The sequence below is a fragment of the Pholis gunnellus genome (genome assembly GCF_910591455.1).
Source record: "Pholis gunnellus genome assembly, chromosome: 16".
Taxonomy (NCBI): Eukaryota; Metazoa; Chordata; class Actinopteri; order Perciformes; family Pholidae; genus Pholis; species Pholis gunnellus.
The window spans coordinates 16149198-16437555 of record NC_136543.1 but is presented as its reverse complement, the minus strand read 5'-3'; the positions used below and the strand labels follow the sequence as shown (position 1 = coordinate 16437555).

Here is a 288358-nt window from a genome sequence, read left to right as displayed (position 1 = left end):
TAATTTCAAAATGAATTCATTTATGAGCAGTTTTCACAGCAGTGTTAGTTCCTGAAAATCAGAAATCAGAATCAGTATTTATTGCCAACTACGTTATACATACAAGGAATTTGGCTAGGTGACTTGGTAAAACAGTAAAACACAAATAGAAAAATTAAAAAATGTACATTAAAATATGGTGAACAAACAAACAAATAAGTTGTTAAAGCAAGTATATTATTAAAATGTCAAGTATTTTAAAAGAGAACAGACGTTCAAGGGTCAAAGCTCAACTGTGGCAACTCTCCAAGGCCGAGGGAATCATAGTGTACACTACATAGTGTACTTGAATATGTAATCTGAGACTCATTTCGGTTACGACCAGTCAGCAGAGTCTGCATGTGCTCATGGTCGCACAGAATGTCCTGATAATCGGCCGCTTGTGTCAGATTGTTTTCCTCGTCCCCTCTCTTCCTCCTCCGCCAAAAAAACACTGGCTGTCTGGAGTTCTTGGTATCCAGCAGAGTGATCACATGTCTCCCAGGCTTGAGTAAATCACACAACACAGAGCAAGATGGGCTGGACAAAGGAAAATAGGCTGATAGCAAGATAGGAGGTGGTGGTGTTGGGAGGAGGGGGGGGGGGGGCAGGGTGGCATGGAGCACGTGTTTGAAGCAGCCCTGCCCATAAGCATCCAGATGAGCGAGAGCACGTGGACGGGGGTGGAGAGAGCGGAGTGACGACTGGAGGGAAGGGAGGGAGGCTGTCCGAAGGGAAAACAGGCACCTCTGCAACAGCAGCGCTATAGCCCCATGTGACAGCTCCATTGTTGTTGCAAATATCTTCACTTTCATGGTGAATGATAAGACATGTCATGTGATAGAACAGCAGACAGAGCACAGTATTTTCTATCACCATAACAGAAAACTGGCCCACAATAAAAAAGTCACTACAACTCGGGTCTTATTTAAACAGCTTTTGTCGATCATTTGCTTCTTGCATTTAGCAAGGTAATTGCTGCAATAACACAGTGATGCAGTCTTAAATTAGGTTAGCCCAACTTATTGAGAAGAGACAACAACAAGCCAAGCTGTCCATTGTAGACATCCACAACAGTTTGTGAAGTTTCTTTCCGGGTTCAGCTTTGACCTGCTGCAGGGCCGCAACCAGGATTTTAGAGGTACTGAGATCAAATCCAAATCCTCCCCCAGTATGCCCTGAACAACAGGAACAGGAATAGGAAGTGGCCGAAAATGCTGTTTCAAATCCTTTTCCACTCTGCCAGGAGTATAATGTTGGTCTAAAAGTTGTGAAATTTAAGTATATATAATAACTACTGCTCCAAATGTCTACTTTTTGGGGGGATATGACCCCAATGGTAGCCACGGCCCTGAACCTGTCAGCTTAACAACATTTAGGATTCGCTCACTTTTAGTTTTGCATCCAAATAAAGTGACGTAAATCTGGCTAAACTGATTTTTTCGGACTATTGGGGTTTCAGAATAATGGGCTGTCTGAACAACAGAATGGCATAGTAGTTGCTCCAAAGATTAGCCAGCAAATGCCTGAACTGTAGTCAGTCCTCTGGGTCGATCTGACATCCTGACTGACTAATGTTATGGAAACTACAATAATAAGAGCAAAAGAGAACAAAGAATTGAATCCTATCAGAGTAGCATTCTGTACCAAGTTCCCCTCTCAACTGATTGTTGTGTGACCCGTGTTTAATCATTTGTCACGCTGACAAATTTAGATCATTTATATGAGTGATCGTAGAGTTTTTGGAAGCAAATGATATTAGGTGCAGGGACTCTGCCAAAGCTTAGGGTTGAGTGAATGAACAGCTCTGCTCAGCAAGGTGAACGATAAATCAACATCACTGTAACCTTGTTGAAAATTCACTGTATGTTTCCGCGCTCCAGCGTGTTTGGCACTCAGCCATGCTGACACATTACATGCAGCCGGAGCACACCTGCTGTGTTTTGGTCTCCTTCTCCCTTTCCTCCTCCTCCTCCTCTGCCCCCCCCCCCCCTCCCCTCCCCCCTCCCTATCTGAACCCAACCCAGTTTCCTGGCAATGTGGTGAGAGAGCCGTTGGGCTGCGTCTTTGTTTGCGTTCCCTCGGCTTCCTCTTTTTATTGAGTGCTTCAGCAGAGCAGAGATAGTTAGAGCGGTGCTCCCCTCCCCCCATCCCCGGTATCCACGCCTCAGCATGGTGCTACATGCCAAGAGACCTGAGACGCACCCTGACTCCCAGTTCCATCCACTGGCTTTTATTGTTGCGACTTTCAATCCCAAACATTATATCACGTAGTGTTTGTGTCCGCGTGTTTACTTAGGCACACAGCACCATCTGATAAATGTCAGGGTTGGCAGTTGTTGCTCTTATCTTGATACTTTTTGTATGGCGGTAGTTTAAATAAAAAAGAAATCTAATTTATTTCTCACTCGTAAACTAATGGACAGGGATTGTATTTCGAGGAAGTCCCCCCCAGAGTGCATTGGGTGACAAGCAGGGAAATACCTTGTCTATTCACACCTGTGGGAAACTTACCGTGTCCGCTTGACCTGACCTGTGTGCGTTTGGATCGTGAGAGTAAATGGGAGCACCCAGAGGACACCTACGCAAACACGGAGAGAACACGCAAATTACATTGGAAAGCCACCTGCAACACCCATCCCCTGTCAGAACAACACAATTAGAAATGTGGAAGAGGACACATTATATAATCTGCTTCTTATTGACAAGGTATACCGTTAAATGCTACACCAAATGCATTTTTTATTTTTTCTTCCCTAAAAGAATAGTTCCACATTTGAGGTATTCTGCTTATTTGCGTTCTTGTAGGGAGTTCGATCAGAAGATCAAAATAAATATGAAGCTACAGCCGGCTGTCTTTTAGCTTCTGTGAGGTTGCAGAGAAACCAGTGGAGGCTGGAACATTATCTTTCTCAGTAATATCAAAAACATTTATTGGTAGTGTAAAACCAAAAAAAGTTGTTAATTTTCATTGACTTATCATATGTTCTGACTGACGACAATCACCTTTTAAGACAAAATAAAACTGTCTAACACTGTCTGAACATGATTACTAGATAATTTGCACAATCTGAAGTTATAAGATGTTTTACTCTGCAGTGAGTTGCATCTATTCCTCGGAGTGTCTGTAAGATATTTTAGTTTGACTGAGATATGACCCTGAGAAGAGGACGTTTTGATATTTGATGCAAATTGCATCAATCAGGGTTTAAGGGTTAGATCAACACAGCTGAAGACAATTTTGGAACCATACCAGGTGAACTTCCATATATTACAACCTTCACCTCCTACACGAAAAAGGAAATGAGTTCCTGCTACTTCAAATATCACTTATCAACGAGTAAATGTAACTCAACTTCCTTATAAAAATCCTTGACTAAAGATTCCTTATTTACCCTCAGCCACTATATGTTTTAATCATTTAATTGAGCTTTCTAAAGGAATAGTTTGACATTTTGGGTAATACACTTTATAACCCTTTACAATACCTTTCATATCTAAAAGACTACAACCACAGCCAACCAGTTGCCTTAGCTTAGCACAAAAACTGGAAACAGCTCCAAAGGAAACAAAATCCACCGACCAATACCTCTTAAACTCACTAATGAACACGTTATATCTCAATGTTTAATTGCATACAAAAAGTAACATTGACAATTTGTGGTTTTGCTTCTATGAAGCAGTGAAATACATTGACAGTGATGATGCTCACAAACTGTGGAGGAAATCAGACACAGATTTGAGGTGTAATTAACTAAGTCAAATCCATATTTCATGCATTGTTTTACAGGCTTCCCATATAAAGCAGGCGGAATGTTAAAGATTCATTGAGCAGCACAATCAACCCCCAGGGGTCCCAACACAGAATAAATCAGATACATAATGAGCTCTGGAAAATACATTTAAAGAGACGGCTTCAAGAAATAATCCATCACAAGTACATTGATTAATAAAGAGCCAGAGAACAAAATCTGAAGATGATTTATGTTTATTTGGATCCACTATCGATCCCCTGTCTAAGTATACGCACATGGCTTGTCTGGTGTCAATTTGGTGTAGGAAGCTATGAAAAGCCCTTTGGCCCTCTTAAAGTATTATTCTGTCCACAATATCCATTTATTTATCCATTGTTTACCCGTGCTAACAATGACATTGTTGGTATTTAATGAAATATCTAGAAAATTTAAATCTGGTACATGCATTCTTGATCCCCAGAGGATGAATTATAAGAACTCTAACCCCTGATTGTTTTTGTCCTATTCTTTAGTTTTACTCCCAAATACTTGCATAGTTAATGACGTTCCCATCCGCTGTAATTTGTGTTCAATGCTAATTTTCCAATGTTAACATGCTAACAATTTGTTGAGCTGTGGGGACTGTAGAGTTGGTGCTAATTCTCTGTGAATTCACCACATACTAGTAAGCTCTTCCACGTTGCAGATAGTCGTTTGATTGTCAACATAAACATATTGATTAGTGCAGCTTTAAATACCAGATCTGTGTCCTTGAAAACCAAGGTCCCCACCGGGGTTTGTGGCGCTACACTGCTCTCATTCAGTCCTCCAGGACATTTTTGTTTTACCAACGTACCTCAAACACGACAACAGTGCTGAGAAAAACACCCCTCGCACTCCTTGTTCGCTGGCTTCTTTCCATACTTAGTGTGTGAATGAATCATCCTGAAGGGCTAACGTTCATGACGCTATTGCTGCTCTTGTTTTCACCAGGGTGATAATGATGAGGAACAGGAGTTATTAATACACACATTTCCTTTGGGGGCTCACGCTCGCACAGTGAAAACGGAAGTTGACAGTGCTTTGGGAGATTTTCACAAGCTGCCCGCTATTACTTTGGTTTTTGCTCAGTTACAATAGAGGAGACAAGTAGGTATTTAGGTGATCTAAGTCTCCTCGTGTCATTTAAAAATTCATTTCAACTAACTACAAACCATGAATGTCAGCTGGATGTTGTGTACTTAAGCCAAAGTGAGTCCTGATAGAATCTTGTGGCTTTTATTATTATACTCAAAGAGCAAAGATCACGCAGAAAGTGTTGAAATCCAACTGGAAGTCCACAGCTAACCATCAAGACCACAGTTCCCCCTAATCTAACAGATGTGGCCTACATCTGATAATTCATAATTTAATAGAGAGAAATGTTGTGTCAGTCAACCTCCACTGCTCCACTCTTCCTCTTCATGTGTGGGGACAAAGTTGTCAGATTATAGAGGCAGTTTGATTGTTTGCTAAATAAAGAACCCTTAGGAAAACTGTCTACTTCTTTTTTAGTACGTTGTTCTCATTACAGTGACTGATGAGGAAACATCCCAAAGTAAACACGTCCATTTGGCTGAAGGATCCCTGCTGTTGTTCTTCTAAACAACTCCACCTCCCCCCTCCTGTCTCCTATCCCAGTGCATTGTGGGTTGACAAACAAACAAGTCCAGGCGGAGGAGGAGTCCAATGTTCAGCCTCCACACCAGGCATCTGAGTGTTTCTTAAAGCCAGCTGAAGCACCAGAGCTGAGTCACCGTGTCTGTGAATCAAGCCGCACACTCAAAATGACAGCACGTCGCTCTGAACACATCTGTGTGTTCAGGCACGTACTTCAGAACACATCCATATGCAGTATGCCCTTAAAACAGTATATGATATTGTTTGACCCCTTTGAGGAAACCTGGTGGCTGCAGGAACAGAAGGTACCTCAACACAGGGAAGAAATAGGGAACATAAATTCAAATAGAGTCAATGTACACATAATAATGTTGTCAAAGTCACAGCCCTAAAGGCGCTGTGCTTAGGAACAGTGGTGTTTTAAACTAAAAGCCCAAACCAACATGGCAACATGCTCACAATGACAATGCTAACATGCTTATTGTTAGCAGGCAATGATTGCTATGTTCACCATCCGAGTTTAGCATCTTAGCATGCTAACATTTGCTAATTTGCACTAAGCTGCAGCAGTGCAGATGAGGCTGACGGGAAACCTCCTTAGTTTTGTTGGTATTTGGTCATTAACTAAAATATTGACCTGACGGTGTCACTCGATGAAAAGTCAAAGGAATACCATAGTTTTTATGTGTGAAACATTAACGTTCGTACCAAATTTTGCAATAGTTCAGATATTGAAATATACACCACAGATGTCTGGGATTGCGCGTAGTTTTAGGATTGCAACGTGTCCGTCTCAAGTCCAACTGGTGGACTGTTGCGTCTCTCTCTTCCTTATTTCTTCTCATCTTACTGTCAGTAAAAAGGGCTTTGGAGAACAGCAATGTCCCCACAAACTTTATGGCAGTCCATCCAATAGTTGATGTATTTCAGATCGGGGCCAAAGTGGTTGGCCGATCAACAGACATTGCCATCACTGAAGCCATGGCAGCTAAAAAGAATAGACGACATGACAATGTTCAACGATAGGTTGCCAGAAGGCCAGAAGAGGTATTAATCCTAAGAAAATTAAAATACCACTATGCATGCCATAACAATGAGGGTACTGAAAAATAAATTGACATCATAAAAATATATATATTCACATTAACAAGATGATACATAGAGCACAATTGATTTTATCTGACATCTTTAATTTTCAGAGACGGTGTTGCATCTCAAACGAGGGCCTTACATCTAGAGGATAACACACATTTTAGATTCCCAGTGCAGTGGGAGTCTGCCTTGCTGCTTCGGCACACTGTCACCATGGCGATCCCTGGGGAAAGGTCATGAGCCGCCCGGCTGGGATGTTTGAAGGTCTGCAGATTGGCTATTGATGCTGATGACACGAGACTCGCCGGCACATACTGGTCATCCTTCAGCTGGCTCATTTTCAAACTTTGCTCTTTCGGAGGATCATTTTCAGAGAGCTCCTCAGCTCCCCGGTCGACGCCGTGCGCAGTACAGCGTCGACCGATTTCATATTTCTGAAGGCTGATAGCAAATGTTTTTGGAACAAAAGCTGCGAATAGCTGACATTCAGTATCTTTAAACCAACATTTCTGTGTCAAAAACTGTGTCTATTGAAACTCTCCAGTGACACTAAAATTCTATTAGGTGAGTTATCAGCTCCTCTTGCTCCTCGTGTGCAATATCAGTTTGGCAATCCAGTCAGTGAAGAGCACTCCTAGTCCATTTAAAAGCAGTAAAAAAACATTACCCAAATTTCACAAGTGTTTAGTTAACAAGACACATCTGCCCACTTAGCACTTGCTCATTTATTTCTGTACCGAGTGAACATTTTCACTTCGACATTGAAGAACCTTCATTTCAGATATTCACACTTTCTTTTTTTCAATTCCTCCACCATATGTTCACTGATAATCTCTGGTAACCTTCATTTAATGCAGACAATAATCACATGCGGGAAAACTACATTATTCAGGATTCAAAACCACTGGTTGTTCTCCACATGAAGACTGGGCAGAATGACTAATCACGGTTTGATGCGGGGGAATTAACTGAAGTGTTTTTTGGACCTAAAATGTCCTTTTAGAACGTATCAATGCATGTATATAGTGCAGAGAAACTTTCAATTAAAATAGAGAAAAACACAAGACAATACAGCAAAAGATCAAACAGGGACACCGGGGTGATTTGGGCGAAAGAATTCTAATAATATATTAATATATAAAAACGGTAATAATTGCATAGCATGTTTTCCCATCATTGTAAGTTGGGCAGACCCTCTTTCACTTATTAATATGGAAAATAATCCAGCAAGATAAGTGCTATACATCTATAGCTTCTATCGTTCATGGGCCCTGTCACACCTGCATTGATGGGAATGGATTGGCAGGCAGAAGCTATTCCACTCAGATTGTTTTGACACACACATGGACCAATAGCGAGGCATCGTGAACGTGCCTATCCAACTTTATACAAGCCTTCTCTGCCACACTATAACTATAAGCCCCCAGGATCAGCATTGGGCTGTGTGGCGATGGTTTGAATTCTCACCTGCAGTGATGGACAGGTGCACCGCAGGACCCCATTGCATCACTGTTGGCTGATGTTCCAGGGCAGCAGAATACGATTTTCAACCTGATGTCAGGTGACCCTCCATGGCCCTAAAAATATAAGATTTTTACATAATACGCTTGGCGGGGAAACTTTCAATGAAACGAATGGGGAGCAGTGTTCATGACCAGTAATATTCTCCCACCAACCTCGTAAGTGTTATGATGTCATCAAGCTTCTATTTTCTGAATTTATTAATCACCAGGAGAAGTTACAGGAAATGATGGGAGAGAGAGAGAGAGAGATGAGCACTGACGAGCAACAGAGGCCTCCGGCCCGACATCAGACCTCTTCCTGCACCACCTATTTCCTGACATGTGGTTGAAATTCGCTTTACCACTTTCTGCTCTGACTGTTATACACCACAACCCAGTCTAAAATATATTCTAAAAAGGTTCACACACACACACACAGTTAGCAATATGGCCTGTGTACGGTGGCAGCAGAACATACAAATATCAGATTCACAGAAGTGACGCTGACAGTAATAAAAGCAAAGGTCTGGCTGCACATAATCAAAGCCGAGCAAATCAACTTGACTTCAAAATACACCACGCTCACTGAAGTCATCCAACAGAGGCTAAACAGTCACCTCTCATTACACATGCAGCTATCACACGCAAACCAAAATATGTACATCACAGCGGGGAGTTCAACACTCTGGGTTTCATATTGATTGCGGTGAGGTAGATTAGTTTGAATGTTTACATTTCAAAGCCCCGCTTTACAAGTTACAGCTGTACGTCTGACTTGATAGTGTGTCAGTGAGCTGAAAACCATACAACAATAGTATTTGCTGGGAAGGATATTTCCAGACTTTGTTTATTATAGCAAATATAATTTACCAGTCATCATGCCGATGGTTAAGCTGAGTGCAGCCAAAGGTTAATTATTCAAATGTTTTATTTTGTGACACTTCATTCTTTACCTTGAGAACAGGTGGTGACAGCAGTGATACGATCGTCATCAGCTGATTGAGTTTTTTTCTCCTTTAATAAAACAACAACAACAACACAAAATAACTGTAACCATGGTCAGGTGATTATCTTGAATCCATGTCATGCCGTGTTTGTCATGCTTTGTGTTTAGTCTATCATGTGATCTTACTTAAGTAATAATGAACTGGCTGTACCCAAGTGACATAACACAAACATTTTTGACTGGGGTGTTGCGAAACCTAATTGGACAACAATCGTTCCATCTGACGGCTATGCTGTTACTCAGATAATTACAACTTTTCATTGAGTCATTGGCGAGGAGTGATTGGGTTTGTTACATATTGCTCGAGGTGTGTCGGGGCAAGGGTGGCAAAATGGGGCGAAATGCAGGTCAACTACAGTGAGGCCAAGTACCGCCACTTCCTGTTGACTACTTCTAAAAATATGTATGGTAGTCAACAGCGAGAGACAACAAATGATTGATCCTAAACTGTGCCATGAATTACACATTTGTCAATTTAAAAGATGATTTTGCAGAAAGAGAGTAACTGTTTGTCGTAAATGTGTTTAAGTTTAAGACTGAAAATACGCATGATGGGAAATGTAATATGATTTACAGCATTTTACTTCACTCATCAAATTGTTTTTTACACACTCAAGGCATTGCGTTGGGGATATTTGTGCATGTTTTGGCAGCTATGGTTACTCCCAGTGTTCATTTAGCGATTAGGTTTTCAGACGCACATACATGCACAAGCACACAATTGCTAACGGTACGACAAAAGAAAGCAACATTGTGTTCTTACTATATAGTGAATAGCATGCACTAGATGGGTAGAACATGTTTCCACAAGAGATACATAGCAAATTATTTAGAAGGAGATGCACACTGTTTGATTAATTGCTTTCCACAGCAATTTATTGTCTTGATTATCCACAGTCAACGTCCCTGCTCGCTGTTTGTGTTATGACCCACTTTTACCTCCAATTTCAAAACACTTAGGCAATCTAGGGCAGCAGTTATGCAGCACCAAACAATGACACAAAGTAACACTGTGTTGTCGGGCAGTTCTTTATCTAAGTACACTGATTTGTTCCAGCAGGTACTGAGCCTGCAGGGAATGAAACAGATGGAGATTCAGAGAGGCGACAGTTGCGTCGGAGCTAGTCGAGCAACATTTGGCAGAGTGAAGGTGATAAAGATCAGAAGTCAGGGGGAAAAAAAGGACAAAACAAATCCTTTAATTGCTTAAACGTGCTAGTGCTTGCGCTAAGACAACAGTGTGTTGTTGTGAAATGGCTGCTTCAAGCTCTGTTCAATGTTATGTGTGAAACTCAGGATATTATTAAGTTCAGTCCAAAACTGTTTACATATCTTACACATCCCAAAGAAATATGGTTCTTCCTTTACAAATATTTGTAATTAGCTCTCTTTCCAAAATAGAATATGATTCACAGGTGATTGGTTAGGGTTAGGAAAAAAAAAATCTGATCCATAAATTAAGTGTTTGTAACATAATTGATGTTAGTGAAGTTAGGTGACAAAATTATGGCAAAATAAGTCAACATTCACTTGGTTTCACACGGGAAATGAACAGCAGTCAACATGGTGAACATCCTGCGTTTGTTTGACCCGTTCATCGTCTGCTCCCACCCGACCGACGACGTGGACTGTCTCACTATTATACAACACCAAGGACCCCTCGGTGCATCATTATCAGGCGCCGAGGAGCAACGACCTAGTGTTGCTTGATAAGTAGGAGTAAGAACAGGTTGTAAGAACACGCTGTTGAATATTTCACTGTGCGTGCGAGTGAAATCAGCGCTTCAGCTTATTACTCTCTCGGACTCTGGTCAGGTTCGGGCAGAAATGCACTCTCGTGTACACATCATATAGATTCAGTGAAGTGTTGCAAGAAGTATATCACAGTAGGACATTTTATTCCGATCTACATGACCTTGCAAGAACTGTGAAAGGTAATATCCAGTTGACAGCACTCAGCTCACTCATTAGCTCATGCGTTTGTTCATCAGTCTAACACGGATGGGTTGTGAATTTCACAGGTCAGGTTGATAGATTAGAACTAATTCAGTGAATTAGACAGACGGGGGCAATATGATGCTGAAATGACTAACACTTAATAATGTACAACTGGCGGCAATATGAGCAGTGAAGTCACCAAACGGACTAACGTGTAGTTACCATGTTTGGGTAACACATATGATTAGTTTACACATGGATAGGCCGGCTGAGTCTTGCAGTGACGAAAAACAATCTGTTCAACATGAGTGCTATTCTGGATATAAGTAAAATAAATAATACTGACCACATTTTCATGTCGTTTTCTTTTGTTAGCTTGACGGCTATTTTTCTAATACCCTATAATGCATGTACAAATCATTAACATGGGTACATTTCCACAGAGGTCTTGAAAATGTACTGTCAGCAGTGTTACATTTAATAACATCCACTCCATTTTCAATGTGAAATATTTTAATACTCACTATTTAAAAGCTGCATTAATTGATTTGTTTCTCTGGGCCAATCGGGGGTAGTGGAGGGAACCGTAAACACAACACAGACATGTTATCACCAAAGTTGTGAAGGAAAACGTCTTAGCAAACGGTTATTTACTCACACGGCACCATCAGTATTCATTTGGCGTCGTGTTTCTCACCATTTGACAGCATTCACTCTCCTTCTATCTCTGTTTTGGTCTCCACCATCTCCTCCGAAAAAATATCGGTCCTAGCTTGCGAAATGATCCACAATGTGAACAATTTATGAACTGCCTTTAAGTTTTTTGTTTAGACCTTAACATTCAAGATACAGGGAATAAATCAATATTCATTAACTCCCTTACACTACTCTGCAAAACAGTGTGATGATTAGATTTGTCAGAGCGAGTGAATGTGTGTGTGTGTGTGTGTGTGTGTGTGTGTGTGTGTGTGTGTGTGTGTGTGAGTGTGTTAAGTGGAGGAGGGGTCAGACTTTTGTGTTTCAAATTGGGCCTGGCTGAGGAATGTGGGCTGTGAAGGGCAGGAGAACAAAAAAAACTGGAATCACAGGGATTAGAGACAACACTGAATGACAGCTCTTTAACTCATTCATTCTCTGTAGCTCATGTTTTATTCATCTCTCTTTAATAAGGTAGTTTAACTGAAATCAAGATGTCTTTTTAAAGGAGGGCCCTGACAACAAAAACACATTCATTGAATTGATTTGAATGTAGGTTGGCAACAGAGTTTAAATTTGTGGGGGAGAGTGGTGACGCCACACCAGCCCCTCCCCCTCTCTCTCTCTCTCTCTCTCTCTCTCTCTCTCTCTCTCTCTCTCTCTCTCTCTCTCTCTCTCTCTCTCTCTGAGAGACCCAGCAGACACAGAGCATTTAGCATAACACATTTAAACGCTTTCATGAGCTGGCAAGAGGCTGAATCATTACTGCGTTCTACCAATCAGCCCTCAAATGCTGCAAAAGAGCCATTTATGCATCTGACAGTGTCTATTAAAAAAAGAAAAAAAAAAAAAAAAGGCTTTGATTTAGACTGTTCCCTTCATGTCTGCTACACAATTACTGAAGCCTCTGTATTAAGCTCTGACGACAACAAAAAAAAAAAACACAGCCTCATGTATAGTCACACAAGGATTGACATCTGCCAGCCGGAGCTAGCGAAGCAGCTTGACTGGGCTTGTTCACGGCCTTAATCAATGGGAGGCTTAGCTGGTGACACAAACGATCATGGCAGCAGCAGAAGAGGCCGCAGACTGTAGCAAATCCCAGCTCATCTCATTACCACAGATGCATGAGAGGAGCCACATTACCATTTCTGCCAGATCTGTCACTGTGAACGTTCAGGGGGTGGACGGAAATATGAAGAAGCTAGCTATGTATGTAAACATCTGGCAATATGTGAATATTCAGAAGCTTATCAACTGTGCACATAAGTGTGTGTGTGCAGATTGTGTTTGGCATATGTTGTCGTTCTCCATGCTGTTCATCTTTGTCACATTGCAGGTGCTACAGCATTTTAACATTGACATGCATTACCATGTTCATTTTGAGGTATTTATGTAATTGCCATAAACAAGTGAGCTTGCATGTATTTTTTTTTACTCGGTGTGTATGTTGTATTTGAGATGTGCTTTTGTAGCTGAACACAGGTGTTGCTAATTCACAGTTTCGTACACGCACAACATGCTTATTGGATGTGTTCAATGGTGATCGTAGCACTTCCACAAAAAACTCTAGACAGAGAAACACGAGGGGGTAACTGTAAGCAACGTTAATTGTCATTGCACACTGGCTATCGAAGACTACTTTACACATAGAAGGCAAACAGCTCAGTAATGTAGAATTATTAGGTATGCACCTACGCATGATCACATTCAGGCTGAAGAGAACTTTGTCTGAAGCTTAGAGCTAGATAGCTATTTTTATGCTGCATTCATTTGTGAGTTACGTAAAATAGATCATCAGACAGTACTTTCCACTGGGTCCTTCTGATAGTGCCAATATAGCCAACTTTAAAAGCGCCTGAAAAAACAAATATAGCTGCCTTAATTTTAGTCCATTAGCACTATTGTTAACCTTCACACCACTGCTGTCATACAACTCGCTCGTAGTGATGAACCCACTGAAAATAATCACCGAACTCTGCAGTTCCCTTCAACTTAATGAAACCTTGCAGCCTCTTTTAGTTAACTGCTGTGGTTCAGGCTCATTGCAGTTTACAGTGAAAAAGCTCTGATGAACCCACTGTCTGCTATCTGCCTCGACGCCAAACAGCTAACAGACCAAGTTAGCAACTACCTGGTGAAAATACTTGAACATTTAGCAGCTAAAGAGACTTGGTGGAGACCAAAACAGAGCTGAAAAGGAGAGTGAATATTACAATTGCATTAGTCAGGTGGACATTAAAAAAAAAAAACACAAAGAAGTATGGGGCAGTTTGTTTAAGGAATCTACTCCGGGGTTACATTTTTCAGTACATGCCTCACATACAAATTCTGCATTCTGACACTGCACATTACTTTGAAAACATATGAAAGTAATTAGCGACAGGTTTCTTCCAGCTGACACATGTTAATCATCTTCATATGGCTGGCCTGTGCAGCTGTGACTTTGTAGTTGTAATGTATTTCCGTACTTCAAAGTTAAAGCCCCCTTTTAATGTGGTATTGTTAATATTTATTTCTCCCACCACTGTATATGCAGTGGAATACATTCAGTAGTCAGTCATGATGAAGACAGAAAGGCACTCAAGTCAGAGCTAGAAAGGAGGAAGTACAAGTTGTTCTCTTTTGTAGCCCTGAATCAAACAGATATATTTAGACCCGCTGCTCCGTGCTGTACAAACCGAGTGGTATTCCCCTTTCAATCTGTACGGCTGTGTTCCTCCGCCACAACACAGCCAGGGGTCTTCCACACTGTCAAAGGCTTTGTCGAAATAATACCCATGCTGAATCAAACCCTTATGTAGTGGACACAGGAGCCGATTCACAGCGATAGGTTCCTCATAGCTGATCCATGTTTTTTTTGTACAAAGCCCGCTGTTGTGTCGACAGGAGCCAAGCTGTCTTCCCATGACCAGCCCGACCGGCCATGTCTAAAGCAGTGTCAGGGCGCTGTGACGGTCCTGTGTCACGGATAACAGTTCATGACTGGACACTGTATCCCACTCTGTTGTGAAAAAATAACAAGCAGCTTGTGTCTGAAGTGACCCAGAATAGTTGACAACAGGAACAGGGAGCAGGACAAGGGAGAGCACGGGAACCTAGATGTGTGGATGTGTGTAGAAGTATCAAAAGTGGTCATCCCAAGAATAGTTTGAATCAACCTTCAGATATAAAAAAAAGCCTGCTATCTGAACCCACCGGACCAAACAGATCGGCAGTATGAGCCCCGAAAGAAAGAGTCTCTTTTTGGACATCATGTACAGTACTTCTGAGTATCTGCCTGCTGTCTTGTAAGCCCCGGGCAGAGTGTAGCTTGAGTGTCCTCATTTGGAGCTTTGGGGGACGACATGAAGCAGAGCTTTTCACTGCAGTACAGTAGACATCATGCTTGGGACTAAATCTTGACCACATAGCTGGGCATATAAGCGATATCTACACCGGACACATCATTTATTGCCACCACTTGATCAATGTGTCAGTCCTTAATGGAACCAATTCTAACCCAAGTATTTTTGCAACACGCTCTCATCCCTACTTGTCACATGTTGCCAGTTGGACAGAAGCCCTGACATCACCACAATGCCTTTTGAGTAGTATCTACATGCTGAATGGTCACGCATTGGTTACTGTTGTAACTTGCGGTCAACGTTGTGAAACAGCGGCGGTTTGGCTTAGGCAACAAAACCAAGTAGGGTAAGAACAAAATATCAGGGTTTGGCTTAAAAATAAGTCTGCTTGTAACGTAACCGATGGTACAGATGTAAGAGCATGCATGTGACTCAGTGGCATCGCGTGAAGTGTAAAATAAATGTTTGTTTGACCCATCCAGCCCCCCCCCCCCTTTCGCTAACACTACGTAATTTGCTCTGAGCTTCTAATAATGGCGCAGACAGGCTTGCAATGGAGTCGGATGAAAGCCTGGTGCGTCTCCTACAGACACTAATGAGTGCCTTGTGCGTCAGCGTTAGGACGCTGCAGGCCACTGCCTAAGCGTCGGGAGTCCGACCAGGCTGTTTTTTTTTCATCCTAAACCTACCAACAAATGGGACACAGAACGAATCTCTGGTGTCAGAGTCTCGTGCTCTGTGCACCCATCATCCACCTCCAGCCTCTTCTTCTGACCTTTGTACAGCAAAGATGTCACACTTCCTAAATTCATAAAGAAACATTGCCAAACTGAAGCTACTGTGATCCGTGCAGCAATTAAGTTTCCACAAAAAAAGTTTTGTTTTATCCACTGCAGAAGCCTCAGGACATATGGCCATGTGTTATGGCAATCCAATATTTACATCACCTAGACATGGCTGAAAGACATTGCAGCTGGTTTTAGGTACGTTTCTTTTTTCCTGTTTCTGCATTTCCTTGTAATTTGTCACACTGTAGTGATGCATCTCTCTTTGCCCCCCCCCCCCCCCCCCCCCTCCTTTATCAAACAGACAGAAGGTCTCTTCAACACACACACAGTACAAACTGTGAGTGGTTAAGGAACACAAAGAGGGATTGAGATGAAGGGTGGGGCCGAGTGGAGGAGGACAGAGGGAGAAGTGTCAGAGAGGGGACAAAGACAACACCATCTGACTGCAGATGATTGTTCCAGTCATTAGCATGGGTTTGAGCCCTCACTGAAATCTCAGCAGGGCTTTTCTCTGTCGACACAGGCAAAGCTTTTATTGAGCAAATGATGATGTTGAAATGGATCTAATGTGACTACTTCCACTTCTTCTTGTCCCGATGATGACCTTCTATTTCTAAAGCTTTTTAAAAAAAAGCTTTTCACAAAATATAATCAAATAAAATAATAAAGACTAAAACTGGTACAATTTGGACAGTAACCTCACAAAAAGAAATCAAAATTATAATAACAGCCAATAATGGAAACCTCCAGCCATTAATAACCAGCCTGACATCATCTACGTAATTTAAATACATATCACAGATGTTTCTTTAAATTATTTAACCACTATCAACTGGACCACATTATTTGTTTTCATTGCAAACTATTGCAAATCATTGTTGAAAAAAATAGTTGTATGATGTGATAATGCTATGGTTAAGGTTTGGTTAAAAACAACTTGGTTAAGTTGCAGGAAACATTGTGGTTTGGGCTGAAATGTCATCCTTATGGGACTCCCGTCATCATGGAGACAGAATTAACCATTTGGTCATTTAAAGAAAAAACAACCCTCCCGTTCATTACAACATCCTCCGTCAGTGGAATTTGTGTCTCTATAACAACGTCAAACCGCTTCTTCCTTTTCTCCCGATGGGCAACAGTCATCATGTGACGTCTAGAGGGCTTTGTCACTTGAACGTAAACATGCTTTTGGGGATTTTCCGGAAGGAGTGACGCTGTTGTTTTTTGAGAGGACAGTCCCATTTTGCACCCGTGTGGCCACAGAACATAACAGCGCGGATATAGCACCGCAGAGGGCTGACCACATACTGTCAATTACTGCTAAACATGTTCCTGCTAAAAATGTTGAGGTTTTTTTGTGGCTATGATTGCATCAAATCTGGCAACATTAGACAATGTCCAAAAATGGAGATTGTGGATTATTTTTCATCAATTACTTATTTAATATTTATTAAATTGCCTTTTTTTGACCATGCTAACATCCCCATAGTGATAATGTTTAGAAGGTATAATGTTTACTACGTGCACCCGTTTACTTTAGCATGTTAGCAGTAGCAGTAGGGTTCATCCTTTGGGCACCATGTATGTTTGAACCAAATTGCATTGCAATCCATTTAGTAGTTGTCGAGATTTCTCAGTCTGGACCAAACTGGTGGACCATCGTTGTCATCCCTTAGTGTGGCTAAACAAAGTAAAACATAATGAAAACAATCCCATTGTGATGCTTAACTCGGCCTATTTTTCAATCATCATGGAAAAGCTCGTTAGCAGGTGTGTAATCCCGGTCGTCCACTGGTCCGAACATCTCTAATAGCTCCCTAACTAACCCGATGCTGAACCGATAGTAAATGGACATGCACTTGTATAGCACCTTTCTAGTCTTCCGACCCCTCAAAGCGCTTTACACTCATCATTAAACTAAAAAAAGCAACTGAGACCAGTGAGCAAGTTGGAGATGAGTTCATCACACTTTTACAACTGATGGCAGCTCTGCAAGAAAGGTGAGAGAGCCACTTTAGCTATCATCCGCTGGTGACTGGGAACATTTTTCGTCCCACTAAAGTTCATGGTAATCAGAGACAGACCGACTGAAAGACCAACGCTAAAAGCCTTCTCAACCTGCACATGTCCCCGGAGATTATTCCCATATCTTTGGTTTCCAATGGTGTAGTGAAAGGTTGCAAACTAGTGCAGAACTGTCTGCCAAACACGATTCGGGACCACCTTAGTGTGGATTTCTGTATGCAGAGAAAAAGACTTGATCAACCCATACAATGAAATCTTTCAGATGCATGTCATGTTCACTAACAAGGAATCAATCACAAACATGTGATTATTGAAAGTCGCTGTCAGCTCCAGTTTCAGAAGCTCGGAGACATCTTTGTATTGACACAAAGAATTTTCCGGAGTGAGGAGAAAATGTATTAAAAACTTGTGAATCTTTTGTTATCCTGTCATCTCATTGCCACCTCTTACCACATTGCTTTACCAGCAGCCCATCTGGTAGCATTGTGTTTCATCACATAACACTTTTATGTTTAAAATAAATCCATTCTCTGTCATTTTTCACGCCCTATCCTAAAATAACAGCCCCAATCATCTACAGGTTTTACACTGGTTGGTCCTCCCTTTGCATTTTAAAAGTGCATCTCTGAGTTTTTGTTAAGATGCACTGATTGCAATTTTCTTGGCCGATTCAGATTTTTGCCCATTTTGATTTTCTTTCTAAATACTATAATTTACAGCAAGGCTCCAGACTAAGTTGTTTTTTTTTAACACTGTCCCAAAAAGTAGTTTTAGCTGTCCTGACGTCAACGTTAACCAACAAATGTTATCCTACTACTTTGTTATTGTCATTTATAGAGTTTGCATGAAAACACACAATTACAATGATTAGGAAATAAATGATTATATTTTTATAAAAAAAAACATTGTGTATGTAGGCGTCAGGTTTTGACGAGGAAGAAGAATGTGCAGAAGAATCTGCTGCATACAGTGGAGTTAAATATAAAAATACCAACTTCAAACACACTTCCAAATGTTCTTTGGAATATAATTTGGTACTATATCTTTTATTTATTTATTCATGGGATTGTTTTACAGTTGAAATTCGTTGCATATATTGTTGCTTTGCACTGGTTTCAAGAGGCCAAAAAAAGGAAAATTGAAGTCTTGATAAAAAGAAATGAGGCAGATTCTCAGCTCTCATGTTGACATAGTATTTACCCTGGTTGTCAACACTAGTTGCAAGCTGCCATATCAGCATTTAATCCATGTGTGTTGGGTAGTGTCTCTGATAACACACATCATTGTAAATTTCTGACAATGGACTGAATGCAGGTCCTTAGAGAGACAATAGCCTGCAACAGCCGTGCGTGGTACGCAAGATGTAACATGAGCCGTCACCCTGTCAGGCGTCTGCTAGCCTGCGCAATCTTCCTGAAATACTAGTTCTAACTAACCAGCTCATTTGGATGACACAGGCTGTCTTTGCCTTATACCCTCTGCTGTGCTCTTCCCAGGCAGCATGATTATGTAAGCTGTTATCCAATCGAAGCCTGTCTGGATCGCACAGTCCTCTGTGTGCCTGTTTGTTTGCATAGTATATAGCTGAGAGCAGTACAAAGAAACCTGGATATTTGAAAGAGCTTTATGTAACTGAAAGCCACACAGTGTGCCATATAAATACCTACATGCACTGACTGCAAATACACTCAAAATTGGCCAAAAAGGACATTCGACTAGTTGCTCTAAAAACACATTAGCTTGAACTATTCAAATGTACATTTTTGGGAATCATGTGCACGACACAGTGTCCTAGCTTGAGCTGTTTAAAGGTAACTCTTATCGGACGCCCTGTTTCTATCATTCCTGTTGCTTCCTTTGAAAGCACGTAATGGATGTAATTGTTGTTTTCTCGTTCAGCTTGACCTAACGTCACATTTATTTTTCAATTAATGAGAGTGACGCGGTAAGATTCCAGGTCATGCGGTGCATCCAGTTCGCCCGAGGCAGACAGTTGCAGGAGTGCTGCTCCTTTTTTTACAATCGCATATTCATTTTCATATTCAATCTGTTTTTCTTTTTTCTATTCAAATGTTGTGTGTTCGTTGTTAGCACTACTTGTCACTGGCAGAGACAACCCTCGGTATAATCACATATGTGACAGTTTGGTTACATAAGCGATCCATGTGGGTCTTGTTGACCAAGCTTTATTCAGAAAAACACTCCCGTCGGTGTGTCTGTCATGAAAGCCTGAGAAAGTGTGTCCTGTTCTAACTGGGATGAAAGCCAGTTAATGGGCTGCTCTGTGAATGGAAGGTTCCCACTCAGAGAGCCAAATTGTCCACCTTTTAGAGGAGCGCGAGGGAATGCTAAGTCACACTTGAAATGTTGAATACCTTCTTACAAGTATGAACCTTGATTATCGTCAAGTCTGCAGAGGTGCGAGGAGAGACCTAAAGGCCACGGTGCAAAACTCCAAAGAACAAGGAAGCGCCAGGAACTAAACTCATGAAGTTGAAGTCCCTTTTGCACATTCCTGTTAGCGTTACACCCCATCTCAACAACATTAAGCAAGTCATTATTAATACAATGCTACAAGAGATTTCAATGTATTCCCCTTTTTTGACAGTGGCTGGTGCACGTCCAGTGCCCAACTTGTCACAAAGTTCCAAATATTTGAAATTAACGAATTAATCCGTTTTTAAGTGTTTCGATATTACTTCAAGTGGATTTATAAAGAACTTAACTGCAAAAATGAGTCCGTTTCGTATTCTCTTTACCCAGCGGGCTCCGCCCCTGTGTCCATTTATTGCAAGTGAATTATCAGTGAGTAGGCAGCACCCTGAAACTAATACAACAATGCGTTCTTGTTGGCATTGTAGACCTAACTCTCGGCTTTTGCCACTTTGTTACATATTTTAATTGTTGTAACGATCACAGCAGCAGTGGGTCTTAAAAGCATTAAGTAGACAATGACACTCAAGTCAAGACAATATTGTTTTATGCTAATGAAAAACAGGAAGGAATCTTTGTTTTTTAAGTGCATTCCTGTTTCTGTTTGCACCTAAATAACCCTGCCAATTATGCAAATGAGTTCAACGGTGTCAGTTTTCACACCCATGGAGACATCACAGGGGCATGCGTATTGTCTCAACTGCTGCTCAGCACATGTTGTAATTGATGAGTGTAAAAGCAACACGAAGAGGTGTTTTAAGGTTATTTATTGCTGGTGTGGCTCGTATATCTGCATTGACATATAGTCGGCATCAGTGCTTGATCGCTTGTAGCAGCCACCAGGCTTGTGCTTGACCGATCAAGAGCTGCTTTTCCACTATTGTGCCATTAAAAAGTACAAAGAACATTTGCGTTTCTACTATGGAGACAATAGCCTTGCAGTACGGCCCTAAAATCAACCCAAAACATGCTACCCTGGTGTAAACATCAACAATCCCATACCACAGATAACATGAACAGACTTGTCAGACTCCTGTAACCTTAAGTAGTCAAATTATATTACAGTCAGCACCTTCGAGCAATACATAACACAAGTGTGTGTTCAGTTGAATACTGTTTAACTAGCACAAAGAATTAGTGTCAAAATATTCAATGAGAGAATCGGCCTCCAGCTCGCCGGTGAACATTTCCTCCTTCTTAAAGATCACTCGTGATTTCTTACGGCTCATCAATAGACACTAACTCATTAGAAATGACGCCAATACCTTCTGGGTCAGAGGAAAGACCACTAACGGGGAACTAAATTATCCTGGTTCCTACAATCAAAATACAGAGAAGGTCACTGGCTTGGTAAAATGGTTCGTGGGCTCCTGTAGTGGAAAGAAGATAAAAATCAGTCAGCTTTAACACATTGGGAATAACTGGATTCCCTGAAGAGAGTCCATCTTACTGCTGTATTCCTGCAGAGATAAGTGACGAGAACACGTAAACAGTGCCTTTTCTTCTAAGCTCGTCACATAGATGAGAACACCACTTGTAACCATGGTATATGTAAACACACACACAAAAACATATACTAAACTTGCACCGAGAATTTGACAAAAATGTATTTTTTGTTTTTGGCGATTAAAACCAACAAAAATGTAATCAATAAATTCTGCCAAATACTGATATACATTTGTATCAACTGCATTGAAGATCGTAGCTGATGCAGACCATTGGTGGAATAGATGTGTTGCAGAAGGTTTTTACTGGCTACACCTGCAGCACACAAAAGGCTGAGGTTGTGTGAGTCAGATGACACTTCAACACACGAGTTCTCTCCGAGTGTACTCAGGCCTTTAACATAGACCTCCATAGTTCCTGCGGTCAAAATTAAGGTAAAGTTCTTATAAAAGGTTCCCAGGATCCAAGAAAAGTTCCTCTAAGAATAGGTTGATAGTAGTTGACTTGTTACAGCAGCGTAGTAGGAAGTGAGTTTTTTTTTCTTTCTTTTTAACCTGCCCTTACAAAGGGATCACTCCCCGGTTCTAACCTTTGTACTCCTAAGCAGTCAAGCATGGTGTGCACAGACAGGAATGAGAATGCCCTCCCACCCCTCTAGTTGCCATTAGCAATGTAAACCGGCTGATCCTGCACATTGTAAAATCGATTCTCCTGGTGTTTCTCCGAGAGAATGGCTTCTGACCGTGTGATGATTGCAAGTGTGTCTGTATTCATTTAGCCATGAGGTGCGAAAAGGAAGAGCTAATTCGGTAATCAGAGTCCCACAGTGATGGATCGATATGGTTCGAGACACATGTTGCAGCAGAATATGGCTATGCTGACTCTCAAGGCCACTTGCCGGAGCTAAGCTTCTTAATCAAGTGCTTAAATCACAGGAGGATGATTTCTTTCTTCTGTGAAAGGGGCTTCAATGCCCGGCAATCCTTTTTAGCGTTCACTGCATCCTGTGTGAAATGGACATGAAATAAGAATGAGCAGCTGCTGGCATCAAAAGGTATCAGTCAAATGGAGCAGAGAGGCTAAAAGAAAAGGACAGTAGATCTTTGCTGCCTTTCTCTCTGGTCTCTGTCAGTTCAGTCAGCTGTGATTTCCATATCAATATTTGAGTGACACTGAATAATTTAGAGGCGTGCAGTGACACAACGGGATGCAAGGCTGAGTGGCGCCCTGCCACCGCTCTCTTTGTTTGTGTGTGTGTGCGCGCGTGTGTGTGTGTGTGTGTATCTGTGCATTCACAATATATATTTGTAAATCAACTGACAGATATTGAAAAAGCAGTCATGTATGTGAAAGTCTGCATTGGTAGAATAGGCTCTCAAACGGCCGGCCTAAGAGCCACTTGCTTCCATAAGAGCAGCTCTGAGTAATAACGGTCCAGCTCACGGAACATTCAGAGGTAATGTGTGAAAAACAAACCTTCATATTGTGACCGATGACATCTGATCACAACTTATTTTCCACTGTATATTCATAGGGTAGATGAATGACAACTAACCAGAGAAGCAGCAAGACATTTAGATTTCAGTATTTTGTAAACTTATAGAGCACATAAAGAAATGTCTTTACCAAGAATCTTCTGGGTTTGTCCATTTCTCACAGGTGCGGCTAAGGATTAAAAGTACATCAGCAGTCATATTGCTTTAGTTATCAGATTGCATTAAGCTTTTGATGAAATATATGAAAAACATTCAACATATTTTTAAGCTTAATTTATAGCCTATTAATGCTGGTTCTTGGTCACAACTACTAATATATCTCTGTAAAGTGATCTTATCATAATATATAACAGTGTATCATACTGTAGTATATCTTAATATACTACTATATAGTGTCTACTATATAGAGACAGAGTAACATACCATAGTATACCAGAGTATACCCTGATCCAGCGGTTCTCACTGTTTGTGACTTGAGCCCTACTTTTGATCATTTAAAAAATTCCGAGGACGCACAATGTAGCATACTATAATATACCAAAATGTAGCACGCGGTAGTATAATGATGACATAGCCTACGGCAGTATGCCAGAGTGTATTATAACATTGTATACATAATAGTATAGTATTATATTACAACTTGTAACATGCATTATTTTATAAAGTGAAGGAGTATAGTTGAGCCTAGTACTACATACAGTAGTACATATGGTATAACATCTATAGTAGCATAGTATTATGCATGGTATAATACAGTAGCATCGCATAGTACAATCAAATACAATGTGTAGTGCCAGTATGTCTGCAGAATAGACTGTTGCCGTGGTCAGTATGAGGTTTAAAGAGACTGAGCGGCTGCTCTTTGCATTCCACTCAGCCACTGTTGACCCAGAGACTTTGCCCCTGTCTCTGTGACTGATCAGCCATTTATCAGCTCTGTATCTTGTGACTGGAGGCTGCTGTCACAGCCTTTCCTGCCTCTGAGTTGCCTGGAGACTGTTGCTCCTCTATCCACTCCAGGTACAAGGACGAAGGGGATGATGCACTAATCCGCTCTGGAATATTGTGGCACGGTACCGTGCTTCTCGGCGGAATGCCTGTTTACTGCTAAACGGGAAAACGGAAAAGTCGGGGTTTCTCAATTTAATTGCTTCCAATTTCTTAATGCACGTGCTGTTAGACATAGCAGGGGGGCTGCTTCTATCCCCATGCAACACATTGTTAACATTAATTGAACGCTCAGTACAAAAACAGAGTTCATTAAACCTACTTTGTGAGGTCTGAGCAGCAGATTCAGATCCATATCAGATTTGAGTCAACAAGCTACCTTCCAATCAACACTTAAATCCACCCTGATAATCGCTGAAGCATCGACACTTCTTTGGTGTCAGTCAGTGTCAGACATGAGAGGTTTTGATTATGTGGCATAAACAGTCCATGCCAGTAGCATTACAGGCTGTCAGTCAACCACAGTAGCAATGGCATATACTTATTCTGATAAACAGGGGAGAACAATAGACAGAATTAATATCACCACATGCTTACTCATTTTCAATATCTGATTTCAGACTAAAAGGATTTTCTCAATCTGTATCTATTATTTATGATTACACAGAGTGTAAGTGATTAGAAGATTAAGAGAACTTGAAGAGCTCAGATAAATCAGTAAGTTCATCTTCAACTGCAAAATATTTCTTTTACTCAAAAGCTTTTTACTGAAACTAGAAGGAATACAATTTTATTCATTTACAATTTTACACACGCACGCTCTTAATTGGAGCATGTATTGTGAAGGTGAAATCTTCCCAAACCACTCAAGTTATTGAAAACAATGCGCAATAAAGCCGTACAGCAGCTGTGTTCAAGAAGGAACTTTCACACGGTGTTACAAAAACACTGTTTGAGTCACTTGTCTGAAATGAATCTACTGCGAGCAACATTAGCATTGTAGCTAAGGCGGGGCCTTTTAGTACGTACCACCGGGAGCTCCGAAGAGCTAAATACTGCGCAGATCAATGCGACATAACATGTGTAATGCAGCTGTATCGCGAATATACATAAAGATTAAATAAATAATAAAGAGTGGGGGGTTCACCGTCACAATGTCCGCCGTTAGAGCCATCTTAGGTCAGAAGCAGGAATGAAATTCCCTATGAGAGGTACTTGATCTATTACTTCCATGAACATTATTTCATAAAGGTAGTTGACATAAACACACACTGATTTTACAATGATTTTAGCTTTGATTGAACAGTGTGTAGGGATTTAAAATAGGGAGACGGCGGATTATAATTGTGTCAGTAAATTGCTGTTGTAGGCTTGACGTATGCCAGTATTGGATTTTCTCATCATTCCCCAAATGAATACAAAAAAAAAATTGTCCAAGAAATCCATATCCAGCTAAACATCAACCACAGTCTCTGGGCACCAGCCACTGAACAGCCTTTGGGGACTTGATTCTGGCTCCACAAACATGATGGGGACAGATACGGCTGCTCCTATCTCCCTTTGATTTCTCTCTTCATTTCTCTAACCATTTGTCTGCTTTGTCAATTTCAGCCTCCCCAGGCAGACGTATGGGAGCATGTAGCCAGGCTCATTGTTTCGATGCACCAACTATTTCCTTCTTCTTTATAGCCTCTGGATACATGAACCAGACTGCATTTGGCACACACACACACACACACACACACACACACGGATAGAAAAGCCGACAGGAAATCAAGAGAAAGAGAAAGCGGGCAGAGATAGGAGGGGGAGAGGTAAGACAGACAAATGACTTGAGGCCATGTTTCCAATCTAATCCTCTGTTTGTCTTCCAGGATCTCTACTCTTAAAGGGCTTGACATCAAATTCAATAAGAAGATCTCAGGCTGGCATACCACGGCGCTCATTGGCTTTCAGTCCCTGTTCTCTTCCTGTCTCTATCTCCGCTTCAGCCCATCTCTCTGTGCGTGCACTGCTACCGCTCAATACTGTAGGGGTTTTGGAGGTCACAGTGACGAAGGCCCCGCTCTGGTCTGATTTAAAAGGGCAGCCATGATCTGAGTCCATCGTGCCGAAAAGTTAACCATACAAATGCTCATAAAAGCATTCGCCGCACCTCCGCTGCTTGAAAAGTCTGATCTAAACTTGACACTCCCCAGTTTTTACTTCAAGAGGGTTTATTATGACCACTCTGGGTGCACTTTAGTGTGTCTAATTTTATGTTGAAAGTTCTGGTTTTACGTATTTACAGAAGGGAACAATCCTCCCAAGCACAGTCCTTGAGCGTGGTCACCTTCCCCATGGTCACACGTCAAAAATACGCCTGGAATGGTAAAGAGGGGGGCGGGGGGTTGAGGATTAGAGGACAAAAGGAGAAGACGGGATGGAGGTAAGAATAGCAAAGAACCAAGGTGGTGAATAACTGGTTACATTTACACATAGAATATGTTTCAGTGTTGTGATGAGGAGGTTATTCTTCTTTTTTTTACCTGTTTATGAATTTGCAGAGATTCTTTGCAAACTGCAGGACTTCAGTGGATCAATGAACAATCGCAGGGAGTGAAATGTTTGCACTGAGAATGATTTTGCTTATGGAGAAAATATGAAAATGTTTGGTATTACGCAACGGGGTGATTGTTTAGCAGGTGTTCTTTACCATGTTTTTAATCTTAGTCTACCGTGTTGGGAGTGCTGACATTTGCACCAAACACAAAATACAGCTGTGGCTGATGGGAATGTTATTTGAGTGTATTAAGTCGTAAACCAAAGTATTTAAATGACTAAATTCAAGTTTTTATTCCACAATGGAGATGAAAAGTCAGAGGATCATCTAAGTTGATACAATTCATCCTGATTGATGACAATTCATCAATGGCAATCCATCAAATCGTTGAGAATTCAGTTTCGACCAAAGTGGTGGAACGACATTGCTTGAGTTGAAACAAAACAAAGAAACCAATGCGGAGCCTCTGCAACGCACTGCAAAAAAAACAAAACGGTGAAATGTACATTGTAAGATACAAAGCAGCTTTGACCAAAGCAGCTTTGAGTCTGCTTGTCTCAACAGGGTAGAACCCCTTTCTGATCACCTCCTGCTGACAGGAATAAATGATTGGTATTTCCAGTATAGCTGACAGCACATATATCATAGGAACTTTATGTTTATGAGGCGTTCAGTCAGTCCAGTCCAGATACGGATGAGTCAAACCCGTTTCCCCCAGGTCGGGGAAACAAGGAATGGACATGATTGCCTTTTCGAGACCTTCATTTCAATCTTCATTTTTTGCAAAGCTGTTTTTAACTTAATTAAACAATTCTGTCTCACTCTATTTCTCTATCTCTCACGATGTATCTATCGTCTCTATAAATACGTGTCTGTAGCTGCCAGGTGAGGACTGGGGGGGGGGTGAACAGTGAGTGGACTTTAGAGGTGGTGAGAGGGGCGGGGGAGGCCCTCACTCATTGATTTCTAGGGTCTGTGGCCAGGCAGTTTCTCGCTGCTTCTGCAATAAAAGGTCTGTGCTGGAAAATAATCAATGTGCAGGGATTCTTGCCTACTTGATAGTACATTCTTTTTCCCGCTCGAGGTTCATGGCCTTATTACACCCGACACATCTGGCAGCAAAGACAGCAATTGCCCCAGACACTGTACAATGGATTGTAACAGCTACAGCAATAATATAGCTCTTGAAGAGCGAAATGTTGTTGGGTAAGCAGACTTCCTCGCCTGCACAGCAGCTGCTGCTAGTGCATCCTGTATGTGCACAGTGATAAGATATATGAGTGGAAGAACACAGATAATCCAAATGTTTTGTGCTTTTATGAGAAAAGAATATTTTAGGCGTTTTTGTTACTGGTTTTACCATTTAAATTGCATCTAATTTACAGCAAATTCTCACAGCTTGACTAGATTACACCGAAATTCTTACAATCTCTACAGAGTAGGTTCAACTTGAAGTGCTACAGTTGTCATGTCGCGGTCCAGGATCCAAGTAAAGCACCATTTCCAGGCAGTTGGTGTTGATTAAGTTTCTTGTTGAATGAATGTTGAAAATACAAATACAACAATAGTTTAGAACATTTCACATTAATGTCCTGTGTGTGTGTGTAAAGTCCCCAAAAATATCGCTCATATATATTATATAAAGAATTCCCTTAAACTCAATCCAAGCAATTTAAATGATGTCCTCGACGGAAGTAATTCTCCGCACACAACTCCTGCTAAAATCATGAATATTTTTTACATCTGTGTGCATGAATGTATCAAACAACCATACAACATATTCATTTGTGAGCTTTAAATGTGCTGGCAAGTGTACTTTTAAACTTCTGATAGAGCTAAGCCCCTAAATCTTTACACTAAGCTAGGCTAATCACCTCCTAGCTTCGGCTACAACACTTAATGCACAGACATGAGAGTGGTATTGATCTTCTGATCTAACTCTGGGAAAGAAACCAAATAAGCACAGTTCCCAAAATATGTAAAAATTTATTGACAAGACGTTGCAACCTCAACCCAGTTGTTTGTATGGATTTGTGGTTACATTTGTGGATTTCTGCAACATGCTGAAGTACAGAATGCTCACAGTATGTAACCATAACTCGAAGGTACACACTTATTTAAACAGTTGCATAATCGCAGGGTGGCTGTAGCTCAGGAGGTCGTCCCTTAACCATACAGTTGGCGGTTCAATCCCTGGCCCTTCCTGTCTGTTTGTTGAAGTGTCCTTGAGCGAGACACTGAACCCCAAGTGGCCCCCGTTTTTACAGCAGCACACTGCTCCTTAAATGCAGAGGATGGGTCAAATGCAGAGGTCATATTTCATGTATGTAAGTGATTTGACAAATGTAATTTAATAAAGTTACCCTCTCGGCTTCCCGATTGTGACACATGGTTTATTCCAAAGCACAATCGCGTAATCATGGCATACTCTTATGATGTGAATGTACTCACATATACGACTTGATGCTGTTTGAAGTTAATTGACTTATACATAAAGAAAAGGCTTGTTTTCCTGGAAGTGTCTCTTGAATCTATCGGCCTATTGAGTCTGGCTCGACACAGACTGCAGCGATGGAGCAGATGCTGTTGAATGAAAGCACTGTCAAGACCAGCGCTCTCAGACAGTCTGTCCTTTCTTCTGGGGCCTTTCTGTGCTTTCAGAGAGCCCTCCAGCCACGCAGCCTCTTCCTCGTCATCTGTCGGTGGCAGACGTCAGGTCAGCTCGAAAAGGCAGCAGGTGGTCTGTAGTGATACTCAACTCTGCAAAAAAAAAAAGTGAATCTGTGCATCACTGTGTGCCTGTACCTGTGCTACTGACACTGCAAGTCGGCAGCTGTTGATATAATTTTGACAGTAGAAAGTCCCTTGTCTTCTGCAAACCTAACTGACATGGTGCAATGTTGCTGGGAGCTCCAGTTGAGAAGGTGCATTTGGTATCGTGTTGCAGTACTCACAAGCTGTGGGTTTTTTTGAGTTCACAGAATTGAATCAAGCATGAAACCCATCCAGTCAAACTCAAGATTGATTTCTCTTTGAGTCAGACGAAGAAGATAAAACAGCTCTAGATAGCTGGTGCAGAATAAATAAGGCATACAAGCTAGACATATGACATGACAGCAATCCACTGCATCACAGGTGTGCAAAGAAATCCCATCAACACTTTTTTATAGTCATGACTTTATAATCATGACTGCCAGGTAATAGCTAACCTTGCAGTTCCATATCAGGGAATGAAAGTGACTGAACAGGCAGTTCTCAATTACTTTGTGGCTACTGATGAAGACATACTGGACTGTTATTGAGGTTTCTTTTTTTATCAGGCCACCATGGCTGCTATGTGCAAAGTACGTCTTTCAAGGGCAAGTTTTTCTTGAATACGCCGGAAATTATAAAACAATATCGCAAAACAGTTTTTTACGCTTGGCAGAGGTGGAAAAATTGGTGTCGATTAAAAGCTAGATATGAGAGTCGAATAGAAATAGATAGCAAATAAATCATGTCGTACGTGAAGCATGTGACTTTAACATCATTCAAGCTTCCACTCCACTGAAGAGAAGAAAACATCAGATCTGTGTGGAGCAATGCTTCTTTTAGTTTAGAGAGACAGACAGGAAAGGCAGGGGGAGAGCGAGAGGATGACATGCAGCAAAAGGGCCCCTCGAACCAGGGCCACTGTGGCAAGCACCCAGCCCCAATGGCATGCGCTCCACCCAGTGAGCTACCAGGGCGCCTATAAATGTGTGCTGCAATAAGTCAGACTGCTGTAGTGATGCTCAAGGAACATTCCTGAAAACGTGATCGACAGGAGATAAAAAGATCCTCCTTAATTCAGTCACACTGGCTTAAAGGCACAGAGGTTACAAAGTGCTTGAGAATCTGCCTGCTGCTGCTGTCAGGTCAGAACTCGTCAAGTTGTTGCTTTCAGGTTTACAGGCAGGGCGAGTCTCAAGTAAGTCTAGTCCAGCAAGCCCAAGTCTCAAATCTTCTTTTTTTCCCTCCCCAAAGAATGACTAAAGTCATGTCTCACGTCTTCTTCTTCTATGTGTTTCCAGCAACACTTTCCAACCATATGACAAAAGGAGTAATTCCTGTTCCATGACACAGTCATTCATTCCGAACAGCCTAATGTCAGAGATTTTACGGGTTGAGATGTAGAGCGTGATCAGGGAGCAGCTCTTGGGATGGGCTATAATGAGAACACATCTGTGGTTTACGGCAGTCTACGGTACTCGCCACACCCGAGTTTAAGTGGTTCCAAAATGTATTTAGTGTAGATTTAAAAGAAGAGCGCTCATCAAGTAAAGTTCCCCCCGAGTTTATCTTTCTTCTTGTCTTTCACACCATATTTCGTCTTCTCTTCAATTGGATGCATTTCCACCTACGTCTGTATAATACTTAAGTATAAGTTGTAGTTTTACAGTGGCTTTGAGTGCTGGAGCTGTTTCTTGACAACCAACAGCCGGTTGCTGATAGAGTGAACTTTCACAGCTTTAATCTTGAGTGTTTTGGTCTACAAAATTACAGCCCTTTTGCTCTCCGATTCCTCTGAATACTATCTTTGACACTGACACGGTGCCCCGTTCAAGTTGAAAGTGAATTCTTTAAATGTCCTTCCTGTTCAGGGTTCTACTCACAAATGCGTGGAATGAGAGTAATGTCAGCTGCCTGTGGATGTGACGTTGCTGTGTACGGTGGAGGGTAGTCCACTCCCTGGGAGAGCACAAAGTGGAGTGTTGGATGTGACCTCCTTTTCGCAGCTTTACTGTTGTTTCTTAATGCGCGAGAGAGCCTTGGCTTTACATTACACTGTTTTCAGATTAAGTCGGCAGAGTGAAGTTTATGCATGAGACTGTGTGCGCGTCTCCTCCTTGCCAGAATCCATCATACTGTTGTAAAGTGGCTATGAAGCTTGCCACTGCGATGGACCTCAGTTTAATCATTTCCCCTCATTGTCTGTCCCCGGCTGCAGGAAGGAACGGATGGAGAAAGATTGCATTTCCTTTCAACAAACTGTCACCTTGTGGGTTTCTGTTGAGCAGAAGTGCTTTCAGTAGGCTAATGGGCAGCTGCCTGTGTCTTCTCTTTTTTTTTTTTTTTTCGTCTTGAGTCAATGGTCGTAGTTGTGGAGGAGGTGGTGGTTAGAGGGATGGCAGGAGGGAGATTTGTAACCTGAGGAGAGGTGCATCCCCAGGGTGTTAAGTTGAGAAAGAGCACAGGAGCCGGGAGAGGCAGAGCGTGAAAAGAGAGGATGAGATGCAAGCAGAGATAGTGCAACTGAGGAAGAGCGAGGGAAAATTATCTGATTGAGTCTTAATAATGACAACAAGGCAAAAAAAGAAGCGCTGTGAAGTCTAGACTGAAGGTTGGGCCTAAGTCAATAATTACTGCTTTGACTTTAATCAACACTTCTTTCTGTCTCTCTCTCACAAACGTAAAAACATAAACACATGCACAGACACACTCATATCATGCTTGCTCCTGCACGTCTTGCATGAAGCAACACACAACTGATATATATCGTATCGGTATTGATTATTATCTGCACAAAAACAAATCCAATTTGTATTCTACCTTTCTAACTCTAAGGAAGCATTATGATCGGGTTCCACAGTATTACTACATTTTGGTGCAAATTGTCCGCAACTGTCAACTCCGACACAAAAGACCCATATCGACCGAGCCCTAAACAACACACACATATGTCACCCTGTTCACTGCACGTCCACAGAGTGATGCTACGCTCACTATAGCACGTGTGCATCCAGTCCATGAATCATTAACCATCTGCTGGTTGGCTGGAGGGAGGGAGGGAGGGAGTAAGGGGAGGGGGGGAGAGATGACAGAGAGAAAGAAAGAGAGCGCATAGAACAAAGTCTGCTTTTTTATGGCTTCTCTAAGACCCAAAACAAAGGATCTGTTTAGTTGCCCTGCAGCATGATGGGAAGATTGGGTAGATAAGGGGGTGGTGTTTAAAGCAGGCAAAAGCAGAGAAGTCCAGTACTTATGGTGGTTAGGAGAGGCTGTTCATGACAGTAATATCTTTCCTTTATTGTCTTTTGGAACTTGTGTCATTTTTATATATTGAGAAACATGACTGACATGTATCTCAACAACTACTGCACGGCTTGCCGGGACATTTTGTACAGCTGTCTGTGTTCCCCAGAGGATGATTCCTACATATTGTTGGTGATCCTAACGACTTTGAAGATCCCGTGACTTTTCATCTTCTGTCATTTTATTCTTATACTCTGGTTTATGGCAAATACTTGTAAAACTGATGACACTCCCATCAGCCTCAGCTTCGTTTGTTTGTGTTTAGTGCTAATTAAAATGTTAGCCAGCTAACAAGCTAAATTAAGATGGTAAACATGGTCAACATTACACCTGCAAAGCATGAACATGCTAACATTTTCATTGTGAGCATTTTAGCCGGCAGAGAGCATTTAAAACATCACAGAACAGCTAATATGGCTATAGACTATAGGCTATAGAAAACGGGGATTCCTATCAAAAGCGTTCATGTTTTTAGTAACATCCACCTGCTACATGACATAATTTTTTATACCTATGCCCGATACTGTGATCAGTATTGGAACTAAATGAAAGTCATGTTGTTTTTGTGAGGCTAGCCGTCTATATAATGGAGCAATCCAACATCTGTGCCTTTTCACACTGGTGGTGTCTTAATGTATATCATTGCTGTATACACCACTGTCCCATTTCCCAACATCAACTTAGGTCAGCCCACCAGAAATCACTACTTTATTTTGGCCTGTTTGGCACGTCTGGTCCGTAGTACGGGACTGGTTTTCTTTGCACTTATGTCGTTGCGCTTGTTTTAAGCATTTTGAGCTTAAAGCATGTTGTTGATTCAAGCTGTTTTGTTCAGTTCACTACAAAAACCTGCCGTACCGCTATCTGCAACAAAACTATTGCATCAGCCATGTGTTTCTGTACCTTTCACAGTCTTTCAGTAAGCTTTTAACCAGGCCGTAGCATATGGCACATTAAGTGTATCATGGTTGGGCTGACAATGGCACTTTCAGTTGCAAAAAGCACAAAGCTACTGATTTTAGTCAGTGACAGTGATGGCGCAGTACACTCATTCATCACGTTGAATGTGTGTGATTGTGAAGCCAGAACATCTCAGGAGTCTCACAATGGTAAAAGCACTACAACCTGAATTATTAGGTACAAATATATCATTAGGTTTGGACTCAGCCAGGGTGAGAGAGGGAGACAAATGACAGCCATGACAAATGCTATAATTCATATAGTTACTATATTACTCTTTATTGTGTCATTTTCTCAAAGCATTGAGCCATTGAGCCCTGACCAAAGAGTACGAACATGTTCCCTTTAAATGAATGCATGGCAGTGAAAATATGTTATTGATTTCTTAATGGGTCGTCAGGACAGCTATTACAAAGTAAAATGAAAAGGCAGCAGTCACGCCATATAAAGTCAGTAATGTGTGGTTAGCATTTACACACCTCTTTTCCAGTGTCAACAGAAAATGAAAGCAATTATAAGGCGTGGATTATTGCAGCGCTGTTGTAGATTGTACAGGAGTATCCAATGCACTTGATGTAATTATTGCAAAGGATCCTATGAACTGCTCATGTTGACTTGCAGGCTCAAGGAGACTCCGAGAGCTGGACACACCCACTTCGGCCACGCCCACCCCCTACTCCCATGTCCCGAATTTCCCCCGTTCGCATCTAGTTACCCTAAATTATAGCTATCTTAAGATTACCAGTTTCACCGAAATGTTGCTTACGGAATTGCTTTAACAAATTATGGATTAGCTGTAAATTCTTAATTTTTCCTTAAAATTACCACAACGCATCAGAAAAAAAAAAACAGCTCGCAAATTGCATTGTAATTTTTTGTGCAGCAAAGATAACAAAAAGCACCCTTGGTGGGCCTGTTTTGTGTGCTACAATGTGTCATTGTGCGTAAGATAATGCTCTCAAAGTGAACGTGTGTGGCAGCAAACAGCAGTGTGTTGCAGTAATGGCAGGGGGCAAGAATGGAGCATAGCTGCAAGCTGTCATTCTCTCTCTGACTTAAAGAGGCAGTGTGCTAACACCGCATGCACACACACACACACACACACAGTTGCATACCAGCTATTATACCCAACCAGCCAGTCTGGAGGAAATGAAGCATCATTGTCATACGCGAGCACACAAACACACATCACCGCCTCAAGTGTTCTCTTTTGTTGAGGAGGGCAACAAAAGACACTGGAACAATGAGAGGAGGAGCTGGCTGCCTCTGAGGGAGGCAATAAATGAAAGAAGTAGAGATGGAGGACGGAAAAAGAGAACAGAGGTGGTGTTGTTGTGATGGAAAGGTGAAGGCAGGCAGTGAAATGGGGGGACTGGATGAGCAAGTGCTGATTTGTATGGCATTTAACCACTAGCCACATGCCAGTGTTGTTGTGTAGGTGGTGGTGTAGGGAATATTAGTGTGCAGCACAAGAATGGGATATGCATTACGTCACTTGTATGCAAGCAGCAGAAGGCCCTTAAGTATCCGTGTCTTTTGATCAGGGAATGGGGGCTTTTGCATAAACAGCATTTGTAAAAACCCAGGGACACGATCACTGCCAGAATTGTCTTATTTCTTGGATTTATCGCAGCCCATGGTCATTAACGTGTCCTTGTTCTGACCAAACCCTGCAATTTGTCCCTCACTTTCAACTCCCAGCCTCTCCGCTGAGATCGCCACTACATTCACATCACACTTGCACCTTCTACCCGCCGTGCACACGCAAGTTGTGCGCATCCGTACACGGACACCGCTCCCCACCCACACACCCTCCAGAGCCGAGCAGAGAAGGGCTGCGGATGCCTGATACCTCGCTGTGCTCTGTCAGAGACCCAGTGGCAGGAAAGTGGCCGAATGCATGTGCAAGGATGGGGGTGGGATTAGAGCTATTTAAAGCCGTACACGTCTGTCTCTCCAGGCTCAAGCACCAGATACGTTCTCCCCCCCCCTTCTCCCTTTTTCCTTTTTCCACAGAAAACATCCCATGCATCACTGTGGCTCAGTAGAGCAGGCATGCAGGCCTCTGTCCCTGGGCTCAAACCACTTATGTAACATCGTCATTGGTGGAGAAGGAGCACCATCTGGGCCTGGGGCTGCTGTACTCACTGTGCTCAGTGTGTGCCTTTTGTGAGTTTGTGTAACAGAGGAGGAAACGGTATAACTGCTTATCCTCAGTCATTAAAGGTCTAATAAACATTAATTCTGATGCTTAAAGAAGAATTGTGTAAAAGGATAAGATAATAGTATTTCAAACTCGAGACCAAATTTGCGATAAAACTGTGAGTTCCACAGTAGCATCAACTGTGGGTAATAAACCTGTTGGAACAGATTTCTTCATTTGCCTTTTTATCCTATTCCCAATATAGGACCTAATGCTATTGCTACTGGTGGAGTCAAGTCATCTGGGGGAGATAGGTTATCAAGTGTGGGGTGCCTCGGGGCTCCATCCCTGGCCCATATTTCCTAAGTATCAAGCTGAAGTAAAATGTCAGTTTTAAATAACACTAAAATCAATTCTGGTATTTGTAAGCCTTGAGGGTGCATTCACACCGAACCTGTTTGGTTCAGTTAGAACAAACTATGTTCATTTCACCCGGTTAGTACAGTTGATTTGGGTTGGTGTGAAAGCTGTCTATCCAACAGTGGTGCGGACCAAACAACTGGACCGCGATCGCCTGAACAGGTGGGTCTCCGGCTTTAGAGGGAACTCTGGTGCAGTTCTGAAAGCAAACAAACCCACCACGACCCGTTCACCGGATAGAGATAGACACGTGATTTTGACTGGAATGCTCCAAATATGCCCTCCAACACAACTTTAGATCACAAAACAGCAAAGGTAAGACATAACTTGTGTTTATGGCTGTATAAGGTTTAACGTTTCTCTCATTCGGCTGCTGGTTGTCTGAGTTTTAATCTGGAGCAATATTCCATGCAGGTAGCACAAAGTAGCGGAATCAATAGCACCACTATGTCACATTCGGGGTTCACATGCTTTTGCTGTGTGTGCTTGTTTAGTTGTCTGGCATTGAAATTGTTTCATTTGGGTGAAAATGGTTATCATGACCCTTTAAGCCGAGCTTGTTCTCGTTATGTGCATATGCAGGATGAATACGTTGCTACATGTTCAAGTCCTTATCTGGTGTTTGTTGCGATGTGCACAACTGATGAGTCATAATTACAACGTGCCCTAAAGGCCTTTGTCACTTGAACATAAACAGAAGTCACTTTGGGGCGCAGCCTGAAAGACTGATGCTCTTCTCGTCATTGTGTTTATTTTGTTTGCATTACAAAGCATTTGGTCTTCTCACTCAACACCAGCACATTAATGCAGAACACTCACAAACAGCCTGAATTCTTTTTTTTAACTGCAAAGATGAACCACAAATACTGTAGCCTACCTTGACCTCTACAAACGGATCAAGAAAACAAATCTGAAGGAGATTTTTTTCAGGTCTAGTGTGGAGGAAAACAAAGCTACATGCCTGCTCAGCACTGCTCTGTTCTCTTTGCGGTCATCTGTCAAATGTGCATTAAGGATGATTGATTGACGTCAACATGTTACGGCACAATTATAATTGTCGTTGAAATGCATGTAGTTATGCTATTGAGGTGGAGCAACATAAGCAGTATACATAAGTTGTCTGACAGGATAATGTGTTGCCCTTATCCTCTGTTGGATCTCAGCCAAACCACAAGCCAAGCTCGAATGGCGACAAACGTTTTCTCCACCATGAATCCTTTACTGTAGCTGATAGACGTTCTCCTTAAGGAGAGATATCCTTCAATATCGCTTGACCCGAATTAATGTTTTGTTTTTTTTCATGTTCTGAGCCTCTTGCTCCATACTTTTTGATGTTGGGAAGGTTTCGGGGGCAGTGGACCGTGTCCTGCTGGGCTGTCACTGGGCTGCAGCTAAGAGTCCCAGCGACAACAGAAAAATATCTTGTCAAAGCCTTTGCTACCCAAAATTGGTTTTAAAAAGTATTCTCACTTAAAACCACACAGACCTCTAGGTTGTTTTTCTGCCCTGGAAGATCAGGATTTTTTTCTCACTGCTAGCTTAGTCACAGTGCTAGCTTTTATATATCTTAAGAATAAATGTCCCACTACCTCCAAGGCACTATGTTTCACTAGCGCTTTGATTATATTAATAAAATACTGCAATACACATGACTTTCAAAACCCATCACTGGCGGAACCGACTTCTTAGTCACTATAGACTGGCTCAGGAACACAACTGTCCATCTTGACAAAAATGCACTAACATTGGTAACACAATCTTTGTATCAGGCTGAATGAACTACGGGAAAGAAAATGGCAATTAGCTGGATTATCAGCATGGATTTCTTCAAATCCAAAACCTACATATACCTTTACAGCGTGCAGATGCTCCATTGAGGCTGCTCATCTTTATTGCTTTCCTCTTTTGCATCATTGATTCATTATTGCTTTTGTATATATTCATCCAACCAGCCGTCAGTTGAGTTTTTCTGCCTCAGTTATCACCTGATCGAGTCATCTGTTGCAGCAGCTACAGTGAGCTGACATTGAAGGACAGTTGTAAGTCACTCTCTGCCAGATTGTTTTATATTTGTTTCCTTTATTTTCTAGCCTTCATTCTCTACTGCCTCAAAGTGTTTTAAAGACCATCTTTGTGCCTTTTGACTATTGGCTGCCTGCTTTAGCCCCCTGGATCTGTTTGCCTGGTCTGACTCCCCCCCCCCCCCCCCCTTTTTGTACTCTGTTTTTGCCTTCTGACCTAGTTTTACACTGTTTGTACCACAGCTGTTCTGTCCACTGAGTCTGCTTCCCAGTACTAGATATGTGATCCAGTGTTACACCTGCAGTTTTTAACACAAGTGTCATGATTCTTTTCTCATTTGCAACTCCATTTAGACGGCATCAGACAGCTGGAGAATGTACTTATTTGTTAATAAACCTCATCACTGTATAACCAGAGTATTTCTTCTTTGCATACATGGATTATGTTTAAGGTTGTGTGTACTATCTTAAGATATGTTGGCAGCTGATTGGGTACAGATCACAGAAGCGGGAGGAGCTATTTTGAGCCTACAGGTTAATGAAGTAAAAATATATTTTATGCTTAGAAAATCTTCTAGTTAACTGGCAGTTGGAGTGATATGCGATGAACGAATGGATATGAAACAGTATCATTTGAATCATCAGAGTAAGAGACGAAACATGGTCCGTACACAGACGCCCCTATTGACTCGCCCTTCCGACAAAGACTGTCAAAGGGGTCAGTTGGCTGATTTTCGGAAGCCTTATCTACTAGAACTGGAGAAGAATGAAAACAGTAAAGAACCACATAACACAACAGTCCTTGGAAAAGTAGGGAATCTCTATATCACAACAGAAAAAGCTGTTCATTAACCTGTCAGGGTTCTGTGGTCAGTCACCCTCTGTTTAGTCTTGACAAATTGTGAGTCTCACAATGCAAACATTTTGAAATGTAATGGAGCAGGCCGCCCTCGCTCCATATGACACCAAATCATTTACGGTTATTCATGCAAGCAGTTAATTAGAACACATTTAAGGATACTGCAGTTGTATTATCATATGACATTTCCTCGTTTTTTAATGTGTGTCTGTCCGAAGACATATCAGATCATGATGAGGACACAGCTCAGTGCTGCTCATTGTAAAATAAGTATATAGTCTTAAATTAAAGCGACAACGTCAAAGTAATTCAAACTGGTGGCCATTGCATAACCTTATCGGCTAGCATTGTGGAATTCTCGAGAAGGCTTCATCTCTTCCTACTTCACAACACTATTGTAATATGTTGATAATCGATTGAGACATGCACTGGGGACCTGTACAGGATCTGCATGAGGCTGATTCTGTCTCTGTTCAAGCATTTACTGCATGCGCGGGTCAAGCTGGTCATCTTTTCCTCCCCCCCCCCCCCCCCCCCCCCGAGTTCTCTGTTCGTGTTATTTCATGCTTCAATAACTAAATGGCACACAGTTCATCTGCTGCAGGTAACAAAACAAAACAAAAAAAACGATGTAAGTGGTTTCAGTTCAAATGTGACCTGCTGCATTTTAGCAGAGGAAAAAAAAGGCCCGCGGAGAAGAGTGTGTGAGTGCTGTGTTGAGCCCCGCAGCCTCTTCACTTCCCTCTCTCTGTTTCCTCCCGTGCAGAAGGGCCAGCAGTAATGACCTCCCTCCGCTCTGTGGAGCACCTTCAGCCTGGCCGTGGGCTGAGGCAATCTGTCGCTTGTTTGTGCCGGTGACATCTGCTCCCATGGGGACGCAGGATTATTTCTCCTCTCTGTTCCGAAAGCTCCCGAATGTGAACCCGTGCATTCGTGGGTTCTATTGTATGTCCGGGTGGGACGGGTGGAAGACACCGTGGGAAGAGCATTGTGGTCGTGAAGGGAAACAGTTTGACCCGGATGGGTTGCGTGTCGGCACTGTGGCCAGCAGCGACGATTTGTGGCAGCATTTGGATGAATGTAAGGATCTTTGATGACGAGTGCAAGCTAGTTTAGGCAGACAGCGTGAGTGTGCTGGTTGACTCAGGGCCTCCGCACGCTTCAAATGAAGTGCACTTCAAACACTGCTTGAAACCTCCTCCTGCCACACCTTTCAAACGGTAGAATTTAAGGGGAAGGGGAATTTTGAATCCTTGTTTCCATGGATCTGACACCCCGCATCTACGTTCTCCATGTGCCTGCTCAACAAAACTTTGATATGCGCTCCACAAGAGTATTAAACGTTATGAATAGGGCTGTATCGAATTGAGTTGACCAATTTGTTTTTGGTCAAAATTCAAAGCTTTGAGGTTTTGTTTTTTGTAAAGAAAGTGTCTTGCATCATATCTTATAATGTCACCCTAAAAAGATGGGAAATGAGATTTTGGGTTATTGTGGAAACATAAAAGTAATGAAATAAAATGAAATGAAAAAAGGTTTTTTGACCACATGGAACATGTCGGTTTTGAATGGCTAATAGACTGAAGCAGAATATCTTGTATGACAAAAACATTTAGCGTATTTTAGAATTTTTTTATCAATAAATGTTTTGACTTAACTGTTGTGTGCTTGCTGGAGAGGGAGGCTGACAGAGAGACGGGAAGACAAGATGGACGACTGCACGCAATGTTAATAATAATAATTCAAATGTCAACGACATGATTAAAGTTATGAACTATTCGGTACAGACGTAGTTATGGACATGATTTGGATTGTGATTTTTAAAGATGCTACAATAAAGTAAACCGGACCCTAATGTGATATAGCCGCAGCAAGCGCATGCACACACTTTTGAAAGTACTGTTTAAATAATTGAAATAAAATGTTCACACTCTTTTATGAATTGCCGAAAGCTAAGCCCAATTAAAGATTCAAAGCTCTGTCAGACGCTGAGCCACCGCCGCCGCCCTGTAACGAGCGGCTCGGCGATCTCATGTGACCACGTTTGGACGATATGAAAACAGAAACGATTGTCTAAACCCTAGTAAGGATATTGACACAAGCAAGCTCATGTGTGTGTGTGTGTGTGTGTGTGTGCATGGCTCTTATTGTTGCCCCATACGGTAGCCCCACACCAGTGTTATTTATGGTTATTTTTTATGGCCACAATAAAAGCCTCCTGAACCAGATTATAACAGCAAACACCACACGCTGAAAGAAACAGAGTGAAGAGGAGGGAAACCGTGAGTAACGATGTCCCTGGGCTGTGAAGCGCAATTTGTGGAGTGGTGGCAAGATACTGTATAGTGAAAAGTGTGTGTTTGAGGGTGTGTTTTATGCATTCATTGCACGCCTACACAGCAGTGCTCTGTACCTAATCGTAATCTACTCTCGGTCAGCATTCCAACAATCTCACTGCTCCCCGCACAGCAGATTCAAGCCATCGACGTACTGTGGATCAAAACCAATTATGTCTGATCACCGACACAAATGGAGACGGGGGGAGAGAGAGGAAAGGGCTATAGAGCGGAGAGAAGAAGAGCATGTTGAGGGATCATTTTAGATTATGGCACTAAGCAGTCATGTCGTATTAAATGAAAGGTGGGTAAACTATGACCTCCAGTCAGTAATTATCTTTATGAAAAGCAACCACCAAAATAAAAACCATCATTCAAGCCATATTATCAATTTGATGCTCCTTTATTATAATGGACAATAACATGAATTATTGCCATAAAGTGTTATGTCAGCCAGAGAAGGTGGAAAGATCGCAACAAAGTGAGGCGAACTGCCTGAAGGTGGATTTGATTACGGCTGTATCCATGACAATAACCGTTTTCCACGGGATTTTTTTTTTATAGAAAATGGGTCACATGGTGGAACATGACCTGCACCTGCATGAGAAATGAAGTCCCACAATCTTGCAGAAAACAATCAGATGGAGGTGCATATCCATGTGTCGAGACGCTGAGCCTTCAGTGTGTCACTCAACTTCTCAGGAAGCTTTTCATCATTTCCACTCAAGACAGTAAGACACGGGCAGACTTAAGAATCTTTGGATGTTTCAGAACCATTTAACAACCTGTTTTAACTCGAACACGCCACCCAACCCCCTTCACATATCCCAAAAATGCAGTCAAATCTCCGGTCCGTCCCTATTACTTTAACTACTTTATTCCAATCAGCAGGGACAAGTGCATGAGGACAAGATAATGTTTCATTACAACCGATAATGTGATGATAAAGTTTTGACATAAAATCTTTTGGCGTTAAGACTCCACAGGGAGATTTGTTATCGAGGGGCGTCTGCCCTGAGCAGCAGAGAGATAAATCCCCCCCACGGAGTCCAGACACTGGTGCCTGACGATTCTGCAAAGACTAGGGCGGTGATGGGGAGGTGGAGAGGAGGGTTTAACAGCAACAATCATTGTGGCTGTGTGCCATCAGGGAGATAAAACCATCTGATAGGAACAGCTGAGAATGCGATTGACACCCCCAAACAATGACTGCAAGGACGTTATGAGTGAGAGAAGTGAGAGAAGTGAGAGAAGTGAGAGAAGTGAATGCAGAATGTATGAGACATAAACTACAGGTCTACATTCTAATAGTGTTCCTGACTGGATTTACAGAGCTTCTTCACTTCTACTACTTAAGGGTGGAAGTAGTTATCAATACAACAGTGTAAGAGTAAAAGTACAGCAGTAGTATACTAAAGAAAAGTACAAGTGCTCAATATTGTGCTTTATAGTACTTGAGTAAATTAACTGCGACTTGTAAATCAGAAACATACAGTATATATATATAAATATATTAATTATTTATATTAAATATACATAGATTAATTTAATATAAACAGAACAAGAATAAAATACTTCATAACAATACTAAAAACAACTGATTACAGAAAGGTACGTGTATAGAAGTGTTATCGTAGTCTAAATGATGACACTTTCCACATCGGTGTGTTTTCCGCTCTGGTGAGTTCAAGCTGTGTACTTGTTTTTCTTTTTCACTGTTCTGATGACACAAGATTCACAGGAATTTGTTCTGGAGCAGTAATAGAGCGGGGTGATGAGTGTTTTTTGCAAACAGACCCGTAGTCTTATCAGCAAGCCCTGGGTGTTCGTTCCTAGTCAGTGTGAGACATGTTGTTCTCGAGGGTTATGGTGGGAAAAACAACGTGTCACTGTCTCTGCACACAAACAAGGTGGACTCAGAACGTAGTGGGGTTCGACTGATACAGCAGATTAATGTTGACCTTTAACTCTAAGATATTGTGTTATCAGAGTGATTTTACCAGTGATATTATGCTATTTCTGAGCGGGTCACTGAGTCTTTGGGCGTCTAATAAAAATACACATTTTTAATGGGGCCTACCTTACATCAGTGTAGTCCGAAATCTGCCAAGGAATGCCAGTGATGAGACAAAACCAGCTCCCCATCCAGTGGCTTACCACACTCAGCATCTATCTCAGAGAGAATTAAGCATCCAGTCCCAGAGAGGGATGAGGAACGGCTCCTGTTGGCCAATAATTTCAACATTTATCACCACCAGCCAATCGGCAGCCAGGAATTGCATTCATGTTGGATGATTCAGCAGCGATTTACGTCTAATGCCACCATTCAGTAGCAATGCAGGAAAGATTGTGTCCATAAAAAGTCAGAAGATAAGGATGTCGAGGTTTGGGGTGGTGAATGGGTATGTAGCTCATCCATGTATAGATATTCATGGGATGGTTATCTTGTTGGTTCAGCAACCAATAAACCTTATTGATGTGGAAAACAGTCAAATGCATCATTTTAGCAGCTGGCCTCTGTGTTTTATGCATTCATACAAAATTCAGAGGGTTCTTATTGTTAAAGACTAAATCAATTCAACACTTCTCACCAGTGTGGAGTTGTTGACTGCTATAGTAACCCTATGTAGCAATGTTTTCATGAGCGGGTCACTATTAGTTTTTTGTTGCATTTGACACACCTCCTAATTGTTTTAGCTCTCTTCCACTGATCTACAGGTGACAGTATTGGGCCATGAAGCTAAATGAAATGCAGGAGACGCATTAAACGCATTCCTCAAGGTAAGCGTGTTTTGATGAGTAAACACAACGTAAACCTCCATAGGGGACCATTAAGGCCGTATAAACATTAAATGGATTCTTCACCTCACAGAACACGTTGCAAAGCTTTTTTTCTCGACATGTTTTAAAACCTGCGTCATTTATATTGTATCACATAGTGCTGCGCCAGACACGTTCTCCTTTGATTGCCTTCTTGATACTGCCATTGGTAGACTGCTGACTCATCCATCCGATAAAAAACTTTTAATTTCTTTCCAAAGACTGTATAGCCGCCCCCTTCTTGTCATCTTTCCATTGTTTTCTCTCGTAATCTGTGAATGATTCAATAACTTCAATTCAGTCGAATACAAACCTGGTATCGCCTTCCTATCAAAAGACACCGATGTGAGTATTTCAATCAGTTTGTCTCCCAAAAGTGCCGTTACACCAGCGTTTAACATGCAGGACTTTTGGTGGTATTTGCTGGGAAAAAAAAGTATTGCGTGGTCATGACTTAAGAACGCATGAAAACAAGATCATTAAAGTCGTGGCTGCGCTATAATAAGCCGTGGGAATTAAATATTTAAATGCATAGCCACAAGAAGCTGATTGTTTGTCAACTGATAGCGTCCATGCAAAAAAAGGACGTTGTTTGATTCTTGCAGCTCTGTATCTTTTCATTTCCTTCTTCCAAAACAGTGATGAAGAACACCAGGAGCAAAAGCCAGGAGTTTTCATTTGACTAAAAATGATGTGTGTTAAAGAGAGAGCACACACCTCCATATTGCCTCCTAAATTATAGGCTAAAATATGACCGATTGCTGACAAACAATGTAGCATTTAAAAGGCTCTTCAAAATGGAGTCCGGCACAGAGCTCTCGCCACACACCGGGGGGGGGGGACAGCATCACCAATCTGTTTTAACCAAATATTCTTACCAAAGAACTAATAACTCCACTTCACCTGTCTCTCCTCCGCTCCATGTGTGGAGAGTCAAACAAAGCGCCGCACAAAAATTATTGAATGCTAGCGCATCTTATCTCAAAAATCATTCTGCACTTTCGAATCCCTTTTATTTTCCTTCGCACCTTTTCTTCCTCAGGCAGCTGTTTGTCTCCAGTGCTGCTGTGGAAATTCTCGACATTCTTGACTCTCGAACGCCTCCATTGAGGTCACTGTCTATAGGCCCCTGGGCTCATTCACAACAACTCTCTGCAACTGCATCACCCTCGTCATTATTTCCCCAACCAGGCAGCCAGGAGTAGCACAGATGAGTCAACAGGGCGCTCATACAGTAAAGTACATCTGGTGATGTATCTGAGCTGTAGAACACATCTACGCATCTAATTGCCCTGTGAGGTGTTTTTCGGAGCAATCAACATATTTCAGTAGGCTGAAACAATCCTTTTATTCATTAGGCTGTACCGAGTTGTATGACAAAAACTCATGCTTGGTCCTGATTAGACTGTGAAGAGCACTTGCTGATTTCCCCCTATGGCCCTGCAATCAGTGTAAGATCAGGATAAAAGAGAGCCCAGCTCTCCCCCACAACTCCCTCATCAGTAAATTGCGACTAAAATCCTCACATCACTGCTGACATGTTTTCTTTTTTACAACAATCAAACGTGAGGTGCTCCCCTTGAGATGCAGTTATAATCTTTGTTTTCATAGAATATTTGTCATGCTTCTGTCATTTTTTTTCAAATCTTATGTTGGCGACATTATGGTTTGTCACCAATGATACAATGATAACCACTTGGTCACGGAATAACAGCGCTCCATGATTAAGGCTACATCCGCACTAACACGTTTCAGTTTAAAAAACGAAAACGATGTACGTCCACACGGGTGTTCCAGCACCGTTTTCAAAATAATTTCCGTCCACACGAGCACGCCCAAAAACAAATATCACATGACTCTAGTCTAGACGTTCACTGGGGGTGTGGGTGCCGGTGTACACAGGAAGGAGATTGGTTGCTTGGTTACAGAAAATACAACAGGTATTAAAGTACTCTTTAATAATAAAATGTCATTCTTGATACTTTAGATCATCCTCTAAAATCCTCCTCTATATACTCCAACAGACACATTTTGTGTAAAAAAGTTTTATTTTTCAAACTTAGTTACAAGGCTGCAGGTCTTGCTCTATCTCTCTCACACACACATATCAAAATGTACCTTAAAATGAACACTTACAAATCAATGTTTACTCGATCATGGGTCAACAAACGTCTCTTGTTCGTTTCCTCTGTTTTGGGAAGGAAGCGTTGTGACTGCTAAGATCCAATCAAGTAGCGAACGCGGGTGTCGACGTCATCTTCGTTTCTTCCGTCCACACTACGAGGCAACCCTGGAGTTACCACAAACTTACCCGGCCTCTGTAGTGTTACTAAACTCCTTCGTTTGTAGTGCTCTAAAACTCCGGAGTAGTGTGGACGCTCAGTGTAAACGCAGCTAAAGATATGCGTTTTAAAATGGAAACGTAGTAGTGTGGATGTAGCCTAAGAACTCATCAAACAACGGTCTTCCACTGTCCAAAATACATGCCTTGGGTTTTGTCTCAAAAAGATGTACACAGGTTAGATATTGATCAAATTTATCAATTATCAAATTTATCAATTGATCAACGATGCAGAAATGACCCCTGTAATATTTTCAGTATTTAAATAACTGTAGTCACAGTCTCATATAAATGCCAGCACAAAGAAACAGAGGCTGGGTAAAACCCATTACGAGGAACGTGGAAGTACCTGTACTATAATGGATCAGGTTTCATTCTTCACACATCTACAGCCGCATTGATGTGTGTGCAACCAGGCGCACCGCTTTAAGAAGTGACTGTCTGACAATGTGCACTGTTGCCCTCTTTCATAAGATTTATTTTTCCTCTTGCCATTTTGCCTTTGAGGGCAGCCATTGCTCAGAAGTCCCTTTGTACAAACTGGTTTTTGGAATGCCGAAGCTGCCTTCAGATGATCAGAAATGTGCTCTTTGCTCACTGTAGGTATAGTGCAGACACTTGCAGAGGAAAAGCACAGTGCAGGTATACGTCGTCAAGAAGACAAGTCAAGTTATCTCATTGGTTGCGCTTGAAAGGTCGGCGGCAATTGAGGTCAAAGTTGAATTAATTACAACTTAATTAGAGCTCTGTGGCAATTTTGAGCGCTGCGCCGCACCAATGGAAGCGCTTCCGCCTAGTGGGGACAGCTCTCCTTATAGGAAAACAAAAGGACAGCCGGCACCGAGCGATTTTAATACTGCTCGTGTGTGGGCGGCTTTAGTGGCACGTCTCACTTTTTTAAAACAGGAAAATAGAAACATGTTTTAAAAATATAAGATATACTTTTGAAAAAGGAATTATTAGAATTAAAGGGCTGTCATTAATGTAATATTGTTCCTCTATCAGGCTGAGGTAATTAAAGAATTGCTAAACATACATACATTTTCTGTTATCACTCATTTATATCTCCCATTAACACACGGCATTGTATATATGTGTGTGTCTGTGTGTGTTACAAGGTTATTTTTCAAACAAGTAGTTCTTTCCTTGTTTGAAGCAGTGAGTGGATGCTGTGTACATTTTTCCACCTCAAATAGTGTGCTCATGCAGTGTTGCCATAGAAGCCCGATTCATTGTGTAATTGCTAATGGGCTCATTAGTGAGGGGGGGGGGGGGGGGATGTGCGAGGGGAATGCAACGTCCAGTGTTGTGATGCAACGTGTTTTCATGTAAACTGAGCTATATTGATGTAGAGTAAGATGTTCTTTAAAGTGTTTTGTGTGTCAACAGTCTTTGGTCGGATTGGAGAGAAATGTGCACATCAGAAGGCAGAGGGTGGTCATGGTGCTTCATGTTTACCAGTTGCTGTACATTTTTTAAATTCAAAAAAGTAATGTCGAAAAACAGAGGATTATGTTCTGAATCATCAAATTCTGCTCTTGTAAATTTGGCATGTTTGTTCTCATCAATGGCATGACAAAACCAGCAGCAGCAGCAGTATGACGCCTCGGCATTACTTGTTCCCTCCTCACCTGAGAGAAAACTCAGTTCTGAGTGTGTTGAAAGAAATAAGAGGAGAGACGGTTCGCACAAAAACACTAAAAGGATTTTGTGGATGGAGCTTGTGTTGACAAATACATATATTTCCTAGAACTTGTAGCCTTCATAATAATAGGCTACTCCTGGGAACAAGAGGAAAGGGGGAGCATTCCCTGTAATAAACACATAAGGTCTGTATATGCTTTTAATGGTTTATTTACCTTACACATGCTGGTCTCCTTGGGAAAAGACACAGTCTATTATTTTCAATAGCTGGTTTTGTTTGAGTAATCACAACATTTTACTGCTTTAGTTGTGTTGGTATTTAGTCCAAACAGTTTTACAGAATGATATTTAATTATTTTCGTAATCAACATAAGCTGTTAAGATTGCTGTAGACACACAGTTGCTAGCCATGATCGAAAAGGGAATGTGTAATGTTTTGCCATTTTAGAATTAAACATAGAGCAGATGGCCGAAACTCCCTATTTCAAAGGTTAGATTTGCGGGCGGGTGATTTGCTGCTTTTATCACGTTTCTACTTGGTTTGCCTTTTTTTGCAGAAGGTCAGCTGTACCCAAAAGTTCTCCAAAGTGAATGGCAAAATATGTCACTTGTAGCACTGAAATTATCTTGTCCAGTCAGCAGGACGAGATAATTTGTTAGTGTCCTACAAAACGGTTACAAATCCCTGTTGGAGAAACAAATCTGTTAAATGTCAACGCTATGGTCAAGGTTTAGTTACATTTAAGCACATAATATTTGCTTATGGGGTCAGGGAAATACCATGGTTTGGGTTAGAAAGTACTTAGTTAGGTAAGACAAATATCTTGAATTATCTGCTAGAGAGGAGGAGGATGAGAGCCGTGAGGCCTTGAGTTTGACACCCCTGCTCTAAGGCATTGTAAAATGCACCAAACCCCATTTAAACTAAGAAAACAAGTGGCTATGAATGAAGTCTAGCAATTTAAAAATTAAACTCACCAAGCCGTCTGCCCGCTTAGCAGCGGCTAGGTACAGCAGTGAGTATGTGTGTGTGTGTGTGTGTGTGTGTGTACGGGTAGTTCCATTAGCTGTTAGCGGTTAGCCAAGCATACGGTCCAAAAACAATAAAAGAGATCCGCAGAGCAGCGGCCAAGAGGTAACCAGCAGTGTGTACTGGTAGTTCTGTTGGCTAACAACCAAACAACCAGTCCATTCAGTTAGCTGTTACACACCGCAAAGTGTTATCCCCCCCCCCCCCCCCCCCACAACTGTGGTTGTAGAGGGGTCAGCGATGCACTCAGCTGTGTTATCACTAGCCCATTGGGGCCTAATGAGAGTAGTGAGTGGGGAGTCAGCAGGCAGTCAATGGCAGTAGAAAACAGGCAATTAAAGGTGTTCGAGAAAGTGTGAGTTACCGCAACCACGAGAGCATGCAGCCATAACTGACCACCAGAAATATAATGCAGTTTGCCGCCACAGAATGAGAGATTGGCTGTGGACAGACATAGAGGTGCACACTCACTCACGGCCCGGGCACACGCACAACCAATAAAATTATACTCCTGGCGGAGTTAATCTCACAAATGGACATTTTTCAAGGACTTCTTTATTGTCCCACAAGGGTCAAATAGTTCTGCAGCCGAGGTCACTTAAAAACAGAATACAACATCATTAACACATCAACACACAGAGCTTAGAGCAGGGAAATGGAAATTCATACCGATACATATATGTATAGTGCAAGTGTGCGAGAGGAGTTCAATGAGTGCAGTCAGAATGCTATATGCTATTGAACACATTCATATTACTTGGGGTGAAGGAGATGCGATGTCTCGTAGTCCTCCTAACGGGTGCCCTGAAATAATGTCCTGAGGGCAAAAGCTTAAACTCCTTCAGGAGTGGATGTATAGTATTAGCCCTTCTAAGAACCTGCCTGTTATAAATGTGCAAGAGCATAGCCCGACACCTCCCTACCAAGTCTATTCTTGTTGGACAAATGTAGATTTCCAAACCAAGCAAATACACATAAGGTTGAAACAGATTCAACGAAATCTTCTCAGAAGAAACTCTTAAAGTAGCATCAACATGGGATTCAGGACTACTCCAACTCCATGTGTTACAACTTAACTTTGACGGAAAAGTTTAAAGTGAAGTTGTAATGAAACTGAGTGAAAAGTCTCTAAAAACAGTAGATAAACATTTTCGTGAACTCTTGCTTTCTGTCGAGAGTTGGATGAGTAGATTTCCTCCATTGTCAATTGGCTTTGGTTCCGAGAACATGAGTTAGTATATGGGAAGCTTTTTTTTGTTGAATTCATGAACTTAATGTCGGAAGAATGTGTACAATACTGAATTTAATCAGGTTGGAATGTATTTATGAAATTGCTTTACATCTGAACAAATTGGTTAGTATATGTTTGTGGATCTAAAAATACATCTGTGAACATCAGAAATTACTCTCAAATAATCATATCAATTTGTACATCCTGTTTTTAGTTGTGAATCATGAAATACACATTTCTTCATACAAATGTATCTCCGTATTATCATAGCACAAAAACTGGAAACGGCCCTGAGGACCTCAGCTTGTCATTTTGGTTTTGTGCAAAAACAAATATAGATTTGAAATTTAGAGGTACTGGTGGGCCGGTATGGTGACCTTCAATCAGAACCAAGCCCGCTGTTTGGCCCAGTTTAGTCCTTTATGCTAAGCCAACAGGCTTCTGGTGTTACAAACATGAGTGGTATCAATCTTCTTATGTAACTCCCGACTGACAGGTGATCTCTGGGTATTGCAGCGCAAGAACACAACAGCGCCAAAGATGGAAGCTAATTGAAAACAGTGATTTGGGATTATACTTTAAATGGAAAAACTGGAAAAATCTAGATAGGGGGCCTCTTCAGGATTCAGGCCACACGTACATCCGTTGTGATGAGTCACGCTGTTACACCATGCCTCCGCATCTATCCCTCTGCTGTACACCGACTTTATCTGTGTCTGTCTTTCCCTTTCTATCCCTCACTGCTGTTGTCACACACACACACACACACACATTCATGGACAAACTCTCCTCCCCCTTTATTCTGCGAGGCAAAAAAGCTAGAACACCATTCTCCACTGCCACCAATCCGTGCCCTCATTTTTAAACATATCTCCTGCCTAATTCACTCAGTTACGCAACAGACAATTATACAACCAATTCAGCGCGCTCCTCAAAGACTAGCCTCACAAGGGCACTCCAAGCGCAGTGGTAAGCAGGGCAGTGGTGATAGCGGGAAGAGGAGGAAATGTGTAAGTAATTTTAATAAAGAGATGAAATACAGTTACGACCCATCATGGACTAATGATAGGAAATGAATAACGGGGAGGGAAGGAGCCGGTGTGAAATTGTCAATTAGGATTTTCTTCCTGTGGCAACTAGAGGGAATTCAATAAGCCAGAGGCAAAAGCAAGCCGCTTCTATACAATCGCAGAGGCCTGCTTCTCCCTCTCTGTGTGAGCTGAGGCTCTACAAGCTAAAAGGCAAAACTGCAGATTATAAGATCAGCTTTAATGGATGCAGAGAAGTGGTCATGGGGACGTTCTTTTTTTTAATTATCCAGTTAGTGTCATCCACCTCTGCATATATTTAACACTAATTTTCCGTGTGTGCATTTGCAGATCACATCCAAATTGGCTCATATTTCATATACTGTATGTTGTAGGCAACATTCTCTGGCCTGCGGCATTTCAAGAGTTTGACGGGTGATTCAGGTGGAATATTTGGCACTAATTTTGTATTTACAGTCGTCAACTGTATTCATATAATACAAATTCCATGCAGAAAACAGCTACTAAATGGAATGTAGTGAAGCTGTTTCCTCAATTGCTGTGTCTACAACCTATTTTCTCCAAGTCTACTACCTTTTCTCAGTCGTCTTCGGCAGTCTTCCAGTTTGCTCAGTTGTCCTGAGATTAAGTATGGGACTTCGGTCTCACATTATTACATGACTTATGTTGTTGTTTGGGTTTGAGGACGTATTGGTATTAGTTTTGACCGTAAGAAATCCAAATCAAATGAATGAACATGTTATTTGTGGCTGCTCCCTTGTAACCACTCCGGAATCATGGTGTGCTCCACTTCATCCTGAAACTAACTGAGCTCCTCCACTGTTTTCATGCTGATGGCCATGAGCTTCCCACAACAGAGCCTAACATTCCTGTGAACATGTGATTTCCCCCTGTGCTTCTCTTCCCTGCCCCCGACCTCCCTGACCACCCGGACACGTGACCACAAGGCTGTTACTCCCTGGAAAACCGACCGAGCAGGCAGCTACAGCAGGAGGAGACACTTCTGATAACACAGGCATTATTATGCTGCTAATGCTACTGCTGCTAATACTACAACTGCTGAACTACTATCGATGTTACTACCACCACTGCAGCAACTGCTGTTGCTACTTCTACTGCTGCTGCAGCTGCTTCCAACACTAAAACTACCATTGATGTTGCTGCTAATAGTATTTCTTCTACTAGTTGTCAGCAACTGTCTTTTTAAAGGCATGTAACAGCTCCTCTTCGTCACAAGAGGGGTAATTACAGACGTATTTTAGGTTGTACAGCAAAACATAAAAAACTCTTAAGCTTGTGTTAACCACAGACCTCATTTTAGTCATCTAACACAAAGAAAAAAATAAAATCTTTGAGAGCAGAGAACTGGAAGTCATTCCTGCACCACTCTATGCTGCTACTTCAGTGGTGCTGCTGTTGCTACTGTACCATAGACTGTATATAAAGGTGGAAGACATGACCGATGTTTTGTATTTTGGGCCAAATCTTCACCTGTAGCGTAAAACCCGAGATTATTATGGGCAACGCACCGGCCACATTGTTGTTATCGTCAGGCAGCTAAGATGTGCTGTTGCTAAATAAAAGGGTTCACAGCGTTCACAGCTATAACGTTACTGATAACATCATACTTTCCATCACACACACGCGCTCTTTCTCTCGACGTTGCGCCGGCTTGCAATAAACTGGACGGAAATCCTGACCGAGTATGTCAGGTAGACACACAGCTGCCTTACTGGGAAAGTGAGCTGCATGTTTAAATGACAATGCACGTAATACCATGGTGGCTAACTCTCCCGGACAGGTGAACTTGGGACTGCCTGTTTTGGCGGTAAAGGATTTAATCGGGTTATCGTTGCAGATGGGCAGCTTGTTAGCCACTTCAACCACAGCACCACTTCATGCAAGGCATTCATTTAGTATTTTAACGGTTAATAACCGGTCAACAGGGTTCGGCTATTGGTCTTACAAGCATTTCTACTATATTACTATCTGCTGCTAATAATACTGCTACTGATGTAACTGTTCTTCTACTGCTGCTGTTACCATGCCATTTCCACTGCCACAAAATAGAAATAAAACACAATAACAACTGGAGGCCATTTGTCCAGATGGATGTAAGAATTGCTGGATGGGATAGGGCAGTCTGCATTACTCATAGCCAAAAATGAAACCGCTGTGGTGCACCACACTCATCATGTACTGGCCACCAAATCCAAGAAGGTCACCGGGCCAGCTGTTAAAACGTAAACACACATCTGCTTCTTTGAAGAAAAAAAAAATCATATACCAGCCCATTTGTGGAATTACTTGAAATATGTGAAGACTCTTGTGGATTTACAGCCTCTGCGATACAGGCCAAGGTCAAATTGGAGTATTGTGGAGAAGGACAACGCGTGCTCTAACACATTTTCTACGTTTGTTCTTAAGGTGGTGATGGATTTTATTGGATTAGGCCGTATATAGGCAGATCAGCACATTATGGACAAAAGAAAAAAGCCTTTTCAGTATCGAAAAGCTGATGATTTAATGCTGTTAAGGAGACACTTAACGTTCCACTCTTCAGATTTGATACACTTCAGGTGTGTGGGGAAAACGTTCACAAGAGACGAAACATGATTTCAGCAAATACTGTGAAGCTTTCTCTGCTCTTAAGTTTTAGGTTTTGGAAAGGCAATTTAAAAAAAAAAAGAAATTATGCTCTAAAGCTTCACAAGACTGCCTTACCAAGCTGCTGTATGATTGGACAATATAGCTGCCCAGGGAAAGGCTTGTGTGAGCCATCAATTAGTAAAGGTGTAGCCCTCCTCTCTGTTGTTGCTGCCTGCTAACTGCATCTTCTGAATATGAAGTTGATCATACCGGGAGTGTGGGTCACCTTCAGCTTAATCGAGTGTGTAAAACAAAATGCAGTGAAAGCCTCTTGCCTTGAGGCACTGTCAGCCCACAAAGAATTCAGCTGTTTGAATTTCAGTAGAGCATACTTAATCCTTGTACATTCTGGCAATATTTCAGCTGAAACATAGTCTGAAATATTAAAGTGCATTGCTAAAAATGGAAAATAATTTTGTATTCGATTTTCTCATCTTTGGACAGCTGTTTGTGCTTCGACAGACATCTTCAGAGTCTTTTCCCCACCAGCTGCCCAACAAGGCAATGACCTCTGGATGTGCAAGATGGCCATGGTCAGGAGAGCCCAAATGGGAGAGAAACATCTGTCACCAAGAAGGACACCAACAAAGACCTTTCTCTAGGTCGAGTTCATGTAGGAATAATCCAACCAAGGAAAGTGTGTGTGTGTGTGTGTGTGTGTGTTTGACCCGTTCAGTCGTGTTTATGCGAATGAGATCGTAAAGAATACAGAAGAGGACGAGAGGAGGGTTTGCCCTTCGCTTTCCTCTGTCTTAATCAATGGCGGCAGGAGGAGTTTTGATTTATGTTTCCCAGGATCTGTGCTCCAGGAACAACCCCAGCTGTTCCATTGACACAGCTGAGGCCAGGAGCGAGATGAGTAATATAATTAGCCAATGACTGAAAGAAGGAAGATGGAGAGATCGGTCTGCCTGAGGGGGGGGGGGGGGGGGGGGGGAGTGAGCCGTGGGGGTACAGTTGCCCGCTGATGTTCCCACACGACAGAACCATATCTCAGCGTGTACAAAAGCCCTGCTCCGATGTCATCATCTCAGCATAATTAAATGAGATAAAAGTTGCAGTGGAGGAGTGAGCCTTAAAGCCTAACGACTGCATCAGTGTGGCGCTGCTCCATAGTGTCGGTTCATGTTTCTGTGATATCAACATGCTCAGTTACATCTCTGCTCAGCAGCTCGTGCACATGCTGAAGAATTAATGGGGAGTGAGTACGAGGCAAAGGAGGACTATACAGGATAGAACCAATACTGATAGATTTGGACTTTAGCTGCAAAAACCTGATTGTGCAAATATTATAAATTGGGTTTTATCCTGTTTTTATTGATCCAAATCCAATATTTTGAAATCTTACTAAGCTTCAGAATTCAAAATGTATAAATAAAACAAAACCTAAACTAAAATGTAGAGATTCATTTTCAGATTTTCAGAAGGCAGAAACAATTTACAGTTGCAGCCTAATTAGGGCCCTATTCAAACGGTCTATGGTGTATGGTCGACATGGCGTAAGTGGGGCGCAAAGTAAGTGAATTCATTCTACATCCATAGGTCTACTACTGCGTTTCCGTTTTACGCCTAGCGTCCACACTATGGAGTTTTAAACCTTTTTAAACCAGCCTTTCTTCTGACAACGGCCAGCTGGGAGCACTTGAGAGCTTTTTTTTCACCTGAGACGCTTTAGTTGCTTCTGGTTGCTATGATACCAAATATCCCCGGAAGCTAAAATGTCAGCACGAGGTACAGTACTTGCTCCGGCCCTTGCTCTTGATGAAACATGTACCAAGAGAGGACGGACTTGCCCGTCTATGTGGCCAATGAGACTTTGTGGACGAGGAAAGATCTTTTTTTATCTCACGAGGGGAAAATCTTTTGAATCAGTGCTCCTGACGTCAGGTCACCGTAAAGTCCTGTAAAAGCATTACAAAACACAACATACTCATCATAGAACACATTGGATCATGTCTTTATCGGGGTAAGAAATGACGGTGACGAGTGCAGAGTTCTACCCAAAGTTTAACAATCAATTGAGTGATCGAAGCATAAGTAAGCACTAGAAAACTCATAATTTGCCATTTTGCCAAAAATCCTTAAAGCTGCAGTCCGTGTATGTTTAACGAGCGTCAAACACCGCAAAGTGTTGAGTGTTTGTGTTGTTACACCTTGTCGGTGTATCGTCCACTAACCAGGTAACATGAGTGACGATACATACTGGTGCTGCAAGATAGAATGACTCTAAAAAAACAAATTTTTAACGATGGTAAATGCCCCTGTTTTTTGTTTCAAGACATCCCACAATATTGATGAATATTATATGATTTATTCATCATTATTCAAATAATTTCTGCCTTTAAAATTGGCACGACAACTGGCTATTAAAACATCTCATAAGATGTGATCTGTCCTCTTATCCGTGTCCAAAAGCCTGAGAAACAGCTGTTAGGCCATCATGAGACATTGAGTTTGGCAGCAAACATCAAGCAGAGTTGAATTCTGCATATTCTAATTGGCAAACGGTTTGAAAGTGATACAAAGCAGCAGCATGTAGCTTTGATCTCTGCCACGGAGAGCAGAAGCTGACAACATTTGTGCACATGCAGCCTCCTCACCACCTCTCAGTGTGCTGTTGCCCATTAAGTGGTTGATGGTGTCATGTTAATGAATGTTCCCTCGCAGTGCCGCTCACAAGCTCTTCAGTCTGGAGAGGACGTCTCCAAATGAATCATCAAAATTGGTCTCACTTGGTGTAAACTCTCTTTTAAAAAAACGGAAAAATAAAAATCTATTTGGATTGAATAGCTGACGCACTGCACCTATAAAAGCAATGTGAAACCAAACGCCTTAATATTTGTACCTTCAAATGCCATTCATTTACCAATAGATAATGACTGATTGACACGGTTTAAGGGTAAAAACTACTTAAAACTGCAGGACAACATGAAAGTCATCACTTAAATTCCCTGCATGAGGTAAACCCCCTTAAGTGAAAGGACTTATTTGTGCCAAATTAGACTTCTTCACTGCGCAGACTGCGCTTGATTGTCATCTTCCTGACCTGTTTACAGTGTTGTACTCAAGATCGGTCTCGGTTTCAAGATCAGATTCAAGAACAGCGTTTTAAAGGTTATTATTATTATTATTCAGCCTTTGTCTAGGTCTCAGACAATGAGGGCTCCGGATTTTATTGCAAGACCACAACTGATATCACTAACTCGCCTGTGCATTTTCTGATTGATTTATTTGTTTGCACTGCTCTGGTCTTGGTCTTGACTCAGTCTTAATTCCTCAAAGTCTTGGTCTTGTCTCAGACTCTCGATACACTCTGGTCTTGGTCATGACTTGGGTTATTACACCGTTATCATCAAAAACCCCATTTGCGACATGCACCACTTTATGTTAATCTGATGGGTGAATAAGCACCTTACTTGAGTGAAAGTCACAACAGCAATCTTACCAGGTCGGACTTCGTAACATTTACATTTACTTAGCCAGAGCCTAACCCCTGTAACGCCGATTTGTATTTGTATCTTAACTATACACTACAGGTGTGTTGTACGATGGGCAGTGTGAAATGTTTTAGTTGGCTGGTGGCAGTCTGTGCATGTGCTGTAGGTACTGTGTGTGTGTGCGTGCATGTGGACTTGCAACAGTCTGTGTATGTATGTATGTATGCAATATGTTATTTTGTATTTTTTTTAACAGCAGACACTGTATGTTTCCAAGACAAATTTCCTTCGGGACAATAAAGTCTATCTCTTTTAATTCTGTAGACACAAGTCTGTATTGAATGCCGTCAGATCAATGTAACGACTGCAGCAGCACAAGGTTAAACACGCAGAGAAAGAAATTAAATGCAAGTCATGTTCGCTTCTGTGAGAGCACTCGTTAGGCTACATGGATCAATTATCATCTCCTCTGCTGAAAGAAAGTAAAAACAAGAGATAAGTAGATTCTTATCATGTCGGATCAGTCTATTAAAAAACTTTATTAGGAATATTTTAATGACATTGGTGACGAAATCTATTCGTGGATTCATTGTGAGAAGAGCGGTGGGCGTCCCTCAAGCTCTCAATGGTCATTATTGTTCAGACTTGAATTGTAAAATACGTTTTATAATTCAGTCCTGCCTGAGAGAGAGAGAACAGAAAACACTTTTCTTCCTTTTGTATGATTACTTTTCAAGGCAGGTCCTGTCAGCAGGAAGCCAGAACAAACATTTACATAACATACACCTCGGTCTGAAGGGCAAACAGCCATCACTCTAACAGCTTGAGGAAGCTTACATTTTTCAGTCGATGTTTTGTAGATTAACCTCTGACATTACTCCTTAATGAATGACCTTTTATGGTACAAATTAAGGGTTACACGTAATATATTATGGGAGTTTACTCAGTAGCCTTAAGTATTTATCATTAGCATTTATGATATCATTAATTAAGTCACCTTGATATCTGAACACTGTTGGGAATCCTTTCAAATAATTTTCTCCTGGAAACGTTTTAACATTCACGTGACCCTTAAATTGTAATTCATTCATTAATTTAGGGCTTTTTCAAATTAAAGGCTTTCTGACAACCACACAAAACCAAATGTTTTGTCAGTGCAAATGAAGGATAAATTCATGGTATTTTAAGGTAAGCTTTGTGATGAACTTCAGTTAAGAGTTCACTGTATAGAGAAAAGCATTATGTGCCCATTTTAATCCAAAAAGAAAAGCGTATATGTGTATAACTGACGGTCTTCATTTATATCAGAGGCGCTTTATATAACCGCATGATAGTATCTGATATCAGCCTATTACATTAACAAACCTACTGTATGTTGGTCTTAATGGAGAGTGGTTGAGAACAGGAAAAGAGAGAGAGAGAGAGAGAGAGAGAGAGAGAGAGAGAGACCTCATCTCCACTGTGTAAAAGAAAGTAATCTGCCCATCCCCCTTCACAGCTCTATGCCACTCTGCTGCGGGCTCACACGTGTAACGGCAGTCGTCAGCGCTGAGCAGCTTCAGCAAACTGCTAAATCACTCCCACATTGTCACTAAAGCTGCAATAAGACAGATCTACATTTTCCATGGTAGATGAGTGGGAGAAGGCTTGTACCACGCACCAGAAATGTGAGGGGTGAGACCGCATCACTGGACAGATTCTTCTTCCAATTTGCCCTGAAATCAAATGTGTCTCACCTTTCCGTGAAATAACTAGTTCAACATTTTGGAAAATACGTTTATTGGCTTTATTTTCTTTGTCAGAGTGAGAAAGTCATGTCTGTGCATTAAGTATGGGGCCTCTGGACGTGTTTAGCCTAGCTTAGCGTATAGGCCACATGCAAGGGGACGCAGCTATAGGCTCGCTCCTTCTGTTCCTAAATCTAGTCTAACCTGTTCATGGAGAGAAAGTGGAGTTACATGCTCACACTTGACGAACAGTTTACATCCATCCAGTATAGCATCATGCAGATTGACAGATACCGTCAATAAGCACAGGTTGTGGTTTTGCTTTCTGTGCGGACAAGATGGGACCAAACATGATGACGAAACTTTGAGAGGTTGTGCACAATCACAACAACCGGCCAGGAAGTAGTTCCAGCATTTTATGTATATGAAAGCAAATGAGAAAAACAAGTTAATGAGTGAGCGTTAGAGTTGTTGGTAGGTTCGTGTTTTTACTTTGGACAGAGTGGAGGCTGTGCCTTCCAGTCTTTATGCTAAGCTAGGCTAACCACATCCTGACTCCGACGATATTAATCCTCTCATCTCACTCTCAGAAAGAAGGCGACTGAGCATTTGTTTTGTGTAACTATTTGTTTTAAAGAGCTGCTTAGCCACGAAAATAATTTCAATATTGTGGCTTTACATTTTAGTGTTCCAGTGTGCTATAAAATCTGTCCGCAAAAAGTAAAAATTCACAACAAAAAACAATGCTATGGTTCAGGTTTCGTTGCGTTTGGAAAATATCATGGTGTGACTTAAAATAAGTGCTTTGCTAAGGCTAGAAAACATCTTGATTTGGTTGAAATCACTACATCCTTGAGACTAAGGGACCTTCATCATGGCTACAAAAGCAACCACTTGGTTAAGGTCACGGTTAAAATAAACCAATGTTGACTGTCTCCAGTGGCAAATTCCGACATTTGATTGACCCATCCAACCACCCGCCTTCGTCCCCACGTGGACCTTGTGGCTGTACAACAACTTCACCCCACCTCTTCCTTTGCTCTCGACAGACGAGAGTCATACTTCAGCCGAAGAATACGATGTTGTTTTTCTTGAGAGGAAAGTCTTGCGTATCAGCCGTGTCAGCACATGTAATGGATTGTGTAAAAGCCTTCAACTTTGACTTTGAATTGTCTTCCTCCCATCCATGTTCTGCTTAATGTCATATTAAAAGACAACAAGACAGCAACCAGCTCCCCTTCAGCTACACGACACTCTGATCACGCACGGTAAAATAAAATAGATCAACATATGTAAAAATGGTTGGAAATAAGTTGTTTGTACATTAGTCACAGATACGAGATTGGGAGCATTCCGATTGCCTCCCGACTGCTCTCAACATGGCGACACCTGATGGCGTTTATTGCACCTTTTAAGAAGTGTTATCAATGTTGCATTCACAACTCGTCTCTGCTGCCCCCCAATTGGCCAAAGAAATCAGCTTTAAGGACTAGTTCAACGTTTTGAGAAATATGCTTCTTCCCTTTTCTTTGAGAGGAATGAGATGAGAAAACTGATATCAATCTTAGACATAAGAGTGGTATCGGTCGTCTCTTCTAGCCCTCAGAAAGAAAACAAATAAGCATATTTCCCAAAATGTTGAACTGTGTCTTTAAAGATCACCGGTCAGCAAACACATCTGGCCTGTAAGAGTATATGTTATGTAAATGGAGGGAAGAACAGTCAGTGTAATCTCAGACCGACCTGCCGCCTTGCCTGCTGCTTCTGTTACATGTTTAATAGGAGGAAATGGCTTGTGGTGAGGAGAGCATCCAGCCCTTCTGTGGGAGTTTAATTCAATCACAGCTCTGGTCAAAAATGAATTAAAAACTCTCATTAAGCCCCCCCCCCCCCCCTCGCCTGTGTTCCAGAGACTAAGTTGGCTGCTCAGGCTCACAAGTAGATATTTGGGTGTTACATGAACGCATCAGTCAGCCTTGCAGTTATCCGTCTGTGAGTCAGCCATCAGTCACTAACTCCATCATTTTGTTATTGTAATTTGCGGTGCTTGCGCTCACCCACTCACAGTGAACCCGGTTGCAGATGATCTAAACGACAGTCGGCTGCGTGGACGTCTTGTTGTTTCAATCCGAACAAGTCACAGTTTGACGAAATTGAGACAGCAAGTGCTCCCTCCCTGGACTTCATATCTCACTGAGCACAATGAGGATAATACACTGCGATCCACATCACAAGATCATTGACCTTTCCACGGTACACTGTAACTAACCACTTTAGACTGTGGCTGTTTATTACACGGAGCAGAGCAGCAGAAAGTGTTGTTTTGTGTCAGGGAGAGAAAGGGGAACCTGTGTGTTGTGAGCCCACAGGAAAACATCTCTGTGCCTCCGAGCACTTAAGTGTTTCTACTGCGGGATCAATTCAGCTCCGCGCTTTGTCGCTTCTGAGCAGCAGCTTATATTATCACTGGAGTCACACTGATGCACCGTTACAGCCATTGTTGCGTCTATTCTCAGAACATTCATGTGTTCTAGTTATTCTTTGAGGATTTATGGAAATATATTAAATGTGCAAGATCCGTGCTATTTTGTTTGTCTGCCGCTTGGAAATAAGATATGAACAATGCAAGGAGCTCCAAGCAGAAAACTGTAATGCTGAAAAGAAACACCTTGTACGATCTGTAAACAGCTGGCTGAAGGCCTTTGTACATGAGGGAAATACAACTTTTCTTTTCTTCTCCAGTCAAACATGAGCCTTCAAACGTGAAACATGAGCTCCCCCTGCTGATTCAAAGATGGAAAGTGTGCTGCCTTCAGGTGCTCATGAAAAGTCATAAAGCATAAGGGATTTGTGGTGATAGCCAGGATACATGTAGACGGTGGTAGAAAGTAAATAAGTGCAGTACTGTACTGTAGTTTTGAGGTACTTACACTTAACTTGTGCATAGGCTTATCCATGTCATGCTATTCTTCTAACCCACTGCAATTCAGAAGCAAATACTGTGTTTTACCTCTCCACACTTTATTTTTCGACAGTAGTTATGAGTCACTAAAAAGTGAGTCATTAAAAAGTGAGGTGCTCTTTAGATAAAACACAAAAGAACACAGAAAAAACACCAAGGTTCTCTTTTTTTAAAACATTTAAAATGACTCAATTGCAAGTCGTGTTTCCTTGAGATTTTCGTGTATGACGTTGCTAAAATAGCTTCACCTCAACCAGCTACAGCATTAAATGATTCTTTACATGTTAATAGTAATCCAGTAATATCACATATACAATAATATAACTCTGGAAGGGATGTATTGTGAATACTTTTGACACTTTAAGTACATTGTGCAGCTAATAAGTTTCGAATGCATGACTTTTACCTTGAGTTCATTTTTACATTGCAGTATTGCTGCTGAATATAAATCCTGAATATACTCTGCAGTATGCAAACAGTCATGTTTTAGTTAATATACTAAATCTGCTATATGGTTATTGCTATATTCCTACATTCTTGTGCTAATTCTTTTTAAAGCTCAGTCGCTAGCATTAAGGTTTTTGATTTCTTGCATCTATTTTTCGTGATGCTAAAGTAACATAGCGATAAATATTAAGCTAAAAGTTCGTTTAAATTGTCACAAAGACATTTTTTTTCATAGCATATATTGGTTATTGTCACTATATGTAACAGATTTTAGATGGTAAATACTGCAATACCACAGAAGGTTCAAGTTTAAAATAAAAGTAAAGAAAAACAATGAAATAGAAATAATTCCAAGACAGTTTATAAATGCTATAAATTATGAAATTGTGCTGTCTTATTAAAAAGTGCATATCTACAGATGGGGACCATTGCTAATAAAACAAGCATGTGTCCATTACTCCCACCCACATTATCTTTGGACCAATAGAAACTCTGATATAATTGTGACACACAGCCAAATAGTTCATTATTTCTAAGTTGAAGCACTTGAATTCAGCTTTTGTCAGATACATAAAAAAGTCGCCTCTTTAAGGCGTCCCTGGCCTGAAAATCTACAGTATGTAGGACGCGTTGGCAATATTGTTTTACACTAGACGCCAATAAAGCATATTGAATTGTATTGAATTTAAGATGGTGTACTGGACTAGTTCCAGGAGGGGCAGCAAAGCAACTTAGCGATTGCCGACTGCCGTAAAAACCTACAGGCGAAGAAGAAGAAGAATCACAACGTTGGAAGCGTGTGAATTGTAATGAATGATGTACTGCGGCCCTGAGTCGTGGTCCATACACGTGTAGAGTAGGATAGATGAGTCTTTTAGAAACAAAAGCTTCGCTTTTAGGATCTAACATTTATTTACAGTAAAAAGTCTTGTGAACTGTTTTCGTCGTCGACGATTTGTTTTGAAGAGTTGCTCTGGACGAAGAATATTTTGGTGAGTTGAAATTGGATAGAGGTTGTTGGCTAGCTAGCAAACCCTGTTAAGTTGCAAGCTAAACACAACAACAAACTACGACATCCGGTAACAAAAAGGCACAAAATAAAACTAATAGAAATGCCGTGTCAGTGGTGTAATGTGATTACTGATTACATTTCTGTAGTAGTCTCGTGATCCAAAATGCTGCTATAGATGGTCAATTTGAACTATTTCGCGGTTTTGTTGCTATGCTTTTATTATGAAAGTTGATACAAAGCTAACCGCTTTTATTTTGAATTAACTGCCGCGCATTCTGATTACATGGCAGTTAGCGGGCTTGATGCTGTGAAATGGAAATAGAGGGAACGTTAGCTACTCTTTGTGTTTACAGACGGTAACTTTAGTCCGTCACGGTGCTTTGTTCAGCTAAAGTTGAACGTGTCCGCTTTCAAATGCAGCCAGTAACAAAGGCCTCGGCTTTGTGTCTCTGATAGTAACTCTCGTACACAGCTAGCTTAAAGCTGGCGGTTTTACTTTTGTCCCGTCCCACTTTGAGCACCGGGGTAACTTGGGCGGCCGGTACACTCTTGTAGTTCTCTAGCATGCAAAAGGGAAACAGGAGGTTCCCACCTGCTCGGTCAACGCGGTGTGTAACACAGCGCTTCACATGTGCTTTTATGTTGTGAGGAGGATGAAGAACGTGTACCTTTTGGTGACTTCCGTGTTTTTGTAACAATACCGTGGTTCTTGGGACCACGTTGTACAAGTATATCTATACATTATATAACATCTAGTGGTCTGTTTAACTCAAAAGAGTGCAATACAAAAGATAATACATTTTATACTATGTTGTTTGGCTAAAACTATAAACTCAAGGTCCATTTACTAGATTACTTTTTGGTCTTTCATCCACATTTTGTGGCCTTCATCAGCAGTTACAATTTACCCTCGTACATGACCATCCATACCACTAGTTCCAATTAACCTTAAAGCCTGCATTATTAAAAAAAATGGTTGATAGTTGTCATTGTAACTAGTTTTTGTTTGCTTTGTTTTAAGCTGTTTTTCTAATGTGTTGTATTCTTTCAAGGTATATAGTTAAAATATTTCATTTTTTTCTCTCTCATAAACAGTGAAGCAATGCGATGTTTATGATTGCTTTTATCCTTTAAATGAACAGTTTTGCATGTTCTCCAGTTTGATTTTAACCGGTCATCTATCTGCAGGTACCAGAACAGAATGATGAAGTACATCCTGGTAACTGGAGGAGTCATCTCTGGCATCGGCAAAGGCATCATTGCGAGCAGCGTGGGCACAATCCTGAAGTCCTGCGGCCTGCATGTAACTGCCATCAAGATCGACCCGTACATCAACATAGATGCCGGCACATTTTCCCCCTACGAGCACGGTACGTCAGAAGAAATTATCTTAATGATCATTCTTAATTCAACGTGTTCGGGGTTAAACAGGCACGTGTTGTGCATGTTTTTACGATTGTGCTGTGCTGACTTTGTCCAGGGGAAGTGTTTGTGCTGGATGACGGGGGTGAGGTGGACTTGGATCTGGGGAACTACGAACGCTTCCTCGACATCCGGCTGACCAAAGACAACAACTTAACCACCGGCAAGATCTATCAGTCGGTCATCAACAAAGAGAGGAGGGGAGACTACCTGGGAAAGACTGTGCAGGGTAAACAACCGTTGTTTCAGTTTGGGTAGACGGTGCCACGCTGAAGAGAAATTAACAAATGTTTTTCCCCCTCTTTTCTAGTGGTGCCACACATCACAGATGCCATCCAGGAATGGGTTGTGAAACAGGCCAAAGTGCCAGTTGAGGAAGATAATGTAGAACCTCAAGTTTGTGTAATAGAGGTACGCGGAGCAGCTAATGTTATATGACATTATTTGACACCACCAAATGGCTTATATTGAAGATGTTTCGCAAAGGCTGCCGTGGTGGTCACTGCTAACATTTGTCTGCGTGTGTGCAGTTAGGAGGCACCGTTGGAGACATCGAGAGTATGCCATTCATCGAGGCCTTCAGGCAGTTCCAGTTCAAAGTGAAGAGAGAGAACTTCTGCAACATTCACGTCAGTTTGATACCACAGGTAAGAGCAGCGCTTTCAGGTCCGACTGGTTTCTAACTAGGGTCAGGTGTGTCATGCGGGCCTTTTAAAAACACACACTTATTGAGAAGACGAGTGTGTCTCATCCTCCGACGGTGCCAATAGTTACATTGACTAAAAAGATTTCCTGCTGAAGACCTTTGAGTCGTGCTCTGATGAATATCGGCACATCTGATTAAGGAAGTTAAAGTTATCGGTGAAAATAATCGATAGTGTCAGCCCTGTTTTGTCCACTTGTGACGTGTACGTTGGATGTTTCAGATGCACACACCGAGGACCTCTGTACAGTCGGTTTAACATGTGTGTTGTGACGTCTCCCCTGTTCTGTCCAGCCCAGCGCAACTGGAGAGCAAAAGACCAAACCAACACAGAACAGCGTCAGAGAGCTGAGAGGACTGGGTCTGTCCCCTGATCTGGTGAGTCATCAGCACTACGTCCTTCTATGTAGAAGCTCCCCTCAGCGGTCATTAACGTTTCTCCTTTTGTCCGACAGATCATGTGTCGCTGCTCCACCGTCCTGGAGAACTCTGTGAAAGAGAAGATCTCCATGTTCTGCCACGTAGAACCGGAACAGGTACGTCTCTTGACACCGAAACACATTTGTCCTTTAACCTTTGGATGAAGAAGACCCCCCCCCCGGCTCTCTCTCTCGAGGTTCTCTAAACTCGTCGTCCCGTCTCGTCCCAGGTCATCTGTGTGCACGACGTGTCGTCCATCTACAAAGTGCCGATACTGCTGGAGCAGCAGGGCGTGGTGGGCTACCTCAGCAGGAGGCTGAACATGCCCATAGAGACTCGGCCCAGGAAAATGCTGACTAAGTGGAAGGAGATGTCCGACAGGTGAGTCCTCAACGGGCCTGTACACTCTCTGTGACTCGATGGTTTTACTCTAGAGGAGGTCCTGTTTCATGTGTTTTACTGATGGAGCCGCTTGTCTTCACAGGTCAGACAGACTGCTGGAGCACTGCTCTATAGCGCTGGTCGGGAAGTACACCAAGTTCTCCGACTCCTATGCTTCCGTTATCAAAGCGCTGGAGCACTCGGCCCTGGCCATTAGCCATAAATTGGAAGTCAAGGTATGACCCTCGCGTCTCATTAATTACATTTTACTAAAGTCTTCATTTTGTTTACGCAAAAAATAAATGATTAAAAGGAGCTCCACTGCAGCAGAATGCACCAACAGCAATAGGACCTCCACTCATATGTAGCCTTTGCAGTGTCAAGTTAAATGATATCTTTTCCCGTTCGATATGTTCCATCTTTAACTGTTCAGACCTGTCTCCTCTCCTCAGTATATAGACTCGGCCTCTTTAGAGCCCAACATGCTGCAGGAGGAACCGGTGAAATACCACGAGGCGTGGCAGAAACTCTGCAGTGCGGAGTGAGTTGCTGAGACGCCGTTTTTGTTGAGTAATTCAACCTGAACTTTAAAATGTACAGTTTCATGAACTGGTTTCACTCTTGTTCTCAGTGGCATCCTGGTTCCGGGAGGTTTTGGTGTCAGAGGAACTGAAGGAAAGATTCATGCCATCAACTGGGCCCGGAAACAGAAAAAGCCCTTCCTAGGTAAACGGCTGGCTGTCACAAAAGCTTTGATTACAATACCGTACTTAGCCACATCTATAGCGGTGAACACACTGACTGATACCTGTGTTTCTGCAGGTGTGTGTCTCGGAATGCAGTTGGCAGTGTGTGAATTTGCCAGGAACACACTCGACTGGACAGGTAAGATGAAGTAGTGGATCTAAGCGGGACGTGTGCAGGCTTTTAGTTTTTCCATCTTAAAGATCTTAAAAGCGGGACATTAGTCAAAACGTGCTCTTAAGTTGCAAAGACAGTTTTCAGTCTGTTACTAATTCAGGTGAAACATGTTCTGATCTGAGGGTTTATTTAAAAAAAAAATAAAAATGTCAGAGGTGATGCCTCATTTAGATGTAAGACAGACATAAGTGTAAACGTGAGATATGAAAGAATGTTAGCAGCAGCTGGTGATTAAATACTTAAAATAGCTGATTGCGTGTTTTATTTCAATTTAGATGCCAACTCAACTGAGTTTGACCCCGACTCAAAGCATCCTGTGGTAAGTTTGTTTATCAGTAATAACCTAGTTGTAATCTGACCTCGATCAGTGCGTTGAGTGGAGATGTTGAACCTCTGCAGGTGATCGACATGCCAGAACACAACCCCGGGCAGATGGGCGGAACCATGAGGCTCGGGAAGAGACGGACCATTTTCAAGACTAACAACAGTGTACTACGTAAGAAAAAAACGTTAAAGTCAGTTCAGCCCAACGTTGACGTGTCTGCTCTGTGCTTACTGATGATCTGTATTCCAGGGAAACTCTATGGAAATGCAGAATATGTGGATGAAAGGCACAGACATCGCTTTGAAGTATGTTGACATCTCAGTATAAACCGACTTGCTGACAGTGGAGTGGGAATATATATCTATATATGTGTTTGTAACTGTGTTGTCCCTGTACAGGTCAATCCTGAGCTCACGAGTCACTTTGAAGAGAAGGGCTTCCGCTTCGTAGGTCAAGACATTGAAGGGGAAAGAATGGAAGTCATAGAGCTGGACGGTACGGATGAAGAAACACTGAACTGTTTTTTTTTTGTGGATAAAGGGGTTTTTTAAAGGTCAACATCTCCACTACAACCTTCTACGTATTTTAATTTTTTTCAGATCATCCATACTTTGTCGGAGTGCAGTATCACCCAGAGTTCACCTCTCGCCCCATTAAGCCATCGCCCCCGTATCTGGGTTTGCTGCTGGCTGCAGCCGGGAAGCTGCAGAGCTACCTACAGAAGGGCTGCCGTCTGTCTCCACGGTAAACACGGCGCATCTGATTTAAATGTTTCTACTCGTACACAAACAAGTATAGACTCTGTTTTATCAGATTAATGACAATAAGTTCTGTCTTTATCACAGGGATACATACAGCGATCGGAGTGGTGGCAGCTCCCCAGACTACGAGATATCGGAGTTGAAATTGCCTTCCATCTCCAATGAATGACTTGGAGTTGCATGATACTTGTAGAAATGATTTTCACAACGATGTTTCATTTCCGACTTGTTACCACTAAATACAATATGGACTTTTTTTTCAATACATTGTCAGAGGTTTGTCAAATGAATGTGACTTATAGCATCACCGGTGCTTTAAGAATTCCACAACTAGGCACAGTGGGTTGAATTAGACAATGTTCAGCAGCAACACCAATATGGGAACATTTACACCTGGTTGGGTTTCTGAATATTTTCCTGTCATTGTGGTTCATGAGCCCACAGTGGACAGCTGGATTTAAACGTACTCATTTAGCAGATGCTTTTATCCAAAGCGACATAAAATTCAGTGAACCGGTGCCCAGCTTGAGAGCTCCTGTGTCGCTTTAATGTGTGCATTTCTGACAGAGATATCTGCCTCCATTTATCCATTTGCTACAATGTTAGATTCATTTTAATGTGCATTTCAATTTGTGAAAAATACATTTGAAAAATGTCTACCTCCTCTGTGGAAACCCCCTCCCACACCGTTGAAGACCTCTGGCCTAAAGCAATGGCAGTTTTATACAGGTTTTACCATAATGTTACAGAAAAGGGTCATACGTAGTAAAGTGTTTAGATAGACCCAGTTTTCAAGGTGTCAAGTCAAAAGCTTCTGTCCATTACCAAGTTCAAAATTTACAGATTTTAACAACTTTGCTGAAAACATGTTGCTACTGAGACTTAGCTTACTACCTCTTGGTGGTATACACTATTGTGGCCTTATTTTAGAGGTTGGCGGCTACAAACAAGTTTATCGAACGTGAATGAAAGATTGAATAAACATAATCTCAAAATATTAGGTGTTTTATTTCATTCCATGACTTCCTCGGTCCGTCTGCACAGGTGGCCCGACCACCTCAGACTGGGCTCAAACAATGTTATTGAAAATAGGTGAACACAACCACAAACATCACAACAGGACCTGCCTCTGATGGCCGAAATCACCGTGGGCTCATTTACATGTTAAACTCGCCGGTGTGCTGCCGAGTCCCTATCACTGGTTCATGAGCACAGTCAACTGTGGGCTCAATGACTGTCAACTTACATTTAGCAGATGCTTTTATCCAAAGTGACGTACAATTCAGATTTTATCATTCATACACCATAGGCACAGCTACGGGAGCAATTTTGGGGTTAAGTGTCTTGCTCAGGGACCCCCGACTATATATATAGTATAAAATTGTGTTTCATATTAAACTGGGCCTAGTGCGGTGTATAAACCTACCTAGTCATGTATTGTGGCCTTATTTTAGAGGTTGGCGGCTACAAACATAAGTTTACTGAACGTGAATGCAAGAATGAATAAACAGAAGCTCAAAATAGTATTAGGTATTTTATTCCATGACAGTACACAATCAATGTTGATTTGAACCACACAGGGGTTCAATGGCACCGTTCGTCCGACATCAGGTGCCCGTTCCCACTGCACACTAAAGTCAGTCTGAACTGGCAACTTCCTCAGTCAGTCTGCACAGGTGGACCCGACCACCTCAGGCTGGGCTCCAACAATCACTGTAATGACAAAATAAAACTAATTTAGCACAATTTGACAGGCTTTTTTGAATAACACATTATTCAAAGATTGATCTCAGTCCCATATCCGCAAACTTCATCCAACAGTCCTCAATGCAATAGTTTGTCATCATGGATCAGAATACATTTCCTTTTTTAAAAAGCATATAACTCGACATACCTGCCAACCAGGGCGGTATTACAGCCCACGGGGCAAGGCCACCAGATTCAAGCTCAGATCGATGCCTTTAGTAGAAAGAGAGAATTATTAAAACATGAACGCTCATCACATCACTGCTGTGCTTGCAAGCAGAAGTCTGTCGGATAGTTGAGTGGCTGATAGTAGCAGAAGAGGCCACAACAGTCAAAGACCACCCAGTTATCTTGCACGCACATGGAGAACCTAGAGCTACAGACAAGCCCCGGTCCTTAGGATAGCATGCTATAATGTGATCAGACTGATAATAAAAAGTTACCTTTATATTAGAAGTTCTCATCCAGTCACGTAGGAGTCAGCGTCAGCCATTGGGGTCACCTAAAGGCAACCATTTAGTTAGTTATTGAAAATCCACCACAACTGTATAAAGAATAAGTGGTCAAGTGTGGCTCAGTCAAAAAGTGTCTCAATCATGAATTGTCAGTGAGGGCAAGTTTGTAATCACAGCCAGAAGCATTAATATTCAAGATGTGGATCAGAAAGTACCTGAAAGTGATCCCGTTATCATGTTCCGCCCTTCCACGGCCGTCATCCAACTCCTGCATAATTGGATACAGTTATGAGTTAATATTCAGCAATTTACATATAGGCTTGTTCTTAAGGACATTTAGTCAGAATGTCCTTCCCCTTAATGTTGCAGTAGCAGTTACTTTCAAACTGAACAGCGACCGTCGGTGAAAGTCTTCTTCTTGGCTTCCTGTTGACCATTCATTGCTACTGGAGAGCACGAACGGCTTCGATAGGAGCCGGTTATGTAGAAACGGTATGAAGTACTGATAGAAATAGACATACCTGCATCCTATACAGAGAGCCATGAGGTCAGGTAGTGCTCCTGCTTCAGGTTGATTCTGTAGAGAGACAAAGTAGGTAAGTCAATGCTTATTAATTAGGATTAGTTAGGATTGTATGTATTACTTTGTAGGGTTGCGTATTTAAAATGTTACATCCATGTTTAAATGCGTGACATACAAGCTTGAGCTTTATATAATTTAGTCGTCTAAAGTAAAGTTAAAGTATATCTGAAGGCCGGTTTAAGGACACTGCCACGTGGTTCAGACGTTAGCATGAAGCTAACTTTAAAACAAGCAGTGAAGCGTTAGCCCGAACACAGCCAGCAGTATACGCATAAAACAAGCCGGCACAATGCGTAAAACCGTACAAATGTAACGCCATGCTGTTCTCGTAAATCAGTCATGTTACCTGCCCTGTGTGAAAACAGTAACTTACGTTAGCTACATAAGCTAAGATTAGTTAGCTTGAGTAACTAACTCTCTCGCGCGTTTTAGTACAGGCTCGCCAATAACTTAACATCAACACATTATAGTCATTTGTAAGTCAAAAACGCGTAAGCTAATTATCATTTATCTACATGTAACTAAGGTGTACGTGAAGTTGAATAGTTGGAGCCTTACCGGAGTTGTTAGTCTGTCGAGCTTCTTCCCAGCGGAAGACTTGAAGAGGAAGAGACTGCGTAGAGTGTGTCGTGCCTTTTTATACGCTAGCGCCGAGCAGCAGCCCGCTGATTGGTCCGCATAGGTCACATGGGGCCGTTGCATGATGGGATATGTATTTCTTTATAAGCGTTTTGGGGAATCCTTACTGTCTTTTAGATTTATTGTGACTTAGACAAATGAATACCAACAGAAACAGATATTTTTACATCTTACGTTTTCACACAGAAAGCTGTATGTGAGTAATTGTGTATAAAGAGAGCATACTGAACAGTCCGGGCATGGCTTGATCTCTTTAACCTACTTCAGAACCACGGACAGCAACCTGCCTCCTTCCACTGATCTGTCTCTTGCGGTTTTGAGATAACAACTGAGTCATGCTCTAAATGGACACTTGCGAAATATTGCTATTACATGTCATGTTCGTAGATGAAATTCCTCCAGCAAAAAAATAAGCTGATTTATGGCTTTAAATGTCTAGGAAATCCCAAATTATGTTTTTTTCTACAGCTTAAAATTCCACTTCGGCTTATCTGACATTTCAAGAGATGCAAACTGCCTAATTCACGAGTGCAAAAGGCTGTTTTGTTGTAGTGCACTGTGTAGTAGAGCATAGGTGACGCTATCACATGGTTGCTGCGGTCGCTCTGTGCTCCGCGTCTCTTTCATCCAGAGCAGAAGGCAAGGCAGCAGCAGCAGGAGACGGGGCTTCATGTAAACACGCCGCGCACAGGGCTTTGTTTCACACACACATACACACTCACTCTCACACAGACACACACACGCACTGGTATCCCCTCTTCTAGTCATGCCATGGATATTTTGTGGCAATACCAGTTGCGAATCATTTTACTCGGGGATTCGACAGTGGGGAAGTCGTCGTTGCTGAAACGCTTCACGGACGGAATCTACAGCGATGTGGCGGATCCGACGGTCGGGGTAGATTTTTATGCCCGCTCGCTTGATATCGAGCCCGGGGTGAAAATAAAGCTTCAGCTGTGGGACACGGCCGGTCAGGAACGATTCAGGTACGTAACCGAAAAAAATGTAGCTCACATGAGACATGAGTCTGGATTGAATATGCGACGACCAAATCTTCACCGAGTAGAATTTGTCGCTAAATGATGGAGAGGCCTTGGTTCGCTGTCGCGTGATTTGGCTGCTATTGTAAAATGAAACCCCCTTAAATTAAATGACGGCTATTCCCTCGCTCGTTGTGATATAATGAAGTGAGTGTGAACAGTGGAGAAAAGGGTCAGGAAGAGATTATATAGGCCTCGATCCTATGATGCCCTGGCCTATATAATAACACTGAAAATGGAGCTGCATCATTGCCTTCGTTCACGGATGATGGGCATATAGGCCCCAGTTTGATTCCATGAGGTACTGACTCCACAGTCTCCAGGGCACACAAGGATGTCAACTCTATACTCAAATACATTTTTCTTTTGGCATTCATCATGCCCTGTTGCTTGTTCTGTTGCTTGTGTTCTTGCTGTCATGGAGAATTTCCTTTAAAGCACTTCTGTGTGTGTGTGTGTGTGTGTGTGTGTGTGTGTGTGTGTGTGTGTGTGTGTGTGTGTGTGTGTGTGTGTGTGTGTGTGTGTGTGTGTGTGTGTGTGTGTGGAGAAGCAGCTCCGCTCTTAGATCTGCTTTCTCTTTTGAAGGCAAATCTTCAGAGGGTGTTTCCTTCAGGCTTCACCACACTTTCACTTCTGTCTTAACTGACTATGAGAAGTGTTTGTGAAATCAATCAGCAATTTTTAAGCCTGCCATGTGCACGGATTAGGATCTGTGTGGATCTTGGTAAGGCTGGGGCAAGGGGGGCCAACGACTCCGGGCCAGACCTGTGGGGGCCCAATGAGCCATGTTTATTGTCGGGTTTGAGGTTATTTGATTCATTTTAATTAAATTCAATACCGCCATTTATCCCCAGCAGGGTAATGATCACATGTTGAGGCCCTGTCTTAGAAAGGTACACTGTGTCAAAATGTACTTTGAATACCTTCATTAGCCTATTTAATCAATAGTGTGCATGCATAATGCAAATTTCAAATACATTTACATTAGAAAATACAAACTGGCACACGATAAACCTGATATTTCATTGCAGAACAATAACGATAGATACGACAGGGACAGGAAGTCTGTGTGTGGGCTACCTTAAATGTACCATGACTATTTAATTGTTAGACCTAATGGAAAATGTTCAAATGCTGCGTCATTTCAGTGGTCAGCATTCAGTGGCCAGAAAGATGTAGCTTCTCTTTATGCATATTGAGGTTTGACTCCCTTGAAACTTGACTTGGACTTGTTTCGACTGACTTGAGACCTTTTCCAAAAGACTTTAGACAGCTTCGGATATTACATACAGTCAGGACAGTGGAAAGCCTTTGCTGGCAGGTTTAAAGTTTTTCAGAGCTGTCCTAGATGTTCAAAAGTGCTTAATCAAGAGAATGTTGCCTTGAATCACTAACATGTGATCAATCTATGTACCCACCAGGTCCATCACAACGTCCTACTACCGTAACTCCGTGGGCGGGCTCCTGGTCTTTGACCTCACCAATCGCAAGACCTTTGAGCATGTGCGGGAGTGGCACAAGGAGGTGAGTGAGCACATCCTGCCCCACCACATGGTCTACATCCTCATCGGCCACAAGAGCGACCTCAACAAGGACCGCAAGGTGAGCCGGGACGAGGCGGAGGACCTGGCGGCCGAGATGGGCATCCGCTACGTGGAGACGTCGGCCAAGTGCAACAGCAACGTGGACCGGGCCTTCGAGCTGCTGACGAAAGACATCTACGAGCTGATGAAGATGGGGGAGATCGTCACCCGCGACGGCTGGGACGGGGTCAAGAGCGGCCTCACCGCCAAGGTCCTCTACCCGGCCGACGACGAAGAGGCACTCGCTACCGCGGTCCCCGAAAGGGGCTGCCACTGCTGACTGTGAACTCTCTGTGTCCAAACACTGTCCTGTCACACCAAGAGTTCACCTCGTCTCACAGTTGTCCATCGAAACCAAGTCACTCAGGCTCAGCACCCTGTGATATCACCATCCATCACTTCCTCACCTTGTGTGTCGTGTGTGGGTTCTTCCCACAACCGGGGTTCTTTTCTAATCAGGGGGGGGGCGGGGGGAATTGTATATCCGATGTGTATCTTAACAGGCAAGTTTGTTTTCTCTAAAGCCATGTGGTGTAGCATGAGCTGAGCTGTTTTGGGCCTTGCTAGGTTCGGATGACACAAGTGTTGCAGAGGTTGGTCAGGTCATAGTTCTTAGAGTGTTGCCAACACTGCTTTTCACAGCCCCGGAGTCAGTGGACTACTGAGTATATAGAAGACACAGATCCATTTCACAGAGCACTATTGTGGGTTTCTATCTGTCAAAGTTTGTGCGATGCTTTGCCTGCAATCATTTGTGATTATAATATTGTAAATAGTAGTGAAATCTATAGAGATGAAAGCTATAAGGTCACTGAAGGCTATTTAATTGATAGTGTGAACGGAGTGTCACCATATTTTATCAGTGTGCTCCTGCTACTGTCAGCTATATGTGCACTTACGCCAAACTGACTTAAACTTTTCTGTGAATAGATGAGTAATGCTTCTGTAAAAAAAAAAAAAAAAAAAAGATAGGTGTATCCATAGAGACAGGCCATTGAAATTAGAGTAGGTGTCCTTTAGGTATTTGTATCATAGCATCAACAGGAGCAAGACATCAAGTGTGTGACCTCTCAGTCATCAAATCTGTATGACCTCATCAACAGTAGGAAAGATGTGTTTGACTTAAAACAAAAGGAAGTCTGAACATCACCTGCAGCTGTTTGGGTCTTAGGGCAAACAGCTGTTTCTTTTGTTCAAAGCTTAATCCACAAAAATAACAATATTCCAATCAGGCCTGAGCCGACGATGGATGGCAACTCATTCGATTCATATGTGGAGTTCAAGTACAGTTCAAGTACAAAACCTGGGAAGCATTTATTTTAACAATAATTATTACAGTCCTCAAACCCACTACAGTTCAGCAGGCTCAGCAGGGAATATGAGATGAAGCCTCAGCACCCTGGGTTGGGTTTTGGTAAAGAAGCGTTGCCGTATGTCGTTGCTCCTTTCACTCATATTTCCTGCCTGATGAAATGTTTGATTTGATCGTTGTAGGGCCTTAAAAGAATAGTTCAACATCTTGGGAGGTAAGCATTTACGCTGTCTTTCCAAGAGTTAGATAAGAAAATTGATATCTGTCTTATTTCTGTCCGTTAAGTGTCATTAGCCTAGCTTAGCATTGGGACTGAAGACAACGATGAACAGCTTGCAGCACCTCTGAAGCTCAAGAATAAACACATCGCATCTTGAGTGTTTATTCTGAACACAAACAGAAATCTAAAAACAACATATGGTTTGAGAGTAAGTTGCGTACTGTCACTATTTCTTGACTATGCTAAGCTAGGCTAGTCACCTTCTTATTCTTCTTTTGTACTTATTGCAGAGACATGAGACTGGTATCAATCTTCTCATCTAACTCGCTCAAAGACTCAGCGTGTTTACTAAAATGTTGAAATGAAGTCCTTAATTACTCTGACAGACGTGCTTGTCTGTAGTTGACCTTCAAGGCCAAGATTTTCATTAATCCTAAAGCTGCACAGAAGAAATTCTTTGTTAGTACCTTTGACATAGCAAACATAACTGAAGCTTTTACATGTGGAAGAGTGTTTGGGATTTACCGACTAAAAACTGTATGGGTGTGTAGTAGTTCTAAAACATTTGCATTATCCCTTTATTTTGTCGTCTCTTTACAGATTCGAACAGCATACTTCCTAATGAACCGCCATCTGTTGTAGCTGGGTTTAAATCTAACTAAATGTCCTTGCAACATCTCAAATCACCATTTGACAACCAGCCTGACTGTGTTTAACGCTACAACCATTCTCGCTTTTGTCTCTTCATCTGAACAGGGTTAAATTGTGTGTTAATTGTTTGAATTTATATGTTAAAACTGTGCTGTTGGCCAACTGTTCTCCAGTGAGCATGATTCCCATTCCTGAGCACTGCGCACCAGAAAGGCCCCATTACACTGCACGGTGCAAAGATGGCTGCGTCAAAGCGTTGGAGAGCACTGGTTACATTTAAAGGACAACTTTGGAAAGACACAAATAAGAAATGGCTTTTTGAACGAGTGACTTGATGGGAAGAAATAAGCGTAATACTCATCAAGTCTTACTAATACGGTAATACATAAGATAGTAATACTATTTACGACAGCATTGGTAATATAACAAACAGTGACCATCCTGTGTAATGACCATGATAATGATGGTGGCCAACCAACTGTCCAGATCCCGGCCTCTCTTACCGTAATTTTAATTAAAGGAGTAGTTCAACATTTTGGGAAATACGTTTATTTGCTTTCTTTTTGGAAATTAGATGAGATAATTGATACCACTCTCGTTGCCAGATTTGGTACCATTGTGCCTGGACAGACTGTGCTCACCAACAGCATTGCTTGAGATGCTACACAGAAGTAGCATCTCAGTAGTGTGCGGATGGATATACGAAATGAAATTGGCGATTTAAAATTTCTGTTTGAACAGATCAGATGTAATGGGTAATTGGTGAGCTTTAAATGTGATAGGCATATTTTTTAAAAGAGCCTCTGCTTTTGGTCTCTATGCTAAGCTAGGCTAACCACAACTCGGCTCCAGCCACATATTTGAACATGAGATTTATATAAATCTCCTCCTCTCTAAGAGACAAAATAGGTCAGCGAATTTCCCAAAATGTTGAACTATGTCTTTAATGGTGTATTTTGTATGTTGTTCACAGGAACGATTAAATCAACCTGGTAGGGCTTCTGTACCAGAAAACATCAGCTGGTGTTTGGCCTGCGGGGTGGTACATATCACAAAACTGTTCAGCTCTTGATCCCTATGGTCACATTTCACAGCTTTACTGAATAAATGTTATTTATTTTATATTTGATGTGATTTTATTGATTGGTTAAAAAAATAAATAGATGTACAATGAATAATGTCTGGACTCAAAGTTTGTTTGTTGTTGTCTTTTAACTATAGGGTTTGGTACCCTCTTCTGACAGATTGATAATTATTACGACCTAGATTGGTTATTCTGATATTTTAATGGTGATAAAGATTCACACATTGCCATGTTGTTACAGGGACCAAACCAAGTCCACCATGCAACCTTTTATCCAAAACAAGAGTTACGTACATTAGGCATGATTAGATTGAGTTGCTGATGGTGAGATATTGCTATAAACAGGTTCAATAGGAAAACAAACAACATTTAAATAGGTTGTCCATATTAGCCGGGAGCCCTGGTTTGGCAATAAATGTCATAGAAATAAAATGTGTTTTATATCTCTGGTGACAGTGTTGCCTGTATCAAGTATATGATGCATCAAATTTATGATGAGTCTATAATGCCTATAGTTGATGACATTTTCAATCATATAATATGTATAATGTTAAACTTAATTCAAATATAATAATAATCACAGTAATCTGATAAAAAATAAACGGGTGCTACCCATGGAGATTTAGATGTAAGCTTCAAACCTTCGTATTTCTAAAATCTTGTCTACAGCCCTGCATCTGTTTTTCTATTTCATTATCTTTTATGTGGATTAAGGCTGATTGAGAGAGCGCAGCCAAAATGTACAGAAAACTTCTTTCGTGATGGCTTTTATTTGAACCATATCTCTGTTAACTCACAACAAACATGTCGATGGACGTTGTTTTTCTAGGTGCTCGTTGAATTCTCCACATTCAGTGAACGCAACACGAGCTGGAAGATGCAAAGAGCAACCAATGAGAGCCAACTATATAATTTAGCCCCGCCTTTATTTTACCCATCATGCTCTTCGACAGCAAAATTTACACATACAAATGTTACAATTCCAACAAATAAGTAAGTATTGACTACATATTTCCTCTGATAATAGTTTGTCTGCATGGGTAGTATAAAACCCACCATAAAGCACCCGTACAAAGAGGTAACATCCCAGTTATTTGACCCCTGAGTGAGGTACATGTTACCACTGGTGACTAGGTGGGATGTTCAAAGGAATCGTTAAAAAGGGCTTCTGCCATGTTTGGTACAGGAGGGGTGGGGATAACCACCCCTTCTGCGGAATCGCCATCAAGAGATTTCGGAAGCATAATTTTTAACCCAGGGGCTGCTAGTGATCACATGTCCTGGCGCCCCGTTCTAATATGTTCAAAAGCAAAACATTTAATTTAGCTATATAAAGTTCCTACTACAGTCGAGAACAAATGTCGATCTACTAGTACAAGTTTCAGTGTTTCCCATGTTAAGCAGGTGTGCGATCACCTGGCTATGTGATGTTGTCAATTCTTTAAAAAACGGGCAACTTTATGTTAATTTACACATGTCCATCGGTTGGGGTTAGGATCCACGTTTATGACCGTTGAATCTATAACACCAAGTATTCAAAATGTCAAACAATTCAAATACAACGCTTCAGACAACACTTCACCACAACACTACTGCAGAATAGACACAATCCACGAGCTACAGCTTAATAAACAACACATATATAAACAGAAGGTGCCACTACACGTGAATTACTCTGCACTCTCTATTTAACAAAGATATTTTAGTCATTTAAATGAGTTTATAGTTGATTTTTTGTCGCGGTTTACAAGAGCGTGATAAACAAGGCGAGCGCTGTTCTGCAGGAAGTCAAGCTTATATCTGCCGAAGTGCGCATGCGCGTCAGCTCTCCTCAATCTAGGGCTGCGTTTCTCTCCATAAAAACGGTAAGGACACGCTATTTTATTGCTATGCGATTGTAGAATATACATGGCTGTAAATTATTAGCCGATTTTCACGACGCTAGCGGTGGTTTTAACCGGGTGTTTTGGGGTGTTTTTACGCCAGCCAGCCAAGGCTCTCCGCGCACAGAATGGAGGGGCAACGCCGCCGCCGTGCCGTTGTTTGCTGTACGTGCCGCCGCACAGGGAGACGTCATTTTGAGGGGGAGCGGAGAGTTAAAATGCAGAGTTACGAAGGGACGTACGGTTCAGAGACAAGCGGCACGTAACCGTCACACTGTAAATGCAAACGCTTTACCCGTCTCGGACCGTATAGTTCGCAGTATTGTCCATGTTGCCCACATATTAAGTTACGCCCTTTGCTGTTGTTAGCCGTAATGGCTACCGAGCCTAGTGTGACTATAGCTGTGTGGGTCTCCACAGCATAAAGCAGTCCTCTGCCCACGGCGGTCGTGATAAACCCATTTAACTTTTGGGGGGAAATAGGAGTTCGTTTATGTGCAACAAAAGGGATGAAATGAGCTGAAGTGTAACTGAATGGCCTGCTAAAGCCCGCGTCAGTTAGCATCGCCCTAAATCACGCAAAACTGCGGGTTTTTATTCCCAAATGCGCGAGCCAAAGATCCACACATTAAACGTGACCGTTACATTTTGTTCCAAACATTTTGACAGCTTTAAAAAAAAAAAAAAAAAGTGTGACTGCATCCTCAATTTGCATGAATAATAATTTATATAATAAGCTAATGTAAGTTAGTATTGCTAAATGCGAAACGTTATTAAAACCAATAGCTCAATGTTTTGTAGAAATTAAGAGTATATAAAGTAATGTAGACTGATATTAATTAATTCATCCATTTTTATGTATTGATCATGTTCTTCAAGCGGTTGTTAAGTTAACATTAAAATGACATATTTTTAAATAACGTTTGGTTTATTGTTTTCTTCATCCTCAGAAAGCTGTTTCATATGTTTCATTTAAACTGCCCTAAATATGTTACATACATGTAAACAAAGTGCACACAAGTTCAGTTAACTAGTTATCTTAATGCTAAGCTATTAAAACAACATTTTAGGTTCTGGTATCCAGCAATGTCGCGGTGCAACTTGTGCTATGTTTCTATATTTGAAAGATATTCATCCGTATTTTTTTTTCCAGATGAACAAACTCCTGGATAGCTGTTGTATGAAAGCAGCCTCCATCTGTAATCTACTCTGAGTGTGATGGCGACCACCGACGAGGTCACGGTGTCCATAGCGGAGGTGGTGATGGTGAAGGCCGACGGCGAAGGAGACCCCGATGACCCTAATAAGACTCAGGTCATCCTCCAGCTCCAGCCGATCGCCACCGGGTACGTACCGAAGCTGTTACAGACTCATTCCAGATATCGAGCATGCTCAACACCTGGACCTGTCGGGCAGTCTGTCAGGGAGCTACAGCCAATGGGAGCGCAAAACACGGGTTGAGGGGATGCCTGTAACAACTGGAACTTTACTGTATGCGTTGCATTTGCAACCAAAGTTGTTGTTGCAGCTTGGATATTGGATGTTTGCATGAATACACATAACATATACACTAAGTAGATGTACATAAAAGACCTATATTTTACCGAGAACTGTTTTCTTTGCAGGGATGAATCTGCTGAAACAGACGCAGCCGTCATGACCGTTGAAACACATTCAGGTAAAAGAGACTGAATAATATTTGGACATCTTGGAAAAGATTTAGTGATGCTTACGTTTCCCCACCAGCAGGTTTAAACGCTGTGTGTGTGTGTGTGTGTGTCTTTTCATTCTTTCAGAACAAGTTGATGGAGATGATGTTGAAATTGGCTGTCCCATAACATGTGGCGACAGTAAAGCGGTGCTGCTAGTGAAGAAATTCGTTTGCCCGGGAATCAATGTGAAATGTGTGAAGGTGGGTATTCATCTTCTTTGAAGCAAAATGGCAACTGCATCAGTGCTCTTTAAAAGATCATCCATATGCTTTTATATTTGGGTCACAAGGGCTCTAATGTTAACACGCTTCATGGTGAAGAAGACTGGAACAAATGATTGTGTTACCAAACATTACTGTACATGCGTAGCTAAAAGGCAACTAGGTCATTCAATAGTCATTCACACAGCAGGAAATACACATGTACTACATCTAGTCCCAGAATAGCAACACCCAACTTCCTATTTCTTCTCTCTTTCAGCGTGTAAGCGATCACATTTACAAGTGTGTGTATGCTTACAACGGCTGATTGAGTTTGACATCCTGAACAATGTAATATGACGAATGTTCTGTTTTTTTTTACCTTTTTTGCTAATCTTTTCCAAACATAGTGTTATGAAATAGTTTGAATTAAAACAGGTGCTTGCTATTGTCAATCGTAGCCGGTCAGGCTGAACCCGTAATGAGCAGCTAAGCAACAACGAATGAAATATCAAGCAAACCCCCCGAGGCTCACAGAAGAAACGCGTAACAGCGGTGAGAAATCATTCAGGCCGCTGTCGGCATCACAAAGAAAACTGTACGTTTAGACTGTAAAAGCTGAGGCAGCAGCCAAGACAACACATAACAAAAAAAAAGTTGTACATCAGTTGCACTCAATATGTTCTTTGTATTCCTCTCTCCACTAGTATGAAGACCAGCTGATCAGCCCGAAGCAGTTTGTGCACATTTCTGGAAAAGCCACTCTGAAAGACTGGAAGAGAGCCATCAGGATGGGTGGAATCATGCTAAGGTGAGGGGACTTGTCTGTGGATTCGTGAGCCAAAAGCCATGTTTCAATATTCTGGTTGGTTGCACACGACACAACATTATAATTCATTACGGCCTGCTTGCCGAACCCTTACAGAAGTTCTTTGGCTGATGTAGCGAGCAGAGATTGTGACTCATACATCTTGAATAAATATCCGAAACGACGAGTGTATTCTGTGCGACTTTGTACGAGTGAATTCACTCGACGACAGTCCATCACGTCTGAGCTGTAAATGGAATTAAATATCACCTTGGCCTTTGATTAAATTCAGAAGTAATATGAAAGGTGTTGCTGGAAGTGACGAACCCACGGAGAATTATCATCAAGATGAAAGTAGAATAATTGTACGGTTTGAGAGACACCACGCCTCCAACGACAAAACGTGTGTGCGTGATGCAGCTCAGAGAGGGAAAACATATGTATGTAACAAATGTTGGGACATTATTCATATTTTGGCAGTACTGATGGGACCTCTTCTACTTCACTAACTGTTTGAAACCCTTCATGATTTGTGCTCTTCCAGAAAGATGATGGATTCCGGTCAGCTGGACTTCTACCAGCACAGCACACTGTGCACCAACACATGCCGCAGCACCAAGTTTGACCTTTTAATCAACAACACGCGGTTCCCCCCTGACGGCTCCGGACTCACCACGCCCACATCCTCTCAAGGTGAGAACACAGTCCTGGCTTTACCAATACTTCATTTCAGTTTTGTGCAAGATGACTCATAGTATAAGAGTAAATAAAAAAAGATCTGTTGAAAGCAAAAACACATTTATTTCTTAAGCAGATTTAGACTGCAATGAAGTCCTAAATGATGAGGTATCTTGTGATTCTTCTATTATTATGACTGATGGGAGACATGCAGCACTCTTAAACCAGCTTGAGGATATACTTCCTCCTGTCAGACTGACTTCCTTTCCTTTTGACACATTCATCACAGCTACCTGCACCACTACGACCTTTTTTTTTTTAAAGTGCGCTTTTTTTGTGTAAATTGCAGCTCAGGTGGTCCTGGGTAATGGCGGGACAGTGGGCGAGGACAGAGCAGAGGTTCTGAGCGGGAAGATGGACTGGATTTCCAGCTCGCTGGAGGCTGCAGAGAAGAAGGAAACGAACGAGATCTCAGGTCACAAAGAGCACACTTCCACACAATTCATTCCACAATAAAACACGCGTAAACGCACGTAAACACGGAGCACACCGGTGACTGAGACCTGCGTGTGTTGTCTGTTGTATCCACAGAGGACACGCTGAACTTCTGGAAGGGCATCGCTGATGTGGGTTTGCTGGGGGAAGTGGTGACCAACATCAGTACAGAGCTGGTGGAGCTGCTGAACGGCGTGCAGCAGCGCAGGGAGCCCCCTGGCCTACAGGACACAGGTACGGAACAACGCTAATTCGTACTGGCTGCTGGGATAGCGTCACCCAAACAGACCATATGTAGGACTCAAGGCTCGCCCGAAGGCGTGCGAACGAGCAACGAGCGGAAAGAATGAGCAAATTCAGCTGCGGTCGGATGAAAAAACAAACCAACATCAGAAAGCTTTTAGAAGGGCCACTGTTGGTTTTTGTGTAACAATTCTTAATGTACTAACAGTACTTAATGATTCATTGTTTACAAGAGCTGAATTTGTTCCTCCTTTCTGACCCTTTTGATTGATTGCCGCACTGATCCCAGATTCCTGTCTGGTAGAGGTGGCGGTGCTCAGCAACCTCGCCCAGGTGTTCGGCCTGCTCGACTCCGTCAAGAACACGCTGGAGAGGAGGAGGCAGCAGACGGACCCCAGCCAGGAGCAAGTCCTCAGCACGCTCACCAGTGAGTACAGAAACAGGGTTCCTCTTCAGGAGCTGCCACAGGGACCATGCAAAAGACAATACAGCTGCTAAGCTTGTTTACATGGCTAATAAGAAAAGAATACTCCACTAATATTCCTGTTTGCATGCAGCTCTGCATGCTCCGATTAACATCAAAATGCCCCTATTACTTAAATTTCCAACTGCAGAACATGTTGCTCCAGTGGTGTACCCCCCCGTCGTAGGTTTTGCAAAATTGTGTTCTTCAAGTTATACTTTTTACGGCCATAAACCATAAACAGGCAAGCGGCCACGTGCGCATGTAAAGGCAGTCACTGATTCTCTTGTTATGCGTGTTCTTTAGTCAGCTGTCCAATGTTTGGCCGATGTGTCTGTTGGACGTTTTCTGTACAAACGGACACATCAATTTCTAATTGACGGTGGTCATTGTCTATTCAGCCTGTTTGAGTCTGTGGAATGAAACTGGTTTATGCACCAAAGGAAATGAATGATAAAACCAGCTTCACTGTGTAATCGAGGCAGAGAGAGGAGGTGGGATGAGGTACATTTAGCATGCACACCTTCTATCAACACTAATTAGACTAATGACTGTCAATCACAGGTGAGCGTGGTATTCCCTCTCCTTCTTCTTGGTGTGAAGAAACGATGCCAATCTGTTTAAAAACTCAGCATCTGAAGCAGGCAATAAGGATGAGACATTTTAATAATACATTGAAGTACAATTTAAATGATAATGAGTATTTCTGACTGCTTGTTCTGAAAGCATAAAGTCCATTCATTGCCTTGGATTGGCAAGAATCATCAGTCGAATCATCAGTACAGAAGATTAACAACTGCCTTACAAACTAGAGAACGTCTTGTGTGTGTGTGTGTGTCCCCCGCCTTCCAGCGCCCTTCGATCTCAACTTACATCTGTAAAGTTTCGTGACTGCCTCTTGCACAGTTGCGATGCTATCGCGGTCACAATATCTATCCACATAGTACTTCAAACCGCTTCTGTTGTAGTTCCTGATACAGTGAGTGTCTCCAGGACCACATTTTGCCTTGATGAAATACCTGCTTATTTGATTTAAACGTTGAAATGGCCTGAAATCATTCTTAAAAGAATACAAAATACAACCGTTGGGATGCAGAATGCACGCAACCGATCGCATGATCCCTCCAGCAGAGATATTAAAAAAGAACAGATTTGAATTGAGTCAATGTTGTGTATGTTTTGAGATTGGACTTGACATTTTGCTGGCTTGGGCTTGCCCACCATCTCTGAAAGATATTGCTATCGAATATCCATATTAAGACGTGCAGAGTCTAGTTTTAGAAAAGAATGAGTAACTTTGTGTTATGTGCTCTGCGTAGACCTGGAGGTGCAGTTGGAAGAGCAGCAGAAGCAGCAGCAGGTGCGAGCTCTCCTTTCCTACCCGCAGCCTGCCAAAAACAAAACTCCCACCAAGCGCCCGACCAAACGACCTCGTCTCCAGAGGCCCGCCTCCACAACCACCCTCCTGACCTCCACCATCAACCAGCAGGCGGCCATGCAGCCCCAGCAGTTCACCGTTCTCTCCCCCATCTCGCTGTCCTCTGTGGGTCAGCCGTTCACCATGGCGGGCCTGCCCATGGCCTCCCTGGGCCAGTCGTCCAACACGGTCACCCTGCTCCCCGCCGGCTCGCAGCTCTTCACCCGCTACATGGTGACCGGAGACGGAAAGGCGGACACCATCACCTTGCACCCGTCCTCGGGCCTCACACTGGTGGGCACCACCACCATGCAAGACTCCAGCCAGTTGGGCACGGTGGTGAGCCCCGTAGAGCTGCTGCACCTGAGCCAGCAGGCCGTCGGCTCAGAGATGGTGCCCTTAGAAGGCCAGGTGGTGGACGGCACCATGCTGGTGCAGCAGGAGGTGATGCAGGAGGTGATGCAGGGCGAGGTGGAGACCAGCCAGGAGCACACGGTCATCGAGATCAACCCGGCTCCGATGGAGCAGGCGGTAGGAGTGATGGAGCTGCAGCTGACCGGGGAGTCGGGCGGAGATGGGGCCACCATGATGGTCCAGAGCGGGGTGGAGGTGACGATGGCTGCAGGGGGGGAGGAGACGCAGTGCCAAATGCAGGAGGTGCAGACTGGGGGGGTGCAGGGGCTGCAGTTGGACGCCAGCGGACAGTTGTCAGGTGTACAGATAGTGGTGATAGAAGAAAATACTCAGGAAGAAAATAAGGTCCAATGAGACACGCCTCCTATTTTATCCAGCAGAGCAGGTATGGACTCGTACTGAGCTGTCACAGACTTGTGAATCTGTAAATACACAGAATTTTCAAAATACACAATTTGCCTTGGCCTAAGACCAAGCTCTAGGGGTAGCCATCTTTTCCTTTTTTGGTGTGTGTGTGTGTGCGTGTGTGTGTGTGTGTGTGTGTGTGTGTGTATGTACAATGCTCCTTTCAACTTGTTTTTTATTGAAACAAAGGGGCACCACAACAAAGAGCATACTGCTTCTGTTTGATATGTATTTAAAGTATGATTCTGGTTTATTACAACTCGGGTCAAATATTTTTATTCATGGCTTTAATTTCTAGCTGAAACAATAATGTCGTACTCACCCAAGTTAGATTCATGGGAATGTGTCAATATTTTTAAACAGAGGTGAGATGGTGCGAACACAAGAATCAGACCGAGTTAGCCCCCAATTTGATTTGTGGGTGTTGTGCTCCTATTACTGTTCCTACCAACGAGCTAACGTGAAATAAACAAAATCATTGAGAGCTTAAAGAGGTGTACAGTGATGTCTAACCTTCAGTTTGGCCTCCCCTATGTGGTCAATATAAAGACAAACATTGGGAGCCCCCTGGTTGAGCTCCCTAAACCGTTGCCCTGTTTACAACCGGTCTGATCGTCCGACTGCTTCTGTTTCTTGCGACATCTGATGGCGCTTGTATTCCCACATCTCATCAAAACCAACAACAAACAACAATGGCCAAAAAAATACCTGAGTTGTAATTTTCCTGGAATTATCCTTCAAGCCTCCCCGAACAACCTGAAGACGAGAGAATGCACTGCGGCAGTAAAGTCCACGTACAGGGCTTTAATGGTGCCCATGATTTGCCAGTTCACACTCTGTTTCACCGGCTCGGCAGCAGCGGGGGCGGCATGTCCCGGCCCTCTGCTGTAGAGCAGACTTATTACCAGTAACAGTGTTGGTGTCACTCGAGGCTGGGATTGATTGCACTGTTGTGTCGTAATGTCGCATCCCAGCTGTATTGTTTTTGCACAGCGTGACGTCCTTTAAGGGCTACAGGAGGATGTTTGCAACAATGCCTGCTCTGAACATTTCTTTAGAATGTGTTTTTTTTTTTTTTTTTTTTTGTATGTTAAATGGTAACAGACTGAACTCCTCTCACTGGAAACACATCGCTTATGCACTTATTCTCTCAGTGGTTTCTTACTGCCTGATTTCATTTACAAGCTCCGTATAATATGGATTCTTTTCTTCATTGTGATCATCCGTTTTGGCTTTATCTCAGTATGATTGATAGTGTGAGCTACTGGGCTGATTGTTTAAGTCAATATATGAAAAAACAACGTATATACAGATATATACTTAATGTCAAACTTGGTATGCCTGTATTTTACACTTGTAAAGTAGTGCCATATTTATTAGTTCCCAAACTGAAGACATGAGCCTCTCTGCTTAAGGTGCAAACATGGATTAATTTATGCTCACATCAACAAAAACCTATTCGACACTTGTCCATTTCCAATAATTTAATTTAACAAATGAGGGTATTTGCATACTGACTTTGTAATGTGTTTTAATATCAGATTAAAACAGGAAAAACGAATGTGAGTGTGTTGTGTCAGTGTTTCTCCACCAGAGGGCGCTGTGTGCTCACTCCACCACGGGCTCAAACTGGAGACGAGGGCTACAGGTGCAGTAATAGATGGTGGAAACACTCTGCTGCTGTAATCTCTGATTTCTCCACGCGTCAGGTTTATTGCAGTATACGCTGTAATCTGCACCGTCATGGGGTGCTGTCCCGTGATGGGCAGCCCTGTCTGGAGGCTGAGCCGTGCTGACGGGGCACCAGGGCCTGCTGGTTATTACATGTCCCTCTTCTTGTAGCCCCTAATACCCACAGACAGGCTGTATGATGGGGGGGGGGGGAAGGCGAGAGAAATTTGGTTATACAAGCACAAAAAGAAAAACCGGGCACACATACACAAACCAGAGGGCTGAAATAGACACCCAGATGAACTGATTGTAGGTGTGTTGAGCACAAAGGGGAAACATCCCGACATCAGCAGCTGAATGGGAAGCCGCTGGGGGCCAGGTGAGGGCTAAGAGATTGAGGAACTGAGCCGCAGGGGTCATTGCGCGGTGCAGGGGGGATGTGGGGATATGCTGTCCGAGTAAATTACAGAGGTGGGCCATGGGGGGGGCTGGGGATTGGTTTTTCCTCGCATGTTGTGCACAGGACAAAGCAAACAGGAGCAGTCGAACCATTTGTTCCATGTCCGAAACGTCTCAGAGACTCCTGAGGGGTGGGAAAGCTGTGAAAAGAGAGGCCGACACGGCTGACATCCTGCCAGTATCGCCTCGGATGTGGCAGGTTTGGCTGAGAACGGAGACACAATGCGTGACATCTGGTAGTCGGTGTATCTTACATGAAGGGCTGCTTGGAACTCTTATCTTTAGCATCGCAGGAGGAAAACAGGCTCATAAACAAGCTCTGTCATCACACTCGAGGAGATTAAAAACCAGCCGCTTGACATAATAGTTAGGCGACAGACACGGGGATAAGTAAGTGTTTCGGCTGGTTTTAAATGGTGGCCTTTAATCATTTATAAGCCTGCTTATTTATTCTATACATGCTGACTGTAAACTATAGCCTGCTAATGATCTGGGATTGTTAAACCCATCATTACGAGGCATTATAGGGCTGCCACCCTTTTTCAAGATTGATCAAATTAAAACTAAGATGTCCTTCGTTCAAAATGAACTTGAACAAAACTCTTATCTATGCATAGTGAGTCTTCGAGGCAGCGTTGTCTCATAAGCATGCGTGGTGGCCAACTGTGGTGAGTTTTTCGTTATATATAGTTTTCCTTTCGGTGCTGCATGCCTGGCATCTGCTCCTCTCTTGTGCCGTGCATCACATTTTTGATGCGTTTTTTTTTTTAGATGCACATAAATTAAGCTCGTCAATGTCACACTTGGTCCAGAGTTCCGGTCAAATCAAGAACGGCTGAACTACTTTACCGCGTGCATTCTGTTTGCAGAGGAAACGTTGATGCTGTCGGTATTTAATTACGCTGAACTATATCATTAAAGGTCACTAGCTATGTCATTTGTCTGCTGTTCTGCCCAATTAAAAAATGGAACAGGTCATTTTTTATTTTTATTTCCATGTTTGAACATATGTAAACATTTTGAATAAAAAGTGATAGCCAGTACCAATCTCTTTCTGTTGATGATACTCAGATGCTAACCAGTATTTTTTGGCCACTTGAGGGCAGCAGAACAAGATGAAAACAAACATGACATATAATCAACTAATAGCGTTTTAGTAAAGAGGGCTTGCAAAACAATGAATACAACTTTCTGAGCACCAAAACCCCCTCAAAATGACTTTTATAATCAGAATGTGATCCATTTGGTCTAATAATAATTGGAAAGTCTTAAAAATTCATCTGATTAAATTATATTAGTGGGAGTAAGTCTGCCGACAGCCAGGCTCTGTAATGCTAACGTGCACACCCTGACAATGCTAATGTAGATGCTAATTGCATATCATCGGATGTGGACTGTTGATCAGCTAAAACAAGCAATCAGAGGGCGTCGCACCCGACTTTAGGAACTTGCTCTAACATTTTATAGAACCCATTAGTTGAACAATTACTTTCAAATAAAGATTGATAATAATTATTAGTAGCAGCTGTAATTTAAACCATAGGAAAAACAACTGTGGATTGTAACCCAGGCCCTTTATAGTGAATGAGCAGCTCTTTAAAACTTAACTAAGCACGATTTAAAGCTTTCTTATTAGTCTTAAGTGCCAATTATAGAGAAGCAGTGGCGGCTGGAGCGGCTGCCAATAGATTTCATAGGCCATCTTCACTTCTACTTTTACTCCCTGTGGTATACAGTGAACTGATGTAACATTACACCATTTCCAGGTAACAAAATACAGATAGCAATTCCTCACTGCCTCTCGGGGTTGCTAGATCCCAGGGTTGCTCTGTGCAGCTGTAGGGCAGGGCGGGGCAGGTGTCAGTGGAATTTGTAGAGTAAAAACCGTTGCCACTTTCAAGTAGAAAAACAAGCCTAAAGCCCCTCTAGTGGCCCCAAGAGGGTGAAATGTTCCTCACGCCTTACAGGTAAAAAATATACTGGATCCCGCTATTCTCAGAGCCTTGTCGGTAGTGGATCTTAATGTAAATGTGAAAGGGTAATTCTGGTTCATTACAACTTGGGTGTGTTGTTATTCGTATCCGCTATGATGACACTGAACTCATCAAAATCATTTCTGAGATTTAAGGACATGCTGACATTGGTAAAAACAAGAGTTCAACAGGAAAAATACAGACACAGGGATATCGTACAGATCTTAAGCAAGTCAAGAATGTATCCACGTTATCTCAACCACTTCATTTGGAGGGGAAAGTGACATGAAAAAAAACAACAAAATAAATAAATAATCCCTAAATGCACAACAAAAACCTGGCTCAGCTTTTGCCCTGGAACAATGCAGCATGTTAATTTTGCCCCTTGACTTTGATTTAATTTGAGTCTTTGGCCGAAAACATGTATTTGTTTGCTGGGTGAATGTGTTGCCACGTCTTTAACTTATCCTCATCTGCTTTTTGTTGCAATGGCCTTCAGTAGTTTGTTCATCCGACCATTGTCTGTCTTTCACGCTATTGTTTAGTTGTTATTCGTTAATGAAAAATGTAATACGTTTTGTCATCAAAGGTTACTTTTAATGGAGTTAGTTTGTTGTTGTTTTTTTGTCGTGAAAACATGTAGAACGAATATTTAACGAAATGAACACTGATACAACATCATCTGCATTGACCAATCAGAGAGAATTTTGGTACATTGCTTGTCACAAGAGTTGTAAAATCCATCATAGTAAAATAACTGTTCAGAATCTTTTCATTTGATAAGCCTTCAAACTCATGGACCTGTCTGTTCTTCCTGGACTGTATTTCAACGTCTCACTAGTACTGAAACCATATCATTCTGTTGTCAGTCTGTTTGGCAGTTTTCATATTAAACTTAAAGTGATGTGGGAATTGAATAACAATAGCTGAATCTGAAACATAAAGATGTATTTCATCAAATGCCAATGTACATTTGAGCGAGGACCGACAGTTTCATTCTGACACCAGAACTACTGACACAAGAAGCTGAGCTGGTGGTGGGCTGTTAATCCAAACTACTGCATCATCCCGAACGCTCCTCTCAGTCTTGCTTGAAGGGATTTCTGACTCTGAGGACTGCTGTGTTTACTGTTCAGACAAAGAGGATTGTCGACCCTGTCTGGTTTTCTTTTTTCTTTTTCTTTTGGGAAAGTGAGGCTGTGAAGGGAACTAATACAACTCGCAGCCTGTGCCACCCCATCTCCTCTCTCTGCCAGCCTTGTTGGCGCACGCCAGCAGCAGAAGGTGCGACTTTCCTGTCCGAGCGTTGACAAGCAGACAGGGAAGGGAGCGCCCTGTGAGCGGTGACGGGAGCCCGGCTGATGGACATAGGTGTTAACCCCGTCGTCGGGCAGGGGGGAGATAGTGGCGTGGTTTGTTTACACACACTGAGGCCGGACTGTCACCTTGTCTGTCAGGCAAGCATCCTATCTGCCTCCTCTTATCTCGCCTGCGAGACAACCTACTCTCTTCTAGAGACCCGCTGCAGCTCCACATCACCATAAATCATCTCCCTCAGCCATACCATTGTTGCTATTTTATTTATAATTTTTTTCCTTTCACACCTCAAGATATGCTCTTTCTCTGTCCTCAGCTGGCTTCCACTGAAGACGCACTCTCTCTTCTGTACTGCTCGAGAGTGACCCTGTGTCCCAATACGCCTGTGAGGCACTGAAGTGAATACATTTCCATTAAAACCTCTTTGTGAGATGAAAACTGATCACGACGATACTTGGGTCATAAGCGTCTTTTTGGCCCTTTATTAGGAAATGTGCAGCCTTAAACCATGTTTTAAATGTCATTTCGCTGTTAAATTGTGCTGATCGTTAATCTTTATGAAGTATTTAGACTGTTTAAATGGTGTGTGTCTCACATCAGCAAAGTGGAGAACTGAAGTTTGAAATGTGGCTTTTTTTTTTTCTCCACAAAATAAACCGATGCAGAAATGCACTTACAAATACAACAGGCAGGTTAAAATGAATTAAAATAAAGCCCCGGCACACCGGGGTAAATGGAGCGCACACTGAGCCAGAAGAGTTTAAAGAGCCCGAGGACATGAAGAGGCAGTGTGGATGTGCTCTTGTGGTGATGGACAGTTATTCTGGATATACATTTCAAGGACTGAGTGGGCGACACCAACAGAGAGAGAGAGAAGTCCCAGGAGCTGAACATTTTCATAAATTGATGGCTGCTATCGTAGGAAGTCTAAGTGGAGAAACAAATTGATGAGAAGGGAGGATGAGGATGTCGTAAAGAGCCAAGGCTTGTCTGTCTCTTATTCTCTCGTTAAAATGAAGGAGATAAAATGTTATCAAGCGCAGAGTGGGACTTCCTATTTAGAATTAAATAAGACGAATCTGTGAGCGCCGCGGTGTCAGACAGATAAGATGTAAACAGCAGATAGGGAGCAGAGGAGAAGAAGAGTTGCTGGCGAGGTCGTGGCGTAGTGGCCAGTTGTAGGAGCTGTAAATGCTCAATGAGTGCAGTGTCTGTATGCGAGTGTGTATTTTTGTACACATGGTTTTTGCACTGGATGCCCATAAATTACTAGCAGCGTATAGTAGGAGGCTGTTGATTGAAAAACATCTCTGAGCATGAACAAAGTGAGTGCAAGACAGACAGAGCTGTATATCTTGTCAAGTGACAGAGAAAGAAAAATCAATTTTATATCTCTTCTTAAACGAGAAGTGAAACTGTATTGATTGTCGTTGGTAAAAGTGGGGCACTGAAACAGTTCAGAGTAGAGAACAGAAAGAAAAGACGAGAGGGACGTCTAGCAGGTGTAATGTTTAGTACCATCCAGGTGTTCATCATCTTAGTTTAGCATGTTAGCATGCTAACATTTGCTAATTAGTGCTAAACACACGTCGGCACAATGTTTTCGGACGAGTGTAAATTGGCGCTATAGAAAAGTCAGGGAATCACATCATTAACTGTTAGAATATTTCAGTCTCTGACTTGTCCGTGCATGCCGATTTTAGCTATAGTTAGCTAGCAACATGCGTACGTCGCTAGTGTGCTATGTTTCTGTGAAAGCTTAGACTCTGACTTATCTCAAGACTTACTGGAGCCTCAGTTATTTTTGTCATTTCCCTTAAGAACCCTCTCCTTTTCTTCTCCATGAATTGATGTCATAACATCTCAGAAATCAAACAACAGGTAAAAAGTCAAAGACCCACTGGACAAGCAACATCATACAGCTTTTGTAGTAGATTCATAAGCACCAGAGCTGTTTTAAATGTAAATAAAAACCCAAGAGCAATAGTCTTGCAGGTGGGATGTTTCTCTTCCTCATAATCTTCTCATCATCTTCATGTTTTTATAAACTCCCAGACTTCCTTCGCATGTCACGTCGAAAGCAAGACAGGTGCGTCCGTCAAGGCCTGATGGAAGCGAGTGTCAATGTCAATCATTTGACGGAGGCGAGAGGTGTGAAACGATGTGCTGTTTCAAGTGGAAAAGACATGATTTGATGTGATGTGTGATGTTTGAGCACCATGGGCGTAGATCACAAAATGGGGTCGCAGTCGAGAATTCTTGCCACTCTTTAATTTGGCGAAACTTTGGTATTGGAAATGGTTATCAATGGAAAACCCTCATCTCACACAGAGCATGAACAGATAAAATACCAAATGTCTCCTGAACAATAATGAGAGGAAGTACCAGGGTGAGCTGGACTTGACCAACCATCGCTAACCTGCCTCAACTCACGACTGAACTTTCACCTTTGTACTCCAGAAACTCTTGCTGTCTGGCCCATTTTAGGGAGAGAGGGTGTGATCGACCCATTACACAGGAAGTCATTTTGATTGTTTAAAACTCCTACAAGGAACTTTTGTTTTGTGTTGATTTTCGCATTCCCTTCGGAAAGTGGTAGCGTTTGCGAGTCCCTTTAGACAGTCGGCTCCGCGCAGTCCTGGTTGGTTTTGCCTTCCTTCCCTCCAGCGAGCCCAGCAATATGGCCTATAGGCGTTCAGCAGCATGGTGTCGGTTTTGGCTCCGGAGCTTTGCCTAGCTGTTGGCCGGAGATGCTGCTCAGATCTTGGTCTGTCCGCGGCGGGCTGCTTGCTGATGGAGGCCCCGCTGGGGTCTGTAGGAGTTTGTGGTGAACCTGCAGGATCTCACCCGGTGCCATCGTTAATAATGTAACGATATAAATATAAAGAATATCGAAATGTCCAATCTTCTTTCATGTAATGCAGCCAGTGCATTCATTTAGAAACGGTGAACAGACAGTTTAACAGGAACTTTTTAGTAGGTGTCCATTATCAAGAAGTAATGGACACCCTGCAGCCAATCCGAATTGAGTATTCCGCTGGTGTAAAAGGCATTACGGTTTAAATGTGTTGTAAAACTTTCAACAGTTGTATTCCTTTTTGTCTTCTCTTTGTCAAACAATATTTAGAGCACGTGAATTATAAAGCATATATTTAGTGTCCGTGACTCCAGATAGTTTTCATGAAAATAAACAGTGATCTTGATGTTCTGTTGGTGTACAGACCACCCTTTAAAAGGTCACAGTCCGAATTTGTGGCCAGCTTATTTAGATAATGCTGAGCGATTTAATATTGTGTGGGCAGAAATTATTTTTAAAAATTCCAATGGTAAAAACAAATGTGAATACATTGGGGTTATATAAAATACCCTCAACACACACACACACACACACACTACCACAAGGGACTGCTATTTTTAGTTATGCCATTCGATCAACCTGGCTGGCCACTATAATGAGGCGAGGGAGATGGAGACTGGTTCCTTTCACAGGTCAGCGGACTGACAAAGCCCAGTGTCCTGGTCTGGAACTGGGGATCTGTCGGCTTGCCGTGGGTTTGTCTGGGCTGCGTTTGCCTCTATGGGAGTGATCTGTATTCACCTCCATCGTGCTGGGGCCCGCTTCTGTTTAATATGGGACCGCTGTAGCCTCCCCGCCATCACCTGGCGCTGCAGAGTTCATTCTCAGTGTGTGTTTTTATCAGCACCCCTAGGGGGATATGTAATTGCTCAGTGCTGATGAGAACAGCCCCAGCTCAAAGTACCATCTCATACCGCAATTACACCCATGGAAGTACAGGGGGAAAAAATGGTGAAAATAAAGAAACTAGCTGGTGCAGCGGGGCAGGTGAAAGTCTACGGCCTTACCTCCACCTGCTGAGACGAGCCGGGGCTGATAGAGGACTAAAAGTCGGCCATCTCCTTGGGGATAATCATTTTTAATCTGTTAATGCTCCGTCTGTGGATGATTGAGGTGAACATCTGACATTTGAAGCCTTTGTATGTTAAAGTTTCCAAAGCTTACAGCTGTGTGTGTGTGTGTGTGTGTGTGTGTGTGTATGGCAGTGTAGCTTTGTCGAGACAACAAAGACGGTAAACTCAGAGCAAATTCCTGTGTTTTGTGTGTGTGAGTTATACACGCAAAAGGGGAAATGTGAGCGGCGCTCTCGCCCAGACTTTGACAGCTCGCCGCTCCTCGGCTTATGAAAATAAATGCTGACGAGTGTTGAACTGGCTGGGGAAGCTCGGGGAAGAGAGGCGGCTCTCTGGGCTGACAGGCCGACGCGCCTGGTTTGCACATTGAGATGCATGACGGGGCCCTTCGCCTCGACCCCCCCCTACCCAGTCTCCGTGGCCCCCCGGTTGCTGCTTGGGGGAAGGCTGGTGGCGGGTGGCGGTTTAGAGCGGAGCTGAGGCCGGGGCAGCCGAGCCTCAAAGCCAAAGCGACATGTCCCCTATCAGTATTCCACTGTGACGAGTGCTGATGGTGCCCTGATGCTGCAAAACTTCAGTCTGTCTTTGTTTCTGTCATTGCACTTTACTTCTGACATCCATAACTTTTGCTTTGTGTTTGTGAATGCTTTTTTTCCTTCTTCTCTGTGACTCTCAGCACCTGAATGCTGCTGAATATGAATGAAGTGGCCCACTGCCAGCTGCCTTTGTCCACGCGCCTTTCAAATTGAATAACTTGACCTGTGCTTGTATTAATAGATTTCATGCAAACAATACCTATTACACAACCAAGTCATAAGCCTCCAACACCAATTCTGCTTCATACTGCCTGTATCTTTACAGGTTTCAGCACAACACAAATGTCTGTATTAAAGGTGCAGGATCAGAGATTGGGAGCATTCTGATTGCCTCTCAACGGCTAGAAACATGTCGACTACGAGCCGGCGGCTCATATCTAACAGTGCTAACAGAGCAAACAGTGCAAACTACAGCAAGGGTGTTGACAAAAGCTAACAGTGTTTACCTGAGGGTGGGTGCTATACTCTTTCACGACGACACTGTCAGTTTGGACGGTGTTATCAGCTGTAACCGTCATATAAGAGCAGTGTAGAGCGGCTAGTGCACTAAAAGCACGCGGTAAAAGCATGCATAGCCGGCCGGCTATATATATATAACAAAGCAAGAAGAAGTTGAATGGAGCAAACAAATTGACAACAAGATAACACTGTCACTAGAAAGGATACGTGACACTAATTCTATTAAATACCAGTCAAGCCTGTACACAACTGTTTGCTACCAGCTGCACAAAAACAGCTTCCAGCATGAATATTTTTGTCACACATTTTTGGCAATGGCACTTCATATTTCTACATAACAGCAGGTACAGTGAGGGAGCTCCACTCTGCCTCACTGACAAGTTTACTCAGTCTGCATTATGTAAGTTTCATGTGACCTTTCTCAGAAGTGACAGGGATCGTTATTTAGAGGCAGGAGCGGAGAACCACTGTCAGCGGATAAAGTTAAAAAACTTAGAATAGGTGCCGGGTGATTTATATTGTGCAGTGTTGCTGGAGAAGCAGTACATGTTTGTTGGCCTGTCTGCTGCTTGAAACTCACTTGGTTTTGCTCATTGGTGGAGGAAGTAATCAGATCTTCTATTCAAAGCAACGAGGAACTTTCATTTTGTGCTGAATTGGCATCGGCCCTGTGGAAAATAGTTGCACTGTTTTCTCGTCATGAAAACTGCATTTCCCATGAGCCCATGTCTCACCTTGTGTCGCAAAGATCTTTCTATGTGATCACCAGTTGTTTCCATTTGTCTTTGTTTTGACTGTTTCGTTTTAGTCAGGTACTTACTGCTGAAATTACAGCAACCTCATCATCATCGCAGTGCGCAGGTTTTGGTTGCTTAGTAAAAGCAGATGCAACAGGAGCGCAAACTCCTACGCAACTAAAAGGATGAAAGTGGCACAGTTGTGGGTTTCGAGGGATGTGAACGACTTCTTATTCTATGAACAAAAGACAAACAAAAAAAATGCAATAAATAAAAAAAACAATACCACGGTGCAGAATAATGTATAGCCAGCTTAAAAGCATGTATTCAGGCGATTTAAACCATTTTAAGATTTGGGTATTGGTATTCATCTTGTAATAAAGAATTAGTTTCCCATCCTAAATTAAATCTCCACTGAATTTATTCCTTAATTATAAATCTGTTTGCTTTTGCCCAGCTGGAACTTCCATTTCATATTTCTATAATTTCTCTCATATCATTTATTTGCTTTTAAATCATGTTTTCAATCAGAGACAAGTCAGCGTGCCATGTCCCAAGTGTGAACTTCCCTTTAATTCTAATCTCATGGCAATATGGTGGATTTTTTGCTTACTTGCTCTACCGCCATTAGAAATGGTCATGGCTCAAGATAGTCATGTCTATGTCGCATTTTAAAGCTTTCCTCAGTATCAAAGTACTTGTACTTTGTATACATCCATGGGTACTTTGCAAACAGGAACCGCTAATAGCTAATTCTGCGTACATTTATTGGTATTAATTTGCCAAAAAGTAAACAAATACAGTCTCAATTATAAGGGTTACAAGGGTGTCGAGGGTTGTAGTCGGACTGAGGTAAATTGCAACAACTGACATTGTTCTGACTTAACTAATGATATCAATTTCAAATACCATGTGTAGACCTATATCTTGTTTTACTGCTATAACTGCACAGGTCTGTTTAAACTAAATGTTTTCACCCTGTAGAGAAATTACTGGATGCCACCAGAAGAGTGTACTCTGCTAAGTAGGCCTAATGTCATTAAACTCCATTAAAAGTGATGAGTAGCTGTGTAATGCCGCTGTGTGAGGACAAACTGTAATTCACACGCTGTTCTGTTTGATATATAAGGCGCCATAAGGCGGCAGTAGCTTGTGTCTGTGTATCCATTACACACATCGACTACAAAAGGCCCTCGACTTGGCCAATATTTTCTAGTGAAGTGTTCTTTGGAGGGCATTCTGCGTAGACATTCATCATAAGAGCTGCTGGCTCGTGGGCTACTTGATGTGGTTATGCATGCAGCAGAGAGCGCACAGTCGGAAAGATGCCGCCAAAACAACAGGGTGTTTTTGATTTGTACAGCACTGCTATCAGAACACGACAACAATACTATCATAGAGCTGAAAAGCAAGACAGAGGAGCACAGGTGGTGCTTCCGGACTAGAGTTAAGGACTGGCTGTGCAGAGAGGACCCAGGACCACTGACTGATTCATGACTCTATTTGTGGTAAACAAGTTCCTTTTTTAAAATGTGTGTGCCGTCATCAATTGTGTTTACATGCATGCTATTCTCTCTGTTATGGTTCGGTCTTTAAGTGTTTGGTCATGTAAACATTATCCTGGATAAATTCTAATCCTGAGAAACCAGGATATGCCATCTGCAGTCCAGGGTATAGTGTGGAATGTCCCTGCTCACTGTCTGCCATACATAGATACTATTCAGTAAACAAAACACGCAGTCAATTAGATTATGAGATTACATTGGATAACTTCACCTTTGCAAAGTGACAAACAACAAAAGATACACAAGTCAAAGCAGACAACATGAAATACTGCCACAACAACAGAAGTAACGCCAACACACAGGCTAATAAATATTCTGAGAGGACATCAATGTACCTCTAGAGCCTGCTAAAAATGATGTACTAATAATAAAACCTTAAACCTGCCATAATTCTGTATTCTTTTTTGGCAGCAGCAGAAGCAAGTTGTAAACAACACATTGACATATCATCAGCTTTTAAAGGGGATTTTACACGTCATAGTCTGTTGGAAAAAAGCCTTTTGTAGCTCCAGAGACAGCTGATAATGTACCTCAATTGTGAGTCAGCTGGGTCTTTAAAAAACGAAAACAATCTGGGGTTCTGTGTTTCATCACTTCACTCTGCTGCCTCGGAGGCGATTGGTTGCCCCGTCGCTCAGAGGTCCCTGCGGCCGATCGACCCGGTCTCAGCTTTTCTCTGTCCTGGCCCCACAGTGGTGGAATGAACTCCCCACTGACGTCAGGACAGCAGAGCGGAAAACTCACCTCTTCAAGAAGTACTACCCCGAGCCTTCCACTTAGCACTTACTGTATTCGTATTAGTTTGTTGCACTTATTGTATTCGTATTAGTTTGTTTCTGCACAGTACGTTTGCTCTGGTTTATGCTCTTAGATGCTTGTTTAAAAAAGGAGATGCACTTATGACTTCTGGTGACGAGTAGTTCTCTTGAATACCTATGTTGAATACACTTATTGTAAGTCGCTTTGGATAAAAAGCGTCTGCTAAATGATTGTAATGTAATGTAATGTAATCTCTGATTGAGGCTCGCGGCTAATGTAGCCGCTACAAGCTTGACCCGAATGTCCACCCCGTTCTCACCAAGTGGCGTGTAAAGGACATGACAATTTGTTAGTTATTTTGCGTGCCATAACGACGCCTTTCATGCTATTTGTACGCCATGTAGTCTGTATTGACTGCAACGTAAACACATTCACCTAACTATGATACGTTTCTGACAAGTAAAATGTGACAGAGACTGTTAATGATGGGCGGGAGGCGAGGAGGATTGGTCATACAAACACAGGACTTGTCCCAAAGTGTTGTGTGACGTTTTTAATACGTATTTGACTTAGTTACTTCAACGTTAACCTCGTGGCGTATGAATGACACGTGTCACTCTCATTTTTTTCTAAAAAGCCACGCTGTATGTTTCCATGTTGCCTCCTCACCTCAGCGCCTATAAGAATTGGTACACTTATTGTCTAACACTTGATTACCACCCTCATGTTTGCTTCCCTAACACACCACTTTTATTTTTTGTTTTGACACTGATTAAATCCCCCAGCAAATCTAACTTGGCTTTATTGGAAAATGAATGTGTGGGGATGAAAACATTGTTCACAAAATGCTCCATAATTACAGCGTTGGTTCAATACAGCAGGCTACTGAGTGGGCTTTTTGCCACACTAGCTGAGCCACAGATATGCCTCTAAGCTTTGTGTCAAGCTCTGGATACTCCCTCTGGAAATTTCCAACAATTATTTTTGTCATTTACATTTTACTTCCATCTAAACACGAGACCGTGTGTGAAAGGTCGGCTCAGAGATGTCAGTTGTGTTGGAGCTTTTTTGTGCTTTGCTTGAGAAAACATTAATGCATTGAATAAAGTGTGTAGATGCCGTGATTTTGTCTACTGTCAGGGGAAATGTTCAACATCTTTCATTCAGTTTGACTGCTGAACCAGATTGTGAGGAAAAGTATATATTGTACCACTCTGCACTTAAGTCAAAGCGTTCAGCAAAACCATTAAAAGAAAAAAGTTAAATCAATGCATTTCACTTACTTCTACTGGATATGGTTTTTATATTATCTGTTGAAAACACCAAGTGCAATGCACTTATGAAAATTTCCTCACATGCTCTTTATTTCCGGGAGAAACTAGGACAAAAGCTAACCATTGCAATCACAGCTCATCAACCATAAAAGCTAGCTTGATTCCTATTTAGATGGAAAATTGCTGGACATGTAGAATTGGCTTATATAACACATTTGCTATCTCCTCCACATTGACTCTTGACTTGCCTCCTATTGGTTGTAAGCCCACTCAACTGGACATTTGGACACAAGTGGCCATATGGATATGTATTGCAAGCTGCATTATGGAACTTTGATGCACAAATTATAATATACAGCAATTTATTCATCAGTCTGTTTGTCCATCTGACCCTGTGTTTCAGTGATATTTAAACATTCTGGGTCATGCTGTGTGGGCAGTTGTGAACCGGCTATAGCCTGCTGGGAAGGTGGACGGGTCAAACAAACACACTACTTTCAACCAAGAGGCTGGTGTTTGTATCCCAAAGGGAAATTGAGATGTGGATATACGTTAGCGATGTTTCTGACGGGTTTTCTGTACTTTTTCTGTACATTTTCCAAGTTTCTCTTCACACATATAGTAATTTTAAGCCCCTAAACCTAACTAAGTGGTTTTATTGCCTAGAACTAAGCAAGTGTTTTTGTTTGAATTCGCAACGTTAACCACATGTTTACTGCGACCATGCTCTGGATTACCCAGTGCGTTAGAATGGGACGAGTTGGGATGAGTACGTGTTGGTTGGCCTTTAGCTAATACTGTTATCACCATTGTGGATTTTACTCAGTCTAAGCAGAATATCTTCTGTATATCTATGACTGCAAACGTCAGCAAACCAGCCTGTTGACTGTTGTTAGCTGGCCTGAGCAGGCCGGAAACATTGTTACAGAGGACATTTCCCTTTTCATAGCAGGAAGAGCACAGGTCTGACTGATCAGGGCCCTGAAACTGGAACCCCTAATTGGAATGGAATTAGTCCTTGTGATTTTCTAAATTATATCTTGAGTTAATTAACACTGCCTCCTTTGTCTTGTGGTTAATTGTGTAGTGCAGTCTCAGGTGTCTCCAACCTTGAATTATGAAACACTTTAACTCTGCCTCGTCTATTTTCTTTCATGACACAATCTTATTATAGCCTCTATAACAAGCACATTGTCTTTGTGTTAACGATGTTTACTGTAAACTTCAGGCAGACTGTAAATGAGCAGAGGTACAAAGCAAGTCAGTCACAACAAAAAGGCAGTGTCAGACTGAATAATGGCGTGATAGCAAAAATGGAAATTCACAACAATATTAGATGCTGCTTACCTCCTTCTCAGACTGCATGATGTTTCAAGCACAACTCCAGGTGAGTGACTGAGGCTAATTGGAAATGAGACATTCTGAAACACTATAAGAGATTTTATGATTTGAAATGATGGGATAACCAACACAGTTTTTTAATCCAACTCGCCTCTTTCACACATCGAAGGCCGATCCTCGCTCCAGTTGATGGTCTAGCTACACAGTATGACAAAGAATCAACTCCTGACCAACCCCGGAGCTGTGTTTTTGACCAGCGACTTGTTTTGTGTGCCGACTGAGAAAAAAAAAGAAGTGTGAAATAAAGATGTGGGTGAAGCTGTGGCCGTGAAAACCTGAGAGCAATTTATTCCTTTTCAAGAGCAAACTTGAATTGAGCAACACTGTAGTTTTGACAGTTTTCTTTCCCCAAGACTTCTACTGTATTTTGTGTTTGTGATTGGTAAGCACTGCACAACAAATGATGCTCACTGTTTGTACGGATCAATCTAACCACTATGTAAGTCTCAGCTCTCATTGGCTATTGATGGTGTCCATCTGAAATTTACTTGATGACTGGTTTGCATTGGCAGGTAACTTTGAAGCTGCTCGGATCAATATCTATGTATTAACAATGAGTCAGTTGACTTTGTGTAATCTTAGCGAGGATCCTCGCCGTGATGAAGCTATAGAGGACTATCATCCGACTGTTAGTTCCCCTCAGGTGCATGGAGCATTTTAGCTATTGTCACAAAGCACTAATCAAGGTTTTATATTCTTATTGTTACCAATACACTTTTTTTTTAAATCACGCACATCCCCCCATTTTTAAGAAAGTCTAATAACAAAGTGCTTGAGCACCCCTTTAATGCCAACCTGGCCCAGCTTTGCATTATATCTGGATTTACCTCAATCGATCAATACATATACTACGTGTTTCACAGCCCTGGCGGTCAGTTGATGTTGCTCACAGCGCTGTAATGTCCCACTGGCAGAACAGTGGGTGGTAAAAGTTCAAAACCTCCATCAGCCTCTGAACCTTTTCATCTTCTCATCATGACCAGGAAAGAGATGTTGTATGTAGCTACAACATAAGAAGTCTGCACAAACACTGCTGGCGTATAGCGACCGCTTTACTTTCCTGCATTCCTACAACCCCAGGCATTTGCGTCGCTTCATCCCACCCACACTACTCCCTGAAAAACAGGTGCACGCACAATTGTGTTAAATGCTCAATGCTTACATAATTGAGGCCGTCCTTTCACACTGTGCATTATAATAGCTGTGAGAAACGAGCGGCCGAAACATTACACTGACACGTTACATTACGTTAAATTCATGCGAAATACAGCATATGTTGAGTTCTCCGCGTCAGTTCAGGTTTGTGGAGAGATAATCTTTGCAGGCTCGTCTAAATGAAAATCCATGGGGTGTAGAGGAAAGCGCAATCCACTGGGATTGTTTTGCCACACGGTTTATTAAAGAGAAGCCACCTTAACATGGAAAAAAACAGACAGTGTTTATGCTAAAATACCAGCCCATCCGCTCTATGCAAAGACAATTCATCCGTAATGAGGGAATACAGAGGCTAGCTGCGCCGCTGCCCCGATGAATTATGAAACAGCCGAGACCTCAGACTGACCTGCGACTTATATCCTCTGAGCTGCTTGTATACAGAACATATTGTGGATAATAAAACCGCTGCAAAAGGCCTGACTTAAGCAGTGCATGACAAAATGTGCCACTGCAGCAGCCAGGCATCCGCTTGCTCAAAAGCTTCCTCTGCAAGCCTTCATTTACCTTTCCGCTCATATTAGATCACTCCAAATGTAACACGGACACCAAAACAACTGCAGCAGTGGACTTCTGTTAGGTTGACCTCAGCTGTGTGCATTCAAGGGAGAAGACACAAAGCACAGTACTCTCTGCAGGGCACCAAATCTGTGACATTGTGCGGGGCATTCTCACTTATCTGCCTTTTTATTAATAGAACAGGCTAATATTCAAGTCAAATATTTTTTTTGAATGTTAGTAAAAATGTATAATTTTGCAAGCCTGTCATTGCGGGCAAACCACAATGCTCTTTTGAATTTGGCTTTATTGAGGACATTTATAGTGTTTCACCCGTTCGTCCACGCAACAAAATGTTTTAAGAATTCTAAAAGAGAATTTAAGACAGAGCATGAATGCGCATGAATGTCACACTGCGATGGCCAATCATGTAACCGGCGATCAGACCTGAAGACGCCCATGGGAAGAAGAGCCCTGTTTACCATGTAGCATTGTAGCATCCCGCTGTCTACCGAGCATCCAAACCTTCTGGATTTGGGGGGGTTTAAAGTTCACAACGTGACGTCAAACAAATGGGCTATTTAAGTGACACTTGCACACCACCGTATAACCCGCATAATTATAATTACTGGGCTAATTGCCGCAACGCCTGATTTGATGTGAATGCAGCCATTGTTAGACCATCCAAGCATACTGATGCTTTAGGGTTATGAAAAACATCATAGTTTGGATTAAGACAAGTACGTAAGTAAAATACGTAAGCACGTCACAAACCACAACATCACACTTACTCAACAACACTTTGGGACACAAACTCTGGTCTCCTGGGTGAAAGTCCTGGGTTTGCTTGCTAGCTCCCACTTTCTGAGTAGAATAGAAACATAAACAACGGGATGGTCCTCCCAAACCTCCTTACAAAAGCTAAGGCAACATGGACTTGTTGAAAAGGGGTAATAAAATGGCTTGTGTGCTGCTAAATATCTGAGGATATAAATGATATGTTTAATTGTCGTAAGCGTAACAGTAGGTTTTACCGTTATGTTATGTTGATCAGGTGAAGGATGCAGTATCGTATCCTACTGCATCTTATTCACAGAAGTTACATCTGGAAACCGTTTCCACAAATGTGTTCAAAAAAAGTTTCATCCTCTTTTATTAGAAAAATGGAAAATGATGCAAAAATAGCTGCAGCATCATAATATTGTACACTTCTTTTCACAGGAGAATTCAAATGCCTGTTCAGCTTATATCTTGAGATGATAACGTTGCAGGCTAGTAAGTACGATCAAATTGATACAAACCTTGAAGCGTGGAAAAGATTAAATTGATCTTTCCCTGCCGGTGTAATTGAGTGTTTGTTGTGATGTGTGTTTGCCTGATGACGATCACCGGCTGGAGCTATGAGCTTTCCACCTTTATAGTTTCCAGCTATATTACTGATGACACAGATGGCATGAAAAACAGCAAAATGAATATGGGCAAATTAACTGGTTATATAACATGTAATATAAGCACTTTATGAGTGAGCCGTTAATGTAAGCACGGAGGAAGTTATTAGATTTGAAGGGCATGTGGACCACTATATCACTGACACCAATATATCAACCTCCTCCAACACTTTAAAAATTCACATTGAAATATTATAGCCTGGCAAATGAAGCAAGCGTACAATATGCCCCACACTAACATCCTCCAAGAAATAAATATCTGCCGGACACAAGTTAAAAGCCCACAGGCTACAAAATCAATATTTCATAGGCAGGAGGTGATAAAGAGTCTTGATCCAGCTCCTCCTGTCTTTGAAGCAGCCAGAAGTCCAGCAGCAGGATGGCTCGATGCCATCTGAAGCTACAGCCAAGTGGATTTGGGCCACTGCACAAATTTAACAGGTATAGGAAGGAGTTGGTTGCGCTTCGCCCTGCAGTGTGTTGATAAGTTTGGAAATAAAAGCCTGGGTGACCATCACAGGGTGTATGTGGAGCTATTTATCCACCGACTACCAGACTGTGGCCCTGTCACTTTGGAATGACCCTGTGGCGAATCGAAGGCCAGAGGAGAAAAGTATCTGCTCAGGCTGGGTCATTGCATTAGCGCTCGGCCATTCTAACTGCCAAGGCTCAGGACTCATTTACTGGAGACCGGATCGATACCAGGACCAGGAGATCGAGCTTCAGATCCAAAGGTGGTTGAGACCAAAAATCAAGTTCTTGTATGTTGTGTATTTAAAAAAAAATGTTTTGGCACAAACTTAATGTAGTAGTCTTAATAGCCTACCTGGTGATTTCCTGTTATATGTAGTTCTAGTCGAGGGTGGTTTTGATTTATGGGATTTCCACCAATTGATAGCACCACTGCAATGCAGCATGCCTTTTGTTCATGATCAGGCTGCATTCATTATATTCCCCGCAGCAGCAGCGTTTACATTCTTCAATTTGTTTTGAGCGACAGTGGGCTGCACACATGCTGATAGAACTGGAGTTACATCCATGTAACTTAACATGTTACGTTATTTCTTTCCCCATGTCTCACTACTGAGTGGGAGACTACCAGATGATCGCTTTGTGTACATTCAATCAGAGCAGAGAACTCAATTCAGAACTGACCTCGACAAAGAGACAATGTCATTTAATTCATTTTTCCCTCTGAGGATCTTATTGTATTTGATTAATATTTCATGAATTGTTTTTAGTGTTTAGTAGATTGTTTTGTATTGCATTTAGATTCATGTGTGTTGGCCTGAGGTTGCACGTGGGGTCAATAGGGGCCCCACAGCACATTGTTGCCCAGGAGTACTTTAAGTGAGACGTGAAAGAAAAGTCACAAAAAAATCAACATCCATTTGTGAAACTGATTTGTTTCCCCCTTTAATCATCTAATGACCCTTTGGAATTTTCTTGGAAACTCCCTGGGGGGGAACGGGTGTCGACCCCTGCAATGGTAACCGCCGGCTTAAACGACGCATATTCCTAAATAAATACGCTTTTAAATAACCACAAGCTAATGGCACAGAAAACCCGAGGCCACGTAATGTTCTTCAATAGGAGCACTGGTCTGTTTCTGGCTCTTGACCAGATGTATATGAAGATATCACATGTCACATGCTGTGTGCTCTGTCCTTGATGGCTGTTGCAGAAATGGGGGGTGGTCATCTTTGTCCCGGCGCCCCCTAGTAGGTTAGTCCGGTCCTGCTGCTGTGATTTTTTTGTGTTTGTGTTCGGACTGTTTGTTTCACTGTTTGTTGCTACTTGTTGTCATGTATTTTTTTGCATATACACATATGAAAAGACAATAAACTTGAACTTAAGACCAAAACAAATCAAATCCCAGCTAAGACAGTAGATCAAAAATAGACAATGAGTAGAAATCAGTGCTTACGAATAAACAAAAACATTTTACTCCTGAAAATACTTTGGACATTAAAACAAGCTACCTGTTAATACCTGATACCTGCTAACTAAACATTCATTTCAGCAGACCCCATGGATGAGGTCAGAGGTCAGCACTGCTGGAACTGGAAAGAGGGATTCAGCAGTGGACTCTGCTAAATGTATGAATGAATGAAAACGTAGAGCAGAACGTTGAGGAAGAGACAGCGTGGCGACCCAACTGTTTGTCTAGTCATTCTCTGATCCATACAAAACCGCAGATATGTGCATAAGGGTTTCTTTTTGTTGAACGCACTGGCGGTGAGATCCACCTCCTCGCCACATGGAGGCGCCGCAATCCCGCATTCCTGCGACCCAAATGCTTGTTTGACAGTAAACCCCCCCCAAAAAAAAAAAGTAGCGGAGCCGTTACAGGAAAAGGGGGGGCTCCTTTTTTTGAACGCTTTTGCTCGAGATCAGATGCTCCCTGTGCGGGCTGAGGAGGGAGCAGGCAGCCTGCGCTTCTGCAAAGAGGGGGGGATTTCTGCGGTGAGCGGAGCCGAGCGCGCAACTTCTCTCCAGTCCCGCTGTCGCTGCTGCAGCTGCCGGAGTTTCCTTTAGGATTTCCTCCTTGTGACCAAAGCGAGCTGGACTTTACTTCATCTGCCAACATGTATTCAGCAGCACTGCTACTGATGCTGGCCGTCAGGATCTACGCAGACAGCATGGAGGGGCCAACAGGTAAAAAAAAAAAAAAAGCAAGGAAAAAACAAACGTTTGGGTTGGATGAGACGCGCAGCGCGCACCTGTAAAACCCCTTTCGCTGTAAAGTTGATCGTCGCAGTTTTAAAGTCGCTCTTTCTCTCACAGTCCGGACATTGTACGCTGAAGTCACTGTTACAATTTTGCTCTGCAACTTCAAAAGTTGTCTCGGACTGTGTGTGTGTGTGTGTGTGTGTGTATGTGTGTATGTGTGTGTGTGTTTGTGTGTTCAGCGGTTAAGAAAATCCAAAGCCTGGCTGCAAATCAGTGGCGTGAACTTTCTCCTTTTTGGTCCATGCAACGTTAATATCCCAGGGGGCATAGAATACGGAATTGCCTGCAACCTTTTAGAGTGAAATCACATCATCTTTTCATTACACGACTCAGTAGTATTTCTGATTACTATAAATTTCTAAGGACATTCCCTCTCGAGATTAAATCTGAGTTCGAAAATATTCTTAGAAATGAAAGTGGGCTCATTATTTGCAACACTCTCTCTCTCTCTCTCTCTCTCTCTCTCTCTCTCTCTCTCTCTCTCTCTCTCTCTCTCTCTCTCTCTCTCTCTCTGTCTCTGTCTCTGTCTCTGTCTCTCTGTCTCTCTCTGTCTCTGTCTCTGTCCGGTGGTGTTCAGCACCATGACATTCACTATTATGTTTGCATTGTGCAGGCTTCAGTAGGTGGCAACACTATTCCCATCCTCGAGTGTGTCATGCCAGGGAATGTAAATCACATCCCAGTGATGAATTCATCCCTCCACTGGTCTTTATTTACCGCTGATGTCTGTGAAATGGGCCGCTAACTTGCCTGCTTGTGAGTGGTATTGATGGAACATGTTGCATAATTATGTTGCTGATGCAGGGGATGATTCGCTCGACTGGTTTCAGTGTGTAGAAAATCAGCCAGCAGAGGCGTTTGGTGGGAACAAATCAGGAGGAGTGTGTGTTTTCTTTGCTGCGGCGAAGCAATACAGTGGAGATGAATTAGTAATGTCAGTGTTGTGCTCCAAATAAAAGCACTCCAAATATTCCCAGGGTGTCAGTCAGACTCTAATTGACAGAAGTAGCAATTCAAATCCTCTTTTAAGTTTTGCTTGTGGAGGTTAACATTTGAATGCTGGAAGATTTTCCGAGGCCTCCGAACCTTGACTTTTGAGGAATGTTGTGGAAGAAAATGCCTCAGGTCAAGTTGTCTCAAGACAGTTGGTTTGTCTCAAGAATGCTTTGCAGCCCGAGTGAATGTTGCAGCCTCGATATAAATACTCTGGTACTTGGGTATCGGTGACACAGCCGCCTAGACCAGATGCCGAAACAGACGAGCACTGAGCCACTCCCTGCTCTCCAGGATCAAGTTGGTTCCGTGGGCAGGATTCAACGTAGCGAGCCAACTGTCTCACGAGTTTACACAGAACGGAGAAGACTGTCTCTTCACCAGCTGGCAATCATTCAGTTTATCTGTTGGCAATTCATTCTGTTGTCATTGCATTTGACAAATGTGGGTCCACATAGGAAGCAATAGGTCAAGACCGAGCTGGTCTCTCTTGGGCTGTGTATCGAACCTCAGTAAATCTTTTGGTACCGACTGAAATGTGTTCACCTTGTATCTTAAAAGTACAGAAAGTTAACATTTAATTAAAGTTCAAAGTTCTTGTATCGCTGCTTTTGTTTTTTGATATTAATTAAAGTAAGGTATCATGTTGGCCCTATAGGGCTGCAACTAATGATTATTTTCATTATCAATTCATCTCTTGATGATTTATTTTCAATGAATCTATAGTCAATTGATCTATAAAAAGGTCAGAAAATTATGAAAAATGCCCATCGCTTTTTCCCAAATTCAAAGATGACTCATTCAAATGTCTTGTTTTGTCTCAACCAGCAGGCAAACACTCAAATATATTGAATTTACTGTCATAGAGGACTGAGGCAACCAGAAAATAATCACCTTTGAGAAGCTGGAACCAGAGACTTTAGATTTGAAAAATGACTCAAAATAGTTGCAGAGTAATTTCCTCTGCGTCGACTACTCTATTGATTAACAAATCATTGTGTGTCTAACTAGTAGTGAAAATGTCAACAACACCCAGGCCTGCCCGTGTCAGATCTGTGGTCTTTGTCATTGCTCTGGTATCCTGAGATACAGCAGAGCTTCGATATCGGTGCCAATATGAAATCTTTGTTTCATGTTCCCCCTTGGTTTGAGGAATCTAAACGTTTTACCTTATTTGTTTAAATTCAAAGAAATATGCAATGCATCAGACATGTGCCTATAATATAGCTGTATGTTAGTAAAGCTTGCTGGATTTTGAGCAGAGAACATCTTTTATAAAAATAAGTTAACAAGCCCAAAGTGCTACATGTGTTGGCTGCGTTGCGGAGGGTTGCATCATTTGATGCATTTAAATTGATTTCAACCCGGTTGGACCAAATGCGATAAAATGCTGATTTTTCTTCTTTTAAGATGAGGCATTAGTTGTGAACTTTCAACACGTGACACTTGTTGCTACTTGATACTCCGGACACATTTTGATTGATACTGTAAAAGCTTGGAGGCTGCGAAACCTTCAGAGACTGAGCCTTGCAGTTTGTGGAGTCATGCGGCAGAACCTATGAAGTTTCAACGTCTCCGTTGTCTTTAGGGATGCCAACAAGTTGTGTCGTGCAGCTTTAATGTTTAAAAAAACCCGTTGCACTTCGGGTTGCATTCAGGCAAACGCTCCAGTATTAGTGGAGGGCCTGCGTGTGGCTGCTCTTGGGAGGTCTTTCACCTCAGCTCCAAAGTTTCACCAACAGAATGTGCAGTGGTTTAGGTTGAAAACTGCCGTGTTGGTTAAGTGCAACCGGCCCCTGTTAGCGGGGGCTATGGGGAGCCAGAGCAAGAAGGTAATTTAATCTTAAACACGAAACCACGTGAGCGAACCCCCAACACTGAGCGGCACTGACACGCAGCTCCAAACACTCCGAGATTTGGAGGTCGGAAGGAGGTTAGCTTGAAAAGACCACACTGGTATGGGCGCTGACACGAGAAGGTGGTCTTTCACGGGCTGCTGGGAGGATGTGGAAAGGGTTCTCGGTGTGTAGCGGCGTGGATCCGGCTCAGTGTTAATCCAACAGAAAATAGCCTGACACACACGGCGCTCTCCTGGGGCAAATGTGGAGGCTGTAAATGGAGAAAATGGAGCGTATGCTCACACACAAAAGCCAATGATGAAATGTGGTTGTTCTGGAGGAAATAACATACGATTCTCTAATGGAACAATGGCATAATGGCTACACGTTGTTCAAGAAAATGAGTACATCCTGTAATTATAGTTCGGGATAATGAGACGGCACAAGGAACAAGGGTTGTTTCATCACCCATTGAGGAAGAGAAATGTCAGGACTCTATCAATTTACTTCCACGTCTTTTTTCCAGACGGTTACAAGTCCTCAGAGCTGTGGGACCACAATCTAGATGTGTCTCTTTGGCTGAATGGATGCAATTAAGCTGGAGATGGATGAACATTTGAAATAATTGACACATTTCACCCTTCCCCTTTCTGATGCAGCATTAGACGGGTTGCATATTGCAAACATGAGCTCGCTTTTCTTCAGTTAAAATGGACGGGTTAAGCAGAACATGTGTGGACATATTAATTCAATCAGCCAGACGCTGGCTGCCAGTGAGAGAAAGCAGCCCGGCTGAGGTGGAAGTCGGTAAGGCCTTTCCTTCCCCACGTTCGACCACTTTGATGGCTTTTGAGAATTTTTTAATTGCCTCTTCTGTTAGTCGCCAGTCGTTCGCCTCCGAGAGTTTTATTGGCAGTGTGGCTAAAGCAAACTTGTGGAGATGTTCGACAGAATTAACATTTTACTTTTAATCATCACAAGAGAAGACTCCATGGGAGTTCTGAGGCCTGTGAATAGCTGGACGACTTGGCAAACTTCCATGACTTTTTATATAAACCTGCAGCGTGATTACTTCTATTTATCTAAAAATGATTTCCTCTTATCATCGAGGGAGGAGTTAGGGCTGCTGTTGTGCAACTGAAGTCAATTTCCTCCAAGGGAGTTAAGTTGGTGAAATGCAATGTCGCCTCCAACAGACCTTATTGTACCCGTCTAAGCCGAATTCCAGCTCTGTCTGCTACATCTTTCTTTCACCGTGGTGTATCTTCAGCGGTCAACAGTATTGAGCAATAACACATTATCTGTTACAGTGGTGTGATTAGTTTTTTTCCCCCCCAAGGATTACGATTTGAGATTTACTGTCACTGTGCCAAAAGTGGACAAATTGTTCGGGGACTCGCTAGTTTGATGCAGGAAGGCGGTTACGCCGCGTTTTCTTCATGAAGTTAAAACTGTAATTAGGATCAACCAGTTTGTAAAAGCTGTCCACGTTGTAGATAATTCCAAGGCGGGAATTTGTATGACAGCATCACTATAATAAGTGTCAACAGGCTGTCGGCAAAATGGCTGCAAAGCCACTATCGCTGGTAGTTACTTATAATTAAAATGCGATACAAACACTCAGCTATTATAGTCTATTTAAATGATGTGACAAGGCTAGCAGTGACGTAACTACGCGTGAGCACATGTCTCAATAACTGGATGTTTTTTCTTCCAACTCCACTAAAATAGTTTGAATGCAGCATTTGCCTCCAAAAGAAGAGCAATACGGCTAATTTACATGTGGTCTTTTCTTGACTGTCGCGCTAACGTTAGCCGTTGGTTAACCCACATTCAGAATCACGCCTCCATGGAGAATGGAGAATCACAAAACAGAGAAAAGTGTTGATGAACCAACCCGACATGGGGGCAAAATATCCGTTCACAAACTCTCACACAACTCGTGCAGTATCCCCCAAATCTAATTTGCTCAGCACTTCCCAAACACGCTCATCTTCGTTAAAACCTCCATAATTCAAACACGTCAGACTCGTCCGGATGAGTAGTAGTGCGCCTTCACGAGGGTGAGACTCATTATGGAAGGAAGTGTTTTGAATAGTAAGGTGTGATAAAGGAGAGTTGGATGATTCTCCGTTCACCTCGGAGGAGCGCGAGAAAAACAAAGTTTGATGCGGGATGAGCAATTAATATACAAATGGTAATTTTGAGCGGCGAGTATTCCTTTAAGCTACCAGCCAAGCGAGCTGTATTATGTTTCAGTAAATATCCAAACTCTAGGCTGGCTGCTTGTTAAACCACAACGTCTTCTTTACAATGTCTATTGGTTTCTATTCCTACACTTCCTATAACACAGAAGATGGGACGTGAAATGGTTTGAAGGCGACCGAACGCCATGTCGGTCGGTCACGGTGGTAGCGATGACACCGTCGCTGACCCATTATCGCCTTGTGCAATATGTTTTTATGACATTAATCTACCAGCGCTGCTGCTGCTGCTGGCGTGTGCCCGTCACCGCCGCGTGCCGTTAATGGAGCTGACAGAGCTGCCAGACTGGCTTGGCCTGGATCCACGAGGCGTCTTTGTGGGGACAACCAGAACTGGCTTCGCCTCTCCAGGTGTTAGAACTGTGTTGTTTTCCCACCCATCAGCAACAAATTATTATTGAGCAGATGGAGGAGTGTCAGTCGGCGCCACGCTTTCCTGTCGAGCCGAGTGCTAAACATGCTTTAATGTTTTTGCTCCTTTTGTTTTTAGACATCCTCTTGTTGGCGAACACCAACGTCGGTATTCAATTTAGATTAACTTTAAATAAAGCTGCTGGGTTTGCAATTGCCGTCGCTCGCTCTTCCCTCAGTTACTCATTTCATTGCTTTTACAGCTCTGCTTTATTCCAACAAGCTATATGTAATGATCTGCTGGATGAAGCGCTTCATGAAATCAGGGAAAACAGCTGATAGGAACAAATTCCCATGAAGGCATCAGCTGCACGAGAATCAGCTGCTGGTGGAATTTGGATCGTGGAATTTGCTGTCCGTCCGTTGAAGGTATGCAGCGAGCTGCTAATTCTTTATTATAGAGTCCCAGAGGAAGGATCTCAACAAAAGCCAGTGATTTTAAAGCTCCAGATGATACTAATGATGATAACACATTTATAGAAAAGCTCCAAGTGCCTGAGATGCCTCTCTGCACGCCTCCCACCCCTCTGTCCTTCGATCTAAGAGCTCACCGTCTGCCACGGATCATGTCTCAAATTGTCAACAGAGCATTGCGAGTGTGAGGATGATACTTTGAAAGCGGCGGCATAGGCAGCTCCCCCAATTGCGCTGAAGTAATTGCACTGACAACAATGTCCGTCCCTGAAAACTGGACTACATTTCATGTCAGCAGAGCATCTCTTAATAATTCCTCAACCGTCTTCTAGAAAGGAAATATCATCGAGCCAGGCAGTAACACTTATCTCTTCAAATGTGAGGGAATGCACTGCGAACAAATGCACCTTTTAAACACTTTAAACACCGTTGGGTACCAGCTGGTGGGAGATGTGTCTTTTCTGTTAGTGTGGTGGTGTGTATTGATTTTCTTTAAGTGAGAACGTTGAAGCTGTCTCTGTTACAAGAACAAAGTGTTTCTCAGCGGGTTTTTGGTGTAGAGCATTTATACTAGAAAAGTGACAATATTAAGTGTACTCAAAAAAGTCCGTATGCGTACTGAATGTGCTCCACTTTTCTGTGCTTTTGACGGACGCTATTGTCCCACGATGGACTGCATTTAAAACACGGATGTGCAGCTCAGAGCTGCAGAACATTAACAAGTTAATTCATTAAACATCATCATAATTAATTGTAAAGAACAAAACTAAATGACTTACATAATAATGAGAGTTCCAATGATATGCCTTGTCATAAGATAACTTCTTGTTTTGTTCTTTCTTGTTCAAGTTTCAGGGATTTCAATTATAAATGCTTCAGATCTAGGGGATGAGTGCAGAAATTCAAGCTTCACATAGATATTTTGTTTAACATACAACCATTCGATTCCTCTCTTTTATTCTTAAGAATAACGCCAAAGGAGAAATATCAAAAAGGAATGGGAAAAGATGGAGCTGTAGGTGCCACCCACTTGCAAAGAACCCCAAATCACTTTGGGTTCTGTACTTTTGAGTACATTTAGTACTAACTGCAAAAACGTCATCCCGTGGAAAATGTATGTTTCGTACACATTTTGCACTATTTGCATGTATTATGGATGTCAGTCTGAAACGTGACAGCAGCACAGAGTGCTGAATATCCTTTTAGGTCTTGAATGGCTGTTGTCAAAACATGTTTATTTTTCTCAATTCGAGGTATCCGAAGGTAAGAAAATTGAAAGTCGGGTATTTTATCAGCACTATTATCAAAACATTTTCAAAATGAAACCAGACCTACTTACAGGAAGCAGACAAAGCAAGTGCGAAGTGGGTAGAGCAGGAAAAGCAAATTTAGAGCTCTTCATCAGAATTTAAGAAAGGAGAACGCACTCAGCGTCACATATTGATGATGTGTGGACTGTTTGAGGGAGGATTTTTTCTTTTCAAGGATAATTTACCCTGTGGTATCGAAATCATTGCTCTTAGCACACGGACGTGGCCAACTCGTTTGGAATTGGCAGGTGAGATTGATGGTGTAGACCTTGTTGGTTTGAGCTGCCACTCTGTGCTCGTATGAAGGGGGATTTGGACCCGGAGATGAGATATGCAGGTGCATGACTGTTCTGCAGCGATGGTCGCCTGTCCATTAAGTCCAGCCCTGCTCTCCGTCCGATTCGGTTGCCATTACCTCGCCAGATTTGTCACCGCCGCTGACAGCCAACCGTGAATAATCTTTATGAATATTCCTCTATCGCTCTTGCCGCCTAAGCGACTGTGTGTTTACACTCTGAGGCTGAGCCAATTGTCCAAGCCTTTTTTTTTTTCTTCTTTTTTTTTTTCGGCCCTGAAACCTTTAGTCGGACCTGTCACGACCGCTGACAGGTTGATGTGAGTCGTGACGCTGGAAGCAGAGAGGAAACTGTCGCTCGGTTATCGCTGCGGCGCGAGATGACCGAGCATCGGATTCAGCAGACGGGGGTCAGAGTTCAGCCACAGGATGATTTTGCGGCGGCGCTGTCAGCAAGTGTCCCTTTGGATTGAGATGACATCTCGGGCCAAACTGCGTGCAATGGCATTGCTCTCGCTTGCTTTCCTCTCTGCTGCTTCTGGGGGGAAAAATAACTGCATGACGCCAAAAGCTATTTCTTTTTCAGCTCTGCTTCCTCCTCCACGCTTTATCTTCCAGAGTTCCCCCCCCCTCGGGCTCACGTGTTTAGTCCCCCGTATCATTAATGTAGAGACTACGGTGCTGATAAACTCGAGTGAGATTAACTGCCAAACTACAAACTCACCCTTCATTTTCGATAGAAAAAAAAAGAGAAAATCAGTGATATGGAGCAAGACCCGGGGTGTGCGGGTCCCAGGGTGGCTGTAGATATTACACTTTTAAAAAGTAGGCGTTTAAAGTTATCAAACCTGTGGGCCTCCGAGTGTCCCTGTGGCGCACAAGAGATATTAAAAGTTGAAGAGAAAACTTGCGAGAGGGAGAGAAAAAAAAAAAAAAAGTCTAATTATTAAATAAATAAAATGACATGTCCCTCAGCGGAGAGGGAACAAGGGCACTGCGGCATCGCCTGCTCACCCCTGTCAAGGTTAGCAGTGACCCTCCTGTGCACAGCAGGGGAGGTTATGCAGCATGAGCAGCAACACCTGTGTGTCTGCTGGCACTGCGGGACGTCTTCATCAGCCGCCTCTTCACTTCCTCCTCCTGTAAGTAAATTTGGATTAATGCCAGTTTTGTGGCTCTATTTTGCCCTTTTTTTCAGAGTGTCTTACTTTGTAATAATGATATACATGAAGTGTCAGAGCTCCAGAGCGCAAGCTGAGGGGGTGATGAGCAATACTCTCCCCTCCACCTGCAGCTACTCCAGAGGTGCTTCTGAGCTCCTAACCCCCTCCCAACCTTTCCTGTGCAGCTGCAGATCGTGTGACAAAAACCATCATGAGCCCCTTTTTCGAACCGCAGGAGGAACTCTTGGGTTTGAGCCGCAGGGATCAGTGTGTACATAAGGTTCCTGGAAAAAAATTTTTAGGAACATTTTAACCCTCAAAAAGGCCCTGGTCTGGGCCTTTCTCTTCATTTGATAACATTCAAAGTAAAGTTGTCTTCCTGACTTATTTTAAGGAAAGACCGATGGAAAAAGAGAGAGAGAGATCATGTGAGCGAGCTAAGAGGGCGAGCGGTAAACGAGAGACAGCTCGGCGGTGTTGTGAATGCGAGAAAAGAAAAGTCATTTTCAGATTTTTTTCACGCCGGTTTCGTTCCAAAGCACAAATAAATAACCTTCGAGAACTCAGATGATTTGCTGTGAAGAGAGACGGTCTAAGTTTCATAGTCCTCCTCTGCGTTTCATTCAATGCATCCAACGTGCATCAGTAAATACTATGCAGCAGTATATGCCGTTGCAGGGGAACAAAAACTTTTGTCTTTTTTAGATGAAACGGGCCGGCACTCTGAACTGCAGGCTGCTGAGTGTACCTCTGCGACCACCAGCAGCCCTCGTCGGTCTCCAGGCCTTCAGAGCGCTAATGGAAACGTAGACAACAGTGGAGTGAAGGAACCTTTCTAGTTCCAGCAAAAGTAGTGCCGGGACTAAAATCACCAGAAACTCTGGAAACGCATGCCATAGAGAGGGACGACAGGGGCAAGGGCACAATGATTTAAGAGATCCGTTGGGAGTGAAAAGAACTGTGTGAATTTGCAGGATTTGCAGGACGTGTAAGAAAAGCTGCTAGGTAAATAGGTGTGAAAGTGAAATTAATAAACACCTCCCATCATACGGCGTTCACGCTGAGAATCACACCTTTAACCCTGGCAGTGTTAATGCCTCGCATCCCCATCTGGGCCCTTTTGCTCCTCAACCTCTCGTCTGTCCTTCCTCTGCTTCATTTACTTGACGAGCACATTTGGATCGTTAGTTCCGTCTCTTTCTTTTTCCTACCTGCCCCCTTGACTCCCATGCGGAGGGGTTACCATGGCCGGGATTCAGACGATGGTGGTATTTTGGCACTTCTAAGGCGCAACGCAGCACCTGGGCCAGCATCTGCTGCATTTCCCTTCCAAAAGGCAAATGCATTAGCAGCAAGTACCCCCCCCCCCCCAACCCCGCGGCCTTTGAACTGGGACAGATAAACGCAAAGGATAACATTCATGAGCACGGAGCTGACGGATCATGCCCCGCATGGGAATGAGCGAGCTGTCTTTGCATTCACAGAGGAAGTGCTTCAGCCAAGCCAAGGATGATTGGAGGCATATACCTCTAAAATCCTCATTCTGTTTTATGCGATGTTCCGCCGCCGGTGCCCGAAGCGTGATGTTGTGGTTTTTTTTTTATGAGCTCGCTGTTAGAAGAGGCCTTGAATCATTGATTCAATAAGCAAAATCCCAGAGTGTAGGCGCAGCGTCTTAGGTGGAGGTGGAGAAAGAGAGGCAGAGAGTGAAGTGTGTGGAGTATTATTGATTTCATCTGTTGGGAAACGGCGGGTAAATCAGCTGGCGGTTGGCTTTCTGGCCCGTGCCGCGGCGGACAGTATCCCCTTTCATCTTCCCTCCGCCGCCTGATATAGCAGGCCGACCCGAGGTGGAAGCGACCCGGGGGGGGGGGGGGGGGGGGGTGCGCGTCTCCAGATCGGCCACCAGACATGTGTGTCCCTGTGCCCTCCTGGCCCTACCCCTATAATCTCAGCATCAATAGAGTGTGGGCAGATGGCTCTGTGGCCGGGGTCAGCGAGCCCATACATAATAATAACAGGGCATGAGGGGATGATGAGGCTGGCTCAGACACTGGAGGGATGACCTGAGTAGACATTAAAAACAGATCTACTTTGTTTGCCCTTGCATGAGGCAGCTGTTGACATATGTTGTTTGTTAGTTGGTTTAAACACAGCCTCCTGTATATTGACCTAGAAAAGTGATGAGGGCAGTAGAAAGCTGGCTATCAAAAGGCTGCGCTGGTGGATATTTTTCTTCATTATTCTGTGTGTCATGTAGACGCTCTTTGCCGGCGTTTAAGGTCTTATGATATTAAAGAAAATGCTCTTCCTCAAGACAGTCCGTTCATTCGGGTTTTGCTCAGCATTCAGGCCAAATTCACGGCAAAATAGTTCCCTAAAGGTGATTATACTTCATTTCTAAGTTTGCTTATTCACTAAAACAACTTGGGGTTGGCAAGTCTGCCATCAACTCTGTGCACAAACAGCGGCCGGAACAAAACTCCTCGCAATCAACCCTCAATCATCGGGGCTTCTGCAAAGGCAACCAAATATAAACGTGACAGTCAGCGGTGTCGAGACTGCACAGGGACAATTACTACCAGTTGATTGATCCGATTTATTGATCTCAGCGTGCCCTTGTGTAAAATGACTCTTACTGCCTATACAATGGTATTGCAACATGTGTGTCTCCAGTCCACAGATATTTATATCTATGTGTGTCTCTCTTTATCTTTTTTTCTCCCCGTCAATAATCTCGTATATCGTCCGGAGGTGGAAGAGCAGCTCTCAACAGAGCTTTATATGCTGCACAGTTAATCAGAAGTGCTTTACGGAGCAGAGAAAAGATACCAAAAGGAAGACGGATAGATGAACGTCACAATGTCAAGAGATGGAAACAGGCGACGTCTGTAGAAAAAGACTAGAAATAGAGAAGAAATAGAAATAAACGTGATTAAAGCCAGTTGCTGTCCCTTCGCTATTTCCTCTGTTTGTAAGGAAATATTCAGTTTGCTACAATCGTCAGGTGATGCAACTTGCCACTTTGTGTTGCACTTGAAAGAATGCTCCGCTGATTTATCATATCACTGTGAAACTTTGTAGGACTCTAGATAGACAGTAAAAAAAAAAAAAAAGAATCAAAATGATTGCAGCTCTTTATTATTCCACACATTCATCATCGTTGAGCAACTTGAGTCGACCTGTAGTACAGCGACGGGTGTGTTGTAGCGCGCTAACGTAGCCTCGCTTTAGAGTTATTCTCATTCAGTTGGAAAAAGTTCAGGGCCGTCCAGGAATTCATGCCCTGGAGGCAGTCATCCAGGTCTGTTAATTTATTGTGGTTACGGGGCTATAAGGGTAGGTAAAGCTCGGTGTCGTCAGCATAACTGTAGAAGAAATATTGTACTTATGGATAATGTGGCCTAAAGGGAACATTTAAATGTAAAGAGACTGGGACCATGAATCAAACCGTGGGGAGGTGGCAGGAAAGGGCCGAGCTTCAGCCTATAAGAAAGAGGTTGGTGCAAATTGCTGACTCAGCTGCCAGAGGAAGGTCATTTTTTACTTTCTTACGATATCCCGATTCTTCCCCTTTCGCATTCATATCTTATGTCATGCGCTGAACAACTGGGTGCATTTTCTTTAAGTTCTCCGTAGCCTGCGAAGTGCACGGAGGTGGTTACAGGAGGAGAGGGCTGCATTATGTAGAACAGTGTGTGACATGTTTGTCATTGTCACTCCTGAGGGACGGCTTGCACATAAATTGCTTCTGCCTGAATCTGTGCAGCCACGCCCCCCCCCCCCCCCCCCCCCCGTGCTTCTGTAGTCCCAGACATCTCTAATTATATGCACACAAAAGTAGGCTATGTATTGTTTTCATATCTCCCCCCCCCCCTCTACTCTTATCCCCCCTAACACTCGCCCAACTCCGTCACCCACTTTCAGCCAGGCCGGAAGACCTGTTGTGAAATAGACCTGCCAATCATAGAGAGAGAATGTAGGAGGAGGAGGAGGAGAGCGAGTTCCTCACTTTCCAGAAAGTGTTTTACTGCAGTGCTTACTTTATTAGAGTCAGTCACATCTTCATTTTAAAGGCTGCAGCCAAGGGCAGTAACAGTTGACTTAAACCTTGTTTGTGTGTGTGTGTGTGTGTGCCTCGTCCACACTCTGTATACGCATGAATGCATTCAGGGAAGGTGGAGCAATTAATTTTGGGTACAGATTAGGAGCCCTGTCAAAAGAGACGGCTCTTTTTTTTTTTTCTTTTTTTCTTATCAAATGTTGTCTTGTGTGAAAGGAAAGAGAGGTTGAGTAACGAGCTCCGTAGCACAATCCCAACACGAGTATACAGGCGTCCTTTTGTTGCCGACGCGTCCTTGCCGTGTGGGCGACGTCTTTGACCCCATGCGTTGTCCATGTTTAATTAAGAATCCGCAGGAGAGGGATTACAGTACAAGGCGGGGTGAATCTGCAGAAGTGAGAGCATAAGTCGAATCACTAATGGAAGGTTTATTGTGGCCGGTTGACTTGGGAACAGGATGGGTTAGGGGCTGAGTTCGGATGTATTGAAAAGCAGCCACCATGTGAGTGGAGCCTAACAAGTTTGTTGTATCCAGGGATGGTCAGCCTGGTTTTTTTTCGGGGCGGTTTACAGTAAATCCTTAGCTAAGCGGCCTCCTGCCTGATTGAGTTGATTTGTTTGTGCTTAATTGGGCTGGAGGCGTGCTTAAATTGGTACTGGACTTGCTTACTGCAGCACAGATGAGAGAATGTTCCGCGGCAAAACTTACCTTGCAGCCATGTGAGGAGCTGCACACTGACACACAGTCACAGACATGCATGCTTTGAGCTTCTAAGTGTCTTCTTGTGGAACACAATGCTACGAATATTACTATTGTTGCACAAATGCTGTAAGTGCAAACACTACAAATGCTCCTGCTACAGCTAATTCTTTGGTTAGTTCTACTGCTACTATTACTACCAGTGCTCCAAATACCAATGCTGCTCCTGCTGTTGTGCTCGTAATAATACTAAAGCTTATGCTGTTACTAATATCTCTGCTAATGCGTCAAACACCTGCTGCTATGTGTCATTTGACGCCAGTTGCACAAACTTACAAAAACAAAACAACTTGGAGATGACACTTTGGACGGTGGGGACATTTTATAATATTTTCTGGCGAGATGAATGGATTAATTGAAAAAAAAAAAAAAACATGATTTAAAATCGTTAGTTGGACCCCTAATGCAGAGACAGGAGACGTTGTCAAGGTACCCAGAAAATAAAGTAAACGTGATAAATTGCTGTCTGAAGACAATTAAACGAATGCATTGACAGTATGTGCTGCTTAGAGTTGTTCCGATACCGATAGTACCAATAGTATTGGTAATGCAGCAAATTTATGCTACACAGGAACAACAACAACCAAGTTACTCTATATCCGAAACATACATCCTGCCCGATCGGTACCGCACATGTGCAACTAAGTACTACACACCTGTGGTTAAGCACTCTCTTGGCTAAATGACAGAGCTAACAGCTAACGTTGACAGAGGTTGTAATGACTAACATTACAACGCGTATACGTCTGTTGCTTGCCCAGCTCTATGAACCTTTGATCAGCCCTGGCTCTGCGGAGCTGACGAGACGACTGGGCACCTGACTCAGGACTGACCTCTAACGTTTGCTGGTGCAAGGCAAGACCGGGAGTCTTGTGGGGATTTTGGCGGCAGGTTTCGCCAGAGGGCATCTGGGCTGTTTTTCACTCGGTGTCTGTTGGGGGGGAGACTCAGTGGGTGTATGTGAGTTTTAACCTAGCCGGGGGCATGAATAGAAATGTCCAGTAATTGCCTGATTCTCTCACTGAGATCATTACGACAGGTATTCCAGCAGCTGCAAGCAGGGATGTAAGCCTGCTTTGACAGAAAAACAACCTTTTTTTTTTTCCTCAGATTCTTTAAAGACTCGGTGTGAGGTTATAATGATTAGGTAAGCACGGGCTCTTTTCAATGCCACTAAATATGACAGTTGGTCTTAATGATGTTGACATTTCAAATATGCTTTGGAGAAAATGTTGTTTCGAGCAATCGCCCTCTCCATTCACGTTATGAAAAACAAAGTCAGTGGCATGTGAAATGTTTGGAGGGGAGAGGCTGTAGCAGGAACTGGGAGGAGGGTACAAGTTCTTTTTTTCTAGTTGATTAGGCAGCTGAAATCATCCTTTGTGAAGGCAGTGCAGGCGAGGGAGGGAGGGAGGGAAGCTAAACCTCCCAGAGGAAGGCCTTTCGGGTTCATTGCTGCTGGATTGATGGCGGTGGGGGGGGGGGGGGGTTGTTGTTCTGGGCTCGCTGTCAGGGGCGTGGGTCCATTCAGCGGCGAGACTGGAGGCTCCTGGATTTATTCCGGCCCAGTGGGTAGCTGCGGCGGTGCCACCGGGCTGTGCTGGAGGATTTAATGCCCCTATCGCAACGCCGAAGCAGCATGCTGCTCACAGAGAAAATGAGAGCAGGGAAGCAAAACCGTATACTCATCACCAGAGTCTACAGGAGACTGAAACGCAGGAACGGACAGAGAGAGATTGCTGCAGAAAGAGAAGCACAATGAACCGAAGGAACAAAGAGTCACAGTGATGGAGGGGGGGAAGACAAATAGTAGAAGAGAGAGGAAGAAATAACAGAGCAGAAAGTTTTGTAATGCCTCAGTAGCAATGCATCGGTCTTCAGCTGCAGACCGAAGGAAGAGAGAGAGGAGGAGACGGAGATTAGGAGAGGAGGAAGATGAGAGGGCTACTTAGTGGCCGTGTGAAGGATAGAAGGCCTGTTGTCCACTGTTTGAAGACAGCGGAGACACTGTCTGCAGCTGCATGGTCCCTGTGGCGGAGCTCCATCTATGTGCTATGTGGGACTATGTGCACCATGCACAAACACAGAGAGAGGAGTCGCACTAAAGGGAGGCGTCTCATTAATGTGCGCCGCGGCACGAGGCTCGTTTTAGAGACCATTTGCGTCCTGGTAAGAACGGCTCGTTTGTCAAGACAGCGCAGGAATCACGTCTGATTGGCCATCTTCATCGCGGCGCTACACTAAAAGTCAAAGCAGTCAACACAATACTTCAGTACTGGGACTATATATATATATATATAGAGAGAGAGAGAGAGAGAGCAAGCAAGCATTCTATTTATTCTCCTGGCCCTCTGCAGTCTCGGCCTTCTTTCAAGACTTCATAAAACACCCAAGGGAGAAACTTCATTTTGTAAACCAGGTGCAGGAGACAGGAAGCACTTTGTGCGTACGCTGAGGCTTTGTCTGCCTATACAGACGTAGTTTAAAGTTGCCCCTCGCTACTTGGGGATGAACCCAGCGAGTTTTCTGGAGCATACTCCCCAAAGTGTGGCCCCTCCAAAATAGCACAATGTACCAAAAGTCTGCCTTGAACGCAGACTTGATGGGGCAGTGGGGATGTTTCACGGGGGAGCGGCTGACTGGGCCTGTCTGCCGGCCTGCTCCAGGGTTGCGGATGATGGATGGACAAACTTAGAGGACTGTGTGCCGGAGTGGAGAGTCTTCCAGGACTGTACAGCGTGACCTTGGAGGGAACGTGAGGACGATTCACAACTGGGGTCTGATTGATGATCTGTGGACCTGATCCCTCACCTCCAGGCTCCGTGTAGAGCAGAGCGACATGCTGTGACTATTAGGCTGATGCATTGGTCTGTTGATACAGGTCTTTTATTAAAAATATAAATATCAGACAGGATGTGTCCAGCTGTATGCTGCACATTGTTAGGATCCACCACACCTGTTAATATGGGTATATATATATATATATATATATATATATGAGTTGTTATCATCGTTGTTATTACAGTTGCCGCTTGATAGCATCCTCGTATCAAATCGCAATCCTTTTTGAATTGGTTTTAGCTTTCAACATTTTCACGTTGTTGAAGTTATTAGTACCTAAATGTTGGGTACATTGCTTTTTGCTAATAAAAAGGAGAGATAAATGGTCCGATAAGACATTTGATAGCGTCAGTGCTTTACAAACCTTTGTTTTTGGCCATTTGGGATCCGATTGTTTTTGCAAGATTGTATGTCTTAACATGATATATATTTTTCCACCTCCGAAATCCAGTATTGGTCGGGCTTTATCAGACACCTTTTCATTCTGACGAGAATACAATTGAGTAGAAATTAAAACACTAAATTCTTTGACAAGAAAGAATGTTTAAATCAATATACAAAAGCAGTAGCGTAATAGTATTACATATCAGCAAGAGGCAGATTATTCAGAACAATATTTCAGTGCACTTCAAAAATCCATACCATTGTGTCTCTCAGTGAGTCCATTGGGATGGATGTAAACTGATTGATGTACTTACAGCGTCCTGCTCACATGAGATCCACCAGTCCTGTTCGTGAAGAGGTCTATCAGGTTTATCCTGCTTTCGGATTTAGCGTGAATACAGCGCGAGCTGTCAGTTGGGTGACAACGTATATGGTTACACAGCTGACATCCTGATATCCCACTTTCCATCATCACCTGAACTCAGCATCACGTTTTGGGTCCACTTCAAAGTTTTCTGCCTACGTCTCTTGGACAATGCACTACTTTCTCTCCCACCGCACTAGCACCTGTTCTGGACTTCCCGGCCACCAATCCTGACTGCGGCTCACGCTGGAATGGGCTTGATTGCTTCAGCCAATAACACAAATGCATCTGATTGCAAGGACCTTCAGCCATGTATGAAGAGTGATTATCCAAAAAGGCTGAAAAGTGCAGTTGTCGTGGAACGCCACTCTATATAATCCACGGTTGCGGCGTTTCATGTTATGGAGCGCTGATTGCCAAGTTTCCGGATTCTTGTTGAAATGGAAGATAATTACAGCCCTGCTCTGACAGATCATAGACTTCACTTTATTGAGTGGTGAGTGGAAAATGAGAAAATTGGGGGTGTTTTGTCCTAAGCCACCCCCCCCCAAAAAAAATTCAGAAATAAAAGTACCCGCAATCATTGTTGCTTCATTAACAGACTGTTGATCAGAGCTTCTATTAAAGGAGGACGGAGTGAAAGGAGCTGCTGGCCGATAGTTGGCATATCATTCCTCTTGCAAATGAATTACCCGCTTTCTCAATGACTCATATAGGATACAATAGCCTCTAATTATAATCATTCTCAAGGGTTCGGAGGAATGTGTTATATCGCTAACTAGGCTGCCCATGCTGAGAGAGATCCCTAGACCCTGCAACTTTGAACGCAGCCTGTTGCTGTTGAGGCACTGTGTGGGTTTATTCTAGTCAATACTCCTAAAATAAAGACAGGTTTATGGGGGCGGTTACTGCTCCCCATCTTCCCCTTCTCTCTGATGTTCTAGTAAATTCCACTGAATATCTTTGGAGAACCGTCCTCTCTGAGGAACGTGCCTCTTGCACGGGGGACCGGGTGTATTTGTAGAAGCAATCTGTCTACTTGAAGAAGGCGTCTCCGGAGTGTCTTAACTCTCATTTCTTCTCTTACTGCCAAAATGAAAGAAGACACACAGCGCTGTCTGCCCATTATCCTCAAGGCTCAGTCCCCCCTGTCTTCTTAGATGAGACGGAGGATGCGAGTGTAAATGTCTCTCTGTTTGTCTGCATTCGGTGCATGTTTCTGCCGCCGAGATGACGTTCACACCTTGTGTAGCTCTCATAGAAACCTAATCCTCCAATCCCCAAGCAGTTAGTGGAAATCTGATCCATCGGGTAACATTAAGAATTTAATATGTACAACACAAAAATCCCCATTTTATCAAGTACTTTTTGTCTTATTAAACCACAAAAATCTCACTTTCTTTTGGAAACGAGTGAAAATCTGCCAGTGCTGTAATGTTTTATGTGCAAATTAGCTTATTTTGTGAGTGTGGCTTTAATTATGGCTTTAATATAGTTTGTAGAAGATTTTGTGAGACGTTAAAAAGAATCTGACTGTACCGGTATATTATTCCACTTTTTAAGACATTTTTAGTCAAGTAGTATAGCTTTTGTAGTTTAAGCATAAGACACTAATAAAGAATATTTCATTTTTGTGAAAAATGTATTTGCTTATAATGAACACAAGATGCAATTATACGTGAAATTAATAACATCATTCTTAAGAAGTGTGCATGCAGAGTATGGTTTTCTTAAAGCTCTATTTATATCTATTTATATAAAGCTCTATTTATATCTACCACCTATTTTACTTAAAATTTTACTTAAAATAACAGACTTTTTTTTTTGCAGTTATCACAAAATTACCTCACCACGATTATTTCACATGGCCGCTATAATGTTTGCATACTTGTTGGATTCCACAATCAAGGGAATTTAAAGCCAATATTACAAATGTGGCAACAAATAGAAAGCGAAGTATGTTTGTGTCCATCAGCCGGGTTGTAAATAAAGTGTCTACCTGAGCAAAAGATATAATGTCAGGAAAATAAAACAGATCGTAAAACATAGACCGTACTGCTGTTGGGCAGCTTCTTCCGTTCCAGCTCGTACGAGACACTGAATTTGTTGCTTTCCGTTGCTAATGACGGAGCGCTGCCGATAACGGCTCTCTTTGATTTATAATGGAGCTTCTTCCCCAACCGGTGCAGCGGTTTGACAGCTCTGGGGAAGGTTATGCTAGAGTTGTCTCCTCCATTCACCTTTTCAAGTTAGATCATTTAAGTAAAAACGTTGGAGGAAACACGGCGTTCTAAGAGTAGCATAAGTCCTGTCAGCAGTAGCTCGGTGTGGAGCGAGTGTGTGTGGTCATGCGAGCGAGAGGCCGTGGCGGATGAGCTCAGAAGAGACAGGTGTTGGCGGTCGGAGCGGAGGAAAACTTAGCCGTTTAAGTGGTCTAGTGTTAGTAAATGTAACTTTTTGTATTAACTTGTGAGAATATAATCAAGCCTCCTCCTACATTAATTAACTGTCTTGAACCACATTTTTGTTACATTAGCTCTGCCTACACAACAGTTTTAGGACAAAGCTATATGAAATGGATCCACCTCTTTGCCCATTCTTGGATTCGCCGGGATTTATCCTTCTTCGCCGCGGCCAAGGCGGGGACGACCTGAGCCACCTACTTCACAACAGCTCGACTACGTCCATATTTCATACAGTCTGTGGTCGCAAAGCTAAACACAAACAGCACTGCTGTGTGGCATCACATTGACAGAAGAAGACAATCAATTGTCAACTAGAATTTCATAATCGTGACCGCCCTAATCATAACAAAACCTTTCAGACGTCGCTTTGAGTCCCGCCTGTTGTGGAATGATTCCCACCCCCGGCTGCTGCCATTTTCAGCTCACTGATGGATGGTGCAGTGAGTGAGTTTCGGCTACGCAAGCTAAAGCGCCTCGCTCCCACGCCAGAAAGCGACAGTGACAAAGCAACATTTTATGACCGTATTCATCACAGCGTTTTGCATGGTGACATATTACCTCTTAACCTGACATTTTTATTTGATCTCAGCCACAGTTAGTCAATGCCGTTATTGTCTCCATACCATCTTCAGTATATACAACTTTTATCAACTTCAGCTCGTACGAGTTTCCAGCTGAGGTCGATAGAAATAAGACCGCTTAATGCCGCTCCAAAGCCTACAGTGAGCTTCATAATAAAGCGACACACTTTCTTTTTCACGGACTCAAAAGTTGGCAACTCTGTAGCACCACTGCCCTCTCTGTATTAATAACGCATGAAGCCAGATTTGGCTGGTTGCTGTGCCGTTTCCCACGCAATCCTCAAGGATCAGCGGCTCATTAGAAGTGTGTTGCTGCTAATTTATTAGCTGCGTTGGGCCTGGATGACTACCCCCCCCCCACTCAATCCACTCGGCCATGTCAGATATGAGAATCTCTTTTTTTACTATTTTGATTTTTTCTTCTTCTCCTTACGAAAAAGCTGGCTGAAGCTCCAGCATGATCCAAGCAGCATGAAGCCTCAGAACTGAAAGCCATAGAGGCAGACAAACAGAAATAGCTGAAGGCGTCTCTTTCTTCATCCCTCACATGCATGCACATTCACACTCACTGCACCTCCCAACAGATGCACATTCATTTCTTCCCTCCCTTTGCTTTCTAATGCACACAAAGACAAATACGCACATGTCTTTGTGCCCTGCTGCTACCCACCCACCAGGCCGCACCTCTTGCCTGTCCTGGCCATCAGTCAGCCTTCCCCGTCGCGCTGCCGATGTGACAGAGGAGCCGTCAGAGCATCTCAGTCAGCGGCTGTGATGCTGAGCCAGAGTGACAGAGCGACAGGGGGAAACGCGCCAAACAAACAGCCAGTAATATTGCCCTGTCCTTTCACTTACAACTCTCTGTCAAACCAGAGTGCTGACAGAGTGGGGAAAAAAGTACAGACACCCTTAAACACACACACTGTACGCGTGCCCACACACGCAGTACAGTATACACACAGATGTTTGCATTATAATTGGATCATTTCAAAGAAGCTTTCTTGCTGATGCACATTGTGTGATTTCCTCTCGCATTTTTTTTTGTTGCTGCGAAGCTCCGTTAGCCAAACGCGAGGATTCATGAATGCCAAAACTGTATCCCTCGGAGTCGGTATGTGACTTTTCCGTTGTCACCCCCCTCCATGCTGTGCCGAGTTATTTACACAGCTTCGGGTGAGGATTATGTCCGCGAGGCCCGTGATTGTTTTCCATGCATGACTGGCATTAATGTGTCTGGGTTGCTAAACAGGGTGGGTGATGCACAGCGACGCGGCTGGCTCTTACCTCAATCTGGGCCTGGATGATCCGGGATTACTGGATATCGCATCCTTTCATTCCCTATGGGCTGCGGTCTGGTCTGTCTCCAAGATGCCCGCCTAGTACCACATGCTTATCACTGCTGAAATGGAGCATCTGCAAAAGACTGTACTAGGAGACTGATGGAATGCTTCCGTATGTAGCGTGTTCACATGTAGTTGCCATTTTTGGGTGGCAACAGTGAGAAAAGGTTTTCCGATTCGGTGCAGGGACGTGACCCACTGTTCTTGCTGCAGGTAGAATCCAAAATTCATTGGCCATATTTAATGAACGCTCGATTAAAAAATCAATGACAGATTTGCCGATTTACTTTGAAATTCAAACTTTTATAAGCTTACACTGCAGGTAATGTGAGCCATTGCCTCCGTTGCTCCATGATGCTTTGCCAGCTTTGGCAGTGGCTCATTTTGTCTGTTATTTAGGGTACAAAATAATTAAACAGTTGAGCCATTATTGAATTTAATGTGGAAAATTTCCTTTCTGAAATAGTCATTGTCTCCTGGCTGAGTTCTGCAGAACGGTGACAAAAGAGATTAAGAGGCCCTAATTCTCCTCTGAAATCCACTTCAGCCCGACTAGTGAATCTAGCCTGAGGGTCGGAGAAAGCTTTATATCCCTGTCGCCAGACTGCGCTCCTCTTAGCTTTATGTGTCCCCAGTCTCCCTCCCGTTCAGCAATGACAGGTGCATCTGATAGTGTTCACCTGGGGCAAATGACTGGGATTACTTCCTGGACGCCAACTCGGAAGACCTTCTGACCTCCAGACGGACTCGATGGGTTCTCAGACATCTGACTGCCTACGAAAGATACCATCTCCATACTAATGTGGGATGTATCTGCATAATTCAAGAGACTACACCCCTCTTGGTCCACTATTGGGTGACCTTTGACCTGGGCACCCAGGCCTATGTAGCCCCCTACACTGCATCAACATATTCAGGCACAAAGCACTGACTAAGCATTCTTCATCCCCCAACTCATCGTTGTAAGTCTTGATTACACTCAAGCACAGCCTGTTTGCAGGCCACAAAGACCCCCGCAGGCCGAAGACTGAGATCGGGCTGCTCTCAAAAGGTGACACCCGTGTTCGTTGAGTCGGCAATTCATTATTTTCTCCTGAATCAGGACAGAAAAGATGTTGTCCGTCTTCAAATGGGCTGCACGGCCGGCGTCACCGACATCAGGGAGCGTCATAAATCACGTCTCAGACTTACACGGTGCTCTAGTCCTTTGGATCTCCTTATCGTTTTGGGGCTAGTGGCAGCAGCCCAGCCAGCAACGAGCAGTCAACAGGTAGTTAATTTACCCCTCAGCTATGACGGACCCTTGCTGGAGATGAAGCAACTACTGGGCAGCCTGCAGCTAAATCTCCATTCGTCCCTCGTTATCCCAGGACCTATGGATTTCAAGATTGTGACCAAAGAGAGTAATCCCATTTAGAGCACCACATTTGCTCCATATGTATTTATGTGTTTCATCTCTCTGAGAGTGAGTGATTCATTTTGTTGTGTCGGGGGCTCTCTGCTTGAATAAAGCATTAGCTGCCAGGTTAGCCTAATGCAATGCTCCTTTCTGGAACTTCACTCTGTGATAGCCTTAGGGTGCAAACATAAGTGGATTAGAAAACACACACACTGAGAATCCATGGTCTGTTTTATAAAACCTGCACGTCCCGGCATCTCCAGCTCAATCTCCCCCCTCCTCCTCCTCTATCCTTAAAACACACCGAAGCACTTGCAAACAAACACATGCATAAGCATGAAAATTCCCACATGCTGGATGGAGCATTATATTCCGGGCCGATGGGTCCACGGTGGCCTTGCGCAGAGGATCTCAAACCCTCGCTCCAATCCAGCTGTGACGCTAACGCGAGTGGACGTGTTGTTCGGCACAGCCCTGTCATAAGGCTCGCCCGTCCGCGGGGTGGCCGCAGCACCGACCGCGCAACTGCGGGCACCGGGTGCGACCTCGAGCAAGGCAGCAGGAGAGATCGAGAACTCTTGAGATAACGATGCAGCGCATGTTGCTCCCATCTTTTTCTTCCTCGCTGTCGTTACGCTGCCCGCCTCATGGCCTTTTTTACCACAGGCAGGCTATTAGTGGGATGTGATGGTGTCCAAAGCTTCCTTCAAGTGACAAACACGATTTAATTCCACTGTATCTCTATTTGAAGAAAGGACATGGTCTTTTGCGCAGCATCAGGATACATCATTACAGAGCGAAATATCCTCTTTCTCCTTCACGGATTTAACGGCGAGGTCCCAGGGGTCCGTGTGTTGCCTGCATTAGACAACAGATACAGTATAGCTCTAATACACAACAAGGAAAACATTCATTACTCCACCATCGACACAACTGGAAGGCCTGTGTGCGTACTAATATGTGAGTGGGTGGGGTGGCTTGTTTTTATTCAGGCACAGCCTGCGCTGAATGTCTTCAGACAGCATTAGACAATGTAGGCATGACAGGGGGGTTCACTTAATTCATTGACCTCGTTCCTTGATCTTGTTTACTTGTGTTCTTCTGGCTGCTTAGCGGGCCGCTATGACGAAGGCGGGCAGCTAGCGCAAGCTAATGCCGCTCAGAGGGCGAACGTGCCCGCTTTCAGACGTGGAAAGAAGGAGATGCCGGGTTATTGAATTATTTCAAACATTATTTCAGCTCTCCTTCTCATCCTTGGCGGAGACCACACACAAAAGCAGGGGAGTAATAGACTTTTAAACTAACTCTGCGAATGACTGATTTAATGCCTGTATGTCAGAACAATAAATCAATGCTTTTGCCCCACCTTCAGGCTCGGTACGGCCGCTCCTATAGGATATCCATAAATTGAGTGGACGATGGCGGCCAAGTCAAAGCCACCTACTCCCATTAAACCCCATCATGAGGAGGGACGGGTATAGGTCACATCGTCCAAGGTCTGACAGAGATTAATTGAGGCCGTGCGACTCTGAACACCAGCGGGCCCTCGGGGGGGGGGGGCATCTCTGTCCCTGCCCTTTAATAACCTCGTGGTGGCCAGCCACCTTGCCGACAGTAACAGGTGAATATTTTATGAACCGCGGGGAGTTGACTGAAACCGCTAACGATTTTTATTTTCAGGTGCCAGCTAATGGCCTCAGATGTGAGAGGGGAGAAGGATTGGAGTTTGCTCAACACGACCTGAAGATTTGACAGTCTGTCTCCACTGCTTGGGCAGGCTTAGTGTCATGTTTGTCTGCCCAGGCCCTTGAGTTTTTGGGAAGGCCAGACTTATGAGAGAGCAAGTGTAGTAAACTCAGCAGGGAAGTGTTTATGTAGAGAAAGACACAGATGGCTATGCTGGAAGGAAATGCAATGACAAACTGCAATGGAGACTCTAGCTGTCATTTGTTTTTCAAATCTTCAGCTGCCTGAGACTCCGTCTCCGTCTGCTAGTTGCAACCTGTCTGGCTGCGACAAACGCTCGAGTTAAACCGCTTTTTTATGCCCGGGCCTCTTTTATTGTTCGTGGGTACAAAGAATGCACAGCTTTCATAATTGGACCGGTGATTTTCAGTCACCAGCTCTTTTCCGCATAGCTCCCGTCGTCCTACACACACACACACACACACACACACACGCACTGTGTGGTTCCACTTTAGAAAATGTACAGTACACCTTTTTTTTTTCTCCATTATGTTGTTTTTGTCTGTATTTCTAAGGGATTTCACCTGTCAATCAAGCAATGATTTCTTAGATTGCCCCTTGGAGTGTCTGTAAGTGGCACTTTAGAGGAAAATGTAGGTTTATTACAACTTGGGCCTTAAAGGGACAGTTCACCCCAAAATCAAAAATGCATATTTTCTTTCTCTAACAATTTGACCACAGCTCCTACATGAAACTGCTCACAACAAGGTCTGTGGATTGTCCTGAGTAACCGGGTCACGATTACTGAAACGAGACATTGCTGTTGAGTTTTTTTTAAATGTATTTTTTCGGCACTACGAGCACCACAAGCCGAGTGCCATGTGTCCCATTCTATGGGAAAGAAAGCAGACATCTCTACTGGCAACATCTCCAAAAAATAGGCAACTCAAACCAAAACAATCTAGATTGCTAAAGAGCACTACAGCCAAGAGGAAAAAGGTGCCAAACTTGGAAGAACAAAAACAAACGCAAACCGTTTTGCTCACTTTTGGTTTTACATCAGAAGAAAGTGCTTTGCATCGTGAATTTGATGACTTCAGACTTGACGCGACAAAATGAAAAGAAGCATAATACACCAGAATGATCCCATAATCTGGTTTTTATCGCTGACAATTACACACTTCTATTTATTTTGAACAAACCATAACACTAAAATGCATCACTTCCTTTGCAACCGAAGAATTTTCCCAGGAAGAAAGCAATCCAGACTGCGAGTGTTTAGAGGGCAACATTGTTACCTTAATGAAGCCGCTGTGAGCAATCTAAGCCCACCTTGATTTGGCTCACAGCTTTTTATTGAGCTCCTTAAATGTTTGGACACAGGCTGCTCTTTTACTTTTTTTCCACCTCCGCGCTGTTATTATCCTGGAAATTAAATGATACAACAACTAGAGCTATGGATTGTTCGCTTGATCTGAAAGCTTTTTTTTTTTTTAAAGCATTATCCGATCAACAGTTACACCTCCCGCCGTTTCAGGCTGCCAGACATTGTTGTATCATTGCAAAGAGGAACGTGTACAAAAAACTCAAATAAAAATAAACAAAATGCCGTGGATTATCACGGGTTTATGTGTTAATGTGTGCACTTTCACATCTTTCTGATGAAGGTTTAGCAATTTGCACACGCTCGTCTATGTGAGGATGTGCGCATATGTGCCACCAAACAGTGTTTGCTCTCACATTTCTGCATGTATATCCACACTGTGCTTGTGTGTGTGTGTGTGTGCGGGACTCCATCTGTCTCTGTGTTTTGAATAAATGCATACTTTTTCAAATTGCTCTCCATAAACGTCAGAGCAGAGTACATCAAAGGGGCCATTGACCACCCCCCCCCCCCCCCCCCCCCCCCCCCCCCCCCGCCCCCAAGGCCATTTCACCAGGTGAAATTGCCTACCCCCTAAATCTCAGCGCCCGCTGCTCCATTCAGACTAAATTACCTTTTGTACACAACGATGTGACATGTCGTTGCGTGAAGAACATCTCAGGTTTCATCACTTTCTCCGACATCTCAGACGCTCATCCAAGCTCCCCTCTTTTCCTGTTTTCTTTTTTTTTTTTTTTTTTTTAAACTCTCATTTCCGTTCTGATGAGCCGCGGGGTGACGAAACCCGAGGAGAGGAAGAAGGGCGCCGTTTGTCGTCTAGACACGGTGGTTTTTACGGCTCAGATGGGAGAGGGGTGGGGTTGGAATAATTCTCGCTCCGCGGGGGGTGCGAGGAGAGGAAGGCTCTGCTTGGTTTGCAGAAGTTTGTGGGGGGTAAATTGAGATTAGTCCTATTTTGAGGCGCGGGGGTGGGGGGGTGGGGGGGTTCTCCATCCTTCCGTGCCTTCACACATTTGATGAGAAGGGGGGTTTAAATGACAGCAATGCAAATTCAAACAGCCCCATGAAGCAAACACCTGCATCCTCGCGTGGCTGCCGTTATCTTTCCCCCTCCGCTTCACGTGTGACTAATTACCATTTGTGACTGAGAAGAATGCTGCAGCGATGATAAGGAGTTGGCGAGGACAGCGCTCCTCCGCTAGGGGTGGTGTGCACTCCTGGGAAAAGTGGAGCAAAATTGCTTTTTGAGAAATGAATGGGGAAAGACACCGATGCTGCATTTATAGGACTCTGTAAACAGCAGCTCCTTTGCTTGTAAACTCTTCATGTCATGCTTTCAGGACGGCGCAAATTACTTTTAAATACCTTTCTGGTCGGTGTCACCAACACGAGCAGTCGAGCGTCGGGGAAAGAAGCATTTTTTCCTGACTCGTGCAAGGCCTCGCACTCACGCCCGTGAATCTAACTGACCCCAAAACGAGGACGATGTGTCCTGTTACGCTGACAGTGAACCCAAGAGTAAAGGTGGGCTTCATATTTCACTGATTACTATCGTCTGTCTTTGCTAAAAGAGCTTCCCTGGCAAAACAACTCGTGTTCTGCTTCGTGCTGCAACTAACTATTCGATGAATCGAATGATTGTTTTTTTTGTTTTTTTCAGTAGACATTTTCTGTAGTCATTTTTGCACCTCCTAGCCATGGTCCACATTTTACACCCCTTGTCGGTTGACGTTTTCCCTGAAGAGGCATTTAAATGCCCATTAGCGACATGACGCACAACATGTTTCTATCCACAGTGTTGTGTTGTGACAGAGCTGCTCTGAAATCTGAACGTGCACTCAGATATTGTCACTTCAGAAGTTCCAGCTGAGCAAATGTCAGCGGTGGCTATAGAGCACTACAAACATACTTATACACTCCTGTGTTGTTGTTTTTACCAATCGTTCTGACAGATATTCCCACGTGACTTGAACGCAGCTTAACCGTGTTTCTCTCTTTCTTCTTCGCTTCCCGTCTTCTCCTGTGTTATTGTTTCTCACTTAAGACATTCTCCCCTCTTAAGCTCACTTGAGTCTTCCTGTCGCAGCTCTCTTGAGCCCAGACCCACTCAGTCAGTCTGTGTGTGTGTGTGTGTGTGTGTGATTTCCTGAGGTTGTGTTTATCATCACTGCAGATGATGAAACCAGTCCTCTGTTTGTTTCCTTGTTCCTCTGACAGGATTTTCATCACATATTGTCATATATTTATTTACTGTCGTATCGTCAATTTCCTGTACATGAGCGCCATCCATCATGAGACCGACCAAACCTCATATATATTTCCTTTACATTTAACCAACATGGTCTGAAGTGAATTTCTGTGAAGGTGGATTTCCTTTGGCCTGGGTAGAGGATAGTTTCTCTTTCTTGTGTTCTATTTCATGTGCAGTTTGTGATACGTTGCCACTAACTTTCTATTTTTCTATAATGCATCCAACCGTGATCACAAGTTCTGAGACACAGACTCCTTACACCAGCATAAATATAGAATGTTATGTAAACACCTGAGTCTGTGAGATGTTTAAAGACGTGAGCTCCTCTGAGTGTCAATAGCTGTGTTGCCTTTCACATATTATCTGCTCATTTTGAAGTATGGCATTACAAAAGCTATATGTTAGAGGCAAAATTTAATACGACTTTCTCAGTTGTGTACTAAAAGTTTTTTGCGGTGTTTCTTGCCTTTGTTGAAAAAGAGTTTATTTTGGCAAATATATTCTGACGTGGCCAACATTTAACTCACATGACTGATCAGCTGTTTTTGCTGTCGCCGTCTTCTATATATATTATATATATGTATATGTATATTTATATTGTCTTTGTCTCCAGACAGCACGATGGACAATATTAACTCCCATAAAATAAAATTTAAAATTTAAAAATTAAAACTTGTCCAATTGGGAAAAAGAATTCCTGAAGTCTCTGTACTTACATAAAATTACTTAAGTGTAAAAAAAAAATAAAAATCCCCCCCCCCCCATATTTTACTATCCCATATATTTGTCCAATATTTAGTAAATATTGTCTGTTATCTTATAGCCTCATAATGGAGCCATGTTTTGGACATACGTTCCAACTTGACTCTCAAGACATTTAGATTGTTGGCTGCATTATGATTACATCTTCGCCCATCATCCTCCTTCTCACTGAATAGCTCTTCTATTCTGTTTTTGTTCCCCTTTGGTATCTTGTGGCCTCAACCGTTGAATTTCCTCAGGGCAACCATGAATGTTTTATTTTATCTCATCTCATTTTTTTTTCCCGTCAAAGTATCGGCTGCATTCTTTAATTCTCCAAAGTGTGAGCCGCACCACAGCTGCAGCTGCTGCTTCTGAGCCGGCGCTCGCTGTGCTCTCAGATCATCATGATGCTGGGTTTCTGCCTGACAAAGCAAGGATTTGGGCTGGAAGCCTCAATCATCCTAACGGGGAAAGAGTTTCAGCGCCAAACTACTTTACCACAGCAAAGCAAAAATAATGTAAGACTGCAGCATCAAAACCAGCTCAAACAACAATTACCAAAAAGCTTGCACGTCTATTCATGATGTTCAAATATCAGCGACAGTGCAGCACATGAAGACTATTTGTATGCCATGAAAAATTAAACATTGAAGGGAGCGCGTCGCTGATTTTCCACACGAAGAGCGGTTTACTTGTCACGATAACTTCTACTCAGCCTGTGAAAACAGTGGTATTATGTCTTCTGTGGCTCCGGGGGGGGGGGGGGCCCAAAGCGCTTTGTCAAGTCTGCCGAAAATAATCCCGATGATGTCATAGTGATGTCATTATGGTGGCATCATCCAATTCATTACAACAAGCCTGCGTTACAAACTGGGAGTTAAAGAGACACAGGTTTTTAATCAGGAATAGAGGGTCTAATGAAACTATTGAGTTGAATTGTGGGAATTGTAGTGTCTGGTGTTAAAATAGACAAAGGCAGTTTATTATAACAATGAGCAGTGAAGTCTTAACCAAAAATTCAAGCGCTGTGCAGACACGCGCATACACTTCCTGTATCCAATAATTTAGGTTTTAATAACGGCAGAACAACCTGACATTAGGACTGGGCAATGATTCAATATATATATATATATAATTTATCTTCTGTCACAATGGCACACAACTCAGGTTTCTCAGAAAATCATATTGTTCTTAATTAAATGAGAAAATAGTCTTTTCATTTGTCAGGTATGTTATTCACAAAGAGTCTACAAAACCATGTGGTTATTTCCTAGAGAAAACATGCTGTATTTTGATATATATGTATATATACATAGAGCTATCAATATATGAAATTAGCTGAAATAGATCTAGTCCATGGGGAGGATGGGCTCTATATAAATTACATGACTCTTGTAGAAAAGTAAATAGCAATCCGCCCCCACACTTCCCCGTTTAATCCTGAAATGAGATATGCAGCGTTTAAAAAAAAAAATGGGATGCCAGCTCTTACAAAACGGCTGCTGGGATGAATGAAACAAGATTGGGTTATCATTAAAATCGAAATGAATATTTTGTCTTTTAATGGGACCAAGTGAACAAGTACATGTAGTGGAACCGTATGATTAGAGGACATCAAGTGAAGTTAGTGATTCCCAAGTAAATACTCAACAAAGTCTGGAACAACATTTGGATGTTTTTTCCAGGCCCAAATGCATTTATGTGTTTTTTTGTATTCCCGGCAGGTAAGGATTAACTTTCTCTCTCTGTTGTACTCATTACATTTGCAGTTTCATGTCATTTAGCCCTGGGAGAGAAACACCCAACGATCGCTCCTGAAAACAATTTACAAAAGACAGATTGTCCTGATATGAGAAAGAAATATTTATCGCCCATATGTAAAGAACGGCCCCGGGGCTCATGTTTATCTTGCTCCGTGCATTTTTGTTACTGCTTCTTTTCCATTCAGATGAATGCATTTTCACTTGCGCCGTCAGATGTGAGAGGTGTGAAGAAAGCCTGATAAAGCAAACGCGTCCTTGTTCTCCTTTCATGCTCATTTGTACAGACTCCAGCTTTACAAAACAACTTTTAGTTTTTCGTCTTTTTCCCCTCCCTAATCCATTTCCTCTTGAATGAAGCCAAAGAAAGCGGCCAGTGGCTTCGGTGGAACCAGTGCTGAGGGGGTTGGGGCTCATTAGCCTCTGGGAGACTTTGTGCTAATGCTCTTTTTCATTATTCTCCAAGTTTATGGAAAGCTACTCTTCTCCGTGTGTCTCATGTTCACTCACGATGACAGATAGAGTCCTCTCTTTAAAGGGTACACACACACACACACACACACACACACACACAGACTTGACTTTGTTGTCTCTGTTAGTAGTCACTCAGAGAGAGAGAGAGAGAGAGAGGGAGGGAGAGGAGAGCTCAGCTGATAAGTCAGATGAAAGCTGAGGGAGAAAAGAGGGAAATGGAGGCATGAACTGCTCTTGAAGGAAAATGTTAAGATTAGTAATGTGCCTCCATGTGGTGATTAAGAGCACCCAGGGGTGCCGGTGAGAGTGGTGGGAGGCAGAGGGGTTAGTTTAGCAGGAGCCAGGATCAGGGCCAGATTGACAGCTCCCCAATTCCCTGTCACCCCAACTCATTTCCTCAACGCTTCAGCGCTCCTGGCTCCGCCTCCTCTCCCCACAACGCACGCTCGCAGGCGCACTCTTCCACGCAGAGAGCCGATGGTCATTATCGCCCGTGAGCGCTCTCTGCGGGGGCTGCGAGGCTCCTTCTCTACTCGGCTCCACCGGTGTTCGAGCGAAGCCATCTGCTCGTGGCTCCTCTGGCCTCGCACTCGGTGGGGTACAAGTGGGGCGACAGCCTGCTGTGGCAAGTGTTTGGATAGTTCTGACAATATGATTAATTTAAAACAATGAAACATTAAAATGAATCTTATCAAATAACAATGTTTCCTTTGTTCAAACAATGGCTCCCTTTTTACAAAGTCTGTGTCTCTGCTTGGCAGTAAAATATCACAGCATCTTTTTTTCCCATTTGACGTTATTATATTTAATGTAATAATCCAAATCATATCCATAACGTGAACGACTCTTACGGAGCACACAGCTTTGGTGAGTAGGAGATGTAGTGTGTCAGATCCACGGACAAGAGACGGCAAACTGTCTTTATAATAAAGGATTCAAAATCCACTTGTGCTGATTAGCGGGGCTCAGCGGGCGGACATGCCGCTCCACCAGAAACCTCTCCACAAGCACAGCAGGGCACAGATTCTAGAGATCTTCTTTTGGGATTTTTTTACAACATCTTAGTTCTGATAGTAAGTTAGTGGAAATCGTCTTAATATCGGTGTAGGAAAAAAGCAATCGTCCCTTCAATGGTCGATGTATGATCCAATCACCAATCTGCACAAGCCTTGTACACAGCAGATGAATCCTACAGTGAATCAGGCAAATATTGGGAACATATGTCACCTGTAACACCGTGTTGGGGCTGAACAGAGACAGCAGGATTCAGAGGAACCTGCATTTTACACTTTGCTCGGCAACTCCTGACTCAAAGTGAAGGCAGCAGTGTCCTTACTGATGTGTGATCATTTCTGCTTTTTTTTTTAAATGTTTAGTTATTTTTAGATAATACATCTTCCGGCTCCGCCACAGTACAATGTAGGCAAATATAATTGTTATAAAGTTGCAGAACTTTTTTTTCTGAACCAATGTCCTGATGTCGACCTCTGAGGGTTTTTTTTTTCTTCTTTTCTTTGGTAGAAAGTAAAGTTAATATAAAATGTTCCCATACGATTTAGGTTCCACATTTAATGTCTGCCCCCCTGGACAGTTAATCCGACCCTGGCATTATCAACATTACAAAAAACCTCCTTCACTACTTGTAATTACCTCTATAAGGCTAATGTGTTTCTCCCAGTCGGCAGCTTGATACGATGTTAACACGGCATGAGGCGAGAGAGCCGATCTGATCCCCCGTTAAGAGGCTGGGCGTCTAATGGAAGGTCACTCTCAGCGTTCTGCCCACTGACACGGACAACCTCGAGCAAAAGAAAATCTGTTTTTCTTACAATACCTGCAAAAAGGGCTACGTGTTGGCAAGACGCCCACTGCCTCCCCTTGAAAGGACACAGTGTCTCCACATCACACACAAACACACATCAGGGTCGGCTCTGTGGGACGGTGTGGTGGGAACAGTTTTCTTTTACACTCCTTCTGTCTTTATGTCAATGCTGGAACTATTCTATCTTAAAAAGCTGTGTTTCCTTAGAGAGTGCAACAGTCACAGCGACCAAAAATCGAAGTATAATTTTGGGAATAAAGTAGTTAAAAAGGGAAGATATTAAATGGCTAAAATACCATACCATGTATAGTCCTTTTGGACGCCTGAACCATAAAGCACGCTCACTTACAGACACGTAATTGCTCACACTTGACACTGGAACCAAAAGTTATGTGTCCTGATTGAGGATCGGTTTAAGGTTACACTTTATTTCCTCCTGTTTTTACAGCTGTTGGCCCACCTTGCCGTCGGGGTGTGTCCCGTGTTTAAAAAGGCCAGATGCCAAGTGGTACTAAATGAAGAACAAACTGATGGCGTTGGCTCGGCGGAGCCCGGCCTGGATGCCGCTCCTTGTAAAATAATATTGGCAGCGGTTTTGAGTGCGAATGGTAAATGAGGATGGGACCTGCTGTCGGGGTGGGTGGGTGGGTGGGGGGGGGGCTCAATGGTCCAGTCCGAGTGATGGACGGCGAGCTTTAAAATATTATCCGAACGGCGGCTTAAGTGTCATAATGGATACAACCAGGTCGTAAACTTTCATTCCTTGCTTAATGCTCCGAAGACAAGACGCGTACCGCGAGCTTCTGCGCATGCCTGCGTGAACGGACGCAGCACACACACACACACACACACACACACACACACACACACACACACACACACACACACACACACACACACACACACAGGCTCTAGTTACCCTCTACAGAGTCCCAGTTGCTCGCTAACTCAGCGTAGATGGCCATGTGGGCTGTGGGCGCCGGCCTCTATATTGGCTACTATTAATATGCAGCACAAATTCCCAGCACTTGTGATTCTTTCTTTACCCTTGCTCTGCAATCTTTTTAACTCCTCCCCGGCTGACCCCCGACAGGCCTGCACGTCAGATCTGTAATTCTGTATGACCGTGGATGAGCACCTAATTACCAGCTTATACTGCCCCGTGAAGGAGGTTATCGTGGGTCGTCGGCGCAGCGTGTCGGGTCGGGTTGGGGGGGGGGGGGGCTGACATTGTCGTCTGCCATTGTGGTCTCTGAGGGCCCTCGTGAAGGTGTCGAGGCCGGCCCTCTGAAAGCGAGAGTGCCAGTTGAGCAGGCCCCCAGCTATGCTAATTATAGCCCCCACTACAGATCCTAAATTTCAGACACATCCGTCTGGCCTCCTCCTCGCTCACAGTTGTCTTTGGCAAAACATCTGATACCGGGCTCAGTCGCTATTTGTCCGGCTGTTGCCTGGTGAAGGGCTGCAGTCTGTGAAGCGCCAGAAAGTGCAAATATAGCAGTCTGGGAGGCAACAAGAGTGTCGAAAATATTGAGTAATTTTGCTGAAATGAGTGTAAGATTCACATCAATCTGCTCCTAATTAACACGTAAGATGAGACACATGTTAATGAGAAATTTGTGATTCTTGAGGCGGTAAATAAAAATACAATACAACTAAGCACAGCGCTCATGTGAACCAACATAATGGGATGGTTTGATGATTTTGTTTTTCTTCCAAACAATTCATTCTGTGCTATGTGAAGAATTAATTGTGACTGCATGAGTTTTGTACGGCCAAACATTTTTTCTTTATTTCTTGTTCTAACCAAAGCATACATATTTTTTTACATAGTGGATGCAAAACAGGAACACTGTTGCCTCCTTTCTATTCATTCTGTGGTGTACTTACAGTGAAATTAGCGGCTTTGTGGCGCACATGTTCACCCCTGTTACTGCACCATCATCGATGGACTGGATGAGTCCAATGAGACCTTTTGTGTAGCATCAGTGTAGAATAATTGTATTCTAATTAAGTCAACTAGTCTCTTTCTAGATCCGTGTGTGTATATCAGAAGTGCAGTGGTGGTGTGATGCGAAGTTATTTTTATTCTTTCCCACAAAGCTGTGTCGGAGTGAAACAATGTTCTCTGTGTCAGACACAGCGCCAGGCATGAACCCCGTCTCCTCAGTTGTGTTGAGACAAACGTTTAGAAGCCTTTTGACTGAGCCACCTGGCGCTTCGCTGCATCACATTCTGATGAAATATGATGTTATCTGGCAGTTATTACATCAGCTGCTACAATCCTGTTAGAGTAGATTTGATATTTCTCCAGTTGTGGAGATTGCATTAGGTCGTTGAACCACCAGTCCTCTGACAGCGGGGGTAGCTGTGGTTTTATTTTGGCCGACCCTGAATGGATATCTCCTCCACACGAGCTGTCCTGAGCATTTGCCATTCAGGTTATGCCGTCCCGAAAACATCTAGGGGACTATTTCATTTTACGCACCTCCTTCTCTTTGTACGGGACTCGTAGGCAACACATAACGGCCAGCTGGCTGACTAACAGAGTGCCCGGTAATATGTTCTACTCAGCTTGACCTTCCCTCTGCTTTTAAACCTTTTAGCCGCAACCTTTTCCCCCTGGTTCCCTGTTCCCTACGTGAGGCTGCCGCTATGTGGAGGAGAACGCTTCACCTTGGTGAAATCTCTGCATTTAGCCTCACTGCTGGAAGAGAAAGCGCTCTCTCGTTGTTCTCACAACCAATACAGACCCTCTCTCTCAGTTCAACACGCTCTCTAGTGTTTGTTTTTCTTCTGATTCAACCTTTCTTAGTCTAGTGTGGTATGACCTGCATTTATTGTAGCACATTTTAGGTGCATATTACTCATCATTTTGTTGCCTCGATGACTACTTGTGCCATTGTTAAACCGTTGTTATTCCATATTTCTGGCTTTTTTTGTTCCTCTCGCTTAAGCAGCAGCAGCTTGATCGAGCGACATTTGTTTCTCATTCCGCTCAACGGGTACAGCTGTTGCAGCTCTTTAGAAAATATAAGGTGCGTGAATATTCACTCAAAGGGTAAATGTAACCGTGTGGCGCCTTTTGGAACAAAGACGAGGATTTAGAGGATGAACACTTTCTTCTTTCCTTCCTTCCTTCCTTCCTTCCTTCTCCCTTCCCTTCCTGCTTTTCTTCCCACATATTGAGGTTACTCTAAATAACTGCAGGCATCATTTCCCCGTGTGCCGGGGACTAAGCGGCTCCAAAAAAGAAAATCTCCTGAAAGATTGAAGAGCAATTATGTTTGCATCTCGGACATTTTGGTAATAATTCTTTATTATAATAATGAACAGCACGCTCACAGCTAAGCCTCTTATTACAAGTGCTCATTTTAAATGTATACGGCACTGAAGGAAGTGCTGCTTATAATGTGATGTAAAGCCTCTTGTTACTGAATAGCACTTTGTGCCTCCATGTCTAACCGTTCTTCCGTGTGCGGCTGAGTGGTGTCACCTTGTGCCGCTCCTAGAATGATGCTCGATGCATCCTCAGCGCAAGTGTGGGGGGGGAATATACAAAAAAATGAGAAGGGAGCGCAGGAGACAGAGGCGCTCATGAAAAGGGAGTAAACGATGCTACCGGAAGGAAAAGGATCAAGTGTTCCACAGGGCATCTGAATCAAAGCCCTCTCTTCTCTCTCTCCTCTGCAGAGCGAGAGGGGAGGTGTGAGCTGTAATTAAGTCGAGGCGAAGACAGAGCCACTCTCTCCGAGGAGCCCTGATCACTTTCAAAAAGGGCCTCTCATCGCCGTGGTTACAGTGCCCCATTACGACTTGAGCGTATTGTTTGCGCGTGCGAACGCGTGTGTGTGTGTGTGCCGGTTTTTCAAGTGCTATTGTGGAAACGGCTGCTTGTGTATTTCCTTAAACTTTTCCACAGTTTGCTCACTGAGTGTATATCTGCATATTCCCAGCACGTGGAGCTTAGCAGCAGTGCCATGTGGTCTCCTCTTTAGCCTGCAGAGAAGGCTGAATTCACGAATCCATGACTCGATTAGCATCACACACTTTTCGAGCAGCACAATCATGAGACGCGCGATGGGTATTGGGTATTTTTGGGTATCACCACCTGCCAATACAGGACCTGGGTTTCATATGGCAGAAATTAACTCGCTAAAGATGTATTGCTGTCGGCCAGTAAGTACAAAATAATGGGAAAATATTACTAGGAGTGTGCCGGTGTGTGCGGGGAAAAATGGACGTGGCTTTCAGTACATTACAATTTCTACTAGTTCTACTAGTTCTACTAGTTCTACTACCTCAAAACAATGGAAAAAGATTCAAAACATGTAGGCCTATTCAAAAATGAATAAAACCAACAGAGATTTGGACAAAAAAATGTATACGCCCTCCTCAAAGCTACCAGACTCTGGTAATTTTACCTCGCTGATTGTAAAACACACTTCATTTAAACTCGACAGAGACAAAAGGAAACTCATCAGCCTTAGTCTACTCCTTCCATTGTTCCAGCAATCACCAACTCTGTTTTGGTCTACATAAACCTTAATTCACCGAGTTAGATGTGAAAATGTGCCGTCTCTCTCTCTGCCGTTGTGCTTCGTGCTTCTTGAGCGAGTCTTTTGTGGTTTGTTGGAATAAACTCTTAAATTAGGCCTTGTAGATTCAATGAGTGAAGATTCAGCAACTGGATTGCCAATTTCTTGCCTCTAATTTGTTCAAAAACAGATTTTGGGTGAAGTAAATGTTCACTAGCACATATTTCTTGTTTCCAAATGGGGTGACAGGAAATGCACACTGGATTGTGGGTGTTTTAGGAGCGCAGTGGATACACACACACATGCATCCTTGAAAATAACTATTGAACAAAGGACTCAGTCCTCGGTAGATTTCACAGGCTCCTAGACATTAGAAAAGCCTGGAACAGGCGGGATGCGCTGACGTAGCATCCTTGCAATTCATCCTTGGAAGGATCCTTAAAACACACCCTGGTCATCATTGTTTAATAAGCAACATTTTAGGGATCCTTACCAAAAATGTCTTCATAATGCAAATCAATATCTCATCTGCCTCAGAAAAGGCAGAATCACCACTAGGGCCTTAAAGGGGCATTAACGCATCAGTAAATAATACACTCAAAAGGGCAATTTCTTTTACTTGAAAGTACTGAAGTGACATTTTCAATGCAGGACTTCACTTGTAATGAAGTAGTTTGTATTGCAATATTGCTAATTTTACTTAACTAAATAATCTGAATACCTCCTCCATCGCTGATCATCTTAATTAAAGATCTGTAACTGGTTGAAATCTGAAATTAATTTACTGGAGCAGGATTCTGTCAGAAAGTTAGCAACACTCTTGGTACCTGGCCTGAGAAGTAACCTGTACTGTGTTGTAGCCATGAGCCTGTTGGGATACGGACGTCGGGGAGGCTGTGCAGTCAGAGCCCTAATGGAGGTCAGGGCTCTGCAGCTGCCTGCAGCACCCAAGGGACCAGCTGCAGCAGCAGTGTTTGGGGCCTGTGGAGCTCCGAGGGGAGGGAGGCCTTTCATCCCCTGCATCTCGTCGCTCGGCATTCTGGCCACGATCCCTTCCCTTCCCTTTTTTTCTTTCTTTTTCTGCACAATATTTAAAATGAATAATAAAAACTTAAGAATGACTTACTGAGGGTTCTGTCCTGGTGGCTGACCACCCGCGGTGAATACCAGGACTGCGTGCATAACATATTCTGCACCGCGCATGAAGAAGAAAAAGCCGCCAATAAATAAGCATCACAATCTTGCTGCTCCGGAGTTGTTTCCCCATTTGCGGTTTCACATGACTGAGTTCAGTCTGCTCGCAGCGATTCTGAGCATTTATTTTTATTTTTTTTACCATTTTGAGTGTATGGAAATCAACATAAATGCCGTCGGGTGGTTGGTTGTCTTGACATCATGCAATCAGGCATGTTGTGTAAATCTATGCACGGCATAACTGCAAATATCATCCAGCAGGAAGATGCAGGATTTTTGAGGCCACTGTATTTTAATTGTTTAGGATCAGATGTGTTAGATTTTAAGAGGAATGACACCCTCTCTGAAAACCACGTTCCTTATTAAGACCGTTCATTAGTATGTCGCTATTAATTGGCAATGACGGATTTAAGCTTGGAGACAGCAACAATTTCCAATATGATTACATCACCACTAAACGGAGACATAAAGCTTTCAACTAATGCATTTAGGTCAGTCCTGACGTGAATACTCATCTGTTGCAGGGGACAAAAAAGGCTTGACACAACCACTTAAAGTGGTTTTCCACATGAAGGGGAAAAGCGTCTCCTCCAGCACTCTTGATTAAATTTTCATATGTAACAGTAGTGAGAGCGTATCTGTCACTTTTCCTCCCTTTCTCCATCAGTGAAGAGGCCCAGTGCTGTAATGCAGGTGCTGGAGGAAAAAAAAAAATATTCTTTTTTTCCCGTCTTCTTAATTAGTGTGATTTGAGCTTCACTGAACAAGGTCTGTTTTTATTCATCAACCGCTATTCATGCGCCGCTCTCCTCATGACATCTCTAACAATAGCATTAACTGGCTAAGCAGTTCAGATTGCGGGAGATGGAGCCCTGTCACTGATGTCTCTGTGGAGGGGGGGGGGGGGGGGGGGATGGAAAGATTAAATGAGAAATTAAAGTAGAGCGCCTGGCGTAATGATGAGTACCTGCTTTGTCCGCAGTGGGTGCTTGGTGGCTATCTTTTTCTACCCCAAATAAACCTCTGGCAGTTTGTACATCGTCTCCACGCTGACACAGGCTTTCTCTCTGCCGCTATCTATTTTGCCATCTCGATTGCTGGTATATCATGCGGCCACCCCTTTAATCTCACCGTACACGGACCAGTTCATCTGTGCCGCGGTGTCGGGTCAGGTTAGACTGATACTCCAGGAGCAGGACTGTGGAAGCGCAGAGATTTTTCATCCTTTTCAAAACAGGAAACTAGTTCAATTTAAAGCGCATTAGGTAATCAATGACCTTTACCAACTTCCTAATAGGAACTGTAGCAATTTTCCTACCCAGCTCTCTGCTGCAACTCATTTAGTTGCGTGTACCTACAACCCTCTCCACCCCTGCAGGTAAGCCGCGGTTACGTTGTGCTATGGGGCAGTAAAAATAAAAATCTATTGCCTTCTTAAAATCACTGAAAGATGTTAAAGAGCCTTATGGGCCTCTGAAAGTACTGGCTCCGCTGGCCCCGGCTGCTGGGATTTGCAGTTGGGGGACTGGAACCATCGCGCACCACAAATGAAACAATTTCACACAACAGCGTGTGCCCTCCAGTGCTAATCTTGCCTACCACTCCCAACCCGAACATGCAGAAGGGAAAATTAGACCGATTGTTTGATTGACTGGTTTTACCCTCAGCCACCGCGTGTCCGTGTCTCTTGTCTTTTTGGTGAATCAGAAAATGGCCGGTTTGACCGAGATGCTACGAGAGCTCTTCGATACGGACAGGAAGAGGAGAAAGAGGGATGCGCGTGGAAAAAACATGGCTGCAGTTGAGACGAGACATAGTTCATCCTCATTTAATGGAGACTTATGAGCAGGGTTTGTCTCAGGTTGGACAGACATATAGCCATTAGCAGACCATTTACTCCACATGTACCGTCTTGTAAAGGTCACAAAGAGCGCAGAGGTTCAGTCCATCAGTCCTAACATGCTTGGATATCTCCAGTCAAATCCCCATATCGTGATGAATGATGATGAACGACTGCAGCAGGGCTCCGCCAAGTACATTTTGATCGATCCCTCCTCGCACACGCAGTCTGTTTACTCACGTGGGCTTTTGCAGTCGGCAGTCTTAACGAGATCAACCACTGTATTCTGCCACACGTACGTTTTAATTTCCTGGCTGTTGGCTTTTATGTAACACACCGCTTAATCAGCTGTTTGCATAGCAATATAATTTCCCTGATTGCCCATGTTGCATGGGTGAGGCTCTCTCCTTATATTCGCGGAGGTTTTTTTTTTACACACTGTGGCTGCTACTTACAGCACTCGTGTTGTCATTAATTCACCACCTGTACCTGCAAACCATGACTGATGGGGATCAATAACTTCCAACTATGAGATAATCAATGATCTGGTTATGTTTAATCCCTGCATTTATTTGGTTGTTTGTCTGTGTCAGACATACAAATCACAGAAAACTAGAATATATACATACATGATAAGAAAATTATCAATAATGCACAGTTTGTCCATTAATGACTTTGCTTTGAATTTCGTGGAGCAATTAGATTAATTGAATAATCCATCTTTTCAAAGCCCATGATTTTTCTTCCACAGACAGTGAGCTTAACATTCCTTTACATTAGATGGTCTTGGACACGTGCAGTAAAGGCTCTTATTATCCACTCAAACAGAGTGCTCATTTATCACATGGCTTTTGTCTGTATACATGATTTATACATCTGGCTTTTGGTGTCTGCATTTGGTTTATTGATGGTCTTAATGCAGGTTCAGGTTTACAAGAATAAATTCACTGAATATTATTAAAGTTAGTTTGACATCCAAATATTGGCTCTCTGTTGCTTTGGTCATATTACTTTCGGTATTGTCAGTCAAAAACACGAATTGGCCGAACGCCCACAGTCTACCAGGGGGGTTGTTTCTCTTTAATACTCCACTCTTCCACCGATTCTTCTTCGTCACCCCACTCCCTCTCTCGCACTTGCGGTCCTCCTCCTCCTCCTCCTCCTCCTCCTCCTCCTCCTCCTCGGTGAGGCTTCTGAAAATGCAGCGGCTGTTATTAATGGTCCATGAAGAAGTTGTGTTGTGATTATTCCTCTGCTGGCTCACTATTGATGAGCTATACAGCCCCCCCCCCCCCCCCCCATCCCCCCATCCGCAAGTAAACTTGTCAGGTCTGACGCATTGCCTACACACGCTCGAATGCAAATCACGCAGGCAGCGGCGCTTTATCTCAAACCAAACGAGAGCAGCGGCAGAACATCCTGGATCCTCAGTCCCAACAGAGCTGCTGTTTCTGAGAGGCTCTGATTACAGGAGTGCCAGCAGAGCTCCAGCTCAGCGAGGTGGTTCGCCTGAGGACTTTGCTTTAATGCAACGGGGAAGCATGATGAGCTTAACAGCTGCCTCATGAGCACAGGGTGAGATCTTCGGTCGGGGTTTCACCCAGTCAAGTTTAAGTTTTAAGCAAGGGAAGATTATGGTGACTAGAGAAAAATTTGCATTTGAATTTGTAACTCGCATGCAGGGGAAGTGCAATTTTACCTTGAAACAAGAACAGTCTGAGGGCCTCCTTTTTTACTGCAGTTCTTAAAATGAGCAGCGAGTGGCAATCTGTCAGAGTGGCATTCCGGTCGTCCATGTAGCTGAGCATTTGTATCCGTGAGAATCAGCCGTCGCTCTGAGTAACTGCAAATGAGTGTCTTTGTAGAAATCTGTACAGGATGAAGATGATCTGAGAAGTTCATGGGAACAGTGGGATCAAACACACATCCTCATCTCATACTTTGATTACCTCTTTATACTGTATCGAGTTTGAGAGCAAGAAACCAAAACCTTTCTTTTTCCACGAATCCTCTTGTTATACTGTTAACTGTAAATTGTTTTCATTATTCCTGCCCCTCTTTGGCTTTGCTCTCTCTCTCTCTCTCTCTCGCTCTCTCTCTCTCTCTTGTTCTGCTGTTTGAGGGCTCTTCACCCAGCCCAGTTTATGTCTCGCCCCTCTAATTTATTTCTCCCTCTCCAGGATAAATGCGAGGTAAGAGGCTTGTGTTTTCCTCCCTCTCCATCACAACGTATATATATATATATATATGATATGCCAGCTGAGCGGGCTATTACTTGTGTTCACTGTAGAGGCAGATTGGACGGTCGCACCCGTGGTCCATCACATGCACTTCAGACTGGCCTACACCTTCGCCCATTAATCTCCCTCCAGGGCCTCTTCTGTGGCTCCCTTACAAGCACTTGGTGCAGCAGAGTTACACTCTTTGCCCGCTTCTTCCTGACTTTGATGCTACACAAACACTGCTAATAGGATTCAATTAACTGGAAGGCATTAGACTCCTGACTGGTTTCGAAGGCATCTGGAGCCGTGTACCCGGATTACAAAAGCAACATTTTCTCACTTGGTCTCCAGATTTCTTTGGGTTTATTTGGTCGGGCGTTGAGATATTTGTTGAGAATTTTGGAGGTCAAAAAATAATTTCTACTAATTATAGAATTATAATAATACACAGAACCCAACATGAAAAGTCTTCACTATAACTACTTTGTACTGAAGTCTCAAAGAAAGCACAATAAACATTTGTTAAAATATGTTTTTATAAAAACTTTTGCTCAAAGTAATTTAAGTATAATGTAAAGCTGCTGAAATGCTGATGTTCAGTACGTCTAAATCATAAGGCTGGTGACCAACACATTTAATGTATCTAACAGTGTGTGTGTGTGTGTGTGTGTGTGTGTGTGTGTGTGTGTGTGTGTGTGTGTGTGTGTGTGTGTGTGTGTGTGTGTGTCAAAGCCTGATATATCTTTGTCCTCTGTGCCGTAGAGCTGCATTGTTGTCCAAAAACTATTAAAAACGCATCAGAGTCACACTGTTACACTGGGTGACATTTTCCTTCATTACCTTGAACAGACACGTTGTAGTTTATTTTTTAATTAGTCCCACATACACCCTCCTGCTGCCCCAAATACCCAAAAGAGACTACAATGTGTATTAATATGCTCCTGAAAATAAATAGTCCCTAACAAATGCAGCATTTATTTCTTCTTGAATAAAGTTTTCTAAAAACTACAGTGGCCAGCTGTTAAAGGAAGTTACTGAGCCTCAAATACAAATGTACATATGCAACTCCTTTTCAGTTCTTTAGAAATAAAGAATGTTTAACTATTGGACAATTTTTTAAATAAAAAAAAAAATTAAAGTCAAAGAAATGACTAATATTGGGGTTTCCCCTCAGAACTCCGGTGCACCATGGGGAAGCCTCAGATCCAGTATTTGGACTGTCACTGAAAGCCGTATTAATGAGATCTTTAGCTGCCTCATGCAGGCTTTGCTGGCTGTTGAGTAAAATCCTTCAACACCACACAAAGGATTTCTCTGATCAGCGGTTTCCTACAAAATTAGTTAGAAGATTAAAATGTATTGCTCACTTATGTGGAATCTGTGGAAACACAGTCACAGATTTTCTGATGGGACGAATAAAGTGACTTCGATATGAACATCTGGAACTTCATATGGATAGTAATGGTTAGTTTTACTGGGTTATAACAGTAGGAAGGCACACAAGTGGGACTGTCTGCTGCGGAACAGACAAAGTCTCGCTAGTAATAACTCTCTCTTTGCCAGGTAGAAGAAAGACCCCAAACAGTCTTGTTCGTGCAAATTACCTCTCCTACCTTTTGAAAGAGGAGGGCGCCTTGTTCTTGCACGTTTTATTTATTCCTCCTTCTTTGTTCTCTTCCTGAGGAACTTGTCAGCTGTGACAGGGGCTCACTAAAGTTATCTCGGGCCCCGTCGTCCACGTCTCAAGGTGTTATTGCTGCTCCGCATGGCGGCGCATTGCTCGGGGACTGTGCCGAACAGCGGCGCGTTATCGCCTCTGATAAGCAATTAGCATTCTCAAAGCCGCTTTCTCTCACATTCAACTTATTATTATGTGGATATTTTTGAGCAATCTTTATTCCCTTGTTGGCCAGAGTCCCTGTTGCTGTGATGAACACAAATAATTCATATCCAGTCGTTACAGCTTCAGCCTGTGTGACATTGACAGATTCATTATAATTTCTTTCATTTTTTAAGTAAACATCAACACAGCAAATGACGTCAGCTAACCACACACACACACACACACACATTTGAAGGAATGCACACACACGCAGACATCAGTAAAAAATCCGCCGAATGCACGTGGCTTTTCTAATTACATGGGTCTGCCCTGCTGCTGCCAGAGAAGCTCATTTGGGCACTGAGAGGAACGAGCACGCTAAAAGCAAAGGAGGCTGGGAAGGATGAGTCTTAATGAGGGGAATCAGTGGAACGTGTCTGATGGTGACATTTCTTCCCGGAGCTGGAGGGCTCTCAATGAAAGGCAGGCCTTCACCGTGGGGCCTGCTCCCCCACTCAGCCCTCTCATCCTCAGATAACCGGGCATGGCGCAGCACAACAAGCAGCCCTCACACAGGAGGCAATTAAAACTCTGATCTGCTTACACACCCGGAAACACTAGCTTGGCTGCGGGGCGGTGGGGGGGGGGGGCGTTCGCATGGTGGTGGGGCGGTGATACGCGTTTGTCAGCAGGAAAGGGCGAAAGCGGAGGTCCATAATAAGTCGTCTTAGTCGTTTATTGCAACATACAATATTTCTTCAGAATCAAAAACTTTTCTAGTATTAAAGTAAACAGATGCAGCTTCCAAACTGCATCGGGGGACTGGGCCAAACGGGATGCTATTAAGCGGAAGCTGGCACGGAGTCAGAGTTGCTCTTTAACACCAGCAGCACTGCTGCCAAGCCTTAATGCGATCTGTTAGTGAACAGGGTCCTGGGACCTCAGTGGGCTCAGGGTGTTAGATTGCAGTTAGTTTGGAGTTAGCTAGAGCCGCAGTAAAGCTAATAACATGATTTATTACAACTTTGTATTCATTAGAGGTTGCTTTGTGGCTGCTCTTTGTCATGATGTCATTGTACATATGAAAGTAGGTGTTTAGGTCTACAAAGGACAGTTTAGGTTGCAATTTTACAGTTAACCTCGATCAGGAGATTTCCTAAAAAACCTGTATATTTGTCTGACTGCTGAAACTATGTCCACTGAGCAATGTCTGCACGATCCAAGACCGTGGCTCCCGAACTATTAATGTCAGGCCCCTTCGGAAGCCGAAGAGTTTCATATTTTAGTACATACTTAAATGTTCCATCGATGAGCATCTTCCGATCGATGGTCGCCCTGTTATAACTCCCTCCATCTTGTATTTGACATGTCTGGCTCTCTAAATGAATCTTGCTAATCTGAATCTTGATATCCGCGCAGCATCAGAGCACTCGTGTTTCTTTTTCCTTCCCAAATTAATTAGATTCACAGGAAAGTCACAGGTGGGGAATCAATAACATTAATGATGCTCCAGCACCGCCATGATTGCAATGCAAGCGATTTTGGCTGCAGCTGTGTTTCACATGTCAAAAAGTCTCCTGTGGGAAAAAAAGTATTATTCATCTTAATTAAGTTGCACTACATAGTCACGTACCCACCGTAACAGAGGTAGAACCTTAACCGTCAGCTTTGATCTTTGATTAATTATTTTTCAAGCAAACGCTCTCTGGGTCCAGCTTTTCCCTGTTTTTTAGATCATTGTAAAATAAATATATTGTACGTTATTTAAAGGGGGCTCTGGGAAACTGTGGTGGACTGAGAAAGCAAAAGCGTGAAAAAACGAAAACAATCGTTAGCAAAGGGCATCTTGTGTCCAAACCACACGTATCAATGGGAAACATCACTCCACGGATGAAGCCAAGTAGAGCGTAAGGCACACATGCATGACCAACAATTGGTCCTCCCAAGTCAAGACTATTCATTTTTAGATTTCCTGAAGTGCGCCTGTGTTTTCTAACCAATTAAACAAGAACACACCATTTTGTCCCGTGGCTTGACAACCGAGCTGGTGGCTTTAAAAGCCTGTGGTTTGTGTGATAATGGCCGACTAGTAAATGCAGCCATTAGAGGCCAGACAGGGTTGGGTCACCTTCACAGGCTAAGAGCCGGGCTGTTGTTGTCCTCCATCAACTGAAGAACCCCTTTTGCTGCTCTGGTACAGCTGCCCATTATTTCTGGCTATTTGGGTGACCCGTGGCTGTTGTGTCATTTTCACACCACAGGGCTAATTGCACCAAATGGCGGTGGATTCTGAGGGAACAGATGAGATAGGCAGTCAGCGCTGACCGCCCGGTGCCAACCATTAGCTGTAATTTAGTTTATAGCTTCAAAGATTCTCCAAGATTTGATGTATTAACACATTACCAGTGAGCCTGTGGTGATGTAACTGAGCCATCATTTCTTTTGTGTTTCTCTGGGAAGGGACTACAGTATGATGCGTTCCTTCATCAGCTTTCTCCTGGTAGCACAGAGAGTTTACGATGAATACACGTTTCGTATTTTAATCTGCTCCTCCTCTTCTTCCCTCACTGTAGCTGGCTGCACCTTCGATGAGGACTCGGACCCTGGCTTGTGCGAGTACCGACAGGGACAAGATGACGACTTTGACTGGCAGCTGATCAGGACCTACAACTGGCCACACCCGACCCCAGATCTTCTACGAGGTTTGTTTCTAACGGGCCTGAACGCGTCACCTCTCAAGGCATAACATCCCGTTTTTGGATACTGTAAAGCGTTGCACTGGAATCGTCTGTCATTTCTGTCATTGACGTGAGGAGTAAAGAGTTCATACAACTCATCAAATTAAGTTTCTAAAGCAACGTGATCAGCATTTTTAGCAGACGTCCCAGCATGCCTTGTTTGAGTTAAAACTCTCCAGAGACTCCTGTGTTTTGTTTGCTTGAAGACGACATATTAGATGGAAACTTGCTGCGTGTGTTTATTAATACAAGGCGGGTTTCTGCTGGAATATACTGTATATCTAGCAAAAACAAACATGAACCAGAGATGCCCCACGTCTGGAAATAGAGTTATAAACAATGCAGTTTGGTACAAAAACACAACACAGAATAACACACCAGTCCACTATAAAGAGGCTTGCCGCTGCTTTTATGTGCCGGGCTGTTCTTTAGATGGTTCATTATGGGAGCTCTGTGAATGTTCCGAATAAAGTAATGACACATTCATTGAAAACAAATTTACTGGAAATGAAATGGGACTGTTTGTGCATAATTCTCTGTTACCAGAGGGGGACTGCAAGTCCAAACATTAAGCCTGAATTCATTTCAGAGCAATCAAGGCAGGATAATTGTGTGGTTTTGAATGAGGAGGGTCCAAAGGAAAGGAGGGCCAGTCGTGCATAATCACTGCCAGTGCTGTGAAAGCTACTTTCAAAAGTTAGACTTTTTTTGACAACATTTTTAAAAGCCTGGCAACATTGGCTGAACTATTTCAGTATGCGTCATTTTCAATGTGAATGCAGCACTTATCTTTTTTAATTTGAATTATTCCCAACACTGGTCACTTCACAGACACACAGTGTATTGAATTAAAGGAAATGCAAATTAATTTCCAAGTATTGAAATAGTCATTTTAATTAAAGCAGAATCACAGTTTACAAAATACCATCTGTGTGGCTGTGCTCAAAGTTTGATTTAATAGAGAACAAGAAGATACTGGGAGAACTTTACACAGATTTGGATCCTTCCATTAGACCCTGTTCAGATTTAGAAACTGGTATCAAGTCCAGATAAAGTCCTGACCCAGCTGAGACTGTTGGCAGACATCCTGTTCCTCACCTAGCATCAGTGTATCTCAGATGCATCTCAATCGATGCATTTGTGATGTGATTTTGCCTCCTGACTCACTTTTGATTTATAAGCAGTAAACTCTGACTACTGCTAAACAGGAAAAACACATTTGTTTTACAATGCAGCTTAAGAACAATATCGGTGACTGTTGGAGGTGTTGCCTCAGGGAGGCTTCGAACTTAATCACCTTGTGCCAAGCAGATCAATGCTGTCTCCTACAAAATGACGTTCCCATACAAATAAACTGCATTATCAATTACATTTAGAGGGAAACACATTTTCTTCTGGACCAAATAGTCACAGTGTTAAACACAGTAAACAAACAAAACAAAACTACTCAGCTAGGTTTAGTAAAAACATCATAGTTTGGCTTAAAATGACTCAGCTTTTTTTTCACACGGGACAAACAGCAGTCTATTAGGTGACAGGTTTCATCTTGCTTAAAAATATTTCTCATATTGATGATAGCACAAAGAATTACCACTAAAATCTGCAGTTCTATGAAGGGGTTTAGCCTATTTTAGATTGTTTGGCAATGAACACAACTTAAGCTTATCATCTCTATTGTCATGTAACTCTTTAACAATGGAGATCTTTTAAACTCTTTAGATGGACCACCTGCTCGGCAGCCAACCCGCTCTCCCCTATTGTCTGAATGACATGGCAGTCATTTTGCATGCAATAAGAACGCCTTTCATGCTTTTTGTGTGTCATTGGGACACCATGTAGTCTGTACTGACAGCAATGTAAACACATCAGCAACAACGTAACGCAACAACGTAACGCAACAACGTAACGCAACAACGTAACGCAACAACGTAACGCAACAACGTAACGCAACAACGTAACGCAACAACGTAACGCAACAACGTAACGCAACAACGTAACATAACCACGAATAGTGTCTTCCCAGGTAAAAGTCCTGTTTGTTTTCTTTCCATTTCAACAAACTCTAATTACTGTTGTAAGTTTAGAAGATGATTCAACAAATACTAGATTATGTGGGTAAAAAAAAAAGAAAGAAAGAAAAGAAAAAGCTGACATATAATGATTACACATGCACATTGCTGACGTGCCGTGAAATCCGGCCGTTCTCACCAGTGATCACAGCAGTCTCTCACTTATGTGTCTTGAGGAAAGTGTGAACATGCTTTATGTCAACTCTGGTTATATGTTAATGGATGTTGAAATGGAGCCTACGTCTGCATGCTCACCAGGTTTCCTCAGGGATTTATGCTAAACAATCGTATTACCTTGGACCCCGTTCCAATCATCAACCCACTGACAGCTTGTTTTCCCACATTCAGCCCCTTGCTGCTTTTCTATTTAGGTTTGTCATGCATCTACACAGGTGGCCTGCTTCCAATCTGCGCTGACGTTTTACATACATGTTTATTTTAAGCAGTTTGTTTTTTCTAGGTAATTGCTTTGCAAGCATACATCCAAGAGGAAGACCTCCGAGTGTGAATGGCGCTGGTTTTAGGTTGCTGTTTGGGGTACATTGTGGTAATTTGTGGAAGGAGCCGGCAGACGTCCGGGATTTCATAATCCATTCGCGGTTCAGATCAAGTGCTTGTTCCGCTGTTCCAGGCACAGCTCCCCCGAGGCAAGCTGGGTATATGAAGGAACTCCCTGGGTTTGGTGGAGTCTGGCATGGGTCATTGCTGATTACACTTCCTTGTGTTCCTCAGGGGCCGGCAGCGCCACAAAGGCTGCTTTTCATCTTCTTTTCATCCATTAGAGAAGGTTAATTTCAGACAAGATGAGCACATGCTCCAGTGACTTGGATGTTCCTCTCAGATGCTCCCGGATAAGAGATGAAGATATGATATATGGCTGTGTGGGATCTCATCATCGGATGTACCTGTTGTGAGCCAGCCTATTGGGGTCATACATAAACCATAGACTGTGTTAGGTAGTAGCAGCTGGTGCATCACTGACATGACCTCCTCCTACACAAGTCTCTGGCATCACCAGCCCTCAGCATATTATTCACACCAATAGTATGATATTATTATTCTAAATGTTAATTCTAACCCTTGTGCAGTCAATGTACTTTTATTTAGTACAAAATGGCACAATTTATTCCATGGATCCTGCATAAATACAGTACATTGTGGGTTAAAAGCATTTGTGCTGGGCTATAGAGACGATATGAACACTGATTGTGACAGAAACAGTTTTGTAACAGTTCAAACCTCAAGATGGAAGTTTGAGTTGAATTTTGGATTAATGGAAAGAAAGCTTTTTTCTAACCAATCAGATGGCAACCCTTTAATGTATTATATATCGCTATAGTTACTTTTTACTTTCCAAGATTACCCAATAGCATGTTAAATAAAAAAAGATTTACTCCAACTCAACCAACATTATAAGTCTAGTTTCTACACATTAATGCATCAGTAATAATAATAATGATAATAACATATATCATATATCACACAGAAGCTAATTTCCTGCATTTAGTGCTTTTACTTTTGATACTTTAGGTACATTATGATAGTAATACTACTCAAATAACATTTTGAATCCAGGACTTTTACTTGTATTGGAGTATTTTTTGCAGTGTGGTATTGCTACTTTCACTGAAGTAAAGGATCTCTTAACAACCACCAATTAGTCCCACCAATTGGTATGAGCAGCAAAGCCCTCGCTGAAACACTCCAGCATCGACAAATAGCATTACTATCCGCTTTTTCCAGCGTTAATTGAGACACCACATAGGCTTTTGCTTTTCTATTAATACAAAAGACATAGTGCTGATATGCACGGGGGAGATGAAAAATGAAAGATTTTAACTACTGAATAAGATTGACCAAAGAATAATGCACCAACAGAAACATTTGGCCTTATTGTTCCGCCCTTCTTTAAAATATTAAGTATGAGAATGGAACATAGATTGTCTAATGAGTCAAGTGGTTGAATATAACCTGCTTGTTAAGCTTCCATATTATTTTTATTTTTTTATTTAACACTGCAGCGTAGACGAGTTAGTTGGAACTGAACCCGCTTTCTTTTTTTTTTTCATAGTGGAATTATGACTTTACCTTTTCATCTCCAGTGTAAAGGCAGCTTTATGTTTTCACACTGCAATGAAACCAGACCTGTTCATCCAACCCTGTGGTTTATCCAGCAGCTCAGGAAGAATATGCCGGGTCAGAGTTTTACAACAGAACCTCTGAGGCAACGTATATATATTAGAAAATATAGGGTTTACCTTGAATTTTTCCAAGGGCTTTAAATTCTTTCAGAGACGCTAAAGAGACTGCAATTGAGACAACAACTTAGTTTATTGGGCAGCAGCAGCTCAATAGTATTGATTTGTGCCCACAAGCCAGTAGAATACCAATGACATGAAACATTGCAGCTAAAAGGGAACATGTTACGCCCTTCAGCTTTGCAGTTTTTTTTTTTCCACGACAGTATTTCGTCTGAATCGCTCAGCCTGCTTGTCTGCATTATGATGCAGAATGTGGAAGCCAAGGCTCAGTGTCTGGAGCTATGTGGGAAAGCAGACATGATTGCTGTGCGTGATGGACAAGGTCTTCTTTTAATAGTGAAACTAACCAGGTTTCTGCTGTGCTGGATCAAACAAAGCTGATTCAGAGGCCCTTGGAAGGAGATTGTATTGGAGTTGAATTAAATCAAACCCCTAGAGGACACCTCAAGAAATGGTCTATGTTTAAGTCGTTATCGCCGCAAGGTCTGTTTGAGAAATGGAAATTTCAAAACCTGAGACCGGTTTTGTTGTCTAGACAAAAAGTGGTTCTCAGTTAAGTTAATCACAGTTTATTCTAACAGACAGAGTCAATAGCTAGTCTGTGGTTAATACCAGGATGCCTAATTACCTCGCTTTGTTCGGACAATCGTTTTCAGCCTGAGAAAGCGTAGCCTGAGAAAGCATAGCCTGTAAGCCGAAGCGAAACACGCTCCACTGATCCACATGAACTGCAGACGGCAATCTGGGAAATGAGGGCAATTATCAGGAAGAATCTTTTAAAGGGCAGCACATTAATTGTTCATGTGTGGTATTATTGCAAATAGTTTAATAGCCGTTTATGGTTTCTTGCCTCCACCCGCATCCTTTTAGCCGGTCCCCGCATACCTTTTTTTTTTTTTTAACACGGCTGGCTTTGATGATCCAGGGCCCAGAGTAGGAAAACTAACTAGAGGAGGCAGAATGACTCTTTGCATTTAAATGGAACATTAACAGAGAGCAGTTTCTCTTGATCGCATGACTTATTTGAATTTTGTCAGCAGTGGAGAGTCTGTGATTGTGGAGGTACAGTAAGGTCTGTCTACTGCTGAAGGACTCATACATACCAATCAAATATGTCGGTATATCTAATAGAACATGGACATCAGCATCTGTGAGTCTGTCCTTACCAACAAAAACAGAAGTTTTGATAATTTGTCCAAATGCCTAATAGAGCTGACAGTAGCTCCTCTCATGAATAATGAATTATGAATTATCTCTGTTTTCAATTCAACACAATATTTAACAGTGACTATATTAAGAGTTTATTTTTTATATTTTAAATATTCTTTTCCCTTTTATTGAGTCAAAACAAATCTGTTGCTGCTTCTTATAAGAAGAATATCTCATTCTGTTTAGGACAGCACATTTTTATTTAATGAACTGTCGGTTGTATGAGATTTCTGCTGCCATTAATTGGTGTCACAGACAGTGGCAGATTGCACATTTATATTTAAGTGGAAAAAGTTGCTGACTATTCATTGCAGTACTGTGAACCTGGACCTCCTTTTGCTCTTGAAATAGTGTCACTTGTCATTGCCCTCGTTGGTTCCCCCTGAGGTTCTAATTCACTTTCTTTTATCGGACTCAGGTAAAAGTTAATGGGAGGACATAAACCATGTGTGTATCTTGGGCAAGACTGACTGACCCCTCTAAATACCACAAGCAGACCACAGACTGAAAACATATACTGAAGGAGAAAAAGCGATGTGTTGTGAGGAGATTCAGGAGTGATCGGCTGAACACCGAATTGGCTGAGTGGCAGTATTTTCCATGTCGAGCTGTTACCTGCCTGTTGCTATCTCATCCTCAAGTGACACGATAAATGATAAAGGCTCGGGATAAACAAAAACTGTCTGAAAGGAAGAACTGTTGCAAACAAAGGGACCTTAACCTGTGGCGTGTTCCTCGAGGCCCTTACGCCCCTGGGCGCATTTCTTTTCATGCGCTTGGTTTTACAGGTCAAATTGTTGCCTCTGTTGTGAATACTTTCACACAGATCGTGAATATTATGCAGCAAAAAAGCAAAATACTTTTTTTTTATCAATCCCGTTATGCAGAACGGGTTTAGTTGCGCCTATATTTATTATAACAGCAACACAGAGGTTTCGGAGTCCGAACCAAGACGACAAACTTTATTATTCCTTTCACCCTTGACAAAGGCAGAGAGGACCAAGTATATATTATAAACAAGTATTTCACATTTTCATGTTCTTTATTTTCCTAATAATCACCTTTGCCTAAAAATCATTGTTTTCGTTACCTTAGAATGAACCGTTTATATTTACATACAGAGCGGGTACTCTAATACAGAACCGGCCGCCGTGATTCTACAGTAGCCCAGAAAGGACAAACCAAACACTGGTTCTAGATATTTCCTGTTTTTGCGTCATGTACACGTTTGGCACATGGGAGAAGTTTGAGTTCGTTGCATTATGCAACCTCACTGCTAGCTGCCCACAAATCCTACACACTGCACCTTTTAAGGTTCGACCCTGAATGCCACACATTGTGTGCATCGATTGTCATCAAGGAGCAAACACGTTTCTTTTTGTCTTTTTCAATCTTTGTGAATAAACAACACGTGTAGGATGCTATAGAAATGATGTTGACAGCACATGTTGATTGGCTTATTATCCTGCTTGGCAGATATGCGATGAGGCGGGCTCCGACTGATTCACTATTGTCTTGGGACAACTGCTGCTGACCGCAGTAATCAGTTGATTCAATAGGCAAGAATGTTTTAATGGCACATGTCATCCTTGAAATAGATTAGAATGTGGGTGGAGAAAGTCATTATATATGCGTTTTGACAAGGGACGTATTAGCACATGAATGCTTTTCCCTCAGCGTGCTACCTTTTTCAAATCTAAACTGGGAACAACACGCTGTAGTGCCAGAACAGTTTTAAGAGTTCTCTCTTGACTTTGACAACTCCTAACTAGCTTTTCTTTTTTTTTTATACAACACCATGTCGTGTTCAATCACAAGCATGGGTTGACATTTTAAATAAAGGTGCCTATTTTGTCCTCAAAACTACAGGGGATTACTCTGTCACAGCAGAAGGTATGACAATAATGTGACCGTTCCTCTATAATTAACAGGACTTTAATGACAGGCCTGTAAATAGAAGACGGTGTGAGGCTGGTCACGCAATTAGAGTGAGAGGCTGACTCACCCTGTTAAGATGGACCACGGTGTCATGTTTACACCCTTTTTGGTGTGCATTGAGGCGTGGGGGTGACGGGGGGGCAGATTTACTTTAGAGAGGTTGTCAAAGAAGAAAGTTGTTGTGCTGGTAATTGTTAATAAGAGCTTGCTGATATGTTGGTGTGTGTGTAACCACATTCAGCAATATTACAGATCAAAATGAGCATTTAAAGGTGCAAGATCCGAGATTGGGAGGATTGTTTTCATGCACTAACAGCGCCTAACAGTGCAAACTACGGTGAAAGTGCTGACGGAGCTAAAAGTGTGGCAAAGAGAGGGTGGGTGCTACGCTTCCGTGACCACACGTTATCAGCTTCAACTGCTAAATAACAGAAGTGCAGAGCAGCAGTCCGTGAGCTATCCAGTGGTTCACGCTTACATTCACTAAGAGGCACTGAGAGCAAGGGCCCCTTAGCTAACGTGATACATAGTAAGATAACCCTAACCCTTTTTTAATAACAGGCATTCATGTTTCGCCACTCTTTCCTTTAACACTTTCTCAATTGTTTTTTTTTGCCTGTCCCTACTTCATCTAATTAGCTAGCTTCAGTCTAAAACAGCAGGTTTTTGTATTTGTTAGCGAGCCATTTTTGTTGTTAGCTAGCTAACTAGCCTGCTGGCGAGACAAAAGCAAATGTGTTTTTATTTCTAATATTTCATCAATTTAAAGTTCAACTCTAAATCAAAAATATAATTTACGTTGAACTCGTCAATTATGTTAAGCCTACATTATTAACTAGCAGTTCACATACAGTTCAAGAGTCCAAAATGGGTTGCCGGCGTGAATGATAATGATACCTAACACCCACAGAAACTTCGCTTTTGTTTCGAGTTTCGTACTAAATGTGTCTCTTCAGTCCCCTGCTAACAAGGGGGTCATTCCCAGTGCCCTGCCTAAGCTCTCTCCAGTTTATGAAAGGCAGTTAGAGTGGATTTGCATTATTTATTAGCTTTACCTATGCCCTTCAATGTTTGCTTGAGCTTTTAATACCTGGAATTAACAGCACGTTGGACCGCAAGTGACTCTTCCTATGAACAGTTCCCCCCACTGCTCCAAAACGGCCTCTCTGTTACAACCGCTGATTATAAGGCTGTTTACTTCTTTCTCTGACTGCTTCATCTCTCTCCTCGCACACCAGCTCACACACTGTGCAGGCTATACACCCACAGACACGTAACAATGCGTAGTGCAGTTCCTGTCACTAGTTTTAAAAATGTAAACCTCCAAGAAAGCCACATTTAAAAGACATTTTAAACAGTAGTACAGTGTAAATATACGTGGCTTGATTGTAGACACGTTTTCCCGTTCCAGGTGTATTCATGGTAACGCTGCTAAAGTATAAAATATAAGTGCAAATGGATCTCTATGTGGCACAAGGCAACATGTTTGGTTGAGGATTATAAGTAAGAGTGCCTTCCTCTACTTATGCTAACTTTACAGCGCTGTTGTGGCCAAAAGCTCATATTCTGATTGAGGTCTTACTGAGGTTAAGCTGCTTACTTGCATGCATTTTCATATCCTTACTACAAATATCCCTGAATATACTGACACATACCTGAATTAATACAATTATTTGAGATATACTACTTACAAAAACAGTACAAAACACAAGGTTTGTTATCAGCTGGCAGTCCACAAACCAATGGGTGATATGCAGTCTCTGGGTTGGACAAATCTGGTTTGTATTTATTCAGTCAAACATTACAGCAGTGGCCGTTGCAAACACACCTAGCAGATTCTCTACTGAGTGCACTTTTCTGGTGTCTTTAGATTCATTGGCTGTCAACACCTGTCCAGTGTAACACTGGACCCCGTTTCTTCTTATTATCCCGACGCTTTGTCTTCATGCTCTTCTTCTTCTTCTACTCTCCATTGTTTCTAATATGTCTTTCTCTTATCCTCTGTTTTTTTGTCTCCTTTCCTCACCGTCTTCCCGCAGGTGCTGACAGGCTATCTTTAGGGAATATTTCCATATCCCCCCGCCGTCTCGTTGTCTCACTGTCAGTGTAATTGATGTATTATATATTATAGGCTCCAGAGTTAGGGTGAGTCATTTGCATATAATGGGCTGATAACTGATGTAATAATGAAAGCCTAGAGCCGTACCCAGAAAGGATGAGGCTTGTGAGACTAATGACCGTTTAAATAATGCACAATAAGTGATATTTTCCAGCCAGATCAAAACCTCCGGAGCTCTGTAGCGAGCAAAAGGAGAATACACAGGAAATCCTGAGTTTGACTGAACTCAGAACAAAGTCAAAATCCTTCAAAGAACTTTGTCGACACCTAAAGTCTTTTAACTAGCACCTGCTGAGACCACAGGACTTCTGACCCACGATCCCAAGACCCAACACAAACATTTTACAACCACCAAAACTGAGAGAGCTACTTTTTGTGCTCAGATCAGAAAGAATAAAGTCAAAGATCAAAACAAACTACCTTGTGAATCCTTTGAATCTAAACATGACTCAAGCTGCTACAAGAAATGTGATGATGAGGCAACCCCTCCATGCATTAGCGGTACTATTTTTGGCCGACATCTGCTGTAATTTTCTGTTTTGCCATGAGCCAGAAAATGATACATATACAGTACATATTCTGTTGCTTAACAGTGGCGCCTCATGCCCCGTTGCCCACTGTTCATATCACACTGTGTTTGTAACCGAACAGACAAAACAAATACTTTCACAAAAGCTTTTAATGCACAGTAAAAGTCACACTTTTAGTACTGCTGGTGTGCTTTTTGTGACATTGCACATGATGGTGAAGCAGCTATGTCTGGAGAGGGGCAGTGTGTGTGCTGTTAATGTTGATACTCTTCTAATCGAGCAGACGTAGTTCATTAACAACTTTCCTTAAACCAAAATGCTCAGCTGTGCGATGAACTTTTGTCGTTGGTTCATGCTGCCTATGTGAATGCAGTGTCTGAGAAGGCCATCTCATGGCTTTCAGGCATAGTAGACACACCTGAAGAAACATTGGCCTCCGTCCAGACTGTGTACAGTTCTCCAGCAGAATAATGCAAGGCAGCCAGTGTTCCCTCAAAGCACATTTTAAAGGGTATTAAAAAGTCCACCAAGGTGAACTTGGATATGTTTTTCAATGTTTTTCTCACGCTGTAGACAGTATCATTAGTGCCATGCCATAATGTGCAAGTGTCGATTTTAGCATAAACTAAAGGGAACTGAAGTGAATGAATCGTCTTTTACTGTGAATCTATCTATCCATTTTCTGCCACTTATGCAGTTCTAAGTCATTAATGAAACTACGAGTTATGGTTATATACTGCTGGGAATTAGCTTACTGAAAAATGACATCATAAATACCTCAACGCCATATCGTCCCCACTGGTTTTCCATCATTCTCACACCGGCACGGCCGTGAAACAGGAAGTCAATGGTATTCTATTTGATATTAAATGGTCTTAAGATATTTGAAATGTAAACAAAAATCCTGTTTTAATCAATCAATGCACACAGAAGGAAGCTACGAGCCATTGCTACATTATATATCAGACAGAATTCCAAACACGCCGCAGCAGCGTTCACACATCATTGATCGATCGATCTTGACAATCCTTCAAGCAGTAGATGCGACGATGCTTCAAGGTGCACTAGATCTTCGTCCTTGTGTGCATTCTTGCATGTGTTTAAATCGGCCAATGTAGCGGCTTCTCCGTCTCATTGTGCTGCAGCAAAAGTTTTGTGAGGGTAGTCCAGTGTTTCATCTATAGCCGCCAACATGTGGGAATGATTCATTGAGGTACCTACTCAACACGTCAGGAGTTTAATTACTATGGAGCGGGTAATATTGTTCAGCTAAGAAATTATCTTCCCTCTCTTGCCTTTTGTCTGAAGTAGCAACGGGAGAGAAAAGTGTCATTAGTTTGTACACTTTGTCCAAAAATACATCTGAAGAGGACGTGATATGTTGTGTTATTTCGCAATCAGTAGGGCCGTTATTAAAGTTAAATGCTGATCATTTCTGATTCAGGCTGCCGTTAACTGATATTATAAACCAATAATCTTCAGCAGTGGTACAAGCAGCATAGGCCTTTATGTCATGTCAGAAATGGATTACATAAAGAAAAAGAAAAGGGCAGTATTGGTAGATACATAAGCAAACCAATAAATTGGTCGAGCCCTAACATTTTAATGGCTGTGACGTTGTTCCTGGTCCCTCCTGTGTGCGATGAATTCCTTTGTGTGCGTTAGTATTTCCCACTAATCCACTTCTTTCATGTGTTGCGTATCAGTTGCCCCCGTGGTTGCCTGACTTTCCTAATTCTCCGTCTGTGGCTCGCGGCTCTCTTTGGCTGCAGGTTGTTGTTGTTGTTGCCTCTGCGGCGGCTGTCTTTTCCCCCCGTAGTGGCAGATAAAATTCCGGTTGACACAGAGGGATGACACGGGAGGGTTATCGGACTCAGAACAGGCAGCCCCGGCGCACCACTTTCGCACAGTCGGGTTGGCCACATGGGTAATTGGCTTCTTCTTCTTCTGCTGCCGCTCCTTCTTCTTGCCTGCTGCCCACTGATGAGTGCTTGTCGCTATCTCTTTTTCTTTCATTCTCACTAGCTCTTTCTTGCTCATCTCAACCGCAGTGAAATTGAAAGTTTGTAGGATTAAAATTTGAAATGCCGCTGCTAAATATCCTCTACACGCTGCTCGGCGTTTGAGAAAGCTGAGGCAACGTGGGAAATAGGGCTAGCGGTGAAGATGATGATGTCAAAAGGAAATATTTTTCACCGTCAGCCGCTCGCATCCAAATGTGAAAGCCCCGTCTGGGGATGGAAAGCCATCATCTTTCTTCCTTTTAAACCTGTTGAAGTGTCGCTAAAGTGTTAGCTTTGCTCTGCCCGACTGGTGACCTTTTCCTGTCGTGAGCTTAATGTAAATTCTCAAATAGTGGCGAGGAATTTTACATGTATAAACTGCTTTCCTGGTTGCTCACCTGCTTCCGTTTTATTTTGATTTTGCTACTATCAGCTCTTAACACTCCCTTCAACGAGCTGTCATTTCAAATTTTCACAGCACTTATTCCGACTTTACAACAACAGAGACGTGTCATCCTGACTAATTGGTTCCTCTTCTCCGGCAGAAGTATCTCATCTCCACATCTCAATCACTCATTATCTCCCGTCATCTCCATCTTCTAGCTTTTGGATCGCCACAAATGAAACTCGACACTTCCCTCACATATGTTGCACATATGACAGCATCCTTTTGATATAGCCCTTGATGGTGCTTCCTTGTGAATTGAAAACCAGCAAAACATCATTTTCAAATTGAATGGTTAACTGTACAGTGAAAATACCAATTAAGTGTATAACATAATGCCTAGATGGGGAAAACGTATAGAGTGGCAGATGGGTGGTGACAAACTGATGGAATCAACAGCAATTGTTACTTGATTTGAATCTACTTTGGTGGAGACTCGCTCTTATGTACTTCATTATAACTGAAGAATTAAACTTACATTCTTATTTTTTTTTTAATGTAGTTCGGAATATTATTATTTTTTTAATGATTATTGTAATACAGAATAAAGATATTTGTTCTCCCATGAGGGGTTGGAGGTGGATAAAATCCATAAATAAAAAATCAAATCAAAAATAATTTTGCTTCCATTTGGTAAATTTGAAACTTGACACTTCCGGCACAGATAGTCCACATTAGAAAGATTGAAAATCTTAGCAAATGGAATGAATTAGGGACTGAAACTCGAATGATTTTAAAGAAAAATATTGGCGAATATGCCGACAGATATGATCAAGGAATGACCCGATATTTGAATACCTGCCTTCATGAGAACATATGGCATCTTTACGTAATGTAACTGAAATCTTTATAAGATCAAAAACATAGGATAAGATCTTTTTCTCGTACCAACCTTGACGAGCCTTTTCTTGCATGCCTTCTTGTGACAAGTTCACAATTACCTCTGGTGTCTGTCTTTGCACTTGTTTGCCTTCTTGTCTTTGAATTACCACATGGTTCCCACAGTGCCTGTTAAAGTCAAACAACTGAGAGGCAGCCCACCACTCGGAGCAACGCTGGGAGGTGCACCCATGGGGACCTCATGGTTCCTATGCTGCGCTTCAGCAGCGGATGGGGGTTGTCTTGGCTTTCCCCGGGCGCATCTTTATGCTGAGATGAACTGACATGCTCTCCTGGAGTAGCCGTCGGAGGAAAGGGAGAGGGAGAAAGCGAGGGAATCCACACTTGGCAGGGCTAATCCAGACTTCAGGATGTGCTGTTCTAGGCTGCTATCTTTAACTGGGGGCTGCAATTCCCACAGAGAAGAATGCAAGACTTTGATTGGGCCGCCCACACTGGTGCAATGTTTTGGCCAGAGCTGGAAGCTCAGTTGTTTTATAGTTGTTGCTGTGCACTGTTTTACTTGATGCCAGAGTAAAACAACGAATAAAAGGTGGTAACCTTGAAAATTGCCCTCGGCTAAGATAAGCATAGACTTTTGCTTTCCCACACTTTGTCTGTTCCATGAGGAGAACCAACACCTCAAAGAGATGTGGCTGCAAAAGAAAACCCCCATAAATCTCAAACAGCGAGGCAGTGGACTGACACCCCACTTCACCATATTCTAGAAATGGCCAAGACCCTGAAACTCCCCACAAAACCAATAAAGTCTGTGTTTCCTATTTAGTGTACATGAATCTGAGCTCAGCAGTTTATTCTGTACAGTTCTAATTGGATGTGGAACAATCTTTCCTGATTAGACCAAATTGGAGTTGGACGAGGAGTTTTCACTTTTCTCCAGAGTTTGATTTGAAACCCCCCAACCATCAGCAAGAGTAAAGTCTGCTAGAGCGATGGCACGGAGAGATGAGGAGAGTTTATATCCCCCAAACAGGCGGATAATTAATTGGACAAGAGAGGACTGAGTAATCCTCTTTTCCACGGGCCGTAACCACCCTCGCCCTGGGACTGCGGACGCAGGCACTTCAAAGCCCGGCCGAAAAGACCTGACAGAGATTGAACGAAGTCCACGTCTCCTCAATACACCGCCTCCACCTCCTCTCTCCATCGCCCAAGCTCTTGCTCTATCTCCCTCTCTTTTCTCAGGTTCATACTAAAATACTGTAAAGACGGAGGAAATGAGCGCTATAAAGTAATTAAAAGTCAGGAAACTTTCTCTCTCCACTGCACATTGAATTCGTTTTTTTGAGTCTTTTTCTGCCTCCAAGTGGTCTTTGAACACTGCATTAGCACTATCTCTAAAGGAGCTGTAATGAATTAGAATTTAATTTGTGCAGGTCCTTATTTTCTTTTGTTCTCCATTCCTTCCACAAAGATCATAAAAGAAATGTAGGGTAAGGTAAAAAAAACGTTCCACATGAGCAAGGAGCCATCCAGAGGTGTGGGTCCATCTCCAAAGCTTTGGTAACTGAGCTTTTGTTCCTCCCACCTGTCAGCTAGAAGAAAAAAGGGGGGGGTGGGGGTCTCGGATAATCATCCCTCTACTGCAAAAAGAGGGAAAATGTCCAAAAACACACACAAAAAAAGGAGGAGAGCAGTCTGTTACAGGTACTCGTCGGAGAAGGTAATCATCAGGTGGTTGTGTGTTTTGTGCAGCATTTTTAGATCGTCTTTGATATTGATATTGATATCTTGATATTATGTTAAAACTGTCCTTGGAATGAAAATGGTCCAATTTCAGCATATTTAGTAGCGCTCAATCTCTATGAGTCTGACGACAGATAATCCTCTGGAGGCAAAAGACTATATTTGTGGGGCTCCGGTAGCCAGGGGGATACGCGAGCCAAGACTTTGTTTTAACTGTGCTGCTCATTGTTTACAGTCAGATTAGCAACTTGAGATGCAAAATTGGATTTGGAGTTCGACTGTTTCACCAGTAGTCAGTATAAAAGTTAATTTTAAACCAAAACAAGCTAAATCATCTTCAGACAATAGCCTGGTGGCTTCCGTGATTGCATTTCGGCTATTGTGCTTCACATATTTTGCTCTACACAGCCAAAATCTTGTCCCGTTGCCAACATATTCTACATGTGAATGCAGAATCTGTTTACAGAGAATATGTAGCACTTGAACATTGTGGCCACTGGTGACTTAAGATAAAGACTTCTAGTATTGCGCTTTGGAAACTTATATTGGTCTAACCCTTAAAGATTAGGCTCGAAATAAAGTTGTTTGTCTGACATGTCGTCCAAGAGCGTCAAAAAGGCTAAAGTATTCATACTTGTTCCAAAGTGCCACCCTTAGAAGGTTGTGCAAAAAGCCTGCCCGAACTCTCCAAGAATTCCGAGTCTTTGTAATTTTTACACAATGACTCGTACAAGAATGTGACGATTGAAAAGCTTGAGAAAGATATTCAACCCCTGTCTTTCACACCATCAGTGCGTAGAATAGACACGATTATCAGAAAAATGTTGGATACAGCTTCATCTTTCAACCTCAGTACTCAAAAACTGTCAAGTACCCACACGTGGCATTAGGTTTGGTCAGGTCGTTCCTGATTTAAGTCTGCATTTAGCCAATTCAAGGCTTGTATTTCTGCAGTTCTTGTACAGATGATTTTCTTTAGACAACATTTTATATTCAGCTGTCACATCGGCACTGCTATTGATAAAAATTGAAAGAAACCCAGCTCTAATATATGCTGATGTCAGGTATTTTGTAGCATCAGCATCATTCATATGAATACTGAGGGCACAACAAATACCCCCACCTTTGTAGAACAGCAAGGTCTCAAGCCTGTCAAGTCATTTTCTGTAATTGAAAAACACATCTTTGTGTGTGTCTGTGTGTTCATATACTGTATGTATTTCAACAAGCATAGGCAGGAGTAATAAAAAGCAACAATAAAACCACGCCAATCCTCCGAATCTTAAATTGATCCTCCTTGGTCTCAAAACCTTCAGTCTCTGGAAGATTGAAATCTGCCGGCTTTTGATTTCCATCTCAGCTCAGCTGTGGCAGCGGTTTTTCATCTCCGGATTTCAAGCTTTGTCATTGTTCAGAGTGCAGAAACATGGGTGTGATTAATAGAGTCTATAATGCACCAAGCTCATACACCGCCCTCCTTTAGTGCACACTGTCATAAATATAGAAAAAGACAGAAATAATACATGTAAGCAGCAAGTGGATGGATAGGTTTCGACTTGAGGACAAAATAAACAACATGCTGCTTCATTGGATTAAACCACTGCAATTGTTAAACCTTGTTGGTTCAATAAATAAAAGGAGGTAAAGATAAAGCAGACTTTAAAATACAGCCGGATGAAGACTTATTGTCTGGATTGTAATTACCCTCTTGGAAGTACTGCTTTAAAGAATACAACCATGTTAATCAATGCAGTCATGGAAATACAAGTTAGTGGTACATAAACGACAGAAGTTGTGTTACACAGAAGCTGGAGTCAAACTAGCTTACAGACAAATAGTAGTTTGATAGAGGCAATGTTTAGGGCTGGATTCACCCAGGTACCCTGATCCCTACTTAGCCCCCACCACACCAGGAACATGCACCATGTAAGCCTGATATCAACTGAAATATAAAACGCTCGATTTTGACTTAGGGCACCTTCTCAATAACCTGGTGAGGTCACCAGATCATAACTTAAGGGAACACCAACGTTATTACAATTCATCGTGCTGGGAATATTAATCTCCACACCAAATTGAATGGAAATCTTTCCCATGATTGTCCAACCATTTCAATCAAAAACACAAAAGTCAGGTCAGGGGATCGCCAAAGTCATTAGGATACGTTCTTCTGGCTCCACGAATATCTGTGCCAAATGTGTCATGACAATCCACAGTAATAGTTATCAAAACATTTCACTATAAACCTAAATGATTAACACTGGTTGCACTCGAGGAAATGCCAGAGGATTCAGGCATCACAGCTATTTTAGTATGGACTCACTTTCAATCTCTGAATCTGCAAATCTAAGACTGTTAAAGCATGTAGCACTTTTCAGGTTACGTTCACGTAACACGTTATCTTCCCACTTAGCTTTATGTAACAGTTTTGGGATACAGTAGCAGCTGTGCGTGTGTCTCACAGTTGCTCTGTTATGTATTAAATCTTGCTTTTCCCCTCCTACTCGTTCTGCTGTTGAGGGGTGTTGTGCTTGTTTTTAGACCTTGTCGGGTGTCAACAAAACTTGAGTGGGATGCTATGAGAGAGTGTCTTCGCACCAACAGGATCTCATTATTTTCAAGGTGCCCTGGCTCCTCAGGGAACAGCAGAGCTTTTTCCACTTTACAGGGGACAAAGAGGTTCCATCCATAGCCAGAGTAGTACCGGCATGCTAATTTTTTTCACTTGCTCTATTAACTCTATTTAGGTTTGCTATTAGTGGAGGATGAGAAAACAGGGTCCCGTCACCTCCAATTGAGATGCTTTAAATGTTGCCATATTTAAGAAAGCTGCAAAAAGTAAAACCCGAGCTTCTCTGAAACATCTGTCAGAGTTTAGGTACATCTGGAGGAACTTGTTAAACGGAGGTCCAAACAGGTTAAAAGAAGAGAAAACTCAAGTCAGAGAGGAGAAAAGGTGGGGCGGGGTGGGGGGGGGGTGAGATCATGCAAGTTTATTATGCAGACGAGGAGAGTCAGCGACTCCTAAACTGTCTGAGCGTTTCCTAATTCATCACTGTCGCTTTCGGTGAGTGCGTGTGTGTGTGTTAGCTACGGTACAGCGGAGCATCTGCGTGGTGGCCACCGGCTCTGATTGATCACCCTTCTGCAGACTACAGGAGCACATTCCTGGAGCCATGTGCACCCGCGGGTGCCTCCAGAGCCTTGATTAAGGCAGAGACGACCCCAGAAATGAGTGCCACCGGAGGCTTCACCCTCTGACGCATTGTTCTTTCTCTTTCATTCTCTCTCTGTCTTTAGATTAATCTATCCGCCCCTCCTCGTTCACCCATCTGCTCATTCTTTCTTTCTTTTTTCCCCACTCCGCCCATCTCTTGTCCAGCCGCTCTTCGTTTTTTACTCTTTTTATTATTGTTTGAAAAATAATGAATAAGAAACTTTATTATTTTTTTGTTTTTACTCACCTCCTTTCTCTTCTGTCCAATCTTCATTTCCTATTTTCTTCCTAACTGTCCTTGCCCTTCTAAGCCTTTTCTGTTCTGCACTTGAGGGATTTTGTCAGACAAGTGATGATGAAGTGATCATTGTCACCAAAACCACTTATGTGACCCCACTTGTAAGCTTCAGTGCTCCAATTCTAAAAAATTAAGCTTAGTCTAGTATAAGTAGTTCCTTTTATTTACCACATCTGCTAATTTGTCAGGAACAAATGTTCTTTAATTAAAGTTTGTTTCACTTTTAGCTAAATAGACCATTCACACTTCACAAGACCTCGAAATTCAGTTCACAATGAACTACTTCAGTTGCTTCAGTTTATTTATTTTTTATTTTTAACTGTTCGGATGCTGTGATGTTTAATTATTGTCTAAACCCTCCCACATAAAACCAGGCCACCTGCACATGATAGGAGCGCACAGGACGGTATCTGCGAGCACAAAAGCCTCCTTGTGAGGACATTTCTGCTCAGCGTGCACAAATTCGCTCATCGAGTTGACTTTTGAAACCTTGGCGATGATGTAATAGACAGCGGCCGATGTCTCCGCTCCTTTCGTTGCGCTAGCCGCGCCGCTTTAAAAACAACGCGAGCGCTCGAGAGCCCGCGATCATTCGTCGGTAACAAGACATGTTCAGTTCACTGTTCACCGAAAACATTTCAATACCGTCACGCACAACACTGCTAGCAGTAGACAATTCAAACTCCCTGCAACAAGTCATGAATAAATATACGAACATTGAGTCTCACTGTGTCCAGCTTTCCATTCTGTCTCCAGAAACAACACAGACTCAAGGCGACCGTAGAGATCCTAAGGCCTGCTTTACTCTGCTGTGAAAAAAACAACATACTTTGGATGACAAATGAATGTTGTAGGAAACTTGTTTTAGAATATGTTGAACCTTCCAAACAATCCACACAAAACATCCAGCAGGTAACTTCTCAATCCCGAGCATACTTATAGGATAATCGAGCTGGGATTGCATCTGTGAGCCGGTCTTCTTCTGCTGCTTGGTCAGTTTCTCACTAGCAACCAAACAAAAGGCTCTTCCCGCTTTAGTTGTAACCAAAGTGTCCCATGCCTCACGGTGTTTGAGCATCACTCAGTAAGAACAGACAACCTGATAAATTGACTGATTTGGGGAGTGACGCGAGACAAGTTTCTTTGTGACAGCTGACAAAATCATGCCACCGACAGGTTGCTTAGGTCATCATGTTTTTAACTGGACCGGTCAAAGTTTTGAACGGAAAATCCATACTGAATGAAAAGCTGCAGATATTTACACTGTGACAGCGGATGGGAAACACCTGCTCTGACAACACTGATTGGGGAGAACGGCATACAGTATGACATTTCCTTTCTCATCTCATTCAGTGAGCATTTAAAGGGCAAACTGACGCAACAGAGCAATCTACTAAATGCTGGTGTTTTTCTTTTTCTCCTTCCTCCTCCTTCATTGCCATCTCTGCTGGGCTGCTATCTCTGGGAGCAGCGGCTGATGGCTGTGAATTTGTCTTCCATTAGAATGGAGTGTTCCCCAGGAGTGTCACCGGCTCCAATCATATGGATGCTATTACATCCCGTAGACATTACATTATTTATCTTCCCGGCTGACACCCATCACCCGTAGTGACTGCTCCGCAGCCCCGCTGACATCCCTGCTGTCACCCAGTCCATTCGCCCCACATTAACATCTCCGGATCTCCGGGGGGACCCAAGCATGTACTTTCCCCACTTTTTACTCAGTTGGAAGGAACACCCCACCCCCCCCCCCCCCCCCCCCCCCCACACACACACACACACACACACACACACACACACACACACACACACACACACACACACACACACACACACACACACACACGCTTACGCATAGGAGGTGGATTTGTGTAAAGCTGTGGAAGGGTGAGAGAAGATCATTAGAACGTGTGGAAATAGTTTCCTCCTCCTCAATCAGTCAGTGCAATACAACAATAACAGTCAGGCCTGCTTTTTATGTACAATTTGGGAATTTGGGGAATTATTTCAGAGAACTTCAAAGGGCTATAATGGAAAAAAGAACATGCCAGAAGTCCAAGTACATCAGTTACAGTGCTCGCACTTGGTTCTGAAATAACACACACGGCCTGGCCTAGATCCAACAGGAATGCACTCGCCACATAGCCGCACACTCTCTCTCTCTCTCTCTCTCTCTCTCTCTCTCTCTCTCTCACACACAAACACAGGTCAAGGGGCAGTGGTGTATTGTTTCCCATCTCTTGAGGTTTTCCTGCACCGTCTCTCTGAGTGTCTTCCAAACCCTCTCTCCTGTCATGGATTAATTGGATTTTTGACCCAGTTCCAGTGTGCTCCCCTCCTTCTCCTTGTGCTCCGCTTGGGCGCTGTCATGAGATTGTGTAAAAAGTGTGCGTGCGTGTGTGTGTGTGTGTGTGTTGGGAGTCGGGGGGGGGTCATCAAATGTGTGTAGAGGATTTAGTGTGTCGCTGGTTACCTCGTTCCCAGTCTGTTGGGAACCTTTGTCTCCCTGCTACCCCCCATAGGAGGGCAACAGCCGGCGGACAAAGCCGGACTCCCTCTTTTAACCCCTCTACACACACACATAAACACACACACACACACACACACACACACACACACACACCACACACAAAGACGTGTAGTCCCCCTCCTTCCCCTCTCAATTCCAGCCACTTGCTGCCTTGTCACAACTGCAACAGCCACTGCCACGGCCGCCGCTATTGTTCTCCTGGCATTTGTTGGGACCACGCTAGGGGACTGTTGGCGTTAGGTTCATGTGTAGTGCTCTGAACAGAGAGCCAGTAAAGGAGGAGAGATGAGGAATTATCCCAACTGTACGGCAAAAAAATTTGTGTCTCTCCGTTTTTATTTGCTGTTCTACCCGTCGCCCTAAATCAGGCCTCCCCGCGCTCTGTAATAAAACTGAAGAGAAGGCCGTCTTGGGATGCCTTTTGCTGCTTCGCCTGTGCCCGATCATGCATTATTGTCCGAACAGATTCCTTTTGTCATTCGCTCCCAAGCACATCTCACAATAGAGCGTGTGACCTTGCTCCATGCGAACATGCTGCTCTTTCGCAGGGAAAGAAATAATGAATGTATGTGCCACAGGTTTGTGTATGTGTTCCCCCCCCCCCCCCCCCCCCACACATTTGTTCATCTCTGCGTTTGCTTGTAATTACGGACCCGAGGCTGCTGCGGGTGCAGGGTCAGCTTTCGCAGCCCCTTTATGGACATTTGTCTGCTCTCCTGCCGTGATTTGTAGTCAGTCGGACTACTCCGCTCGCACTGTTAGCGAATCCCAGGATTAAGAGTTCCGCTCATAAATGTCAGATGATAGATTCGACAGCGTGCTTTTCCCCTCCGACTTCAGCCGAGATGCTTATTATGCTGATTTATTACTATTGATTTCAATTTCCAAGGCTTTATTTGCTGGAAGCTGTACCATTAAAACTGCAGCCACACAGGATATGAATTAAGATCCCGGGGATTACAAACGCCTTTCAATTGTGTCAGGCGGAGCAATGACTTTTGAATGAGTAACACTGTGGGTGTGCATCTGTGAAAGTAAATGAACTCAAAGTAATGGCTGCTTTTTGTTTGGCCCGTTTGAATCACGCAGCCTGGCTATTGGATGGTTTTGTGTCTCCTCGCGGGCCAATTGGGTTGAAGCGGGGGGGGATTTTGAATAACTCACAGCCACGGCGTTGTGTGTGGCACGTTAAGCCGTTAGTCCGTTGCTTCAAGTCCCAAAAGGGATTTGAAAGGCCTCTGTCAGTTAACGGTCCGCCTTCCAACGGCACATTTACATTTTAAACCACCCTTGCTTCTTTAATCCAACAGGGTGCCATGCATTTTTGCTTGTGATTGGGAACACATGCAGGTTCATTGTTATTTTGAAGGGCCTCAGTGAATGTTGCAGGCCAGTATTAGTGTGCCCCCTACTGCCAGACTGAAGCCCCCGAACATGTCTGCTCACAGACTGAGGGCTATTTTTTGAAATTCAAAAAATGATTCTTGTCTTTGAAATGAAGGGGCTCTGAAGATGGCTTAGAGGGATAACAGGATTCATTTTGGCATACTGTCAGTCAGTACAGATATACTATCTCTGTAATTGCGTGCTCATTGTAGAACTAATTCTACTCTTTTTATTTGACTGGGTTTTAATTCAAACAAAAGTAGGTTTAAGCCCCAAACCATTCAACATGATTAATATGAAAAGCAAATATATATATATATATATATATATATGCAGTTGTGAAGATGCAGGGTCAAATAATATTCTAACGGAGCTGGAGTTTATTGGATTGCCCACATGCTATTTCTTTTATTTAGTCTCATTCATTCATTAATTGTATTTAATTTAAGAGTTTTGTATCTTGCACAAAGTCAGCAGCGTCAACTGGAAAATATTTGTATCTCTGCTCAAATCCCAAACCACCAAACCATGTATCAAACCCTAAGTGATGCTGTCATACTCACATTGCTGCTGTAGTTACAGATTCCACATCCAGCATTTCAGCATTGTCCTGCCCACACTAACCCTGGCTGACAATGTGTTCCTGGGGTCAGGCTTCGTGGCTGGGTCAAGCAAGGGACAGGTGGAGGGAAAGAAGTGCTGGTCTTTGCAGCTTGAAGGTGATCTGGACCAGATGGTCGCCTCTCTCCTCCAGATGCACTTTACTTTTTCCATATCCGCCACTGGCACACAGTAGGACTGTCACAGATAGGGCCTTATCGCAGCCACTCTGTATGTGGAGGTGGGTGGAGGGGGTGGGTGGGACTGGGACCTGCATTGGGCCTTGATCCAGCCTGGCAGATCCAATACTCCCCCCCCCCCCACCCTCCTCCACCACACAGATGCTGCAGCTCTGCACTGCAGCAACTGATGAAAATCAGATTTTAGGCTATTGGCCTCAAACTTCCCACCCACTTCTCACGATGCCTGTCATTGAAGGGCAAACACATCCAAGAAACAGGCTTATCTTGATAGGAGATGGGTTTTTTCGGGGAATGGAGGACTTTGTTTGTCTTTGCCAAGCAGCACAGCAGTCGGGGACCCGGAGCATCTTGTCCGCAGGACCCGGTTTTATTGATTAGCCCCTTCCTCCTCCTACCTCAGGTTACTCCACCTGAGCACCTGCTCTCATGTTGCATTGTGCAACGTGCCTTGCACTTACAAGATGTTGTTATGTCTCCTCTTTCCCTCACTTCTTTGTAAGACTTGATGTGTGAGACATTTCAAGGCTGTTACATTACGTTTCTCTCTGCAGCTCGAGCACACGTCCATTGGGAGTCGTCAGGAAAATAACAAATAAACAGGAGTCACAGCTACAGATAACGTTTGGTTTTTCACGTTTTGGTATATTCGACTATATATATTATATATTAAAATGTTTATGAAATGTCAAGCCAACAAGTCAGTAAATAGGTGAGATAGAAAATCATGCTTTCATTTGCATGGACTGAAAACAAAGGAAATAACTTAACCTAAATAAATGTGTCTGGAGGGGAAAATACTTTGCATATTTATATTTTTCAAATTAAATCAAATTAAAAGCACATTATACAAACTCTTATAATGGTGGAAAGTAACATGTATTGGTACTTAAACACATTATTATTTTAAATATGATTGCATTTGTTCTAAAGACTGCCTTGTTAAGCATCATGTATGCTTCTCTATGTACTCTAATAATTCTAAAGGTCCCCATACATCACTCCCTTCAAGGAAATGAGGCTCTTCAGGCGGAGAGCTCCCTCCTACTGTAACCTGGACCAGGATCAGAGCTCGTCCAGGATGTCCCCGCACGAGCTCTGATCCTCTACAGCTCATAACTCTACAGAGCTGAGGAAAGCAGCAGGGCCCGGGAAATGGCATGCTCTGTTTACTAAATGACCAGAGAAACCTAGAAGAAATAGGGCAGACAGAGCGAGGAATACCGGCATGAAGAGAAGAGCGAGCACCAGCTCCCCAAAAGGCCTCCGGGATGGTGAGATGAAACAAACAGTAGATCACAGGAGTTAGATGAAGAGGCTGAGGGCGGGTGGTATATATCAAGATGCAGCAGTGGGGCGGGGAGCTGGTAGTGGTATGAGGGGAGATAGTCAGCCCACACGTTGTCGTTGGGCGGCTGCTAATGCATTATTGATTTCTACCACTGAGAAGATCCCCCCCTGCATCCTGCGTCCACTTCCATCCACTCCTGCCTGTCAGCTGGCCTGGACGCTGACTGACTGACTGTGTTTAGGGTTGAGGTTAGGATCAGGATTAGATTTATTTTTTTAGGAAAGCCTGAATCCATGCTGCGGGCAACAGCGAGAAGTCCATCTTTTATTACTAAGCAAGCGTTGCTTCAAGGGAGACTTTGCTAAAGTGAGTGCGGTCAGCGAGTGAGAAAAGTTGGCCATAGCAAAACTTTTTTCATCTGCCACAGGCGAACAATCAAATTTCTCTGCTATTTTCTTTCTTCTACTGCTGAAACAAAGCAATGATTGTGTTTTACGAACAATAATCGAGCCTGGCAAGTAGAAAATGAGCTAAACGGATGTCAAAGTGTTCTTGAGCTTTTCTTAATTTATTTTAAAAAATTGCATATATGCGTCTATGAAACATTTTCTGCACCAAAGACTGTACAGCTTTGTTTTTTTGGGGATTTCGGAGCGCCACACCTATTTCCGGCTGTTGTAATACCTTCATCAGCTAAGTGCTACCCCCGTCCCCTCTTTTGACTTTAACAATGGCTGCTCAAACAGAAGCAACCCCAGGGGTATACTAAGCTGAGCACATACTGATGATGGTGATGTTTTTCCCCAGTGTGACCTCACACCGTGGGTCAACTCCAAATGACTGATAGGAAAGTCTGGTGAAACAGTTTATCCACGTTTTTTAAAGGCTTTGAAGTATTCATTTAGGCAGCATGGTTTGGTTAGGTTTAGGAATACAATGACAACTTCGTTAAGGTCAGTAGACCTTCGTCATCATGGTTACAATAATATGTCGTGATCATGCTTAAAATAGACTATTGTTGACTATTCTTCGCAAAGCGGAAACGAACAGCAGTGACATTCCGTTGACGGTCTCTAATATTTCCTGACTTCCGGCTTTCCTCTCGTCATAATAGCTATGGCCACTAGAGGGCTTTCTCATTTGAATGTAAAAATGCTGGTCCACCGTAAAGGTCAGTCCACCTTAACTGAACCTGGGTTTTTGCTAACTTCAGGGCTAACCGCCTTCACCTCAATTAGCAGGTGGCTAGCAAGACACGGGAGCTTGTCTTAGGTCTTGAGAAGTCGTAGCATTTATTCACCAACAAATAAACTGTACACACACTGCACTGCTACGTTCATGGGCTTAACGTTACTGCTGACTTCATACTCTTCGTCTCACACACACTCGACTGAACACTCGCTCACATTATGCACATGACGTGCACGCTTGCTTGGAATACACTGGCGGAAACCCTGCTGATTTCTACGCAAGAGGAGAGTAGATGCTGTATATCCTCAATGTCCAGGTTGTGTGCCGGGCTCTTGTGTCTGACCAGGGGAATTCATTAGCTCGTGTTGTCAGCTGCAGTCAGACTTTGTGTTGTTTGCGCGACGTTTAGGCTCTGTCAGTGTCGCATTCATGACCAGCTGCTGTTGGTTTGCAGATTTCCCATTTGCACGGTGTAAGCACTGTGTCACTTTGTAAATGGCAAAATCTGCATTGCCTTTTGGCTCCAGTAAACAAGCCCCAGCCCCAGTGTGTTCCTGCCAGCTGAACAGATCACACGCTGCAGCCAGAAATACAGAGAGGAGCAAACAGCGAGACCAATCTGTGCCCTCCCAATCATCTACGCTCGCTGTACTTCACTTCACTTCTACATGCAATATCATCTGAGGTCACCGTGGCTCCGGGTTGCAATGTTAGAAAAAAGAAAGTAATAACAGACAAAAAGCAAATGAAGATCTGAAAGACCAAATTCACAGGCCAAATTGAAAATCTGGGATGACCTTCTGCAGATGCCCTGGAGGAGGCTGGTCGAGGAAAATAGTCTAGCTCACTCTCACCCATCACAGAATCTCGACACCACCAGGAAGCAGACTGTGCACCGTTATTCACGGGGAGTGCAGGTGGAGGCGGGTGGTGGGAGTGAGAAAATGTGACATAGAAACTTGACTCAAATGCACCACGGTTTTGCTTGGCCTTTTCCAAGGAAAGATGGTGTTGTCATTGTGCAGAATAGGGCCGCCTGAGTTATACATAGCGTTATTGATGGCAGCGGAGGAAAGCTAACGGAAAAAAAACACGACGTAGACAAACATAAAGATAAAAGCGCTCACTATCTCTCCCTCTATTCTGGCTGCACTTCCCCGCCCTTCCTTTTCACTTTCGGCTCCTCTGCGTTTTTTTTCTTAGTGTAAGTGTGATAAAAAGCGGGCAGACCTATGACTCAGGTTCCCACCCCACATTCTGATATGAATTCAGGTAGCTGAAGGCCGTCCCCTAATCTCTTAATGCATGTTCCCTCGCCCTTGGCAGGGTCACGGGAGAAATAGATGGGGCCTTATCAGCTTTTATGGATTTATGGAGAATTTCTCTGCATTGGGTGTATTTCTTATTTCTTTTTTTACACCAACCTGTTCCTGCGTGTACTGTATGTGTCTCTGTGTGTGTGTCATGAAGGATGTTAAGTAAGGTTATCAGAGCCAGTAATATCTTCATGAATTTTTATCAAGTTTCTAATTATGGCATCAATCATGTTGACTTACTCCATCAAGCTGAAATGAGAAGAGACGCCGGGCCTGTTTTGAGCAATTTCCGCGAGTGTGCTAACCTTCAGCAGCTGATTTCTCATCTCGTCTCTTACACTCAATGTAATACACACAAAGAGAGAATGCAAAGTTATTATTATTAAGGATTATCAGGTAAACGTGTTTAAAGCTGCACTTATCAATATTGTTTTATGAACAATTATTCAAATGACTATGTTTAATGTGATAGGTGTCACAGTGTGAAACACACAGAAAATGATCACCCAGCTCTACAGTTCCACTCAGCGTTTAAAGCACATTGATTTGGTTTTTCTGGCTCACAAATTTACTGTTTCGATTCAGTCCCCTGGCTTTCATCAATCTCCTTTCCAGGCAGCTCGTAAACAAAAAATGCTCCAATACGCACTAGCTGCCCAGCACCAAACAACACGGCAGACACCGCTAGGAGTTAGCTGGAGAACGTAGCGAAACATTTAGCAGCTAAAGAGGCAGATTTCTCAGCGTGAATATTATATTCATTCAATTTCTATTGCTCTGTGTCTTCTGGATGTGTAGCTGGGCAACTATTTGCTAACACATGAGCCATGACTCTATTATACGGAGAGGTGTTTCCTTTTGTTAAAATAATCATAACCTTCATGAAGTTAGGATTTCAGAGGATCGTTGTGTTGGATTTAATGTAGTAAATCTCGTATTTTTTGTGTTTTGGACTCGAAATTAGTGCCGTCACCTTGTGCTCTGGAATATTGCGATGGGCATTTTCACTGTTTACTGACGTTTCTTAGACCAAATGATGAATTGATTAATCAAGAAAATAATCTGCAGATTAAAAGATTAAATTCCTTATTCACTCTCACTGTTTGCAGAGAGCTTACAAACAAGACTAATAAACTCAGACAATTTTTCAAATACACTGAACTTGCAGAGTTTGTATAGAATATTGTTAGTGACACAAACTTCTGAGCTCTTAGATCCGTGGCGTGAGAGTTTCCCATCATGCAAAGAGGTATTGCTGTACCTGGATCTTAAAGCTGCAGTCTCACGCCGCTATCGTTGCTGGTGTCAGTCAGGCGTCGCAGCAAGTCACAGATACATCTGGCTGGCAACGCATTGTGTGGTGATCGACAGTGATCAATTGTGAGCAGGCTTGACTCATCTCAAATAAGCTTACATCAAGTTGAGAAGCTAAAGACGCCGCTTCATAGCGGCTTTACATCTTCTTACACAAAGCAGTTTACTGGCTCGTTCTTCTTTCTTACCACCACCAGGTGGCTTCAGCTGAAACAAACGCAGACGGGAGCTTACAATAACAGAGATACTGTTAGAGGCAATGTCTATAATATTTGGTTTACCACAGTTGCTTAAAGAGCTTTGAATATAATGAGAAAACCAGCACTGCTGTAGCTGAGGCTACAGAATGCGTCTTCGCCGTCTCCCCCTCATTTCTCCCCAGTGCAGTCCTGTCATAAGAACAGCTGGAGATTTGCCCTACAACAATGAGGGGGTCCAGCTCTCGTAGCTGAAGAAAAAGCAATTTAGCCACAGAGCCCCCCCGAGAGCTTGCACATCAAAGCAGCGGCGGGGGGGGGGGGGGGGGGCTAAGCCATAGCCTGCCCGGCTTCGGAGAGGAAAATATCAGTGATGTCCAAGAATACAGCGAGATCTCAAAGGACAGCAGCGGCCTGTTATCACAGGATATTTCTGGCAGTTTAACGTCTCATCCGTGCTTTTGGTGCAGGGAAGATGGAGCCGAGGGAGGGAGCAGAGCGTGGTCAGGGTGGCTTTGTGACATGCATTTTAAGGCTCTTTATGTGCAGGTTGTCCGTGGACCTGAATTATGTTTTTTTTTGTGTCGCTTTTCTTCTCCCTCCTGTCATTCTGACCAAGCAAACAAGGCACACTCCAGGCCAAACAGTAAACCAGACTCCAGGTGACTTTTGAGGCTTTAAAAAAACACTTTGCCTCAATGACGAGCTGCACTCAGGAAGAAACACAAATCTAAAATAACAGCGGGAATTATTTACTGGACTGTTTCTTATGCAAAAATGACTCCACCCATCACTTGTTAATGAAAGATCCTCACTGATATTTTTCCCTGTTTTTTGCCTTTACTTGACAGCAGAAAAACCGAAAAACCGAGTGAAACAACATGCTATTTATACTTGTTTAGGCATGTTTGCATTACAGAGAATTTGGATGAAAAGGAGCTGGTGGAGGTGAAGGATTAGGAGATGAAACAAGTGGAAGTGAAAAAGGAGGCAGAGGAAATGAATTGAGGAGGAGGAATGATGGGGGAGGTTAAAGAGGAAGCCAGTTCTTTCTCTAGGGAAGGTCAGCAGGACTTGGATCGGAGTCTGCTTTTGGGCCTGTAAACTGTGTCTGTGTGTGTGTGTGTGTGTGTGTGTGTGAGAGAGAGGAGAGAGTGTGTGTGCGCTGATTTGTGTCCTGCATGTCAGTGTGTGTGAGTATTACAGCCATCTCTCTGGTTTAAGCATTCCCTCGGTTGCCATTATGGCTTAATACCGGTGCCAGTGTGATTAATGGCAGGACGCAGGGCTCTGATTGCGCTCTTGCTCAACTAGAGTATGAAGGCAAAACTACACTACCCACGATCCCACTGCTTTCGCTCGTCCACCGCGGCCACCTCACGCCGACAGCACCGAATGTGAAGGTTATGAGCGCAATTAGCGCTCTCTCCTGCTGGCATCAAAGAGTCGATGTGGTGTTGATGTGGCACAGACAGCTTACTGCCCCGTCCCTTTGTCTCCTTGTGTTTGTCTCCAACCCTGTTGAACATTTATTCATGAAGTTACAATGAAAGAAACATATTTTGAGAGCAGAAGTTCTGAATGGATGATTTGAATGGGGGATGAGAAAAGCAGAAATCACTCAAGGCATCACTTTGTTTCAGGGAACCGCTTTCTTCTAAATACCCAAAGTTAAAGAGGTATCACATGAATATTCTATCCACTCAACCTTCAACATTTCTGGAGCTTTATTTCAAACTTTTATGACTTTTATTCATTTAAAATGTTGCGCAAGGGAATTTCTGAAATTGTTGGTAAAATAACTGATTCATTGTGTGTCCATCCTTATCTGAATATGAGAGCTCGTGACAAGATTACAAAATACATCATGCACCAGCAGAGATATCTTTTTTTTTTATTTGTGTCTTTTTCATAATTTAATCTATTTCTTCTAAATCACTTGTATCATGTGTTTTTTTTTAATAGCAGTTATGTAAAAAGAGACGGGCTAGACCTGGAACAAGTTTGGGGTGTGTTTGAAAAGTCGGATTCCGTCAGCTTTTATCGCATCTCTTTTCATCTTCTATTTATATATTCACAAACGTTGCCACCTCAGCTGATCGTAAAACATTTATCAGTTTTTTTTTCCGCCCTTTCTGGCATTTCTGTTGTGGTGATGATAACATCTGTTTGAGTAGTGTTTCTCTTTTAGAGTTAGGGTAAGGTGACTTAAACAATAATAAAAGGCAAACAATAATAAAATGCAAATTGTAAAAGGTCTGTGATGAGTCTCTGTTTCCCTGACTTGTTTCCCAAGCCACAACATAGAAGGGCATACACAAGCACTTCCTCCTTTTGATTTTGAACATTGTCTAATGAGAAAACGGTGGCATTTTGTATGCGCTTATTAAAACCAGGTAATAGTTATGAGCAGTGAAAACAATTCACAGACGCTATGATGTTAAAACATTCTCTGGAAGAAAGGAAGAATCTTTTCTTCAGTTTAGTATATATACATTTTATATTTTATCGTGTGTAGACTTTGCATTACATTCATTTGACTTGATGTTTTTCTCCAAATGTGGATTTATACTGTATGCAGTGTATTCAGCCTATACCCAGGAATACGTTTGTGACTGCATCTCTCCCAAACAAATAACTAGGAGCGTGTTCAGTGCGACAGAGTCCTTAGAAGTTTTTTTTTTCCCTCCACCACCAAGTTCCAGTTCGAGGATCTGGCCTTCTCACAAGGCCCTATTAGAATGACTAGCATTGTTAAATTGACTGGGAAAGACTCAATTTAACAAGCATGTCCGACTTTTATTTATTTTTGCCCTTTCTTGCCTAGTGTGACATTGCCTAATGCGGCCGATTCTCCTGTTTGCAAACCTTTGCACATCAGACGTACGATTGGTCTGACGTCTCTTTGGGCCGAGTCATGGCAGGACCACTTGATTTGAGATAGCGACCATCTAAAAATACATAAACGCTGTGTGGCCTGATCCCTGTGTTTGGTGTTTTGCACAGTACACGTCTGGCTCGTGATCCACAGTCACAAAAACATTGATTTTAATAAGGAAAGAAAAAACTATATTTGACATAAGGGGTGAGATCATTTTAAAATCTTGATTGGAGACATTTTATGCTCATTTTCAGATGCTTGTGCTTTGGATTTCTTTTAGAACGTGTCAAGTGTTTTCATACTTTTACACTATTTGTATAACGTCTAGACCTGGTTTATAATACAAAAAAGACATGGACATCTCACATTTTATGATATGTGACTAATAGTTTTAAAGGTGCAACTTTATTTCCTGATGGTTTTCAGGATGTATTACAATTTACATGTTATTTAGAGACATGATGTGTTATTTTTAGAGGTGAAAAGGCATCGACTTGTGGCTTAGACTACAAATGAGCTTACAAAGTCATTTTTTTCCAGTTTTTGTTTTTCACTTTAAATTGAGCTTCCCATTACTGTGAAGGCCACAGTCAAAGGCAAAGCTCCCCCCTCCATTCCCCCTCCCGTCCATTGTGGTGCTCCTCTCGTGGCCACGGGATCTCTGCTGTGCTGCCGGGATGAGAGAGCCAGCACTGACTCTGTGAACCTCAGTCCAAAATGAAAGGCCAATCTGACACCCAGCGCTGCGGCTTTGAACACACCAGATCTGAGGCAGCGCGGCAAAACTGATGGAAGCCTTGTGAAAGCAGGAAGAAGCAGAGACTGACCAAATACACACAAATAGCCAGAGAGAATCACACAGATTTTCTAGGTAACAACCTTGAGCCTGTCAACCTTGGCTCTCAGTCTCATTTTCGGGGTTTAAAAAAAAAAGAAAAAAGAGGCAGACGTTCTTCAGCGGGTGAAAACTAACATGACATGTCTATCCTGGGTTGTGTTACAGCTGAAGCCCAAAGAGTTGGACCTTGTTATTTTCTTACACTTCAGGTCAATCAGCGCTTATCTGGCAGGTGAAGATGCTGAAATTGCTGCTATTTATGAAGTGTATATAGGTATGGAAGTACCCTGGCAAGGTCGTTGTGTTTTGTTCACATTAAACTTTCATACTGCTCTTTACCTGTTCAAGTTCCTCTTAGTAAGCTGCCTTTGAGAGGCTGCCAATAATAACTGAAAATGAGCAGTATTTGATATTTGCACAGTTGTCTAACGTGTCCTTGTCTTCCGTCTTCGCCCTCCAGGGTCCTTCATGATGGTCAATTCCTCGCAGCATTTTGGTGGCCAGCGAGCTCAGCTGCTCCTGCTCCCCCTCAGCGAGAACGACACCCACTGCATCCAGTTCAGCTACTTCCTGTACAGCCGTGACGGCCACAGCCCCGGGGACCTGCAGGTCTACATCCGGGTTAACGGGGGCCCCAAGGGCAGCGCTGTGTGGAATATCTCGGGCTCCCAGGGACGCCAGTGGCACCAGGTGGAGCTCGCCGTCAGCACTTTCTGGCCCAGTGAATACCAGGTGAGAGTTAAACAAATATAGGACCTGCAGTGATTACCCCCACCGACACCAAGGTTGGAGTCGTTATGTTTTGATATATATAATCGTCAGTCATATTGGTGGAGATATGCGGGATCTGAAAACCTATTTTCTCAGTTTTTTACGAGTGCTGAGGACCTACACGCACACAAAATGATGTGCTGAAGTGAGAACACACTGTTATCTTCTATAAATGGTGCTCTATGCTGGAAGGTAATTACAGATTTACAAAATCAAACGGCAGCGTAAAATCCCACACATGCCCACCACATTTTGTCCAGAGTCCAACATTTTTTAACTGTATCTTTAAAAAAGAAAAAAAAGCTGTCAAATGCTCCCATTATTTCAGATTCATTTTTGTTACATGGAAGAGAAAGAACATTTGTAGCTCCAAGCCATTTTAAATGTGCAGTGTTGTTCTTCTTCTGTCCAATATATGTGAATTTGACATGAACACCGGAGCACTGTCACTTGTAGTTAATGGAGCACACCACAAATCAGTTTGCTTTTCATGGAGACGACTGCACAGCTTGTAAAAACAATTGTCTTCTGGAGGTGAACTTTCTAACTTATTTCTTCTAAAGTTTTCAAAGAAAAACTTGGTTTTAAACTAGGGGTATCAAGTTTGACTGACGTAGGGATTAAGGAAGGATCTAAGGAAAGATGTTACAGAGTTGAATTTTGGGAAGTGTAGGATCTATTGGTTTTGGAGCTTAACCAATATTTGGGACTAAAAGTCAGGATATCGCTGCTGCTTCGATCTTTTTTTAATCTGTTTCTTGTGAGTTCCCGACTTTATGGAAGTGGAAAAATAATTTCTGAAGTTGCCCTTCAAAAATCCAATACCGTCCTATCAGCAGTGCTGACAATATTAGTAAACTGATAGCTAAGTAATAAGTTGATTGACAGAAAACTGATTGTCATATTGATAACGGATTAGTCACTTTATTGGCTTATCGACTTAAATAATCACACATAGTCAGAGCTTCACAAATGGATACTTACAAAGGATTTTCTTATCCGTCACGGCTTCATTTCTTATCAATATGAAATTACTATGTTTGATATGCAACTCGGGCTGAATAAGACATTAGAGTGGGTTCTCACAAATTGTGATGATGTATTAAATGGTAAACGGCTTCATCAGTTAGTCTACCTGTGATATGATGAGTAAGGATGCATTGGGATGAAATGATCATGTCATGCCGTTGTTTTGTAAAGTTGTAGCTAAACTAAATGAGCGTGTTTTTGTTTTGTATGTTAGCATGCTAACACATAGCCTAACTAAACTAACTGCACCTGAACGAAGATAGGAAATATAACTTATGAGAAACATTACACTGCTTAGCAACAGCCTGCTAGCATTAGCATTCTGAGCATGTTAACATGCTATTGTTAGCATTTAGCTTAAAGTACCTCTGTGCTAAAGTCCAGTCTCACAAAGCCGCTAGCATGGAGTCTTGTCTTGTCAGCTAATTTTGCATATACCCGATGTGTATTGATATTGGACAAACTAAATATTATGAGGATGATGTCAGCCCTTGTAAAGATCATTGACCCCTTTATTAAAAAAACGTGAGGTGTCAGTTAGCAAGGCACTAAACCAGCTGCTCCACTGAGCTGCTCAGTGGTCTCCGTACAGAACCGTGGCTATACTGGCAGCCTCAGCAGCTGTATTATCATCCCCTATCCTACAAACCACATGAAAAAATTAGCTAATTGCATCTGTATCGTATGTCACAGTGGCTCAATAGGCGTACAATTACAGTGGGCATCTGTTTGCATTGTATCTTTATTTATTAGTCAATTTACCTGCGTGCTGCAGTGTAATCAATAGCTCCGTTTGTAGCCTGTATTGTCGATGCTGCATTATTAGCGCTGTTGTGTAGCTTGTAAGATTCTGATGACTGGATGCAGCCCTGCTTCACCTCATTACAGCCAATAATTTATTCCCTAACGCTCTCTTTCTTCCCACTAAGCCTGCTGCCTCCTACAACCCCCCCCCCGCCCGCCCCACCACAGAACAGACGTTAATGAGAAGGCAGTGGCTGGCATAAGGGATTGTGGGAGCGTGGGTCCGCCGAACAGTCAATTGACCTCAATTCCATGCGACCCCTGGTGCGGGGGAGCGGGCCTGGTGCTTACTTCCATAACCTTGGTGCACTCTGGGCCCCATCTCAATAAATCAAGAGCCAGTTAATGAGATTAGAGGGCTGCACAGATCAATGAGGACAGCTTGCGCTTCACCATCCTCAGCTCTCCTGTCCTGAGCGACTCTCACAAATAGCCAAACTGATTTAAAGTAATGATTTTTCTTCTCGTCTGTGTGGACGTTGGAAGTTTGTCTACCGCGCACCATAGCAGAGGAGGAGGTGGAGGCAGGGGGCGGGCGCGCTCAGAGGTGGGGGGGAGGGGGGAGGCTGAGGTGTACAATCGGGCAAGACGGCCCAGGCGGGGAATTTGCTTTGCGCCGCAGTGTTTACCATTTGGACAGGCGTGCATAAGCAATGTAATCTACTACTCTGGTGATGTATGTCCAAGCTGCCTGAGTGATGAGCAGGCGCTGTTCTCTAAAGTCTTCCCGCCCGGAGTGTAGACACAGAACAGATTGCTTTATTTGTCTTATAAACCTGGCTGATCGGCAGCACATAATGAAGCACGTAAAGCTGTGCAGATGAGTGAGGAGACTTAAACATAAGCCTGAAGGAACAAAGTATGTCAATCTGCTGTGCGGAGAGGGACGGGAGTGAGGCTTGGAGTCAGGCCCGGTGCCTTTTTTTTTTTTAGTGTTCCCCTCTTCCTTTTTTGCCCAGGGAAAGCTCCTTCTCTCCTCAGCAGCTCCTGCTGCTACTACTCAAAGCTCAGCGTAGGCCCCACAGGGCTCCACTCATCCATCGATAACAATCACTGTCCAGCACTCCCAGCCAACAGATCAGCCCCTGCAGGCCGCAGAGGAGCAGCTCCACCTAGAGAGAAAAGACTACCACTTCAGAGAGCTTGGAGGATAAAGTGTGTGTGTGTGTGTGTGTGTGTGTGTGTGTGGCTGCTGGAGGTAGTGGCGATTGAGATTAAATAGAAAAAACAATATCTAGTGATCAGCGAGCATCAACACCCTCAGGAAAGACAGACTGCCTCAGAGATATGTTGGACTGTGATCAACCTTTGCATTTTGCTTTTACTGATATGAGATTTCAAAATTCAATGCCAATATTTCCGGGTTTCAAATGGCCATTGTTGAAGGCGTATTTTGTGCTATAAATTAGAACCTTTTCTGGTTCATCCCACCACTTAAGTGATGGCAGATTCATTATAGTTAGAACTGCGTCGCCTGTCAACACTGTAAAGGAATAGAGTTTTGGCATACTGTCAAATACTTCCATTTAGCCTTTAAAAGGTAACGTTAAAGATTTATTAATGCACTTCCATAAAGTTGGGGAACTCTCAAGACCGATAAAAAAGAAGAAGAAGAAGATGGATATCCTGACTCAAACCTTCAAAACGCTAAATCCTACTTTTTCCATCATCCAATCAATATCATTTCTTCTTTAGAGAGTTTAATAGCACTCATATCTACAGTATAACGCTGCTTAAACTTGTACTGGCTGACAATCGGATTTCATGCATGTGTCATCTGGCTGAGTTCATGACCTCGCCATCTAACCCGTGTGGATCAGACACTGCTTGACTTTGGTGAGAATATTCTTTTTTATTTTTTTGTTATTGGAAATTGGACTTTAGATAGTCATGGCATTGAAGGACAGAAGAGAACATTGATCAGACTGGTTCACTCTCTCCCTGTCAGCCTGGATTTGGGAAGTAAAATAGGTGTTAAAGAGGTGCTCTTTTGGAAACGCTGGCTCCTTTACTCCAGGCTTCACTCCCTGGCCGTTTTGTCCTCCTTATCCCACCATCTTAATTCCCAGTGCATCTCGCCATTAGGTCCCCTTCTCTCTTATCTTTCCTCTCTCTCTCTCTCTCGCTCTCTCTCTCGCTCTCTCGCTCTCTCGCTCTCGCTCTCTCTCTCTCTCTCTCTCTCTCTCGCTCTCTCTCTCTCTCTCTCTCCTATTGTCACGTTTTCCTCTGCTAACCCAGGCAGTGAAGCAGTGTTGCAAAATTAAGGTTCGATAAACCTATTAGCTTTAGTCAAAAGGAAAAGTACCACCAGCAAGGATCATAGCATGGTTTGTTTTCTGGACATTTTGGATTTTAAAGTTGTAATTCATGAAAATTCATAGAATCAATCCCATTTTTGGTACTATATATGGTGAGCACATTTTCTTTTGATGTATTTACATCCTGTAATTACATCTCTAAAAAGTACTTTTTATTCGCGGTCGCGGGGGTTCCGCCATTCCTGCCCTGCGTTCAGATTGCCTACCTAACCACAAGGGGTTCACAGGAAACTATGCATGCAGGTAATTCAGTGCAATTTTTATCTAATTGACATCAGCCTCACTGTTTAGTGTGTGTGCATGCCGTGCAGAAGGATACAGAATGGTTAAACAGGGAAAATAGAGGTGAGAAAATTTCTCAAGCTTTGTGCTGTTGTGTTCTTAAATCCTTTTTTGATAGCAAAACTACGTTAATGCATTTACATTATTATTCTCTTGTAAGAATGATTCATTTCTTGTTTTATTTTCCATGCTTGAGTGTGAATCTCGCTCCATGCTATCTTAGAGGGAAATTGTCTCACACAAGGGATCAGTTCTGTCCCGTTAATCTGTGGACCTTCTTTTAGTTCCGTGCATCAACAAACAAATTGTATTCCTCTACAAGACTGTGGATGCAAAACATGTTCTAATTGATATAAATCTTGTTCCTGTGACAACAGGTCAGGGACGTTCTGTTGGGACTGAAACAATTTTAAAGTTCTAGTTAAAGTCTGATGTGAGATGTGTTTTGAGTGGTTCATTTAAATGAAAAGAGTGATCTTACTGCTGACCCTTTTATTTGTTCATGTTTTTCTTTTTTGATTTTAGAGTACTTGCAATCCCCTGCCTTCTTGTTTGCTCTTCATTTTAACACATCTAGTGAGAAACTAATGAGGATATGCACTTAAATTGAGCCTTCTTTTTAAACAAAGAAATGACAAAAAATCATCTTCAAGGAGTGTGATTATAGAAAGCCTGCCAGGAGCTGCATGCCATTCACATTATGCTGGTGTGAAAAAAAAGGGAGGGAGTCGCGAAACACTAACATACATGCAGCTCCCCTCTCAATTCACCAAAAGGGCTGTAGGCATGATTTTAGCATGATTAAAAACATGACCAACAGTGGACATCTAAAATGTCCCCTGCTAACCTGCCAGTCCACCGTTGGTGAATGTGTAACAATGCTGGGTCCCACCACTGTTGATAGGTACGCAAAGCCTGCCCACACACACACACACACACACACACACAGCACGCTGCAGTGGAACTATTGTACACCTCACTTTATTTCTGCCGCCTGCAGAGACAAGATGGCAGGTGCAATTGCACGTCATACATTTCAATGTTTCACTGCCACATCGTCGATATGGATCAATAGTGTTGGCCTCATGCTAGCTGGAGAAATTAACAGAACACTGTTGCAATTTTTGTTCACCGTTAATTTAATCAAAGTCGTCTTGGAGATTGATGGCGTCCACAAATCAATTGAGAGCTTTACCATCGATGCAAATAACTTCTGCAGCGCTATGATGAAAACTAAAAGTTAAACATATTTAATTACTGTTCAAATCGTATTTTTAATGGAATCCCTTTTACTGCCACCACTGCTTTTATGTATTCACTGAGAGGCCTCCTGGGTTGTACTATGGATTTTTTGTTACTCTACACTATCAATTCTGCGGCATTGAATTTTATGAGCCAAACACGACACTGCAGGAGGCGCATATTAACATGCTTGTATGCTTTTTAACATCACATGTGACTGTCCAGCTGCGTTCGTCTCCTCAAACTGTCTACGCCGCTGTTCTTGTGCCAGAACTCTTTTCCGGATTCAAATTAGTTTCTCGTGTCATTTCCTTTGGTCGCTGACGATGACACCCTGGTAGATGGCACCCTGCTGCTTGCAGTAAACCAAACCTTGGTTCACACTTCACAAATTGTGCCTTTGCAGTGTTACAGGCCTCATCACAACAAAAGCCTGAGAGAGGCTGAGAAAAGCTGGAGAATGACATCACCTTCAACTGGATACTCTCAATTGGACAAATCTATCTCTTATAGTCTTTGCAGGAATCGATTTTCCTCCGTGCCTACTTGTGTGAGTACTAGAAAAGGGTGAAACTTTGCTATCAAATATTAAAGATGCTATCAGGCCCCGTCATGACAAACAATATCAGTGTGGCTTAAGGTTCCCCCATCTACTTTCAATCTCCTCCTCCTGTGCCAGGTGTTTCTCTCACTATCTTTCCCTGCACTGTTTTTTTTCTTCTCCATACATCTTTTTATATCTCCTTGCTACGCCGGCCCAACACACTGCAACACAGCAAAAGACAAATTAGAAAAGCACTCAAGCAGATGAGGAAAAACCTCTTCACAAATTCAATAACACATGCACAACATTTAGGAAAAACAATGGCGAATACATTTGAGACATCCAGGAATGTATGAACAATACGGAGCCAAATACATAAAAATACAGAAAAGACAACCAAATACAAAATTACACTGGAAATACAGAAAACACAACCAAAGACTGAAATGCATTGCACAAACATACAGAACCACTAAACAACCAAATACAGAAACTTGCTTGTGTTGTCTGTATTTGCGGCAACTTTTTTATCATTTGGTTGTGTTGTCTGTTTGGCTTTGTTGCCTTTGTTGCCTTTTATTTGCAGTTGAGTTTAGATACGTTATACTGTATATGTGTTGTTAAATTGGTGATGGTTTTTTTTTCGTGATTGTGTTTTATCTATTTGCTACGTGTCTTCTGCAGAGCATTGAGCTCTCAGGGCCACCGTACCGGCTCCACTGCGCTCCTCAAACATTCAGCCAAATGGTTTCATTTTCACTGCCCTGTGTTGAATGGGTAAAGCGTTTACTCATTTGCATAATATCTGGTGTTTGTGCGCAGCCATCGGATGCCAAGTTCGTCGATGTCTGGCACAGTCATACTCAAGCACTTTTCTTTAAAGTGAAGGCAGATGCAGAGCAGCTTAATGATTGCTCAAAGCGCGAGGCTGAGGGAATCAATGGTGGTAGGTGCGTTGACGCGTGATGTATTGAAGAGTTAATCGGTCTGACGTCTCTAATGGCCCGACATAGGAATGAAAAATAAAAAAATAAATGAGTGGAAAGAAAGCCTTAGTCTGTATCCATCTGCCAAGGCCTTCTTGTGGTATTGATTGGCCCTGGGCACTTAAAGCCTGATGCATTGTCAACATCGCAATCTATTGCCCGTCAGAGTCACAGTCTGGCTTCCACTGGACTTTGGCATAGATAACTACACTTTGTAAGTGTGAGCAAAACAGTAGCTGCCATACACACACACACACACAATGTAGTCACAGCTTTCATCTAACCAGCTGTTAATGCACTCAACCCTTAACTTCAGAGTTTGTCATGCTCCAGCCGTTATAAGTGAAGAGTGTCTTGATTTAGGCTCTGCTGACTGTAATTACTACTCGGAAACCCAGAGTGACTTTGTCGCACTCTGGGAGGCCTCCCGATTCACTTTGAGGCTCTGCATGCTCCCGGCTCATTTAGATGACAAAGTGAATATTTAGGCTGCGTTTAAGGACTTCTGCTGCTGCCGTATGGATTGATAAAAGGGACACAAGAGGGATTTATTCATGTTTTTTTGCACTATATGGCTTGGTGAACTGGGACTTGAAGACTAAATTAGTCAGTTTTTTTTTTGCCATTTGAAAGTTTTTCTTTTGCCATTTGAAAGTGCTTCAAAAGTGAACTCTCACCTATGGATTCTAAAGTAGCAGGTTGTTCTTCCCTTTTATGATTTTAGTTTTCAGGCTTGTTAATCAATGAGCATGTAACCACAAGTACTTTATTTCCTGTTGTCTTTTTAGCTCATGTGTTGTTGTTTACAGTACGTTGCACTATGTATTGTTGGACATGTGTAATTGAACATTGACGTACAAGCTGAACAGATTGGTACTCCTCGCTCCACATTTCACTGCTGAGGGTCTTTGAATCAGAGTGACAGCTTTGTGGACTGGGGTTCAATTCATAATGGTATCCTGTCGCTTCTCCAGTCTTCAAGTCTGTAAGTGTACATGTAAATCGGTAAATCAACTTTTATTGTCAGACAGCACATCACACAGTTTATTTACCCCGTCCTAGTATTTACAACGGGGGGGGCAGCTAATCTACAGCGCCCGGGGAGCGGTTTAGTGTGCTCAAGGGCACCTCAGAGGCAAACTGGCACCTCTCCAGCTGCCAGTCCCCACTCCGAGCTGGTCCGTGCTGGGACCTGAACTGGCGACCGTCCTGGCAAGTCCCAATGGAATAAGCTAGTATCTTTTAGTATCTTGTGGTCTAATTGCTTTTGAAATCATGTTGACTGTATGCCCATCAAACACTGCAGGTTAATACAATAATGCACCAAAGATGCTTAGAATAAACTCTCAACACACTTGCTCTCTGAGTTATTTGATAAGCCTTGTCCACCAGCCTAGGGGGGGGGGGGGGGGGAGCAAATTGATTGCAAATGAAATTATGAGCCTATACTGCTGTACAACATGTCTGAGCTGTGATAGTAAGATCTATTACAGTATATACTCAAAATATCCCTAAAGTCATCTTAGCAAGAAGTGTACAATCAATAGTCACTAACTGAGAGCTAACTAATATGCATTTTGCAGAAAAGAACATGCAAATTTAGACGCCTACAGATACGATTTACCTTCACTCAACTGAAACCACAAACTGGCAGGTGCCTTGCATTCGGATGAGTTCAGGCCAGTGTTGGTGCAGATCTTGGCATCTGTGCCACCCCCCCCCCCTCCTGTTTAACTTTTAGCTTTGTATTACAACATAGTGGCTTTAAAGATGTCTTGTTTTTGGATTCTTAGGGGCTTTTGCAAATATATTCTTTTATAGCTGTAAAAGTAAAACTGGACCAGATATACAAGAAACTCTCCAGATTACCATTTTAATGGCAGTAGTAAGTTTTATAACCGAGCTTTCTTTTAAATGTACGGCGGAATTAATGGAAAAGTCTGTGCCTGTCTGTTTGTGACAGGCCTTTTAGACCCCATCCTCCCCCTAATTTCCTATATTGTCAGTCTACCTGCCACTCAAGATGTAATGGTCTGCAGTCATTTAATTTATCCATTGTCTCCACAGGTCATCTTTGAAGCGACCATTTCCGAAGAACGACAGGGCTACATCGCCTTGGACGACATTGTGCTGCTCAATTACCCTTGTTGTAAGTACCCGTTCTGCACTGCTCATAGCATGCCTGCTGACCTTTACTGAGCCCGGGGAGAGTGACCGGCTGAACAACGGGAAAAAAACCAGAGCCAGGAAACTTCAGGAGCAGTTTCCAGGAGGTGATTGAATGAGCCAATCCGGCTGACAGGGGGGCAACTGAGGCACATTACCTGTCCGAGTGTCACAGCCACAATAACCCAGCAGGAGGCTTCTCTTTTGTCCGCGGCAGAATGGCTGACCTTTCCCTCTGATCGCAATGCTCACAGTCAGGTGCTTTTAGAGCTAATGGGATGTTACAGGCAGGAAAAGGACAGTTAGTGGTTGTACTTTGATCCTCTCCTCCATCACTTGGATACCATGGTGTTGGAGCTTTATGGGCACCGGTAGTGTTACATTATGTTCTGTTCTGTTCTGTTCTGATTATACCATTATACCCCCCCCTCAATCCTTTAGTACACAGGCTCTGTGTAGATGTTCATAACGGACTATTTTCTTTCACTGCTGTGCTGTTTTCAAGATGATTAGCACTTTTGGACGCCGTGGACACAAGCCAAATCTGTTGTAATTGGCCTGCCTGGAAGTAGTCGTCATTGTTGAAGCTGCACTGAACCATGCCGACTTGTACAAAGACATGACATGGAGCCAGAACAGAAAATAATGTGTCATTTTGGGCTTTTTATTAAATAACAGATTAACTAACTTAACAGTTAACGGTTTGAACAATATTTGTGATATAATGCAGTGTTTGACATATTACTCTATAATTAGTCAGTTATACACTGATTTTTGATGGAATGCCACTAACCAAAATTCGGTATAATGCAAGGTTTTCATTAGACTCCACACATACACAGTATAGTTAATTGTTTTTGTGTCTATTAATAATAGTTGACTTAATATTTGTGTGTTGAATTCCAGTTGTTTCAGTGAGGGTTTCATTGCGTCATGTTGGTTGATTTCAGGTTAAGAGGCAGAGGTGAAATGAAAAGAATCTTGTGATGTTTTTAGGGTTTTCTAGCATATAGTTGCCCCAATTTATATGTTAAAGCGGCACTAAATATTTTATATTGACACTGGATGAGATGGCTATGGGTTATGTGCAAGATGTTGCTCGTTTTGACGAATTCCACAACATATTATCTGTAAACTCTGAAGTTTTAATTAAAACTCTCCTGTTTTAAAACCACCTTATTAACCTTATTCAGCTGCAGCAGGAAATTATTTTAAGTGAGAAAGCTTTAATGAACCCACTGCATGCTTTACTGCCCGGCACCAAAAGGCAGGCAGGCAACGTTTGTGGTCTGGTGAACATTATGGAGCTTCCAGCAGCTAGAGACCCAGATACATTTCTTTTCTCAGAGGTTGGCACGGACCAAAACGAAGCTCAAATGAGTGTTAACAACTTTTTATTATGTAATATGTTATGTGTCTTGTTCTGCTGCTCTAATGTGGCCCAACAATTTCATGCAACTTTAATATTGCCCTCATACATGAACTTGTTGAAGCTTATATTCAACAATACTGACACTATTGTTGTTCAGAAACCTAGTATTACCATCAAACCTTGCTTCGCTCTACACTGGCCTTCTGTGAGAACGCTAATAGTGCTTTGCAGCCGCATAATCGTGGGGAAATGTTAATGAATGATAATGTAGGGGATTCATTAGCTCATGAAATTCAGATATCCCATTTTCTGGCTCTACTAAAAAAATCAGGCAATGCTGCACAATGAAATCCTTGAACCCTCTCTGGGAAAAAAATAACATTTTCTAAAACCATTGCAACACTTATTTATATATTTTTTTCACCCAAGCTCATCTCAAAGTTTGATACCTTGAATTCTGTCACCATATCCTCAAAGGAGCAGGACGTTTCCATGGTGGTTTTAAATGGTGTTTGTGGGTAGCGTTGCCAGGTCCCTTTGTTATGCTGTTTAGGTTTAGCCTTGTTGCAGATGGTGGCACTTGAACCCGCCACATGCCTATTAGGTGACAGTGTCCCTGCCAGAAACGGCTTTATATTTATTGTACACCATAAGTACATGAATCATAGAGCACATTTTATATTCCCACTCATCTGCTCGTAGACAAACAAAGGCCAAGTACAGAAAAAGCTATATCTGTGCAATCACTATACTTTTTTTGTACTGTCTGGTGTCGCCCATAACGACCCTTAAAAACACACACTATCGCACAAAGATGTAAGTAAACATTAGTAAGCTGGCATAAATTTCCCCACAGGCAGCAAGAATAATGGTGTTCCCCCTTTGGAAAGATTCAAGTCAAAGGCAACTGCTATTCAACATTCGAGTTGTTTTCCTCTGGAGTCCGCGTCTTTATTCTAAACACGCGTTTCAGTCAGGACCAATCTCTCCTGCATCAAGAATACAAGGCAGCATTACTAATCTGGAGAAACCAACATCTTAGACAGTCGCCATGCGTTTGAGAATCCCATTACCTTGGTCACATTTAACTGTATTAATTAAGGCCACACATCCACACTACTGGGCTTTTGGATTTTAAATTACATTTTCTCAGTAACTATCAATGCAACTGCCTCGTCCTCAAATGGCTCCTCCTATAATTGGGTCTGTGGACGCTTGTCTAAAAGATGACTGAGTTTATGCTTGTTTTCTCCACACGGAATACTCTTGACTGGCACCACGGCTATTCTCTACAGGCCAGGGGTGTATACTTCGCTGTAGTTTAGTTGTATAGTTCACTCGTCTAATCTGCAGAGTTTGTGAAACGTACAAGGTTTATACGTGGGAAATGGTGTTGTTTGATATGCGCCTGAGGAGATTTGTTTCCCTCTCTCAATGCTTATTGGTGGACTAGAGCATGAAAAGGGCTGCAGAGAGGAAAGAGAAAATGAGCAATGGGTCAAATGGGAGATGCAATTTCTATCGTTCCATCCTCAGCCAGATGTTGCTGTTGGTTACTGTGGAAACCAAGGATAAAAGTGGGTCTTGTGTGAATAGCGCCAGCCTCTCCATCAGAATTATATTTTGTCCATCATATTGGTAGAAACAATTTGCCCAGAACATGTTACACCACAGCAAAAGAATCAGTCATTGTTGTTTGTGTCTAATATAAAGGTTATTATTTTATTAAACAATGTTCAGGAGATTGAGGTTCAGTGATAAAAGGGTAGCAAATAATGCTTCCGTATGTCTATTAGATAAACAGAGCCTTTGTTACTGTAGCTTCACCTGTCACATTACAGAATCTATCTTATCCTAAATCTGTGTTCAGCTTGTTATTTCTTTCTGTGGAGCTGCAGAGAATAACCATCAACATGAAAACAGCAGGTTTATATGACTCCAGTTGAGTAAGATGTACTTGTTTCATTTATAAAACAGACTCTAACAGATGTCACGGAGATACATTTGCACAGTACTCGCTTCTGAATTACTGACAGTGGAAATGTAAGTAAGCTAGAAATCCAATATTTGGAACTTTATAACTTTCTTTCACTAAATTTGGTGAAGAAATATCAGAGTAGGTGCTGACCCGGTACTGACCATCGTGTTCATGTTGTGTCGGAAGCACAGGCATTATTCTTGGTAGCTAATCATCACTTGCTGTCTGCTAGTGTTACCCAGCTGAGGTGATTTGTTTGAATTTGAACCCTCAAACACCAGTGTTAACTGTGGGACTATAACCTTTATCCCGATCGTAACCATTTGTCTCGAACTCTGATGTTGGTACTCATTTTTCAGGTCTGTTCATATAGCATTAAAATAAAGGTAATTAGTTTGTTTAGTCATGTCTACTGGCTAATGCTGGTTTAGACATGTTTCTGCCAAAAACACATTAATTGTGTTAAGAAATAGAACTTCAGTTCCATTTCATATTGGCACAAAATATAATTACTCTTCTATCAACTCTTATAAACTTTTATGTGAAAAGAGTGAGAGAACCATTTTTTCTATGTAGGTGCCTGGGTGTCGTTAATGATATACTTTGTGCCAACTTTTAAATGAATGCAAATGTTGGAAGCTTAGATTTGCTTCTAGAAATGCTAATATTCTAAAGATAATTGTTCGATACAGAGAAGACCACAATACTTGTTATCTAATGTAATGGATTTGAGAACTTGACATATGGCCAAGTAAGGCATTAGTGAATTTGCAAAGTACCCCTTCAAAATAGGTGCACGGTAATGAGAAAAGGGCAACGTTTCTTCTAAAGCTAACGTCTGATGGTTTAAATCATCCTCAACAGTAAGCCGAGACATTTTGACACAGTCACTGGTGGAAAAGCACAGGTGAATAATCAAGTGAATGATGGTTGAAATGAATTCCGCTGCTTCAGATCCGGGGTGATAGTCGTGGCAGACTGGGTCATCCTTGATGTTAATATATCGCGACAATTGTGCATTTCTTAGTATGCAAGGTCAAAATGTCATTTTCTGTGACGTCACATTTTGAAGGGTAATCGCTTTACAGACATTATTGACTTTTTGGGGAGCTGAATCAAAACAACTCAAATCAATCACTGGTGTTCCTCAGGAGCAGTGCGGCGTTTTTTGTCTGCATTGCAGTGACTCAAGTCATTATCACAGACTGATTACTAGAAATGACAGAGACACATACTGTACATATATCATACGTGTGCTCTGCGGTTTTCTGATCAATCCGAAGAGAGCTGAAGAAATGAGTGGAGGTCAATTATCTTACCACTAACTAATTCAATTCTTCCCATTAAAAAAGTACCCAGTGGGGTTTTGACCACTCGAGGAACTGCGGGGCAATGCTTTGATGAGAAGGCCCCAGTTTTGTTGATATCTCATGTTCTGCTAGCATGGACCGGGCATAAGTGGCACGTTTTTGTTTGGACTTTTTCGTGCTATTCCACTGATTGGCAGTTGGTGGTGGTAATGCTCCAATAGGTAGCAATGTGCCAACAAAAGGCAGACGAAGACCGCTAGCTAAGAAAAAATGGACGTAACAATGTAGGAAATATATTCCACTTCATCATATTTGTCAATGTTTTATGAGGAAGGAAATGCAATTAACCGGTTTCTCAAGGGGGGGGAAAAAAACCTAAATGTAAATGTATTTCAGAGAACTCCACAGGATCCCTTAAAGAAATGAGCTGAAAATATGTTGCTCTATATTAAATGACGACACTGTGGATTTATTACTGCTCTGTGCGGCCATATGGTGTTTCACACATTGCAGTAAACAAATGTAAAGCTGTTTGTGTATACTGGCAGAGACGGGTGTACTAACTAACCGCGGGGTATGTCATTTGATAAACGCAATGCACATGCGTTTCAACGGACGCATTCCTTATGCTTGTCTTTAATAAGCATGTTCAAATTAATCGCTTGGTTAAATCAGCCTTCGTTTGAGTCAGTTTCTGCTGTTTCGTATTTTTTTTGACATTTGCTATTGAGTAATAATTCAGGAGCCATAGAAACACAAAATAAGGATATGCTTGTGTTCTTGATAGGGCTTTAAATAATAATGTAATTCAGACTCTAGATACAGAAGAATCCTAATACATGTGTAAATGAGAACAGCATTTGATGCTGCAGAAAAACATTCTCTCTGTGATCGTAGGCAACTGTGTCTCTGTCAAACCGAATGGGGAATGTCTGTACGTCTGCGCTTGTCTGGCTGGGGCGGGTGTAATCTTCAAAAATGTCTGTCTTGATAAGTTATTTTGTCTCATATTCAGCCTTATGATCTGTATTTTCTTTATATAAGTGGAAACCTCTGCCAATGGGGGTCAGATTATTCTACTTGGCTCCAAAAACAGCTTCAGTTGATACTTTCAAATCGATACAGTAAGTTTGTTAAATATGAAATATCTAGCAGAATAGTTTTGGGTTTGGTTTATATACGTTGTTCGTTATACACAACTCTGCTATATGTATTCTATATCTTATCCATGTTCATGTGGTTGTATCCAGGCCTGGGTTTGTAGTCATTGTACAATAAATCACATTTCACATCTGTGTGTTTGATATATTTAGACAGTGATGCTGGGCTCCAGATGTGCCACTTTCATCACTGTGTGTGTGTGTGTGTGTGTGTCTGTGTGTGTCCTCCTTCCACAGACAAGGTGCCTCATTTCTCTCGGCTGGGTGACGTGGAGGTGAATGCCGGGCAGAATGCCTCATTCCAGTGTGTCGCCACGGGCAAAGTTTCTGAGATTGAGCCCTTCCTCCTGGAGGTGAGAACAAGATATGTCTGTGGGTGTCTGTGTTTTTTTTGATTATCGTTGCCGAAACAGTCAAACCAAATATCTCAGAACCGGGATAATAGAATGGGATGGGAGATTGTAGGAAGAAGAGCCAACACAAAGGATAAAGGGAAAGACTTGTTTGGTATTTAGTTGAAAGTCTTACACAGAACAGCTTACAGTAGTTTGCATGCACGGCTGCTGGCCACACTCCCGTTTAAGTCTCATTCAGGCTGCTGTTTACATGCGCTCAGCCTTCAACCAGTTAAGAGAATATAGAGACTTTGCCGGCACATAGAGCACCATGTATTGGGATGAACATGATATCCAAGCTGCTAACAAAGACGACACAGTGGAGTTTACGGCTAACTGTCATCCTTTAAACTGTGCATTGCCATTTTTCTGAGTTACTTAACTACACCTGAGGACACCCAAACCCTTTTAAAGAAAAGTGAATCATAGCTAAGCTGAGGGTTATGTTGCTTGACATAAAAGGGACATTCCAACTTTTCTACGCTTCATCATCTTTAATGTGTGATTGAAATGGAATACACACCTAGTGGATGAATTATGACATACATGAAGACTTAAACGATGAGGTTTGACGGGCGCTTTTTTTATTGATGTCATCTGATGGCGGCTTCTTCTTCTGCACTGATTTAATGGCACCCAACAGGAGAAATAGCCCCATCTCAATGAACCAACTCCTAATATGCACATACCGGAAACATGCATTCATTTTTTTGGAAATGTGGTTCAAATGTGCACAACATTTGGATTGGAACCTGTCTAGACGCTCCGAGGGAGTTTTGGCAGCTCTGAAATAATCATTGAAGTTACATATCTTACACATCTTTGCCACAACAGCATTATAATTGAACGCCTGCATCACACGCTGGGGGTTATTGAGTTTGAAAGCTGTCGGCTTGTACCAAGCATGGAGGGTTTAGATTAAAAGAGTTACATTATGGGTGTGTGGTACGCTGCTGTGAAACTCGACCATATAACGTGCTACAAGTCATGAAATCTCAGCTTCTGCTGCATCAATTTTTATTTTATTTTAAAATATGTCCTCCACAAGTCCCCCAACATTGAATCTGTGTTAATATCACACTGAATTGAATTGCCTGATGACAAAGAGTTGAAGTCACCTCCTCTAACCTTTAGATGAACTGTTTACAGTGGTAGTTGTTAAAGGGAATGGGAGCCATTATCTTAACCATTGGCATAACACCAGTGCTAATACTGTAATTTTGTGATCTTGAATAATGTAGCAAGTGTGTGACTCCCGAGTTTATCTTTTAATGGTTGTGTTGCGGGGAAATGAGTCATTTGAGGATTCGGATGATTATTGCGCCTATATGCGCCTCTGCTTTTGCAGCTTTTGGATTGTGGTGGCATTTATTTACTAAAGCCCCTAAAGTCGTTTCTCTCATGCACAAACCGAAGATAGTTTCAATTCTCCTAGTTTGAATATGAGCTAATATTAGTCTTCAGAAATTCATCCCCGAATGCCTCCACTCTTCTCCTCTGGCCTTGAAGCCTGCACATCGAAGTGCTTTTGAAATGATGGCAGCGGGGAGAAGGCGCTTTGCAAATGAGATCTCAGTATTCGTGGTGATCCATCCCTTGTGTTTCCACCCGATTTCCTTCCGCACACCCCTCTCTCATCTCTGTATTGAAGCCTTTGAAGATCATCGGCATGTGAAAAAGATTTTTTTTTTTTCATCAGTTTCAGAGTTTGCGACTTTGTTGTCTGAGCTACGCAAACACGCACACAAGAAAATGCAAAGCAACAATACAAGGCTTGTCTTTTGTAATTTGACAGTATGCTGCAGTGAACTTCTCTTCGTAAGTCAACGCTCTCTTCAGCTCCTCCCTACCTTTCTCATTAAAAGAAGAAAAAAAAAGTAAACCTGGTAACAGCAGAAAATAGAGATATTTCACAACCCATTACTGCCTTCTGTTCCTCCATTTGTTGTTCGGGGCGCGTTTGATCATCAGCACTGAGTCTGCTAATTGCTGCTTTCCTTTTGATCTCCTGGTTCTGGGGAGGTCCTCTCCAGATCAGTCTGTAGCTGCTCACCTCTACTCTGTTTTCTATTTAGGTAGTCCAAGCAAATAGTTAGCATAATGTTTCTTAAACAATTAGCATCATATTTCCTCAGCTGTCCTCTGGCCCAGACTGCAGACGGCTGTCTCAAATGCTACATACGTACAGTACATTTTAAACATTTAAAACAACTCTTACTAACAATGTGATGCGGGGCACGCTGCCACACAGGAATGGCGTCAGACTTGGCTAATGGAAGCATTTCTTTGTTTTTAAAGCCTGCAGGTGGATTGTAATGTTGCAGAGTTTTTAGGTGACTCATGTGAAAAATCTAAAATGTGGAAAGCTGCACTTTGAAGAGTCTATCTAAAAAGAAAAAAAAAACACAACATTTCCAGAAGAAGAGACAGATTATATTGATACTAAACACGTTCTAATCTGTAGCTTTAGGCAGTAGCACCCAGCCACTGCACATGCAATATCACATTTTCTTACAGCACCGGCATTCCCCTCCTATCCTCCTAAACCAATTAAAAACATACAGATGTCAAACCCACTTACTTGAAAAGAATAAGCAAGAGCAGGCGACAGTTTACATAATAATCCTGCTTATTCTGTGAAGGAGCTGCATATATATATTGTAGCTCGCACCTGAAAACGGCTCATTGCGAGTGTTGGCCTCATGTTCCACTGGTTGAGCCTTCAGTGTGCCTGAAGCGCTGACACATTAGCATGGCAAAGATGAGGAGCTGTCAGCTCTAGCCCCCGTGCTGGGAACAGCAACCCAGGAGGCCTGTGTCAGCGGCCTCACCAGCGTAAACACTATTGTTACCGGTGACATTTATCAACCATTTATTATCTTGCCCTCGCTTGCAGCTAATTCCAACCCTCCTTTGTCTTTGTCTCAGCCTGCTGCCCATTTTTAATCACTTGAATAGACTTCAGGTAAACATGTGCAGTTCGGTCGCTCATTTGCTGCTTTCTCTCTGTGTGTGTGTGTGTGTGTGCGTCCGTCAGCGGAGAAACAGCGTGGTGCTGGACACATCCCTGCTGTCGAGGTTGAGCCACAAGCGGCTGATGGCGTCTTTCCATGTCGAGGCACAGCGTGGGGAGCAGGACCTCTACCGCTGCATCACCCTGTCCCCCAGGGGCGCCGCCGTCTCCAACTTTGGAGAACTCATTGTCAGAGGTAAGCTAGATTTAGGGAACATGTGACTGATTTGATCAGTGTTGGGAAAGAGTTACAAGACGGACATTTTTTTGTTCTTAACTAAACACAGAGATGGGACTTATATCTACCCTCTATCCAACTGCCCGGCCTGACAACATTTGTTTCTTATGGAATTAGTGATTGTAATATAATAACTGAATATAATTATATATTGCAATCCATAAATGTATATGTAAAAAAATATATATATATACGTGTATATATATATACTCATCTCACTCTCCTATGCAATCAATCATGTTTCAAAAACACTAAGCTACTCCCTTAAGTAAACCACTGACAATGTCTGACAATGTTGTTTTATATTCTAATAAATAATGTCATAAAATACTAGCTGTAGTCACTGTGTCAGTCAACCCTCTCTTCGCTCACATATTATACCATGAGAGAAATTCATTTGATGTTTTCTGGGTTGATAAGGGTCATATTATCCATCAAGGCTGGTTTTTTATGTGCGGAGAGGACCTAATTAGTAATGCAATTATTTATGCAAATAAGCACGTATTCGGCATCATTAGAATACAAATTAAGAATTGACAGCATTCAGTAGTCTCTCTCTCTCTAACCCTCTATCTCTCTCTGTCTCATATACTTGATGTGATTGAAGGATTTTTATGACTCAAAGCTCTAACAGAGCGGAAAAATTGTTATTGAAACGATAAAACAAAAAAGAGAAAAATCAATTACATAAATCCTTGACTTCTCCTTTGCTGGCATGACTTGGCGCTTTTCTGCTGAAAAGACCAATGTTTGACTGTTTTTCAATAGTGTTTTTCAGGGCGGATTTTCATCTATGTGCTTCTGTTGCTTTTAAGTAATATTAGTCCCAAAACTTCAGAAATATATATATGTATCAGATATAATGACGAGACATTCTTTATTGCAGTGCCCCCAACACCGATTGCTCCCCCTCAGCTCCTGCGGGCAGGCCCCACCTATCTGATCATCCAGCTCAACACCAACTCCATCGTGGGGGATGGACCGGTCATTCGGCGGGAGATCCAGTACCGGGCCAGCCAGTCCACGTGGACGGAGACTCACGGTGTGGGCTCACTTACCTATAAGATTTGGCATCTGGAGCCAGACACAGAGTACCGCATCAGTGTCCTGCTCACCCGGCCCGGGGAAGGGGGAACAGGAGCACCTGGACCCCCTCTGACCAGCAGGACAAAGTGTGCAGGTGAGTCCGATGAAGCATTGACAACGGTGCAAACAGGAACTGCTAATGGTAGTTCATGGCAACATTTTTACCACCCAAAGCATATTGGGAGCTGTAGTGCCAAAACTTGATCATGTTTATCCAGGCTAGAAATAAGTACATGGAACATTAACTTTCTGCATTTTACACCTTTTATACATTTTTTGCAAGCGTCTTAACGTCTTGACGTTAGCATTTAGTTCACAGCACCTACTACAGCTTCACACGGATGCTACGTGTAGCATGATTTTGCTCTATTTGTCTTGTAAAGGCCTCTACACACCCGGGGCAGGACGAATAAACAACAACTACTGAATCAAAACTATTCATAACATATTTGCTACCGTAGCAGCACTTTTTCAGTTCAAGGTCTCAATAGATTTGTGTAGGCAGAGGACCAACTACTGGCATCCTATTGACCCAGAGCCGCTAATGGCAGTCTGTCTGAGCTAAATTGCTGCATAACCAAAGCTGTAAGTTATAAGCTGTAAGTTATTTTATTGAGTTTCCTTTTAGCCAAGTGCTCTTAGTGAACTCTTAGTGAATTTGCCAGCAGTAAACGGTTTCGCAGTGTATATGTCTTTTATGGGCTTTTATTGTGAAAGTTAAGAATGGAAGAAGCGGGTCTGCTTTGCGCTGCCTTTGTCAAGGATGAAAGGAGTAATAAAGATTGCTTTCTTGGTTCAGACTAGTGAGATTTTGTGTTGTTGTGTACGTTTTGAATATTTCCGTTCTGCGAGAGGTGCAAAAGCTAAAAAAAATCAAACTTGTTTTGAAAAAAATGAAGACTCTTTTTCACTGCCAGAAATCCTGTGTGAAAATACTCATGATAAAGACATGAAAACATATACTGATCACTCCACTGTCTTCATATAGCAAATAGTTGTCTGATGCTGTATTAATGCTCTGAATATTGTACAGAGGACCTTTTAATAATTTACTTAATAATCAATTAATGGGTCGAGTGCTAATTAAATAACAGCCCGAAATAGAAATTGTATTTTGTTCATTGCAAACCGAGGACTCAAAGCAACACTACAAAACAACAAACAGAAGACCATCTGGTTGCTCCTGCAGCAAACACTGTTTTCAGAGTCGGATGCTCTGAGATTCACCCGAGTTCTGAGCTGCAGCTGGGAGCCGCATCAAACTGCTTTGACGCATCGCTTAACAACTTGTAGTTTGCCTGCAGCCACTGAGAACAAAAGGTGTGTTTGCTGTTATCTACAGTCATTTACATGCGGGACAAGGTTTTGTTTGAGTTGCATGACATAACGTGTGAAGATTCATATTTTGAAGCACCACACCCTCGGGACTGGTCTGAACCCAGCCGTAGAAAGAAAGGTTTAGCTCAAGAGCTCGTTTAGTGCAGACGTTCTCGTGTCATGCGAGCAGAGGACAGCGTCGTCTCGCCACATCTCCGTCTGTGTTTTAGTCGCAGTGCTGCTCATCCGGGTGAAAAAAGACACCCTGCCGCTCTGTCAAGTAGGCGGCGTGACACCCCTGTCACCTGCCACACTCTTTGATCCACTCTCGTCAGTGTCTTCCTCTCGCCCACCTATTGTCAACTCCCATTGCTCAGATGAGAAGCTTTATCCTCGGGGAACAGGGAGGCCCTGTGACACGACGCTCTGGATGAATTTTGTCTTCCCAATGTGCCCCGGAGAGACATTTCTTTTAGCACAGTGGCTCCTATTCTACAGACAGTCTTTGAATGTGACATTTCATACTTACTGGTGCAGAGGATTGCAATCCCATGGGCCATTGTTGAGGGTGGCCCGGTTCAGATGCTAAACGAATGATGCAGGCTTGTGCTCCCCCCCCGCAGTGTTCATGCTTTTTTGTGTGGTGGGGAATTCTGTCAAAACTCAATCACCTTCTGACTTTCTAACCCCTCCCCTTTTGATTGGAACAAATATTAACCCATTTAAGAGTTGGTTTTAATATGGTGTATTATCATTGGAAGCAAGCTTACAAAAAGGGTTATCCACACTTTCAATATTTTTTATAATTGTCCTTGAATCTTAATTTGCAAAAAAATGTGTGTACTCTGATGTCTTACATCTGATGATTTCATATTGTGCCCACAGTGTCCATGTCATCATGCTTGAACATAACTTCAGATATCTCATTTGTTTATCATCACATGACTAAAAAAAAAATGAAAATGAAAGTCAAATTACATGATAAGGAAACCCGTGTCAGAATATAAGTGTAGTGCAAAGTCAACGTGAACAACACACACGGTGTGTAGATCTTTCAGGGCTGATGGTGCTTTGCTCATCTCATCTGGATTTAGAGAGTGTGCTGCTTTGTGACTAGTTATTCAAATCATGTTCTAACACTCTCTCATATGTGTTCATGTGTCAGAAAATAATTGTTCAAATTGAAAGTGGTGAGGTCTGAAAGCGATTCATTTCTGACAGAATCTCCGTGGCTACAAATTAGCGACTTTGACATGAATGCAGATATGCCTCTCACGTAGCGTAGCATTCATGCTTCCTGTCTCTTGATTACATGTTTATGTAATATTGGCATGTTTCACATGATTCTGATGGCTCACATTTTAGTTTTCTAGGAAATGGCTCAATTGAAAATTGGCATGTATTTCTTTAAGTCCATTCATCTCGATGCTTCAATATGCTTATTAAGACTGTCCATCACTTTTCATGTAAACAACCAAGTGCGATGCCATGAATGCCTACGAGGATATACTCTCCAAAAGTGTGTGTGCTGTTCTCCCCTTGCAAACGATTAATTGTGTCGAGACAACAAAACACAGAGGACCAGTCTTACTGCGGCTTTAGCGCTGGTTAGTCCATGCGCAGATTTGCCTCAAACACAAGTGCTTTATTTATCAAACAGACGCAGCCGGCTGGAGACACAATGTCAGTTTAGAGTGTTTGCAAGATGTGTCTCTCTGCTCATTGCATATGCAGTTGACTCCTACATTTCAAAAGTATAATATATCCTGTAGGCCAAAGATTCTGTTCTGCTTGTTGCTGTTAATGACATGCAAACAGTCCGCGACAGACATATATAGCAATAAGCACATACAAGTATTGCAAGTTGTATTCCTTTTTTGCTAGGCCAATCTCTACTCCTCTCTGCAATCCATTACAGGATGATTTGTTAAGTACATTTAACTTTCATGAAGCCACGGAATATCAAAATGATTTAGAGGTAAATTTCAAGAAAGTGATTCCTGCAGGAAGTCGTTCACAATGTGCGTGTCAGCAGTCCAAACCACATGTGGTTTCAATGGTAAGTATCAGGGTGTGCACTGATAGTCCATCATAATTCCAACATAGCTCCTGGCAGGAGGGACAGGCCTCAGTGGCAGCTCACTGAGGCAGCTGTTAAAGATGAGGAGCATGAGATGAAACGTGCAGACCCATAGGGGCTCTCCCTCATTCATCTTTTTCTCCCCCCCCCCCCCCCCCCCCCTCCAAACGCTCATCTCTTCTCCGGCCTCCCTCCTGCTGTGCTGCACCCCCCCCCCCTCTGCCTCTGGCTAATCCCTCTGATTAGGCTAATCAAGCTGAATGTCAGTTTGGGGTATAGGACTGCTGGTGGACCGGCGGGTGGAGAGGACAGGACAGAGCGTGCTGCGGTGCTGCTGTAATGATGAGTAATGGTGTCTTGAGCAGAAAGTGAACGTGCAGTCAGTGGGTCCCTGGTGGCAGACCTGGTTAAAGCAGGATTAGAATGTATACAAGGGCTGATGTTGTAAAAATAAAAAAAAATCTGACATCAAGCCAGTTATTCTCATGCACCTTTGACATGATGGATATGATATAATTTTTCAAATTGACATTGTTAATATATGATTGATTGGTAATATTTCCTGGTCAGGTTTTTATCTTGTGTATCAGCTGTGAAGACACAAATCAGCCAAACTCTGTTTCACCCTTTTCGGGAAAGAGCAAAACGTCTTTCACATCAGCAAGGACATTCTCTTCTCTGTCCCCTCAGAACCGATGTCTCCTCCGTGACATTGCTTCATTCATAAACGCAAGAGTTTCTGACCCCCCCCCCCCCCCCCCCTATTCCTGGCTTCCAGCAGTCTGCAGCTCTGCACTGCCAGCCTGTGCCACACTGAAGGCATTGCCCTCCTCTTGGTTTATCTGATGTCTCAGCAGCACACTTGAAGATCCAGGCCAGGCTTGAGGAAGAAAATACCCCCCCCCCCGTGTGCTTGACACTGTACATTTTGCATAATGGGGACATGGACATCCGCAATCACAGCTGTCACAGATGAAAGTAATAATTGGGGTTCACAAATGATTTTCTGGCCCTGTACTGGTCTCCTGCTGAACCTCCTTCATGTTAGGAGAGATGGAAATGTAGACTGTTGTTGTTGTGTGCTACTTCCTCAGGCAGTTTTATTGATTCACCCCTCTGTAACCTCGTAGTGTAAGTTTGTAAAGTCAGCTGCAACTGTTGCTGTCTCCTTTCCCCCATCCGTATTTCTCTTTTAAGCTGCTCCAGGTAAGATTGTTTTTTTCGGTAAAAATACGCTTGTCTTGTCAGCATGAATCTCAAAGTTGTGCTGCAACGGAAAACAGCACATCATCCCCTGCAACTTTAAATAAATTGATCACGGGCTGCCATCCATCTATTCTATTTTGTCTCAACGTCCAGTGGCAGCAAAGTAGCCAAACAACTGTCTCCCCAGTCACGTCCTCTTGGCAGATCCGAAGATGGTCTCAGGATGATCTGGGATATGTAGTCCCTTCAGCATGCTCTGGCTCTCCCTTGGGTCTCCTCCCAATTGGACCTTCCCAGAACACCTCCTGGAGGAAGTGTCAATGGGGCATCCTGATTAGAAGTCTGAACCAGCCCAACAGGCTCCATTCAAACTGACATTCTTTGTATCCGGGCATCCTCAGGCTCACCCTTCCCACCAGAATGATGGTGAGGTACCCAGAAAAGGATCGCTCGAAGCTGTAAATTGATGGATGGTGCAACACTTGCATGAATGCAGACACTGCACCAGTCCGCATATCATTCTCATAGACCATTTTACGTAAGCCAAACTCTGGTCGGTCAGCAACTCCGGTGCTCAACTTCTGACTGTGACATTGAGTTACATATACCTGCTGATAACCCCTCATATGAAAGCAACATGTTGACATGTTTGACAGGTAACCATGTGCTATGTGAAAGGTGTCTCTTGCAGAGGTGAAACCAAAGATAATCATCACCAACTCTGCCTTTCCTCTCATCATTTTAGCATCTTTGAGGTTATTTCTTTTGGTTTTACTGTCTCCAATTGTATTGTTTTCGTTTACTCTCGCTGCTTTCATCAAACTTATTTCCAGTGGCAACAGTGTTCAACATTTTTTTTTTGGTTTCCTCTGCAGACGCTGGTAAATAAGAGCTCACTGTTTGCACTTTGTTGATACAGTTTCTGCTTCCTGTCCCTCTCAGAGCCCATGCGCGCCTTGCGGGGTCTGACGGCTGCAGAGATCCAGCCCCGGCAGCTGGCCCTTCAGTGGGAGCCGCTGGGCTACAACCTCACCCGCTGTCACACCTACTCCTTGTCCCTGTGCTACCGCTACTCGATGCCGACAGGGGGCAGCGGCGGGAACAACGCAACCGTCAGAGAGTGCCTGTCCGTGGACCGTAACACCTCTCACTTCACCCTGAGAGACCTGCCACCCTTCCGCGCGGTCCACGTCCGGCTGGCGCTGGCCAACCCTGAAGGCAAGAAGGAAAGCAGAGAGGTCACTTTCCAGACCGAGGAAGACAGTGAGTGGGCGGTTTTATTTTACCCAGAGAACGTTAGACAGGACAAAAGATCCAAGGGTTTTTGCAAGGATGTTTTTTCGTGTATGCACCGAAGCTCTTTATTGTAAGAGTTTCTCAGCTCCGGCTGCAGAACTACTTGAATTTCTAGCTTTTATTTGCACGCTCCCTCATGCTCAGATAATTATTGTACATTGCTAACACAAATCCATGCCTTTACCAGCAGAAAAAAAAGACAAATATTGAATCACAAAATATGCTGGATCAGCGTAACTAAATGGAAGAGCAGCCTTTTAAATGGAAACCAGTGGAACATTAATCAGCTGTGGCCCGGTAGCAAAATGGTAAAATGATTTCGCTTATCTTTGTATTAGTATTTTCCTGTGTACATCAGCAGATTAGGCACATTCTAATGCAAATTCCCAGAGAGTGGAAGTACAGAAGGTCAAACACTTATTGTTATGTAGAATAAGCGAGTCTTTTAAATGTAATTGAATGCCACTCAGAAAGATTCTTGACCCGGTGGAGAGAAGGAGAGGGAAGGACGGCTATGATATGAAATTGGCAGCATTTTATTTTTTTTCATGTCATCATCAAAATACATTTTAGCATCGGCTTAGAAATGAAATATTGTTTCTTTTTTTCAATTTTACACCAACACTTGAAAATACCAAGCAGTGGAGGATAGAAGAAAACTTAATTATGTACACCTACACATAACCTTATCTTAGGCAGGAAGAAATGAATTTACATAAATTGAATGTAGCTTGGTATTTTTTTACTCATTAGATTTGACTGGTTAGGAAGTGACAAGTAAAAACACGTCTAAAAAAACAAAAAAAAACAAGCCGTGATTGTCCCCACTTTACTTGATATTTTGAATCTCGGCGCCGATGGAATGTTTTGCTTTTGAGCCGCTGCATGCCAGTCTGACAGTTTGACAATCCCCAATCCCCCTCGCACAAGGAGAGCCGCCATCACCCTCACAACTACAGTAATTGAGCCGCAGTTCGGTGACAGCTCCTCTTGCCTGTTTCATAGCGGCTCAACAATCAAACACTGGTGCAGCACTTTGCTTACGCTGTGTCTCTGCTGCTTCTAGGAAGCAGATTTGGTTTGTGAAGGCTTCATGGATGCAGCAGGCTTTTTGTATGGCGCGCTTTGCCTACCACAGCTTCAGCTTCTGAGGCAAACAGAAGAAGTTTGATATTGCAGGAGAGGAGCATTGCGTAATTCAGTCACAGCTAACACCCAATCAGTGAGACCTCTCTGGACCTTTGTAAGAATAACAATTGATAGTTTATTTTTTAAGCTTTTGAAGCATTGGAATTAGGACATACAGTGATGTTCAAGCACTAGAACATTAGTTTTTATGGTATGTATGTAATGTAGCATGAAGCTTAGTATCAGGACATTACAATAAAAATAACTAGAACTGACACCAACAAAGACCCAATTTTACAACATTTATGCCTAGGTTTATAGTGGTAATAATGACATTGTACTCAAAAAGTAGTGAGGCCTTAAATGTGGCGGTAGCCTATAGGTAGGATAGGGCTCGAAATATAAGCAATTGTATCTAACTCACAAGTTACACAAGTATTTTTGAAAGAGAAAAATACACATGACCAGTAACATTATTACTGAAAATGTCTGTTGTCACCATCCATCACAGTTTACAGACTGACTTTCTGCTTCAATTTTTACGACATAAGAACAATCAGCTGCCACGGGTCTTAGTGAAGATCTTAGTTTCAAATCATATTCCTCTGTAACGTAAACAATTATGACTAAATATGCAATCAAAGTTCGCAAAAAAACATCCTTTGGTATTATATATTCAAACACTGAATAATGATTAGGACAGTGTGGAGGTGGTTTGATCAGATTTGACCAACATTAGCTAATCTTGGTATAAATAATCAGGTTCATTATCTGACTGGAGTTTATGGTAACTTAATGAATGCATTGCCCAGAACTACTTAAATAAAAACCAAGTTGTAATAACTTGAAAATTACTTTTATATGTCAGATAACAAAATCTAAAATTGTACTTAGATATGGAATATCAAATCACGCTGCTTTTTATTCGGTAACATTGTACAACGGCAGCTTCACAGACTGAGACAGTCTCACTGCATCCAGGGCGGTATTGCTTTAGCTTTCATTTCCTGTGTCTTCCTGAATTCCTACATTTTAAAATGGAAATGTGATTCACTCAATATAGATGCAGCCAGATTTATTTTTGGATGAGCAACAGTGTGTTTTCCCTTTCCTGCTCAAAACTATCAGACTTAGTAGCATATTATTTAAGACTACCCTCCCAGCGTGAGAGCTCTCTTAATTCTCATTTTGTGAGATGTTAATGCTGGAGGGATATTATCTCCAAGTGCTACCACAGGGGCACCGGAGCCAGCAGTCCACTGTGAATGATAATTTATTCTCAGAATTTAATAAACCGCTCAGCACATGCCACCAATAAAGTAGGTTCTGCTTTAAGGAGATGCATCTCATTAAGCCAAAACATGCAGAGAAGGTACTCAGCCAGTTCACAGGTTGGATTACTTTGCCGTTTTTTTCTGTCGGTAAGGTGCTAAAAAAGAAAAATTGACTGTCATGCTCCAAGACACGGTGCTCTGTTATCAGACTGTAGAAGCCAGAATCTCAATTCATCCTCAGGGCTGAGAGCAAGCCGGTTTCCTTTCATCACTTCCCCTCTGCTCCGTCTCTCCATTCCCTCTTTTTCGTCCTCCTCCTTGGCCATGTACCTTTTTCGCTCTGTCAAGAATGTTCTTACCCCCCCTGGTATTCCTACGCAACAGTCCATTAACTTGAGACCCGAGCGGAGTGTTTGTTTCAGAGAAGGTTGTTGTTTTTTTCCCCTCTCCTGCTGTAGTTCCTGGCGGCATCGCTTCAGAGTCCCTGACCTTCACCCCGCTCGATGACATGATCTTCCTCAAGTGGGAGGAGCCCGTAGAGCCCAACGGCATCATCACGCAGTACGAGGTAGGACACCTTGTTAGGGATCAACGATGCGGCCGCCTTCACATCACAAATTAATCCTCTTCAGGTGTTATTCTCCCCATGCAATATCTATTTTAATTCATCCTCCTCCAGTGTAATGATGACTGAAATCAAGGAAAAGTGTCCTCTGCTCACTTTAAAGACTGCACTGCTCCCCCTCTCTGATTTCCCTCAGGCTTGTTTTTTTCTGGTTCTTGCCCAAGCGCTGGTAGCACACATGAGCCTGAGCCACGAGAGTGTGGAGGACCCACTTTTCACAGTTCATGGGATTTACTGTACATGTTCATATGGTAATGAAGCTGAAGCACAGACTTCAGGCTGTAATTACATGGGGGACGACCACTCTAATTACTTATTTGCCTAAGAGATGCCTCCACAAGGGGGCAATTTTAAATGTTTCTAATTAATTATTGATGGCCCCATATCAACCATAGACCTTTGTAGTATGGTCTTTGGAGCGTTTTCTGCAAGTAGATGTGAAGACCCACTCTGGCTTAACACATGGTCGCCTGATGGGGAGAGAAACTAGTTTCCATTCATAAGCAGATGAAGCCCGGAAACTGAGGAACTGAATTGAGTGGTGCTATACCGTTTCTCTGCATACAGATGAGGTGCCCTCATTTCTAACCTCCAAATATTACGGCTCTGAGCAGCTGTCATGCTAGCATCTGCTACTACTATTGACCAGTCATCCAGTCCTTCCACACTATGAGCAACAAGTCACCACAAGCATTTTCCCCCCAACACATCTTTTATTATTTTGAGGTTAAAGATGTGTTTAGACAAAAAGAAAAGCCGATTTCTAACTGTAAGCTCGCTACTACATTTACTGCTGTGTTCATGCGTATGTGCCTGTGTATAATCAGCCTCCGACTGATCTTACCATAAACTCCAGTTCTTTCTGCAAATTCCCTTCAGTCTCTCTCATTTTTCTCTCTCAACTGTATATGAAGCTGGTCCGCGATGCCCCCTTCAAGTGTAAACGTTTTGAACTCCTTTTTTCATCTAATGGCCTTTCCATTGATTTTATATGCAATTGCACTGCGATTACCAAGAAATAAGTGTACATAATTGCTTCCCTGCCTATTCTTATACCTTTTATAGAGCGGTGCAGGAATGAGGTCATTTTGTCGGCCAACCCCGACTCATTCCTGCACCGCTCTATGGGAGCGGTTGGTGAGCGGTTCTGTTTATCTGTGTTAAAATATATAAATGGAACAGGATGTGTTTTTTATGGTATGGCTCTATTGTATTTTTGATGTGACCAGATGAAACCATAGGCACATACTGCATGTCCAATCAAAGATTCAGGCTGACGCCTATCCCAGCATGCATTGGGTAAATGGGAGGGGACACATCATGGGTAGGTTGCAAGTCTATCACAGGCCTGACAAGCATAGATAGACAAACACGTTCACTCTCATTCACTTGTGGTTTCCAGTTTCGGCTGACCTCCAGTACGTTTCTTTGGACTGTCCGAGTGAATTGTAGCAGAAGACAGAAAACCAATATGACCAAAGAACAGCAGAGACAGCCCAGCAGGTTCACACTGAGGAAGTTCTCGCTCTAAGGTCGCACTGCTAAGTGAACTGCCACGCTGAAGTGCAGCCAAGAATGACAAATGGGCAAATTTACAAGCAGCCTTGGCAGATTTCATCAGTTTTATGAATCTTGATTTACAGACTTAAACACATTCATCAATTTGCAACAAAAAAGCAATAACATCATGCTGGTCTTCATTCATACTTGTCATTTTTATTACTTTTTTTTCTTTTCTTTTTTTTCTCCAGCTTTAATTTATCAACTAATCCTGAAATGTGTGTTAAATCAGGCCGGCAGCGCTGTAGAACGAGGACATGTCACAGAATCTACCTGAGGCTGATTATCGGAGGCTAACTGCAGCATGAGATGTATTAGCTCCGTGCTGTGAGACGACATTTTAAGATTAACTGAGAGGCGTTTCTTGTGAGAGAGCCTTTAAATAAAATGCCATCTAAATGCAGTCTTTCAGGTAGTGTGAATAATAAGCTGTAGGCTGTGTGGAGCATATCACGGATACTCTGCAGGCTTGTGCAGTAAGATCTGTTCCGACTTAACAATGGTTTGAATCAGGTTATACTTACTGTGATCTAATTTGAACGCGCTGTGGTGAAAGCCAAAAATATTACTTTGAAAGTTTGTTCATTTCCATAGACTCAAAAGCTCGTGATAGGTCTTTTTTTGAGAGCTGAGGGCAAAGTTGGTATATCGGTCAGTCGGTTGGTCCATCAATAAAGTGCAGAATTGTTCGATTTTCTCCTCTCAGCATCCCCAGGTCATCAGTGTTTCCCATTAATTACCAAGACTGCGGCAGCTCGTCAAATTGGTTTCATAAGGAACCGAAAATATGTTGACACTTATCAGCAGTAAGTCTGTCCGGTGGATTCGTCGGCGCATCTCCTCAGAGCTGCTCGCATGGCTGTAAACGTTTGTTTGAATCCAGCGTCCTCTTTTTCCCTGTTCCCAGATCAGCTACCAGAGTATCGAGTCGTCGGACCCGGGCATTAACGTGCCAGGTCCTCGTCGCACAGTGTCCAAGCTGAGGAACGAGACCTACCACATGTTCTCTGGCCTGCATCCTGGAACCACCTACCTGGTGTCAGTCCGAGCCCGAACCGCCAAGGGGTTCGGCCAGACAGCGCTCACCGAGATCACAACCAACATCTCTGGTGAGACCTTATGCAGGCTTCTGTACCTGTTGTGTGTGTGTGTGTGTGTGTGTGTGTGTGGGGTCGGGGCTGGAGTAAGGTGAAAATATGGTCTTGAATGGTAAACTCCAATAATGACGCAATGCACTTACATGCTTATAATGCATGCTGATAATGTGGAATTCAGTCATCACTTTGAAGAAAAAATAACCAATTTTCCAAACAATAAGTATGTTTGTAGCATTTGCACACAAAAGCAAAGAAGACAAAGTAACGACTTGTAATTCTCGTCTTTTGAAGAGCTTTTGATTAAATTACACATACACTTTTAAATTACAGCAATTATCTTCATTTTCCCTCAGCCAAACACATTTCTGATGTGCATTGCTTTTGTGTGATGATGATAGCAGACCTGTACTATAGTGAACTACAAATGCTAAGCTTGGTTCGGGTAAAAAAACAGCTTTGTTCAGCCAAATTCACTGCAAACTGAGTCTGTGTTTACCTTTTCAAAGTTTCGCAGCCGCTCAGAAATTAGAGAAGCCGTGTTTGGGTAGGGAAAAGGTTGCCGGTATGGATCTTGAGATTGGTCTGGAAAATATGTCTGTGGGGAATGTGACGCACTCTTCTGCAAATGTGTGAGCTGTTTCGTAAATTGTGTTTACTCCGATGAAACATCACATGCTATTGTGGTGCTATGCCGTGGCTGTGCTTTAGTTTTTATGATTATGGCTGACACACTGGCTTCTAATGGATGTAACGCTATCTGCGTGCAGGGAGTTGTATCTGTGCAGACAATTGACATGGCTGTGTGCTGCCTGAGCGTATTGTTTTCTTGAACTCCTGTGCTGTGTTTGGTAGCGCTGTCCATCGCGGCAGGTTTTTAAACCCAGTGAGGCTTAACGATGCTGTCTTCTTGGCTAATGTTAACAGGAGTAGCAAAGAGTAGTCACAGCACATCATAGCGTCATGTGGTCAAACACAACAGCTCTGCTCACAGCCGGCGGCTGTATACTGTCGCAGCTCGGCCTTTTTAGAACAGTAATGAGCAATATACGTGTCATGTAAAGTGTCACATCGTCTCTCCTTAAGGCTGTTGTGCACAAACTTAGCTTATTAAATTGTGTACTTTTTTATATTTTATTTCTTATGCTGTCTTCCATCCTGAGCAGCTATTTTTTTGTAGAGCTTCACACTCAACTTCCAACTAGTGGAGCCACACAGGTGCAATAGAAATGATAGTGAGGGGTTGTTGTGAAGGATGATATTCCTGATGCAAGGTTAATCAAGAGAAAGAAGAAACAAAAACGGTTAAAATGTGATAAAGAGTATTTAAAGAATGGATCCAAACACCAAGAGTTTTACAAGGAAGATGAATCTCAAGTCCTTCATTTCTCCCGACGCTGTAAATAATGCCTCCTGTTATCCATCGCTCTTATTATCTGGACCTGTTCCATCTAGTTGAGAAGGTGGCCTGTGTGGGCTCACAGCTGTCAAGGTGCACAATTCAACAGTATCACATGTTCTCTCTCGGCTGAGCCGTCTCAGCGGGGAAGCCAGCTCCTGCACCGACCGGTTGAAGCAAACATGAGAAACGTGTAATGTTATAATAATTCATGCTGGATTTAACCACCTAACATGCGCCCCGGCTCAAACAACTCCTCGAAGCCGCTATGCATAATGCAGACCGCCGCTGTTTTGTGCAAGCGTGAGGGTGTGTGTTTATCCGATGACACGTTACATAAGCTGACTTTTTACAACCGGCATTAATGCCCTGCCTAAGTAGCAGAAACATTTCCAATTGCATTCTGGAGCCTTTTTGTTTTAGCTTATCTGTTGGACCAGGAAAGCCATTTGCTTCAATGCATACTCCAGTTAACTCACTCCCCGTAGTAAACAGAGATGGGAACACTCAACCTCACTGTCCCCAGAGCTTTGCTGAGGTTGTGCAGCTTTGAGATCCGTCCTAATTATATTATAAGGGCCTCTTGTTTTCTCTGTAGTTGACTGCTGTTTCTACCCATCATCAGTCAATGGCGGTGTGTGGGAGGCCTCCACAAACTACAGTACACAGGGGACATGTGTGGGTAATGAATAAAGATAGCACACTATATTTCATGCAGGGGTGGAAAGATCACTAAAACATCCAAGAAGAAGTGTGTCTACTTGTCTCTGAGCTTAAATCTCTTTCTCTGGAATGCAAACATTAAATGATTTTGTTTTTCTCCCACAGTATTTCAACTATCTTGACTCTGCTCTAACTCCTCTATGTGGTCTCCCTTTTTTACTTTTCTTTCGCAGCCCCGGTGTTCGACTATGAAGACATCCCCTCTCCGCTGAGTGAGTCGGAGAGCACCATCACTGTGCTGCTGCGCCCTGCGCTGGCGAGAGGTGCTCCAGTCAGGTACAACTAATACACAGTGTACTGTGTTCACTCCCACGCCAGCATTCATTCAGTGCTCTTCCGCACTGTGATATTTATACCCGCAGTCAAAATGAGCTCTGTTATAGCGCCAGAAAATAGTTCTCTGTGCTTGTAGCATTTTAAGTACAATGTATGAAGAACCAGAGTGGTTTTCTACTAACATTCTCTACAGAGTGTTGTAATTGATCACCAGGTCGAGCTGTGTCCAGTGTCTGAGCTAGTATTAAAACAACCACCCAAAAAAACGAAATAACATAAATATCGCTCTCTCTCTCTCTCCTGAAACCTGACTCACCACGTCAGACAGTTGGAATGACACCACATGCCAAACCAATCTTCGCATGTTGACGAGTTGACAGCTGTGTCACTGTAACGAGGAAGCAGGGTTGAGAAAAATAGAAACACTCGGCTTTGAGGAAAAGAAACTCCAATCATTTGCGGAAGAATGGATTTCTCTTCGTCAAACATAACAATGCAAACTGAAGTGTATGCTGTTTGGCATATGAGGCTTTGTCAAAGACAAACAGTACTGTATTGAATTTTTTCAATATATTTAGCATTTTTGATGTTGTAATCTATAATGTTTAGTATGACAGAACATACAAAATGAACAAAGCAATAAAAATGATCTGGTGGGCTTTAGTTTAAAAAAAAGAAAATGATTAAAGTATTTAGATAATACTAGTGCAGTGCCCAAAACAGGCATGCTTTGAATGCTTTGCCAGCGGTGTATCTGCTTGTAACTTTCTCTAGAACATTGAATTATGTTTCTCATTGTACCCGAAAATGATTTTCTAAAGGAACCCATAAGCAATTAAAAACTATGCAACTCGACTGTACGCTTACTGTGTACTTCACCTTCAGAGGAAAACATTGTGGTGCTCTATTGACCTGAATGAGAATCTGTTTACATTACAGATTCATTCACGAAACATATAATAATTAAAATGAATTGTTGAATCCAGCATTATAAATTGAAAGCTCCACCTTGAACAGACGTTGAGTTATATTGAGGGCATTGTGCTGATAATGCGTCTCTCTCACTCTACACTTGAAGTAAACATGTGAATATTTTTTCTCTGCATTATTAATAGTTTTACTAATAGTTAGTAGTTTTACTTCAAAAACCTTTAAGTGCTGTTAATGAAAGTTTGAATATGTTTTCATAAAAAAAAGTAACCGTATAGATTCCTAATATGTGGTCGGTTTATTTGCTGCAATCATAATCAGGGATGTGAGAGCTGCTACGGGTTGTCTTGAAACCAGCCCGGCCGTCACTCAAGCGTGCTTCAGTGAACCCATGGTGTGAACAGTCTGCTGGTTAAATTATGCTTCATTGTTCATTTAACAGGCAGTATGCAGTACATACTGATTGAGTATGTATGCCTACGTTAGTATATGATTTTGAGCGCAGTCGAAGTGAAGAAAAGTTTGTTTGTAAAGTTATCCACCTTATACATAATGTTACCAGGCTATATATATTAAGCATCCGGCCGCAAAAGTGAACTGCAGACGACATGCTGGACTGCAGAGCCCTGAAGCTGCTGCACAGAGCGCTCTTTGAGTGTTTATTCAGAGTTCATAAATATTAAACGAGTTGCTTGTCCAAATTGTACCATATACGACACTGAAGTCCCTCGGGTCCCCAGCAACACACCGGCCAAGTAGATAAGACAAGCAGTTCTATAGATATGCATAGATATATGTTTTTCCTTTCAACTTTATGTTTCTTCTTCAAAAGAATTACAATAGTAACAATTGTTGTGACTTTCATAAATACAAAGCATAATTTAGAACAACTCTTTTCCCCCCTCAGAAGAATGACCATAACAAGTATTGAATCACTATTTAAAGGGGAAATTGTGTTACTTGGAATTTAGCTTAATTTCTGTCATTAATTATAATATTGTACTTACCAAGTTAATTGCTGTGATCTGGAAATGTAGTGACACAAAAAAAGTCAGATAATCAAACAGATGTAAATACACCGCCAGGTAAGCCCAACAAAAAAGAAACACGGTACACTAATTACTCTAAATGTTATAAACATTAATGACAGTTTACAGACTCCCTGTCATACGATAAACGATTGTTTCGTCAGACATGCAGTATGCATACTTATATGACTGCAGAGTATGATAACAGTTTGTTTTGCTTCAATGGTACTTCATGAGTATTAAGCTCCACCCTTTCCTCCTGCAGTGCCTACCAGGTGGTGTTGGTGGAAGAGGATGGTTCCCGTCAGGTGAGGAGGAGGGAGCTGGGCAACGTCGACTGTTTCCCCACGTCAAACTCTCACAGCGAGGCGCAGGCCAAAGGGGCCCCGCACTACTACACGGCCGAGCTGGCCCCCAGCAGTCTGCCCGAGGCCACGCCCTTCACGGTGGGCGACAACCACACCTACAACGGCTACTGGAACAGCCCTTTAGATCCCACCAAAAACTACCTCATCTACTTTCAGGCCACCAGCAACTTCAGAGGGGTAAGAGCTATTAAGATGCCTGACAGTGCTTTTGTTTCTGGAGCTCAGACACGCTGCTTTTATGTTCCAGCAACCTTGAGAGTCAATTTAGATTTGTGTCGAGGAAGTCAGAAGGCAGGAGGCGATGTGCTGGAAGGTGCTGTGAGAGAGGAAGCTTTCCTCTGCTTGAACAAGGCTGTGGTTTTTACAAAATGATGTAGTGTATGCGCTTTTAGGATGGCTTTGGCTTGACTGTTTCCTGGTTACATTTTGGACTTGTAAATGTTTCACCAATGCTCAATGAAAACCCCTCTTGACCACCACACAAGCAATTTGGCGAATGCATCTTAACAGCTTTGAGGAGATAATTACAATATGTACTCTTGCATTTATTTTTTTGACCAGTTGTCAGATTCCCTAATATTCAAGCTCTTTGAAAAAAACTATGAAAAAATAGTTTTCCCTGCGGGGGAAAATCAAACACTGCCTCCCAGGCTTAAAACAACCTGGACAGCAACTTCTTGAGCAATTGGAAAAGTGACTGAAGCATGAATAAGAACTTTGACGGCCTGTGTGCACAGAAGCAGTGAAAGTAAATGCTGTTTAAATCATTAGGGCCCATAAGGAGCTTATGTGCGCCTGCCTGGCTGCAGCTTCTCATCTGGATATCAGTGTACGATTCTTCAGCAGATGCATCCAGATTTCTCTGGGTGCTGCAAAGTGGGCCTCCAGAGACAGGCAGACCACAGTCCGCCTCTGGTCCAGGTCAGGGCCGACATTCTGACTGAAATTTCCCAAGTGACATCTGACATCAGCAATGAGCTCTACCCATCATAGACCACTATTTGTGATGATTCTCCCCGAAGACTAACGTAAGTTGCTGCTGTTGACAAAGCGGCTCTGAGCCGACACAACAAACTGGATATTATAATTCATGTTGATCTCGTCTCCCAATATATTTTCTGAACCATAGCTGCGTTTCAGGAGAGAAGGGCCGCTCAGGGAGGTAGAAAGATAATATTTTGACAATTACCCTGGATAAATTAGATGTACGATGCTTATATGGGCTGCCATTGAATTGAAACAATATTGCTTTGGCAGATGTGTCTTCAGTGGGGCTTGAAATATGCATTATTGGTGCTGCCAGTTTCTTTGGAAACACACAAGCAGGAAACATCACACACCTTTCTACGTGTGTTTTCTCCCGATCAAGTCATTATCTAGATAACTGCTATCTGTTACACTAAAAATAAAAAGAATACCGGCATGCTGATATTTCATTTTCATCCCTCCGTTGCATTTATTATGACTCATCATCTGGGATTAGCTGTCACTCGTCCCAGTTTTTACTGGATAAACTGACATGCGGATTGGGTATTGGCAAATGTAGCTGGCAGCAGTTTATTTCAACTACAGCTAATTGCCGTTACTTCTGTGTGTAAGATACTTGCTGAAACACCGGAATGACTATTGTTTGTAAGCCAGTGGTTTGTACAAGTCAGTGTCTGTACTCTGAGGTAAACTGGAAGTTATCGCTGACAAACACACAGAGAATCATCATCCGACTCTGGTGTTCCGCCCAGCTCTAAATAGCAGAAAGTTAGCTGCAATTCTGCTAAAGAGACGGGTATTTAAATGAGGAGTTGGTGGAGAGCTCAAAGGAGAGTTAATGCGAAACAGTATCTCAATGCTATGTTGTAGCATTCATGCATATCATATTCACTGTATGTCTCAAATCTGTAGTGTCAATGTACACTCTGACAACAAAACACGTCTATGTATCTCAGTTGATTCGTGTTATTAATACCATCATTTACTTAGTACACTGTACGCTGAGCCTCATTTGATTCTGTAAGGCATTAGAAAGGAGTCAGAATTCATAAGCGCGCGCCAATATTTAACTCAAATTTGATAAAATGCTTTTGAAATCCACTCCAAGGATGGAGATTCAATTTACTGGATATCCCTCTTAACAAGATTTGAGGCTCAGTTGCATTATTAAAATGATTTTACAAGCTCTGGTGTCCGTTCCAAAAGCCAAATGCCCACCTTGACAGAGGACAGGATGACACATGACATACTACCTGCTGCTGCTTTAATAACCCCCGGGTGGGAGTAAATATGACTTATATGTCACTGTAAGAGATGAGAGTGAGATGAGAATCCACTTGAAACAGATTTCCAATTAAAAAAGCTAATTTGGCCACCGTTTTAGGTGAAAGGTTTTTGACTCCAATCTCAGAGCACATATTAGCATAATTTCCTATAAAGGCTGATTTAACTTTCTTAAATCTTAATTTGGTAACATGCCCCTCTATCTCTGGGATAGAGGTGGCTGTTTTTTGGTCCAATCGGTGAACCCGTGTGAGGGACCTCAAAAGGTGGAGGGAAGCAGGTCTCTCATATTACAAGCAGATGTCATCCACTTGGAAATTTCAATTATTTCCTCCACGTAACAAAGGTCTGGGTGACTGTGACCCACACAGCCACCTGTGTTGCAGGTTTCAGACAAGGCTGTGGATTTCGACAAAGTGACTTAGAATGAATCGACTTGAACTGTGGTCGTTCTTTCCTGCCGATCATTGTGACTTTGTGGTACCGAGCCAAATGAATTAACTAAGCCTTCTCTTTTGCTCACAGGAGACCAGAATAAACTGCATCCGGATTGCTCGCAAAGGTAACACTCGCTTTCCTTTTTGTATTTCAAAAGCACTCCATCGACATTTTCACATCACTATGTCATTGTCACATTAGTTATGATTCAGTAAACCTTTAACGTGATGATCATGGAGCCTATCTGCTGGCCTCTCTTATGTGCCTTTTAAATGGTAAGCTACCTATGTGGATTACGGTGTAGCGTTACAGTACACAGAGAGTTCCCTTCGTGCAGGTGGAGCCTCAACTGTATGGCCATTCGAAATATCGGAAGGAAGTTCAAGTTACAAAGAGCCACACACAAAAAAACTAAAACAGCAGCCCTACCAAGCTCCCATTTTATAAGTAGCAATCCCAGGACCATGCTTAGTTTGTTCAGGAAGGCCAATGGCAGAAATGCTGGAAGAGAAATTGCTCTTAGTTACTGTGCAGATGCTAGTGGCATCACGGCTATAGATGAGCAGCTTCATTATATACTTGATTTACTGTTAACTGGAGGCAAGATACATTTAATTGTACTGTGGACGATCTTGTTTGACGTGATTAGTGTGTTGCACGACACCGTTAACGGTTCTTGAGTCGTCTATATTGAAGCCGACTAACTTTCAGTCACTCTTGTCGCTTCATTGTGGAAAAATGGGATTTGCAGGCGACGCTAATGACAGCTTCACCACTGGGCTCCTGCGGCAAATGCATTAGCAGTCAGACAGGTTTTTAAAAAGTCCCTGGTTGAAGCCTTTCATCTAAACCACTTACTCTGAGGTAAAGGTTCATTTAAATGTTCCAGTTATCTTAACTCCGTCGTATTTGTAAGATTTGCGTTTTATTTGGCACAGATACTTTGCGTTTGCACTATATCCTGCGGTACCAAAGGCATTGATTTGAGGATTTTAATGGATCATTATGATTATTATAATAACTAGTTGAGATAATGAGGTTCAACGTCTGTCTGCTCATGTGGTTGCCCCATAGACTCCTTTATTAAACTGTGTCTTGCAGTGTCACATCCCCATGTCTCAACAATGGAGCTGCCGAAGTCAACGCTATAATTTAGTGTTATGAGGGTATCAAAAAGAAGGTTATATAAAGCTACGTCCTCAGAATGCTAGACAGAGGCCCCAGATTGTCTTTTCCTGGCCAACAAAATGTTGAAAAAGTGAAATTGTGACTCTCTGGGTGATAATACTGTAGGATATATTTGCGGTCCCAGTGGGTTCACCTTTGTGGTGCGGGGTGCATGTCACAGACTTCGACAGTTATCCCGGCTCAGGCCGCTGCTTTGGGGGGGGATTTGAAACGGACTTAGCGTTGTTTTGGGGCGCTGCAGGGACGATGCCCCCGTGCCAACCTCCCACACTAGAGACACAGGAGGGAAGGTGAAAGCAAACATGCGTCTGTGTCCGCTCTCTCTCTCTCTCTCTCTCTCCGCTCCTCTTGAATCACTGACACTGACATTTTGGCAAACCCCTCTTGGGCTCGGATGCCTTTGAAATCCAGATTGCAGAAACGTATCCTTTTTTTTCTCCCCGAGAGAGAGGAAGCGACCCGGGGTGTTTGCTTGAGAGACAGACACAGATAGAAGGCTCTCAGTTCAAACAATAGGTGAGTGGGAGAGAGACGGAGGGTGAAATGAAGTTGTTCCTCCCTTCCTCCCCACTGAATTATGTCTGAAGTTTGTAGTGCTCTTGAGAGAGGTGGCAGTTAAATTGGATTCCTCTCTCCGAACTCTTTCTTATCTGAAGTGCGATGACATCAAAGAATTCTGCCTTACTATTGTCTGCCGGCGTGTCACGTAAGTGGAAGAGAAGGGTTGCAGGTGCATTTATGGGAGCCATTTCTTTCTTTTTTTTACTGTAGTTGTGCATATACGACTGTGGCAGGCAGGCCCAGAGGACATGCTGATGTTGCTCCAGAGGTGCCACAGAGCTCCCGTTAAGACCGTTCCTGGATGCTTTTCATTTCCTCTCACCAGCTTCCCACACACAGATGCCGCCAGCTGTGTTCACCAGCACACCTGGCCTAGCCACTGCAGTGGTGGGAGAGTGTGATCTTTTTTATTTCTCCTCGCCACGCGGGCGCTTTTCTTTTCTTTGTTTTTTTGTTTTTTTTTGTCCTTAGAGGAAACGTGGCCAACATTAGCTGACACGAAGGAACAGTGAGACCATGTTACAAATCCAATCGTCTGGAAAGGTTCACCATTGTGCTACAAAAGCAGGCTTTTATTCACATCGGCTCAGCCGGTAGAAAAGCATCACATTCACAATCAGCCATGTGCAGCATTTGAAAATGTAGCTTAAAATCTGTGTGACAGTTGAATGAAGTGGCCCGGACCTTTATTTGAAACCAGCTTATATTAGATGAGTGGGTTTCAAATAGAAAAATGTGACTCACATTTTTGGTACATTTTTTTTTTTTTTTGTGGTCTGCCCCCGTTTAAATGCTGAAATTCTGAAACTGCTAAATGTACGTTTCCTCAGCCCGTACAACACGATTACACCATACTCACCGTTCTGCTGCTCTGAGAATCTTTTTAACTGAAATACACATTTTATTTGCTACTTTGTTTTATCTGCGTTGCGCTTGTGTCAATGACACTTACTTCCTGCTCGGATTTCCTCTTAAGACCATTCCTGACTGCTTTTTCTTTCCTGAAGAGGGTCAAAACTCCTGCAACACATAACAACGTTATTGTCATACCAGCACATCTCAGCTTATGGCCTCCGTCAGGGTCATCATAAAACACATTACATAGAAATTTCCTTTGTAATGGGCTGTGTGATGTTGTCCCTGTGGATCTCCTTTTTTTTTAAATTTATTATGATAGCCAATTTAAAAAAAATGGCCCTAAAAGCAGAATGAGTCACCCAGCATGATTTGTGTGATTGTGGCAAGTCTGCCAGGAGCTATAGTCACCACCAGTCCACAGCTTATTAAGCCAAACTCTGCATTCTACCTCACTGTAAAGGTTTTTTCTTTTCTCTTTTCAGCCAATCACAAACGCATCCAACATTCCTTTTGAAGCATCATTGCTTTGTTCAAATGCAGAAATGTTCTCATCAATACATGCCTGAGACCCTTTAATGGTTCCGTCTCTCTGCATTTTGTTTTATTCCCCACCTTATTCGTTTTCTCATCAGCGAGTTGACTCGTTAATGAATAACGCGCTGCCAGAAGAGTAATAATGCTCCTTCAATTCATTCATAGTTAATAGCAATTTTTCACCTTTGGATATGACACAACAGGGAGCCCAGATGATTCATAGAGGGGAGATTTCATGCTCTTGGCTAGCTGAGATGGGAAGGCAGACAGAAATGCTCTGCGACTGTGACATATGGCTCGGAGGGAAATGGCTGCCTGAATGAGAGCATGCATCAGTTTGCTAAGATAACCAAAGTGTCGTCTCTCCCAAAGCCAAACATGTTTAGCTCCCCTTTGTAGACGTCGCTGATATCAGTGCAGTGAAATAGTGTGAAATAGTGCCGTCTCAGATACCGTCAATAAAAGAAGTAATACACAAGCTCGCTGTCTATTGTCTCTCCTGCGAAAGCTCAAACTAGATTTGCGTCGACCTCTACCACACCTCACTCCCTCTTGGTTGAATCAGCCCGGTGCGTTTAATACCACGGAGTGAGGATCCTTGTCCTGCTGCCAGTGCAATGGCCGTGCCAAGATTACTGTGAAAGACTCAGATCCACAACACCACCAGCTGTTTTGTATCCATCGCTGGTGGCATATTAAAAAAAATTAGACTTGTAAGTGAGCTGCAGTCTTTGAAGCATCACAGTGATAAGATATTTTCATGCAGGCAGCTCAGTGCATGATCACTATGAAGAAGCGTTCCTCTGCACAGGGTACAATCTCCGGTACCTATGCAACAGGTTAAAGACCCAACATGTCGGTGGCCATGTCCGAAACGTGTAGAATGTATGCCCTCAAAAATGACCTCAATGGAACTAAATACAAGCAGCGTCTATAATGAGGGCAAATCAATGTCAGTATCCGCGACTACAAATGAAATCCGCGCGTGGGTGTGTAGAGGTCTCGCGCGTGCAACTCGAAAATGCCGCGCACGCATATTGCTTTTGCGAGTGCTTTCACTTACCACCGTGCGCGAGTGGATCTCATTTATGCTCGCGGATATTGACATTGATTTGCCCTCACAGTCCGTGGCATCTACACTACTATGTGCTAACAATCCCACAATGCAATGCAGAGGAGTTTCTAGATGTGAAAATGATCACCTGCACCTGTCAGTGTTGATGATGCAAAAAGATGATAGATGTTTAAAGCCTGCTGAGTGAGTTCAGCAAACAAAACACATACACACACACTTCCATTAGTATTATCTAGCTCTGCAGATGCTACTAAATCATAATTCCAGTGCACTGCTGTACCAGCAAATATCAGAGTCAGTATTTTGTTAAGATATTATCTTTATCTTTAGACAAGCATAGACTGCCAATCCACTTTTGATTGTTTTGGTAATTATGCTGAAATTAATGTGACAATGATTCATTGACGCCAAACCACTACAGCACATTTGTTATCGCGATTAGAGCTGAATAGCCATTCACAGTGGCTGTATATGTAAGATATGCATCCGTCTCTTCCTCACCTCTCTGTCGCACTGGTGCAGCTGCCTGTAAGGACTCCAAGCGAGCGCTGGAGGTATCCCAGCATGCCGAAGACATGGGACTCATCCTTGGGGCCTGCGCCGGTGGTCTGGTGGTCCTCATTCTGCTCCTCGGGGCCATCGTCATCATCGTCAAGAAGGGGTAAGTGGCTGTGAAAATGTTTGCGTGTCTGCAGGCCAGTATATGAGAGATGGGTTTTTCAGACTCAAACATTAATGGTCTTATTGTTCCTGCGTAGCCTATCCCAAAGCAGTAAATTCATCTCGATCCCACTTGGCAGCGAGGGTCTATTGAAGAAAGAATTTTGGCAATGAGAGTGAATTACAACCAGAGTTAGTGGAATGGTAGAGCATTAATCCCAAATTCTCCCACCGCTGCCTCAGCCAAGCTTTTGTGTTTCATCTCATCTTTTAATTTCAAGGTCTGTGTGTTGGCTGAGCACATTCAAATGCAGTCTGCTTACACTGGAATCGTTGGCTGCTTTCCACCTGCAAATTACCTCTGTCGTCGATCGCACCTGCAGTGTATTCTTCCTCCGCTCGCGGGGCGAAGGTGGAACGCTCGTCTGAGTGTGAAATATTTCATCAAGGGGCATGTTATTCCATTGCCCACTCAATTACATGAGGCGAGCAGCTGTGAGGTGCCAGTGGATGGGCTAGTAATTGGTTAGGAAGGTTGTTTTTGCTTCTTTTTTTTTTTTTTTTTTGGAAAGAGGAACTTCTCTGCCCTCAGGAATTTTCTCAAAGAGAATAGAGGGAGAGTGAATGGGATGTCTGGTATGAGGCAGTGACTGATAAGATTCATTGGGCCTATCTCGCAGGCACAAAAGGCGCTAGACAGCCGCATGGAGGAAACGGGAGCAGATGTGTTTATATTTAGCCACCAGATATTGTCACTCATATAAAGTTGGACTGTATACCGTAAATATGTTTTGGTTCAGTCATCAATAGGAACATTTCAGATCCCTGGCAGCATAATTCAGTGGGGTGCTGGTCGAACACGGGCAATGGAAACGAAGAAATAAAAAGAGTTTGCTGCAAAAACTCAGCTCTGGACCAACTTCAAACTTTCTGCAAGCGGAGGAGCGAGCAACTTTTTCTGCACATGCTTTAAGGCTAGACACACACATCAACCCCTCCATTTCCTATACAAAATTAAAATACCTATATTTTTTTCATTGAAATAAATAAAAGCACCATTTCTTTTTTTGGAGAAGTTTGGCATAATAAAGGATGCCTATTACACTGCTCACTGCTCACTGTTCAACAATTCAGTTTTCACACTGTTGAAAAATAATGCAGTGCGTTTTTAGTTCTTTGAAAATATAGTATTTTCCCTGTCCTATGTTTTCATTCATTTATTCAATAATTAAGTGGTTCTCTGATGTTTACATGAGAAGTTATTATACTTACTACAGGAAAGGGTTAAGAAATGACTACAGGATCCTAAATACAGCAACCTCAATGCAGGTGTAGTCTATGGAAACCTCAGAAAATGTAAAGAATATGAAGCTTTCATTGGTCCAGAGCTGAGTTTTGGTGCGCAGCAGGCCCGTCCTTCATTCTTTATGCTTTGATCCTGCTTCATGATTGCTTGCTAGGAACATTCCAACCCACTGAGCATTTTCATTTATCTTTCTGATGCCCATCTTGATAAACCATAGTCACTTTTCTTTTTTTTCTCCTCACTCTCTGTCTCTCTCCTTTCCTCCTCCCTCATGCTAATCAGAAGGGACTTCTATTCTTACCCTTACTACCCGTAAGTTACTCCTTTCTCCATCTGCCACCCTGACATCCTGACGCCATCTTCCCCTTGCTTGCCCTTCGTAGTCCCAGGATTACTAGAGTGGAAATGAGCATTGCTATCTCCACCCCATCCTCCAGTGTAGACACCCCCCCCCTACCTCCTTCTCCTTTCGCTCCTCCATCTCCACCACAACCCCACCGCCACCCCTGACACTCTTTTGCTATCACCAAATCGCACTTTCCCCCTCGTCCAGTTTCAATCTCGTAGCCCTTATATTTCCCCCTCAGTCCAATTTCTCATCTCCTCACCCGTCCTCCTTTCTTTTCTCCCTTATCTCTTTGCTTTTCTTTCTCTCATTCTGCCCCGTCTCTGCTGTCCTCTGTCTATTATTACTCCCTGCTCTCTCTCTCTTTCTCTCTCTCTCTATCCTCCTGCCTCTCTCTCGTTTCCTCTCTCTCTCTCTCTATCCTCCTGCCTCTCTCTGCATCTCTACAGTAGGAAGAAGGTGGCCATAAACAAGGCAGCCATGTCCTACAGGCAGGAGAAAAGTCGGAAGCTGAGCTCTTTAGACTGCAGCATGACGGAGCAGAGCACTCTCCAGCAGGACGAGAAGATGGCCCACTCCTTCATGGATGCCCACGGCTGCAACGCTCGAAGTAAGACAGCTCGGAACATATGGGTACTCTTGAGAAAGTGTCTAGAGAGATGAAGCTCCCTCCTTCCTGACCTTCAGCCATGTTTACTTCCAATGCATGTATCCAATCTGTTCTGCCAGACCATAAGGTGCTCTCAACAGAGAAATCTCCTGCAAGTCTCCTTGTCTGTTTGAATATTCCGCAGTGCCAGTCAGCCCTCACGTCTCTGCAGAAGCGTGGACTTGTTTTTCTTTGAGCTCCCCCCTAGACTTTTCAGCCGAGTTTACATTAATATAGAAAAAGAGAAAAGGACAGACTCCACGTCGAGGAGTGCATAATGTCAGCGGCATGCCTTCAACTGTATGTGTTCATGTTCCCAGATGAACAGCGCAGCTCCGTCAACGAGTCCAGCAGCTTGCTGGGAGGCTCGCCCCACCGTCACTGTCGGAGGAAGAGCTCGCCTTATCACACGGGTCAGCTCCACCCTGCAGTGAGGGTGGCTGACCTCCTCCAGCACATCAACCAGATGAAGACGGCTGAGGGGTATGGCTTCAAACAGGAATATGAGGTAGGAGTGAGAAAAGAAAGATGGTCTCGTAGCACTTGTGTGTACTTTGGGTCTCGGGCTGCGTTTCATGGTTTTGGCTGTGTCCTGTAGTTCAAATTAGGGGAAATCGTGCCTCTACATATAATGATGTTGTGCTTTATTTTATTTGCAGTAAGTGTAAAAAGGCTATATCTGTGTTACTGCAGACAACCACAGTGCCTACTGTAACTTATGGAGCATGAAGTAAAACGCTGTTTCACTGCATCTGCATTACAGAAAGAATGCAGATATACTGAACTTGGTGCTGTGTGGACTAATCATGCTTTTCGAAGTTACTACATGATGTCCTCCACATCAAGCAGTGGTGATGAGTCTTTATTTTTTCGCACATTCACCTGGTGGAAGCCAGATGCACTTTTTCGATTCATTAAGATCCCAGAGGGCCCCACAAATTTCCCCCCAACAAAATCAATATATGGGTCACTTTTTCACTCGTCGGTCTGGCTCCCCTTCGCCTGGAGAAATAAACAAGATGAGGGGGATCAGCGTGCACACTGCTGTCAGACTTCATAACCCTTATTTCCCACAGGGTCGGGCTGCTGCCATTGATCAGACATGTTGCAAGGCATTATGGGGCACTGTATATGAGGCAGGCCCTCTGTGTGGGTAGGGTACTATATGTGTTGTGCATGGAAGCCAACATCTGGAACCAGAGCCAGTGAATAAACACATTTGCTGAAATCATCTCATTCTCCATGACTGATGCAGCCCTGATATGGATAAATCTGTCATCTTCTTTTCACCTGGAACTGCAGCTTCCCTTCAACACTGCAAGTGATATGATGTAGAGCCCAAACAGTTACCAGCCAGTTATTGGGCCAGTTACAATTTTGAGTTTGATCATTTAGATTTAAATTCAATCTGACTGTTTTATTCATGTTTCTGCCAACATTTGTGTTTCAACATTTTGTTAAGGGACCCTTAGCTTCGATCATTAAAGTTGCATTCAACAAATTAACAACTTAATTTTATGTTATATGGTTTTTTGTTATTTTGTTATGCTGCCTCCAAGTGGCTAACAAGTGGATCAATGCTGCTTTAAAGAACTGTGAGCAACAAGATGAATAGATTAGTGCTAGCAAAACTGTTTCTGAATGACCTCAAACAAATTCCTGTGCTGCAGTTTCAATTTTTGTCAAAATCAGATCAGCTGTAATCAGCTGTGCGAAGGTACATATGTTGGACATGTAAACAAACTATTAAATGGCTCCTGTGGATTCAATTTGATGTGGTCCGACATGAACACACAATTCTGCCGAGGTTGGAGCAGTTTTGGTTGTTTGCAAGATTTCTGTATTTTCTCACTTGTTTTAAGTGGGCGGGGCTTGGTCGGAAAGAATTGACGTTGCCGACTTCCAACAAAGACTTGGTAATTTCATAATTTCAATGAAAATTGATGACGGCTGTTGGGTTGTTTGCTAATGTTGCCAACCCATACAGACCCGATGAAGCAGATTAATGGGCCATTAATAAATCATAACCTTTTTCATGAATTATTAATGTTACAGTATATTATTTCAGTGTCGAGCATGTCCAATACAACTAATAAACTAATGGAGAGGAAATAAATCGTGTAAATATCCAAGAAGGTGAACAGAATGTTGTTGAGGCTCCAGAAAATGCAGCGTGCTGGACAAAGGCAGGTTTGTTAAGCAGGATTGGATCAGTCATTACCTGTACAGGATCCAGTGACAGATGTGATCCCCTGATCAGCTGGCTTTGCGCGAGTCTGCCGGGGTCTCAGGTGGTCCCAATATGGTCCGCCCCCGCCCCAAGGGGGATTAGTCAGCTGCCGATGAGAGACGCCGTGCATCAGTTCGAGAGCATGGCTGTGTCTAACAATGTAGCAGGGAGATCAGGCTGTGGATTAAAATGCAACGGAATATGACACGACTCAAGCCAGGACCATCTAGGCTCTTGCTCTTCTCTCACATATAGAATTAAGTTAAATTCAATGACGCATGTTGTTGCGCCAGCAGCTTTAATAGATGGGTGTGTCATAAACAGCTGTCACAAATGTAGCAGTTTAAAACCGAGGTATTACAGCGCCATGCCTTCTTCAGGCTGTGAGCCCCACACCGTGTGTAGAAGGAGAATGACTGCAGTGGGACGCCTCCTCCTCCTCCTCCTCCTCCTCCTCAAGGCCGCAGCCATCTCTCAGTGCCGCATGTCATCTCTCAGCCTCAGCCTCTCCCCGCTATGTTGTGGCAGATGTCTGTTGATGACTTGGCAAGATGCTATAATAGGGACGTTGCGCAGACAACCTTAGGGTAACACTTTGCAGTGCTTTTTGCAAAGTCGTTTCTACTGTGAGTTTAAAGATGTTGTAATATGTTGTCTTATTAAGACTCAACATGTGATCTCTAACTTTGCAGAGTTTCTTTGATGGCTGGGACGTCACGAAAAAGAAGGACAAGACCAAAGGAAGGCACGACAGCCTGCTTAACCGTAAGTACTGTGAGGCTGCAAGAAGGAAATGCTGTACAATGCTGTTGTGACCTGGCTCTGATTCAGTCTCAATTTGACCAGAGGTTGCAGCACATCTTAACATTTATTGCTGTTCATACATACACTGTAAAGTACATCGCCATTTAACGACACGACTACCGTGTCTTAAGAGTCTGTTAACACCACCCAATAATTATTTTTACTCCCTGTTGATTCGAGTAAAAATAACCCTCGTTATAATTACGGTTTGATTCATTACAATTGATTGTTAATAGTGTTTTTGAAATGTTAGTCTCGATAGCGGGAACATTCAATATCTTAATGCAGCGTGGTGTTCTTTTACAGTCGATGTGGAACAGCCCTAGGAATACATTAATAGTCATGAGAGTCATGAATAGTCATTCAAGTTCTTTAAGGTGTGATAGAAGCTTTTAACAGGTGAGACAGGTTTCATCACAGACCCAGCGGGTGGCTGGTTTGTGGTATGTGTGGCGCAATTCAATAATTACAGTTTAACAACAGAAACAGAAAAATATGCAAAATGAATATAAGTAAATGGTGAATTTATGCAACTATGCATGATTTATGGATGCAAATTGTTTTCTCTGGAATTTTTGCGTTCTTTCAGAGTCAATACGGGAAACCCTCAGAAATAACATTTGGACGCTAAAACTCTGAATTGAACCCGAGATGAATTGCACTCTCCAGGTGTGGTAGCAGCTGTATATGAGGCAGGCGTTATCACAGCTTTTGCGGACTGACCCCCGAAAGCATCAATCCACATTATTGACGCTTTCTGCTTTCATAGCTTTGGCAATCCTTTCTTTTGGTTGACATTGTACTCTCCTAAAATGAGTTCTACGTAGTGAGGTTTGCAGAGAAAGAGAGCAGTGGTATCAGATCAATACTCACTATCAGCAGATACCCTTAGCTTAGGTATCAGTAGAGAAGATATTGGATTCTTGCACCCGTGTTTGTAATAATCTGTGTGATCGTTTGACTGCTTGTGTCAGGCTCTTTTTGGCAATGTTGATGCAAACCCTTGTCTCCAGCATTATTTTCTTTGAGGACAGTGTAATTTGTATTGGTAGATATGATACTCAAACTGTTCTAATAAAGCAAGAATATCCTCTAGTTGATGAGACAAACTATTCACCAGCGCGGCATTCAGTGGTGAAGTTGTTAAAGACACACGCTATTTAACCACAGCGTCCCTGGTTCGGTTCAGGTCGGGGGATCTTTTATTGCATGTCCATGTCCCTCTCTCTCCACAGCGTAACCTTCATTTCATTTGACAGTATGAGAGCTTTTGTATTAATAAAAGCCAAATCCTTTTTTTTTGTGCATTGCAGATGATCGCCATCGAGTCAAGCTTCACTCTCTGCTTGCAGACCCCAGCTCCGATTACGTCAATGCCAACTACATAGACGTGAGTCACCCACACTCCTATTTCTTTCTCCCGCTTCGCCTCCCACTCCCTCGTCTCCGTCTATGCTTAGCCCACAGCTCCGCCGTAAGAGCTCGTACTAGTCATCTTCTGTTGTTGTGGTTGACCCGGCGCTTGACCAGAAGACATCTCCACATCTGAGGTTGTGTGAGCTCTCTATTACTCAGACTGAACTCCCATTTAGCAACTACACCCACAAGACATAGAAAGATATCAATGTGTGCTAGTACACGGAGGCTTTGAGGCGAGATTTTATTGCAGAGATCCGACAAGAGCCCATAAGCTCGGCGCGGCGGGCCTCGTGACTCACCCAAATGCTTTTTTAAGGCGACATTGCACCGTAGTTGGGCTCGGTATCACACGGCTGATCCTTTCATCTACTTTCAGATATTTTGATCTCACCTACAGTTCAGCTCGAGTGAGTGTCTCGGGGGGGGGGGGGGGCCTCTACAGTTCCAGCAGCAGAAATGAACTCCTGCCAGATCTCAGCAGCTTTGCATTAGGTGGACAAAACTATCTAAAGGACAGTTTGTCTTTTTTCCTCCAGCTCAGGCCATGGGGTCTGCAGCTCACATAGTATGGAGGAGTCACTTGAGAGTGACTGTGAGAAGTTCTCAACAGTCTTGCCTTTTCTTTTTTTTTTTTTCACTGACTACTGCAGCTCTCACTCATTGCAGGGCGAGTTGATATGGTCTCTGCATGCTGTATTACGCCCTGTGTGGTTTTTTTCTTTCTTTTGTTTGCTGAACAAAAGGAAATGTAAAGTGGACAGAAGGGGCGCGATCAGTAGTGGATGCCTGACTCAGCGAATGTGGGTGGCATCGGTTTAAAGCGGAACGTCAAAGCTCACAGTGCAGCGCGTGGCCACTTTATCCCCTTTAGTGCTCCGTGAGGGCTCCATTAGGACGGACGCTCCAAGGACCTTTGTGTCATTAACTGTGCTGTCTACAGCACCTCCTGCATGTCATGCCAAGACCCCTGGCTCACAACACTGCGGCGAAATGATTCCGAATGATTCATGGAAGATGGCAAGGTTGGAATAAATGGAACATTGCTTTTTTAAAAAGGTTAAACTGAAGAAGTTCCAGCCCTCTCTCCTCTCATTCACACGCAGTTTCACATCATTTTTTTCTTTGGCACGGGTAGCAAGACGTGACATTTTTGTGTCACATCTGTAGACGTTCCTTTTGTTGCCGTCGTTTGCTGACAGGTGTTGCCTATCACAAATGTGACACCATCATCACCAGTTCTTGAAAGATTCTGCGTTCACTGTTATTACCACCCACTTGTCAGTCAGTCTTTTGTTGCTCTGGCGCTGAGGTAGCGATGCCTGTCACACTTCTGTTGGAATCAACAGTAATTACTTTGTAATAAGATAAAGTTGGGAAGGAGCATGGGAAGTAATGGCTGGGCAGACACATCCAAAAGCCTAATTTCTTTGAATGGCAGACAAATCCAGCTTTGGCTTAAAACTCATTATACTCTGTATACTATGTGTCTTTGTCTGTCTTTTTGTGTCAACTGCAGAGGTCTTGATAACCCAGTTCATTTGCCCGTGTCACCTTTAAAGAATTCCAGTTTCCAACTTAGTTTGAGGAACTTTCAACTACTTAAATGGGTAGTGTTCGCCATCTCTCCCATCTGTAACTATAATATTTTACTCACCAAGTTAATTTCTGAGATCTCTGAACACCGCGACATAGCTACAGTAAAAAGTCAGATGTAGAAAACATGACTGTTTAACATAACTGTAAACATAACTGTAAACATCCATCACATTTTACAGACCTACTCTGCATCAACTTTGCCAAAGTTCTGTTCAACAAGTCATATTATGGGTCTGCTCAATTTTGGTTTTAGCTCCAAATAAAGTGGTGAAGATCAGGGATTCTCAGGCCCATAACACATTCTGAGGACCACCTGCCCAAATAAATGACCAAAACAAAAAAATCACAAGAAAGGGGGAAAAAGATAAACTGGGCTGTAAATATCTGTTATGACACTGTCAGCTGTAATGATAAATGTAAGATAGATGTTCTGTTTTCCGTCACCCATCCCTGCCTGCCGTTATGACTCTAAATGTAATGTATTCAGGGTCATTTTTCCACACCACCTGCTTTGGAGATTTTCCTGGCACAGGTTTGTCTCCCACATCACTTTGTATGTATGTAACTAACAGTGACATGACAGTGTTTGTCTCTACCTGATGATTTTTCGTGATTGGCTCGATGATACTCAGACGTAACTGGTCATTGAAATAATGCATGAATGAGCACATTTAGATATACAAATAACTAGCTTTGTAAATGACCAAAAAAATTAAATCGGACAATTTGGCAGTACCTCCGCGTCCCACTTGATTGCACCCTGAGGCCCGTCAGTGGGCCCCGGCCCAGTGGTTGAGAACAGCAGGACCGCTTCGTCTGACTTTTTTATCAATGTAGACGTGTTCCCGGATCTCATGAAGCTGCTGAGTACATGTAGCCTACATCTATAGTCATCATAATCATGTTTGATTGAAACGACAGAGAACACCAGGTTGGCTAATAACCAAAAAAGAAGGAATCCTGAAGTGTGGATACATCCAATATGGGTGAAATTTCTAGAAATACTGCACTGGTCAAGTGCAGTATTGAGAGAACGTCTTCAATCCCGTGTATTTCCTGAGGCATCATCCCTACCATACCCTCTTTCATTGCAGATCGTGCTAATGTGTCATCTGTGTTATGAACACCAAGGACAACTCTGTGTCATCACTGGCTTCAGATCAAAAACGTCTCTCTCTGCCTCTTTACTCAAAGCTAAATATAGATGTAGCATGCTAAAGGTTGGAAGGTTCAGAGGAAATTGATACTATAGCACAAAAGTAGCCTCTGCGTAGAAACATGGGAATTTCAGTCTTTTGAACATTATTCTCTCCACAGGTCCTCAAGGCAAGCTGCTCTCTAACCATTTCATTACCCTCTTTGACTGGACTTTAATCACAATAACTAGCTCTTGTTTCCTCCCCTACTTTCTGTCTTTCTTTCTCTCTCTCTGTCTCTGTTTTCCGCCCTCCGTTTTCCACCTTTTGGCATCTCTTAGATTCGGATAAACAGGGAAGTAAGTATCTCGCTTCTCTTCTCTTTCCATCCCCTCTTGCTTTTCATGCTGCCCCCTCTCGCTGTCCCTGCCAGCCCTCCATGGCTTCCCTCCAACAGCAGACCTTCCTTCCATTTTCCTTTTTGAGCTTCTGAGCTTGTCCGCCATCACTTTTCCCCTGAGTTAAATTATTTCCAAACTGAGTGCAGCAGTGTCCTCTTTAATCCATAGTCGGATGCTCACATGGGGTTCTTGCTTTACATCAGGCTGTCTCATAAAAAAAAACCTGGTGGTATGCCACAGGAGAGGAGAGTAGACTAGGTCAAATCAAGCAACTCGGATCACAGCAAGCAATGGAAACATATATTCTTTGGCAGTAAACTGAGAAAAAAAAACAGATAGCACAGTGCATACAAGTGCAAGAAGTATTTCAGAGACAGCTGAAGTTTTTCTTGGGCCCCATATTCATCAGGCATCTCAGGGGAGAGTGTCGAGTCAAACCATAAAGTGGAACAGCAAGATTCATTGCTGTCCTTGTGATATAGGTGTTACTGGATGTCTGGTGACTTGGTGTCTAATTGCAGGGCTACCTGATGAGGTGTTGTGGCTGAGTAGTTAACCAATAACATGCTAGCGGTAGCACTAGCCAGTCACAACAACAAAGCTAGCTCCAGGTAGCAATTTAGAAAGCTTGTTAACTGCCTGTTTGAAGGTTAGACAGTTAGACAAAAAGTATCAAACTGCCTGTTAGCAAGTTGGATAGCTTGTTCCGGTTAGCAAGTTATAAAGCTTGTTAATTGTAAGTCAGCAAGTTAGCTTATTAGCTTCAAGTTAACAAGTTATACAAATTATCAATTGCCAGTAAGCAGTTTTGTTACCTGCTTCATAGCAAGTCAGATTGTTTATTGTAAGCAAGCAAAATTGCTCGTTAACTGCCAGTCTTCAAGTTAGTTTGTTGCCTCAGACTTAAAACTTGAACTTTTATCAATACATACATTTGACCTGAATTTAACCCATTCTAAGCATTTACTAGCTTAGTGGGCTGCTGTAAAATGTCTGGGGAGCAACTTGTGATTCAGTTTCTCGATCAATGACAGGAAGAGCTGGGGTTCAAACCATCAACCTTGAGATTAAAGGACAACCCACTCGTTCCCTGCGCCAAAGCTCTCAGTTAGCTTTCCAGTTAGCAAGTTGTTGAGATTGTTAACTGCCAATTAAGCTAGTTTCTTTCCTTCCAGTTAGCAAGAGGTAACTGTCAGTGAGCAAACCAACCAGCTCAGTCACAGAGTTTATTTGCACTAGTATCTCCTGTCTAACAAATGACTGCAAAGCATCACTTCTTTCTGCTAAAACACAGCTGTGGCTCAAAAGTCAGCTCTGTTAAGATGGAATAGAATGCTGCAACAACAAGATATCGAGTGGATCAACATGTTTTTCATTGGGATGGTAATTGCTCTCACACAAATGACTCCACAGGAAAAGAATTCTTGCAATTTTTGGCAACAAGGAAATACAATGGTGGGTAGTCTTAAAAAAACACATTGACCATCATTTGTGTATTTTGAAACTGATTTGGCAATAATACTGTTGTCCATATAGCCTCAACTTGTACTTCAGAAGCTTTTCATCCACCCACCCTTTCTCTTATTTCACTTTCCACGCAGCTGAATATGTTGATCCTACAGTTTGACTATAAAAAATAAAAAAAATAAAGAACCTAAGTGTCACAAAACCTTGATCCTGGTCATTTATTCTCAACGGAAGAACCCTTAAAACTCCCTTTATTGTCCTCCAATTCCCTCAGGGAGGATTTCTATAAACATTTAACGTTTCAGCAAGAATCTACAAGTGATTCTGAGACGCACAAACAATATGAACACTTATTTTAATTGACTTGCACACACCACAGTCAGCTTTCACAGGTGAGCCAAATGTATCAGAGCAAAACAAGTTGTTCATCCGGTTGTTATGATCGTATTGATAAGCTCTCCACTTCTCAAATGACTCTGCATGTTTTTTAGTTTTTTTTAGTTTTTTTTTCCTTTTCAATCCATTGTGAATTCACTTTGCTTGAAAAATGCGGTTACCAAGGTGACAGACAGAAAACTGGTTGGCTCAGGGAAACGGGAAGCTCATGAGAATGAGGGTCGCTGCACTCTTTCATAGCGATGGCCATCCATCTCAACTTCCCTCTGTGGCATGACAGTTATGGAATGTAATTTGTGTGCCTGCCTGGCTGAATAATGTGTATATCAGTGTGTGTGTGTGTGTGGTGGGGTCTGTGTGTTTAGGAGCGTCTGTACAGTATTTGTACAAATGTTTTCCCGATACAACAGTTGGAATCACTTTACCCGTGATTGATGAGAGGACACACTAATCTTAATTCTTGGGATCTATCATGCTCGGCTGCTTTGCATTCAGCTCACAGGGTTTGCCTGGCCGGGGCGCCGCTGATAGCCTTCCAGACCGTGCACACTGTATCATAACTGCACGATTGCCAAGCTGAGCAGAGAGGAGACAGCCAGATCAGTCAGTGTCACTAAGGTAGAATAACTCCCGGAGCCGCAGATCCCTCACTTGTCAATCTACCTTTGATCAGCAGTCCTGGCTGCATGCAAAGCACCGCACACCAGACCGCCTTTGAAACATAGCTCCCTCACTCTGCATGTAATGACCTGGCTCGCGGACAGACAGACACAACTTGAATCAATGCCCATCTCTCTCTCTCTGCATTATAATTCAAGTGTTATCCTCCACCCAAACTCGGAGCCTAAACACTGCAAAGAATATTGTCCGGTCAAATGTGCTAATGTATTTTAAGCATCAGCCGGATGATGGCACGGCCGCTGAAATATCTTCAGTCGGAAGCAGAGCAGAAATTCTAGTGGAGCACTGACATCAAACCCAGCGCTGAGTTGAATAAGAGATGGCATGTAGCTGAAAATGGAGAAAGAGAATGGATGGGATGGGTGAAATGAAAGTTAGAGGTCCCTGAGTCTCACTTCATCATATGCTCTTGCAATTATTAACTCTCTCCCGTTTCTTTTTTTCTTTCTCTTCTCCGCCATTTCTCTCACTCTCTCTGTCACACAGGGTTACCAGCGATCAAATCACTTCATCGCCACACAAGGTGAGTGTAAAATACCCAGCAGCGGTGTTTGAGTGCCGATGTTTGTGTTTGTTCGCGGCGTTCTTTACACAGCCACACAGCTGACAATATTAAAATGACTTAACTGAATTATGAATGTGTAAACAGCAAGGAGCCTGTGTTGCCTCATGCTCACATCTGGATTTCCACCATAAAGCAACACTTTCTTCCTCCTGTGAGAAACACTCCCTTAACAATCAACTGTAACTGTCAGTCAATCTGCACTGTAACACTGCTGACTGTCGCTCTCTGTGAAGTTCTGCTGCTGCGTCTCTCCTCCCAACCATCTGCATGTGCGGTGCGCTATCACTCCGATGTCATTTTGATACACTATATAAGCTATATTCTCCAAGCGACAGAGAGAGAGAGAGAGAGAGAAAAAGGAGCAAGACATTCTCTTTATTCTTACCCAGCTCTGATCCTATTTATTCAGTGGATATGTTTTTCACTTCGTAATCCCCCTCTGATTTCTTTCCATCTTTCACTTTGGTCTCAGTTCTACCGCTTCACAAACGTAACCTCAGAAAATCTCTCTCTCTCTCTCTCTCTCTCTCTCTCTCTTTCACATTTTGCTCACAAAGTCTTTCTGCATACATGAGATGCACTCTTGCAGAGGTGGAAAGAGTACCACAATGTTCAATTCAAGTAGGAGTACTGAAAGAAATGTGACTTTTACTCAAAGTAAAACGAACAAAATGTTAAAGTTTGTTTGATTTATTAAATAAAATACTGCTCATTATTTTGGTTAAACAAACAACCACAAAACATTTTTTTTGCACATTTACTAGTTACTGTTTCCAAAAATACTGCCTAAAATGCCTCAAACTGTTTGCATTTTCAGTATGTTTCATTTGATTCTATGAAAAAATTACAAAATATAACCAACAGATTTCCTGTTCTCCTGTCCTGTCAAAGTTCATGACAGAAATGGACACTGCCGTAAACTATGCTACTCTACAGAGTTAAGTGCCACACTTACTGCAAGCTGTCACAGATACAGCATATTATACAGTACAGTTCATATTCTTTCTTTTTTCTTACAAAGTCTAGTATCAAATATTGCTCTAAACATATTGTACTGTATATTGTCTGCACAGGTGGTGTTGCATGGGCAGATCGTCTGTGTCGGGATGTACAGTATGAAGTATAGGTCACCCTTGTTGTGGTAGTCTTTAGGTTCCCAACACACGACCACTGTGGTCATGCACGTAAAAAACAGTAAAAGCGTAAAACTACACACGTTAGAAGCTAAACGTATCTGTGCCGTCAAACACGTGTGAGATGTACGTGATGGAGACAGTATTTCTGCAGGTTAGTTAGTGTTTTCTCCAGAGGCATTTTTAATCCCACACAGTGCTGGTAGTTGGCTACTGTAGCTAGCAAACTCAGTCAATAACAGACAGTGTACCGTTACCGGTGCACATATTCTCTGCTGTCTTTACCTAATTGTATCGTCCTGCTTTTGTCCACTAACATGGTATCGAGTTTGCCGTCTACCTGATTCAATGTGAACACAGCATTAGTCAACTTAGTTTCTTTGGTCGAGGACAGCCCTACAAAGCACAGTGTGTTATAGACGCCATAACAATTGCAATTCATTGCCTTCACTCTTAGACATGTGAGGCGTGCCTACTCGTACACTGACATACACACACACAGCGGCATCATACAGTACATACACTGCATCATTAAAGCTGCCACTTGCCCCTCACACTACTGTCACCGCAGGTTGAGGTTGATTTGTTGTATTTCAGATGAGTCTTAAGGCAGCTGCGCTTGTGCAGCAGGCAGCAGGTGCTCTGGGCCAAGTCTCTATTATGTCCAGAGATGAGGAAAAGGCAGGATGTGGGTGAGGGGGAGGCGGACGAGGAGGAGAAATGCCAAGCTCAAAGCGGCAGCATGTTGTGCTACGCATACAGATTCACCCAGCCGCTGGGATCACACATCATCTGCCTCTCAGCTGACTACCCTGCCCTCTGGCGATGCATTAGCGGGCTTCTCTTGCCGCCGCTGCTGAAAAATGTACATGTGATATCACTAATCCACATAGAAAACCAACACAGTGATTGCTGACAAGGGAGGGCGCTGTGAATAGCACCATGAAAAGGAGGGAAAACAGCGGTTAAAGTAGCTGCCCACGTGTTCCCATTAAAACGTACACAGGGTGGCGTCAACTCAATTAGGGTCAACTACAGTAAAGACCAGTATCTGGCTCTGCACATGCCCTGTTTGTTTTTTTCACAGGCAAGTGAGGTGTTTTCTCCTCCTTCTTTATTGTATTTCTTGGCCTTCGCAGGTCTTTGCCCTGGAGCATGTAGTCAAGTGCATACCTTTTGATTGATCTTAGCCAGGTGGAAGAAAAAGCAGTGAAAACAAGCACTACTGTTTTCACTGCTGTGCTACTGTACTAACCCTACTGTTTGTTTATCTGTGGAGACAAACATCTTTTATAGGACTTAGTGTCACTTTCCTTTTCTTTTTTGATTTAAATCACGGATAATTCTTTTCATTCCAGTCAGATTGTGACACATTCGTCCATGCCTTTGTCATCGACAGGCTGGATTGTAGCAATGCTCCTTTTGCTAGACTTCCTGCAAAGCCATTCAACGGCTTCCGATCTTTCCAATTATAACTTAACTGGCACCCGAACATTCACATCAGATCACTCAGATTCTCAAACATATCTACTGGCAACCTGTTTACTGCAGAGTTGGCTTTAGAGGATAAGGCTGGTTTTACTTATGTATTGTCAGAAAATCCTATGAAAGATGCTCGGTGAAATTTTACAGGTTCAGTTGTATCAGAACTGGAGAGTATGTATTCATTGAAGAAGAGCAAAGAACAACACTGAAGTCTTTTCTCAATGGAAAATATACTTTTTCCCTCTTTTTTCGACTCGCTTCGGTAAGAAAAATGATTGAGAGATGGTTCAACTGATCACCTGCTCCATATTTTTGGAAAGGGCCTTGCTTTTTCCAGATTAGGAGATCTTCGCTAAACATGAAACATCTTTGAATTTGCTTCTGTTTAAATGATTGGGAGACAAATTCAATCCCCCCCCGCTCAGCCTGAAAAAGGACGTGATGTCATAGTTTCAATGTGGGTCATAAACATAGCTATCAGTACAAATAGCACATCTCTTTTTTTGAGATTGTGCTATATATATATACACACACACACACACACAGCTGAGATATGATATTCTACCAGCATATATAAAGGATTATAAGGTGCAGTCAACCAGGTCAGTTACAAGAGACAAGATAATATTCCTATTAAACAAAGTGCGTGGGTGAAATGAATAGACATCTTGCTCACTAAAAACGGTGTAGTGTGTTTGGCAGAGGAGGCGATATGAGGGAGGACCTTGTGATATTATCAACGCCAGAGTGTAATTAAATCAATGAAAGTGTCATCTTCTCCAGGGGGCTGTGAATTATGTCTGCCACTGGTGCCCAGGAAAGGCAATGCAGACGCTTGTTTGCACAATAGCTGAGGATTTGTGGGTGTATGGAAATGACATTTCTCTGTAGTATTAGGAGAACACAGAGCGGGCAATAGTTCAGGAATGACACATTGTTACTCTATTTCCTGGCATGGAATACACAGCGCCTCTACATTGATGGTTATTGCTGCTATTTTTTCTGACTTATGGCTCATCCTTCCGCCCTCTTTATCCTCCTCTCTTTCTCTTCCTCCTCCTTGTCTTCTCACTGCTGTTCCCCCTCCCACTCCTATACCTTGACTGTATATCTCCTCCTCTACAGGCCCCAAGCAGGAGATGATCTATGACTTCTGGCGGATGGTTTGGCAGGAGAACTGCTTCAGTATTGTCATGATCACCAAGCTGGTGGAAGTGGGCAGGGTGAGTTTCCCTTCCCTTTTGTCCTGTGACCTCTCCAGCCACCTGTGAAGATGGATGGAGGGAATATATTCCCGGAGCTCACTATATATCAGAAGAGCTGCTGTGCTCTGTGTTGTGAGAGGAAATGGCTGCTGCTGTCTGGTTATGAGTGATCACCTTTTGCTTTGGTGGCTGTGCTGCAAGGTCAAAGCTTTGATGTATATGAAGGAACATTGTGGCCTCTGTTCTATTAAATATGCATGTCTGTGGTGAATACAGTAGCCTACTGTTATAGCATTCCAAATAAATATGACAAAGTGTAGATTTTTAGCTTTTCACTGAACATACCATTGATTGTTCTATGGCTCTGGAGAGGGTTTGCACCAGCTATTTGAAAAGCATTCGTTTGTCTGTACAGTCCTTGCTAAGTTCTTGGCAAAGTGATGTACTATAACCATTACCCTGAGCGTTCGGGGTGTCTTAGCTAACACCGATTTTAGTGATGTGTGATTTGGTTGCTTAGAAACATCTTCTCCAGGCTTTCGTTGGTGAGAAAAATAATCAGAAAAATGAGTCCACAGCCTGAAGTAGTACAGAACATGTTGACACCACGCAACCAGCAGTCGGACAAAATGTCGATGCCACAGAACACACTGCATCGACGTAAATATGAAGCAGCCATTCACTTAAAAACGTAAAAATGCAGGTTTTCAATGCCGTCTGGTTGGGCACAGGGAGAAGAAAGTAACACCATCACTGACAGTATAAGTTCTATCTCCAAGAGTGGGAAAGGCCTCTAGAAATCAGATAAAACAAAAACTAAATATTTAGAAAAGGTCACAACCGGATTAGAGCATCGCAGTGTTTCTGCTTGTTGTTTGTTTTCGAGAACAAGCAGCTGTATATGTGCACGAACCTCTCTGAACTGAAGCTTTTTGTTGTTTATCCAGATGAAGTGCTGTAAGTATTGGCCTGATGACACTGAGCTCTACGGTGACATTAAAATAACGCTACTGAAGACAGAAACACTGGCAGAGTACACTGTGCGCACCTTCGCCATGGAAAGGGTGAGTCATCCTCTCACTCTCTGTGTTAGCCTCTGAGTCCAATACTAACACATTTCTCATTCGGCTTCAGGTTTGTTTAATTGGCTTCTATTTGTGAACACTCTAATTATTTCCCTGATGCTAAAAGCATCTCATTGGATTTGCCTGATGTCTCTTCTAGAGAGGTTACCCGGCTAAACATGAGGTGTGCCAGTTCCACTTCACCTCCTGGCCTGAGCACGGGGTGCCGTACCACGCTACCGGACTGCTGGCTTTCCTGCGCCGGGTCAAGGCCTCAACACCTCCTGACGGAGGGCCTGTGGTGGTCCACTGCAGGTAACTCATCATGATAATGACCTAAACACTCTAGCAGGTATATGGGCTTCAAATGATCCCAGCCGCAGGTATTCTTCTACTCTTAAATTATATATTTATTTGATTGCACTCTTAATCCGCTCTGCTTATTCCTACTTCAGTTTGTTCTCATCTACATTTTCCAAAAATAACTTCCACCCTCTTGGTGGTGTGTATGTGTAAGTAGAGAGCACAAAAGTGATAGAAACAGATACCAAAAATGAAAAAAATTTCAAATTTTCAAACATAACCAGACATAGACGTAGGCAGTTGGATTGTTGACAATCAAGCATAATGTCAGCCTTTTCAGTGAAGGGTTTTTAGTTCTCTGTAGGATATTGCCATCCACTTGTTAATATGTGCATTTTTTAAGTTTTTGCATTAAAAGAAATTGCATTGGTTGAGGTGTAAAAATGTGTCCTCTAGGAGATGCAATGAAATGTATTGGAAACAGAGTTTTCTGATATGCCTTGTCAGAATCCTGCCTCTGTTTCTTCTATTGTAGACAAAGCACACACACACTGCCTGTCATCGGTACAAGCCTCCACTCCACCAGAAAGCCCCAAAAGTAAAATAAGGAATAAAAAAAAGTGAGGGTGTCTGTGGTAAACTCAACCTCAATGTCCCCGGTTGACATCCAGAGGGGGTCGTTGAAAACTCATATTGCGAATTGTGATATGACCTCCTTAACCTTTGAGTTTTGGCATGATTGTATGAAGTGCATTATACAACGACATCCTCAGTCAACAGGATTTGATGTCCCTGCGTGGGGCATCGTAGTGCTGATGATGCAGGATGACAGTCAAACGTTACCTGTCGGTCTGTATGATGTCTTACAGCTCTCGGTTTTGTTTGTAAGTGTGAACATTAACCGCACCAGAACTAAAAAGGAAAGAATTTGACTTTTTATTTTTTTTTCTTCGGTCACGACCAAATAAACCAAAACTTCATGTGTGACAGCTTCATAATTCAATCATTGAAAAAGCAAACAAGGGGGAAAAAAAGCAGGAGTAAACACAAATGGCTTTTGCAATGCTGTGATGCACTTTAGATTGCTTAAAAATGTTTCTATGTGAAAATAAACCGAAGACAACGCATTAGGTTTACCAACTTATCAGCTGATTTAGACCAGAGTAAATGAACTACAGGTTTAAAAACAGTGCAGAGACACACCTGTTAAGGTATTAAGGTTGTCTCGTGAGTTTTTCTTTAGTCTGAGTTGGGTTGACAGCTGTCACTCCAGCCTAAATGAACCAAAAAGACTTCTTTTGTGTTGAACCAAACAGATTATGAATGAAAATGACCTTCGCACTCTTCAATTAAAAGGTTTTAGACTTTCTAACTTAGACCATAATGTTCACTGTACTTGCTTTCTTTTTTTCCATAACAAAGACCCACATTATATTTGAGTTTGAGTATCTCAATCATTATTAAAAGGCTCCCCGCTGAGACTTTGTGGTGAACTCAGGCTTGTCGATCCTTCTCCTCTCTCCTCTGCACCAGTATGGGGGCAGGCAGGACCGGCTGCTACATTGTGCTGGATGTCATGCTGGATATGGCTGAGTGTGAAGGAGTGGTGGACATCTACAACTGCGTCAAGACTCTCTGCTCCCGACGCATCAACATGATCCAGACCGAAGTGAGTGGGAGGGCAGGAAGGTGATAAGAGTGGCTGACACTGTTAACCAGACGCTCACAGGTTTAATCTTCACACTACAGATCTGCTGGTAGCCCTGTTTTTCCATCGCCATTGCTTATTATTCATTATAAATGTTTGCAGTGGAATCTTTTCTGGCTGGAAAAGCCTCTGAAACAGCATTCCTACAACCATTGGCAGTGGTAGAGGAAGTATTTCCCAACACAATGTAAAAATAAAAAAAAAATGAAAGTGAAAATATTCATCATGATTTTTTACTTCTGATGATACACAAACCAGAACAAAATGCAGTAATTAATAGAGTAAAACATTTTAAAGTTGGAAAACGTTTTTAAATGTTCTCTTATTGACAAGCCTGGAAGTGGAGACAATACAGTAAATACCAAAACATAGGTATTTATCCCCCTTTTAATTTAATCTTTTAATTTTTCAGCTAGAGCTCGTCTACCAGCTGAATAAATATTTCCGTAATTACGGAACACATTCAAAATGATAAATAAGTTGGGATATAGGGACAGTTTTATGCCTGTAATTTTTAATGTCTCCTCGGCTCTTTGATCTTTTGCTTGGTTGGATGTCAAAACAAATGTCCTAGTTTCCTCGTTAATTGCCCAGCTCATGACTATTGTGTGTGGGCAGTGGTGCTGCTCCTCTGATGTGTGTTTTTTTGCACTTTTTACCCCATTTATAGACACATTTCTGCATTGGAACAAAGCCAAAGAGTGGGCATGGCGACTATTAGTCAACATTCACAGCAGTAATTAAATTCTGCATTGTTCCTCACAAGTGGGCAATTAACAGGATGCTCATAAGTGCAGTGGGGGTTTTTGTAAATTTGTGAATTCTTCCCCCGCCGTCCGTCTCTCAGGAGCAGTATGTGTTCATCCATGATGCCATTCTGGAGGCCTGTCTGTGTGGAGAGACTGCCATCCCGGTTAATGAGTTTGCCCTAACCTATAAGGAGATGTTGAAGGTTGACTCTCAGAGCAACACCTCGCAGCTCAGAGAGGAGTTCCAGGTAATACACATAAACGCACAACTTGTATTTAAGTTTGCATTCGTGTCTGTATGCTATTTTTTGATTGAACACACGCAACCTAAGACCTTGAATCCCCAAGTTTCTGTTCCTCAACAGTGGAATAAAGTCAATTTTGAAATTGACCCTGAATACTCGACTCGGCGATCCGATCTACTACGCTTGATTCAACTGGAAATCTCACAGTCGAATCGTTGCAGTTGGGACAAATGTTATGAAACAAAAGATCATTCCATTCTGGCTATATGGAGGAGCTTAATGTCCGATTATACATAGAATTGTTTGGTTTCTCCCCATGAATTATGATACACAGCCAAAAAAATCTAACTATTGATAATACTGTTAATTTAAAAAGAATACTGTCCAACTTCTGGTGAAAAAAAAGGTGAAAGAATCTTGTGCTTTCAATCAATCTCCTGAGTGTGCCTGAATACATCACCTTGTAGACTAAGTAGCACTATCCTAATCTACGGGAGCATCATAGCAGCATCTTGGTGATATTTTCAAAATCAAAGAATACATTTATTAATCAGAGCAGTCGCAGAAGAACGTAGAACAATCAGAGCGCGATTTTGAGTTTATGAACGATTCTCTAAAGTTAGCTGATAGAAACAGTTGTCTCTCTCTCGTTGACTGTTCCTGATCTTCTCTGTCATTTCCCTTAAATCTGGGGAATTTGCTACAATGGGGAAAGTGGAATTAGGGCGGAAAGTTATATTTACAACCACGACAAGCAGGTGGACTAAGAAACCGTGTCTGACGCACAGTTTCAGCACACACACACACACACACACACACGACAAAAAGTGCAGCCCATTATTCTGAAGCAACAGCTAAGCGATAAGCGTCACATGAATCTCAACCAATGTTTTGTGTTTTTTACTGTTTACTGTCTTGAGATATAAAAAGCTTAAACAGAGGCGGATCACTAAGCAAAAAAAAAACAGGATTTGACAGCCAACAGACGTTAGACAAGACTTGACTAATCGGATTTGGCTATGTAAAGTCGTAGTCATGGACTAACAGATGAACTGAATTGTTCAAACCACAAAAACATCCAGAGTTGTGCTTGTAGTGACATCCTCACTGCTGAATTCAACTTTCACACAGTGTGCAAAAAAAAACACTGAGTAGGTACACTGAGCTAAAAGTTCAACTTTGATGTTGCCATCTCGATGCGCAAAGCTACATACATGTCAGAATATACGTGTGACTGCTCTGATGTGAACAGGCGGCAGTATATTGCCAAATTTCCCAGACATCACTCTGATTCTGCTACATTATCTGCACAAGCCTTGCCTTGACTTTTTTTTTTTAATTCGCGAGAGCTTTTTACATTTGCCCTTCTAAACACAGTTTGTCTTGCAGTGCAGGTCTTTCGTGAGAAATATGCCCAGGTTGTTAAAAATAAATGAATAGTCAGCATGAGAGTGATAGCCACCAAGGCTGCTTTTCTAATCAGTATACATTAAACATCAAAAAACCTTTTGCTCAGCAGAAAAGTTTCAGATCGCAAAGAAGAAAGTGTAATTGTCTTTTATGTAATGGCATTGCCTTGTCCAGTTAATACCAGTTATAATTATGTTATTGATTGGTGACCTTTGCCCAGAATAATTAGAATTGTTCCTTTCCATATGCAGCACAATTACCCTCTCTCAGTGCTGCTCATATAAGTTGTACAATAAGACAGCCTCTCGTAATTGGGACCTGTAGTCTAGATGCAATATTCCAGTTATGAGCTTGAATGTTCTATTCATTTTGTCTAAACCAATGGGGAGTCATTGACAATATGAAGCACGTTAGATAATCAGTTCATTTCAATTTCCAGTGCTTCATAATATGCTTATTCATAATGTATGAGATTGTGCAAAATGTGTTTTTATCCATTAAGCCTTGTGGAGATTTTGACTGATTATGAATGTGTTTTAAAGTTTCCCGGAGATGATTGGAGATAGTTGTGCCTGTCAAGTATTGACAGTCAGGCTGAATATTTTCTTTGCCTCTGTCCATCTCTCTTTGATCCTATTTCTGTTCCGCTGCGTCTGTCTCCTCTTATCGCAATCTGTATTTTCAGTCGTTATCTCTGCATCTAGAATCCGAACGCATTGTCGCACACGCACACGCCAACCTTTTTAATTATCTTCTCTGCGCCACTCTGTTTGCCTTCACTTCGCCACTCCTCCTACCTCCTTCTTCCTCCTCCTCCTTCCTCAGACTCTGAACTCGGTGACGCCTCACCTGGACGTGGAGGAGTGCAGCATTTCTCTGATGCCGAGGAACCGCGAGAAGAACCGCAGCATGGACGTCCTGCCGCCGGACCGCTCCCTGGCCTTCCTCGTCACCAGCGAGGGAGAAAGCAGCAACTACATCAACGCGGCGCTCGCCGACAGCTTCCTCCGGCCCGCCGCCTTCGTCGTGACGCCACACCCGCTGCCCAGCACCACCACTGACTTCTGGAGGCTCCTATACGACTACGGCTGCACCTCGGTGGTGATGCTAAACCAGCTCAACCAGTCCAACTCTGCCTGGGTAAGAGGAGAGAGGCTAATAAACCAGTTAGAGATTCATTTGTCGACACATATTTTGGAAGTAGAAGTCATTTTATTATTAACTTTAATCTTAAAAGCTTCCCACTTCTAATTTAGCCATGGGTAACTTTTAAAACCCCTATGTGTGACATTATCTGCATCACAGCTGGATCTGATTAGGGTTTTGTGATTAGTGCTGTTTTCTAACACTCAAATAAAAAAAGAATTCACCACAGTGTAATATAAGATGAGTGTTTCCTAACATTTTCTTCTAAATTACCCCATTTTTTAAGGATCCACAATTCTCATGAATCATTATTTGTTTTCAAACGCATTCTCATAGAGAAATGTTAGATTCCGAGCCGTTTTCATTTATTCTCACTTGTAACTTTTGCCACCAGAGTGGCTCTTCCTCTGCGAAAATGTACTCCATGTATTACCTAAAGAAGATATGTGGAGTGTAGAGTGTCGGGGCCAATTTCCCGTCAGTTCCAAAAACCAGAGCAGGAGTAGGAAGACAAAAAGCAATGTAAAAGCCAAAAAGCTGTCAGGCTGTCTCCTAAGTCCTGTCCACTTAGCCGGCAGTCTCTCCTGCAAAAAGAGCAATTCCTCCTGACGGAGGAATCAAAAACCGGCCTTGTAAGTCTGGATATTTTAAAAAATGAAGAGCTCAGTAATTGCTGTGTAGAAGGCAAAATACACCTGCATCCCTGCTCGAACACTCAAAGCACCTCCACCTCAGTTTGACGGGGACCTTATTCAGCGTCATTTGCCAATGAATGTGGAGAAAAAAAAAAAAGATAATCATTGGACACTGGAATAATCAGTCAATTAGTAAAGTTCAATTAGAGTTTAGTTAATTAAAAGTCAATTCATATTAATTGTAGTACAATCACAGTATGTTCTTATGATCCCGTGTAGCTGATAAATGATCATTATTAAGTCCTGCGGTGACAGTTTTGTCGCATTCACCTAATATGAGGTTCTGAATTAACATAAGACTTCCGGGGCCGTATTCACAAAAGCGCTTATCTTACAACCAGGAGTCCTCCTAAATGGCACTAAAGAGTTTCCTCTCAAGACATATTCACAAAGCTGCTGAGAGACACGTTTTGTAAAGAACAAAGAGAACTCCTTAGTGAAGAGAAGGGGGCCTCGTGCACCGATTTCCTATGGATGACATCATGTTTCATGAATGAACCCACTCGCTATGTCTTTGATTGGTTGACAGGTGGCCGATTTGAATGTGAAATAAAACATTAATACACAGGAGCATGAAGAAATAATTCATTTAAATTAGAGATAGACAGACATATCATCATACTTTGCACACTTTTTCTTTATAGTCTCATTATTACTTTTCTTGATTTCATGAATTGTATCTTGTTCTTTTTCTTTAATCTCATTATGACTTATTTAAATTATTGTCCCTGTTACAATCATGCCCATAGAGCACAGTGCATTTAATTAATTCCACACATCAAAGTATGAACCAGATATACTTGATATGAAACCAGCTTTTATTACAGTTGGGGATTATTCAACGTGCACTTCTTGAACAGTTAAACATATTGGGGTCAAATTTTATGAATAGTTTTGACAGACAGCTGAGATTTCTCAGCGTTTAAAACTATATTATTTCCATTGTCCGAGTAGCGGAGTGCAAACTGTCATCTCTGGTGTTATTGGATATATTTCCACTTGTTGGTTAGCCGATTGAGTACTTAGATAAAAGTTTGGTATCATTGTATATTTATAAAATACGGACACAATGAGACACGTTTATAAGTGTGAGGTCCCCATCTAACTTCCCCATTTAGGAGCTAGTCTTAGTTCTGAAATGCCAATGTGAGGATGAGAGTTGCACTAAACCAAGTTATTTTACTGGTTACCAGCAATTAATCTAATAACTTGTAATATTTACACAAGCCATTATGACAGCGATGCAACATGTCATCCTCAACATGTTTTCTACCCCCTCGATCGAGGAAACCCAACTACAAAAGTAAAAAATAATGATTATTTCCACGATTAGTGTTTGGTTGTATAATATGTGTTTTTCTGAATTTCGTCCGCACTACTTTTTATCACAGGTAAAGTCCTGCTTACTTGATTTTAAATTCATAGTCACCCATAACTTCTTATATTACCATTTCCTGTGTAGCGACAACATGCCATCCGTATCGCCCTTTTCCGTCAGATAAGACGTGAAAGGGGACACGCAGCAAAGGGAGGATGGGTCATCACATGTCTGGCCTTTCAACTGATGCTCTGCCACAAAGCTTCAATCCGGCGTTCACGCCGTCCATTTAATTTACACGGGCTGTCATGGCATTAACGCGTTCTTATCGTTTCCCCACATGTTTGCTCATGCGTGGGTTTGTTCTGCCGTCTCCCTATCGCCGCTCTGTCACCGTGTCATGTTGGATTCCTGCTCAACATTTCCACCATGCCTGTCAGCTGCAACCTGTCCCTCTTCCTCTGTCACTCTCTTCTTCGTCGCCCTTCCTGTCTCTCGCTGCCAGTGGATTAACAGTTCACTCCCCAACGCACGCACACACACACACACACACACACACACACACACACACACACACACACACACTCTGTTTGCCCTGCTGAGTTGGAGCTGCCTGTCTCCTGTCTGAATGTATAAATATGTATCTCCTGTCCAATGTCACCTGTTAATACCCTTATGTCATTGTGAAAAGCCATTATCACTTCCTACTCCAGGGGTACCCTCAACCCCAAAGTCTCTGCAGAACTCGTCAGTGTGTCAACACAGCTCCCTTGTGTGTTTTCTGCTCCACCATTGGGGTGGCGAGGGGGGGCGGGGGAGCAGCAGTGATGGGAGACCTTGGCTTTTGCGCGTGCCAACCTCTCGGCTAACTTCCTGTTTATCTCTCCCAGGCATAGCCAAGGTCTCCTTCCCCATTAATTTATAATGTGCTAATGGTAATGATTTCCACTCATGAATAATTCAAGCTAGGTGAACGCGGCTTATGTGAGGGATTGTTCCCGGCGATGAGCGGGTAGTTTTTTTTGCTCATTTAATTTACGGTTGCTATTTGTAGATAATCATTGTCATTTAGGCTAATTGTCTCTGCTGTCAATACTCAGGTGTCTTGTTACTGGGCCTCACCATCACTGGCTGCTGACACAATGATTTGTACTGCCTCAAGCAAGTGTGGGCTAATGACCTGTTACATCCTCTCCTCTCGTCTCGTTTCCTCTCAGCCTTGTCTGCAGTATTGGCCTGAGCCGGGGTTGCAGCAGTTTGGGCCGATGACGGTGGAGCTTCTGTCCAGGACAGCCGACGATGACGTAATCATCCGTCTCTTCCGGGTTCAGAACATCACTCGGGTAAGGTGGATCCACAACAAGATGATTCCCATGGCCCGACTTATAAAGATGATTTATAGACCCGATTAGAGCCACCGCTTGTAAAAATACATGCCAATAAACAAAATGTTTGCGATCTAAAAGAAGGGTGTAAGAGGCGTGAAGGCGGTTAGAGCCACACCTGGAACATGTACTGTATGTTTCCATTGACTTCGTATATGCAATCATGTTGCCTCTGAAGTTGCTTCACGTTCTGTCTGAACACACAGATAGACATTAATTGCTGTGAATAAGTTGGCTGCATTACCAGTTAACTTGGCTTGGGTGAGAAACCAAAAATGGTTTAAGGTTTGCAACTGATCATTTCTCTCATTACTCAGGACAATCATGTGCTGTGATAATTTCAGCTTCATAGCTGACAAAACACAGTATCTGCACAGCTAACATCACGCTGACACTAAACACACAGGCAGCCATGTGGGAAAGACTTTTCATGTCAGCCTTTTAATTATAATTACAAGTACGAGATATGGGGAATTTCAGACTACAATATGTGCCACATGGCAACAAGAATTGTGTGAACAAACCAGTGCCAAAAAGACTACAAAGCCACTATATTCAGAACATACAACAGTTTTGCTAATACAATTGATGTAGTTAATTAAGCATTGGCAAGCTTGAATCGTGAAAAGCCTTAAAGCGGGTGTGTGCACCAAATAGCGTGACAGTCTTGAGTGTCAAGTAGATTGTTAATTGTAGAGTTTCACAGTACTGTAAATATAGCATAATACTGAAGCTTCCAGCGAAAAGTTTGCAGTATTTTCTTGACTGAACTCAACCGAGCTCTTGCTGACAGCAGTGCACGGTGAAAGGCTGAACATAACGTCAAGTTTACTACGTTTTCCTCATGAAACCTGATTATTTTCTTACAATTGTCCACCCTACTTCCCCTGAATTAGGCCATGTCATTTCCTTTATGTTGCTGTCTTCACAGCACAAACAAGCGTAGACTCTGAATCACTCTAAGTTGCCTTTAATATATGTCAGTTTGACAGAGTTAATGGCAGAATTGCTGTTTAAAAGTTTCATTTTCTTATCAGACGACATGTTTTTGCTTTACTGATGGAAATGGGCAAAAACACCTGCTCAAATGTTGCCTCAGCAGAGACCCAGCTCGAGCTCTGCATTGCTGTGGGAGGCATTGTCCTGGCACTGAATCAATGCATTTATTTTTAAGAGGGTTAATGAAGCCTGATACTAATATAATGATTCAGAATGGTGACCTGGGTCCCAGTGGTCGGAATGATTTGCAGCATAATAATCCTACTCTCAGAAAAGCAACTGTATCAACAGTATGGTGATGCTATTAGCCACATATAGACCTGTTTAATAAGCAGATTAAGTCCTGTATGAGCAATTATGTGATACTGAAACAAACAGAACTTCTATTATAAAACTCCATTCGTTTTACTGTCTACAATTACTGAAGCAAGTTTCTTGATTTTAACCACATTCAGTATTTCAGTATGTTTTTGTTGTGTTGCTGAATGTGTTCATGGGTTGTGAGTCTGTGTGTGTGTGTAAACCCATGTCTGGGTGTTGTTCTGAGTAATGTAGCTTAGCTCTAGTTCCCACTTTACACTGTCGGAACACTTCCAGCTCCCATCCTTTGACCTCAGTAGGTGCTCAGCAGTCTCCTGTAGATGCTTCATGCAGCTAGTTGAGCACAAGCTTCCTTTTAGTTGCCAAACCCTCCTCTTGCGCCACCTTACCTGACCCTTAAGTTTGCCTAAACCTCCCCTGTCAGTACCCCCCCGGCACCTTTCCACTCCTTACCCAGCCCCTCCAATATCTTGACACCGTGTCAGAAACTGTTCCCACATGGCTCTCTGCAGGATCCCGAGGAGACAGGCACCACAGAGCGAGACACCGGTAGACTCTGTCCCGAGAAGGTATACTCTACTAATTGTCCAGTAGATACAAGCAAAGGTGCTATGGGTAGCGTGCTTGCCAAGCAATAATGTACTGTGAAAACTTGAGTGTATGAAGCGTAACAAAGGACACCATTGTTGAGATGATTAATGGCTTCTCAGTAACACCAGTGGTTCCGTTAGTGCTTGTCTTCCTCCAAATTAAAGGTACCCAGTGGAGTTTTTGACCACTAGTAGTGCTGTCTAACAGGGTTCTTTTGTTTGTGTCTTGTGTGTGTGTGCACCAGGACACACATGTACGCTATTCTGTGCTTAGAAACTTAGCAGCATGCCACCCAAGGTAGGATCAAAGAAGACTGCTAGCTGATGTAAACATGGCTGTAAACAGTTCAGGAAAGAGTAGACGGGAGGCATTTCTGCCCCGGCTTCACCATTCAGCTACAGTCATTGACGCTTCATTAAAAATGCAGTGGTGATACTTTTGATGGCATCGTCTTGGTTTACATTCATTTCAATAATGTCTCACTTTAATGCGGTAGGTTACGGCACACTGCAACTTTAACAGCCAATTAGAAGTAAGTAAAGAACTGGAGCTTAGTGGAACTCAAGCAGGTTTGAAGTGTTGACAGAATCCTCTCTGGCTGAAAACCAGATAGATGTTTGAATGAGTTTGTAATGTGTTGTTGAGCGTGTGCGTTGGGTTTAATGCATATGTCTTATATTGAGAAAAAAAAAATCTCTTCTCACTTCTTCATCCCTCTCCAAAACCCTTGCTCTCTAAAGATTCAAGAAGGCCAGCTTGTGGTGCGACACTTCCAGTTCCTGCGCTGGTCCCCGTACCGTGACGTGCCCGACTCCAAGAAAGCCTTCCTCAGCCTTTTGGCTCAGGTTCACAACTGGCAGATGGAGTGTGGAGAGGGACGCACCATCGTCCACTGTCTGTGAGTAATGTTACGAACCGGACCTTTAGGTGTCAACCCCACCCTCTGACTCTCCATTAATGGCTGGATAACATTCATATTATTCACCTAACTACAGTAATTAAAGACTTGCCACTGTCACACTTAATGGTCAGTTTCCCTCTGTAGCTCGAGGTAATGAGTGTAATGTAATGTAATGAGACTCGATAACTCTGAAAAGTATACAAACGTTCTAAGCCATGGTGTTTTTACATTAGCTGCTTGAGCGCGGGCGCCTGCCTTCCACTAGATCTGTCTCTCATCTCCTTGTCAGGGCCCCTTGATCTCTGGAGGTCAGGCTGCATGTTAGACGTCTTAAAATCTGATTAAGTGTACCGCTTCTGTATTTTAATGAGAACTTTACTCAGATATTCATCTTAAAAGTCTGCCAGTTGGCCTTTTTCTGACAGCATGCTTGATCTGTGCTCAGTCAAACTGTGACATTTCACTCTGTGCCACCCCCTCTGAGAGGCTGTCTGAGCTGCTTTACCACATCTTTATTAGGTCACTTCATGTCTTTCTGCTTCTGTTCTGTGTGTTTGTGTCTGCGTCTTTGTTCGTTCTTTCTGGAGCAGGAATGGCGGCGGTCGAAGCGGCACCTTCTGTGCCAGCACCATGATCCTGGAAATGATTCGTCACCACAGCATGGTGGACGTGTTCTTTGCTGCCAAAACGCTGCGCAACTCTAAGCCAAACATGGTGGAGACAATGGTGAGCAAGCAGGGACCACTAGCTCTCTTTACAGCAACATATTATATCACACTGTGTTGCTGCCTCAGCCAGGGATTTCAGTCAAGTGGAAAACTGCTCTGCAGGAAGACAGAGAAATTAAAAGAGCCTCTTTGCCATAAATATATCAAATGTTGTTTTGCTACTTTCTTCTCATATTCACTATATTTTTAGATGTGGCCATTTAGATAAACATGGGAAATTCCACAGTAAAAGTGTTCTTAATAGGTTTTGAATGGTGATATAATTTTAGATGGAGCATAATGCATGTCAATTAAAGGAAAGCAAGGGGGCGCAAATTGAGAAGTCTTAAAAGGAATAGTTAGACATTTTGGAAAATACATTTACTTGACATATTTTGTCTGCTAAATATGAAACTACAGCCAGGTAATGGTTAGTTGAGCCGCTTTGACCAAAAGTAAAGCTTTGACCCTCTAAAGCTCACTTATTAGCATATTGTATCTCGTTTATTGAATCTCTACAAAAAAAAAGTATTTGAAACACAACTGACTTTCTTAAGTATTGTCCTCACACTAAGGTTGCCAGGCAACAAGTGGAGGCTCCACAAAAAAAAAACGAGTCACCTATATATATATATATATTTACCTTTAAATAATAAAAAGCCATGATTATTTCCGGCTGGGAAAACCGGAGCTTTTAGCAGACATTACTGTCTGTAAAGCACCTATTTTTTGGGGCACGTCTATGGAAAATTCACAACTTTTTCTAATGCAGCAAGCGAACAGAGGGGTCATGTGACACGAATTATCCAATCAGCTCCACGGTACTTGCTTGGCCCTTTACCTCCAAGGACTTCACAACGTCCGGTTGAAAGTTCAGCCAAACTGAAAACTCTTCCCACCGACGAATCGAGGAGCAAAGCTACTGTGTTGGAAATCCATTTATCTTTGTTTTGACTTTGTTAAATTTAGTAAGTGAAGCTTCTTGCTAAGTAACAGCAACGTCGCCATCATCGCCATCGCAGGGCACAGGTTTAGGCTGCTTAGTAACAGCAGGCTCGACAGGAGTGCAACCTCCGAAGCACCTTGGATAAAAAGATGAAAGCGGCACAGCTGCTGTTTTCCACACATTTTTAGACACAACTTGTGATTCAGTGCTCTCAAAAAAGCCTTGGAGGGTATTAAAAAGTTTTAGATTTCATTTAGAAAAGTCTTTATTTTCTCTTGCCTGTCGGGGGCAATTAAGTTACTTTTAACATGTTTGTGAATGCATGCGCACTGTCACTACTGCCAGCTAGAGTAGCTAGAAAATGGGACAGTGTCAATGTTAGTAAGGGGGAAAACCTGAAGAAACCCTGTGTCGGCTGGATAAAGTCATTCTGGGTTGTGGTCTATACATGGGACAATAAGATGAACACAGAATATCACTAGATTAATCCTTTAACTGGGTTAGACACCAAGAAGTAACCATTTCTGCACTGAATATTAAAACAAAGGATTTCCTAAAGTATGGGAACATCCAAGGTAAAATGTATTTATTTTTCCTGCTGATATGCAAAACTAATCCCGGTCAATGTCTGTGCTTGTTGTAGGAGCAGTATCGTTTCTGCTATGACCTGGCCAAGGAGTACCTGGACTGCTTGGAAGTCAGATAGCACCAATCCCTCACTTCTCGTCCCTCTTCGAGGAGAAGGTCTGGATCCTAGATCCAGTATCCTGGATCTGTGCTCCTGCCTCCTTTGTCCATGTATACAGCTCTGGTTGTCTTCTTCGCCATGCCTGGATGAAACATTGTCTGCTGTAATGACTGATTGAGAAAGCTCACTGGATAACATGTAACATACTACTGACACCCTCCTTGCTTTTCCTCGGCGCTCTGATCCAACTTGTACTCGTTTGTGCCACTTTACAGTACATCTGCCAAACCGGAGGACACGTAACAGGAGTAGAGTTCATTTTATACACGACCACTGTCAAGGCAGCCGGACTACCTGTCATACACCTCAACGACAGGGTTCAAAGAGCTCAGCTGTATCCTGCCTTACAATGAACAAACACTGAACGGGAACTACAGTTGATGCCAACCACTGGGTGATATTTTGTGTTTGTTTGTAACACTGTAAATGGTGCAATCTGCTGTTGGTGAACATCCCATGTCGTACTGTACTATATTTGAACTTTATCGTGGGTGAGGCTGACGATTGAAGGTAATCTGAGGGTGAAAAGGAAAGAAGTCGGTCACACCCGATGGACATATCTGTACAATAGAGTTGTCTTGGACCTAATTTCTCTTTATTTATTTTTCCGTGTATATAGATGTTTTTTTCCTCCTTCCCCCGGGTGTTTCTAGATGTTCTCAACGTCTTATCAATGTGCCAATCCATTCTCTCTGTGTCTGTAAACGGGGACCTCTTCAGCATCTGCATGCCCAGTCTTAAGTGTTTCATTGCAGTGTGTGGCCCAAGTCTGCTTTAGGATGGATTCTGCAACGCGAATCCCTCCGCTACAGCGAGAGAGCTCCGTAAGAAAAAACGCCTGTTGCTGTGGGAGTACGGCGAAATTCAGTCGCTTTCTAAATTTGTATTTATTCAATGTGTTTTATTTTCTAAATAGTGTATAAAACAGGAAAGTAAATAAAATATGTTGTTGCTTAACAACCGTGATTTTTTTGGGGGGATTTCTTTGTCACATCTCATGACAACAAAGAGTCAAAATGACAAAAGAGAGTCAAAATAACCACAAAGACACTCAAAACAACCATAGAGACAAAAAAAGTCCACCAAATGACGCAAATTGACCACAAAGGGAGTCAAAGGGACCACAAAGACATTCACAGACAGACGCAAAACATCCAAAAGACTCAAAATGACCACAAAGATACAGAAAATTGCCATAAAGGGAGTCAACGCGACCATGAAAACACAGAATGACCACAAAGAAAGTCAAGTGACCGTAAACACACTCAAAGACACTCAAAATGACCACAGACAGTGACCACAGGGGGCCTTTTTAATGTCCGTGTCCAGGATCATCTCATAATCTCAACCCTCAATACTCTGCAAAACTATTTTCAAGCACTTCTGAGTTTTTGATGGAAGAGTTGTAGACGTCTCCCCTAACAAAACACCTCCACCCTTACAACCAGAAGATATTGCTGCGTAAAAAAAACCCGCAGTTCATCCGCTTGACCTGTATTTTAATTTACGCTTATCATTTAATTAGCAACTTTAATGGACTTTTTTTTATCATTACTACCAAACACAGCCTCTAGGATTCAGCCACCTCTTTAATTGGAGAGTCTTGATGATCCATTGATCGAGGGCCCGACACACTTAATCTGCATGTGGCGCTTTACACGCGATGTCACAGCTAGTTACTGTGGTTTATGAGTGGCTGATAAGCTCCGGTGATTCACTGTTTGAGCCTTTTCTGCACTCTGCGCTCTGTTTCTTATCAATGTACTCTACTCCCTCTGCTGCCTGTGCACTTTTAAAATGAGAGACAGGACAGGGACAGATGATTTTCTAAAATATGCAGAGGAGAGAGCCCATACAGCAGGGAGAATGAACTCCAGAAATAGTCAGACAATGTGATAAAGGTCAAAGGCCACGCTCGGATGTTTTGTTTGGCTGTCGATGTTGTCGCCACAGGTTCAATTACGTTCTCTCTTTGTGTTCACGAGGCAATAAATCTCCCAACACTGCACTAAAAAGATGATGAAAAGCCACATAATGCGCCTCGGATTTAAAAAAGAAAAAACAAACACAATTGCTATTGTGTGCAGTGCACAAAAGGACGAGGACGACGCTGTCCTCAAAGTATCTGTTTATGTCAGATTACATAAACGTGGGAATGTGGGGTTTTTGTCACATGTTGCTTGAAAGAAAACACAGTTCCTCAGATTTGTCTCCACTGCTTCTTCTTTCTTTTGGAAGCTGATATGAATGCTTAAGCGGACAGTGTGAGTCTCATTGTCACAGCGGTAGTGTCTGTAATTACTGTAGCCATTGTTTCACACTGAAAGGCTGCATGCAAGCACTGGAACTGAGACTTTCTAGATGAATGAACGCTATGAAATACAGAGAGAGGGCTTGTGGGTATGCAGGGATGCTTATCTTGATGATAGCATTATTCACAGGACATTTTCTGCACACGCACACACGGGGAAATTATATTAAATCCAGGCAATCATCAGAATCATACAGATTATCTAATAAGGATATAAAGGTGGTAATTAAGCTCAGTAATTTAAAAAAGTGGAGGCAGTGTTTTAGTCGCTGCTCTCTCGCTACAGCTTTGCACATGAATAGTTTATTATTTGCTCCTTTGTTTCATTTTCCTCGTCACACCCTCCTACCAAGAGAGCAGTCGCAACAGACGACGGCATGCCTTTTGATTGTTCAAATTCTCACTCATAAGTTATTAATATCCACATAAAAGAGCAGACACGCTGCGCTGTTTGAGCAGACTATGAGCCAATGATAAACAACACCGGGCTGGTTTCCATGACAGATCTGCTGGCGGCGGGTTACAATTTTTCCTCAGTCGAGTCCAGCAGGCTCTGACTAGTCCTTTCCTTTCCCCTGTCGTGTAAAGTGCACAGATTTGTAACTTCTGTAATCAATCAGTAGTTTGTTTGCAGTGTTAAGAACGTTGGGGCCACATGTGCTGACGGGCTTGTTCCCAACATGCTCAAGAATCCCGGGATTCTTGAGCATGTTGGGAACAAGCCCTGGCGCCCTGGCATCGCATGTCTGCAGAAGGAAAGCTGTGCAAACACAAATACAAAAAAAAAACCCTGCTGGCTTTGTGCTAAGTCTCCAGCCATGCAGGGGGTAGCCACGTGAATCAATTAATCTATTTCATTTTGACACAAAATCACCACGGGAGGTGGGCTGCAGCCCTATTCTGGTGAATAGAGATGTATCTGTATGTCTGCCCCGACTGATGGCGGATTCAATTTGAGCTCACTTGAGCTCCGTGCGGATTCATCTTATCTCTGACATGACTTTACATTGCATTCAATTAGATTGCTCTTAAACGGCTACCGCGGACCGGAAGCTTCCCCCTCATCTCTTTACACGGTCAAATCAAATGATGTCGCACGAGGTCTGCAAAAACCTATTTCAAGACGCCAGGGCTGCTGACGATAAAAGCTGGTGTGTTTTTAAGAAAATGTCTCGTTCGGGTAAAGCAATCATCATTGATTATGCCAGGCCCAGATGATAGAACGTCCACGATGGCTGCAGTTAATGGCAAATATGTCGTTTGGTAAGAGCGCAGCACATCCGTCACGGGAGCCCGTGGCAGTGCTGAAAACACGGGACAGAAAAATCTGTTGCGACTGTTCTCCCACCCACAGCATAATCTATTGAGGTGGGAGGGAAGATGCGAGGCGGTGGCCGAGGGCGCGTTAATAATGACCCTGCTTTATCCGAGTGACTTGCAGTTCACAGGGCCTGCTTCTCCATCTTCCACCTCTCAGTGTGATAACACAATAACAATAAGCTCGCAGGCAGGCTGAGGGGGTCCGAGGTGACTTGACCTGTATGGACTTGACTGATATGAGTCATGCATTGCACCCTAGGCCGACACACACTTCTCATTTTTGATCAATTCCTAGCTGTCAGAGCTCCATGCCCGTCTCACGCTGATGGACGTGACACTGAGTATTGAAAATGAGCATTTCCTTTTATTTGGAAATGAAATGAAAGTAGATTTATTGGCTTTTGTATATTGGCATTTTCACTGATATTGGATTATAAAGGCAGACAAAGGAAGGCAGAAAGAGGCGCAAACTGAATCAGATTTGAATCAGGACATTGACATTGTATGTGATTTGCACCTATAATAATCCAGCCATCTAAAGAAATACATTTTTGCTGTTGTTTTGGCATCATGGTCATCAGTCCTTGACTCTTGGCTGTACAAACAGAGTTGTAGTCTGGATTTTAGAGATAGAGAAATTATTGGTTAACGGATTTTTCATACTTTATTTATTGAGATAGGTGTTTTAAAACATTTTCTGAGAGTTTTATTGAGATGGATAGACATTTTCCGTTCGATTTTTATCGTTGTAATTGACAGGCTAGTGGCAGGACTGGACTCAAGATCAGCAGACTGTGTTTTCTAGTACAGATACACATAGCTCTACGCCTTTTCCTCACCGTCCCAGTCACCAACGGAGAGAGATTTTTCTCTCAACCTTCATTGGCAGTAATCCGCAGTCAGCTTTGCAGCTAGAAAGACTGAGCCATCTCACCCTGATGTCCTTTGAGCGTGACATTCTTTGGGCCGTGGATTTTAAGGACACAATCAAGGAGTTTGCAGGGAAGAAGGCCAGAAGAAAGCACTTCTGAAGGTAAGAGAATATCTCTTTGCTTGTTATGTACACAGGCCTAATTGGCTCATAACCTAGCTTTGTCTTAACTTATTGTTGACTTACGTTTTATATTGATAAGTTACATATTTTGTTCACTGATTAAGAAGCCACAAGTAATTCAGAACCCCTGCCCACCATTTCATATTTGTCGCTGTCTATTGAAGGGAGGTTCTGAATGAATGTTGGCATATCGTGACGGGAGGGAAGGGCCTCCAAAACGTCTGTAGCCTCCGGGCCTCAAGTAATACTAATTGGCGTCTAGCTGCTGTGTGTCTAAATGGAGGATTTTATCCCTAAAAAAAAAACGAGCCAATTAGGATGAACTAAAAACAGGAGGCTTGACGTCCTGTGAAGGGTGAGTCTTTGAGTCGAGTATTAAAGGCACAGTGAGAAGGAATTGTCCGTTTCATCACAACATTTAAAGCCGGCCGATCCTCTCCGTTTCGACGAGACTAGCCAGCGAGTTCGGTGATATTCAGTCAAGCTCGCTAATGGGCATAGTATTTGTATCCAGACAGGAGAAATTAGCCGAACTTCCGACTCAGACGACATTGATTACAGTGTCAGCCAGGCCAGAACAGAGCCCTGAGAGAGACGAGGCCGAGGAGCGACATCTGGAGGCAGAGGGCAGTGTGAGGGGGCAGAGGAACGCCCCGAAACGTCCTGAACACAGCAAATTGAAAATGAAAGAGAAAATATATGCAGAGGGAAGGGTCTCTGCCGATACACACACACACCGCCACACACTCCTAGTGCGTCATGAGTGATGATTGAGAGGGATCAGGTCCTACATTGCTTTGAGGAAAATCCTACTCATTGTGCCTTTTAAGTGGCCCAAGGTCCATGCCCGCACGATGTTACCATTGGTAATAACAAGGCAATGTCGGTTACTGTACCTGTGATAGTGTCTTGCATGTGACGGGTGTCTAGTGCCTGCTCCTGGGGTGTCATTTAATAATGTTAAAGGAACGCTATAGGCTGATAATGTTGTTAGCCTTAAGTATGTACAGTGTTGTGTGTTAAACTTGGACTGTTCCTGTCTGCCAAGTGTTGTGTCTGCAATATGTGATGTGTCGTCTGTATGTTCAGAGTTGCATTCTAAGGCATTGATACATACTTACTCTTTACTGATGCATTCATACTGTATACATGATGTTGGTCTGAGGAGCCTTCAGGAACAATATCATTTGCATTATGGTCTAAACACACTTGGCATTGTTATTCTTATTATATTTAGCTTATTGTATTTAGTTTCTATGTAATTGGATAAATCTGTACTGTTGTTACCAATTACTTAGATGGTCACAGCGATGGCCATGTGTATGTGTACCGTTGCCATTGCAACCGTGGTGTAGTTTGTTTAGCTTTTACCTCTACCCCTGCATTTACACTTCATAACAGTGGTGTTCATTAGTCAATATTATCTTGCACCACAGCGCTTACATTCTGCAATAAGCCAAAATCCATTGGAAAAGCCATTGAAACTTCCAGGGTTGGCCGACATAAATACTCCATCCCTGCAGCGCGAAGAACGAAGAACAATCACCGTTTCTTTAGTCAAATGAGCATGGAAAACATTTCAAAGTCCTTTCTACTCCTACTCTATTTCTATGGTTCTATTTATTCAGCACAAAGTTGACACACGCGTTCAATGCTGCTGGAGTTCTGGTGCACCCATGTCTGCCTGCTCTGCCCAGTCTGTAATCCAGCCTTGCCTCACAGCCCTGCCACAATTACGCTGTGTGGGCGTGTGCAAACTTGACTTCACTGACATCTCCCATAACTTATTTGTTGAACATTAAAGGGTTACTTAGAACTTCATGGAGATTGGTGACCTCATGTGATGAGGCCTTATTCACAGGAGGAAACGCAGACGTGTACATAATAAAATGAATGGCAGTTGCTTACTGTCCATGCTCATTAATGTCATTATTAACACCTCTGCTTTTCCTATGATTAGTCAAAATGTGTGCTGTGAGAAAGTGCCACTCTCAGCATAACTCTAGAAGTCTAATTTGGTAGACTAACATTGTGTTCAGGCGTGAGGAGCTTTTAAGCTGTACAAACAGTTCACCACGTTCCAAAACAAAACCCTGTAAGTGTATTTGTGAAACAGTAAGGTGTTGCAGTTGAAATGAGCTATTGCGTTAACTACAGTAAATTAATATAAAGTAAAACCTTCATGTTGGGCAGGGAGGAAGAGGAAAAGGGGGAGAGGAAGCAAAAAGACAAAGCAACAGGTCAGTTGCTTTATGGTTCATGGTAATATACTGTAACTAATTACACAAGGCCGTTTTGGGGCCTAGGTGAAAGAACACGTTGGGGAAAACTGGCATATAAAACATTTATGGTGTTACTTTGTAGATACAACAATACATATGGCAATGATAGCAATGCTGTTGGACTTTAAAAACAGTGTATATGGTTTCGCAGGGTCGTATTTTTAATTCTGTTGGTCTTTGGACGCGTTTTATTGGCTCGTTTTGTCACACACACCTGGCTACTCTGGTAGCAGGAGAGACGCTCCGTGGTGCTCAAGGATTTTATAACTGAACTATGATCAGGAAGTTTACATTTTATTTCTCTGTGTGGAAAAGGCACTACACAAAAAAAATGTTGTTTGATGCCTGATGAACATGTTGAGTCAACACATTTCTTCCTTTCCTCATTTCCTTCATAAAACATGTTGCTCGCTCAACGCTACATTATAATAATACCACCAACCGTGCATCAGTTGAATAGTAAATAAGGAAACCTACGGCAGGAATGTGTATGGCAAGATACAAACAAAACAGCTTAGAATGACCACTTGAGGGCTGGCTCCAAAAGCGAGTCAATCATCAGAGACTACTTCCATATTTTATACAGCCTATGTTAAAAACATTAACCATAGCAATTTACCATGTAGCTTTAATTTAAGTTCATGTTCATGGACTGTTAGGATAGCCAGTGATCCCATGATTTTCATTTCAGTTTCATGAGCACTTGATTCAGAAGTGCATTTAAAGGGGGACATGACTTTTCCTGAAATGTACACATCCTAAATCATACGATTTGAAAAATTATCAGTTTTACAAATAAAACCCATTGAAAATGATATTGCTGTAATTATTATCAATTTCATATATAACATAATCTACATTGAAATTCAGATGTATATCCTCCACCTCCGGAGTCCATCCATTCTTTGCGTGAGCAGAGAGGGGCAGACATCCAAAGCCAGAAAACAGAACAGAAGTCACCGAGGATTTCTGAATGGCATGCTGAGCAAAAAGGGATAATCTTCAGAAGGAAGAAGCAGTGACTCAGTTCCTCAAACTCTCTGCCCTGTTCCTTCGCTTACTTCTGCATGGTGACAGATGAAAGGCCTCTGTGCCACTCTGGCGCTCTTTTGATTTCTCTGTGCCATTCAAACGGGAAGGAAAGAGACTCTGCAAAGAACCCAGTTTGTCTGCACACGGTGAATACTAATACCAGATCACTATTCTTTAAACACATCGGACCCCAGTCTTCCTTTGCTTTAATATGTTTGGTGCTACTGAACAGCCAAGGTAGCGTCGTACAGCGGGGGCAGTGTCATTGTATGTAATAGGAAAGCTAGACTACCTTATCTCTGGGGCAATATTGGAGAATGATTTCACTCACTACCTCCACAGTAATGTGCTATATACCATTACACCCGTGAATTGATTATTGAGCTATTTTATGGACTTTACACAATGAAGCAGTGTCATGTCTGACCATGACAGACAGTCCATGAACAACAGTTGATAAGTTCCTCAGTGCTAATGGCCCTAGAAGTGAAATGGCAAGGGACAATATTTCTCTCCTCTGTCTTTGTTGGGCAAAAGCCGCAGGCCAATCTACTACACAGATGGAAAATCAATAGCCAATCACATAGCAAAGACATGAGTCGGTGTACTTATTAACCCCCAGGACTAATGTCTCCATTCAGATTAGGAGACAAACAACCATTTAGTGGAGGTATGTTTCATTATTATCTACATTCAAGGCTTTATCGTAATGGTGTGTGTTGTCACACAGGATTTCATAGAAATTGCAACGCCCATGGGATTGACCTGAGGAAACGTCAGTGAATAAGAGCACGGCACTGTGCACACACAGGAGTATGATCAATGGTTTCTTTTACTTTTTTGCCAGCTCTATGAAAGCACATGGTTTCCGTATTGCTGTAGGCGTCACTTTGAAACTGTGGACTTGGCTTAGTATGGAGATTAAAGGAGCGAAGGAAAAAACACAAGCCTGGCGGTACAGGAACTGTTGTTACCCAGCATGTTAAACGCTGCACCTGGCTGTCTGTCTGTAGCAAGTGGAATAGGGCCTTTGAAAAAGTTCAAGCTCTAGACTGATGGACGAAATGGCTTTTCCAGCTTGGACTCTGGGATACTGTGATGGACACAGTTATCACAATTTGACATATTGTAGACCAAACGATTAATCAAGAAAATAATGACGAAAATAAGTGGTAGATTCATCAGTAATTGTTCATTGCTCTAAAACTAGTGTAGACTGTTCGTAGGAAACAGATTGTTAACCAGGGTCTCCGTGTGTCTTTGACCGTTGACCTAACCTTCCCTCTTAGCAGCCCTGTCTCCTAAACATACGCAAAGGAAACTTCATTGTGAATTATGTTTCAAGGAAAACATATTTTGTTGTGTATTACGTTCGCTTTTGTCTTATTACAAATAAGTTGCAAGTGAGTCGGCGTAAGTCCGAGTAGGGATGAGGTTGGTGTGGTGAGACTGCTGTTTGTGTCCCACGTGAACCAGTACTATTGTTGCCTAAACATAACCAAGTACTTTTGTTGCATTTTTTTTTTGTTTCAATTTCCTATTCATATTAATCCGAACCACGATGTCTTTAACTAAACCTTACCAACTAGTTTTATTGCCTAAACCTAACAAAGTCGTTTTGTGCATTTTTTTGTTTTGTTTCATTTCAGTTTTACAACCATATGTTTCAAATTGCGACCGTAATTCAGGAGAAAATATGTTTCCCTATAAGCGAATCTGCAAGTGCAGTATAGTTGTATGGGAACGTTATTCTGTAGGAAACAGGGTTGCTCTCTGTGGTGCTTCAATAATGTCCCACTACTGCTGCATCTGTTTTCCAGAGATGGCAGTTTAGTTTGTACAACCTTTTCCTTTGTATTAAGTCTGAATAAATGGCCGATGCTGTTGTTTTTATGGTGAGGGCAGTGTAATAAATGACACTGGCCGTATTCTTTGTAATGAAGTACCCACGAGTATTTTCTACGTTTTTGTGGCTCCCGAATAGCGCTGGCAGACGTGCATACTTGATAGTAAGATAAATTTGGCATTGGTTTAGGTTGTTTCATGGCATTTTTTAGTGCCATCCTTATCTTTCTTATAAAGCAGGGCTACAAAGAGAAAACCACAACCTGCATTACCTGATGTAAAGAGCTCAAAGCATTTCTCCTCCCAGGAGAGGGACAGATAGATAGAAAAGACAGATAGGGAGTAAGAGAGAGAGGAGGAGAGAGATGGAGATTAAAGGTTTCTCACCAGGGACCTTGTGAGTCGCCACCTTGAACAGTGAACTTTACTTCAGTGATCCTGGGATGCCATTGGTGATCTAGTTTAGCCAGTGTTCACAGCAATCTTCTCCAACGCTGCATGTCTGAGTGCTTTAATCTGCCTGGCTGAGGGTTTGGTGTGCGACCAGTAATGAAAGTACCTTCAGGTTCCATTGATACAGCTCTGGGGGATCAGTCCTGCTTCATCTTTTAAGAGATCTGTAAGGTTACCATTGCATTCAGTAATTAAAATAGATTTGGGTGGAGAAATCAATGGCAACATGTTCATTTCAAACTAATTGCCAGTAGAAGTTGATTTTCTTATTGGGATAATAGTCCCCATTGGTGTGCCTCAGCAATCACACTGCAGCAAAATGTTGATGTGCACCAGTGAGCTGAGTGAAACCAAGCATGTCTGTCAGTCTAATGATAGCAGAGCACACCGAGCATACAGCTCCGGGACATGAACCAGCGCAGCATGATAAAATATATCTGTTAGAGCTGCAGCATATTGGTTGATGAATAATGCTCCAGTATTTTTTTAACCTCACTTTGAAGTTTTCACTGGTTTCTGCAATAAATCCGTCACAAACGGCATCATTATTTGGTTACCTTCAGCTGTTGATGCATTTGAAGTGGAGTGGGCTTTTCAGTTTGTCGCTTGGTTTGGATGCCGTTATCGTAACTTGTAAAAGTCCCGCTCTCCTTCCCTTGAAAGATTCAATACTGATTCTCCAAAAATAAATGTGTGGCATCAAAAAGCACTTACAAACTCCCCAACCTCTCCAGGACCCAACTTGTCAGACTATAAAGCACACTAATGTGCTAGGGCATAGGGTCTTTGTCCTGCTCTCCTAATCATACACTACACTAGTTCATTAAAACTAAACTTAATGAGTCATACACTACAGATTCAGAGTTGCTCTCAGCAACACCAATTAGTTTCTGCTTTGGCTAGTTACAGTCTTCCTGAAGGGCCCAAAGCTGTTAGTGAAGATCTGAGGTTTAGTCACACAATAGAGCAATAAACAAGAGTTAAACAGAGGGGAAAACACAACACTGTTTCATGTTCTTATAGAGTAGCTATTATATTTCCTCTGTAACTTTAAGCATGTTCGAGGACCAGACATTTTCAGTTAGTTAGATATTAATATTTACACATTAAACCAGTTCGTTGTGAAATGAATCTGTGTAGTAATAACAGTGAACTAAACTGAAACCGTAATCAATCACACTTATTGTAAACCACAAGTGTGCCCTAAACCTTACTTTAGATTAATTAAAGAGCAACTTCCGAGATTTAGTATTGCACTTCCATAAGGTTGTGGTGCTTTGGAGACAGATTAAAGAAAATGTGTTGAAGCAGCATGTGAAGAATTATTCTCAATTTGGACCTTTAGAAAGTTCCATAAAGACTTCATCCTAGATTTCTCATAATGCAACTTCACAGCATTCTCAGGTAGTAGACCCTCCCTGCCATCTAAAGGCCTATGTCTTTCAAATCACACATCCCCAGTTTGTAACACATGCTTTCTGCTGTTAAAATGTAATCCCAAACCTAGATGACCCTGATGACATCATTTAGATTTTGACATTGTGGTTTACGCTGAGATCACAGCTTTTCATAGACTTTTGTAGAAGGGGAACATCAGAGCACAACAGAAGTAATTGTACCTTATTAAATAAGGTAAACACATGTTCATCACATGTCAGCGACAGTCGTTCACACAATGATAGCCTACAATACTTTTTAATCTAATGGTCTATGGTAGGCCTCTTCTATCATTAGTAAGTAGTCATCACCTGAATACTGCACTGGATGAAACGTCTCTCTCTCTGCCACAATGGTTTGATTTAAGATGGTGCAACTGAACAAAGTGGTTAATGCAGTGTGAAACTAACTGGGTACATTGTAGCAGTTAGTGTGGATTTCACACTCAAACTTCAAAAGGCTGCAGATCCCCTGCTATGAGACTATAGATTTTGGGGCAATAGCTACATTTTGTTCCGTGTTACCCTGCTCGCTCTTCTGTGTTGATGTTGCATGTGGACTACGGGCACATTGTTTATGTAAATACTAGATATATTGCATTTGCAATTTTCTGGAAATGTGAATTTTTTTAATCTTAGTCTTTATTGCATTCACGACACAATTTGATTTGCTTTTCTTTCCTCCATCCAATTACAATGTGATCACCTAGAATGCAAGTTTTTGGAGTTTCTACAGAGCCCATTTACCCTTGGGGGCCTCGTTTCGCTGTTAAACTCTGTTACTTTCCATTGCTTTCCTTCCATTGGACTTCTAGCCTTCTGCACACAAAGACCAACAGGATAACTCTTCTTGATTGCAAAGCTTAGGGTCCATGCAGAGGAGAAACTCTTTCAGCTAACTATTTTATTGTCCTAATTGGGGATATTGAGCAGTCCTCCTGTCCTGTGATCTACACAGCCAGAGTGAGCCGACTTCTCTTTCATGTGGCGTTCGAGCCATATACTGAAAAGAAGTCGAGGAGAATAGAAGCCCCGGCTTCACCGGCTGTCAAATGAAAATCTCCCTCGGCACTGCATTGTGACACCTCTCAATGGTTCTATAGGCAACTCTCCAGCTCCATTCTCTCACACTGAGTTTGACAATTTGGTCACAGTGAAATGATGGTGGCGTTAAGTGAGAATTATTTTCCAATGAAACACCAGCAGTTCATGTCAATGTGTTGAGATATGGTATAGTAGAGTGCGAGGAAAGCAGAGCTCATATCAAACAGACGGATAAACTGAGAACGATATGAGATAAATGCTATATCTGTTTCTGTGGAAACCAACATTGAGGTAGAAGTATGCAGTATTAAGTAGCCTACTGTTATAGACCTCTCTTGGATTTTTCATCTCTGGCCAGGTGAAATAAGCCAGCGGACATCCACCCCAAACAAACCCGCGTACGAACCAGACATCACCTCTAGGCAGTTAACTGAGCCGAACCCTTACCTTTAATATTTATCAGATTACGGATCCCATATCTGCAGACATCCCTCAGCTCTACATCGCTTATCAAAGCGCTGACTCCTCGGTCGGAGCAGCCGGTAGTCATCTGGCAAGAGTGGGTTTGAGTTAGTACATGAAAGCTCGCCTCGAGGCCCGATTTCAAACTCATCTGTTGTACTGATTCTGCCGGGCACATGTTGGTCTAAGCTTGCAGTGACGGCGAGGCGTCTTTGGTCTGCAGCGAGCGCTCCGAGAGGGAGCCAGTGGCGCCTTTCGCCTTTTTGACTCCCGGGAGTGAAGCTGAGGCCGACTGCCAGCATATCAAGGCAGGGTGTAAAATTGCTCTGAAACATTAGGACTGAGAGTGACCAAGAAGTGAATTAGGCCATGGTGAATCATGTTCTGCCACCCCCAGCTCCTACCCACTCATCTGTCCCTTATCATTTCATTCTGCTGAGGGTGTCTTGTGTTGTTCTAAAGAGTTTAAAAAACACTCCCTGGGGCCTATCAACATGTATTTCATGTGCTTCCATCAGCACTCTTTTTTAACTTGTAGGCTCAATGTGAATTGATTTGATAATGTTATACTGAGGCAAAAAAAGACTAAATATGACAGCAAATGCCAACTATGCATTTGTTTAGTTTTTTTACATTGCCGCTGTGTGTGTGTGCGTGTGTGTGTGTGTATATGCAAAGTCACGTAAGCAGTCAATATTTGGTGCAATACCTGCTGTCCTATACTATCATCACATTCTCACATCAATGCGTAAAGTAACACAACTTGGTCAGTGCTCCTAAGCTTCAAACTATGACGCTCTATGTAACCCTGTAGCGTCAGCTTTGGACGTGTCACGGACAGCCTGTCAATATGTTTTCTCTTCATCTATAACTGATACACGAGTCTACAAATCGCCAGCTCAAGACAATGTAAAATTTCTGCTGCACAGGAAATTATGTTTTTATGTTTGCTCTTGTAATTAGAGGACTCGCTGAAGGTGGTTAGCATGGCCATCTGTGCCTTAAAAAGCACTGCCTACAAAAAGAAAGATGTCTCTGGTAGTTGCAGAATCTAGTTGTATTTCGTGGCTCACAAGAAATCAGAGCATCCTCACACTTGTCTCTGTTGTATCCGTCCAATTTATTGTCTGAGCTCTCAGTTACAAAGACATTCATCGGAACAAAAGAAAACAGAATAATCAGTCTCCCACAGAGAAGGAGAGGGCATCAATTATCAATGCACACCTGAGGTGATACAAGACAATAAAGCTTTAGTTAGAACACACACCTTGGAAGAAAAAAAAATGTTGTTGTCTTTTTACATGACTGAGAACAAAAATGAAAGGACTAATAACACACAAGACACACTCAGCCTGACAAACAAACAGTATAATCATTAATCTTGCAAGGACCCACATTTTATAACAAATAAAGAGAAAAAGAAACCAGAGACATCGGACTTCCTGAGGGCACAGCCATGGACTTTTTACTCAATATTACTCAAACATGTATGTGAGCTTTTTGAGCTTACTATCATAGTTTTAATAAATTCATATATAATTGATGACACTTGTTCTGTATGTCTCTCGTGTGTCTCTTTTTCTGAAAGGTCCGTTTCACCCTTTGTGGGGGCTTTGAGGAGTACATGGTTTCCTGTTGTCTTATTTGTGCTGGTTTAGAGGCTTAAAAGCCTCGCAACTCTTTTGTTAATTTGCGAGCCATAAGTAGCCCACCGAATTTCATGGAAACGGAAATTTCAGGTGTCTTGCTCTGGACCAAAGTATTGTACTGAGGGATAAACTAGCTGACTGACTGACAGCAGAATGGTGCTTTCTTGGCTGCTTCTGTGGAAAAAAAATACAATTTCCTGTCGTATCCATGTCATTTATAGAAACGTTAGCCCTTTGTACCCTCGGCAGATATCTTTCCAAACTCTACATTTCCCCATCAGTTGCTTCCTGTGCCTTGGGATCCACAAGTTGAAGAAAAGTAGATGGTATGGGCTGTCGTTACTGAGGTGACGTGAGAAGATGCTGCAATGAAAGCTTTGTGGAGTGTGACAATTGGACTCAGACACTACTCAGTGACACGGAAGATGAGCCACCAGTCACACATGTCGCAGTGGTAGCCACAGTGAGAGTTCTTGAAATGGAAAGTGCTCTGATGAGTTGGAAATGGATATGCCGAGAGAGAGAGAGAGAGAACGAGTCATTTGGAAGGCAATCATTTAACAGGATTGACCTCTTCTAATAGAGGTTGTTTAAATTGCTCCAGTTTAATTCTTCATGATGGCACAATGGACAAATTGGACAGACAACTATTGGATACTAATCATGAGAAAAGACACTTGTTGAAAAACAATAGGGGCTTTTTATGCTTACGGTTCTGACAGCAAAATCTAAAAGGAACAATTATGTATCTTTAATGAAACATCTCTACGGCTATAAAGTCATGGTCACGTCCCTTCTGTCCTGTCATAACTGTTATCCTCCCCTCTCTTCGGATCGTTAACCAGAGCTTCTCTATCACCGCAGGATCCACTCAACAATCTAATGTAATGACTTACATCTCTCGGGTGGCAGGGAAAAGATTAGCATAAACAGTTTGTGCGGGCGGGTTGCCTGACACACTGAGGTCTTTCTTTCAATTGATCCCCTCGCCTTCACAGATGCGCAGTCACATCACTGAGCCTATATTGTTCACACCAATAAGCATTTCTCTCAGAAAGGCAGCCTCTTGCTTCAAAAAAACTGCTACTGTGCTACGATCTTCAGTGTGACAAACCTTTTGCCCACTGCGTTGGACAGCAGAAATGTACTCTGCATTGTGAAGGTGAGAAGGGAGCTAATGTGTTAAGTGATTTACATATAATTCCCTTCACGAGTCAAGAAGTGCCACAAGTGCCAATTTCCCCTGCTGACCGGAGGAATTTAGGATGCAGACAATGTTCAGCAACCACAGTAAGAAAGAAAAATAATAAAAGAAGTGATGGGGAAATAACTTACTTTACTGGGTCAGACTCGAAATAGTGTTCTGCTTTCTCAGGCAGTGACTTTTGGGTTGAAATAGCCTACAAAACCGATATGGATTAACAAGAATGTCCCTTCATGTAAAAGCACCAGTCTCATACTCACTACTCGGCGACCGTTCGGCCAATTTAACTCAAATAAATTTCTGCCATTGAGCACAGTCATGTCTCCCCCCTCGCAAGATGTGCTGAATTGAAACTTAATTAAACCTGTAAACAAAAGAAAAAAGTAAAATGTCTCCGCCCATTTTGGGGGTAAAGTAACACTGATATCTCTTTATGTCACTTTTAAGTTGAAATAGCGACCTTGTTAGCAAACAGTTCTATCTGGCAGATATTGAGCTGCATTAGCATTCATTTGAAATCTGTTTCTGGACACCAAGAGATTGTTAGAAATGTACTGACTCCTGTGAGTTTGGGTGCTTTAACTGCTTCTCTATGTTCACCAACTAGTAGCTAACTTTGCTTTGTCTATTTGCTTTTTTTTTTTTTTACTTTGGACCTTTTTGCTGCCAGCTGCTGCTGGAAATCTGGAGGGCTGTGAGAGTGAACCAAAATAGCAATGAGCCAGAAAACCAAAACAATGAACTGAAAGTTGCAGTAAAGCTTCTTAGAGCTGAGTGGAGCTTCATATTGAGGTGATAAGTCTCTGGGTTCATCACCATGAACAATGTCTCTCTCCTACAAGCAGTCATGCAATCCCCCATTGTTGTGTAAGGAAAAATAAACTATAATGATATTGCAATTTTTGTGCATATTTTGGCATTTTTTCAGACGAGCATACAAGCTGTTTCGAACTTTTTGTGGAAAAGCTTCTGTGCTTCAGGCTTCTGCGAGTGCATTTCACATGACACAATATTTGTTACCCTTTGTCAGCAAGTCCACTTAGCATCAGTTGTGTACCATGATGGTTTTACAGTATTCTACATTTGGCAGAACATAGTCCCATTACCTGAGGAGTTAAGTTAGCTACTCAGTTTAGTTTGCTAATGTTATCACTAATTCCCACTAGATATTTCCCTTTAATGAATGTTGTTTCATCACATGCTGGCCGCCATTTTTAAGCTCCTGCACGCTCTGCAGTGAATTTACAAAGAATGGATTGCAGTCACTGATAGCACCTTGAATTGCGCATCATTTGCTATCTGCTCCCGGTTCGAGATAAGATATTGCGCTTATGATACAACATCACAAACAAGCCCATAAAGTTGTGTAGTTGAGTGCAATTAATCTGTTTTTGCAGAGGGAGAGATAAGATATATATATTTTTTATTTGTTTGTATAATAACCTTATTTTTCATTCATTTTTTAAATCTTTTTTCCCATCTATTTAAAAACTGACATGTAGAGGAGCTTTACTCATTAGCATTTATGACATCCGTCATCGCATCCTGTCACTGCTTCCAAAAATGAATGAGTTTGAGTGGAGCATGACGATGCCTTTGCCAAGCTACAATCACCACTGTCCTTTATACCATTTTTGCAATGAGGCTTATAAAAGGGGACAATTTTGTGCTTATTAATGTATGCATATTACCTCATTTAAATACTAACAAATAGCACAGGAGCACCAAGACGTGATATACTTGTGAATTACACCATTTTCGAGTCCATTGACAATTATAATGGTTTCTTTTTGTCTTATTTGTGCACGTTTAGCAGCCAAAAAAAGCTGCTCAATAGGAATGTATTTTACCTGTTATTCAGCAGGTTGCATCCCACAGATGTATTCTGTTAAAAACCACCATTTCCTTTGCAAGAGACATCTTCAGTGATAGCGAAATTTCAATAGAAACCTGGCTTTTGTCAAACCCTCAAGCATTGTATTCTGCAAAATAACATTGTAAGCTCAGACTGCCAATAACGGTAATATTACAGTAAACATGCTATCGCATAACCAGCCATGTGACCCTTCACCTTTTAGGTTTTTGTGATCTCTGAACAATCTGCCACAGTTTACAGCCTGACTTCCAGGTTCAACTTTTATCCAGTGTTCTGACTGTCGTCAGACGGTTTGACAGAGCCTATAACTGGCACGATGAGAATAGCACAGAAGAGAATAGCAACCAATAACTTAAAATGGGCATGTGTAGTGCCTCCTCGATTTCTTTAGACCTCCACAGACTGAGGCTGCAAAAGGGCCATTATGCGTGCTTAAGTGGGATTGATTTGGCATGAAAAATTGCAGCGTTTGAGCTGTGGGTATGTTATTGTCAGCCATCACAGCCTATTCATAACAGAAAACAGACTATCTCACTGATAATTTAGGAGTCTGCCATCTGCCTTTGTGCTTTATTCTTTAGAAAAGGGAGTTTAGAGCAGAGCTACAGAAGCATTTTAACAAGTTGCTCTCTTCTTGTTGATGTTACATCAACGTGACCACAAAGGTGTAAGGCCAAATCTTTGAGAAAAATCTAGTCAAAACCCAACAGGCAAATACTAGAAATGATGCAGTTTATCACAAAGCTGCAGAGAGGCAGCATTTCATGCACTCCTCAGATGATGTTTGATGCTGCCTGTGAGGGCCGTTGAGATTTCTTTTGGCTCTGTTGGGCTGTGATGGGGACTGTGATGTGGCACCGCACTATCTCTATTGACAGCACATTTATCACACTTTGTCTCAGATAGCCTTCATTTGCATGGGCCCATTTCCAGTCATGTTGCTGGAGGTTGGTGTGACAGTATGTTCATTTTTGTCCAAAAGCCACGCAAATGTACAAACATTTGTTCAAAGCCAAACAGGAAGGCTGTGTTCTTTTATACGCTGTGGAAAAAAAATGTCATCCCTTTACTGTTCATCCTCACCATTTATTCTCAGTAAATGAATAAAGGGAACACATGATAAATAACACTACACAATAAATAGATGCAGTAGTGTAGGTGCATTTACGTTAATTGACTATAATGGTAAAAAAGTTATTAAGAAATACATATACTATATACAGAAATAAAACAATAAATACAGAAAACCACATGTTTTTACATATAATGTTATTACATCATTTAAAATATTTTGTCAGAATTTAAAATAATATTTTAAAAATGATTTTGTATTCATGCAGTTTTCTTATCACCATTGGTTGTAAAGAAAATTTGTTATTAGAGGATAAAAAGATCAGTCTATTAATGTATAAGTCAAATGGCTGAAAGTATTTTAACAATCAATTCATTGAAAAAATGCTAAAACTCACTGGCTCTAGCTTTTTAGCAGTGAATCTATGCTGGTTTTTTTAGTCTTCTCTGGTAGTAAATAAAATATTTTTCAAACTAAATAAATAAAATAAATGTCCCCCTTGTGTGATGGAAACATTTGTCTGTTTTCTGGCATCCTGTCCTCTATCCCCAGTCCAAGATGTCCCCTCTCCCTATGCCTCCCCAGGTCCTCTACCAAAATTAATTCTGGTAGCCATTCGCCACGTGAACAAGGGACGATTCTGGGCTCTAACAAGAGCTTGGCACATTAAATAATTACCTGTTTATCTGCTATGTGGACTATTATTTCTATCTCTATCTGGTGCATTTTTTTATTGACTTCCATTACATTTTAAATGCAACTGCACTATTAGGTCCACGTAGTCCTAAACCGGTCTTTTGCTTGTAATTGTCTGTCTGTGCATAAGTCTGTTTCCTGTTTGTTTTTACTTATGACCATATCAAGTTGCCTTTGCTGACAAAAAAAAGTAGTATTGAATTGAATTGAATGGAATTTAGTTTAGACAAAGTGGTCTATGCATTCAGATGCTGATGGTAATATTAACTGATAATGAAAAACCTTCTGAAAGCTACAAACAGCATCGACTGAGTGAAGCAGTCATTAGCTGCTACCCTGTGCTAGTAAGCTACAAAGCCAAAACATGAGCATTTTAAAGTAATGTTCTCCCTTTAGAATATTGAATAGTCTCTTAAATTGTATTAAACCATTTATAGATTCTGTTCACAAGTCACAGTTACACACACATAAAAAAATCTCAATATTAATATAGCAGCAAACAACTATTTGCTATGTAAAGATATAGTGGAGTTCTAGTTATCTTGACTTCTTTCTTTACAGAGCTTGTGTAAAGGAAATAAAGTAGCCCATGGATATCATATATGAGTTTACAGTTATCAGAATTCCTCCTCTGCATTGTGGAGGTTGGTTTGTGGCGTTTTGCTGGTTAACGCTTGTTGTCTTCTTGCTTCTTACATTTTGTTTGTACTCCATCTGGCATTTCAGAGAATAATGAAACGAACAATGTATTGAGCATCAACGCCTCTGTTCACGTTTGTAGTTCGAGCTCCGTCTGGCCGAGGCTCACGCTATGGTGCCAAGTGGAAGTATCAACAAAGCTTTAGTGCATGTGAGCTCGCCCCACTGGCTAGCTCACGTCGGCTGCTCTGCACTGCTTCCATAAGGCTGTTACAGCTAATGATGCTGTACTGTCCAACAGCGTAGCGTCCAGCCTCTGATTCCCCCTCAGGTAAACACTGACAGCTCGCCATAGTTTCCAATGTTAGTGATGTTGGACATGTTGAGAGCCGTTGAGAGGCAATCAAAATCCTAGCAATCTCAGATCTTCACCTTTGAACGATTGTTAACTCTTTGTTCATTTTTACGATAGCGAAGCAAAACCAATTTTCATTTGGCATTTTGCGACATACTTTTGTGATTTTTTTTATGGCATATTATGAATTTATAACCTGATGTGAACCAGATATGATTTCTTATGGCTTGTTTTCAACATACTATATAATAGCTTTTTATGCCATAATATAGTCTTGATTTTTTTTACATACTGTACTGTAATTTGTTTTCACATATTGTAAAATAAGTATATAGTATGTCGCTAGATAACGTACATGACGTACTTAAATACTCCCCAACACCATTTTGAATAACCATGTGTTTGCTCTGGAAGCCTTTATGTTTCTAGGATCCACCATCTCCGAGGACCTCAAGTTGACTTCCAACATGGAAACCACATGGAAAAAGGCCCAGCAGAGGATATATACATCCTGCGCCACCTCATCCAGTCCATGTATTTATATTCAGTATTTTTTATTGAACAATGTGTGTTGTTTACAACTTTCAGTACAATTGATTTGTATAGACTTTTGATGTCTTCATGTTTGTCTATACTTCTTCCTCTAAGAAGACAAGAAATATTTTAACACCTGAAGAAATGAAATGTTTTCAGAAGTGGAGCAGGTTTTATCCGAGGCTCCGTTTGTAAATGAAGTTCACATTCACAGCGCTGCTCCTCTTCCTGGAATGAACCACAGCTTGATAACCCCTCCTTCTTCTTCCTGCTCTCAAACACATCCGGCTCCACTCTGTCCACATATTTCCTTGTTCCTTCCCCTTCAGATCTACAGTTTTACAGATGGGAGTAACCGACAAGCGATAGAGCTGAAAGGCCCCATTCACTGAACAAACGCATGTTGTTCAGCTCTGAAGTCAAAGCAGAGTCGCTTCTAGTAAAGTGAAACTCAGACAGTTGTTGTTATTGAGAGATGAAATGGCGCAGAAAGGAGTTCAGCTGGATCGGGAAACCTTCTCTTGTTCCATCTGTCTGGATCTACTGAAGGATCCGGTGACTACACCCTGTGGACACAGCTACTGCATGAACTGTATTAAAAGCCACTGGGATGAAGAGGATGTGAAGAGTCTCCACAGCTGCCCTCAGTGCAGGCAGACCTTCGCCCCGAGGCCTGTCCTGCTGAAAAACACCATGTTAGCAGTTTTAGTGGAGGAGCTGAAGAAGACTGGACTACAAGCTGAACTCAAAGGCCACGACACAGTCTCAGCTGCAGCAGAAAGGACTGAGAGGCAGAGAGAGCTGGAGGTGAGTCGACTAAGCATCCAGCAGAGAATCCAGGACATAGAGAAAGAAATGAAGCTGCTTCAACAGGAGGTGGAGGTACTCAATCGCTCTGCCGATGAAGCGGTGAAGGACAGCGAGAGGATCTTCACTGAGCTGATCCGTCTTGTGGAGAAAAGAGGCTCCGATGTGAAGCAGCAGGTCAGAACCCAGCAGAGAAGTGAAGTGAGTCGAGTCAAAGAGCTTCGGGAGAAGCTGGAGCAGGAGATCTCTGAGCTGAAGGGGAAAGACGCTGAGCTGAAGCTGCTCTCGCACACAGAGGATCACAACCAGTTTCTACACAACTACCCCTCACTGTCACCACTCAGAGAACCTACAGACTCGTCCGGCATCGATATCCGTCCTCTGAGCTACTTTGAGGACGTGACGGCGGCTGTGTCAGAAGTCAGAGATAAACTACAGGACGTTCTGAGAGAGAAGTGGACACGCGTCTCACTGGCAGTGACTGAAGTGGACGTTTTACTGTCACATTCACAAGCAGAGGCCAAGACCAGAGCTGGATTCTTAAGAAATTCAAGTGAAATCACACTAGGGGAACAGAAAAGCAACAGTTATGAGTAAACAACGGTCTCATTCTAGTCACCCGGACAGATTCACTAGATATTGTCAGGTCCTGAGCAGAGAGAGTCTGACTGGACGTTGTTACTGGGAGGTGGAGTGGAGCGGACGACGAGTTTATGTAGCAGTCGCATACAAGAACATCAGCCAAACAGGGAGCTCTAATAAATGTAGATTTGGATTGAATGACAACTCTTGGGCGTTACGTTGTGACAAAAACAGTTTTACATTTTGGTACAACGATATCCAAACTCCCGTCTCTGGTCCTCAGTCCTCCAGAGTAGGAGTGTACCTGGATCACAGAGCAGGTATTCTGGCTTTCTACAGCGTCTCTGAAACCATGACTCTCCTCCACAGAGTCCAGACCACATTCACTCAGCCTCTCTACGCCGGACTTTGCTTTTATTGTTATGCAGACACTGCTGAGTTCTATAAACTCAAATAGGCAGAAGTGATTTAAGGAACAGC

General features: G+C 42.7%; 5 protein-coding genes and 1 long non-coding RNA gene across 8 annotated transcripts in view; 5 read left to right on the top strand and 1 right to left on the bottom strand.

Moving 5' to 3' along the window:
• Positions 1 to 63622: 63622 nt before the first annotated feature.
• On the top strand, positions 63623 to 69704 carry ctps1a (CTP synthase 1a). Of its 2 annotated transcripts, none has more exons than XM_079175460.1 (18): positions 63623 to 63792; positions 65001 to 65182; positions 65293 to 65463; positions 65545 to 65645; positions 65765 to 65881; positions 66232 to 66315; positions 66393 to 66473; positions 66587 to 66738; positions 66842 to 66974; positions 67191 to 67279; positions 67370 to 67464; positions 67561 to 67623; positions 67935 to 67978; positions 68059 to 68155; positions 68234 to 68289; positions 68383 to 68479; positions 68584 to 68728; positions 68830 to 69704. In XM_079175460.1, exons 2-18 carry the CDS (start codon positions 65014 to 65016, stop codon positions 68912 to 68914), a joined length of 1779 nt encoding a protein of 592 aa, XP_079031586.1. In that variant the 5' UTR covers positions 63623 to 63792; positions 65001 to 65013; the 3' UTR covers positions 68915 to 69704. The 2 variants fall into 2 exon arrangements, with proteins under 2 accessions (XP_079031586.1, XP_079031585.1); XM_079175459.1 differs by lacking the exon at positions 63623 to 63792 and adding an exon at positions 64307 to 64420.
• Positions 69705 to 70266: 562 nt separating this feature from the next.
• Positions 70267 to 72129, bottom strand: LOC306708609. The gene is made up of 6 exons (XR_013767455.1): positions 72088 to 72129; positions 71468 to 71523; positions 71162 to 71214; positions 70935 to 70993; positions 70640 to 70704; positions 70267 to 70458 (listed from the first exon to the last, which is right to left on the bottom strand). It is a non-coding gene; the product is annotated as an uncharacterized lncRNA (long non-coding RNA).
• Positions 72130 to 72862: 733 nt separating this feature from the next.
• Positions 72863 to 78127, top strand: rab42a (RAB42, member RAS oncogene family a). The gene is made up of 2 exons (XM_079175991.1): positions 72863 to 73154; positions 74630 to 78127. Exons 1-2 carry the CDS (start codon positions 72940 to 72942, stop codon positions 75069 to 75071), a joined length of 657 nt encoding a protein of 218 aa, XP_079032117.1. The 5' UTR covers positions 72863 to 72939; the 3' UTR covers positions 75072 to 78127.
• A 2003-nt stretch (positions 78128 to 80130) lies between these two features.
• gmeb1 (glucocorticoid modulatory element binding protein 1) lies at positions 80131 to 88251 on the top strand. Of its 2 annotated transcripts, none has more exons than XM_079176501.1 (10): positions 80131 to 80217; positions 81095 to 81287; positions 81567 to 81619; positions 81738 to 81853; positions 82561 to 82664; positions 83206 to 83354; positions 83689 to 83814; positions 83931 to 84068; positions 84382 to 84504; positions 85860 to 88251. In XM_079176501.1, the coding sequence occupies exons 2-10, from the start codon at positions 81160 to 81162 to the stop codon at positions 86723 to 86725; spliced, it is 1803 nt and encodes a 600-aa protein (XP_079032627.1). In that variant the 5' UTR covers positions 80131 to 80217; positions 81095 to 81159; the 3' UTR covers positions 86726 to 88251. The 2 variants fall into 2 exon arrangements, with proteins under 2 accessions (XP_079032627.1, XP_079032626.1); XM_079176500.1 differs by having other exon boundaries at positions 84367 to 84504.
• A 20412-nt stretch (positions 88252 to 108663) lies between these two features.
• ptprua (protein tyrosine phosphatase receptor type Ua) lies at positions 108664 to 265754 on the top strand (the record flags this gene model as incomplete). Its single annotated transcript, XM_079176640.1, has 31 exons — positions 108664 to 108733; positions 156004 to 156132; positions 189048 to 189319; positions 198631 to 198712; positions 204787 to 204902; positions 207982 to 208153; positions 209082 to 209375; positions 214827 to 215147; positions 218041 to 218150; positions 220675 to 220876; positions 223157 to 223259; positions 225483 to 225762; positions 228382 to 228418; positions 233033 to 233171; positions 234759 to 234788; positions 235272 to 235432; positions 235792 to 235979; positions 238394 to 238466; positions 239819 to 239895; positions 242998 to 243015; positions 246088 to 246124; positions 249910 to 250007; positions 250937 to 251053; positions 251214 to 251368; positions 252890 to 253025; positions 253912 to 254061; positions 256294 to 256608; positions 259845 to 259970; positions 262670 to 262821; positions 263415 to 263550; positions 265121 to 265754. The coding sequence occupies 31 exons, from the start codon at positions 108664 to 108666 to the stop codon at positions 265181 to 265183; spliced, it is 4359 nt and encodes a 1452-aa protein (XP_079032766.1). The 3' UTR covers positions 265184 to 265754.
• Positions 265755 to 286969: 21215 nt separating this feature from the next.
• ftr55 (finTRIM family, member 55) overlaps positions 286970 to 288358 on the top strand; it is a gene marked incomplete at its 5' end in the record, with an annotated part of 2534 nt that continues 1145 nt past the window's right edge. Inside the window, 2 exon segments of the mRNA XM_079176519.1 lie at positions 286970 to 287865; positions 287867 to 288358. The exon segment at positions 287867 to 288358 is cut by the window's right edge and continues 1145 nt beyond it. Coding sequence (XP_079032645.1) covers positions 286970 to 287865; positions 287867 to 288335 — 1365 coding nt within the window. The 3' untranslated portion in view covers positions 288336 to 288358.

Coding starts and splice junctions, on each gene's coding strand:
- ctps1a (XM_079175459.1), top strand. CDS start 64,377: ATGCAAAAGGGAAACAGGAGGTTCCCACCTGCTCGGTCAACGCG. Junction 65,646..65,764: donor CTCAAGTTTGTGTAATAGAG/GTACGCGGAGCA, acceptor GCGTGTGTGCAG/TTAGGAGGCACCGTTGGAGA. Junction 68,480..68,583: donor GGAAGTCATAGAGCTGGACG/GTACGGATGAAG, acceptor AATTTTTTTCAG/ATCATCCATACTTTGTCGGA.
- rab42a (XM_079175991.1), top strand. CDS start 72,940: ATGGATATTTTGTGGCAATACCAGTTGCGAATCATTTTACTCGGGGAT. Junction 73,155..74,629: donor GCCGGTCAGGAACGATTCAG/GTACGTAACCGA, acceptor TGTACCCACCAG/GTCCATCACAACGTCCTACT.
- gmeb1 (XM_079176500.1), top strand. CDS start 81,160: ATGGCGACCACCGACGAGGTCACGGTGTCCATAGCGGAGGTGGTGATG. Junction 81,288..81,566: donor CTCCAGCCGATCGCCACCGG/GTACGTACCGAA, acceptor TTTTCTTTGCAG/GGATGAATCTGCTGAAACAG. Junction 83,355..83,688: donor CACGCCCACATCCTCTCAAG/GTGAGAACACAG, acceptor TGTAAATTGCAG/CTCAGGTGGTCCTGGGTAAT.